This window comes from Lactuca serriola, chromosome 8 (assembly GCF_051521515.1).
Source record: "Lactuca serriola cultivar US96UC23 chromosome 8, Lser_US96UC23_V15, whole genome shotgun sequence".
Classification (NCBI taxonomy): domain Eukaryota; kingdom Viridiplantae; phylum Streptophyta; class Magnoliopsida; order Asterales; family Asteraceae; genus Lactuca; species Lactuca serriola.
Genome location: NC_136415.1, coordinates 152,517,462 through 152,805,819, shown reverse-complemented (window position 1 = coordinate 152,805,819; position 288,358 = coordinate 152,517,462). Strand labels below are relative to the sequence as shown.

At 39.6% G+C, this 288,358-nt stretch overlaps 2 protein-coding genes across 2 annotated transcripts; both read left to right on the top strand.

Annotated features, from left to right (window-relative positions):
• The first annotated feature begins 267,817 nt into the window (after positions 1–267,817).
• Positions 267,818–268,861, top strand: LOC145067514 (uncharacterized). The gene is made up of 2 exons (XM_079014639.1): positions 267,818–268,177; positions 268,256–268,861. The coding sequence occupies exons 1-2, from the start codon at positions 267,818–267,820 to the stop codon at positions 268,859–268,861; spliced, it is 966 nt and encodes a 321-aa protein (XP_078870765.1).
• A 315-nt stretch (positions 268,862–269,176) lies between these two features.
• On the top strand, positions 269,177–270,643 carry LOC145067513 (uncharacterized). Its single transcript, XM_079014637.1, has 3 exons — positions 269,177–269,719; positions 269,809–270,040; positions 270,126–270,643. Exons 1-3 carry the CDS (start codon positions 269,177–269,179, stop codon positions 270,641–270,643), a joined length of 1,293 nt encoding a protein of 430 aa, XP_078870763.1.
• The last annotated feature ends 17,715 nt before the right edge of the window (positions 270,644–288,358 follow it).

Here is a 288,358-nt window from a genome sequence, read left to right as displayed (position 1 = left end):
TGGAAATCTACTCCCACCTCCACTAGGGAATCTCTAGAGGCTGCAACGGGCCATGTGGACGCTGGTGCTCCCCCTTAACCTAATGACAGGTCAAGCATATCTCAACTACCCATGCCACATCTCTCTTCATGAAGGGCCACAAATAATCCCTCTTCAAATCCAAATACATGTTGGTGGCTCTCGGATGGATCGAGAATCTTGACCTATGGGCCTCCTCCATCAAAATATGTCGAGCTCCACCCGTATATGGCACCCATAGAGATAGTGGCGCCAGATCTTGAGGGCAAACACTGTTGGATTAGATGTCTAAGTTGATAACTATTTTTGAAATGTACTTGACCTGATTAGCATGGTCCATTTGGGTTGCATGGCATTGCAACACTTGGATAAACTAAATGAGAGAAGGGACACTTAAGGATTGTTAATATATTATAAGTTCTAATATATTAATAATATTATTTAATTAGTATTGATCAAAGAATTAATTTGAAATTAATTAAGTGATCAAAAAGAGACTAATTAAATATATGGGGTTGATTGTGTAAATAATCTATTCTTATATAGTGGGCTAATGATCCATGGTTTGTATGGATTAGGATAAAATAATGGGTTATGAGCACTACATCAATCCTATGGTGTACATGCAAACCCTAAAGCTTTGGATCTAGTTTGTCTAATGAACATGCAATAATCATCCAAAGCTCATAAACCCTAGATCTAGCATACAACAATCAAATTAACATATGAATAAGGGTTTAGATCTTACCTTGATTGTTATATAACAATAACAATCTCAATCCTTCTTGATCTTGACATTTGAAAGCTTAGTGCCTTAAATGTTGCACCTCCAATGGAGCTACAAACACCATGAGCAACAAGATGAACAAGGAGAGAGGGAGGAGGCACCAAAAAGTCCTAGGGTTTCTCTTAGAAGGTTAGGCACGTTTTTGGCTTGCCAAGGGTTCCTTTTATACTTAGGCTATTAGGGTTTTCAACCAGGAAACCCTAATCTGACTGCTTAGGCCCTAAGCAGCCCATGGACTCCCTCCTTAGAAGCCTTGGACGAATTCTAATAGGTTTCCCCATAGATTTCGTCCACTCCAACTTCTATGGAGTCCATTAGCCCAATATTTAACTATCACACAATTGACAGTTCTAGTCCCCTTTATTTAATTAATGTCTTTTAGCCACAAAATTAATTCTTATTAATTCTTGACTAATATTAATTAAACAATATGATTTCTCTTTTAATATATTATTCATATAACATATTAATAAATCATAATTAATCCTTTTTCTCCTTAATTCATCCTATCAGTTTCTATGGTGAAGGCAATCCAAAAGGAACATGCTCACAATCGGGTCAAGTACATACCAAAATAGTTATGGGCTTAGATACCTAATCCAACAGTCTCCCACTTGGATAAGTCTAATACCTATATTGCGTATGACTTTGGAACCTGATCAGCAATCGTAGCTTTCAAAAGCCGCTGTCGAACTCTGATCTTATCAGAAACATGTCCTTTAGACAAGAGATCATATATTCCTCCATTCTAGATATCGGATAGACATGAGACATGCATTATAATCATTCTCTCAGTCTATGTGTTGTTTCCCGATTTTATGATTTATGACGACTGACAATAGACTACAATTGAACACTTCAACTTAGTCCCGACTTGGCCAAACACTTAGGGTGTCATCACTAAATCATCGAGGGGCCCACATATATCGCTTTTATCCCACTTTGGGTAAAAGGAACGGATAAACTTTGACTCAATGCTCGCTTGTACCTACTCATCAAATCACACACAACAATATGTTTTATAACATGAAGTTAATGGTGCGTTTACATATTATCAATGTGCAACCAACTTGCAGAATACAACTCAAACGTCTTGGTTTCAAGAATATAAGATATTATCATCTCACTAATCACCCATGATAAAATCGATGAAGTGATTCAAGTGACCGTGGGTTTAATCCAATGCTCAAATCTTATTCATAAGCACTCATGAATGTTGCAACAAACTTTTGCTATGTCTAATACACTTTACACAATATACAAACCAATTCATGACAATCTTTTTTCATAACTACTCCCAAAGTATGAGCGACTGTGGAACGTTCGAATAATCTTATTATTCAGGAAGTCAAAACATGCAAAATGAAACACAACAATAATCGAATCCAATATGGCCACAAACTTCTGAGTATAAATAAAACCCCTTTTATTTAGTCACCATATTGATCATTATTCATTGTATAATGTTTCAGATAATCAACTTATTACCTGAATTATAACAACAGTTGTCCCATGCACCAAGCATGAACACTATGTTTACCTATGGTTCATACTTTGTGAAATAGACCAATTGAACACATTTCCAATGATACTCATTTCAAAACTCCCAATCCTTATCATTAGTGTAAGAATACAAAATTCTCGCCACTACTAGAATATGTTAGATTCAAACATTTTATGCAACGATCCTTTTGTAATCTTACTGCACAAAAGTCACCAAGACTTCGCCAATGAAATTTCAAAGTTCTCTATTGGCGATTGTTACAAGACAATTCCATAGATGTGAAGTCTCACATTCAAAGTACATTCATTTTAACATCCTTCTTGCATAAAAGTTTCTAATCTAGACATAGATTCTCGATATCCAACTCCCAATATGGAAACATTTCCATTGTTGCCATACGACAACTCATGATTAATAGAATCATATCTAATCATAATAATGCCATTATGGTCCATTCGTTACTATATTTCCAAATGCCCACAAGCGACCAATCCTTAGCAAACCTTAGATTGTCGTTGATAGTTATTTAATTATTTTAGTCAAACCGGTTCTAGTGCCTTTTCCCTCTTAACACCCTAGGCATTTGGAAAATTTTAGAATGGTCGAATATTGCAGCATATGCAATCGATCCTATACCCGAAGCGTATAGGACATGATTCATAATGGAAAAACGTGATAGTTTACCAGTTTCTTTCTATAATATTGCCATATATAAAATGCCCCTATGTTAAACCTTTTCAACATGACATTCACATATGTCTTTTGGCTAAATTTAATTAAAATTTCTTGATCTAAGACTTTAGATTTAAAACGAAGTATAATATTCTCTCCCTTAATTATAGCAAAACAACTTTTTCAACCCATGCAACTTTGCAAAGTGAAACTTTTGTTTTCTATAATTAATATTGCTAACATGGAACACTTAAAATAATAATCATGCTCCCACTAAAATGATAATTATATACATACCAATATAACATTTATGCTCCCACTAGCTTTGACACGTATTTAGAAAAAATTTGGACTTCTAGAAAGCAATACTTATTGACTTCTAAAGTTCATATTTCTAATACGATATGCTTCGATAAGCCTTTATCTAAGCTTCTCGAACTCATACACCTTTCCTTAGATAGATCATATATGTGTCTAAACAATTTCAACACTTATAGCAATAGGTAGTAAATGTTTAAACTAATTGCCAAATCTCACAATTCGAACTATAAAGAGGGATGCTGTAATCATAATCGAATTTGAGAATGCAATTTACACAGTCGCTATCTTCTTAAAATCTATCTTAATGAAAGCGTTTCCTCACAATCATTTTCATGAAGGAGAGAAACCTTATGACACTTAGATTTTATGGTGTATGTGTTCCTATCCATGTGAGTTTGTCATAACCATAATCATAAGATAATGTTTGTGACAAATCCAAACTCTTATGGACATAACTTGTTCATTCTTAATTTCTTGCCATCAAGTGTCCCACCATTGCTTCCAAGTTATTTAGCAACTTACCTATACTAGTCAATGTACTTTCATTGAACAAGGTGCTTGTCTTTATGCAGTGTATTGAGAACCCATAGAACTCACGTGCATAAGTAACTTTACCGGAATAATACAGAAACAAGAATGTGTCAACACGATAGGTTACAAACCTCAAGTCATGTGCTAGTGTCTAATAGTTTTACTCTTAATTAGTTCTTGAACCTTTTCAAGATCATTTAGACTCGCACTGACCTCTTGAGATATAAGATTCTCTTGTCAAGAAAAATTTCATGACAAAAAAAATATTCAGATTTAGTGTAAATTCTTATCAAGATAAACACTACACACAATTGGTCTTAGTTGGTCTTTGTCTTATCCAAGACATCACGATTTACCAATTTCAAATGTGCAAGAGTAAGAAAACATTTTCTACTTCACATTTGATAAGTGTGTTAAAACTTATTAAAATGTGTCACTCACGTCACAATCTTAGAGTATGACTCTAAGACTTGATTTTGGAACGAAGTATGACTCATCTTTTTTGATTTAACTATTTCAACAATTTCCGATTCCTCTTCTTAGCCATACTAGTGGACTAAGGTGTCATTAGAGGATCAATTGTGATATGGTTCTTAATCATTAAGACGATCATCAAACACGATACAAAAGTACTCTCCCATCTTTTCAGATTAGAGAAACTTTTATCTTTCTGCCTTATTGATTCTTCTTATTTGTTCTGCTATTATTGAAACTTTTCAATAATTCAGAATTATACTTAATCTTGTAAGCATAACGATATTTACTAGACTTTTAGTAAATCATGACGAATAATCTTATTGTTCTTTGTGTTGGACTTGACCAGTGGACAACATTATGTACCAGTTCTCCTAGTCCTTCACTTGACCTTTTGTCAAGGAATTAGTCTTAATTTTCCAAATATGAAGGTTCTCATTCATCATACAATACAAGTTGTATGATTCCAATTTTCTGTCCAATTGAAACTTGGGCGAAAAGAATCTTTCCTTATTTGGTAAATTCTCGACATTACCACAAATAACATAACTAAGAATCACATCCATTTCAACATTGCCAAAATAGAAATAAACATCAATTTTCATACATGCCATTGCAAGGAAATATATATGAGACAAAAAACCAAAATTTATTTTATTTATAAAAGGTGCGGAAAAAATTGTCCCTACAATGAAATTCAAATGAAAACTATGCTATTACATATTCTCAAGCAATCTATCATAACTCTAAAAGTAGCAGCTCCAAAAATCTGATCAATGAATCATGCGATTGAAATCCATTTCTTCGCGATCAGACTCAGCTCACTTCTTCCTTTAAGCTTCCTCTCTTTTTGTCGATCCTACAAAACACCAAATGTAATCTTATCACATCATGTATTTAGAATATCCAAATAGGAACTTAATAGAGTTGGATAGTGGATTTTACCTAAAGAAGAATCATACATCTTGACTCTCCCATATCTTAGATCTCTCAGGTAGTCAGGGCAGCGTTGAAATCAATGCCCCCTCTTTTGGCAGTAGAAACATATGGATTCTTTTGGAATGGTACACAAGACTATCTCAGACTCAGCTTTTCTCTTGCGCAAAGAAAACTTTTCTGGACTTCCAATGTTTCAATTTCCCATAGGAGGATGGGACAATGATTTACCAGACAAATTTGTTTGACAAGTGCGCCAAATCATCGCTGATTCAGCAACAATAAGCAAATAAGTCAAATCAATGAGGGTTACGTCGTGGTCCATCATATAGTACTCTATAATGAACTCACTATATGATTCGGGAAGTGACTGAAGAACCAAGTCAACAACCAATTTCCTTGAGACATCGACACCCAACATTCCCAATCTATCAATATGTAACTTCATATCCAAGACATGAGCGCATACTGACTTTCCATCTTCGTGTCTTTTCGCCAATAAGGCTTGAGTGACCTTGAACTTTTCAAGTCTTCGAACATGTGGGTCAGGGAAAATTATCGGAGGAGGTGGAGGAAGTGAAGCATGATTTCCATTTCCACAATCCAATCGTGGAGCATCATCTTCACGTGGAAAACTTTTTCCAACGGATTCAGGAAGACCATAGTTGTTAGACTTTGACATCTATAAAACGGGAGAAATTCAAGTTAGTTGATTGAGTCCTTAATAAAACACCCAAATGAGATATTAAGGCTAGGACCCTACACAATATTCTATAATTTGGGATAGGGAAGCTGTAATCCAAATTGCAGAACATTTGAAGGTAGGTAAATGACGATTTACCAATTTCCACCATGAAAAACGAAAATTGAAAATTAAGTTTTAAATGAATTGAAACTCCTAGATCTTTTGAGATTCATTGAAATTTTCAATGGCATGTTTAAATCTCGAGTGTGCCCTTCGTTTGTGACTGGGATGCCGAGGATCACAAACAAGTTGTGGATAACCATGCAAATATACATGATGCCCCCAATGTTACAATCACTTAATCGACATGCCGGTTAACCACACACACTCCATCGATCTATGACAAACATCGAGTCACCCTTTGCCACCTTTTCTTAGAGCCCAATTAGTGTGCAGGTTAACCACACACGCTCCACTAACGTCTTAGCAAGGGTACAAAGTGTAATTTCATGGAATAGCACCAACTCCACATTTTTCCTAAAGTAACTAAGATTTGGGAATTTATAAAAGTTTTTAGTTACTTCGTACTTCATTATACTTATAATGGAAGGGTGCGCCGTATCCTACCCGTTCGGCGAATGACCCTCCACTAGTCAAGAGTGCGGTGGGTAAGAGTGGATACCCATTCAATCACCATTTAATAGGCAATTTCCTTCAACACCCCTTATAGACCAATTTCGTGAATGAGTCCTACTAACAGTAAGACTGACCTTTTATTCATACATATATAATATTAGACTTTTAATTTTATATACAGTATAAGGGTGTATTTTACACTTTTAAAATACTAAGTGGTTTAATTTAATAAAATTATACTTTTAATTTAATTAAATACAAACCATATTATTATGGATTTATTAACTCTCTTTTAATTATACATTTAATTAACTTAATAAAAGCATAAGGTGTAATTTGAACTTTTCAAACAACTAGGGTTTTAGAATTTAAAATTTTCAAAATTAAATTTTTAATCAAAATTTAAATTCCAAAACTTGAGGACAAGTTTTGAAAGTTTTCAAAACATTAGGGTTTAGAATTTAAATATTTTAAATTTAAACTTTTTAAAAATTTAAATTCCAAAACTTGAGGGCAAGTTTTGAAACTTTTCAAAACTATCTAGATCAAATTACAAATAATTTAGTTAATCAAATAATTGGTAATTATCTAAATTTGACCTAATTCAATTTTATGGCAAGATAATCCAATCAAATAATTCAAATAAATCAAGTTTATAATATAAGGCAGTGATTATCTAATTAATTGACAATTATCTTCTATTTTGGCAAGGATAATCACTCCAAATTAATAAAAATCAGATTTTATCAATAAAAACGTTTATGGTAATTATCCCAAGCCAAAACAACACAAAATCCCGAAAAATTTGGCATCTAACACTCCGACTCGTCGAGCCAACATTGGACTCGTCGTGTTGCTAGTGAACTCGGCGAGTTCAACTATGGACTCGGCGAGTCCAGGCTCCAGATCCAAGATTTTTTGATTTCCAACTTTGAATGATCATTTAAAGCATCAAATACTACAAACAAACAATCTAGGCTCTGATACCACTGATGATTTATGAGCACTACATCAATCCTATGGTGTACATCCAAACCTTAAAGCTTTGGATCTAGTTTGTCTAATGAACATGCAATAATCATCAAAAGCTCATAAACCCTAGATCTAGCATACAACAATCAAATTAACATATGAATAAGGGTTTAGATCTTACCTTGATTGTTATATAACAATAACAATCTCAATCCTTCTTGATCTTGACATTTGAAAGCTTAGTGCCTTAAATGTTGCACCTCTAATGGAGCCACAAACACCATGAGCAACAAGATGAACAAGGAGAGAGGGAGGAGGCACCAAAAATTCCTAGGGTTTCTCTTAGAAGGTTAGGCACGTTTTTGGCTTGCCAAGGGTTCCTTTTATACTTAAGCTATTAGGGTTTTCAACCAGGAAACCCTAATCTGACGGCTTAGGCCCTAAGCAGCCCATGGACTCCCTCCTTAGAAGGCTTGGACGAATTCTAATGGGTTTCCCCATAGATTTCGTTCACTCCAACTTCTATGGAGTCCATTAGCCCAATATTTAACTATCACACAATTGACAGTTCTAGTCCCCTTTATTTAATTAATGTCTTTTAGCCACAAAATTAATTCTTATTAATTCTTGACTAATATTAATTAAAAAATATGATTTCTCTTTTAATATATTATTCATATAATATATTAGTAAATCATAATTACTCCTTTTTCTCCTTAATTCATCCTATCAATTGCTATGATGAAGGCAACCCAAAAGGACCATGCTCACAATCGGGGCAATTACATACAAAAATAGTTATGGGCTCAAACACCTAATCCAACATAAAACCCATAAGGTGCTCCATGGATAATCCATGGAGGTTATAAACCCATGGATCATGGAATATGAAAAGCCATGACAATTAGGGTTTACATGGTGTAAGCCTACTTGTGCCGCAACTATATAAAGACCCCTATTCTAGTAACATCCAAACTACTTGTACAAGATAGAGGGCTAGCCGATTTTGAGGTGTAAGTGAACTTCTCTCAAGTCTATTCCAAGAGTTGTAGTGTTGTGTGAGACATACGAGGCATCACACTTCAGGTGCTAGGCTCACAAGGTTATCAAGGAATCCAAACTACAAAAGTTATGCTCTTCTTCTAGAATTTATGTTTAAAAGTTCCCCATAGTATGCTAGATAGGTTAAGAACCTTGGAAAATAAATTTTGCATGTATCATAGTAAAACATAGATCCAAGGTTTCTAGGGTTGCATGTACACCTTAGGAGTGTTAGAATGCTCAAAATCCAATAGTGGTATCAAAGCCTAGGCTTGTTTGTTTGATACTTGATGCAAAATTGTGAAAAAACTCATTTTTTATGCACTCTGCAGCATGAACTCGCCGAGTCCATGGGGGGACTCGACGATGCCATGACTAAATTCATCGTACTCGTCGAGTAGGTTCGTGCACTCGACGAGTAGGAGCCCCAAAATGCAGATTTTTGAGTTTTGCTGCTAAAAATGGACTAGAAACATTATCCTAAACTGTTTTGGTCTTATAAAACTTGTTTTAGATGGTGTAATGGCTATGCTAATCCATTTTCAATAGCTATTATCAAAATTTCAAGTTTTATATGGTTAATTTTATGATTCTTGAAATTGTTGATATGCATGTTCATGAACGTATGAGTTTAGAAGATCATAGGAATTATTTGTAACTTGCTTGTTAGTTTAATTCTTGATCATTATGTGTTTTAATGGAATCCATAATTTGTCCTCTAGTTATGGATTACCAAAAGTCACACTTTGAAAGTTCATTAAAGAAACACATAGGTTACATAAAATGAAAAGTCACTCATTTTAATAAACCATTTAACTCATAAGTTATGAAAGTGAAAAGTTTTGAAAGTTACAAAACTTGCCCTCAAGTTTTGGAACATGTAAAGTCACTTTAAAAACTTTAGTTCCAACCCTTCGAATTTTAAAAGTTAAAATTCAACCCTTATACTTTATAATATTATAAGTTAATAATATATATATGTAACACCCATAAAATTTGAGCCAAATTAAAACATTTATCTCATTAAAAAACCATTAAGTTCATACATCTTGTTTTCAAAATAGTTAAAACATCAAAGTATCCCCAGAACCATATCACATAAATCATAAAACATGAGGAACGGTACGATCACGCCTTCGCATTGCCACGATCTCCTGAAGTACCTGAAACAAAACACTGAACTATAAGCCCGAAAGCTTAGTGAGTTACCCCCAAAATACCAACCACCCATAAACATACTCATAACATATCACAAACAGAACAACCATGCACATCGGGTCTACTGTGTGATTGGTCCGCCCGCACCGAGCCTTCAGTCCACCTGGTCCACCCTCCGAGTCTAGCCATGTTCGTCGAGTCTATAGGATGACTGGTCTGCCCACACCGGGCCTTCAGTCGGCCTGGTCCACTCTCCGAGCCTCGACACGTCTGGTCCGCCCTCTTGGGGCCTTCAGCCTATCCGGACCGCTCGCTGGGCCTTCGGATTATCCTGTCCGCCCTGGGTATGTTGGCCTACAGCACAAAGCAGGACCCGCCTCAACCCAACCCCCGTCGAACAACCATGTGCACATAAAACAATTAATCACATAACAATTTCTTAACCAGAAAAACAGTCTAACAGATCACATAGCATATTAACATCCTAACCAAGATTCTGACCTAACCGGTCACTACCATAACATTACCCTATATACCAGGTACCGACCTTAACCAGGTCACTAACATAACATTACCCTAAATACCGGGTACCGACCTTAACCAGGTTACTAACATAGCATTACCCTAAATACCGGGTACCGACCTTAACCAGGTCACTAACATAGCATTACCCTAAATACCGGGTATCGACCTTAACCAGGTCACTAACATAATACCATCCTAAATACCAGGATGCAGATCTAGCAAGCAATAACATAACAAACAATACCCAGATTTCCATCCGATAAAGGGCCGACCTTGGTGCCGTAGACCTTGTCGATATAGTGAGGATAACTCACCTGCAATTGTCGACTGAAGAGATAAGACCAAGCTGCTCCGACCACCAACACGAACTTCACCACAAAACACTACCAAAGAACCAATTCCATAAATACTAGAATTACCAAAATACCCTTGGAAGTTAAACTGGTTAACTCTTGGTCAAAGTCAAAGTCCTCAATCAAAGTTAACCTTCTTGGTTGGCTCTACTCGCCGAGTCAACCAATCGACTCGCCGAGTTTCCATTCCCAGAAAACTCTCATAACATAACTTAACTCGCCGAGTCGCCCCAAGACTCACTGAGTCCAACGATCTCTGAGTCCCCTCCTGTCCGACTCATTAATTCGCCGACCGACTCACTTAATCCAAGTCTTTAACCAAAAAGGTTGGGGTCTGCGACCAGACTCGTTGAGTCCAAGAACAGACTCGCCAAGTCCAAGGCAACCTTCAACAGACTCGCCGAGTTGTTCTTCCGACTCGCCGAGTCCATGCACATGTTCATACAACTCGTCGAGTACACCCATGTGACTCGCCGAGTCTCTTTAGTTCTCAATCCATACATAGGCTTTTCGAGCCATGCAGGGGCTCCAATCCATAGATCCACCCTTCTACAATCTAACCCTCACATAAAGTTGCAAACTTTACGTGAAACAAAGGAAATATAGGCCCAAAACACACTAGGGCTTGGGCTTTAGGCAAAGGGGCTTCACCAAAAACTCAATGATTGAAACTTTATGACATTATGGACCATCACAAGCCTAGATCCGAAGTAGCAACCTAATATCTAAGCCTCTAACTCGAAATAGCTCTTAATCATACCAAAAATGGCCCAAATCTCACATGATAATAGATTTAGATGCAAAAGAGCCCAAGCAACAGATTACTACCTTCAAAATAAGTACCAACTGAAGTAGATCCCGAATCTACACCCCTCCTTTCAAGCAAACCTCTTGATCTTCAAGCCCCTTTCCACCAAAACCACTCATCAAGGCTCCAAATTGCTTCCAAGGGCTCTCACTCACGATTTAGGGTTTCTGGATCTCAAAAGGGTAGCAAAGAGGATGAGGGTGGGTTATAATGTGCTTTATATAGGGCACAACCCCCAGGATTAGGGTTTTCTCTCTTTAGCACCAACTCGTCGAGTCCAAGCTGCCAACTCGGCGAGTTGGCCACTTAAACCGCGACAGAATCCTGCTCTGACTCGGCGAGTAAGCGGACCTACTCGTCGAGTCCCTTTCCTAAATTTACAATTTTGGCCCTTCATTGAACATTAGAAATTTGGGGTGTTACAATATATATATATATATATATATATATATATATATATATATATATATATGTATGTATGTATAAGAACAAGTCGTTTTACCGTTAGTAGGCCTCATTCACGAAGATGGTCTATTAGAGGGTATAAGGTTGCTGCCTATAAAATGGCAGCTTAATGGGTGTCCACTCTTACCCACCGCTTCCATGACTGGTGGAGGGTCGTTAGCCGAACGGGTAGGACTAGGACTAAAATTCTCTATTCATTAAAAGTATTAATGATAAATTCAAAGTAACTAAATGTTTTATAAATTCCGAATCTTAGTTACTTTAGGAAAATGTGAATAGGGTGCTAACCCATGAAATTACACTTTGCACTTTGCTTAAGTCGGTTAGTGGAGCGCGTGTGGTTAACCGGCACACTAGCTGGACTTAACAAGGTAGGAAAAAGGTAATTTAATGTTTATCATAGTATCGATGGAGCGCGTGTGGTTAACCGACACATCGATTGAGGGGTAAGCATTAAGGGTACCAAGTAATTTGCATGGTTACTTCACACCTTGTTTTGTGATCCTCGGCATCCCAGTCACAAAACTTGAAGGGCACACTCGAGATTGAAACATGCCATTAAAAAGTTCAATGAACTCAAAGAATCTAGGAGTTTGAAAACCAATTAAAATCTAATTATTTCGTTTTTCATGGTGGAAATTGGTGAATCGTCATTCACCCACCTTCAAATATTTTATAGCTTGGATTACGACATCCCTTTTCTAAGTCATAAAATATTGTGTTGGGTCCTAGCCTTAATATTTCAAATTGGGTGTTTTATTAAGGACTTAAATCATCTAACTTGAATATCTCCCATTGTAGATGTCCGGTTTAGACAACTATGATCTTCCCAAATCTCATGGAAATCATACTTCTCTACCTCCACCTCCTCCATTTATTCTCCCTGACCCACAAGCTCGAAGACTTGAAAAATTCAACGTCACTCAAGCCCTACTAGCAATGAAACATAAAGATGGAAGACCTGTGTGCGCTCATGTCTTAGGAATGAAGTCACACATTGACAGGTTGAGAATGTTGGGTGTCGTTGTCCCAAGGAAGTTGGCTATTTATTGGGTTCTTCAGTCACTTCCTGAGTCATATAGTGAGTTCATTAAGAACTACTATGTGACAGATCACGACATGACCCTAATAGACCTATCTTATTTGCTTGTTGCTGCTGAGTCAGAAATGATGTGGCGCAATGGTCAAGCAAACATGGGTGGAAGGTCTATTTCTCAAACTTCCATGGACATTGACAATGGTAACATTGGAAGTCCAGAAAAGCTTTCTCTTCCCAATGGAAAGGGATCGGCCTTAGTCAACCCGGTTGACCAAAAGGTAAAGGGAAAAACTAAGTCTGTGATAGTCCCATGTACCATTCCCAAAGAGTCTATATGTTTTCATTGTCAAGAGAAGGGGCATTGGTTGCGAAACTGCCCTAACTACCTAAAAGATCTAAGAGAAAAGGAACAATCAAAAAGGTTTGACTCTGCTTCAGGTGAGTCCACTATCTAACTATGTTAAGTTCCTTAATACAAAATGTGACTCGGTTACATTTTGGTGTTTGGCAGGATCAAGCAAAGGGAAGGAAACTTAAAGAAAGAGTATACTGAATCTGATCACGAAGATGGATTTCAATCGCATGGTTCGAAGATCGGATTCTTGAGCTACTACTTAGGAGTTATGATAGATTGCTAGAAAATATGTAATAACATAGTTTTTATTTAAAGTTGCATTATAAGGAATACGTTTTTTCTGCATTTATAAATAAATAAAATTTTGTTATACCTCATTGCAATGGCATTTTATGAAAAATTGATGTTTGTATGGTTCTAGCAATAATGGAGCTGTGAATTTGATTCTTTCATTTGTGGTAGTGTCTAACTTTACCAAATAAAGAAGATTCTCATCAACCAAGTTTCAATTGGACCGAAACTTGGAATCATGCAAGTTATATAGTATGATGAATGATAATTTTCATCTTTGGAAAATTAAGACTTATTCCTTGTTTACATGTATATATGAGTCAAGTGAAGGACTAAGGGATCCAGTACACATTCTTGTGCATTGGTCAAGGTCCACCACAAAATATCGATAAGACTATTCATCATGATTTACTAAAGTTGATTAAATGTGGTTATACTTACCAATTTAAGTATAATTCTGAAACATTGGAAAAGTTTCGATGTATTGCAGGACGAATGAGAAGAATCAAATTAGGCAGAAAGATAAAAGTTTCTCAAATCTGAAAAGATGGGAGAGTACTTTAGTATCATGTTTTGTGATCATCTTAATGATTAAGAAACCATATCACAATTGGTTCTCTAAGGACATCTTAGTGCATTCTTATGGCTAAGAAGAGGAATCATGAACTATTGAAGTGGTTAAATCAAGAAGACGAGTCATACTTCGTTCCAAAAACAAATCTTAGAGTCATACTCCAAGATTGTAACTTGAGTGAGATATCTTAAAGAAAGGTTTATAATACTTGTCAAATGTAAGAGTAAAATGTGTCCTACTCTTGTACATTTGAAATTGGTAAGTTGTGATGTTTTGGATAAAAAAAGACCAACTAAGGCCAACTGTGTGAAGTGTTTGTCTTGATAAAGAATCCGCACTATCTCTTGAATATTTGGCAAGTGAGTCTTATATGTCAAGAGGACAGTGGGAGTCTTAAAGATCTTGAAAAAGCTTCTGGATCTAATCAACAAGAAAAACCTATAGTTTATCACTAGCACACGACTTGAGGTTTATAACCTATCGTGTTGACATATTCCTATTTCTGTGCCCATTCCAGTTAAAATTGGCTTTGCATATGAGTTCTGAGAGTTCTCAATTGGTTGCATAACAACTTGGAAGCAATGGCAGACCCTTGTGCTACCAGGTGGCAAGAAGTAAAGACTGCACAAGTTCAATCCATAAGAGTTTGGATTTGTCACTAACCTTTTATTGTGATTATGGTTTTGACAAATTCACATGGATAGGAACACATACACCATAAAATCTAAGTGTCATAAGGTTTCTCTCCGATTCATGAAAATGATGGTGAGGAAACGCTTTCACTAAATAGATTTTAAGTAGATATCAATTGTGATATTTGCATTCTCAAAGTCGTTAGTGGAGTGTATGTGGTTAACCGGCACACTAACATGGACTTGTGAGAAATGGCAAAGGTCTAAACAATTGAGATTTTGATTACGTCATCTCTTTTTCATAGTTTAGAAATTGTTTAGACACACATGTGTGCTATCTAAGGAAAGGTGTATAATTTTGATAAAGTTTTATCAAAGCATCTCGTATCAGAAATATGAACTTTGGTAAGAAGGTCAATAAAGTATTGATTTCTAGAAGTCCAGCTGATTTCTGAGTACATGTCAAAGTTCGTGGGAGCATAAGTGTTATGCTAATAATCATCATGAAAGTGGGAGCATGATAATTATAATAAGTGTTGCAAGTTAGCAATGTTAATTATAGAAAAACAAAAGGTTTCAATTGGGAAAATTTGTTTTGCTATAATTAAGGGAGAGGAAATTATACTTCATTTCAATTCTAAAACCTTAGATTGAGGTTTTAATCATCTTTAGTTAAGGATATATATATATATATATATATATATATATATATATATATATATATATATATATATGAATTTTATGTTGGAATGGCTCAACATAAGGAAATTCTATATATGGGCCCATTATTTGCATTCTAATAGTCGATTATGATTATGACATCCCTTTTCATAACCTGAATTATGAGAAATTGGCAAATAGAAATAGCAATATTATAGCAAAAGATTGGTCTAGTATGATGTCTTTATGAATCGTGTCCCATATGCTTCAGATATAGGATCGATTGCATGTGCTATAATATTCATCAGTTCTAAATTTTTCCAAATGCTCAGAGCATTAAGAGGGAAAAAGTACTAGAACTAGATATGGCTAATTTGATTAAGCAATTGTCGAGGACAATCTAAGGTTTACCAAAGATTGGTTGCTCAGGGACAATTGAAAGTATAGTGTTAATTTTGGAAGGACCATATTGACATATTCTGAAAAGAGGCAACTCTTGTTCAGGAGTAATCGTCAAAAGGGGAATATGGAAATGTTCCCATAGGTGGAAGTTATTCATTAAATATGTGTAAGATTAGGAAACTTAATGCAAGCGGAATGTTCAAAGCAATGAAATTTGAATATGAGTCTTCGTTTCCATGGAGTTGATCTCCATTGGAATACTCTTTAATGTCTACTGACAAGCCTCTGTGACTTTGTGCATAATCATTACAAGAGGACCAATTCATATAAGTTTAGAATCTAACAGATTTAGGTAAATGACAGGAATTTGGAATTCTTGCAATTGCGGTAAGGATTTGGGATTGTGAAATAAGTATCATTGGAATTATGTTCAATCGATCTATTTCATAGAGTAGGGATCATAGACAAATTTAGTGTGCATACTTGGTGTATGGCATAACTAATGTTTGGAAAAACATAGTGTGCATACTTGGTGTGATAACCCAAAATTTCTATCTTGTACATCCATTCGATTCAATCAAAGTCAGACTTGTTTTTGGCTATCTTTTAGCCCTGTTAAAGGTCTGTTTGGGTGTTTTAAGCCTAGTACCTTCAAGGATTAAGTGTTAGGATGTATCGTATTGAGTTCAGTGTGTAGCATACAAGCCGAAAACTCCATCACAAGGAGTTTACGACCGTAAACTAGAGTTTACGGCCGTAAATGCCTCCTTGGCCGTGAACTCACCCCCTTATATATGATATTCCTTCTTCCTTCACCACTTTTTCCACCTTTAACTCAAGAAATCAGATTTCCTCTCAACATTCATCAAGTTTTCAACTTGATCTTCCAAAATGTAAGCAATCTTTCCATTTTATTAGTGGTTATCCTTCTTGATCTTGTATCACCCTTTGATTTTATCCATGAAAATCATCTTTTTGGGTAGATCTTCAAGTATTCAACATTCTCACCAAGAACACCAAGAACACCTACAAGTTGTTGGACCGTGAACTCCCTCCCAAGCTTAAAAAACGTGAGTGTCTTTTCTATCTCCTAGTTAGACTTGTTAAACTCTTGATTTCTATCCTTGGATCATCACAAAATACATGATCATCAAGAGCTTATGGCCGTAAACCCTTGCATGGTCTTAAACTCTTGTGTTGGTGCATGTTTTGGCTTCAAACTCCTTCAAGACCAAACCAAGGACCAAGAAACTTAGGGAATGCTTGTTAAAGCCATAAAACACCTCGCTTGCAAGCTCTTCAATGAGTGTATGCCTGTAAACTCCATGACCGTACACTTATTGTCCGTAAACTCCCTTAGGGCGTAAACACAATAGTCGTAAACTCCATTGTGTGGCCGTAAACCCCTTAGATGCAATCCTTTGTGATTGTAACAATTCAATATATGTGTTTCCTAATACCGAAGGTGGATCTCTAGCATGATTAGTTGTAAATACACTAATTATATCCATATATGTGTCATTATATGCTTATTAGGATCCGCTTGTGCCCGAGATTTCACTTAGCACTTAGCATCCTACAACCGATCTTACATTCGTATCACTCACTGTAGGTGAGTTCATATCCCTTAATCTACCTTTTAAATGATTTTAAATGCTTTTGGGGGGGGGGGGAGGAATACAAGTTGATAACATAATAGTTGTTATATCAATCACATGTGATTAATAACTATCAAACAAGTGGATTTTCTTATACTTCAAACTATTTTATCAAACAAACTCTACAAAACATTTTATAAACTGACATCAAGTCATTTGTTACCATTCAAATGGTCAAAACTCTTTTATATGTTAAACTTCTTATTAAACTCTTTTAAACTTATATATTGTCAAAATCATGTCTATATAGATATAGTTATATAAGTAAGGTTGATAGGACTTGGGACTGATAACTCACTTTATTACCTGTTCCTTGTTTGGTTGTGGACTTAGGGTATCTGGTTATTTGTCTGAGTGTCGTTTGAATCTTAGTTATATATTATTTATATGTGTATTAACATAAAAGTTCCTACATCAGTTCAGCACCTTTGGGTAGCAAGGGTGTACAAACATACACAGTCATTCAAACAACAATACTAGTAAACTATAATAGGTATAATTTAGAGGTTCAATACTCACTATTTCTAGTACAATGAAACATACAAGAGTCAGTTCATTCATGAGTCAATACAAACTTACTATTATGAGAAACATAAAGAACATTCTATTATGAGAAACTAAGAGAACATACACTACATTATACAAAGAGAACATATTATACACTAGAATAGAGAGAACATACAATACACTAGAGCATACTATACAAACACTAGAATACTATAACATTAATGTGAGCCACTATTTCATGGCATGACAATCTACTGCTGTGTCATGTTTTGTAACCAGAGTCTCCTGTAGGGAGAGTGTGAATTTGTGTATAGATCTATACGAGATTGATTGTCCTACACCTTGCTGCTAGCTACAGTAGGACCTGCAGGTCTATGGGTGACGAATGTCATACCATTTTGACGTCTTTGATTGTCGTGTTTTTACTAATCAATCAAGTATGGTTACAACCTCATCACATTTTACCTTAAGTAACAAATTGGTTTAAGGTAGTTAGTACATTGGTAGTTACTTATATACAATACTATAGTACATCGTTATTTTCCAATTGCATTCACATTGTGATCTTCTCACATAAACGGTAATGTAAACTATATTTTGGTAATGATAGTCATACTTGGGAAAGATACAGACTTTTACAAACAAACAACATGCAGAACATTCGGGCCTTGGTAGAAGGCTACTTTTAGTAGAAAATATAGGATTTTCTAGGAGATACAAACATTTACTACAAACACTTACAAACATTTACATCAAACATTTACAAACACTTTCATACAAACAATGAAACTAAAATACTTATGAACTCACCAGCTTTAATGTTGATCTACTCTTTCAAAATAACTTGTATTCTCAGGTCATCAGTAGACAGGTACTGATGACCAGGTTTTGAAAAGACGGATCTTTGAAGACTCGTCTCTATTTTGATTATTCATTTTTGGTGTCTTACAAACTATACACAGAACACACTTGTATTAAATTATATTATTAATGCAATGGATGATGTTGTTTCTTGTTTACTATTATGCATTGTTGTGATACTGTACATGATGTCCTCCACCCCAGAACGTTTCCGTTGTTCCGGTTTTGGGGTGTGACACATGGTGTATGGCATGACTAGTGTTTAGAAAAAAACCATAGTGTACATGCTTGGAGCATGGTACAGCTATTGTTTTAATTAAAGTATAAAGTTGATAGTTTGAAATAGTATACAATGAATAATGTGTAATCAATATGGTGATAAATAAAAGATGTTCTATTTATATTCATAAGTTCTGAGACCATATTTAATTCGATTATTCTTGTGTTTCACTTTGCATGTTTTGACTTCCAGAATAACTAGGCCATTCTTCCAGAATGACTAAGTTATTCATGTTGGAATAGTGTCTAAAGCTGCAACTATATTAGGCAAGTATTTGACCCGGTTGTGCATGGTCCTTTTGGGTTGCCTTCACCTTAGCAACTTGACAGGATGATTTGTAATGAGAGAAGAAATATTATTAATATATTATGAGAATAATATAAGGAATAATAATATTATTATTTGATTAATATAAGTAATAAATTAATTAGGAATTAATTTGGTGACTTAAGGAGATTAATTAAATAGAAGGGCATAAACTGTCAAGTGTATGATAGTTGTACTTTGGGCTATAATCCCTTATGGATAAGGGGGACGGTTTTGGGGCTTAGGATAGACCTTGAAATCGTCCAAGGCTTATCATTAGGGTATTGGATTGCTTAGGGCCTAAGTTATCCAATTAGGGTTTTAAGGGTGAAACCCTAGGAGCCTTACAAGTATAAATAGACCCAAGGGGTCAAGGAAATCGGCACTCTTGCCTTTGGAAGAACCCTGGCCGATTTCTAGCTCCTCTCTCCTCTCTCTATAATCATCCTCTTGCTAGTTGGTGTTTGTAAGACATTAGAGGAGTGACAATTGTGACTCTAAGCTCCAAGGACAAGAAGAGTCAAGCAAGCAACTTAAGGTAATCTTCTAGATCTGTTTTATTATGTTATTATACTAGAATTATCATTAGAAGTCTTGGATTCAATGCATGTTCAATTAGAGAAACCTAGATCCAAGCATTAGGGTTTGTATGTGCACATAGGAATGTTCATATGGCGAAAACCCATTAGTGGTATCGGAGCCTAGATTGGTTTCTATTGAATTGATGCATTGGTTGCTTGTTTGATGCTTGCAAAATTCGAATTTTGTCATTCTGCCTGTTGAACTCGGCGAGTCCCATAGTGGACTCGGCGAGTAGGCTCAACTCGGCGAGTCCATTGTGGTACTCGGCGAGTCCGAGCGTCAGAAAGAGCTAATTTCGGGATTTCTTGTTGTTTATCTTTTGGATACTTACCTTAATCATGTTAGGTCAATATAAATCCAATTTTAAGATATATTTGAGTATATTCTTGACCTAATTGAAGATGTTTATCAATTAATTAAATATTAATTTCCTTATGTGATAATTGATTAATTATTTTAATTAAATTGGTAAATTGTTTTGCAAGAAATAATTAAATAAATCAAATTTGGATAATTATGTGATTAAATGTTAATTTAGATTATTTGTTATTTGATCCTCTATGTTTTGAAAAGTTTAAAACTTGCCCTCAAGTTTTGAAATTTATGTTTTGTGATTAAAAGTTTAATTTAGACAATTTAAATTTCAAACCCTAGAAATTTACAAGTTTAAAATTCAACCCTATACTAATATAATATTACAAGATTTATATATATATATATATATATATATATATATATATATATATATATATATGCATAATTAAAATGCTAGTCTTACCGTTAGTAGGCCTCATTCACGAAGCCGGTCTATAAGGTCGGTATAAGATTGATGCCTATAAAATGGCGCTTAATGGGTGTACACTCACACCCACCGCTTGCTTGATCGGTGGAGGGTCGTTAGCCGAACGGGTAGGATAGGGCAACCTCATCTTCTCATTAAAAGTATAATATGAAATACAAAGTAACTACATGTTTTTCAAAAATTTCCCAATCCTAGTTACTTTAGGAAAAGTGAATTGATGCAATCCCATGAAATTACACTTTGCACCCTTGCTAAGAAGTTATTGGAGCGTGTGTGGTTTACTGGCACACTAATTGGTTCTAAGCAAAGGTGGCAAAGGGTGATTCATTGTTTATCATAGTTCGATGGAGCGTGTGTGGTTTACCGGCACGTCGAATAGGTGATTGTTACAATGAAGGCACCATGTGAATTTGCATGGTAATTCACACCCACTTTGTGATCCTCGGTTCCCAGTCACAAACGAGAGGGGAATATCGAGATTTAAACATGCCATTGAAAAGTTTCAATGAATCTCATCCAAACCTAGGAATTCTCAATACATTTAGAACTTAAAGTTATGTTTTCATCGTGGAGAATTAGTGAATCGTCATTCACTTATGTCACACCCCGAAAACCGAAGGCGGAAACATTTCCAGGGTTGGCTCCACGTTGAGTATCAAATCCAATGCACATAGTAATCAAAGTAAACAACCATTACGTTACATATATTTGAAAGTTTACATTTGTTTCAAAAGTTAATTGTACAAGTGTGATACATAATATAAATATGACCAAAATGAGACGAGTCTTCTGCGCACTCCGTCTTCACCAAAAGAGATCTCCGGGTACCTGTCTAATGCGGACCTGAGAATACAAGCGGTTTGAAAATCAGCATAAAGCTGGTGAGTTCATAAGATGTTTGTTTTCTGAAAATGTACCGGTTTCCTTTAGTTTTCCGAAAAGGTTTGTTATCCAAGAAAATCCCATATTTTCCTATGTAAAACAGTTTAGTTATCTTTCATTACAGTTCAATTACGCGTTATATGCTACCCCAGGAAAATCCCATATTTTCCTAAATACAAGACCGATTTAATAACACAAAGTATAGTTTAATACACAAAACTATATATTGAGAATCATGGAATTACTATCCCGAATTAGATATAAAAATACTTTAATATACGTGAACTATAGATGAAAAGTAGTTTGAAAACCTTGGGACTAACATCCCGTACTACATATAAGATAGCTTGATATACATGAAAATACAGATTGAAAACCATGGGACAACCATCCCGGACTAGACATAGATTCAAAACCATGGGATTATTATCCCGTACAAGATATAGTTTCAAAACCATGGGATTACTATCCCGAACTAGATATAAGATAGTTTGATAAAATCATGGGATTACTATCCCGAACTAGATATAGATTCTAACCATAGGAATAACATCCTGCAATAGATACGAAACCTATAGACTAAAAACCATGGGATTACCATCCCGTACTAGATATAAGATCCAAAGATAGAAGATTGATATAAAATCGAATCCAAAACCAAAGCCGTGAATAAACTTATATTAATACATATTGTGAGTCGGGTAACCATGCATGCTGATACGACAACGAGACCTCCTTGATGCTTGTCAGACGTTGGACGATATCCAGAATTTGTCACCCCAGGCGTGCCTGCTTAACTGTAGCTAGCAGTTAAGGTGTGGGATTGTCAGTCCCGAATAGATCTATTCACAAATTCCTCGCTCTCCCTCCAGGAGACTCTTGTTACACTTCCGGGGAGGATTTACTGATCATCCAAAAAGGGTAGTGACGAACTCACAAGCTAGTACTAAACTATTCGCCGGGTTCTCATACGATATCAAACATACAAAAGATTATGAAACATAATACAGTGAATATAGATACATACAATGAAACTATCTGGCTATACATTCAAATGAAACGGAGATAAACTGAATCAGATATAGTTTATCTAATAACTTATTATATAAACTGAATGGGTTTTTGACGATGAACAACTTCGGGTTGTTACATTATCCCCCCGTTAGAGGGAATTTCGTCCCGAAATTCAAAGATTAAGATATAGATCATGAATTGGAATGAGACACGAATGGATTTGTTGCCTCGGATTTTCACGTTCTCATGTGGGACCAGGTCTCTACTGGGCGTTCTAGCGAATTCTCACTATTAGGACGTGTCTTTGTTTCGTACATTGACTCTTTCAATCCATAATCTTAATTGGTTAACCCATGGAGCTTCCGAACCTTGATGACTTTAGTCTTCTCAAAGGAATCAATAGGGTTTCGTTGGGTAGATACTTCTAAGGTTTCGAGACGTGAAGTACCGGATGGATGTTACTAAGTTCTAAGGGCGGACGAGGTTTGAAGGTTACGAAATCGATTCTACGAGGATCACGAAGGGTCTAATGTATCACAAGGGAAGTATTTTACACTTCTCAAAGCATATTGTGCTTTTCTGGGATAAAGCCTTCAACAGGACAGACGCTCCAACAGGAAGGCACATCTTCATGGAGCCGAGTAGCTAAGGGTCTGATGGTTCTAGAAGAAATTTCTGGGTAGGTCTGCGATAATAGTCGATGGGACCAAAGAATCGACAGGTTTCTATGGGTATCTCTGGTGCCGACTAATTCCCTATCGCCTTAGTTGTTGAAAAGGTTCACGGGTATGACTGCTTTGTTAGCTACATGATTGAGGAAAATGATTTGACCGAAGGATACCACTACTAACTTGTAGTGATCATATCAATCCTTGGTCACCGTCTTGGACACGTCATTCTTACTGAGGTTTGGTGACAAGGTAGTTCTAGAGATTAGGCCGGTGCGAGACTAGACTAGACGTTCGGAAAGAGTTCTTGAGGGTCCTTCGGGAAAGAAATTTAGGGAGAAGAGCTGCAGACTTCTCGTTTCTTAATGATCACAGAAACGAGGGATGCGTGGTAATTTATATCGGGAAAACTTTTGAGCTTTAAGGCATGAAATGATACGAAGGTTTGATGCAAAAGATCACGAGAGCTGGGTCGGGGAAAAGATCTAGACGGGCGACCCTTTCGAAACCAAGGATAAAAACATGAATGAGACTCGGTCATTTCATGTCAAACATAGCATCAAAGTATTTCGTGAAAAGTTTCCCCCATTAAAATCGAATGGAACAGAATAATCCTTCGGACTGAGGATACAATCTATAGGTACGAAGTTAGTGTTCTCTATCTCACTGGTTAGCCGTCTCGATTGTACTTAATTTCGATTACAAACAAAGGATTAAGTTTAGAAATCGCTCGGATGGATAGATAACAAGTTTCCCTTCTGGTACTAGAATCGATAAGAGTTGCAGGCATAAGAATTGTCAAAGAGAAGTATACCTGCGACGACAGTGGGATCAACGGTTGTAGCTGCTTTGGGGCAATTTCTTTTGAAGTGCCCTACTTCGCCACAATTGTAACAAGCTGGACTGATTCCCGCTCCGGATGGTTGGTTCGTTGATTTGGCTGGTTTTCTGCAGGTTCGAGCAAGATGGCCCTTCTTGCCACAGTTGTCACATATCCTTTTGCGACATGGACCAGGAATGCGGTGATGGTAGCTGCACTTACCACACCAAGGAAGGGTACCAGTGTATCCACTGGTAGGAGTTTGGGCCGTGGACCCGGCAGCTGAAACAGCAATAGAGGCAGTAGCAGCATGGACTGCTACTGTTTGCTATTTCTTAGAAGACCGTTACGTGCTCTGGGCCTTCCACTTGTTCCAGAATTTCTTTTTGCTTCCACCTCCACTGGTGACTGGCTCGGGAGTGGTAGCCTCCTCATTAGAGCTGTCCTCGTGATCGATCAGGGTTTGTACAAGACATTTAGCGCTATCATAGGTGTCTGGCTTCGCAGCCAAGACATTCCCTTTTGTTGGCTGGGTCAACCCCCAGATGAACCTCTCAATCTTTTTACTCTCCAAGGTAACCATTCCCGGACAGAGTAACGCCAGGTCATCGAATCTTGAAGTATACGCGGCTATGTCGGAACCCTTCATCTTTAGGTTCCAGAGTTTGTGTTCTAGCTTCTGTATTTCGCCCCGAGGGAAATACTCTGCGAGCAGAAGCTCCTTCATAGCTTCCCAACCCATGGCATTTGCTACAGGTAGAGTTAAGGATTTGACTCGGCCGTTCCACCAAGTCAGGGCTTTGTCAAGGAAGGTGCAGGCGGCGAAATTTACTTTATCAGACTCCGAACAGGCGCATATTTCAAAGATTGATTCGATTTTCTCGAACCATCGGGTGAGGGAAATGACACCTCCAGTGCCATCAAAGGATGTGGGCTTCACATTCATGAAGTCTTTATAGGAACCCCCTTTTTGGTGTCCCTGACTGTTCTCTTGGTTTTGGGTTTGAGTACCACCGGAACCATCCGAGTTCCTTTGAGACATAGCAGCTGCCACCGTGGCATTGACAGTTGTCTGGAACATCACAGGGTCAAATTCAGGAGGAGGTGGTGGCGGAGGGTTGTTGGTGTTCTTCGAGCTGGGTCTCTTTCTTGGAGGCATCATGGTCTAATAAGATCAGGAAAGAGAGGATCATAAGTCCTCTGAATTGAATCAAGAGATATGGAACAGGGAATATCTCATCGAGACAGATATAGCACCGTATTAAGCGATAAGGCAGGAAAGAGTTATCAAGACAGAACATTTTATCGCTAGAGGAATGATCAAGGAACAACGTGTATACGAGGACTTTCTACAAAGGATTTACTCGAGAAATACTCCCATAGTATTTCATGATTCACTGCAACGACGACTCATTGTTTGGGGTATTGGGTAAGTTTTAGATATGCCGCATACCACAGTCACTCCCAAGCACATGTTGGCCGTGTCTCGAATGAATATAGTTGTCCAGGCTATATTGACCCTAGACACGACTACATAACTGCCCAGGTTTAACCGCAGCGTACAACACCCATTTACTTATGTTTTGTTCTACTTGTACTTACGGATCTCGACGGCTCGGTATACTTATATACTTTTGAAAATACTTATATTCTATAGGATACTTTTAGTTCAGAGCACTTAGGCCCCTTAATGTTTATAGTTTTATACCATGTAAGGTTTGGTATACTCTGTTCACTATAAACAAGGGCTCTGATACCAATCTGTCACACCCCAAAAACCGAAGGCGGAAACATTTCCGGGGTTGACTCCACGTTGAGTATCAAATCCAATGCACATAGTAATCAAAGTAAACAACAATTACATTACATATATTTGAAAGTTTACATTTGTTTCAAAAGTTAATTGTACAAGTGTGATACATAATATAAATATGAACAAAATGAGACGAGTCTTCTGCGCACTCCGTCTTCACCAAAAGAGATCTTCGGGTACCTGTCTAATGTGGACCTGAGAATACAAGCGGTTTGAAAATCAACATAAAGCTGGTGAGTTCATAAGATGTTCGTTTTCTAAAAATGTACCGGTTTCCTTTAGTTTTCCGAAAAGGTTTGTTATCCAAGAAAATCCCATATTTTCCTATGTAAAACAGTTTAGTTATCTTTCATTACAGTTCAATTACGCGTTATATGCTACCCCAGGAAAATCCCATATTTTCCTAAATACAAGACCGATTTAATAACACAAAGTATAGTTTAATACACAAAACTATATATTGAGAATCATGGAATTACTATCCCGAATTAGATATAAAAATACTTTAATATACGTGAACTGTAGATGAAAAGTAGTTTGAAAACCTTGGGACTAACATCCCGTACTACATATAAGATAGCTTGATATACATGAAAATATAGATTGAAAACCATGGGACTACCATCCCGGACTAGACATAGATTCAAAACCATGGGATTATTATCCCGTACAAGATATAGTTTCAAAACCATGGGATTACTATCCCGAACTAGATATAAGATAGTTTGATAAAATCATGGGATTACTATCCCGAACTAGATATAGATTCTAACCATAGGAATAACATCCTGCAATAGATACGAAACCTATAGACTAAAAACCATGGGATTACTATCCCGTAGTAGATATAAGATCTAAAGATAGAAGATTGATATAAAATCGAATCCAAAACCAAAGCCGTGAATAAACTTATATTAATACATATTGTGAGTCGGGTAACCATGCTGATATGACAACGAGACCTCCTTGACGTTTGTCAGACGTCAGATGATATCCAAAATTTGTCATCCCAGGCGTGCCCTCCTAACTGTAGCTAGCAGTTAAGGTGTGGGATTGTCAGTCCCGAATAGATCTATTCACAAATTCCTCGCTCTCCCTCCAGGAGACTCTGGTTACACTTCCGGGGAGGATTTACTGATCATCCAAAAAGGGTAGTGACGAACTCACAAGCTAGTATTAAACTATTCATCGGGTTCTCATACGATATCAAGCATACAAAAGATTATGAAACATAATACAGTGAATATAGATACATACAATGAAACTATCTGGCTATACATTCAAATGAAACGGAGATAAACTGAATCAGACATAGTTTATCTAATAACTTATTATATAAATATCAGTACATGATAAAACGAAAACTAAAGAACCCCAAATTATTCCCATAATAATTTGATTAGTTTGGTTATTTCCTTAACTAAAATTCATTTAGTTGTAGTTGATAAATCATCCCTTATGCTCAGCATAATACATAAGGGGTAAAAGTATTTATAAGTTTGCCAGATATTATTTGAAATACATCTAAGTTATGTTTTGAAAACATTTATAGTTTGCTTGTATTCCCCCACCCTGAAAACATTGAAAAATCATTTAAAAAGGGTAGGGCTATGAACTCACCGGACGAGAAACATGACGATTTAGGATGCTAAACGTTGGTTCGGGGCTTGCAAACGCACGAGGTTCCTAAGTATAATGCAAAGATACACATTTGTATCTAATTAGGACTTAGATTATTTAATTGTTAGGGACAAACACTTTTAGTCGCGGAAACACCCCATTGCAAGTGTTTGGAGGGACCCGGGTGGCGTTTAAGGACTTGAATGATCGGGAAATGGAGTTTACTCTTCAAGAGTAAAGTCATACAAGAGTTTTCGGCCTATAACACCCATTACCCATGAGTTTACGGCCGTAAACTCATGGTGGGGTGGTTTATGGTGCAAAATGGCTTGAAACACTTAAGGGGAAAATTTCTAGGGTTGGTTTAAGGCTTGGAATTGATTAAATTCATCAAATAACACCACTTAAGGGAGTTTACGGCCCTAGCATGGAGCTTACGGCCATAAACTCCTATACCCCCCTTGAATGAGTGATTTAATGTCCCAAAACTAATCACATGTGATTCCAATAATTTTTCCTAGCCTTGTATGGATTTTTAAGGGACTTTTGGCCTAGATTTTGGAGTTTACGGCCCATGAACACCCTCATGGCCGTGAACTCCTTAGATGGGGAATATAATATGTTTTAAGGTCCAATACTTGTTTGTAAACACTTCTAGAATTTATCCCAAGGCTTTAGGTGTGTTAAAGTGGCATTTTAACACTTTACATTGAGTTTACTCCCCATGTTATGGAGTTTACGGCCCAAGCATAAGCCTTGGCCGTAAACTCTCATTTGCCCCTCAAAATATATGTTTAGTGTGTTCTAAGGCTAAACCAATATTCTAAAATTCATATCTAAGCCTTATTAGTGTTTTGGAAGGGTTTAAGGTCATAAAAACCCCATATATATGAGTTTACGGCCCAAGCATGCTCTTGGGCAGTAAACTCATGTTTACTCTTCAAAATCCATGTTAAAGGCATTCTAAGTCCATTCCATTAAGCCATTAAGCCATATCTAAGTCCCAAAACTGTTTAAGAGGGGTTTAAAGGCATAAAAACCCTCTTATTATGAGTTTACGGCCCAAGCATGCTCCTTGGCCTTACACTCATGTTTGAGATCCAAAATCAAAGTTTAAGTATGGATTTGAAGGCTAATGAGGCTGTACAACAAGTTAGGGAAGGTACCTTGGTGATTAGAAGCCCTAAAATTGAGTTTTGGACCCTTGAACTTAGATTTAGGAGAGAGGTTAGAGAGAGAGTAGAGAGAGGAAGAAAAAGCTTCAAATGAAAGGTTTAACACGTTTATATAGGTTGCGAATCTTGGACACGGTGGAATTCTACCCGATACCGGCATTAAACGGGGCTTTTGGTCGCACCCGATTAAGTTTCCGTTACTAGGCGGGAACGTTTCTAAAATTTTTGAAATAACTATTTTGAGCTAATTTCATGAGTTCCTAAGGGGTTTGGACACTCATTAGCATCAAATAAACATATAAGTTTAATTAATTTAACCCAAAAACAAAATTGGAATGAATCGATAAACGGCGAGTTTTACGGGTATAATGGGTTTTCGGCGATGAACAACTTCGGGTTGCTACAACTTACCTTCAAATTGTTTACATGTTAGATTACGGCATCCATTTTCTAATATGTAAATATTGTTGTTGGATCCTAGCCCTAATTTTCTTATTGGGTGATTATTAGGGATTCAAATTCCAATCTATCTTTGTCCTTTCTATTTTTAGATGTCGAACGCGAACAACGTTGCTGCTAGCTCGTTCACATTGATGAGCCTTTGCCAAAAGGTGAATTTCGATGGGACGAACTTTAGCGAATGGATAAGATACATTCGCAAAATTGCTCGCTACGAGGACAAGGAGTATGTCCTCGATGAGAAGCTCGAGAAGATCAACCCAGAAATCGCTACTCCGGCTGAAATGACTGCTTTTGAGACTCATGAACGTGATGCAATGAAGGTTCATTGCATCATGATAGCCACAATGAACGCTGAATTCCAAAAGTCCTACGAGGACATGTATCCGTACGAAATGCACCAAGACTTGTTGGAGAGATACCACCAAAATGCAAGACAGGAACGTTACGAGATCTTCACTAACATGATCTCCGCCAAAATGGGTCATGGAGAATCTCTAACCGTGCACCTGCAAAAGATGCAAAGGTATGCCGATCATCTTCACAAGTTGAATGTTGACTTTGGGGAAGACTTGGCTATCGACATGGTGCTTCACTCCTTGCCTCCGTGTTACAACCAATTTAGGATGACCTACCACATGAAAAAAGAAGAGGTCACCCTAAGTAAGCTCCAAGGTCTCCTTATGGTTGCTGAGAGCAACCTCAAGGAAAAGTTTGTTGCACCCACTCCCAATCCACCCGCTTCTCCTGTTTTGGCTATTGGACAAGGAAGAGGCAAGAAGAGGAAGGCTCCATCTAAGAGCCACCGCAAGGGAAAGTCCCGAGATGGTTCCTCTTCTATTGGGACCAAAGTTGATCCCGCTAAGCCTAACCCTAACCCAAAGGAGGCAGAGTGCCACCACTGCCACAAAATAGGGCATTGGAAGAGAAGCTGCCCAGACTACCTGCAAGCCATCAGGGAAGGAAAGATCAAGCCGTCTTTCACAGGTATATACACAATTAAATCTAATGATTCATCTCATGCTATTTCTTGGGTCCTCGATACCGGGTGTGGTTACCACATTTGTTCTGAATTGTAGGGACTAAGAAGAAATAGGGATGTGGAGCATGGAAGAATAAATCTAATCATGGGGAATAAAAGATCGTCGCCTGTGACGAAGATTGGAGTGTATTCTCTAGTGCTTAGGAATGGTTAGATTTGAACAATTGTTGCTATTCGCCAGAAATGGCAAGAAACATCATTTCATTTCATGGTTTGTTTAGACAAGGATTTAGATTTTCTTTTAATAATGAGAATGGTTCTATTTGTGCTTATCTAAATCGTGTCTCATATTTTGAAGCAATACCATGTAATGGAAGTTATGAAACTATTATGATTGTAGATAACCTAGGAAATGATGTTTATGCATGGATTCTTCCAATAGTATGGATAAAGCATCCTTGTGGCATTGTTGCCTTGGACATGTCAACGAGAAGCGCATAGCCCAACTCCAAAAGGGTGGAGTGTTGGAGTCATTCAACCTTAGGGAAGATGACACATGCGAGTCTTGTTTGCTTGGAAAGATGATCAAGTCACCCTTCACTAGTACATGTGAAAGGGGTGAGGGTCTATTGTACCTCATACATACCGATGTATGTGGACCATTTAGATCAACCACAAAGGATGGGAACCGCTTCTATGTGAATTTTACCGATGACTATAGTAGATATGGGTATATCTACTTAATAAAGCAAAAGTCAGAAACGTTTGAAAATTTCAAAGAGTTCAAGAATGAAGTAGAGAATCAATTGGGCAGGAAAATCAAGATGCTTCAATCTGATCGAGGAGGAGAGTACCTAAGTCTTGAATTCCACGAATATCTCAAGGAGTGTGGAATAGTTTCACAATTGACGCCACCTAGGACACCACAGTTGAATGGTGTGGCATAAAGGCGTAATCGAACCTTGTTAGACATGGTCCGCTCTACGATGAGTCGTGCTTCACTACCTATCACATTCTGGGGGTATGCCTTAGAGACTGCCGCCCATATCCTTAACCGAGTCCCTACTAAGAAGGTTGCCAAAACACCTCACGAGATGTGGACAGGGAAAGCTCCCTCGTTAGCACATATCAAGGTTTGGGGTTGCGAGGCTTTCGTAAGACGAGATACTCACGACAAGCTCGAACCTCATAGTGAGCGATGTATTTTCATCGGCTACCCACAGAAATCCTTTGGATATCTCTTCTATAGACCGAAGGACAATGTTGTCTTTGTTGCGAGGAGAGGAATTTTCCGAGATCGAGAACTCATAAGCCAAGGAGACAGTGGGAGGCAAATCGAGCTTGAAGAGATTCAAGAGTCGATAGATGAAGGAACCTCTACCGCTGGCGCTCAACCCGAGGAGGAAACTCTGGTTGAACCGACTGACGAGTCATTACCTCTTAGACGTTCCGAAAGAGTTAGAGTTCAACCCCAGTTTTATGGTTTTCATATTACTACCGAAGGGGACACGTATATTAGTGATGGTACACTAATAAATTTAGATGAACCTAATAGCTATAAGGAAGCCATGGCAGGCCCGGAGTCTGCAAAATGGAAAGAGGCAATGGACAGCGAGATCCAGTCCATGTATGACAACCAAGTTTGGAATTTGGTTGATAATGTGCCCGGACGTAAGACCGTTGGGTGCAAGTGGATCTTCAAGAAGAAGACCGATGTGGATGGAAATGTAAACACATATAAGGCGTGATTGGTTGCGAAGGGCTTTACTCAAACTCCCGGTGTTGACTATGATGAGACCTTCTCACCAGTTGCGAAGATAAAATCTATTAGAGTGATGCTAGCAATTGCCGCATTTCATGATTATGAGATTTGGCAAGTGGATGTCAAAACCGCTTTCCTTAATGGGAAGTTGGCTGAAGATGTTTACATGGATCAGCCAGAGGGTTTTGTTGATCCGAAGCATCCAAATAAAGTGTGTAAGCTTGAGAAGTCCATTTATGGACTTAAGCAAGCATCTCGCAGATGGAATCTTTGCTTTGCTGAGAAAGTCAAAGAGTTTGGATTTGTACGAAGCGAAGATGAATCATGTGTATATGTCAAATCCAGTGGGAGTATAGTAAGCTTCCTCGTTTTGTATGTCGACGACATACTACTCATAGGAAATGACGTCCCAACTCTGCAGGAGGTTAAGTCATGGCTCGGGAAGTGTTTCGCTATGAAGGACCTCGGAGAGGCTTCCTATATTTTGGGAATAAGGATAGTGAGAGAATGAAGTAAGACACTAATAGGACTTAGTCAGAACACTTACTTAGATAAAGTACTAAAACGTTTTAGTATGGAAAATTCAAAAAAGGGAGAATTACCGATACAAAGTAATGCCAAGTTGAGTAAGACTCAAAGTTCGAGTACCGAAGACGAAATAGCAGAAATGAGCCGAGTACCATACGCTTCCGCAGTTGGCTCAATCATGTATACTATGACTTGTACTCGCCCTGATGTAGCCTTTGCTTTGAGCATGGTTAGTAGATATCAAGGGAACCCTGGCAGAGCCCATTGGATTGCGGTCAAGAATATCCTTAAGTACCCTCGGAGGACGAAGGACTGGTTTTTAGTCCTCGGAGGGAGTGATGACTTGAAGGTGAGAGGGTATAGTGACGCCAGCTTTCAGACCGACAGGGACAACTACCGTTCGCAGTCGGGCTGGGTCTTTACCCTGAATGGATGAGCAGTGACTTGGAAAAGTTCCAAGAAGGAAACTATAGCTGATTCAACGTGCGAATCAGAGTACATTGCAGCGAGCGAAGCGTCGAAAGAGGCAATATGGTTGAAGAACTTCATCGGTGATCTTGGAGTTGTACCTGCCATAAAGGAGCCCATGGAGATTTTCTGTGATAATGAAGGAGCAGTTGCCTTAACCAAGGAACCAAGGGATCATGGTAGATCTAGACATATCGACAAAAAATATCACTTTATTAGACATCGAGTAGAAGAAGGACAACTTGTGGTGAAGAGGATATCATCAGAAGATAACCCAGCAGATCCGCTTACGAAGGGACTGAGCAGGGTTAAGCACTTGCAGCATGCTAGGAATATTGGGCTGAAGGATGATATTAGTATAGATTAGATAGTATTAGAAAAATGTAATAGATAAATGTAATTAACATTTGATGATTAAATAAAAGAGTATTATTTATGAGTAATGTTACTGTCTTATGTTAATTGTTTAACTATTGTTTCACTTTGCATGTTTTGACTTCCAGAATAATTGAGTTTATTAAGAATAATCGAATTATTCAAATTGTCCACAATCGTTCATATGTTGGAAGTAGGTATGAATGAAGATTGTAATGAATTGGTGTGTAGATTGTCTAAATGGTATTAGACATAGCAAAAGTTTGCTGCAGCGTTCATGAGTGCTTATGAACTAGTTTTGAGCATTAGAACAAACCCGCACTTGCTGGAATCACCTTATGGAATGTGATAAAAGGGTGATCGCAAGACGATAATATCATATGGTCTTAAAACCTAGATATTTTGTTTGTTATTTGTTAATTGGTTGTAAATTGATAATGCGAAACCGCATCAGTAATTTGATGTTATAAAACGCATTGTTGTGTATAGTTGATTAATGAATAAGTAAATGCATATAAGTCGAAGTTTATCTGTTACTTTTATCCTAAGAGGGTAAAAGCGATATCTCGGTCGCTCAATGATTTGATGTGCTGGGCCCGGTCAGAACTAAATTGCTGTGTTCAACTAAGTTCTATGTCAAATAAATCTGAGATCGAGAAACCAAATGCTAGACAATTGGTTCCATATAAATGTCTGCATGATATCTAAACAGAGGACTGTACGATCCCCTATCTAAAGGACAAGATTGATTAGATAAGAGTTTGACAGCGTCTTTGAGAGCTACGATTGCTAATCGGATTATGCTTGTATATATAGTTACTAGACTTATCCAAGTGGGAGACTGTTGGAATAGTGTCTAAGGCTGCAACTATATTAGGCAAGTATTTAACCTGCTTGTGCATGGTCCTTTTGGGTTGCCTTCACCATAGCAACTTGAGAGGATGATTTGTAATGAGAGAAGAAATATTATTAATATATTATGAGAATAATATAAGGAATAATAATAATATTATTTGATTAATATAAGTCATAAATTAATTAGGAATTAATTTGGTGACTTAAGGAGATTAATTAAATAGAAGGGCATAAACTGTCAAGTGTATGATAGTTGTACTTTGGGCTATAATCCCTTATGGACAAGGGGGACTGTTTTGGGGCTTAGGATAGACCTTGAAATCGTCCAAGGCTTATCATTAGGGTATTGGATTGCTTAGGGCCTAATTTATCCAATTAGGGTTTTAAGGGTGAAACCCTAGGAGCCTTACAAGTATAAATAGACCCAAGGGGTCAAGGAAATCGACACTCTTGCCTTTGGAAGAACCCTGGCCGATTGGTAGCTCCTCTCTCCTCTCTCTATAATCATCCTCTTGCTAGTTGGTGTTTGTAAGACATTAGAGGAGTGACAATTGTGACTCTAAGCTCCAAGGACAAGAAGATTCAAGCAAGCAACTTAAGGTAATCTTCTAGATCTGTTTTATTATGTTATTATAATAGAATTATCATTAGAAGTCTTGGATTCAATGCATGTTCAATTAGAGAAACCTAGATCCAAGCATTAGGCTTTGTATGTGCACATAGGAATGTTCATATGGCTAAAACCCATCAATTCAATCCATCCACAGTCGGTCATATGTTGGAAGTAGATATGAATCAAGACTGTCATGAAGCTGGATTGTAGATGTCCAAGGTATGGGACATAGCAAGAGTTGCTGCAACATTTATGAGTGCTCATAAGTTCTGAGTATTGGATTCAACCCACGCTCAATGGTATCACTTCATGGAATTTATCTCGAGTGATAGTGAGACGGTAATATCATATAAGTCTTCAAACCTAGAGATATAACTTGTTGCCTATGAGTTGGTTATACATTGATTGTATGAAAACGCATTGGTAACTCGATCTTATAAAACGTGCCCTTGTGTATGATTCAACAAGTAGTAGAACAAGCATATGAGTCGAAGTTTATCTGTTCCTTCTTGTATTAGAAGCGATATCTGAGCCCCTCGATGATTTTGTGTTGACCTATGTACCAGGCCCAGTCAGAACTAAGTTGATGTGTTCAATTAAGTTCTATGTCAAACAAATCAGAAATCAAGAAACAAACTGCTAGACAATAAGTAAGACATTGTTCCATGTATTTTTCCAACTGATATCTAGAACAGAGGATTATATGATCATTTATCTTAAATGGCGTATCATCATCATCTTAGTTCCGCAAGACCTTGAAAGAGCTACGATTGTTGATTGGTTCTTGAAGTCATTCTTGCAGTTATTGTTGTTAGACTTATCCAAGTGGGAGACTGTTGGATTACGTTTCTAAGTTCATAACTATTTCTAAAATGTACTTGACTCGATTAGCATGGTCCATTTGGGTTGGATGGCATTGCAACACTTGGATAGACTAAATGAGAGAAAGGACACTTCAGGATCATTAATATATTATACGTTCTAATATATTAATAATAATATTTAATTAGTATTGATAAAAGAATTAATTTGGAATTTATTAAGTGATCAAAAAGAGACTAATTAAATATATGAGTTTGATTGTGTAAATAATCTATTGTTATATAGTGGGCTAATGATCCATGGTTTGTATGGATTGGGCTAAAACCCATAAGGTGCTCCATAGATAATCCATGGAGGTTACAAACCCATGGATCATGGAATATGAAAAGTAATGACAATTAGGGTTTACATGGTGTAAACCTACTTGTGCCACAACTATATAAAGACTCCTAGTCTAGCAAAATCCAAACTACTTGTACAAGATAGAGGGCTAGCCGATTTTAAGGTGTATGTGAACTTCTCTCAAGTCTATTTCAAAAGTTGTAGTGTTGTGTAAGACATTTGAAGCATCACACTTGAGGTGCTAGGATCACAAGGTTCTCAAGGAATCCAAACTACAAAAGGTATGTTCTTCTTCTAGCATTTATGTTTAAAAGTTCCCCATGGTATGATAGATAGGTTAAGAACCTTGGAAAATCAATTTTGCATGTATCATAGTAAAACATAGATCCAATGTTTCTAGGGTTGCATGTACACCTTAGGAGTGTTAGAATGCTCAAAATCCAACAAAAACCACTGCCCCCAACTCCAAATTGTGGGTGGGATACCTCGTTTCATGAGGCTTCAACTGCCTCGATGCATATGCTATCACATGTCCCCTCTGCATCAGCACGACACCCATCCCTGATATAGATGCGTCACAATATACTATGAAGTCCTCTACTCCCTCGAGGATGGCTAACACCGGGGCTTCGCACAGTCTCTGGCGAAGAGTCTCGAATGAGGCCTGCTGCTCGGGCCCCCAGAAAAAAGTAACACCCTTCCTGGTCAATTTGGTAAGAGGAACGACAATCTTTGAGAAATCTCTGATAAATCTTCGGTAGTAGCCTGCCAGGCCAAGAAAACTCTTGATCTCGGATGGGGACCTCGACATATCCCATCGCATAACTGCCTCAATCTTGGTCGGGTCAACCAAGATCCCATTCTGATTAACAAGGTGTCCTAAGAACTAGACCTCTTGTAACCATAAAATCACACTTGGAGAATTTGGCATAAAGCCTCTCCACTCTCAATACCCTACGATCCTACTCGTGCTGCTCTCTAGACCTTGAGTACACCAAAATGTCTTCGATGAACACGATCACCGACTTGTCAAACATAGGCATGCACACCCGGTTCATGAGATCCATGAACGATGCCGGTGAATTGGTGAGCCCGAAAGGCATCACCACAAACTTGTAATGCCCATAACGAGTTCTAAAGGTTGTCTTCTGAATATCCTCCTCGCAAACTTTCATTTGATGATATCCAGATCTCAAATCAATCTTGGAAAACCAAGACGCCCCCTGCATCTGATCGAATAAATCATCGATCCTCGGTAGTGGATAATGGTTCTTGACCGTCAGCTTGTTCAACTCCCGGTAATCGATGCACATCCGATGTGAACCATCCTTTTCTTGACAAAAAGGATCGGTGCTCCCCACGGTGAGCTACTCGGATTGATAAAACTCTTCCCCAACAGCTCCTAGAGCTGTGAGGATAACTCCTGCATCTCATGTGGCGCAAAGCGATAAGGTGCCTTGGCAATGGGCACCGCTCCTGGAACCAAATCAATCGAGAACTCCACCTGCGTCTGGGGAGGCACACCCATCAATTCCATAGGGAAAACATCTGCGATATCGGAACCTCGGATGTAGAACTCGTCCGCTCAGTGGAAACTCTCGTATCCGTCACATAGGCTAAATATCCCATACATCTCGCCCTAGCAGCAGAGCAGAAAGCTGATCTAGATCTGGTCCCCTCGCCATACACAGTAAGAACTCCCCTACTAGGGTCTCATGTAGTCACCAACTGACGCTCGCAGTCAATCACATACATCCCCCATCGCTATCGGCACCAGATCTATAAGAAACTCAACACCATAAATCTCTAACACACATCCCTGAAACACATCAGTGGCAAAAACATATGCTCATCGGCTATAGAAACCCTCATAGGTCGACTCAATGCCTTACATCTAACACTAATGTGTTGACTAAAGGATAAGGACACGAAGGATTGACTAGCACTCGAGTTGAATAACACCAAAGCATGCATAGAACTCACAAGAAAAGTACCTATATACAACACAATATAAGCATAAGCAAATCTCAAAATAACAGGAATAAGGAAAATTCGTACCAGCCACGACATCAGGTGTTGTGCAGACCTCCTCCGCTGTCAGCCGGAATGCCCTCCTGTTAGCTCTCGGGGTCTCGGCCTTCACTGGACGGATATCAATAGTACGCAAGGCAGCAGGAGTGAAAGCCTGAACTGATCTCTGAGTAAGATGAGGACACTCGTCCTTTCGGTGGCCTGTCTGATTGCAATGAAAACAGACCTAGAATCCCTTGGGACAGTCCTTCCCCATACGCCCCTCCTTGCCATATTGGTAGCAAATCCCCGCTCGGCAAGACCCCTCGTAGCTCTTGCCGTACTTGCAACAAGTGCGGTCCTTCTGTCCTCCTGCTCTCACATCAGCGGGCTTAGCCCGCTTCGTTGCAAGCTGTGATTGCACCGGTCTCCGGTCTCTCCGCTGAGACTCTTATTTCGTTGCTTGGGCTGTTATTCATCTAGATTCATCATTTTGGAGTATTTGGAAAGATTAGCTTGTGGTATTTTGAGTTTGGAGGTTAGATCTGAGGTTGCTATCTCAGATCTGGAATGGAGAAGGTCTAGAGTGCATTAAAGTCCCTGTTCTTGAGTGTTTGGTGAAGCCATCTTGTCCCAAACCCTAGCCCTAGAGTGTTAAATGCCTAGATCTCTTTGGATTCACGTAAAGTTTGCCACTTTACGTGATAGATGGGTTGTAGAAGGGTAGATCTATGGTTTGGCTCAGTGGTCGGAGCATCTTGGTCTTATCTTTTAGTCGGCAGTTGCGAGGTGAGTTATCCTCACTATATCAACAGGGTCTAAGGCACCAAGGCCGGCCCTTTATCAGATTGTGATTCGGGTATCGTTGTGATGTTATTGCTTTTATATGTTTGCATCCTGGTAGTTAGGGTGATGCTATGCTAGTGACCGGTTAGGTCGGTATCCTGGTTAGGATGATGATATGTTATGTGATCTGCTAGATTGGCTTGATTGAATGTGAATTGTTATATGATTGAATGTTTATGTGCACATGGTTGTTGGACTGGGGTTTGGGTTGAGGCGGGTCCTGCTTTGTGCTGTAGGCCAACATACCTAGGCAGGACCGGTTATCCCGAAGGCCCAACGAGCGGTCCGGATAGGCTGTAGGCCCCAAGAGGGTGGACCAGACGTGCCAAGGCTCGGAGAGTGGACTAGACCGACTGAAGGCCCGGTGCGGGCGGACCAGTCATACTGTAGACTCGGAGAGTGGACCAGGTGGATTGAAGGCCCGGCGCGGGCGGACCAATCACATTGTAGACTCGACGTATATGGCTAGACTCGAAGGGTGGACCAGGTGGACTGTTGGCTAGTACGGCGGACCAGTCTCACAGTAGACCCGAAGTGCATGGCTGTTCTGTGTTCTGTTATGATATGGCATGTTATGTGTGTATGGTATATGTGGTTGGTATTTTGGGGGTATCTTACTAAGCTTTCGGGCTTACAGTTGTGGTTTAATGTTTTTCAGGTTCTTCAGGAGACCGTGGCAAGGCAAAGGTGTGATCGTACCGTTCCTCATGATTTTGTTTTATGATGTGGTTCTGGGAAGACTCTGATAATAATTGTATTGAAAACTTTTTTGTAATAACTTTATGAACCCGAGTTGTTTTTGAAAAGTTTAAATTGGTTGAAATTTTTAGAGCGTTACAAGTTGGTATCAGAGCCTTGGTTTGAGTGAATTGGAGGAACATTCGTGTGAATCCAGTCTCAAATCATGGAAAGTTTTCAAAAGAGAATTTAAAATGGTTTTCAAAATGAGTAAAAGAGGACGCGAAGGTACGATCAACCGGAGCCAGTAAGTAACCCCAAAATACCATACATAATATTTGTTTTTGAGCTTTAATAGAATAGCATGCTAGTACTAGGCTAGGGATCTCTAGGATTTCATGATAATGTTGCCTGATTTATGATGCCTGTTAGCCTAGGGTTCTTCTGTGGGAGATTTCCGATGTTCCTCTAGGAGTGAGGGTTGAGCGCTTGTTATGTATGTTTCTCACTAGGGTGTTATGGTAATACTTGATACAAATATGGGTAGGTGTGGAAGGTAGTATGGGCCCGTACTACTGAAAGCACAGGACCCATACGCGTATCAAAGAAATCATAACCTCTAGGGTTGGGTTGGGAGTTGGTTCCCCAGGTTTGTGGGAAGTATCTGAGATCTTGTGGTGTTTTTCAGTATGGTGGTTACGAGGCATGCTGGGAGCGGATCTGGGTTAGGATCGGGAGCAGGAGAGAGGGGTCAGGGTGGGTCAGTACCGCCCGAGGTTATTGGTCAAATGAGCACAGGCGAGTTGGACGCTAGGATTCGTGAGATCATGCATGATGAGGTTGCTGCGTTGTTCCGGGCCGAGTTGCCGGAACTGTTCGGGTCGATCAAGACCGCCATGATTGAGTATTTTGATGAGCGCTATGCGGCTCTCACAGAGACGGCTGCCGCGGCGGCTACAGCGGCTGTAGTAGCGGCAGGGGGAGGAGCCGGTCGAGGTTTTCAGTATCGGGACTTCGATAATACGAAGCCTCCTACCTTCGATGGGGTTCAGGACCCGATTGTTGCTATGAGATGGTTGTCGGATGTGGAGGGGTGTTTCTTCACATGTTCATGCCCTGCTGATCAGAGGGTGAGGTGTGCTCTGAACCTGTTGAGGCTCGGGGCGAAGGATTGGTGGAGATTGACCACGGGGTCATATTCGGATGCGCAGAGAGCTGCGGTTTTGTGGGATCAGTTCCAGGAGATGTTCAACCCTCGTTATGTTTTGCGGGTTGAGAGGGAGAGATTGGCTCAGGAGTTCCTTGAGCTGAAGCAAGATTTGGAGTCGGTGACAGAGATCACCAGGATGTTCACTGAGAGGGCGATGTTTTGCCCTGATTTCGCTTTAGAGTAGGCTCAGATATCCCGATATCTGAGTATGCTCAAGAGGGATATCAGACAGTTTGTGTCTACGCAGAGCTGCGAGACCTTGTTAGAGTTGCAGGAGGCCGCCAGGCGGCGTGAGGTGGAGATTGAGTTGTAGTTGCGAGAGCTGAGGCAGGCTCCGGTGCAGTCGCAGCCGGCGCCGAAACGGTCCAAGTCCGTTGATTCTAGATTGGGAGATCCGAGCAGCCACACTTGTGGGAAGTGTGGGAAGGGTCACACCAGAGTTTGTAGGTCCGGTGGTGCATGCCGCAAGTGCGGAAAGGAGGGGCACTATGCGAGGGATTGTCGGAAGACAGCCCCGGTTCAGGATTTGAGGATTTGTTATCATTGCCATCAGGTTGGACACTTGAGTGTCAACTGTCCATAGCTTGCTGCAGGACCAGTGCAGGATCCAGCACCGGCCACGTTGAGGATTACGGGTGGAGGTCAGGGTGGAGCGGAGCCACCAAGGGCTCAGGGTCGTGCTTTTCAGCTTACAACAGAGGAGGTCAGGGCAGTGCCGGATGCAGCTGCGGGTATGTTTCTTTCTTGATGTCTTGTTATTTGGTGATTATTGTGGAGTATTGTTTATTTGCTAGTCTCGCTGTGTGATTTTTGGTATTGTATTCCTTGTTCCTTGAGGGTTGTGGTATGGTTATGGGTTTGGTGTTGGAAATTTCGTTGGTTGTCATTCATGAGGATTATTAGTGGGAATTTGGTTTTTGGTCGGAATGTCGGGTAGTATCTGTAGTCTGAGGAGTGGTTAGCTGAAGATCGAGTTTCTTTCGAGCTCGGGATGATCAGTGTTGTTATGTAAATTTGTGAAGTTTGCTCGTTCTGGTAGGAATCAGTTCGCGTGTAAGGGTTTGTGTTGTGTAGGGTTGTCGATGGGGGTCGGTGATGGCGACCGGTGGTTGATATTCAGTGCTCTAAGTGGGGGAGAATTGGAGAATTCTCCGGAAGATCGATAAGCATGTGAGGTTGTTTAGCTGTTGGGATTCAACAGTGGTTCTGTCAGTCGAGCGTAGGCTGGTATGAGCAAGTGTCAGACAGGTGGGGCAGAATGTAGACCAAGGGTGATTGATTGTGGAAGGCCTGGGATTAGGCCAGGTTTGAGTATGTAGGGTGGAGATAGAGTTCGGAACCCTTAGAGGGCTAGAACAGTATGCATGGGAGAATTTTCTGGAGGGATAGCGCGGGATGACGAATGCTAGATGAGCAGTCCGGATAGACTGAAGGCCGGTGGGCGTTCCAGTCAGGCCGAAGGTTCGGAGAACGGTCCAGACAGGCTGAAGGTGCTGGAGGGCGGTCCAGACCTGTAGAAGGTTCTGAGAGTGGTCCAGATGGGCTGAAGGCCTGGTAAGGCGGTCCAGTCATACTGAAGACTCTGCATGTTTTAATAGATCTGTATGAGGATATGGAATGAGTATGTCGTGATGTGATAACATCAGAAGGTCTGGCCCCAGATACTGATCACGATTAGTGGAGGTAGTGCATGGACTCGAGAGTCCCTACGAGCGGATTCAGAGTATGTGTGGTGCATGGGATAGCGGTTATGCTATAAGGAAATGGTGTAGTATTGGGTGAGCACCGTGGCACTTGTGGTAGTGTCAAGGAAGCCAAGTGGTTTTCCTTGGTAAGGAAAGGGAAAAGAATGTAGCTCCGAGAGGGAGTGTAATTTCATGAAAGTGAAAGCAGTAGTGCGGAGTTATGATTGGGGTGTTCCAATTATGGTCTTTGAGCAGAGGGTTTGCGGCAGTGGTATGGAATCACATCCGGATTGGATGTCTGCTGAGGTCACGGAAGGAATTCTGAGGGTGTAGAGCCAAGAGGCTCGGAAGGGATGCAAGGATGGAGTCTTGGACTCCCATCTTGATTTTGATCAAGGAATTGTGTATGTGGTAGTAATTCATTCTGGGGGATGGTTGGAGGTGTCGTCAGTGTGTCGGGTATTCCCAACCCGAGGATGCTAGAGCCAGTTCAGCATGGGTATGAGATTGCGGAGGAGAACTCATGGGAGTTGCTCTAAGACTGAGGGATGTGTCATCTTGTCAGCATGGAGTGGATAAAGTTGGACTCAGATCGGGATTCCGGTGGTTCAGGGTTATTTCTAGCTCGTATGAGTCAAGTGAATGTTGTGATATGGAACGAGTAAAGTATCATGGAGTGGTACTTGGCTGTTAAGTGTGGTTATCTGAGGATGAGGCCGGTGGCCGGCTTGAGGCGGTGGTCAGAACGCCGCAAGGGAAAAGTTGGGTTCGGTGGTTGTGTTTTGAGAAACCTGGTCTAGTTAGTGCCAGGAGGTGCATTGCGAGAGTAAATCTGGAGTTGTGTTGCCGCAGGCTTCGAGGATGAAGCCTAATTTAAGTGGGGGAGAATTGTAACATCCCGAGTTCAGGAGTGCAAGTTCAGGGTTCAAAGTGTAAATGTGGAAGGGCAACTCGGCGAGTCCACGGGTGGACTCGGCGAGTAGGGCCGTGACTCTAGTCGCGTGTTAAGTGGCCAACTCGGCGAGTCGGAGGCTGGACTCGGCAAGTAGGTGCTGAGTGGAGAAAACCCTAATTTTGGAGGATGAGCCCTATATAAATGACATTATACCCTCTCCCCAGCCTCTTTACCCTCTCTTGAAGTCCAGAAAACCCTAAGGCGCGTTTGTGAGGGATTTGAGAGCATTTGAACCTTGGAGAAGAGATTTTGGAGGAGATCTTAGAGAGTTAAGAGGCTTGAAGCAAGGGGCTTTGCTAAGATTCGGATTTCTCTTCTGTTGGAGCTTCGTTTTGAGGTATTATTTCGTTGCTTGGGCTGTTATTCATCTAGATTCATCATTTTGGAGTATTTGGAAAGATTAGCTTGTGGTATTTTGAGTTTGGAGGTTAGATCTGAGGTTGCTACCTCAGATCTGGAATGGAGAAGGTCTAGAGTGCATTAAAGTCCTTGTTCTTGAGTGTTTGGTGAAGCCGTCTTGTCCCAAACCCTAGCCCTAGAGTGTAAAATACCTAGATCTCTTTGGATTCACGTAAAGTTTGCCACTTTAGGTGATAGATGGGTTGTAGAAGGGTAGATCTATGGTTTGGATCAACTGCATGGCTTAGAAGGCTTCTGTATGGGTTAAGATCTAGGGGCACTCGGCGAGTCACAAAGGTGTACTCGGCGAGTTGCTTGAAGATGGGCAGGAACTCGGCGAGTTGGAAGAACAACTCGGTGAGTAGGTTGAAGATAGCCTTGGATTCGGCGAGTCTGTTCTTTGACTCGGCGAGTCTGGTCGTGAGGTCCTAACCTTCTTCTGGTTGAGCCATGAATCGACAAGTCAATGGTGGACTCGGTGAGTTAAGAGTGAGGGGACCAAGAGTTGTGAGACTCGGCGAGTCTCGGGGTGACTCGGTGAGTTGAGTTGCGGTTCGGGGAAGTTCTGAGCATGGGGACTCGGCGAGTCATCGCGTTGACTCGGTGAGTAGATTCAGTCAGGAGGTTGACTTTGACTTTGACTTTGACCAAGGGTTGACCAGTTGTCTTCTAGGGGCATTTTGGTAATTTTTGGCATTTGTTTTGAGTTCAGTGTTGGTGTTGGCTAGTGGTGAAGATCGTATCAGTGGTCGGATCATCTTGGTCTTATCTTTCAGTCGGCAGTTGTGAGGTGAGTTATCCTCACTATATCAACAGGGTCTAAGGCACTAAGGCCGGCCCTTTATCGGATTGTGATCCGGGTATCGTTGTGATGTTATTGCTTTCATATGTTTGCATCCTGGTAGTTAGGGTGATGCTATGCTAGTGAGTTGTTAGGTCGGTATCCTGGTTAGGATGATGATATGTTATGTGATCTGCTAGATCGGCTTGATTTAATGTGAATTGTTATATGATTGAATGTTTATGTGCACATGGTTGCTGGAATGGGGTTTGGGTTGAGGCGGGTCCTTCTTTGTGCTATAGGCCAACATACCCAGGGCGGACCGGTTATCCCGAAGGCCTAACGAGCGGTCCGGATAGGCTGTAGGCCCCAAGAGGGCAGACCAGACGTGCCGAGGCTCGGAGAGTGGACCAGAGTGACTGAAGGCCCGGTGCAGGCGGACCAGTCATACTATAGACTCGGAGAGTGGACCAGGTGGATTGAAGGCCCAACGCGGGCGGACCAATCACACTGTAGACTCGATGTATATGGCTAGACTTGGAGGGTGGACCAGGTGGACTATTGGCCGGTGCGGCGGACCAGTCTCACAGTATACCCGAAGTGCATGGTTGTTCTGTGTTCTGTTATGATATGGCATGTTGTGCATGTATGGTATATGTGGTTGGTATTTTGGGTGTATCTCACTAAGCTTTCGAGCGTACAGTTGTGGTTTAATGTTTTTCAAGTTCTTCAGGAGATCGTGGCAAGGCAAAGGGGTGATCGTACCGCTCCTCATGATTTTGTTTTATGATGTGGTTCTGGGAAGACTCTGATAATAATTGTATTGAAAACTTTTTTGTAATAACTTTATGAACCCGAGTTGTTTTTGAAGAGTTTAAATTGGTTGAAATTTTTAGAGCGTTACACACAGTTTCTTTCTTCTGCTTGAGAGACAGAAACTGTTGGGCTAACCGTTCCCTCTCCACTTGGGGAACACACTTATCTCAGAACAACGGTGTAAACCTTTCCCATGCCACTGCAGGAGTAAAGCTGGTAGTCACAAACTTCCACCAGTCCTTCGCTCCCAAGTGAAGCTGGTTCAACGCAAATCGAACTCTTAGGTGATTTGGGCATGAACATGTATAGAAAAATACATCAATGTTAGAGATCCATCTCACGGCAAAAATCAAATCTTGTGTCCCGTCAAACTATGGTGGCTTCGTGTTGCTGAACTCTCAGAACAACAATGAGTCACCTCCCTGTGGCCTAGGAACAACTACGGCTGTGGTGGCTGCAGCAACGACAGCCTCAGTAACAACAACATAACGCTCATCGAATGTCTTAATCAATGTGGTCTTAATAGACCCAAATATCTCCGGTATAGCCCCTCTGTAGCTGCAGCCACATCCTCATGAATGATCCTGCGGATCTCCTCGTCACTGGTACTGTTGCTCTCAGGGTTGTGGCGTGTACCCACCATAATGTCTCTGAAACACAACACGAAAAAAAATACATCAGAGACTCATTCGAGCATACTCACACTCGATTCCCGTCCCTACATGCTCCTTAGTACCCTAAGGATTCTTACTTGGGTTGCATACAAACCTGGTGCTTTTAGTAGTATGGGCCCAATACAACCTTCCACACCAATCCTTAGTCACCCTAAGTCCTCCTCCTAGGATTCTAAGTCACAAGTACTCTATCTCTTGTGAGTATAAAACTACCCTCTCAATAGGCTCCTCACAAGCTCTTCTAGGCATCTCTCCTAGATCATCCCTCGTCTCAACTCTTTCTAAGAGATTTCCTGCTAGACACTCCTACTCAACATATACTCACGGCAAATAACAGATAGCAACATCTCCTAGGCTAAGGCATCACAAATCAGGAAAATCTAGCCCTGAAATATGATATACCTAGCCTATCCTCTAGCATGCATCCCTAATATCTCATAAATATCTCATAGTATAAACAAATAAGGGTATTTTTGGAAATCACCGTACGGGCTCTGGCTGATTGTATACACTGCTTCGTCTCATTTTCTCTTTAAAAACTCTTACTCATTTTAGAAAAATCATTTCTTTTTGAAATTTTCTCTCAAATCCTCAGTTTGAGTTCAAACACACCCGAAGGTACATCCGAATCCCTCAAACCAAGGCTCTGATACCAACTTGTAACACCGGAAATTTTCAAGCAAATTTTTTGTTTTTAAATCACATAAATCTCATTAGCACATTTCACAAAAACCCAAAGTGTCAAATTACAAAAATACAAATCCATAATTGTTTGAATAAAAATCCAAGATCCTCAACATGACTCCATGTCGTGTGTACAATCAAATTGGCGTCTTCCCACGATCCTGAGAAGTACCTGAAACACATATCACATAACACGGTAGGCATGAAGCTTAGTGAGTTGCCCAAAATACCGCAAACATCTCATTAGCCTCTCATGGCTATATCTCAATAAATACCCTCCGGTCAATGTCTCTAAGTGGAGACCCTCCGGTCCTAAAACTCGGGTTGGACCCTCCGGTCCTAACACAATGAAGCTCAGAATAATACACAACATAAATCTCAAAGACATAATGCATGATATCACAATACTCAATAATAACATACAAGCCCCTCCAATCACACAAAGATACCACTCATGGTAAGTATAATGAGAAGACTCACCTCGTAAGCAAGCAAGTAAACCTCGTACCCCTTAAACGCTCTAATCCCCGCCTATATGTCATGATCATCTCTAATTAACACTTATAACCATAAGTCTAAATAAATTTGGTCAATCTCTCTCTCTAATTTTTGGAATGGGTAAAAGATTATTTTACCCCTCCATGGTCTCCATAATCCAAGTCTTGACCAAACCCTAAAAGTCATCAAAAGTCAACCCTCAAGTCAACAGTCCATGTTGACCCAACTCGGCGATTGCATCTATGTGACTCGTCGAGTTCCTCCTGTCCTCAGAAGAATTGGGAAAACTCAAACTCAACTCGTTGAGTTGTCTTGTTAAATCGTCGAGTTGTAGCTCGTCCAGCCTATCGGAGAAAAGCCCTAACTGACTCATCGATTTTGCTCTTATACTCATCGAGTCGCTCTCGACCAATTCTCATTCAGTCGATGCTATGCAGAAATCCTGTCCCAAACTCTAGATCTAACTCCCTAAGGCTGAAATACCACGTAAGGCTGCAAGCTTTACATCCATGCGTGGCATCTAGGGCTTGAAATGCCAAAACAAGCTCTATTATAGGGTTTAATGCACAAAGGCTTGCCTCTAGTTTGATAAAGCTTGGATCTTTGGGCTCAAAGGACCTCCTACAGTCCAGATCTAAGGTTTCAATCTCATGACATGCTCAAATGACTTAATAACCAAAAGATGGATAGGAGAAAACCCCAAAACTCCCTAGAGTGAGATCTAACAAAGAAATAGTCAAGGTAGCAGCTTTTTACCTCCAAATAGAAGCTAATCACTAAAGAACACCAGATCCAAAAGCTCCTTCTCATCCAAGGTCTCTTGCTCTTCAACTCTCCTCCAAGAATGCACTAAAACCCACAAAACTATCCTCTCTTTCCCTCACACAAGGTTACAGCTCTATTAAGGTTTCTCACAGTGTAGTAGGGTGACAAGGGTGGCGGAAATGAGGGCTTAAGGTCCTTTAAATAGGACACAAACCCGAAAAATTAGGGTTTCCTGAAAAACTCCAACTCGTCGAGTCAGGGTCCTCCAACTCGTCGAGTAGACTCTAAAAATCTCGTGTCCATAATAATATCTACTCGGCGAGTTGGTGCTCCCCAACTCGCCGAGTTGCCCTGCCAAACGAAATAAAATAATTTAAATATCATACTTGGGAGTCTGGATGTTACAAGAGAAGTGCACAAAACAATACTTTGAGGGAGAAATTGCTTGAATATTAAGAATTTGAAGAACAAGTCACCACATTGGTTTGATTTACTTTAATCATGTTGATTTATGTTTAACTTATATTATCATTTTCATCCATAAGAAGCTAAACTTATTTTCTTTCGTGTAGCTGGATGATACTTTGACTTTATGACTTACTTTATTAATTTATGGACTTTAATAGTTGGTTTTGTGCTTGTGTTTGATTATCATTACCTAGCATGTTAAAGTTTGTGACTTTGTTGCTTAATTTCAAGTTAAGTGTTTCTTAGTGACCATTAAATTATATGAACTTGATTACCTAGTAATTTAGTGACCATTAGATCACATGTGGAAAATAATCTCAACCTATTTATAGTATTTGTAATTAGGATCCCATACATATCTAGAACACCTTAATCTGACTTAGAATGAAGAATTTAGGAAGGGACAAAGTCTCGCGATAAAACTGATACGACTGTGGATAGCATAAAACTGAATCTAGGTTAGATTGCTTTTTAAATTGGGAAGTCTAAATGGAATTCATTGATGTCGTAAAAGAGAATTCGTGTGTATAGGTATCGTCTAAATTTGTCTTCACTAGCGGAAGTTATGATTTTTCTAATATTCGACGCAGTAGTGTTCGCACCGATATTGAATTTTAGATCGATAGATCGTTAGCAAAAACAATCTAACGAGAGTTAAAGACCTTGTTGTTTGGATTCCTGTCACACCCCGAAAACCAAAGGGGGAAACATTTCCGGGGTTGACTCCACATTGAGTATCAAATCCAATGTACATAGTAATCACAGTAAACAACCATTACATTACATATATTTGAAAGTTTACATTTGTTTCAAAAGTAAATTGTATAAGAGTTATACATATATCATATGAACAAAACGAGACGAGTCTTCTACGCACTCCGTCTTCACCAAAAGAGATCACTGGGTACCTGTCTAATGAGGACCTGAGAATACAAGCAGTTTGAAAATCAGCATAAAGCTGGTGAGTTCATAAGCGGTTTTGTTTTATGAAAATGTATCGGTTTCCTTTAGTTTTCCAAAAAGGTTTGTTATCCAAGAAAATCATATATATTCTTATGTAAAGTTAGTTTGGTTATCTTTCGTTACAGTTCAATTACGCGATATACGTTACCCCAGGAAAATCCTATATTTTCCTAATTACAAGACCGATTTAATAACACAGAGTATAGTTTAATACACAAAACTACATATTGAAAATCATGGGATTACTATCCCAAATTAGATATGAAATACTTTAATATGCATGAATTGTAGATAGAAAGCAGATTGAAAACCTAGGGACTATCATCTCGAATTAGTTATAAGATTGTTTGATAAAACCATGGGATCACTACCCCGAACGAGATATAAGATAATTGGATAAAGTCATGGGAGTACCATCCCGTACAAGATATAGATTCTAAAACCAAAGCTGTGAATAAACTTTTATTAATACATATTGTGAGTCGGGTAACCATACTGATACGACAACGAGACCTCCTTGACGTTAGTCAAACGTCGGACGATATCCAGAATTTGTCACCCCAGGAGTGCCGGCCTAACTGTAGCTAGCAGTTAAGGTGTGGGATTGTCAGTCCCGAATAGATCTATTCACAAATTCCTCGCTCTCCCTCCAGGAGACTCTGGTTACACTTCCGGGGAGGATTTACTGATCATCCATAAAGGGTAGTGACTACTCACAAACTAGTACTAAATTATTCACAGAATTCTCATACGATATCAAACATACAAGGGTTATGAAACATAATACAGTGAAAATGGATACATACAAAGAAACAATCTGGCAATACATTCAAATGATACGGAGATAAACTGAATCAGACATAGTTTATCTAATAACTTTATATAGATATCAGCACATGATAAAACGAACACTAAAGAATTCCCAAATTATTCCCATAATAATTTGATTAGTTTGGTTATTTTCTTAACTAAAATCCATTTAGTTGTAATTGATAAATCATTCCTTATGCTCAGCATAATACATAAGGAGTAAAAGTGTTTATAAGTTTGCCATATATTATTTGAAACATATCAATGTTAAGATTAGAAAACGGTTATAGTTTGCTTGTATTCCCCCGCTGAAAACATTGAAAAACACAGAAAAGGCGTAGGGGTATGAACTCACCGGACGAGAAATGTGACGATTTCGGATGTTAAACGTTGGTTCGGGGCTTGCAAACGCACGAGGTTCCTAAGTATAATGCAAAGATACACATTTGTATCTAATTAGGACTTAGATTGATTATTTGTTAGGGAAAAACACTTTTAGTCGCGAAAACACCTCATTTCAAGTGTTTGGAGGGACCCGGGTGGCGTTTAAGGACGTGTAATGGCACTAGGGACTTGGAACTTGAGTTTACTCCCCATGAATAAACTCATACAAGAGTTTTCGGCCATAACAACCATTCCCCATGAGTTTACGTCCGTAAACTCATGGTGGGTGGTTTATGGTTGTTAAATGGCTTCATATGACTAGGGAAAATTTGCTAGGATTTGATTTAAGGCTTGGAATTGATTTAAAACACCAAATGACAATACTTAAGGGAGTTTACGGCCTAGCATAGGACTCATGGCCATAAAATCCTATAAACCCATGAAAATTTGTGTTTTTGATTCCAAACAAATCACATGTGATTGCTAAAATTATTTCAAAGCCTTACATGAATTTCTATGGGACATTTGAGGTGTTTTTGGAGTTTACGGCCTATGAGACCCCCCTCATGGCCGTAAACTATCCTAGATAGGGATTTATTATGTTTTAAGGCCAAAAACTTGTTTGTAAACACATCTAAAAATTATTCTAAGGCTTTAGGGTGTTAAAGTGGCTTTCTAACACCTTAAATTGAGTTTACACCCAATGTTGAGGAGTTTACGGCCCAAGCACATGCCTTGGCCGTAAACTCATATAAATCCCCCAAAATTTATGTTTAAAGTGTTCCAAGGCTAAAGCAATTATTCTAGAAGTCATATCCATGTCTTGTTGAGGTTTAGGAAGGGTTTAAGGGCTTAAAAACCCTATAATTATGAGGTTACGGCCTAAACACCATCCTTGGCCGTAAACTCATATACAAGTCTCCAAATTATGGTTTAAGGCATTCTAGGTCCATTCCATAAAGCCATCTAGCCATATCTAAGGTCCAATTGTGTTTAGGAGGGGTTTAAAGGCATAAAAACCCACTAATTATGTGTTTACGGCCCAAGCTCCTTCCAGGGCCGTAAAATCATCTACAAGGTCTTAATTCATGTTTTAATCTCTAATTTGAAGGCCAAATATTCTATACAATGAGTTTAGAAAGGTACCTTAGAGATTTGAGGCCTTAAAATTGAGTTTTGGACCCTTAAACTTGGATTTAGGAGAGAGGTTAGAGAGAGAGTAGAGAGAGGAAGAAAAAGCTTCAAATGAATGTTTAAACACGTTTATATTGGTCCTAAAACTTCGACACGGTGGAATTCGACCCGATACCAGCATTAAACGGGGCTTTAGGTCGCACCCGATTAAGTTTTCGTCACCCGGCGGAGACGTTTCTAACTTTTTGAAATAAACGTTTTTGGGCTAGATTCATGAGTTCCTAAAGGATTTGGACACTCATTGGATTTATAATAAACATATAAATTTAAATAATTCAACCCAAAACGAAAACGGAACGATTGACAAATGGCAAATCTTTACGGGTAGAACGGGTTATCGGTGATGAACAACTTTGGGTTGTTACATTATCCCCCTGATAGAGGGAATTTCGTCCCAAAATTCAAAGAATAAGATATAGATCATGAATTTGAAATGAGACACGAATGGATTTGTTGCCTCGGATCTTCACTTTCTTCAAGTGGAATCAGGTCTCTACTGGGCGTTCTAGCGAATTTTTTACTATCGGGACGTGTCTTTGTTTTGCACATTGACTCTCTCTCAATCTATGATATCAATCGGTTCTCTCATGGAAGTTCCAACCCTGGAAGACTTCGGTTTCCTCAAAGGAATCACTAGGGTTTCGTTGGCTAGATGCTTCTAAGGATTCGAGACATGATGTACTGGATAGATGTTACCAAGTTCTAAGGGCATCCGAAATCTGAAGATTGCATAATCGATTTCTACGAAGATCTCGAAAGGTCTGACATGGGACAAAACTAGACGTTCGAAAGAAATTCCCGGGAATCCTTCGGGAAATACATTTAGAGGAAAGAGCTTCTAACTTCCCGTTTCTCATTGATTACAGAAACGAGGGATGCGTGGTGATTCATATTGGGAAAAAAAACTTTTGAGTTCTAAGGCATGGAATGATACGAAGGTTTGATGCCGAAGATTACGAGAACCGGGTCGAGGAAAAGATCTAGACGAGCGACCCTTTTGAAACCGAGGATAACAACATGAATGAGACTCGGTCATTTCATGTTAAACATAGCATCAAAGTATTTTCGTGAAAAGTTTCCCCCTTTAAAATCCAATGGAACAGAATAATCCTCCGGGCTGAGGATTCAATCTATAGGTACGAAGTTAGTGTCCTCTATCTCACTAGTTAGTCATCTCGATGGTACACATTTCGATTACATACAAAGGATTGAGTTTAGAATATGTTCGAATAGATAGGTAACAGGTTTCCCTTTTTGCCCTAGAATCGAAAAGAGTTGCAGGTATAAGGATTATTAAAGAGAAGTATACCTGCGGCGACAGAGGGATCAGCGGTTGTAGCTGCTTTGGGGCAATTCCTTTTGAAGTGCCCTGCTTCGCCACAATTGTAGCAGGCTGGACTGATTCCCGCTCCGGATGATTGGTTCGTTGATTTGGCTGGTTTTCTGCAGGTTCGAGCAAGATGGCCCTTCTTGCCATAATTATCACAGATCCTTTCGCGACAGGGACCAGGAATGCGGTGACGGTAGCTGCACTTATCACACCAAGGAAGGGTACCAGTGTATCCACTGGTTGGAGTTTGGGTTGTGGAACCGATAGCCGAAACAGCAATAGGGGCAGTAGCAGCATGGACTGCTACCGTTTGCTGTTTCTTAGAAGACCCTTGCGTACTCTGGGCCTTCCGCTTGTTCCAGAATTTCTTTTTGCTTTCACCTCCACTTGTGACTGGCTCGGGGGTGGTAGCCTCCTCATCAGAGTTGTCTTCGTGATCAATCAAGATTTTCGCAAGACATTTTGTGCTGTCATATGTGTCTGGCTTTGCAGCCAAGACATTCCCTTTGGTTGGCTGGGTCAACCCCTAGACGAACCTCTCAATCTTTTTACTCTCCGGGGTAACCATTCCCGGACATAGTAATGCCAGATCATCGAATCTTGAAGTATAAGCGGCTATGTCGGAACCCTTCATCTTAAGGTTCCAGAGTTCGTGTTCTAGCTTCTGGAGTTCGCCCCGAGGGCAATATTCTGCGAGTAGAAGCTCCTTCATAGCTTCCCAACCCATAGCATCGCTACAGGTAGAGTTAAAGATTTGACTCGGCCGTTCCACCAAGTCAGAGCTTTGTCTAGGAAGGTGCAGGCGGCGAACTTTACTTTGTCAGACTCCGAACAGGCACATATTTCAAAGATTGATTCGATTTTCTCCAACCATCGGGTGAGGGAAATGACACCTCCAGTGCCATCAAAGGATGTGGGTTTCGCGTTCATAAAGTTTTTATAGGAACCCCCTTTTTGGTGTCCCTGGCTATCTTCTGGGTTTTGGGGCTGAGGACCACCTCTTGAATTACCAGGGTTCATTTGCGACATGGCTGCTACCATTGCAGCAGTCAGAACTGTCTGAAGTGATGCAAGATCAAGTTGAGGAGGAGGTGGTGGCGGAGGAGGATTGTTGTTGTTCTTTGAGTTGGGTCTCTTTCTTGGAGGCATCTTAATCTAAAAAGATCAGGAAAGAGAGGATCATAAGTCCTCTGAATTGAATCAAGAGATATGGAACATAGGATATCTCATCAAGACAGATATAACATCATACTAAGCGATAAAGCAGGAAGGAGTTATCAAGACAGAACATTTTATCGCTAGAGGAATGATCAAGGAACAACGCGTATACGAGGACTTTCTACCAAGGATCGGCTCGAGAAATACTCCCATAGTATTTCATGGTTCGCTGCAGCGACGATTTATTGTTTGTGATATTGGGTAAGTTTTAGGTATGCCGCATACCACAGTCACTCCCAAGCACATGTTGGCCGTGTCTCGAATGAATATAGTTGGCCAGGCTATATTGACCCTAGACACGACTACATAATTGCCCAGGTTTAACCGCAGCGTACAACACCCATTTACTTATGTCTTGTTCTACTTGTAGTTATGGATCTCGACGGCTCGACATACTTAAATACTTTTGAAAATACTTATATTCTATAGGATACTTTTAGTTCAGAGCACTTAGGCCCCTTAATGTTTATAGTTTTATACCATGTAAGCTTTGGTATACTCCGTTCACTATAAACCTGGCTCTGATACCAATCTGTCACACCCCGAAAACCAAAGGCGGAAACATTTCCGGGGTTGACTCCACGTTGAGTATCAAATCCAATGTACATAGTAATCACAGTAAACAACCATTACATTACATATGTTTGAAAGTTTACATTTGTTTTAAAAGTAAATTGTACAAGACTTATACATATATCATATGAACAAAATGAGACGAGTCTTCTACGCACTCCGTCTTCACCAAAAGAGATCACTGGGTACCTGTCTAATGAGGACCTAAGAATACAAGCAGTTTGAAAATCAGCATAAAGCTGGTGAGTTCATAAGCGGTTTTGTTTTATGAAAATGTATCGGTTTCCTTTAGTTTTCCAAAAAGGTTTGTTATCCAAGAAAATCCCATATTTTCTTATGTAAAGTTAGTTTGGTTATCTTTCGTTACAGTTCAATTACGCGATATACGTTACCCCAGGAAAATCCTATATTTTCCTAATTACAAGACCGATTTAATAACACAGAGTATAGTTTAATACACAAAACTATATATTGAAAATCATGGGATTACTATGCCGAATTAGATATGAAATACTTTAATATGCACGAATTGTAGATAGAAAGTAGTTTGAAAACCTTGGGACTATCATCCCGAATTAGTTATAAGATTGTTTGATAAAACCATGGGATCACTACCCCGAACGAGATATAAGATAATTGGATAAAGTCATGGGATTACCATCCCGTACAAGATATAGATTCTAAAGCCAAAGCTGTGAATAAACTTATATTAATACATATTGTAAGTTGGGTAACCATGCTGATACGACAATGAGACCTCCTTGATGTTAGTCAGACGTCGGACGATATCCAGAATTTGTCACCCCAGGCGTGCCGGCCTAACTGTAGCTAGCAGTTAAGGTGTGGGATTGTCAGTCCCGAATAGATCTATTCACAAATTCCTCGCTCTCCCTCCAGGAGACTCTGGTTACACTTCCAGGGAGGATTTACTGATCATCCATAAAGGGTAGTGACTACTCACAAACTAGTACTAAACTATTCATAGAATTCTCATACGATATCAAACATACAAGGGTTATGAAACATAATACAGTGAAAATGGATACATACAAAGAAACAATCTGGCAATACATTCAAATGATACGGAGATAAACTGAATCAGACATAGTTTATCTAATAACTTTATATAGATATCAGTACATGATAAAACGGACACTAAAGAATTCCCAAATTATTCCCATAATAATTTGATTAGTTTGGTTATTTTCTTAACTAAAATCCATTTAGTTGTAATTGATAAATCATTCCTTATGCTCAGCATAATACATAAGGAGTAAAAGTGTTTATAAGTTTTCCAGATATTATTTGAAACATATCAATGTTAAGATTTGAAAACGGTTATAGTTTGCTTGTATTCCCCCCCCCCCCTGAAAACATTGAAAACCCACAGAAAAGGCGTAGGGGTATGAACTCACCGGACGAGAAATGTGACGATTTGGATGTTAAACGTTGGTTCGGGGCTTGCAAATGCACGAGGTTCCTAAGTATAATGCAAAGATACACATTTGCATCTAATTAGGACTTAGATTGATTATTTGTTAGGGACAAACACTTTTAGTCGCGAAAACACCTCATTTCAAGTGTTTGGAGGGACCCGGGTGGCGTTTAAGGAAGTGTAATGGCATTAGGGACTTGGAACTTGAGTTTACTCCCCATGAATAAACTCATACAAGAGTTTTTGGCCATAACACCCATTCCCCATGAGTTTACGGTCGTAAACTCATAGTGGGTGGTTTATGGTTGTTAAATGGCTTCATATGACTAGGGAAAATTTGCTAGGATTTGATTTAAGGCTTGGAATTGATTTAAAACACCAAATGACAATACTTAAGGGAGTTTACGGCCTAGCATAGGACTCATGGCCGTAAACTCCTATAAACCCATGAAAAATTGTGTTTTTGATTCCAAACAAATCACATGTGATTGCTAAAATTATTTCAAAGCCTTACATGAATTTCTATGGGACATTTGAGGTGTTTTTGGAGTTTACAGCCTATGAGACCCCCCTCAAGGCCGTAAACTCTCCTAGAGAGGGATTTATTATGTTTTAAGGCCAAAACTTGTTTGTAAACACTTCTAAAAATTATTCTAAGGCTTTAGGGTGTTAAAGTGGCTTTCTAACACCTTAAATTGAGTTTACACCCAATGTTGAGGAGTTTACAGCCCAAGAACATGCCTTGGCCGTAAACTCATATAAATCCCCCAAAATTTATGTTTAAAGTGTTCCCAGGCTAAAGCAATTATTCTAGAAGTCATATCCATGTCTTGTTGAGGTTTAGGAAGGGTTTAAGGGCTTAAAAACCCTATAATTATGAGTTTACGGCCTAAACACCATCCTTGGCCGTAAACTTATATACAAGTCTCCAAATTATGGTTTAAGGCATTCTAGGTCCATTCCATAAAGCCATCTAGCCATATCTAAGGTCCAATTGTGTTTAGGAGGGGTTTAAAGGCATAAAAACCCACTAATTATGTGTTTAAGGCCCAAGATCCTTCCAGGGCGGTAAAATCATCTATAAGGTCTTAATTCATGTTTTAATCTCTAATTTGAAGGCCAAATATGCTATACAATGAGTTTAGAAAGGTACCTTAGAGATTTGAGGCCTTAAAATTGAGTTTTGGACCCTTAAACTTGGATTTAGGAGAGAGGCTAGAGAGAGAGTAGAGAGAGGAAGAAAAAGCTTCAAATGAATGTTTAAACACGTTTATATAGGTCCTAAAACTTGGACACGGTGGAATTCTACCCGATACCGGCATTAAACGGGGCTTTAGGTCGCACCCGATTAAGTTTCCGTCACCCGGCGGGGACGTTTCTAACTTTTTGAAATAAAATTTTTTGGGCTAGATTCATGAGTTCCTAAAGGATTTGGACACTCGTTGGATTTATAATAAACATATAAATTTAAATAATTCAACCCAAAACGAAAACGGAACGATTGACAAACGGCGAATCTTTACGGGTAGAACGGGTTATCGGTGATGAACAACTTCGGGTTGTTACAATTCCAATGATATAAAAACCATAAAAAACGGACACCAGATGTGAGATTTATGCATTTTATACGGGCTTTTAATAGGCTAAGCCTGTGTAAATAAAATAAAGTCAAAGTTAGCCGACGGAGTCTAAAGGAAAGTTGTAGATCTCGTTGATAGTTTTCAGTTGATATAAAGAACGTCAAAGACGGAGCTCATATGAAGGAGTTATGCAATTTTGAAAATCTGGAGAAGGTCACATGCGCTCGCACGTCGTGCGTGGCTTGCACGCAAAGTCATCCACGTAGCCTCACCCAGATCGTGCCATGTGTCGGCAACCTAGTGGATCGACGTCACCCTTATACGCGACACGCCTCCTATTGCGCAACATGCAAGACTCCAAAGTCACCTCTAAATACCAAATTATTCTTTCACTCCTCCCGATACCCTCCAGTCATTATCTCTTTGAAAATTTAGATAGTTAGCCTGTTTTTCTTCATTCTAACCTACGGCGAAGCCCTGGGACACCCTCAAGTGCTCAGCTTGCCATAATCTTTGTGTAGGAAGGACCTAAGTTAGTATTCTACCTGTTTAGATCTCGATTCTTATCCATTGTACTATGTAAGTGAGTTACACTTACTTTGCCCATGTGTAATTTATAATTATAGTTGTAAGTCGTTATTAGGATCTTATAATTAAGTTTTATCAACGATTCCAAGTTGTTATGTTGATTGATCTACTATGCGAGAGGTGTCTAGAATTGTTATGCCAGCTTGGTCGTTGGATTTCAGAAAGACTATATGTCAAAATGATCCTGCCTCCCGACTGTCCTGAATGGCTAATCCTTACTTGTTTGATCACGAAGTAGACTTTGGAATTGTTGATGAATCTAAACTCTTAAGATAATAGTTCCACGTAGTACAAAACTAGACTAAGACGTAACGTTATGTACATCTAGGTCTTTCGAGAAAGGTGTAAGGCGAAGCTCTGCCCAATTCACCAATCACCTGAAACTTTGTCAAGTGACTAATCACCAAACACTTTTGTCAAGTGAGTGAATAGTTATTTTCAAGAACATAATCTTAACTTAATATATCTATATAATAAATGTTGTTTGCATTATCTGTGTTATGTGCTATTTGTAAAGTTAAGATAGTAACATTTGGATTAGGAATTGTTGTAGAAATCAATTGCTTTAGATATAGGTCTTGCCTTAGATTATGAATAAGACTTATAAAGGATTGCTTAGTGTCGAATAGGCTTGACATTGATTAGGTCTAATAGTTGGGTTAGAGTATGGGACCAAGTCGGAGTGTAATCCTCCCTGTCTTGGGATGACCAGAAATGGTGGGTCCCGATCAGACAACCGGACGGTATGTCTGGGCCATCGACCAGAGTAGATGACCAACATTAGGTTATTCTAGGTGGTCTTAGGACTGGTTATATAATTACACCTAATATATGTCTTGCAGAAATGATATTTTATCATTAAAATGTTATGGGATTGAAAACCCTACATATCTCACCAGGTTTGCCAAACCTGACCCACTCATTTTACTGCATCACAGGCAGTGGGGCCAAAGTTGAAATCGCATAGTTAGGATGCTGAGTGGAATAAAGGATAGGCTTGCATTAGTTATTTCAGGACCTTTTTATATACGCTGTAACATATGTTCATATATAAACAAATGACATCCTGAAGATTTTAATTAAATAACTTTTGTTATTTCAAAAATGTTTATTTAACTGGGAACTTGCGCATTTCAATAATTAAAAGCGTAAAGAAATTTTTAAATTGGTTCTGAAAATGGGGGATGTCAGAGACTCCCATTTTCATTGATGCAACCAATTTTTCCTTCTCAGATGTCATCCCAACTCAACATCAAGACTCAGGCATCGAGGATTTTGTTCATTTCATAAAAATTTGTCCGCTTCTCCATGCCTTCTGTGATGTTCCTAATCGATTCTACCCAAAACAAGTTTGTGAGTTTTATTACTCTTGCATTGTCGACACTAATGGTGAAACTATCTATGGAACTGTTGGAGATGGTCATTCTAGGTCTTTTATCTATGCGGCCTCTATTCTCCAAGTTCTTCATCTTCCTCAATTTGATCATTATTTTGAAGTTCCATTTGAAGTAAAATGCAGATCTATTCATACACTCCTATGCTATGTCTTATCTCTTTAGGGTAAAGGTAACACATATATTTATATCCTTCTTCAATGCTTTCCTGCTGGCTGGAAATATTTGACATGAGTCATTGGCAAGTGTCTTGGACACAAAACTGGTAATTTAGAACATTTGAACTTATTTGAGCAACACATTCTTTATGTCATGGGTCATAACAAGAATTTGGATTTTGCTCAACTCTTTTTGATCAATTGGTTGAGTGCATCAATGGAAACAAAAGGCCAACGTATGTGCCATATCCTCCCTAGCTCGCATTACTCTTTGCTTGTGCTGGTATGAGTTACAATGTCAATCATGGAGAATCTATACCATTCCCAGTTCTCTCATAAGAAATCATCAGTTCTAGCCATGTTGATGGAGATCCGCATTTGACTCAACATATGGAGAATTGGATTCTGAATCCATATAAAATTCGAGAACTACAAGGTGCTCACATGCCAGATCTTGAAAGTGACAATGGGGATGAAGATGAAGAAGAATCCAATCATTCCCCTACAAACTCTAACGATGCTGATGATGAATATGAAGACTCTAATTTTGTATCCTATGATAGAAAGACTGATACTGACATGGTCGAAACTTCAGCTGATGGAATGGTTAGAAATTTTCCTACAAGATTAAACAAGCACATTTTATTTGCTTCGATCTCTCCATCATCATCAGTTCCTATCACACAGAGTTGATCAACTTCTCCACTTCAAGTTGAAATAAATGATATGTTAACTCATGCTACTGATGTTTCCAGTCCATCATCTCCTCCTCAACAAGTTGCAAATACCTTTCTGCTGCCAATTCCCCTTTAAGATGTTGCTACCTTTCGGGAGGAGTCTAATTCTAATTTCCAAACAATAGTGCTTTATCAACTCTTTATTTTGGTTCAATTGACACAATCTCTTGGAGACATATTAACCAAAGTTGAGAGCGATATAGATGAAATTTAGCGCACTGTTGCCCTAATAGAAGATGATGAAATTTTTGAAGACACTACTCCTGACTCTCCACATGATGATCAAAAATCTCCATAATCACCACCTCGTCTGGTAACAATCCTCCACCGTTTCAACCTCAATCCTTCATCATTTCAACCTCTTCCTCCATCAAACCCTCCTCCTCGTACCCCCTCTCCATCTCATAACACTCCTCACCTGTCTCCTCGGGCTGATGATGCAAAAAATGGGGACATAAGTCAAGATATGGCTATCATTGTTGTTAGTCAACTAGAGTCAGAGCATGAGCCTGGAAATGCTGATAATCTGTCCGAGATTGATGAGGATTATTAAGGTTTTCTAGATATGGACTTCATGACACAAACTACCATTCCTCTAAACATCATTTATCCATATACATTCTCTGAGGGGGAGATTCCTCAGGGCACTCATAGTGATGTTGATTTTGATGATGGTCAACTTATCACAAGAAAATTAAAGGCTTCTTCCTCATGGGGAGCTAATGATGCTAAAGCTGGTAGTTCTTCAGCTCATCCTCTTGTCATGAAAAGCAAGATGACAGTCAATCTAGAAGAAGCGAATGAGGTTTGGAGACTTCCAATAGAGGAAGTCAGGGAAATCATGCTTTTGAATAATGCTTCAGTATGAAAAGAAAGAGATGAACATCACTCCTACAAACTTGCTCAGATGCATGCCTCAGATGATGAAGGTCTTAATTCTTCATTGTAACCTTTTTATATCCGATCTACGAACGTACACATACATACATGCATACATACATACATACATACATACATACATACATACATACATACATACATTCGTTATATATATATATATATATATATATATATATATATATATATATATATATATATATATATATATACCTTCAACCACATCAATGTAATTAAAATTGGTTAAATTTGCATTGAATATTTTTTAATATGACAACCATTCAAATTTAACTAATTGTTAATTAAATTAAACTACTACAACTAAATATGATATATATATATATATATATATATATATATATATATAATTACTTATAAGAATTAATTATACATGACTGAAATATTTAAATTTTGTTTAGTCAATTAAACGAATAATACTGTTATCTAATGTGTAAAATGAATACTATGCAAAAACCTCCAAATCTACTATTAAAAAATTAATTATGTGCGTCGAATATTTTATTTGTATTATTCATATAAGATTAATTATATAAGGGTCTAAGTTAATATATAAATTATGATTATTTCACTTTGTATTGTTAAGAGTAATTGAAATATACATCTTTGGCCACATTAATGTATTAAATATTTGTTAATTGCATTGAAGTGCTATTTTAATATTACAACTCACCAAATTACAATTAAATGTAATTTAGAGTTAAATCAAAGATGTTTTGCATTCATTGTAACACCCAGAATCTAGATGGTCAATTATGGAAATAAATCTTTTTTCTAAGGGCCAACTCATCGAGTTCTTGGATGGGAACTCGACGAGTTATTGAAGGCTACTCGACGAGTTGGACACTGTTTGAGAAACCCTAAATTTTAGGGTCTTGCACCCTATTAAAAGGCCATAAGTCTTTCTTTTGGCCTCCTTATGAGCCCCCATTATTCCTAAAAATCCTAAATCGAATTTTAGCCTCAACCATCAAGCATTTGGACCTTGGAGAAGAGTTTGGTGTCCGTTTTGTGCCTTGTGAAGGGGAATAGAAGATCTTGAAGTTTCAATCTTGGAGAAGGAAGCCTTGGATCTAGAGTCACTCCATTTCTTCTAGCCATTCCGAGGTATCAATTTCAAACCTTGATTGGTAGATGATTATATCTTCTCATTTGGGTTTTGTTGTGATTTTGGCCTCCTTTTTGAGTTTATGAATAAGATAGGTGGTGTAAAGGTTCATCCTTTTAGATCTGAGTTTGTTTTGCTACCCTTGAGCTTAAAGGTGCAAACTTTAGGAGGATCTTGATGTCATGCATGCATTAAGTCGGGTGTTAAATTCATTTGAAGCTTAAGAGCTTCATATAGACATGCATGGATGTAAAGTTTGCAACTTGACATGGTTTTTGATGGGTTTTGGTCATAAGACATCCTATGTGCTCATACAAACCCTAATGCTTGGATCTAGGTTTCTCTATTGTACATGCTTTGATTCCAAGACTATAAACCCTAATTCTAGCATATGGAAATCGATATTAACATATAATTAGGTTTATGATATTACCTTGATTGTTATGTAGCAATAAAAATCCCAATTCCTCCTTGAATTGACTTTGGAAGGCTTAGAGTCACAAGTGTCACTCCTCTAATGGCTTACAAACACCAAGAGCAAATGGAGAAGGTATAAGGAGAGAGGAGAGGTATAAGAATTCGTCTCTAGGACCTCTTGGGAAGGCATGGACGAATTCATGAGCCTTGGGGTCTTTATATAGGTGTAGAGATTAGGGTTTTAGTCCTTATCCTTATCTAGTTGCTTGCCCACCAAGTAACCATAAGATAAGCCTTGAAAACCCTTATCCTAGTCGAATTCTAAGGCCTTATCACCTTAAATTCGTCCAACCTATTAATAAGATAATCCTTACCTTATTTTGTAACTATCACATAATTACAATTCAGCCCCTCTAGTTTAATTAATTACACTTGATCACAAAATTAATTCTTAATTAATTATTGACCAATATTAATTAAACAAATATGATTTCTCCTTTAATATATTATTCTTATAACATATTAATAAATCATAATAACCTCTCTCTTTATTTATTTCTCCAATCAAGTTGCTTTGGTGAAGGCAACCCAAAAGGACCATGCACCATCGGGTCAAGTACATACCAAAATAGTTATGTACTTAAACAATAATCCAACAGTCTCCCACTTGGATAAGTCTAATAACTATTCTGCATATGACTTCAGATCCTGATCTGCAATCGTAGCTTTCCAAAGCCGCTGTCTACTCTGATCCTATCAGATACACGTGTCCTTAGATAAGGGATCATATATTCCTCCATTCTAGATATCATATGAGATATGATTTCAAATCATTCTCTTTATACTATATCTCGATTCCCATTTATGACGATTGACTAATTGAACAAATCAAATTAGCCCTAGCCCGGCCGAGCATTTACGTTTGTCATCACAAAATCATCGAGGGGCCCAAAGATATCGCCTTTATCCTACTTTGAATAAAAGGAATGGATAAACTATGATACAATGCTTGCTTGCACTCACGCACCAAATCACACACAACAATATGTTTTATAACACCAAGTTACTAGTGCGATGACATATTATCAATGTGCAACCGATTCGCAAGATACAACTCACACATCTCGGTTTCAAGAATATAAGATGTTATCGTCTCACCAATCACTCGTGATACAATTCATGGAGTGATCCAAGTGAGCGTGGGTTTAATCCAATGCTCAAATTCATATTCATAAGCACTCACGAATGTTGCAGCAAACATTTGCTTATGTCTAATGCTTTTTAGACAATCCACACACCAATTCATGACAGTCTTCATTCATATCTACTTCCAACATATGAACGACTATGGCCCGTTCGAATAATTCGATTATTCTTAATAAACTCAATTATTCTGGAAGTAAAAACATGCAAATATGAAACACAAGAATAATACTAATCCCATATGGCCTCAACCCTTTGAGCATAAATAAAACACCTTTTATTTATCACCATATTGATTACTCATTATTTGTCGTTTCGGGTAATCAACTTCTTACTTGAATTACAACACTTGTCCCATGCTCCTAGCATGCATACAATGTTTACCTATGGTTCTTAATTTGTGAAATAGATCACATTGAACACATTTCCAATCATTCTCATTTCACAACTCCAAATCCTTTTTCCATAAGTTAAAGAATATCAAATTCTTGCTACTTATAGAATATGCTAGATTCTAACATTCTATGCAACTATCCTTTCGTAATGTCACTGCACCAAAGTCACAAAGACTATTGCCAATGATATTACAAAGTCCTTTATCGGAGATTGTTACAAGACAATTACTTAGATATGATGTCTCTCACTCAAAGTACATTCCTTTGAACATCCTTTTGCATAAAGGTTTCTAATCTAGACATAGATTTTCAATATTCAATTCCCAATATGGACACATTTCCATATTTTCCATACGACAAATTATTCTTAATAGAATCTTGTCTATTCATAATAATGTCGATATGGTCCATCCAATACGGAAACATTTCCATATTTTCAAATACTATACTTCCAACTACTCACAAGCGACCAATCCTCGTCGAACTTTGGATTGTCCTTTGATAGTTGTTTAATTATTTTAGTCAAAACCGATTCAAGTCCTTTTTCCCTCTAAATGCGCTAGACATTTGGAAAATTTTAGAATGATCAAACATTAAAGCATTTGCAATCGATCCTATACCCGAAGCGTATGGGACACGACACACAATGTTTTATTTGCTATGTTCTCAAAATTCGAATTGTGAAGAGGAATGTTGTGATCATAATCGAAATTTTAAGAACACACTATGTACCTTTGACTAAATTTATTAACATTTCTCAACCTAAACCTTTAGATCAGAAATGAAGCATAATATTCTCTCCCTTAATTATAGCAAAACAACTTTACAACCCTTATGACTTTGCAAGGTATAAATCTTGTTTTCTATAATTAATATTGCCAACTTGCAATACGTGCCTTAATAATCATACAATCATAACATTTATGCTCCCACTATCATGATGATTATTATAAAACATAACACTTATGCTCCCACTAGCTTCGACATGTATTCATAAACATCTTAACTTTCAGAAAAACAATGCTTATTGAATTTCTTGAGTTCATGTTTCTCATACTTAGTGCTTTGATAATCTTTTATCAAGGCTTCTTGAACTTATACACTTTGCCTTCGATAGTTCATATGTGTGTCTAAACACTTAAGACTAATTACCAAACCTCACAATTCAAATTATGGAAAGGGATATTGTAACCATAATCGAATTCGAGAATGCAATTTTACAATCACTATCTTCTTAAAATCTCTCTTAGTGAAAGCATTTCCTCACAATCATTTTCATGAAGGAGGAAATCTTATGACACTTAGATTTAAACGGTGTATTTGTTCCTATCCATGTGAATTTGTTAAAACTAAAGTTTACGACAAATTCAAACTCATATGGACCGAACTTTCTTAATCTTGATTTCTTGCCTTATGGTAGCACAGCTGCCCACCATGTCTTCCAAGTAGTTAAGCAGCTCACCCTTTCCTATCAATGTACCTTTCATTGATTAAAGTGCTTTGCCTTTTATGCGTTCAAAATGAGAACTCATAGAACTCACATGCATAATTAACTCGATTGGATTTGCACAGAAACAAAATAATGTCAACACAATAGGTTTTAAACCTCAACTCGTGTGCTAGTGATGATTGATAAGGTTTATTTGATTTGTTCTTGAAACCTTTCAAGACCATTAAGACTCCCACTGACTCCTTGACATATAAGATTCTCTTGTCAAACAAATATTCAAGAGTTAGTGTAGCTTTTATCAAAACACTTCATAAATTGGTCTTAGTTGGTCTTTGTCTTATCCAAGACATCACAACTTTCCACATTTGATGAATGTTATAAACCTTTAATACTTATCACTCAATGTTACAATCTTAACTTTAAGACTTGTTTTGGAACAAGTATGATTGACTTATTGATTTAACCATTTCTTCAATTCTTGATTCCTCTTCATAAACATACAATTTTACTTAGAGGATCAATTGAAATATGGTTGTTAATCATTAAGACTTATCATAAAGCATAAAAGGTACTCTCTCTTCTTCTTAGAATGGAGAAACTTTTATCTTTCTGCCTACTTGATTCTTGTTATTCGTTCTACTATTGATTTAAACTTTTTCAATCAATTCAGAATTACACTTAATCTTATAAGTATAATCATATTTACTAAACCTTTAGTAAATCATGATGAATATCTTGTTACTCTTATGGTGGACTTTGATCAACACACAACTTTGTGTACTCGATCTCCTAGTCCTTCACTTGACACTTTGTCAATGAATTAGTCTAATTTCGAAATATGAAATTTCTCATTCATCGTGCAACCAAGTTGCATGATTCTAAATTTCTGTCCAATTGAAACTTGGGCGATGAGACACTCTCCCTATTTGGTAAATTCTCGACATTTCCATAAACACCATAAATAAGAATCATATCCATTTGTTGTAGAAATATGCAAACACCAATTTTCATAACGATTTCATTGCAAGGAAATAAACAAATAAATAAATAAGTCAAACGAAAATTTATTTTATTTATAAAAGCAGCGGAAAACATTTGTCCTTACAATGCAAAATCCATTGAAAACTATGTATTTCAAAAGAAAATTTTCTAACAACTCTATCATAACTATCTAAGCTCAAAATCTAATCTTCAAGTCCATGCGATCAAGATCCATTCTTTGTGATTAGATTCATCTTGCTCTTTCACCAAGATTCCTTTCTTTTCACCGATCCTGTAAAACATTCAAATGCAATCTTATTACATTATGTATTAAGAATTAATGAATAGGAACTTAATGGAGTTAGATAGTGGATTTTACCTGAAGCGCAGCCATACTCTTTGACTCTCCCATCTTCTGGACTCTTTAGGCTCTTTGGGCATACTTGTATCCAATGCCCTTTATTTTGGCAGTAAACGCAGGTCGGTTCTCCTAGAACGTCCTCAGAAGCATGGTCGGTTGACTTTTCCAACAAATACGCTCCATTGCTTCGCCAAATCATTTCTGATTCAGCAGCAATAAGCATGTAAGTTAGGTCAATGAGGTTGTCGTCATGATCCATCATATAATACTTTCTTTTGAACTCATTATATGATTTAGGAAGTGACTGCAAAACCCAATTTACAGCCAACTCATCTGGGAATGACACACCCAACATTATCAACCTGTCAATGTGTGATTTCATTCCTAGAACGTGGGCACACACGGGTTTACCATCTTCATGTTTCATTTCCAATAGGGCCTTAGTGATATTGAACCTTTCAATTCTTCGATCTTGTGGGTTGGGGAGAACAATAGGAGGAGGAGGAGGAAGTGAAGCATGATTTCTCGTTCCTCGATAGAATCGTGGAATACCATCTTCATGTGGAATGCTTGTTCCATGAGATTTGGGAAGACCATAGATGTCGAACTTTGACATCTACAAAACGGGAGAAAAACAAATTCAAGTTAGTTGATTGATTGAGTCCTTAGTAAATCACCCAAATAAGATACTAAGGCTAGGACCCAACACAATATTCTACAACTCGGGAGAGGGATGCCGTAACCCTAATTGCAGAATATTTGAAGGTAAGTGAATGACGATTCACTAATTTCCACCATGAAAAACGAAAAGATATTTAAGTTTTAAATCTATGAAAACTCCTAGATCCTTTGAGATACATTGAACTTTCAATTGCATGTTTAAATCTCGATATGCCCCTCTTGTTTGTGACTGGGATGTCGAGGATCACAAAGCGGGTGTGAATAACCATGCAAACTACATGGTGCCCTCACATGTTACAGTCACCTATTTGATGTGCTGGTAAAGCACACACGCTCCACCGAACTATGACAAACATTGAGTCACCCTTTGCTACCTTTGCTTAGAACCATTTAGTGTACCGGTAAACCATACACGCTCCACTAACGTCTTCGCAAGGGCACAAAGTGTAATTTCATGGAATTACATCAATTCACTTTTGCCTAAGTAACTAAGATTGAGAATTTTATGAAAACATTAGTTACTTTTATACTTTATTATACTTATAATGGAAGGTTGCGTCCTATCCTACCCGTTCGGCTAACGACCCTCCACTAGTCAAGAGTGCGGTGGGTAAGAGTGGATACCCATTCAATCGCCATTTTATAGGCAATTTCCTTAAACACCCCTTATAGACCAGCTTCGTGAATGAGGTCTACTAACGGTAAGACTGACTTTTACTCATACATATATATAACGTTAGACTTTTAATGTTATATATAGTATAGGGTGTATTTTATACTTTCAAAATACTAGGTGGTCTAATTTAACAATTATACTTTTAATTCAATTAAATTGTAAACCTAAACCTTTTATGGATTTATTAAAATTCTTTTAATTATACACCTTAATTAATTAATAAAACCATAAGGGTGTGATTTGAACTTTTTCAAACTATACTAGAGTTTTAGAATTTCACATTCCTAATTAAACTTTTAATCAACTTTTAAATTCCAAAACTTGAGGGCAAGTTTTGAAACATTTCAACACATTAGGGTTTAGAATTTAAATATACATCAAAATTAAACCATTTAATCAAAATTTAAATTCCAAAACTAGAGGGCAAGTTTTGAAACCTTTTTCAAAACATTAGGGTTTTAACTATTTAAATTTCAAAACAACAAAACCTTTGGGTTCAAATTTAAACTATAAAACCTAAAGGGGAAAATATGAAACTTTTCAAAGCACAAGGATCAAATAACAAATAATCTAAATTAACATATAATTACATAGTTATCCATATTTGATTTATTTAATGATTTCTTGCAAAACAATTTACCAATTTAGTCAAAATAATTAATCAATTATCACATAAGGAAACAATTATCTTATTAATTGATAAATATCTTCAATTAGATCAAAATATAGTCATATAGATCAAAAAATAGGATTTATATTGATCTAATATGATAAGGTAACAATCCATAAGCAAAAACAGCAATAAATCGCGAAATACCCTCCATCTGACGAGTTGACTCGTCGAGTCAAGCATGGACTCGGCGAGTTCAGCTATGGACTCGGCGAGTCCAGCCTCCAGAAACCAAAAAATCGAATTTTTTCAACATATCAAGCATCAATACAATTGAAACCAGTGTAACAAACTCTATATTCCCGAAACATCAACGTACGGGTCTCTATCATGACTGCTATCTCAGTGTAGAATGCACTCGGCCTCTCATCATAAATATCTATAATGCCCTCCTTGATCACACTGAGGATCACATGAGTCTGGTCAATGATACTGCGTAAAATTCTCAGATGAGATGAACTCTCTCATCTGATCATCAGTCTGCCCGGCTCCAGAGTCCAAGCCAGATCCCTCGTCGACGCCAGAACTACCATCTGGTCTACCACGTAGGGTCACTATACTCGGCAACATGCCATCACTAACATCACAATACTCATCCAAACTCGAGGTATCTCACACACTACAAGTTCCCTGGATTCATCTCAGCCTTCCTTGATTCGAGTACAGATCCTCTGCTTTCAGTAGTACGGGCCCATACTACCTTCCACATCTATCCGTACTTTCCTTAAGAACTGCCTCGACTCCACCAAGTCACTCTACTACTACTGATCTCTGCTACTACCTTCCTAGGCTTTCCCTAGGGAAATTCTGACTCCACCCAAACCAGTCCTCAGTTTGCTGAAGGCCTCATTGTAATGCCAATTAGCCACCACCTGAATACCATCGCATGCAATGAGGCTCGGATAATACTTCGAGTAAAAGTCTCGTCCCTACAACGGTTAGACTCAAACAAGAGCTGCACAGTAGGGCCAAATCCAGCACTCTGAGATTATTCAACCCTGATCACATGTGATGTGACGTATTCACCTAATGGCTAACTCCCATCACTCAGAGTCCCACAAAGCACAAAGCAAGCAGCATTCGGATAAAGGAAACATACTCAGGCAAAACTATTCTCATGACAAGAAACTGTACTAGCATACAATGCTAAACTCATACTATCAGGCATAACCTACACAGGCTATCCTACTACTGTCTACTCAATACCAGCATGAAATTCTTATCAAGCTGAAACACATAAAGCAGGCACATAAGGCATCCTCCTAGATCCTTAGTCCTATACTAGCATGCTGCTCTACTGAAACTGAAACTGAAACTGGAACTAAAACTGAAACTGAAACTATTGATCATAAACTTGTATAGGTAATTTGGGAGTACTTACTTGAGCTCGGTTGATTACATCCACCACACCCTTTTTCTCTTTTCAAACCTCTTTTTGCTTTTTCTAAAACTCTTTTCTTTATACTTTTTCTAAAATTGTTTTCGTTTCTCAAAATTCTTGTGTAACCATGGTTTTTCTCTTGAAAACTTTATACCACTTCCTTAGTTTGAGTTCAGACACACTCGTGAGTGCGCCCGAATCCCTCAAACCAAGGCTCTGATACCAACTTGAAACATCCCAAAAACACAGTCTGAAAATTTCGTTTAATTTAATAATAAAACCATAGTCGATAAACCTCATGTAAAAATCATGAGCTATGTATCTCAAAATATCTTAACAACTACCAGATATATCAGAGTATAAACATCCCAGGCTGAACAAATGGTGTGTGCACTGCAATCTTCCCGAGCTCCTCTTTTGAAAACTGAGTACCTGAAAGCAAAACTGAAAACCGTAAGCACGAAGCTTAGTGAGCTCCCCCAAGCTACCTCATACCATACAACATATAAAGCACATATTGGGCCTCGCCCACTGCATCGGACCGAAGTCCGGAACTGACTGCAACGGACCGAAGTCCGGAACTAACGGGGACCTCGTCCCCTGCATCGGACTGAAGTCCGGAACTGACTGGGACCTCGTTCCCTGCATCGGACCGAAGTCCGGAACTGTCTGAACATAGCATAACATAAACACGTATTTGCTAACATAACACATATACTGTATCGGACTGAAGTCCAGAACACATAACACAAACATGCTTGAATCACAAAGACATCAAGCACTCTAACTACTGCATCGGACTGAAGTCCGGAACTACTGCTAACTAAACGGGCCGGCATTGTGGCCGTAGACCCGTTCCTACTGGAAGGAAACTCACCTCACACTGCTGAAGTCCCGTAGACACAATCCCACACTGCTGAAGTCCCGCAGACTCCACCCCAGCTGCTGGTTGACAGATTCCCGAACTGTCAACACCAAATAACACCCAATTAATAATTGGGTTCTAACACATAACTAAAAATACATGCTTTGGATAATTACTACATTACCCCTAGCTTGGCTTACCCAAGCCCAAGGCCCAATCCATAGGCCCAAAGTCAACTAGCGATCAAAGCCCAACATATGGCCCAAATTTCCAAATTGGGCCCAAACCTCTACATGGACATCCCTTAAGGCCCAATTGATCAGTCCAGTCCAACATGTATCATTCTAGGGCCCAATATCTTACAACAATTTAGGCCCCAACTATGGCCCATCTATGGCCCAATTTTCCAAATTGGGCCCAATCCTTCATATGGGCCTTACCCTAAAGCCCAACTAATTACTCTAGCCCATTTGATTATTCTCGGATGGCCCAACACAAAGCCCAAGTGAAATTAGGGTTTCACATCAAATGATAACTAGGGTTAAGTGTTTCTTACTTAACCCACTAAGGACTTAACACACTAGGGACTAAATCCATTAAGTCCATTATTGCTTACATTAATTCTTGCCAATGATTATTATTTAATATTCACTTATTAAATAATTCTCATGTGTGTGCTGATAATCTCTCAAATATAAGTATTTTCTCAATTATCTCATTAAGGACTCAGTCCATTAAGTTCTTTACTCTACTAGATAAATGAGATGGAGTGATTGGGCTTAATACATAATCCGATCTCAATGACCCAAAAGTGGGTCCAATAAGTCTAAGGCCCAATACTCATAATTAGGGTTTTCCACCCAAACACGGCCCAATAGGCCCAAAACCAATCTGTAAGCCCATTAGGGTTTGCTAGCGGGGCACCACCCACTACCACCTCGGGTAGTGGTGGTCGATGGCGGCTCATGGTGGTGGTTATTATTATTTTCATTAATAATCCAAGCTAATTACAATTACAAGTTTTACTCCAAAACTAACACACACACACACACTAATTAAGCTAACTACGCACACAACCACACCATGGTGGCCGGCGGCGATGCTTGGCGGTAGCCACCACCGTGACTGTTCTTGGAAATTCCAGCTCAACAAAACGCACATACAATCTAACAACTACTAGAATCGTGATAACACAAGAATACACACCCAAAATTACACCCACAGCCACCTCTCACGGTGGCTAGTGGCGGAGGAAGAAGGAAAAAGCAGCAACAACGAGACAGCGAACAACACAACCCCTTCGGGGTGGCAACAAAGACCGGAGCAAACAGGAGTGGGCCAGCGGCGACAGATGGAGCTTGGGGGTTTCGTTCGCCACCGGAAACAACCGCGGGTGGCAACTGACTTGATTTCTCACCTCCCATCAGACGAACGTCGGCCTAACAATCCTTGATTTCGCCGGCAGAAACCGGCGTCACTCGAATGGTCGTTCCGTCAGCGATGACGAGCACACGACGATGACTAGTCCGCCGCCCTTCACTTGTTGCGACGTCCCCGCAATCCGGCAGTCTTTAGCTTGTCATCAACGTGAATCACCGGAGGTCATTCGGAGTCTTGGAGCTTCGACTGATCGGGAAGGCAAGAGGGAAGTCGGGTGGTGATGGCGGCTGGAGGAGGGGAGGGATAAGGGTGGCGGCCGCTTCTATCATTTAGGGTTAGGGTATTTGCTGCTGAACCTGCATACGAGAGGGTATAAGCCGTCGGGTTCAAGTACCACGTATATACCAAACATCCTTACACTTTTGTCACAACCAGCCCCTCCTTGCCAATTCTTTTTCAAACTAAATCCAAAATTTACCAAATAGACCCTGACTTCAAGAATCTCTTCATAATAGGTCCTGAAATTACCATTCAACCCCCTAAGCCTTCAAATCTTTTCAAATTAATTCACAATAAATACCATGGAGCCCTTGCCTTCATAACTATCTACGAAACTAACCCAAAACTTACATTTTAACCCCTACCTTCTATAATTATGACCTTTAACTCCTCAAAATTAACGCCTTGCTCAACTATTATTAATTTTAGGGCTTCTATACATTTATTTATTTATTCAAATAAACAGGGCGTTACAACTCTCCCCCACTTAAATTTGATTTTGTCCTCGAAATCATTCATTATCATTCCTTTCACTTCAAACCACTCTAGTAACCTGATCACCTTCCTAGGCACACCCTAGCCTTTCTAGGGTAACTGTAACCAACCCTCACGACAAGATCACATCTAATCTGTCTGATATTTGCTGCCCTGAGATGGTCCGATTCCTTGACAGAACACTCATACCAATTATTATCGATGAAACCAGCCTGCTTATCTGTCAACTGACTACTTAACTTTTGCTAGCTCGAAAATTCCCACCACAAAACAGGTTCACAACCTAATTACCCCTGTAGATCACTTATACTTGGCCAATGCTCAGCTATTTCTGCTGTGAGTGACTTGTCACTTCCCAATAAACCAGCTATCCTGTCTGTACTTGCAACTTAGGGCACAATTACTAACATTGCCCAAGAGCTGTAACTGCCTGAAACACCGAACTGTCTGAACACTGAACTGCCTGAATCACTGAATTGCCTGAAACTGTATCCTGCCACATGGCTGCTTCCTGACATCTACCAAGACCTACCTGGTCTCATTTTTCCGCCAATCATCTGAAATATCGGGTTCCAGCCCAACTGCGGAGTCAAAGGACTCCCTACTTAGTCGCCTCACACGACTTCTGGACGAAATCCTTCTATGGATCTAGCTGCTACTAGTTATCCTGACACTGTGGCCCTAACGGCCTTCCGCTCTAACTGATTGGTTCCATGCGTCGAATCCTGACGTCACCAAACCCAAAGCTAAACGCGACTGCTACATCACCAATTATAGCCTTATGTCATAAATGACCTTAAGCAGTCCACTGCTTCATTGCTCTAATCTCTATCGTGGCGCTTCTACAATCTTATCACTGGCTTAACCAGGTCTCATCCGTTTGGGAAATTTCGAAATCCAATTCGTGGATTTCCATTTCCTCACTGCTACACCCGAACTGGTGGGTACTACTGTTCTTTCTGCATCCTAACAACGCACTCACGCTATCTACCAACCTAGTGAAGGCTGCGGCTACACCCACAGACTCACATCACTCTAGTACTATCTGCTAATCTTGTGAATGCTATGGCTAAACCCGCAGACTTACAACACTCTAATACTATCTGACTGCTAGTGAATGCTATGGCTACACCCGCAGACTTACAGCACTCTGATGCTATCTGACTACTAGTGAATGCTATGGCTACACCCGTAGACTTACAACACTCTAATACTGGATCGAACATGCGCTTGCCCCGCACTCAACTGAACTCGTGTCCTGAATAGAATCCCAAACCTGATTCCCTAAGGCTTGCTAGTAACATCACGAGAACGCGATATCCTTATTGGCAAGCTTTTCTGAACTTCCATCTCACACTATCCTCAAACCATACAACCGCTTGGGCTATCTTCCTTCCCAATAAGGATGCGAAACTTATCCTAGTCTCAAAAATGGCTCGCTTCTGAATCCTTGGGTGATTCTCCCCCACTTTGATTCAACTAATGCCCTACAGCACACAAAACTGGAAGAATTCCCAATCCTTCTCACCACCCATGACCAATCTGCTAGAAACCACACTTTACCATTGCTAGTGTTTCAACACTAGCTAGTCCCAAAGATCACACAACTCTAAAAATTCGAATACATCTCCGGTAATAACCCGCTAGACCCAGGAAGCTCCGAATCTCAATTGGAGACCATCGGAATCTCCCACTTTATCACGGCCTCTATCTTGGCCTAATCGACTAGAATATCCTACCGATTGACGAGGTACCCAAGAAATTGCACCCCGCGCAACCAGAACTCACGATTAAAGAACCTTGCGAAAATTCTCTTCCTCCTCAAAGTCTCTAGCACCTCCCTCAGGTGTTTCTCGTGCTACTCCTCAGTCTTGGATTAAACCAAGATGACGTTGAACTCTCCCAATCCCGCAATCTGGGGAATTGGTCTATCAATATTCGCCAATGCTTCTCGGTATGCAATCGGCATATAACATCTCATACAAATACAATTCAGACACAAACTGAGGATAAATCAGGGTTACACTTACTCAAACCTCTGGAACGAAAGGCTCCCGTGTGCAGTTTCCTGCAAGTGCTGCACCGAATCTGGTCCTGTTGGTCTCTCGAAAGCTAATCTGAAATCTATGGTCCCCTCCCGAGACCCCTCACTATAAGCAACTGATTTGGTTCCCTCTTACCAATGTGCTCCAAGTCCATATCCTGCTCTCAAGTTATGGAAGTCATATCATTCAGGGTCTTGCACCCCGAGATACTCACAATCTCCCTGCTATCATTCTACAATATGTTCTGATAACTTATCTTCTTCGTTTCCTCATATGCTGCATACTGTGGTACTATATAAGCTCTTTTCCGAGACTTGGCAGTGACCTCCACCACAGTCTTAGTCGTCTAGTGGAGATCTAACAACTCTTGCGCCAACTGCTGCGCCCCAATCGCCTGGGCACACTCTGCCCAGAATCTGGTCTGGAAGTCATCCTATGACATAGCATCAACCATGTCATCACTCAACTCACTACCAACCTCTTCCTATCAATCTCGTGCTCTATCCCTCAGGAGATAGGAAGTAAGTCAGATCTTGTCTCCTTTCGAGACAACGTCTGGTACGAAATGTGTTGGCAACATCTGCCAACCATTTGCTGCTAACAATGGGGTCCCTAACCCCCATGTCAATCAGAAGTCTAACAAACTCTATATTCCCAAAACATCAACGTACGGGTCTCTATCATGACTGCTATCTCAGTGCAGAATGCACTCGGCCTCTCATCATAAATCTCTATAATGCCCTCCTTGATCACACTGAGGATCACAGGAGTCTGGTCAATGATACTGCGTAAAATTCTCAGATGAGATGAACTCTCTCATCTGATCATCAGTCTGCCCGGCTCCAGAGTCCAAGCCAGATCCCTTGTCGACGCCAGAACTACCATCTGGTCTACCACGTAGGGTCACTATACTCGACAACATGCCATCACTAACATCACAATACTCATCTAAACTCGAGGTATCTCACACACTACAAGTTCCCTAGATTCATCTTAGCCTTCCTTAATTCGAGTACGGATCCTCTGCTTTCAGTAGCACGGGCCCATACTACCTTCCACATATATCCGTACTTTCCTTAAGAACTGCCTCGACTCCACCAAGTCACTCTACTACTACTGATCTCTGCTACTACCTTCGTAGGCTTTCCCTAAGGAACTTCTGACTCCACCCAAACCAGTCCTCAGCTGCTGAAGGCCTCCTTGTAATGCCAATTAGCCACCACCTGAATACCATCGCATGCAATGAGGCTCGGATAATCCTTCGAGTAAAGTCTCGTCCCTACAACGGTTAGACTCAAACAAGAGCTGCGCAGTAGGGCCAAATCCAGCACTCTGAGATTATTCAACCCTGATCACATGTGATGTGACGTATTCACCTAATGGCTAACTCCCATCACTCAGAGTCCCACAAAGCACAAAGCAAGCAGCATTCGGATAAAGGAAACATACTCAGGCAAAACTATTCTCATGACAAGAAACTGTACTAGCATACAATGCTAAACTCATACTATCAGGCATAACCTACACATGCTATCCTACTACTGTCTACTCAATACTAGCATGAAATTCTTATCAAGCTGAAACACATAAAGCAGGCACATAAGGCATCCTCCTAGATCCTTAGTCCTATACTAGCATGCTGTTCTACTGAAACTGGAACTAAAACTGAAACTGAAACTATTGATCATAAACTTGTATAGGTAATTTGGGAGTACTTACTTGAGCTCGGTTGATTACATGCACCACACCCTTTTTCTCTTTTCAAACCTCTTTTCGCTTTTTCTAAAACTCTTTTCTTTATACTTTTTCTAAAATTGTTTTCGTTTCTCAAAATTCTTTTGTAACCATGGTTTTTCTCTTGAAAACTTTATACCACTTCCTTAGTTTGAGTTCAGACACACTCGTGAGTGCGCCCGAATCCCTCAAACCAAGGCTTTGATACCAACTTGAAACATCCCAAAAACACAGTCTGAAAATTTCGTTTAATTTAATAATAAAACCATAGTCGATAAACCTCATGTAAAAATCATGAGCTATGTATCTCAAAATATCTTAACAACTACCAGATATATCAAAGTATAAACATCCCAGGCTGAACAAATGGTGTGTGCACTGCAATCTTCCCGAGCTCCTCTTTTGAAAACTGAGTACCTGAAAGCAAAACTGAAAACCGTAAGCACGAAGCTTAGTGAGCTCCCCCAAGCTACCTCATACCATACAACATATAAAGCACATATTGGGCCTCGCCCACTGCATCGGACCGAAGTCCGGAATTAACTGCATCGGACCGAAGTCCGGAACTGTCTGAACATAGCATAACATAAACACGTATTTGCTAACATAACACATATACTGCATCGGATTGAAGTCCGGAACACATAACACAAACATGCTTGAATCACAAAGACATCAAGCACTCTAACTACTGCATCGGACTGAAGTCCGGAACTGACTGGGACCTCGTTCCCTGCATCGGACCGAAGTCCGGAACTGTCTGAACATAGCATAACATAAACACGTATTTGCTAACATAACACATATACTGCATCGGACTGAAGTCCGGAACACATAACACAAACATGCTTGAATCACAAAGACATCAAGCACTCTAACTACTGCATCGGACTGAAGTCCGGAACTACTGCTAACTAAACGGGCCGGCATTGTGGTCGTAGACCCGTTCCTACTGGAAGGAAACTCACCTCACACTGCTGAAGTCCCGTAGACAGAATCTCACACTGCTGAAGTCCCGCAGACTCCACCCCAGCTGCTGGTTGACAGATTCCCGAACTGTCAACACCAAATAACACCCAATTAATAATTGGGTTCTAACACATAACTAAAAATACATGCTTTGGATAATTACTACATTACCCCTAGCTTCGCTTACCCAAGCCCAAGGCCCAATCCATAGGCCCAAATTCAACTAGGGATCAAAGCCCAACAGATGGCCCAAATTTCCAAATTGGGCCCAAACCTCTACATGGACATCCCTTAAGGCCCAATTGATCAGTCCAGTCCAACATGTATCATTCTAGGGCCCAATATCTTACAACCATCTAGGCCCCAACTATGGCCCATCTATGGCCCAATTTTCCAAATTGGGCTCAATCCTTCATATGGGCCTTACCCTAAAGCCCAACTAATTACTCTAGCCCATTTGATTATTCTCGGATGGCCCAACACAAAGCGCAAGTGAAATTAGGGTTTCACATCAAATGATAACTAGGGTTAAGTGTTTCTTACTTAAACCACTAAGGACTTAACACACTAGGGACTTAATCCATTAAGGACTTAATCCATTAAGTCCATTATTGCTTACATTAATTCCTGCCAATGATTATTATTTAATATTCACTTATTAAATAATTCTCGTGTGTGTGCTGAGAATCTCTCAAATGTTAGTATTTTCTCAATTAGCTCATTAAGGACTCAGTCCATTAAGTTCTTTACTCTACTAGATAAATGAGATGGAGTGATTGGGCTTAATACATAATCCCATCTCAATGGCCCAAAATTGGGTCCAATAAGTCTAAGGCCCAATACTCATAATTAGGGTTTTCCACCCAAACATGGCCCAATAGGCCCAAAACCAATCTCTAAGCCCATTAGGGTTTGCTAGCGGGGCACCACCCACTACCACCTCGGGTAGTGGTGGTCGATGGCGGCTTACGGTAGTGGTTATTATTATTTTCATTAATAATCCAAGCTAATTACAATTACAAGTTTTACTCCAAAACTAACACACACACACACTAACTAAGCTAACTACGCACACAACCACACCATGGTGGCCGGCGACGATGCTTGGCGGCATCCACCACCTCACGGTGGTGGCAGTGGCTGTTCTTGGAAATTCCAGCTCAACAAAACGCACATACAATCTAATAACTACTAGAACCGTGATAACACAAGAATACACACCCAAAATTACACCCACAGCCACCTCTCACGGTGGCTAGTGGCGGAGGAAGAAGGAAAAAGCAGCAACAGCGAGACAGCGAACACCACAACCACTTCGGGGTGGCAACGAAGACCGGAGCAAACAGGAGTGGGCCAGTGGCGGCGGATGGAGCTTGGGGGTTTCGTTCGCCACCGGAAACAACCGCGGGTGGCAACTGACTTGATTTCTCACCTCCCATCAGACGAACGTCGGCCTAACAATCCTTGATTTCACCGGCAGCAACCGGCGTCACTCGAATGGTCGTTCCGTCAGCGATGACGAGCACACGACGATGACTAGTCCGCCGCCCTTCACTTGTTGCGACGTCCCCGCAATCCGGCAGTCTTCAACTTGTCATCAACGTGAATCACCGGAGGTCATTCGGAGTCTTGGAGCTTCGACTGATCGGGAAGGCAAGAGGGAAGTCGGGTGGTGATGGCGGCTAGAGGAGGGGAGGGATAAGGGTGGCGGCCGCTTCTATCATTTAGGGTTAGGGTATTTGCTGTTGAACCTGCATACGAGAGGGTATAAGCCGTCGGGTTCAAGTACCACGTATATACCAAACATCCTTACACTTTTGTCACAACCAGCCCCTCCTTGCCAATTCTTTTTCAAACTAAATCCAAAATTTACCAAATAGACCATGACTTCAAGAATCTCTTCATAATAGGTCCTGAAATTACCATTCAACCCCCTAAGCCTTCAAATCTTTTCAAATTAATTCACAATAAATACCATGGAGCCCTTGCCTTCATAACTATCTACGAAACTAACCCAAAACTTACATTTTAACCCCTACCTTCTATAATTATGACCTTTAACTCCTCAAAATTAACGCCTTGCTCAACTATTATTAATTTTAGGGCTTCTATACATTTATTTATTTATTCAAATAAACAGGGCGTTACAACTCTCCCTCACTTAAATTAGATTTTGTCTTCGAAATCATTCATTATCATTCCTTTCACTTCAAACCACTCTAGTAACCTGATCACCTTCCTAGGCACACCCTAGCCTTTCTAGGGTAACTGTAACCAACCCTCGCGACAAGATCACATCTAATCCGTCTGATATTTGCTGCCCTGAGATGGTATGATTCCCTAACAGACCACTCATACGAATTATTATCGATGAAACCAGCTTGCTTATCTCTCAACTGACTACTCAACTTTTGCTAGCTCGAAAATTGCCACTACAAAACAGGTTCACAACCTAATTACCCCTGTAGATCACTTATACTTGGCCAATGCTCAGCTATTTCCGCTGTGAGTGACTTGTCACTTCCCAATAAACCAGCTATCCTGTCTGTACTTGCAACTTAGGGCACAATTACTAACATTGCCCAAGAGCTGTAACTGCCTGAAACACTGAAATGTCTGAACACTGAACTGCCTGAATCACTGAATTGCCTGAAATTGTATCCTGCCACATGGCTGCTTCCTGACATCTACCGAGACCTACCTGGTCTCAATTTTCCGCCAATCATCTGAAATATCGGGTTCTAGCCCAACTGCGGAGTCAAAGGACTCCCTACTTAGTCACCTCACACGACTTCTGGACGAAATCCTTCTATGGATCTACCTGCTACTAGCTATCCTGACACTATGGCCCTAACGGCCTTCCGCTCTAACTGATTGGTTCCATGCGTCGAATCCTGACGTCACCAAACCCAAAGCTAAACGCGATTGCTACATCACCAATTATAGCCTTATGTCATAAATGACCTTAAGCAGTCCACTGCTTCATTGCTCTAATCTCTATCGTGGCGCTTCTACAATCTTATCACTGGCTTAACCAGGTCTTATCCGTCTGGGAAATTCCGAAATCCAATTCGTGGATTTCCATTTCCTCACTGCTACACCGGAACTGGTGGGTACTACTGTTCTTTCTGCATCCTAACAACGCACTCACGCTATCTACCAACCTAGTGAAGGCTGCGGCTACACCCACAGACTCACATCACTCTAGTACTATCTGCTAATCTTGTGAATGCTATGGCTAAACCCGCAGACTTACAACACTCTAATACTATCTAACTGCTAGTGAATGCTACAGCTACACCCGCAGACTTACAACACTCTGATGCTATCTGACTACTAGTGAATGCTACGGCTACACCCGTACACTTACAACACTCTAATACTGGATCGAACATGCGCTTGCCCCGCACTCAACTGAACTCGTGTCCTGAATAGAATCCCAAACCTGATTCCCTAAGGCTTGCTAGTAACATCACGAGAACGCGATCTCCTTATTGGCAAGCTTTTCTGAACTTGCATCTCACACTATCCTCAAACCATACAACCGCTTGGGCTATCTTCCTTCCCAATAAGGATGCGAAACTTATCCTAGTCTCAAAACTGCCTCGCTTCTGAATCCTTGGGTGATTCTCCCCCACTTTGATTCAGCTAATGCCCTACAGCACACAAAACTTGAAGAATTCCCAATCCTTCTCACCACCCATGACCAATCTGCTAGAAACCACACTTTACCATTGCTAGTGTTTCAACACTAGCTAGTCCCAAAGATCACACAACTCTAAAAATCCGAATAAATCTCCGGTAATAACCCGCTAGACCCAGGAAGCTCCGAATCTCAATTGGAGACCATCAGAATCTCCCACTTTATCACGGCCTCTATCTTGGCCTAATCGACTAGAAAATCCTTCCGATTGACGAGGTAACCAAGAAATTGCACCCCGCGCAACCAGAACTCACGATTAAAGAACCTTGTGAAAATTCTCTTCCTCCTTAAAGTCTCTAGCACCTCCCTCAGTGTGTTTCTCGTGCTACTCCTCAGTCTTGGATTAAACCAAGATGACGTTGAACTCTCCCAATCCCGCAATCTGGGGAATTGATCTATCAATATTCGCCAATGCTTCTCGGTATGCAATCAACATATGACATCTCATAAAAATACAATTCAGACACAAACTGAGGATAACTCAGGGTTACACTTACTCAAACCTCTGGAACGAAAGGCTCCCGTGTGCAGTTTCCTGCAAGTGCTGCACCGAATCTGGTCCTGTTGGTCTCTCGAAAGCTAATCTGAAATCTATGGTCCCCTTCCGAGACCCCTCACTATAAGCAACTGATTTGGTTCCCTCTTACCAATGTGCTCCAAGTCCATATCCTGCTCTCAAGTTATGGAAGTCATATCATTCAGGGTCTTGCACCCCGAGATACTCACAATCTCCCTGCTATCATTCTACAATATGTTCTGATAACTTATCTTCTTCGTTTCCTCATATGCTGCATACTGTGGTACTATATAAGCTCTTTTCCGAGACTTGGCAGTGACCTCCACCACAGTCTTAGTCGTCTAGTGGAGATCTAACAACTCTTGCGCCAATTGCTGCGCCCCAATCGCCTGGGCACACTCTGCCCAGAATCTGGTCTGGAAGTCATCCTATGACATAGCATCAACCATGTCATCACTCAACTCACTACCAACCTCTTCCTATCAATCTCGTGCTCTATCCCTCAGGAGATAGGAAGTAAGTCAGATCTTGTCTCCTTTCGAGACAACGTCTGGTACGAAATGTGTTGGCAACATCTGCCAACCATTTGCTGCTAACAATGGGGTCCCTAACCCCCATGTCAATCAGAAGTCTAACAAACTCTATATTCCTGAAACATCAACGTACAGGTCTCTATCATGACTGTTATCTCAGTGTAGAATGCACTCGGCCTCTCATCATAAATCTCCGTAATGCCCTCCTTGATCACACTGAGGATCACAGGAGTCTGGTCAATCATACTGCGTAAAATTCTCAGATGAGATGAACTCTCTCATTTGATCATCAATCTGCCCGGCTCCAGAGTCCAAGGCAGATCCCTCGTCGACGCCAGAACTACCATCTGGTCTACCACGTAGGGTCACTATACTCGACAACATGCCATCACTAACATCACAATACTCATCCAAACTCGAGGTATCTCACACAATACAAGTTCCCTGGATTCATCTCAGCCTTCCTTGATTCGAGTACGGATCCTATGCTTTCAGTAGTACGGGCCCATACTACCTTCCACATCTATCCGTACTTTCCTCAAGAACTGCCTCGACTCCACCAAGTCACTCTACTACTACTGATATCTGCCACTACCTTCCTAGGCTTTCCCTAGGGAACTTCTGACTCCACCCAAACCAGTCCTCAGCTGCTGAAGGCCTCCTTGTAATGCCAATTAGCCACCACCTGAATACCATCGCATTCAACGAGGCTCAGATCATCCTTCGAGTAAAAGTCTCATCCCTACAACGGTTAGATTCAAACAAGAGCTGCGCAGTAGGGCCAAATCCAGCACTCTAAGATTATTCAACCCTGATCACATGTGATGTGACGTATTCACCTAATGGCTAACTCCCATCACTCAGAGTCCCACAAAGCACAAAGAAAGCAACATTCGGATAAAGGAAACATACTCAGGCAAAACCATTCTCATGACAAGAAACTGTACTAGCATATAATGCTAAACTCATACTATCAGGCATAACCTACACAGGCTATCCTACTACTGTCTACTCAATACTAGCATGAAATTCTTATCAAGCTGAAACACATAAAGCAGGCACATAAGGCATCCTCCTAGATCCTTAGTCCTATACTAGCATGCTGTTCTACTGAAACTGAAACTGAAACTGGAACTAAAACTGAAACTGAATCTATTGATCATAAACTTGTATAGGTAATTTGGGAGTACTTACTTGAGCTTGGTTGATTGCATGCACCACACCCTTTGTCTCTTTTCAAACCTCTTTTTGCTTTTTCCAAAACTCTTTTCTTTATACTTTTTCTAAAATTGTTTTCGTTTCTCAAAATTCTTTTGTAACCATGGTTTTTCTCTTGAAAACTTTATACCACTTCCTTAGTTTGAGTTCAGATACACTCGTGAGTGCGCCCGAATCCCTCAAACCAAGGCTCTGATACCAACTTGAAACATCCCAAAAACACAGTCTGAAAATTTCGTTTACTTTAATAATAAAACCATAGTCGATAAACCTCATGTAAACATCATGAGCTATGTATCTCAAAATATATTAACAACTGCCAGATATATCAGAGTATAAACATCCTAGGCTGAACAAATGGTGTGTGCACTGCAATCTTCCCGAGCTCCTCTTTTGAAAACTGATTACCTGAAACCAAAACTGAAAACCGTAAGCACGAAGCTTAGTGAGCTCCCCGAAGCTACCTTATACCATACAACATATAAAGCACATACTGGGCCTTGCCCACTGCGTCGGATCGAAGTCCGGAACTGACTGCATCGGACCGAAGTCCGGAACTGACTGGGACCTCGTCCCCTGCATCGGACCGGAGTCCGGAACTAACTGCATCGGACCGAAGTCTGGAACTGACTGGGACCTCGTCCCCTGCATCGGACCGGAGTCCGGAACTAACTGCATCGAACCGAAGTCCGGAACTGACTGCATTGGACCAAAGTCCGGAATTGTCTGAACATAGCATAACATAAACATGTATTTGCTAACATAGCACATATATTGCATTGGACTGAAGTCCGGAACACATAACACAAACATGCTTGAATCACAAAGACATCAAGCACTCTAACTACTGCATCAGACTGAAGTCCGGAACTACTACTAACTAAACGGGCCGGCATTTTGGCCGTAGACCCGTTCCTACTGGAAGGAAACTCACCTCACACTGCTGAAATCCCGTAGACACAGTCCCACACTGCTGAAGTCCTGCAGACTCCACCCCAGCTACTGGTTGACAGATTCCCGAACTGTCAACACCAAATAACACCCAATTAATAATTGGGTTCTAACACATAACTAAAAATACATGCTTTGGTTAATTACTACATTACCCCTATCTTGGCTTACCCAAGCCCAAGGCCCAATCCATAGGCCCAAAGTCAACTAGGGATCAAAGCCCAACATATGGCCCAATTTTCCAAATTGGGCCCAAACCTCTACATGGACATCCCTTAAGGCCCAATTGATCAGTCCAGTCCAACATGTATCATTCTAGGGCCTAATATCTTACAACCATCTAGGCCCCAACTATGGCCCAATTTTCCAAATTGGGCCCAATCCTTCATATGGGCCTTACCCTAAAGCCCAACTAATTACTCTAGCCCATTTGATTATTCTCGGATGGCCCAACACAAAGCCCAAGTGAAATTAGGGTTTCACATCAAATGATAACTAGGGTTAAGTGTTTCTTACTTAAACCACTAAGGACTTAACACACTAGGGACTTAATCCATTAAGGACTTAATCCATTAAGTCCATTATTGCTTACATTAATTCCTGCCAATGATTATTATTTAATATTCACTTATTAAATAATTCTCGTGTGTGTGCTGATAATCTCTCAAATATTAGTATTTTCTCAATTAGCTCATTAAGGACTCAGTCCATTAAGTTCTTTACTCTACTAGATAAATGAGATGGAGTGATTGGGCTTAATACATAATCCCATCTCAATGGCCCAAAATTGGGTCCAATAAGTCTAAGGCCCAATACTCATAATTAGGGTTTTCCACCCAAACATGGCCCAATAGGCCCAAAACCAATCTCTAAGCCCATTAGGGTTTGCTAGCGGGGCACCACCCACTACCACCTCGGGTAGTGGTGGTCGATGGCGGCTCACGGTGGTGGTTATTATTATTTTCATTAATAATCCAAGCTAATTACAATTACAAGTTTTACTCTAAAACTAACACACACACACACACACACACTAACTAAGCTAACTACGCACACAACCACACCATGGTGGCCGGCGGCGATGCTTGGCGGCAGCCACCACCTCACGGTGGTGGCAGTGGCTGTTCTTGGAAATTCCAGCTAAACAAAACGCACATACAATCTAATAACTGCTAGAACCGTGATAACACAAGAATACACACCCAAAATTACACCCATAGCCACCTCTCACGGTGGCTAGTGGCGGAGGAAGAAGGAAAAAGCAGCAACAGCGAGACAGCGAACACCACAGCCCCTTCGGGGTGGCAACAAAGACCGAAGCAAACAGGAGTGGGCCAGCGGCAGCGGATGGAGCTTGGGGGTTTCGTTCGCCACCAGAAACAACCGCGGGTGGCAACTGACTTGATTTCTCACCTCCCATCGGACGAACGTCGGCCTAACAATCCTTGATTTCGCCGGCAGCAACCGGCATCACTCGAATGGTCGTTCCGTCAGCGATGACGAGCACACGACGATGACTAGTCCGCCGCCCTTCACTTGTTGCGACGTCCCTGCAATCCGGCAGTCTTCAGCTTGTCGTCAACGTGAGTCATCGGAGGTCATTCGGAGTCTTGGAGCTTCGACTGATCGGGAAGGCAAGAGGGAAGTCGGGTGGTGATGGCGGCTAGAGGAGGGGAGGGATAAGGGTGGCGGCCGCTTCTATCATTTAGGGTTAGGGTATTTGCTGCTGAACCTGCATACGAGAGGGTATAAGCCGTCGGGTTCAAGTCCCACGTATATACCAAACATCCTTACACTTTTTGTCACAACCAGCCCCTCCTTGCCAATTCTTTTTCAAACTAAATCCAAAATTTACCAAATAGACCCTGACTTCAAGAATCTCTTCATAATAGGTCCTGAAATTACCATTCAACCCCCGAAGCCTTCAAATTTTTTCAAATTAATTCACAATAAATACCACGAAGCCCTTGCCTTCATAACTATCTACAAAACTAACCCAAAACTTACATTTTAACCCCTACCTTCTAGAATTATGACCTTTAACTCCTCAAAATTAACGCCTTGCTCAATTATTATTAATTTTAGGGCTTCTATACATTTATTTATTTATTCAAATAAATAGGGCGTTACACTTATCTAGTTGCTTTCCCACCAAGTAACCGTAAGATAAGCCTTGAAAACCCTTATCCTAGTCGAATTCTATGGCTTTATCACCTTAAATTCGTCCAACCTATTAATAAGATAATCCTTACCTTATTTTGTAACTATCACATAATTACAATTCAGCCCCTCTAGTTTAATTAATTACACTTGATCACAAAATGAATTCTTAATTAATTATTGACCAATATTAATTAAACAAATATGATTTCTCCTTTAATATATTATTCTTATAACATATTAATAAATCATAATAACCTCTCTCTTTATTTATTTCTCCAATCAAGTTGCTTTGGTGAAGGCAACCCAAAAGGACCATGCACCATTGGGTCAAGTACATACCAAAATAGTTATGGACTTAGACACTAATCCAACAGTTTTCCAGTTCACGAAACTCAGATCTATGCTTTGTGGCCATGCCTTTATGGATTAGGTGCTTAATGAATTAAGTTGTTGGACTTTGAGTGAACTCGGCGAGTTTATGGATAAACTCGACGAGTTGGCTCGGTTTTCCCTGATATTTTCATATGAATCGAGGAACTCGACGAGTTGTTAGGTTTTCTCGATCTGTGCAGATTGATGGAGAAACTTGATGAGTTGAAGGACAACTCGGCGAGTTGGGTCAAATTAGACCGTTGACTTTGATTTTTCCCTTATGTCTTTGACCAAGTTTGTTTCGAGGGGTGTTTGTGATAACATGATTTGGATTTAAGGAAAATATGGGCTTAGGATAAGACCCATATGGGGTTGGGCCCAATTCGTAAAATTGGTCCATTAGTGGGCCTTTGTGGATCTTTTGGTTTTGGGCCTCAGTTTTGGTGTATGTTGGGTGATGGGTAAAATGGTAATTTTACCCCAAGTATGGATTATGGATTATAGCATGGAACCAAATTGCTAATTGGGTGTGTTATGGGTATTTATAGCTTGGGAAGCCGGCATGGGAGCAGTTAGGGATTTTCTTTCGGGGAGCTTTTGCATTCGAGGTGAGTTTTCCTCACTGTAATTATGGGTCGAAGGCACCAGTGCCGACCCTTTTGGATTGTTATCCTGGTTTATCTTATGAGTGAATGTTGCTATGATCGGTTAAATCAATATCTTGGTAGATAGGATGTTGCTATGATGTTATGATCTGTTAGATCCATATCCTGGTAGATAGGATGTTGCTATGCTGTTATGATCTGTTAAATCGGTATCCTGGTAAAAAGGATGATGTTATGCTTATTGATTTGTATGAGCTATGCTTGCATGTTGCTTGATTATGTGTTTATCAGTTATGTATATGTCGACATGTGTGTGTATGGTTGGGTTGAGGCGGTCGTGCTTTGTGCTGAAGGCCAACAGACCCAGGTCGACTTGGATAGACTAAAGTCCTGCGAGGCGGTCTAGTCAGGATGAAGGCCCGACAAGCGGTCCGGATAGATTATACGCCTTGCGAGGAGGTCTAGTCATGCCGAAGGCTCGGGAGCAGTCCAGATAGGCTGAAGGCCCTGTGAGGTGGTCCAGTAAGGCTGAAGACTCATTTATGCATGATGTTGTCTGTTATATTTTGTGGTGGTATTTTGGGGAAGACTCGCTAAGCTCTAGGCTTACAGTTTTTTATTATGTTTCAGGTACTTCAGTGGATAATGGCAAGATGAAGGCGTGACCGTACACAACCTCGCGTTTTGGACTTATGATTTTTGGGAAACTATGATAATGTAAATGTTTTGAAAACTATGTTGAAAGAGATTCTAATTTTAAAATAATGTTTTGGGAACAATGATTTTTATAAAAAACTTCTATAGAAAAAGGGTTGTTTTGAAAAGTTTAAATTTTATTGAAATTTTATGGGCGTTACATTCATTGTACTTAATTGATACTTATGAGACTTAATTCCATAAGATTAAAATATTTATATTATGTTTATTCTTGTAAATAAATAATATAATCATCTAATTTCTAATCTAAATATTATACCAAAACCCTTTAAACCAATTATTAAAAAATTAGTTATGCATCTATAATATCTAGTGTTTATTTATTTATAAAGAGTGTATGCTATTTGTTTTTCTCTACGAATGTATTAATCAAATATACAACAAAAAGTTATATATATTTGAGACAATAATTTCATAACTACGTAATAAAATTAAAACTAAAGTTGTAGAATTTATTTGCAACAATCATATACATAAATAATGGGGTTGCAACATATTATTAAATTACGTATATTATATCAATATGCCAAAAATTGTGACATTAAAATGATAATATTTTACATAAAACAACATGCTGAAACTAATAAATTAAGTATGTTATCTTAAAAGTTAAGTAGTTAGCTTAAAAATTAGAATAATAAAGAATTTTAGTATATTAAAAACTCAAATTAATGTGGTTGAAGATAAATAGATTATCTATGAAACAAAATAAAAAAAACAAATCTAACTTCTACATTTTTTTCTCAAGAAACAACAAATATAAGAACTAAAAAAATACATATACACAACAAAAGAAATGATGAAACTCCTATTTAGTTACATTTAATACGACAATATCTTCATCATACCATTTTCATATAATAAAAAAATATACAACTTTAAAGACTATCGATATTTACTTACATTCAATATCTTCATCATATCATTTTTAGATAACAAAACGAATATACAATAGCTTTTAAGAATACAAATATGAACATAATTCTATCTAGCAGCTTAGGGAAGAATGGTGTAGCTCAGATCCATGTGTAAATCAATTATGTTAAATACTCCACTACAACTAATATATTAAAACCACTGGAATGTTATAAAATAATTACATTGTATTTTTTTACCGTTTCTAAAAATATAATAAAACACAATCAAGACATCAAAAAAACAAAATAATAAAGTGATTTATAGTTTTAAAAGAGGATCTAATATGGAAGAGAGTTTATGATGAAGTGATGATCTAGAAATGAGATGACTACTAAAACCTCATTGAATTAGCTTATAAGAGCATGAATGTCCATAACTATAATTATAATTGCCAGTATAACTTCTAAACTGATAAGCAAATTGTAGCTTCCAAAAGCCGCTGTCGAACTCTGACCCAGTCGGTTACGTGTCAAAAGATAAGTGATCATATAATCCTATGGTCTGCAAGATATCATTCGGACATGAGAAATGGAACAAAATTAATCTCATTGTCCAATACTCTGTTTCCCGATTTCTGATTTGTAATGACATAGAACTTCTAATTGAACACATCAATTTAGTCCTGGTAGGGTCTGACACTATAAGTCAACACAAAATCACTGAGGGGGACAAACATATCGCATTTTCATGTTAAGGAAATAGGAACGAATAAACTTTGACTTATATGCTCGCACCATTTACTCATCAAATTATGCACAACAATATGTTTTATAACATCAAGTTACTGATGCGTTTACATATCATCAATGCAAAACTAACTTGTAAACCACAACTCATATATCTTAGTTTGAAGATTATAAGATGTTATCGTCTCATAATTACTCGTGATAAATTCCATGAAGTAATTCTCTGAGTGTGGGTTAATCCAATACGTAAATCTCAATTTCAAAGTACTTGTGAACATTGCCGCAATACCATTGCTATGTCTAAAACTCTTTAGACAATCTACAATCCAATTCATGACAATCTTAATTCATTACTTACTTCCAAAAGTATGATCAAATATGGAATTTTGAATAATCAAATTATTCGTGACGTAAAACATGTAAAATGAAACACAATAATAAACAATTGACAAAAGGTAGTAAACGAACTTATAAATAATTCTCTATTATTTAATCACCAAAAAGTCTATTACGTTTACTTTGTTACAAGTTTCAGCTAACTATCTAACTACTAAAATTAATATCATCTTTCAGACCAATGCTCCTAGCATGCTGAACGTGTTTAGCCCTACTCAAACCCTTTGTGAGTAGATCTATAGGATACTCTTCAGATGATACCCTCTTCACTACTAGGTGACCTTCTTCTACCCTAAATCTGATGAAATGGTATTGTTTTTCGATATGTCTTAATCTTCCATGATCTCTTGGTTTTGTCAAGGCAATCGCTCCTTCATTATCACAAAAAATTGCCATCAACTCCTTGATGGCTGGAACAATTCCAAGGTCTCCGATGAAGTTCTTCAACCAAATTGCCTCCTTTGATGCTTCGCTCACCGCTATGTACTCTTATTCACGGGTAGAATTAGCCACTGTCTCTTGCTTGGAACTTTTCTAAGTAACTAATCCTCCATTTAAGGTAAACACCCAACCAAATTAAGAATGGAAGTTATCTCTATCTGTTTGAAATCTGGCGTCACTATACCCAGTTATTCTCAATGTATCACTGCCACCAAGTACTAGGACCCAGTCCTTAGTTCTTCGCAGATACTTGAGAATATTTTTAAGTGCTATCAAATGAGCTCTACTTGGATTTCCAAGATAATGACTGACCATGCTCAAAGCAAAGACCACATTAGGGTGAGTACATGATTCTCTTTAGATGATACCCTCTTCACTATGAGTTGACCTTCTTCTACCCTATGTCTGATGAAATGATATTTTTTGTCGATATGTCTTGATCTGCCATGATCTATTGGTTCCTTTGTCAAGGCAACCACTCCATCATTATCATAGAAACTTTCCATTGACTCCTTGATGGATGGAAAAAATCCAAGGTCTCCAATAAAGTTCTTCAACCAAATTGTCTCCTTTGATGCTTCGTTCGCCTCTATGTACTCTGATTAACAAGTAGAATCAGCCAGTGTCTTTTGCTTGGAACTTTTCCAAGCTACCACTCCTCCATTTAAGGTAAACACCCAGACATATTGAAAATGGAAGTTGTCTCAGTCTATTTGAAAGTTGGCGTCACTATACCCAGTTACTCTTAATGTATCACTGCCACTAAGTACTAGTACCTAGTCCATAGTCCTTCACAAATACTTGAGAATATTTTTAACTATTATCCAATGAGCTCTACCTGGATTTTCTAGATAACGACTGACCATGCTCAAAGCAAAGGCCAGATCGGGGTGATTACATGTCATAACATACATGATAGATCTAATGGCGGAAGCATATGGTACTCTACTCATTTCTGCTATCTCAACATCAATACTTGGGCTCCGAGTCTTACTCATCTTGGTATTACTCTGTATAGGAAGTTCACCTTTCTTGGAATTCTCCATAATAAAACGTTTTAACACCTCTTCCAAGTATGTACTTTGACTAAATCTAATTAGTCTTTTACTCCCGTCTCTCAGAATTCTTATCCCTAAAATATAAGCAGCCTCTCCCAGATCCTTCATAGCGAAACACTTTCCAAGCCAAGACCTAACCACTTGTAAAGTTGGAATTTTGTTTCCTATAAGAAGTATGTCATCAACATACAATACCAGGAAGGTTACTATACTCCCACTAGAGTTGACATATACACAAGACTCATCTTCATTTCTAGAGAAACCAAACTCCTTGACTTTCTCTTTAAAGCAAAGATTCCATCTGCAAGATGCTTGTTTCAATCCATAGATGTATTTTTTAAGCTTGCACACTCTATTGGGAAACTTTGCATCAATAAACCCTCTGGCTAACTCATGTAAACATCAGTCAGACCCCCGAACCAGGACAGCAGAAACGTCTGGGGGCGGATGACATCATTGTATAGTATCGTAACAGTTGAATATAAATGAAACATAGCAACCCAAACATCATACATTAAGAATACCAGTTTAATATTATTTACAACCATTGTTTGTTCAAAAGAAAATTATGAATAACCGATACATGGTAAACATGTTGCATCATCTCCTACTCTCAAAATGAATTGGGTACCTGTTTACTGGTTCCCTAAGAATACAAGTGATTTTGAAAACATCAACAATAAATGGTGTTGAGTTCATAAGAATATTTGTATGAAAAAGGTTTGTAACTGATTTGTTTAAAAATGTTTTTGTATTTTTCCAGAAAATCCAATATTTTCTATGTGTGAATTGTGGTCTAAAACCCTAAGACCAGAAATGTAAGAAATAGCGTACTGAAAAGTAGTATGTAGTTTTATATTTTTATAAAACTGGTGAAGTGTAAGCTTCCCATAAACTAAGATAGCATCGTTAATCCCTATGTGAGTTATTATAACTATGCTTAATGTGACTGTTATGCCTGTACGATGCTCTTCAAGCGTCAGAATTGGTAGATATTTGTCACCCTAGACTGGCCCGTCTAGCTATAGCGAATAGCACATGTGTGGGGTTGTCAGTCCCATATAGATCTATACGCAACTATATCGCTCTCCCTCCAGGAGACTATGGTTATAATGCAGGACTTAAAGTGTGTGACATCCCCATTTTCATGGCCAGAAAAGATCGATTTTGTTTATGCTTTATAAAAATTAGATTACCTCTTATAATAAAAATGTAGCGGAATTTGTTCCCAGAAAAAGCAGATAAATACTTTATCAAATCATTTCCGAAGAAATGTATTTTTATTCCTTTTAAATCATTTGGGATGTCATCGTCGATATAAAAACATAAGCATAAACAGAACTTACATTCATTTTCACTAGGGATTTATATCTCCTTAATCTCTCAGTGTAACGTGACTTCATATCAACACCTGTGATATAAATAAACTGAGTGGGTCAGGTTGGGAAACCTGGTGAGTACATACGGTTTTCAACCCACGATAATAATTATTATGTTTAAACATCAAAAAGTCAACCCAATTACCCATCCCCATTATCTTCTTAAGGATTTACCTTAAGAATCAGCTACTCATCATTCATTCATTCCTAAGGATCATCCTAAAGAAACGGCACGAAGTGCATCGTTGCCAATGACACAGTTGTCAAGCACAGCTGCTAATATTATCACTTAGGCGCAATTGCAAGAATTATGACATTCTTTATGAGGCGCTTCTGCCGGTATTGTCCTTTAAACGCTACTCTCATGGTTATAATGTTCTCTATTAGGCACAGGTGTTGGTACTATCCTTAGAGTGCAACTGCTAGGATGTTTATCGTAGATCTAAAACATCTACAGATTTTGGCGCAGCTGCCAGTGCTCATCTATAGGGTACTAGGTCCATTGTTGCCAATGTTCACCTATAGGGCACTAGGTCCATACTACTAATGTTCCTCTATTTCAGCCTTCATCCCTCATCATTCATCCACCCATGTTTTACCCAACATATTTTGTAGATATAAAATACCTATACATTTTAAATCATTTAAAACATGTATAAAATCGTTTATCCAGCATAGACAGCAAGTATCCAGACAATATGCACACGTAGCACGTAATTTATATAAAATACTTCATATCTATGTGTATGATGAAAGTAACCATGCACTCACCTGATTAGGTAGCGTCTCTGCACTCGGACAGCGCTTCGTTACTCTCAAAATAATTTTCCTCGACAAAACCTAGTATCAATATCGCTAGGGTTTAGTCTAACGTTAACTGTGACTAATTAGTAGTCTAGCTATTATTACTATTATATAAGAGTTAACACAATACTTACCCACTTTATACAGACGAGGCCAAACATGGAACACCAGAGGGCAGGATCATTTTGTCATATAAGCACTTCTGAATCCAGCAACCCAAGCGGCCCACCAAACCAGAACCCCCGTACCAAGAGTGGTTAAAAATATATTATATGATACTTATATAACCCATAATAATAGCCCAAATAATTATTCTAAGGACCTAATAATATTACTATAATTATTTAAAAGCTATATTAAAAATAGCGTAGGCGTAGCTCACTTACAACAGGTTTTCTCGAAAATCGGGCTTTGCTCGGAGCAGCATTTCCGAACCGAAAGACCGTTTTCCTCGGTACTCCGGGAGCCTCGGGGCTTCCTTCGGGTGCTAGGGGGTTTACCTAGGCTTAGGGGGGGGGGTTTAGGAGCTAGAGAGAGAGAGAGAGTGTAGAGAGAGAGAAAGCTTTGAAAGGTGTGGAAGAGGTGGCTGCCTTCACAGCCTTTTATAGGCATCCAACTTCGGTCTACGCTGGGCGTTCTGAAGTGGTACGCAGCACGTTCGTCGGATAAGGCTTCCAAGTGGCCGGCTTCGGATGGTGCGACGTGGAGGTTTGTGGTCCGAGAAATGCAGTTGTACGCTGGGCGTATCGAGCTCAGACGCTGGGCATACCGAGGGCCCGGTGTCCGAATCCGAAGCGAGTACCCTGATCATCAACGGAGGGCTCACGTCATCGCTCTTGCCCAGACTTTACAAATTCGAGTACCAACTTTAAAAACTCATACCTTTCGCATACAAGCTCCGTTTTTGACGTTCTTTATATCCATGCGTAGGCGGGAACGTACTCTACAACTTCCGTTTAGACTCCGTCGGCTAATTTTGAATTTATTTTAAAACTTATATTATTAACAGGCCGGGACATGATCGGTCCGTTAAAAATTCATAGCTTCTTCATCCGACATCCGTTTTCATCCATCTTTTTATCGATACACTACTATTAACGAGATCTTCAATTCTCGTTTAGGTTGTGTTGGCTAAAAACCGCTCGATCTAATATTCGAACTTCGGGCTGTACACTACTAAGCTGAAACTTCGAAAAATCATAACTTCCTCATACGAAGTCAGATTTGGTCGTTCTTTTTATGGACGCTCTCGGTTTAACATATTCTACGACTTTCGTTTAGGTTGCTAAGGCTAAAAGTCGCTCTATCGTAAATACACTATTTACGCTTCCCGGTATCGTGTCGGTTCCGTCGCGAAACTTCGACGAGTCATAACTTCTTCGTTATAACTCGAATTTTGGCATTCTTCATATGCACAGAATCCTTGTGACATATGCTACAACTTGGTTAAGATTAATACTCCTAAATAATCTTTCATCAAAAACTCATTTTTGATGCTCTTTATCTCTAAATTGACTAGCTCGGATCTACGGACGTCACAATTATCTCTCCCTTAGGATGATTACATCCCGGAATCATCAACGAAACAAGGTTGTATAATGACTCCATACGTTATCTTTTCATCCTAGGTAATAAACGTAACTCCTATGTTCCTTGTAATTAAATTCTTTAACTGTAGACGGTGCTCGATCTTGCACCTACTCCCTTACTCACATTAGACTTCACTATATGACCTTCAAGTCACAATCTCGATCCTTACTAGAGATTCCTTATTCTTCTTAACAAACTATTTGATTTCCACAATAGACCAATGGGTCATGTTCTAATGACCTCTCATCGTATGTTGCAATGCTTAGACTCAGGTCTCTTAGAGTCAAATTCCAAAACAGACTATACCTTCCTTCATTTTCTAATATGATGTGATCACATCTTAAAGTAGCATTTCTAGCTACAAGCTTCTTTAACAACTATCACAATACTTCTACTGATCGCTTCGATTATATTTTACTTCAATTCTATGGCTTAAGTCAAATGTTACATCGAACTTGGTTCTCTGAATCACGTAACATACTCATCATAGTCGGACTCAATTTGATATGACTACTAGGGTCAGAATAACAATCATCTTCTTAGTCATTACCGAAACAATGGTAACGACATACTCGAATAAAACGAAATCAATTACTAGCTTCTTGGTAACCTTGTGACTTTCCCTGATCCAAGTGTGAGTCCTTTGCTTTCGGTAGTATAGGCCTCTACTACCATTCACACTTACTCATACTCATCCTAAGTATTATCTCGCAGTTCACCCAAGTCGCCATACAAGAAAATCACATAACAACTTGACACATCAGAGAACAAAACGATGGTTTTATATTATTCCTTGAAACGATTACATAGGTGTTCAAGTTCAACCTATACAATGCCTCTAATAGGCTACACGACGTGGTACTATCTACACGACTACTTCATAACTCGATCTTTGGATGTCAAGCCTTCACTGTTGAATCCTGCATTGTCATCTACTTCGTCGAGGATCATTTGAAATGCTCTCGCCTTTGGCTTTGGCGGCACATTTGGCTTTGTATCCCCCTCTCTATTTGGGCAGTCTTGCTTGAAGTTCCCTTCCTCGTTACATCTGTAACACACCCTTTTGTTGAATGTACACTCGTTGGCATAATGCCCATGCTTCCCACACTTAAAACAAGTCACCTCCTCACCGCATTTTCCAGTGTGTTTCTTTTTGCGCTTTTCGCACCATCTTTCTTTACTTCCTCCTCCTCTAAACTTCCTTATATTGGAATTTCTCTTCTCATCGGGCCTTGCCAATCCTTCAAATTTCCTCTTTTCACCAACCTCAACCTTTCTGGTAGCTCTTCCCTTAATCATATCCTCCACATATTTCGTAGCCCAGATAGCTGCTTCCAGAGTAGGTGCCTGACGCACTAGCACCGCGTATTCCCATGGAAGTCCCTTTGCATACTTGTTGTCACACCCCCGAACCAGACGGCGGAAACGTCCGGGGGCTGTTGTGACTCAATTGAATACCATCACAATGAATATACATGAAACATAACATCATTCATCACCAACATTTGAATATTACAACTGATAGTGTTTACATCCATTACATTGTCTCAAAACATTACATTTTCAAAAGTAGATTGTTCGATACTAATTAAACAACAGCAAAACATCATAGAGTACAATTCTTCCTTCACTTTATCTGTTACCTGAGAATACAAGTATTTTGAAAAACGTCAACATATGAAATGTTGGTGAGTTCATAAGTAGTGTTTGAAATCCAATGTTTTGTATTGTTTGAAAACCACCAGAAAATCCGATATTTTCTGAAAATAGTATAGTCAAAAAGGTGTGAAGATCCATAAGTATGCTTGTTTGTTTCTATAAATGTAAGAATACGATTTGTAAGACTCGGTATGTAGTTCGAAGGTGTATTAATTGAAAACCCTAGGAAAACCTGACGTTTTCCTATCACTTTACTTTAATTAGTTTATGTGTTGTTATTTCGTTACGACAGGTGTATTCGTTGAGCTCCGGAGACGTTGGATTAACAGTGGATTGTGAATTGTTGTAACGTGCGTTAATGAAAACGACCAGTTGACAACCGTACAAATGATCCCTTAGGCGTCGATCGCACTTATTCACATAACCCAACCCCCCGGACTCATGTAGCCCCACGACCGAGGGGAAAAAGAAGGTGCGAAGCCCCCGGTAATTCCCTACGTCGTTCAAGGCTATAGTGAATGCGAAGGGCCCTTAGCCCAACTCGCATTGGTGAATTCTCGACTTTGCTAGCAGTACCGAAGGACCCTTGGGGACCAGCAGCACGTTTGCCATTGAAAGTCCTTTTACACGGAATTAAGTCGTATTAGACCCAACTACATGTAAGCAAGTTTCCTTCGGGCCTAAAGATCATGCCATTGGGCTAGCTAGGCCCAACAAACATGATTTGAAACTTTTTGGCCCAAAGACGGTGTATCGACGTCTGGTGTATTCCCGCATGTGTATTGAGTTCCCGAGAGTTTCATGTGTGTATTGAAGTGTCGTCGTGTTAGTAGTTTCGGATTTGTTTTTGATTCGAGACCGAATCAATTCGTTTGATAACGATTTTGGTGTTGAAGGTGTATTATAATTTGCTGATAGTCGAGATGTTAGCATTTCATCGTGTCGGGTTCATTGTTTAAGACATTAGTCTTTTACATTTTTCAGACCCTTCTTTTTAGATGAATTTACACTTTTGGACCCTTATATAAAATAATTTATATTTTAGTCCTTAAACCATTTTTCTTGACACTTTAGTATCAAAACTTGTAGAAAAGTATTTTTCAGCCCAAAGCTTTTTGAAAAACAGTTTTAGTCCCTCAAAATGAAACTTTTTCGGCTGGAACCTTTATTTTCGCAAATTTTACACTTTTGGCCCAAAATAGAGAATGTTTGCATTTTTGGTCCCTTTTAAATGTGAAAAGCATTTTTAACCTTTGAAATGGACTTGGGACACTAGTAGTCCCCTGTTTTATAGAAAAATGCATTTTTAGCCCCTCAACTTTGGATTTTTCGCATATTGGGCCTTATTGGGCCGAAAAGTTCCCTTTTAGCCAATTAAGTTTAGAAATTTACATATTTAAACATTCTAAAGTGTATATTTCTGGAAAATTACTATATGAAACTGTTTTGACACATCTTAACCTCCATAATTTGTATTTTGACGTTTTGGGCCCTTAAACTTCATGTTTTTAACATTTTAAGTCCAAAAATGTGATTTTTAGCCCAAGATGTTCATCTAAACCAACTTGGTTATTTTTCTAGTAATGTATTATGTATAATGATATGTTTTAGCACTTGTTTCATGCATCATAACACAAATCTCGGTTTTTGGGTCCTTTGACTAGTTTCAACACCATAAACACACAAAAGTATGTAAATAAACATAGAAATCATACAAGGCATACACATAATGATAGATCTACACATTTGCTTGTATTCCCCCCCCCCCCACAAAACTTATAAAAACCGAAAATAAGGGGGTATGAAGCTCACCTTTGGATGTGGTCTCGGTTTTGAAGAAGATTTGTGGAAGTTTGGTGCTATTTTCGGCCGTATCAAGTTCCTTGGATGGATCTCGAACTTAGTGGGTTCTAAGATGCAAGATCATGAACTTGAATGGATTAAGAGATGATTCTTGATGAAAAGAATTAGCTAGATTATGGGTCTAAGAAATATCTTACCTTAGATGATGATTTTTATGGAAGAAATCCCTTGAACACCTCTTAGATCTCGAAAATTTGGAGAGAAATGGAGAGAGTTTCTTGAGAGAAAATTTTTAAGTGAAGTGTGTGTGTGTTTGTTTGGTTTCGGCCGAGAGGGAGAAGAGAGGAAAGAAGAGAGAATGAGCTTGCATGGAAAGATGAGAATACATGGATGTTTGAAGTGTAATACTTAGATATCCTCCATACAAAGATGATGTGTCATGCAAGAAGTCAACTCCTCCCTTTTATTTGGGCTTGGGCCGAGAATGGAGGGGGAAAAGAGAATGTTTGGGCCTTAAATGCTTAAGCCCAATTTTCATGGTTATGTTGAGTGATTTTTGGTCCAAATAAATATAAAGGTGATTTTTATGACTTGTTAGGGCTAAATTAGGTTAATTATGGTTCATAGTTATTAATTTATTTCATTCTAGGCCCAATGTGGTCCAAAATGTTGAAATAAATGGATGTGGGTCTAATTAGAGCCCATTTAAAGGTTCTAATCCCATGATAGTCAAATTGGAGGCTTATTGGTCCAATGAGTCCAATAAGGAAGTCCTAGTCCAAAATGGACCTAACAAGAACTTCTAGGGTTTCCAATTGCTTGTTGACTATTTGTAGTACTTGTATGGTGTATTTGTTTGAAAATTAGATGTCATAGAGTAAGCATCTTACATGCTCTTTAAGTTTTTGATTCTACATTTTTACTTGAATGTAGTGATTACAAGACACAAAATTTCTAGTTGTAACATCATCCCCCCGTTAGAGGGAATTTCGTCCCGAAATTCTGTTTGAAAGATAGATTTGAGAATGTTGGAATAGGTGAGGGTACTTTTGCTTCATTTGGTCTTCGCGCTCCCATGTGAATTCTGGCCCACGCTTCGCGTTCCACCGTACCATCACGATCGGGATGTGACTTTGCTTAGTACGCTTCACCTCCCTGTCCATGATTTCAACCGGTTCCTCCACGAACAGGAGATTCTCGTTGATTTCGATTTCGTCAAGGGGAATGACGAGTGTTTCATCCGATAGACACTTCTTTAGATTAGAGACATGGAACATGGGGTGAACACTGTTTAGCTCTGCGGGTAACTGCAGTTTATATGCCACGGGACCTATTCGGGCGACAATCTCGAATGGCCCGATGTATCGTGGGTTCAGTTTTCCCCGTTTTCCGAAACGTATAACCCCTTTCCAGGGTGAGACTTTCAACAGTACTCGATCACCGACCTGAAACTCTAAGGGCTTTCATCGATTATCGGCGTAGCTCTTTTGTCGGTCGCGCGATGCTTGTAATCGAGCCCCGATTTGGACGATCTTTTCCGTGGTTTCGCGAATGATCTTTGGTCCCGTTAGCGACTTGACCGACGTATGTGTTTTTGCTAGTTGGGTATCACCCACCTCAGTCCAACATAACGGCGATCTACACTTACGCCCGTACAGTGCTTCGAAAGGAGCCACCTTGATGCTCGAATGATAACTATTGTTATACGAGAATTCGATTAAAGGTAAGTGGGTATCCCAAGACTTCCCAAAGTCTATCATGCATGCGCGGAGCATGTCTTCGAGCGTTTGGATGGTTCGTTCGCTTTGACCATCCGTTTGTGGATGATAAGCGGTGCTCATGTCGAGATGAGTTCCCATTGCCTTATGGAGTGATTGCCAAAAACGTGAAGTGAACCTACTGTCCCTATCCGAGATAATAGATTTTGGCACTCCATGGAGTCTCACAATTTCTCGAACGTATAAACGCGTCAATCTCTCCATCTTGTAGTATTCTTTGATTGGCAGGAAATGGGCAGATTTCGTCAGTCGGTCGATTATTACCCATATGGTGTCTAGTCCATCCGACGTTTTGGGTAGCTTGGTCATGAAGTCCATAGAAATCCCCTCCCATTTCCACTTAGGAATTACCGGTTGTTGTAATAACCCTGAGGGTTTCTAGTATTCCACCTTTACCTTGGCACACGTAATGCATTTACTAACATAGGTAGCAATTTCCGCCTTCATGTTAGGCCACCAATAGTGTTGTTTAATATCCAAATACATCTTGTCTGAACCAGGGTGAATGGAGTATCGCGTCTTGTGGGCTTCCTTCATAACTACCTCCCTAAATCCTCCGATTTTAGGGACCCAAATACGGTTCATGAAGTAGTATACTCCATTCTCCTTTGCCTCTAGGTTCTTCTCCATCCCACGCAATGCTTCGCTTGCCCTGTTTTCCGCTTTCTTGGCCTCCGACTGGGCTACCGCAATTTGAGTTGCTAAGTGAGATTGAATGGTTATAGAGAGAGTTTTCGTACGACGATTTGAGTACTCCTTCCGACTTAATGCGTCAGCTACCACGTTGGCCTTGCATGGGTGGTACTTAATCTCACATTTGTAATCGTTTAGTAATTCAACCCATCTTCGTTGCCTCATGTTCAACTCCTTCTGGTTCAAGATGTGCTGGAGACTCTTGTGGTCCGTGAAGATGGTGCACTTCGTACCATACAGGTAGTGCCTCCAAATTTTCAGAGCGAAGACCACGGCTCCCAATTCCAGGTCATGGGTCGTATAATTTACTTCGTGCGTCTTTAGTTGGCGAGATGCGTAAGCTATCACCCTTCCACGCTGCATGAGAACGCAACCTAAGCCCTGATTTGACGCATCATAGTAGACCACGAAATCTTCCGTTCCCTTCGGTAGCGATAGTACCGGGGCACTACAGAGAGCTTGTTTCAGGGTTCGGAATGCGACTTCTTGTTTGTCCGTCCATTTGAATGGTACGCCCTTTTGTGTAAGCGAGATAAGTGGCTTGGCGATCTTAGAGAAGTTTTGAATGAATCTCCTATAGTAGCCTGCTAGACCCAAGAATTGACGGATTTCCGTAGGTGTTGTCGGGATTGCCCATCCTTCAACAGCTTTGACTTTTGAGGGATCCACATGAATTCCATCTTGGCTAACTACATGACCTAGGAAGTTCACACTCCGGAGCCAGAACTCACACTTGGAAAGTTTTGCGTATAGCTTTTCCGATCGCAAAGTTTCTAGGATTTGTCGGAGATGTTGGCCATGCTCTTCTTCGCTTCGGGAATAGATGAGAATATCGTCAATGAAGACGATGACAAAGTTGTCGAGGAATGGTCGACAGATTCGGTTCATTAGGTCCATAAATGCGGCAGGAGCATTTGTTAGACCGAAGGGCATTACGACAAATTCATAATGTTCGTAGCGAGTTCGGAAAGCGGTTTTTGGAATATCCTCTTCCCGGACTTTGAGTTGGTGGTATCCGGACCGTAGATATATCTTAGAAAAATAACTAGCTCCTTGGAGCTGGTCAAATAGATCATCGATTCGTGGGAGTGGGTAGCGATTTTTAACAGTGAGTTTATTTAACTCTCTGTAATCGATGCACATCCTAAAAGATCTGTCCTTCTTTTTGACAAGGAGGACTGGAGCTCCCCATGGCGAGTAACTAGGGCGGATGAATCCCTTGTCCAAGAGTTCGCTGAGTTGGCTGGATAATTCCTGCATCTCAGCAGGAGCTAACCGATAGGGTGATTTAGTGAGAGGATTTGCTCCTAGAACGAGGTCCATTTGAAATTCCACTTGTCTCTCCGGGGGTACTCCTAGAAGATCTTCAGGAAACACGTCTGGAAATTCACATGCTATGGGAATGTGTTGAACGTTAACCTCTTCCTTGATTTTGTCCACTATGTGAGCCAGGAACGCCAAGTTGTTCTTTCATAGATGTTTTTGTGCCTTGATGCACGAGACGAGGCGAAGGTTCATGCTAGGTTTGTCTCCGTAAATTACTAGGGTTTCATGATTGGGAAGGCGAAGGCGAACGGCCTTCTCGTGACACATAATTTCAGCATGGTGGGGGCTTAACCAGTCCATGCCAATAATCACATCGAAACTCCTAATTGATACTGGCATCAAGTCTATCCGAAAGACGTGTTGATTTAGGGTTAGGGTACATCCGATGTAGATTTCCCTGGTAGATTATGTTTTCCCATTGGCCATTTCCACCGTAAAGGTTTCATTTAGCTTCTAGGGCTGTTGTTTTAATAAATGTTTAAACTTATTGCTTACGAAACTTCGCTCCGCTCCGGTGTCAAATAGGATGCATGCATAAGTGTGGTTTAGGAGAAACGTACCGGTCACAACTGCGGGGTCCTGAACCGCCTCTCCTTGACCCATGGTCAACATCCTTCCTGTTCCTCCATTTCCTGGATTGTTGTTGTTAGGGCAGTCTTGGCGGAAATGCCCAGTCCTCCCACACCCGAAGCAGGTGTGGCTAGGCCCTGCATTATTGCCGCCGCTATTGATGTTGTTGTTGTTGCGATGGTTGTTGTTGTTGTTGTTTCCTTGTTTTGGTTCTGCGGAGGGTAAGCCCTGCAGTACTTCGCCGTGTGTCCCCTTCGGTTACAACTGGTGCACTGTAACTCCTTGCATTCTCCATGGTGATGGAAACCGCATTTGTTGCACTTGGGAAGATTACCAGAATAAGGTCTGGGAGCATATGAAGCAGCTGAGGCTGGAGCATGTGGTGTGGCTGGAACCGGTGCAGTGACAGCGTTAACTACCACTGTCTGCTGCTTTTTAGAGGTCTCAGGGCCCTGACGCCCCTTCCTCTTATTGTTCTTCCCCTTCTTGCCATCACCTTCCTTCTTTCCTTCAGCCTCCGCCGGCTTCTCACCCTTCTTGTTGTTATGGTCATACAGCTTCTTCGCCAATCTCTTCGCACTGTCGAATGTTTCCGGGTTTGCAGCTATCACGTTTCCTTGGATTGGTGATGTTAGTCCCCAGATGAATCGCTCAATCTTCTTTCCTTCCGAGGTGATCATACCCGGGCACAACAGAGACAGTTCACTAAATCTTGATATGTAGGCATCGATATTCGCATTCTGCACAGTGAGGTTCCACAGCTCTTGCTCCATTTTCTAAATCTCACCTCGTGGGCAGTATTCAGCCATCAGCATTTCTTTCATCTCCGCCCACGGCATAAAGTTGGCTACAGGAAGTGTCATGGCTTCCACATGTCCGTTCCACCAGGTGAGCGCTTGATCAACAAAAGTGCAGGCCGCGAACTTCACTTTCATCTGCTCAGGACAATCGCATATCTCGAATACCGATTCCACCTTCTCGATCCATCGCTTCAGAGTGATCACTCCTCCCGTGCCGTTAAAAGTTCGTGGTTTGGCATTTGTAAAGTCCTTGGAGGTACATGTTTTAGTAGGTCCTTGATTCATCCCGTTGTTCGAACTCCCTGCCCCTTGTCCGTTGCCTCCTCCGTTATTCCCCTGATGGAGTTGTGCCATAGCTGCGGTGACCGCAGCAGACACAGCTGCCTGAAATGCAGTGGAGTCAACTTCGGGTGGGGTTGGTCCAGGGTTTCCGCGAGTAGGTCGGCGAGGCATCTTTCTGTCATGAAACGGAAAGATGTTGAGTGTTTGGGGTTTCTGGAAGGTTATGGTCCTACTGACTAGGTGTAATGTACGTACTAAAACATTCCTATCATCCAACATACAATCATAGATTTCTCAACACATAGCAATTTGTAATATCATAACAAGGCACGTAAAAGTTTACTAATATTATCCACATTTGATATATGAAAAATTTTCTCGTAAGAGCATACATGAGTGACACTAGTCTGACAGCATAACGGCTCTATGAGTAGTGTAGTCACTTAAACATAGAGTCGGGGTACATAGCATAGTTCCTAATGACCTACTAAGATAAGTCTATCCCTAACCGCGACGATCCGCGTCCTACGTAGTGGTGGGGTCATATGCCGAAATGTTGCGCCAGTAACTAAGCCATCTCCGTCATGTCTCCAATAACCTCATCCCTCTCATGCTCAGCTCGCACTACCCGAGCCTCCATAGCATATAGCTGTTGTCGCAGTGCGGCGATCTCAGCTTCAGGGGAACGGTTCTCCCTTGGGGGGTTCACTGGTGAAGCGGGGTGGTTTGGTTGCGCCTCGTTCTCACACGGCAGGATGTGGTCCTTGTCCCCATCTTGACCTTCCTCGACGTCGTCGTCGGTCTCTCCAAATTCGTAGTCAGTGTCTATGTATTCGTCAGGTCCGACGTCGTGTGCTTCCTCTGGGTTCCCTTCTGGTTCATCTTCAAGCATCCCGTGAGCCACTAGGACTTGATGGAACTGGATACCCGACTGATCTCCCTCCATGACGACTGGGGGAAAGTATAAACTATCGTCACTCCCATGGCTATGGTATATACTAAACAGACGTTCTCTTTTTGGTGATAAAAGGGGTATAGTTTTAGGTTCCCTAGCTATCCCAATCTCATCAGAACGTGTGTTAGTTATACTTTGGAGAGAATGTAGTTGATCAGGCTACATCCACTCCCTGGTACCACTAAGAACAGTCCTGAATTAACCGAGATACTAGCATTATTTTGTTTGGTTCGACGTTACGTTCCTTATCCCTAATGCAAGCAAAGGTGTTCTATTGTTGTATTTTACTTGTTTTGTTCATAGTTATGTTAGTCCCTCTTTTGGTTTATAGTTGCATATCAATGTATGGTTTGATATGCTAGTTCACTATAAACAATGCTCTGATACCAACCTGTCACACCCCCGAACCAGACGGCGGAAACGTCCGGGGGCTGTTGTGACTCAATTGAATACCATCACAATGAATATACATGAAACATAACATCATTCATCACCAACATTTGAATATTACAACTGATAGTGTTTACATCCATTACATTGTCTCAAAACATTACGTTTTCAAAAGTAGATTGTTCGATACTAATTAAACAACAGCAAAACATCATAGAGTACAATTCTTCCTTCACTTTATCTGTTACCTGAGAATACAAGTATTTTGAAAAACGTCAACATATGAAATGTTGGTGAGTTCATAAGTAGTGTTTGAAATCCAATGTTTTGTATTGTTTGAAAACCACCAGAAAATCCGATATTTTCTGAAAATAGTATAGTCAAAAAGGTGTGAAGATCCATAAGTATGCTTGTTTGTTTCTGTAAATGTAAGAATACGATTTGTAAGACTCGGTATGTAGTTCGAAGGTGTATTAATTGAAAACCCTAGGAAAACCTGACGTTTTCCTATCACTTTACTTTAATTAGTTTATGTGTTGTTATTTCGTTACGACAGGTGTATTCGTTGAGCTCCGGAGACGTTGGATTAACAGTGGATTGTGAATTGTTGTAACGTACGTTAATGAAAACGACCAGTTGACAACCGTACAAACGATCCCTTAGGCGTCGATCGCACTTATTCACATAACCCAACCCCCCGGACTCATGTAGCCCCACGACCGAGGGGAAAAAGAAGGTGCGAAGCCCCCGGTAATTCCCTACGTCGTTCAAGGCTATAGTGAATGCGAAGGGCCCTTAGCCCAACTCGCATTGGTGAATTCTCGACTTTGCTAGCAGTACCGAAGGACCCTTGGGGACCAGCAGCACGTTTGCCATTGAAAGTCCTTTTACACGGAATTAAGTCGTATTAGACCCAACTACATGTAAGCAAGTTTCCTTTGGGCCTAAAGATCATGCCATTGGGCTAGCTAGGCCCAACAAACATTATTTGAAACTTTTTGGCCCAAAGACGGTGTATCGACGTCTGGTGTATTCCCGCGTGTGTATTGAGTTCCCGAGAGTTTCATGTGTGTATTGAAGTGTCGTCGTGTTAGTAGTTTCGGATTTGTTATTGACTCGAGACCGAATCAATTCGTTTGATAACGATTTTGGTGTTGAAGGTGTATTATAATTTGATGATAGTCGAGATGTTAGCATTTCATCGTGTCGGGTTCATTGTTTAAGACATTAGTCTTTTACATTTTTCAGACCCTTCTTTTTAGATGAATTTACACTTTTGGACCCTTATATAAAATAATTTATATTTTAGTCCTTAAACCATTTTTCTTGACACTTTAGTATCAAAACTTGTAGAAAAGTATTTTTCGGCCCAAAGCTTTTTGAAAAAAAGTTTTAGTCCCTCAAAATGAAACTTTTTCGGCTGGAACCTTTATTTTCGCAAATTTTACACTTTTGGCCCAAAATAGAGAATGTTTGCATTTTTGGTCCCTTTTAAATGTGAAAAGCATTTTTAACCTTTGAAATGGACTTGGGACACTAGTAGTCCCCTGTTTTATAGAAAAATGCATTTTTAGCCCCTCAACTTTGGATTTTTCGCATATTGGGCCTTATTGGGCCGAAAAGTTCCCTTTTAGCCAATTAAGTTTAGAAATTTACATATTTAAACATTCTAAAGTGTATATTTCTGGAAAATTACTATATGAAACTGTTTTGACACATCTTAACCTCCATAATTTGTATTTTGACGTTTTGGGCCCTTAAACTTCATGTTTTTAACATTTTAAGTCCAAAAATGTGATTTTTAGCCCAAGATGTTCATCTAAACCAACTTGGTTATTTTTCTAGTAATGTATTATGTATAATGATATGTTTTAGCACTTGTTTCATGCATCATAACACAAATCTCGGTTTTTGGGTCCTTTGACTAGTTTCAACACCATAAACACACAAAAGTATGTAAATAAACATAGAAATCATACAAGGCATACACATAATGATAGATTTACACATTTGCTTGTATTCCCCCCCCCCACAAAACTTATAAAAATCGAAAATAAGGGGGTATGAAGCTCACCTTTGGATGTGGTCTCGGTTTTGAAGAAGAATTGTGGAAGTTTGGTGCTATTTTCGGCCGTATCAAGTTCCTTGGATGGATCTCGAACTTAGTGGGTTCTAAGATGCAAGATCATGAACTTGAATGGATTAAGAGATGATTCTTGATGAAAAGAATTAGCTAGATTATGGGTCTAAGCAATATCTTACCTTAGATGATGATTTTTATGGAAGAAATCCCTTGAACACCTTTTAGATCTCGAAAATTTGGAGAGAAATGGAGAGAGTTTCTTGAGAGAAAATTTTTAAGTGAAGTGTGTGTGTGTTTGTTTGGTTTCGGCCGAGAGGGAGAAGAGAGGAAAGAAGAGAGAATGAGCTTGCTTGGAAAGATGAGAATACATGGATGTTTGAAGTGTAATACTTAGATATCCTCCATACAAAGATGATGTGTCATGCAAGAAGTCAACTCCTCCCTTTTATTTGGGCTTGGGCCGAGAATGGAGGGGGAAAAGAGAATGTTTGGGCCTTAAATGCTTAAGCCCAATTTTCATGGTTATGTTGAGTGATTTTTGGTCCAAATAAATATAAAGGTGATTTTTATGACTTGTTAGGGCTAAATTAGGTTAATTATGGTTCATAGTTATTAATTTATTTCATTCTAGGCCCAATGTGGCCCAAAATGTTGAAATAAATGGATGTGGGTCTAATTAGAGCCCATTTAAAGGTTCTAATCCCATCATAGTCAAATTGGAGGCTTATTGGCCCAATGAGTCCAATAAGGAAGTCCTAGTCCAAAATGGACCTAACAAGAACTTCTAGGGTTTCCAATTGCTTGTTGACTATTTGTAGTACTTGTATGGTGTATTTGTTTGAAAATTAGATGTCATAGAGTAAGCATCTTACATGCTCTTTAAGTTTTTGATTCTACATTTTTACTTGAATGTAGTGATTACAAGACACAAAATTTCTAGTTGTGACACTTGTCGATTTTCGTCAACTCATTCGAGACAACATGCAAGGCGAACTCCATCTTCTCTGTGAAGTTGTTGGTGTATTCATCAATAGACATGCTCCCTTTCTTCAAGGTTAGGAATTGGTTTTCTAGTTCTAGTAGGTTTTGGGCTGAGTAGTACTTGCGTTTGAACTGTACCAAAAACTCTGACCACGTCAGTTGCAGGGGCTCATTGGTGTCACACCCCAAAACCGATAACGGCGGAATACGTTTCGGGGTGGATGACGTAGTGAACAGTATCATCACAATTGCATAATAGTAGAAACAAGAATCATACAACCATAGTATTACATAGTGAATTTAATTACATGCGTGTTTTGTAATGTTTAACAATCACTCAAAAGTAATTCAAAAATAAGAGATGGGTCTTGTGTACTCCACCTTCTCCAAAATGCTGCGTCTGTACCTGTCTATCTTTGACCTGAAGATACAAGTTATTTTGAAAACAATTATCAGCATAAAGCTGGTGAGTTCATAAGAGTTTAGTGTGAGTTTTGTATACAAAGCATTAGTGTTAAAAATGTGTCCTTTATGTTCATAAGTAGTAGAAATTTAGAAAATCCCATATTTTCCAAGAATTACATTGTAAGTGACAATCGGTGAAAAGTATGCATTCTTTATCTCTTTGAAAACAATTTATTGTAAAAATTCTTTGGCAAATCTCCAAATAACAAATGTGACAGGATAAGTTAAGCCCGTGATCCATGATAGAGGTGCGAGCTTCCTTTAGTGATAGATACTTACTTACTTCGGGATGTGGTTTAACATTTAGTGTAGTATTTTAGTGTAGTTGTAGGGTATTCCTTGTAATTTACCAATAGTGAGAATAATAGAGAATCCCATGACCTTCCCGGTCATGCACAGTGTAGTGAAGTAGTGGCATCCCTGGGCCTGTACGGCGCGGACTGAGTTAACAGTCGGGATGTAATAGCGTCTGCCCCCGTATAGATCTATACATGTAGAGTCGTCTCCTGCTGGAACACTCTGGGCGTAGTGAATAGCGAATAGAGTATCTCGTAGCGTTTTAGTGTATTATTGTTTGTTTAGTGTTTTTTCTATGGTTATAGTGTGGAAATCTTTTAGTATTGGTCATAGTGCATTCTCTTACTAGTGTACCGTCTAGTAATAGTGAGTATTATAGTGTAGATAATAATAACTTTAGCGAGTAGTAGCGGTAGCGACCCTAACCATACCTATTATGGTTATCTTAGTGGGGATGTTTCTTAGCATGTTAGTGACTTTAGCATTAAGTGAGAGTAGTAATATTCGTATACCATACTGATATACAGATTATATAAGTAAGAAATCAATGACAGTCGGACGGATAACTACTACCCTAAGCCCACAATCAAACAAGAACAGGAAATAAGGCGAGATATCGGTCCTAAGTCCTCCAAGTCTTATTTATATAAATATATCAGAGTGGTTACATTTTCTAAGCAAATTGATTCAATAAAAGTATTTTTCCAAAAGAACATATAAATTCTGATTCACTGTCTAAAAATAGTTTGAAAAGGGTAAAACCCGTTTTTAAGGCATAGGGACAAATCACATGTGATTTGAACTAAGGGTAGTGAATCACATGTGATTAATCCTTGTAACTCGGAATTCGTTCTGTAAAACTTTGCATAAACATTTATAAGCAACTTGTATCTCCCCCCTAAAACATTTAAAACATTTGAAAGGTCCATTAAGGGGTATGAACTCACCTGAAATCGCGGAAATCGGGTGAATCGGGTAAATCGGGTAATAGTGTCGATTGAGCGTTTGGTACCAAATAACCACTTGAGCACCTTTTAGGACCCTAATGTCATATGAAATATGTATTTTACAAGAAGTTAATCATCTTATGCTTTTCATTAGATAATTTGGACATTCTAGTGTCGTTTTCGGGGTTTTAAGGCCTAGAATGGGTTCCCGGGAGTGGTACAAGGCCATGGATGATTTATGGGAGGGTCCATGAGTTCACTTTCTTAGAGTTTATGGCCTAGAAGTCACTCATTGGGAGTTTACGGCCGTAAGCTCCCTAGGCTTGGCCGTAAACTCTTGTGACACTCCAAAATGTGTGTTGAAGGCCTTATCTCACTTCCTTGATTTAGTGGTGTGTGTTATGGACCAAGAGGGAAGGATTAAACATCCTAATTTGTGACATTTTTGGGGAGTTTACGGCCAAGACTTGTTCTTGGGCCGTAAAATCCTATAAATCCTTCAAGATGAAAGTTTTACTTGTACAACATGGTCCCAAATGGCTTAGAAAAATCCTAGAAGGTCCTATAGTGAGTTTGGAACAATTTGGCACACATTTATGGGGAGTTTACGGCCCAAGAACATCCTTGGCTGTAAACTCTTCATTTGGTGTCAAAATGAAGTGTTTAATGGTACAACACACTTCCATAGGCCTTAGATAAATTCCTTTCATGCATTAGGGTAGTTTAGGGGCTTGTTTGACACAAAAGTTTGGGTGTTTACGGCCCAAGCTTAGCCTTGGCCGTAAACTCCACTTTTTATGTTCAAATGATGATGTTTAATGCACTCAAGCCTTCCTTGGAGTCAAGTCTAATTTACCAAACACCCTAGAAGTGTTTTTGGGGCTTAAAACATAGATTTATGGGGTGTTTGAGGTGTTTACGGCCTAAGCACATGCTTGGGCCGTAAACTCCTTTTTAAGCATCAAATCCTTGTGTTTTAGTGTCCAAACCCTTCTAGATATATGCCTTAATTAGTATACTAACTCACAAGAAGGAAAAACTTGGTCTTTGGCTTGGATTTGGGGGTTTACGGCCTAAGGAGCTTCTTAGGCCGTAAACTCCTTTATGGTCCTTGATTTTTATGGTTTTTGGCCCCTAAATTCAATGAAGTATGACTAGAATAAGATAGAGGGTGAATACTTACGTTTGGAAGTCGGAAATTAGCGGAATCGGGGTCGTTTTTGAGTCTAGAGAGAGAAAGTAGAGAGAGAGAGAGGGTGTGTAGCAAATGAGTGTTCAAATGTTGTGCACACCCATTGCATATGTCTCGGGAATCGCACCCGATACACGGCTACCCGATGTTTAAAGTTACCTGGGTTAAAACTTTTTACCCGGGTGAAGTGGTTGGAAAGGTAATACAACTCTATTAGGTTAAACAGGGTTAACACATACGAGTTATATTTCTTATAATAATATCGGACCATGCTTAAATTTAGATATTCGGATATTGACGATTCCAAATATTACGTAAAATAACGTATAGTGACGCTTTCCGTTAGTGAAAATGGGATTTTTAACGGCATTAGATTTGGGGTTGTCACATCATCCCCCCGTTAGGGGAATTTCGTCCCGAAATTCAGAATACAAAGAGATACGATATTACAATACTACTAAGCAAAGAGATGAGGGTATTTGAGTTTCATTTGATCCTCGCGCTCCCAAGTGAATTCCGGTCCTCGCTTGGCGTTCCACCGAACCTTCACAATTGGGATGCGGCTTTCTTTCGTCCGCTTTACTTCACGATCCAAAACCTCAGCAGGTTCTTCCACGAAGTTGAGGCTCTCATTGATCTCGATCTCGTCGAGGGGAATCACGAGAGTCTCGTCGGACAGACATTTCTTCAAGTTTGAGACGTGGAAGGTCGGATGTATGTTGCTTAGCTCGCGGGGTAAGTTTAGTTTGTAAGCTACAGGGCCGATTCTAGCAAGAATCTCAAAAGGCCCTATGTACCTTGGGTTTAACTTTCCACGCTTCCCGAAGCGTATCGTGCCTTTCCAGGGCGAAACCTTCAGGAGAACTCGGTCTCCGACCTGGAATTCCAAGGGTTTTCTTCGTTTGTCGGCGTAGCTTTTCTGTCGATCCCTAGCGGCTTTTAGTCGTTCACGTATCTGTACAATTTTCTCGGTCGTCTCTCGAATGATCTCTGGACTAGTGAGGGTGCTATCCGGAACTCGTCCTTTAGCTAACTGAGTGTCTCCCACCTCGGCCCAGCACAAAGGGGATCTGCACTTTCGGCCGTAGAGAGCTTCGAATGGAGCTGCCTTGATGCTCGTGTGATAACTATTGTTGTAGGAAAACTCCACAAGAGGTAAGTGTGTATCCCACGATTTCCCGAAATCGATCACACAAGCTCGCAACATGTCTTCTAAGGTTTGGATCGTCCTCTCACTTTGTCCGTCAGTCTGCGGATGGTAGGCTGTACTCATATCCAGCCTCGTCCCTAGTGCATTTTGCAATGATTGCCAAAATCTAGAGGTGAATCTACTATCTCTGTCTGATATAATAGATATAGGGACGCCATGCAATCGCACTATTTCTTTTATATAAGTCCTAGTGAGCTTTTCCATCTTATCCGTCTCTTTGATGGGTAGGAAGTGGGCGGACTTGGTCAACCTGTCAACGATGACCCAAATGGTATCTAGTCCACCTGCTGTCTTGGGCAGCTTGGTGATGAAGTCCATTGTGATTCGCTCCCACTTCCATTCTGGTATTTCTGGTTGTTGGAGGAGTCCTGATGGCTTTTGACATTCTACTTTGACCTTCGCGCAAGTAAGGCACTTACTTACAAAGGTAGCGATCTCTGCTTTCATGTTCGGCCACCAGTATAGCTTTTTGAGATCCAGATACATTTTATCTGAACCCGGGTGGACGGAGTAACGAGTGTTGTGCGCTTCTCTCATAACCAAATCCCTAAAACCTCCATGGCGTGGAGTCCAGATTCGGTCCATAAAGTAATAGGCTCCGTCACCCTTAACCTCCAGATTTTTATCCATTCCACGCAGAAATTCTCCCGTCACGTTTCCAGGCTTTAGAGCTTCCAACTGAGCCTCTTTGATCTGTGTGGATAGATGTGAATGTATAGTCATTGTCAACGACTTGGTCCTTCGTCCGGAATATTCTTTTCTGCTCAGGGCGTCTGCTACTACGTTGGCTTTCCCCGGGTGATATCTAATTTCACAGTCGTAATCGTTAAGTAACTCGACCCATCGACGATGTCTCATGTTGAGTTCTTTCTGGTTCAGTATATGTTGGAGGCTTTTATGATCAGTGTACACCACACTCTTCGTCCCATACAAGTAGTGTCTCCAGATTTTCAGTGCGAAGACGACCGCTCCTAACTCGAGGTCGTGAGTAGTGTAGTTCACTTCATGGTTCTTTAGCTGCCTCGAGGCATAGGCGATAACCTTGCCTCGTTGCATCAAGACACAACCGAGCCCCTGGTTGGATGCATCACAGTATACAACGAAATCTTCTGTCCCCTCGGGAAGGGATAATACTGGTGCGGTGCATAGGGCTCGTTTCAGGGTCTGAAATGCCTTCTCCTGTTTCTCTTCCCAGTCGAATGATACACCCTTCTGTGTTAGCATGGTGAGAGGTTTCGCAATCCGAGAGAAATTTTGGATGAATCGACGGTAGTAGCCCGCGAGGCCTAGAAATTGACGAATTTCCGTAGGCGTCTTTGGTGCTGACCAGTTCTCAATAGCCTTGATTTTGGAGGGGTCCACGTGGATTCCTTCTTCACTGACCACGTGTCCTAAGAATTCAACTCTCCGGATCCAAAACTCGCACTTAGAGAACTTCGCATACAAGTTCTCGGATCGCAGGGTTTCCAGGACTAATCGTAAATGATTTCTGTGCTCTTCCTCGCTTCGAGAGTAGACAAGAATGTCGTCAATAAAGACGATGACGAACTGATCTAGATATGGACGACATACCCTATTCATCAAGTCCATGAATACTGCGGGAGCGTTAGTCAGTCCAAAGGGCATCACCACGAATTCAAAATGCCCGTAGCGGGTTCGGAAGGCTGTCTTCGGAACATCTTCCTCTAACACCCGTAATTGATGATACCCCGATCTAAGATCAATCTTGGAGAAGTAACTTGCTCCTTGGAGTTGATCGAATAGGTCATCGATACGAGGGAGAGGATAGCGATTTTTGATCGTGAGTTTATTGAGTTCCCTATAATCGATGCACATCCGAAACGACCCATCCTTTTTCTTCACGAACAAGACCGGAGCTCCCCAAGGCGAGAAGCTCGGTCTTATGAAGCCCTTGCTAAGCAGTTCGTTGAGTTGACTGGATAGTTCTTGCATTTCGGCGGGCGCTAGGCGGTAGGGCGACTTAGCTACGGGGGTAGCTCCTGGGATTAGGTCGATTCTGAATTCAACCTGTCGTTTAGGAGGTAGGCCTGGGAGATCCTCCGGAAAGACATCAGGAAAATCGCATACTACTGGAATGTCTTTTGGATTCTTCGATTTTTGGTTAGTGTCGACGACGTGAGCAAGGAAGGCGCGATATTCCTTGCGCAAGTATTTCTGAGCCTGAATACTAGAGATGATACGAAGGTTTGTACTTGGCTTATCTCCGTATATCAATAGGGCCTCTCGATTCGGAAAGTTCAGGCGAATGGCTTTCTCGGAACATAGGATGTCGGCGTAGTGAAGGCTTAGCCAATCCATACCAACAATGACATCGAAATTTTTGATTGAGACTGGTATAAGATCGATTAAAAAGGGGTGATCATCTAACGTGAGAGTACAACCTATATAGATTTCATTAGATCTTTCTGTCTTCCTATTAGCCATTTCTACAACGAATGTTTCTTTTAGTGGTTGAGGGGTTTGGTTGAGTAAGTGTTTAAAGTTCTGATTTATGAAGCTTCTTTCTGCACCACTATCGAATAAGACACAGACATAAGAGTTGTTGAGAAGAAACGTACCCGTGACCACTGTGGGATCGGCTACTGCTTCATTGTGACCGATAGCAAGTAACCTTCCAGTTCCCCCAGCATTTGCAGTCTTCGGACAGTTCTTCTTAAAATGGCCCGCTTCGCCGCAGCCATAACACGTCGGGGTCACTCCCGTACCAGGAACCTGTGTAATAGGTTTGGGAGGGGCCTTGCAAAATCGGACAGTATGGCCCTTCCGTCCGCAGTTGGAACACTGCAATTCACGGCATGGACCGTTGTGGTGAAAAGGGCACTTGGGACACTTAGGCAAATTCCCACTGTAAGTTTTCGGTGGGGCTGGAGCAGCTGGTGCGGCTGGGATGGTGGCAGCATGGACCGCCACAATTTGCTGGTCCTTGGAGGCGGTTTGAGTTTTCTTGCCTTTCTTCTTATCCCATCATTTCCTCTTCCTGTCGGATGATCCGGATGGTGCAGTGGTTGTTGTGGTTGTTGTTGCTGGAGTGGAGGAGATTTCGTGATTGATCAGACTCTGGGCCAATTCCTTGGCGCTGTCGAAAGTGGTAGGGCGTGAAGCCAGAACATTTCCTCGATACGGGGGCACTAAACCCCAGATGTAACGCTCAATCTTCTTGCTTTTAGAGGGGATCATGTTGGGACACATAGCCGCCAAGTCGCAAAACCTGGCCGTATAAGCCGTTATGTCGGTCCCCTTCATCTTGAGGTTCCAGAGTTCTTCCTCAAGCTTCTGAACTTTGCCCCTAGGGCAGTACTCTCTTCTCATAAGATCTTTTAGGGTGTCCCAGCCCATGGCGTTGGCTGTGACCAAGGAGAGTGCGTTGACATGGCCATTCCACCATGACAAAGCCCTGTTAGTGAGGGTAGCAGCAGCGAACTTGATTTTGCTCTCCTCGGGACAAGAGCACATCTCAAATACAGCTTCGGTTCTTTCGAACCATTGGGACAATGCCAGAATTCCTCCGGTTCCATCAAAGAAAGCAGGTTTACAATTCATGAAGTCCTTATAAGTGCATCCCTGCACTCGTTGGTGGACTTCACCAAACCTAGAATTTCCGCCGCTCGCATCACCCGAGTTCATTTGGGCCATGGCTGCTGTTACTGCCGCAGTCACAGCCGCTTGGAACAACACCAGATTGAACTGCGGAGGAGGAGGTGGTGGAGGAGGGGTTTGAGTTTCAGGTCTTCCTCTGCTGGGACGCTTTCGTGGAGGCATCCTTTACTGGAAGATCATAGAAATGATAGCAATAGTAAGAGCCTATTGCGAACATGAATAGAGTGTCTCATGGATTAAATCATCATAACCCAAGATCAGGGTAAGAGTTATAGCAATAGAGAGATCAACTGCCATTATACTAGTATTAGTGATGCAACACAAGTTCATGAAAATTGACCTAGCAGTAGGTCTTACATCACACCATAGAGAAAATGTTGGCAGTTTAGAGGTTCAGCTAGAGTACTTTTAAACTAGGAATGTTTACAGACAAGGGACCTACGGAACATAGAGATAAAAGGCTAGTCCTTTAAACAAAAGAGTGAGGTAATTAGATGTCTTCTACTGGCGACGGCTGCTTGTCGGGCGAATCCTCAGATCCTCCAGTTGACGCATAACTTCCTGAAGGTGTCGATCCTGAGTCCTTTGGCGTGCTCGGAGTTCCCTAACTTCGGCTCGGGATGCAGCCAGCTGATGCTGCAGGGCCTCGTTGGTCCTCCTTGTCCTGTCCATGGCTTCTTCAAGTTGGCGGATGCGAACAGTGTTGAGGTTTGAGTTGGCATCCACTTCTACCACTCGACCAATGGCAGCTTAACTTTGCTCAACATTCCTGGCAATTCTTCGGATCATGATGGGCAGAACCTGATCTGCTGATCCTCCCTCGCTTATATTGTAGAAGCTTCGGTCTCCATTGTAAGGCAAGGGCTGACCCTGCTCCTCGCTCCATCGATGCAAGGATATTGCCCACATAGGAGTGGGGCCCTGAAATGCCGGTCGGGGGTTAGGGTTCGGGGCTTCAGGAGGTTGGTTGTTGACTTCTGGCTCGGAGCTCGAGCTATCCGAGAAGCCTTCAGCATGATGATCATCCAAAGGAATAGGGTGATCGTCGTCAGACTCTTCTTCGAGCCATCCTCCATTGCCCTAGTTCGGAAAGTACGGATCGTCGGGTAGGTGGAAGCCAGCCATGCTATCTACGCGAGAAAGGGGGAAAGAAGATTAATAGACGTACTATTCTAAGATACTTATAGAAGGAATCATTACCAGTTGACCCAATACTTTCGTAGTGCATACCGATTACATGTAATCGAAGCAGGATAGTCCTTCGAATAAACCACCCTAACTTCAGACCCCCAATCAAACAAGAACAGGGAATGAAGCAAAGGCTGCAGATTCTGAGTCTATAGCGCCCTAATCACATGTAATCGTGGTGTATCCACTTAGCAACTATTGTCCTACCAGTAATGACCGTTTTTGTTAACACATACGTATAATATAGAGATACAGAATACTCCTATAGTATTCTTATGGTAGCGTTATTGTGGTATTGTTGGTAAGTTTTAGACTTGTTGCAACATCACAACCGAACTTAGGCACATGCTAGTCACCCTCAGGAAAACGTAGTTGATCAGGCTACATCATCCTGAATGTGACTATATGTCTCTAAACCCAATTGTGCTGTCCAACAATCTTAATACTTTTGTTTTGTTCTAGGATGATACTGATTCCTGTGTTTCATAGTGATGTGTGTATATATATACTTAGTTAGATCTTTTAGATACTTAACAGTATATATATTCTTGGTCAGAGTGTTTTAGTCCCGAAGTGTTTATAGTTCGTATATCTTTTATAGGTTGATATACTTGATTCACTATAAACAATGCTCTGATACCAATCTGTCACACCCCAAAACCGATAACGGCGGAATACGTTTCGGGGTGGATGACGTAGTGAACAGTATCATCACAATTGCATAATAGTAGAAACAAGAATCATACAACCATAGTATTACATAGTGAATTTAATTACATGCGTGTTTTGTAATGTTTAACAATCACTCAAAAGTAATTCAAAAATAAGAGATGGGTCTTGTGTACTCCACCTTCTCCAAAATGCTGCGTCTGTACCTGTCTATCTTTGACCTGAAGATACAAGTTATTTTGAAAACAATTATCAGCATAAAGCTGGTGAGTTCATAAGAGTTTAGTGTGAGTTTTGTATACAAAGCATTAGTGTTAAAAATGTGTCCTTTATGTTCATAAGTAGTAGAAATTTAGAAAATCCCATATTTTCCAAGAATTACATTGTAAGTGACAATCTGTGAAAAGTATGCATTCTTTATCTCTTTGAAAACAATTTATTGTAAAAATTCTTTGGCAAATCTCCAAATAACAAATGTGACAGGATAAGTTAAGCCCGTGATCCATGATAGAGGTGCGAGCTTCCTTTAGTGATAGATACTTACTTACTTCGGGATGTGGTTTAACATTTAGTGTAGTATTTTAGTGTAGTTGTAGGGTATTCCTTGTAATTTACCATTAGTGAGAATAATAGAGAATCCCATGACCTTCCCGGTCATGCACAGTATAGTGAAGTAGTGGCATCCATGGGCCTGTACGGCGCGGACTGAGTTAACAGTCGGGATGTAATAGCGTCTGCCCCCGTATAGATCTATACATGTAGAGTCGTCTCCTGCTGGAACACTCTGGGCGTAGTGAATAGCGAATAGAGTATCTCGTAGCGTTTTAGTGTATTATTGTTTGTTTAGTGTTTTCTCTATGGTTATAGTGTGGAAATCTTTTAGTATTGGTCATAGTGCATTCTCTTACTAGTGTATCGTCTAGTAATAGTGAGTATTATAGTGTAGATAATAATAACTTTAGCGAGTAGTAGCGGTAGCGACCCTAACCATACCTATTATGGTTATCTTAGTGGGGATGTTTCTTAGCATGTTAGTGACTTTAGCATTAAGTGAGAGTAGTAATATTCGTATACCATACTGATATACAGATTATATAAGTAAGAAATCAACGACAGTCGGACGGATAACTACTACCCTAAGCCCACAATCAAACAAGAACAGGAAATAAGGCGAGATATCGGTCCTAAGTCCTCCAAGTCTTATTTATATAAATATATCAGAGTGGTTACATTTTCTAAGCAAATTGATTTAATAAAAGTATTTTTCCAAAAGAACATATAAATTTTGATTCACTGTCTAAAAATAGTTTGAAAAGGGTAAAACCCGTTTTTAAGGCATAGGGACAAATCACATGTGATTTGAACTAAGGGTAGTGAATCACATGTGATTAATCCTTGTAACTCGGAATTCGTTCTGTAAAACTTTGCATAAACATTTATAAGCAACTTGTATCTCCCCCCCTAAAACATTTAAAACATTTGAAAGGTCCATTAAGGGGTATGAACTCACCTGAAATCGCGGAAATCGGGTGAATCGGGTAAATCGGGTAAATCGGGTAATAGTGTCGATTGAGCGTTTGGTACCAAATAACCACTTGAGCACCTTTTAGGACCCTAATGTCATATGAAATATGTATTTTACAAGAAGTTAATCATCTTATGCTTTTCATTAGATAATTTGGACATTCTAGTGTCGTTTTCGGGGTTTTAAGGCCTAGAATGGGTTCCCGGGAGTGGTACAAGGCCATGGATGATTTATGGGAGGGTCCATGAGTTCACTTTCTTAGAGTTTATGGCCTAGAAGTCACTCATTGGGAGTTTACGGCCGTAAGCCCCCTAGGCTTGGCCGTAAACTCTTGTGACACTCCAAAATGTGTGTTTAAGGCCTTATCTCACTTCCTTGATTTAGTGGTGTGTGTTATGGACCAAGAGGGAAGGATTAAACATCCTAATTTGTGACATTTTTGGGGAGTTTACGGCCAAGACTTGTTCTTGGGCCGTAAACTCCTATAAATCCTTCAAGATGAAAGTTTTACTTGTACAACATGGTCCCAAATGGCTTAGAAAAATCCTAGAAGGTCCTATAGTGAGTTTGGAACAATTTGGCACACATTTATGGGGAGTTTACGGCCCAAGAACATCCTTGGCCATAAACTCTTCATTTGGTGTCAAAATGAAGTGTTTAATGGTACAACACACTTCCATATGCCTTAGATAAATTCCTTTCATGCATTAGGGTAGTTTAGGGGCTTGTTTGACACAAAATTTTGGGTGTTTACGGCCCAAACTTAGCCTTGGCCGTAAACTCCACTTTTTATGTTCAAATGATGATGTTTAATGCACTCAAGCCTTCCTTGGAGTCAAGTCTAATTTACCAAACACCCTAGAAGTGTTTTTGGGGCTTAAAACATAGATTTATGGGGTGTTTGAGGTGCTTACGGCCTAAGCACATGCTTGGGCCGTAAACTCCTTTTTAAGCATCAAATCCTTGTGTTTTAGTGTCCAAACCCTTCTAGATATATGCCTTAATTAGTATACTAACTCACAAGAAGGAAAAACTTGGTCTTTGGCTTGGATTTGGGGGTTTACGGCCTAAGGAGCTTCTTAGGCCGTAAACTCCTTTATGGTCCTTGATTTTTATGGTTTTTGGCCCCTAAATTCAATGAAGTATGACTAGAATAAGATAGAGGGTGAATACTTACGTTTGGAAGTCGGAAATTAGCGGAATCGGGGTCGTTTTTGAGTCTAGAGAGAGAAAGTAGAGAGAGAGAGTGAGTGTGTAGCAAATGATTGTTCAAATGTTGTGCACACCCATTGCATATGTCTCGGGAATCGCACCCGATACACGGCTACCCGATGTTTAAAGTTACCTGGGTTAAAACTTTTTACCCGGGTGAAGTGGTTGGAAAGGTAATACAACTCTATTAGGTTAAACAGGGTTAACACATACGAGTTATATTTCTTATAATAATATCGGACCATGCTTAAATTTAGATATTCGGATATTGACGATTCCAAATATTACGTAAAATAACGTATAGTGACGCTTTCCGTTAGTGAAAATGGGATTTTTAACGGCATTAGATTTGGGGTTGTCACAATTGGGGCTTAAAGTCTTCCCCAAACTGTTCCACCAACGAACCGCGCCCCCTCTGAACTGGCGTACTGCAAATGTGGTCTGTAGTTTGCCTCTGCAACCACACATCATAAAAGCTAACTCTATCTTCGAGATCCAATCCATGACTCCGATTGGATCTTCCTTTCCATTGAAAGTCGATGGCTTGCAAATCAGAAAATCCTTATACTTGCATCCATTCCTCTCGACTCTGTCATCTTGGTTGTTTTGTCGAACTATTGGTGGGTTGGCTTGACCAACGACCCCATTGTAGTTCCCTCCTTCTGACTTCCTATCGTTCAATTCGGGTTGTTCATCTAGCATCGTAAGTTCCTCTCGATTTTGTTGAAGCAAACGTCTGGTTTCCTCCATTTGACGATCCAACATCGTCCGGATCATCGCTTGCACTCCGGCCATGGTGATTGGCTCTTGAGCGGCTACTATAACGGGTATTTTCTCAATCACTGGAGGTTGATTCTTGTTCCCATTTGCATTCCCGGATCCACTATGGGTTCTTTCCATTTTGATCTTTATACCGAATAGGGTGAATTTTGATCTTTACTTAGCATATACGTGTAAATCATCCTTATCCCTCCGAAACGTTTACATGTTAGTTCTAATATCATAGTCGTACGTTTAGAATCCTAAACACATAAGGTTTCTAGATTCGGTCGGCAATAGACCATAGATCCGAACAAATAACAGCATATCAGGCACAAAGCATTTAGCACATAAAAGCATTTTAGGTAGAATTCCTAAAATAAGCTAGTGCTCACACCTCACAATCATCGCTTAGAATTCTAAGTTTAAGTCTAGAAATCCTACAAATTCCTAGTTCGCTTAAACTAATGCTCTGATACCAACTGTCACATCCCCATCTTCATGGCCAGAAAAGACTGATTTTGTTTATGCTTTATAAAAATCAGAGTAGCTCTTTTAATGCAAATGTTGCGAATTTGTTCCCAGAAAAACATGATATATACTTTATCAAAGCATTTTCGAAGAAATGTAATTTTATTCCTTTTAAATCATTTGGGATGTCATCGTCAATATAAAAACATAAGCATAAACAGAACTTACATTCCTTTTCACTAGTGATTTATATCTCCTTAATCTCTCAGTGTAACGTGACTTCATATCAACACCTGTGATATAAATAAACTGAGTGGGTCAGGTTGGGAAACCTGGTGAGTACATAGGGTTTTCAACCCACGATAATAATTATTATGTTTAAACATCAAACAATCAACCCAATTATCCATCCCCATTATCTTATTAAGGATTTACCCTAAGAATCAGCTATTCCTCGTTCATTCATTCCTAAGGATCATCCTAAGGAAACGGCACGAAGTCCATCATTGCCAATGACACAGTTGTCAAGAACAACTGCTAATATTATCACTTAGGCGTAACTGCCAGAATTGTGACATTTTCTGTGAGGCGCTTCTGTCGGTATTGTCCTTTAAACACTACTCTCATGGTTATAATGTTCTCTATTAGGCACAGATGTCAGTACTATCCTTATAGGGCAGCTGCTAGGATGTTTATCGTAGATCTAAAACATCTATAGATTTTGGCGTAGCTGCCAGTGCTCATCTATAGGGTACTAGGTCCATTGATGCCAATGTTCACCTATAGGGCACTAGGTCCATACTACTAATGTTCCTCTATTTCAGCCTTCATCCCTCATCATTCATCTACCCATGTTTTACCCAACATATTTTTTAGATATAAAATAGATATACAGTTTAAATCATTTAAAACATGTATAAAATCGTTCATCCAGCATAGACACCAAGTATTAAGACAATATGCACATGTAGCACATAATTTATATAAAATACTTCATATCTATGTGTATGATGAAAGTAACCATGCACTCACCTGATTAGGTGGTGCCTCTGCACTTGGACAGCGCTTCGTTATTCTCAAAATAATTTTCCTCGACAAAACCTAGTATCAATATCGCTAGGGTTTAGTCTAACGTTAACCGCGACTAATTAATAGTCTAGCTATTATTACTATTATATAAGCGTTAACACAATACTTTTCACCCACTATATACGGATGAGGCCAGGCATGGAACACTAAAGGGCAGGATCATTTTAGGATATAAGCACTTCTGAATCCAGCAACCCAAGCGTCCCTCCAAACCGGAACACCCGTACCGCGAGTGGTTAAAAAGATATTATATGATACTTATATAACCCATAATAATAGCTAAAATAATTATTCTAAGGACCTAATAACATTACTATAATTATTTAAAAGTTATATTAAAAATAGCATAGGCGTAGCTCACTTACAACGGGTTTTCTCGGAGTAGCATTTCTGAACCAAAAGACCCTTTTTCTCGGGACTCCGAGAGCCTCGGGGCTTCCTTCGGGTGCTAGGGGGTTTACTTAGGATTAGGGGGGTTAGGAGCTAGAGAAAGAGAGAGAGAGAGAGAGAGAGAGAGAGAGAGAGAGAGAGTGTGTGTGTAGAGAGACAGAGAAAGCTTTGAAAGGTTTGGGAGAAGTGGTCGCCTTCGCAGCCTTTATACGCGTCCAGCTTCGGTCTACGTTGGGCGTTCCGAAGTGGTACGCGACGCATTCGTCGGATAAGGCTTGCAGGTGGCCGGCTTCGGATGGTGCGACGTGGAGGTTTGTGGTACAAGCAATGCAGCTCTACACTGGGCGTTCTGATCTCGGACGTTGGGCGTACCGAGGGCCAGGTGTCCGAGTCAGAAGGGAGTACCCTAATCATCAACGGAGGGCTGGATCACGCCATGTCATCGCTCTTGCCACAGACTTCGCATATTCGAGTACCAACTTTAAAAATTCGTATCTTTCGCATACGAGCTCCGTTTTTGATGTTCTTTATCTCCATGCATGGGTGGGAACGTACTCTACAACTTTTGTTTAGACTCCGTCGGCTAATTTTGAATTTACATTAAAAGTTATATTATTAACAAGTCGGGACATGATCGGTCCGTTAAAAATTCATAACTTCTTCATCCGACGTCCATTTTCGTCCATCTTTTTATCGATATGCTATTTTTAACGAAATATTCGATTCTCGTTTAGGTTGTGTCGGCTAAAAACTGCTGGATCTAATATTCGAACTTCGGGCTGTACACTGCTAAGCCGAAACTTCGAAAAATCATAACTTCCTCATACGAAGTCAGATTTTGGCGTTCTTTTTTTGGACGCTCTCAGTTTAACATATTCTACGACTTCAATTTAGGTTGCTACGACTAAAAGTCTCTCTATATTAAATTCACTATTTACGCTTCCAGGTATCGTGTCGGTTTCGTCGCAAAACTTCGACGGGCCATAACTTCTTCGTTATAACTCGGATTTCGGCGTTCTTTATATGCACATAATCCTTGTGACATATGCTACAACTTGGTTAAGATTAATCCTCCTAAATAATCTTTCATCAAAAAATCATTTTTGATGCTCTTTGTCTCTAAATTAATTAGCCCGGATCTACAGGCATTACAAAGTGTATGATAGGCAGGTACAGTGAAGAGAATGTCTCACTAGAGCATTAACATATTTACGCAAACTACGACTCTCTTTTCTTGTATCATGAAATAATTACACTTTTGGAAATTTATGACATGAGTTTTATGACACACAAACTATACCATTAATAGTTTGCCTTGTATGTTTTTGTATAAACTATTTATATAAATATATATTTGTAAGGTTGTTAATGATGGGTTTTAGCCATAAGAACTTTCCTATGTGCGCATGGAAAACCCTAATGCTCGGATCTAGGCTTTCTAATAAACATGCTTTGAATCCAAGACTTCTAATTACTAATTAGGTTAAACAACAACATTGAAACAGATCTAGAATCATACCTTTGAGTTCCTTGTTGATCTTGAGGTCTTGGAGCTTCTAGAGTCACAAATGTCACTCCTCTAATGGCTTACAAACACCAAAGCAAGGAGGATGATTTGGGAGAGAGGAGAGGGGGGGAATATCGACCAGAGGTTCCTTACTTTAGGTCAAGTGTCGAATTCCCTATGCCATGGGGTCTATTTATACTTGTAGACTCCTTAAGGGTTACAACCTAAACCCTAATTGGATAATCTTCTCTTAAGGCTATCCAAATCCATTCCTAGATAAGCATATGGACGATTTTAGCTTTCCTAAAGCTCTTAGAATCCGTCCAAACCATATCCTAATGGATTTACAGTCTAAAGCTTAACTATCAAACAATTGACAGTTTATACCCCTTTATTTAATTAATTTCTTTAAGTCACCAAATTAATTCTAATTAATTCTATGACTTATATTAATCAAATAACAATATATTATTCATTATATTATTCCCATAATATATTAATAATACTTATTCTCTCTTAATAAATCATCCTATCAAGTTGCTATGGTGAAGGCAACCCAAAAGGACCATGCACAACCGGATATAGTTACAGCCTTAGACACTATTCCAACAGTCTCCCACTTGGATAAGTCTAGTAACTATACAAGTACAATTCGGTTTGCAATCGTAGCTCTCAAAGACACTGTCAACTCTGATCTAATCAATCTTGTCCTTTAGATAAGGGAACGTACAGTCCTCTGTTAGATATCATGCTGACATTCCTATGGAATGGTTAGTCAAGCATTTAGGTTTCTCGATCTCTGATTTATTTGACATAGAACTTAATCGAACACATCAATTTAGTTCTGACCGGGCCCGGCACATAAGTCAAATCAAATCATCGAGCGGCCGAGATATCGCTTTTACCTTCTTAGATAAAAGTTACAGATAAACTTCGACTTATATGCATTTACTTATTCATTTACCAACTATACACAACAATACGTTTTATAACACCAAGTTACTGATGCGTTTTCGTATAATCAATGTACAATCAATTAACAAATAATAAACCATATATCTAGGTTTTAAGACTATATGATATTATCGTCTTGCGATCACCCTTTTATATCTTATTCCATATGGTGATTCCAGCAAGCGCGGGTTTATTCCAATGCTCAAAACTGGTTCATAAGCACTCATGAACGTTGCAGCAATCCTTTGCTATGTCTAACACCATTTAGACATTCTACACACCAATTCATGACAATCTTCTTTCATATCTACTTCCAACATATGAACGATTGTGGACCATTTGAATAATTCGATTATTCCTAATAACCTTAATTATTCTGGAAGTCAAAACATGCAAAGTGAAACAATAGCTAAACAATTAACATAAGATAGTAACATTACTCATAAATAAAACTCCTTTATTTAATCATCAAATGTCAATTACATTTATCTATTACACGTTTCTAATACTATCTAATCTATGCTAATATCATCCTTCAGCCCAATACTCCTAGCATGCTGCAAGTGCTTAACCCTACTCAGTCCCTTCGTAAGCGGATCTGCTGGGTTATCTTCTGATGATATCCTCTTAACTACGAGTTGTCCTTCTTCTACACGATGTCTAATAAAGTGATACTTTCTGTCGATATGTCTTGATCTACCATGATCCCTCGGTTCCTTGGTTAAGGCAACCGCACCTTCGTTATCACAGAAAATCTCCATTGGCTCCTTTATGGCAGGTACGACTCCAAGATCACCGATGAAGTTCTTTAGCCATATTGCCTCCTTCGACGCTTCGCTCGCTGCAATGTACTCTGATTCGCACGTTGAATCAGCTACGGTTTCCTGCTTGGAACTTTTCCATGTCACTACTCCTCCATTTAGGGTAAAGACCCAGCCCGACTGCGAACGGTAGTTGTCCCTGTCGGTTTGAAAACTGGCGTCACTATACCCTCGCACCTTCAAGTCATCACTTCCTCCGAGGACTAAGAACCATTCCTTCATCCTCCGAAGGTACTTAAGGATATTCTTCACCGCGATCCAATGGGCTTTGCCAGGATTCCCTTGATATCTGCTAACCATGCTCAAAGCGAAGGCTACATCAGGGCGAGTACAAGTCAGAGCGTACATGATTGAGCCAACTGCGGAAGCGTATGGTACTCGGCTCATTTCTGCTATCTCAGCTTCGGTACTCAGACTTTGAGTCTTACTCAATTTGGCATTACTTTGTATCGGTAGTTCTCCCTTCTTTGAGTTTTCCATACTAAAACGTTTTAGTACCTTCTCTAAGTAAGTATTCTGACTAAGTCCAATTAGTCTCTTACTTCTTTCTCTTACTATCCTTATTCCCAAAATGTAAGAAGCCTCTCCTAGGTCCTTCATAGCGAAACACTTCCCGAGCCAGGACTTTACCTCCTGCAGAGTCGGGATGTCGTTTCCTATGAGTAATATGTCATCGACATATAGAACGAGGAAGCTTACTATACTCCCACTGGCTTTGACATATACACAAGATTCGTCTTCGCTTCGTACAAATCCAAACTCTTTGACTTTCTCATCGAAACAAAGATTCCATCTGCGAGATGCTTGCTTAAGTCCATAAATGGACTTCTCAAGCTAACACACTCTATCCGGATGCTTCGGATCCACAAACCCCTCTAGCTGAGCCATGTAAACATCCTCAGCCAACTTTCCGTTAAGGAAAGCGGTCTTGACATCCATTTGCCAAATCTCATAATCATGAAATGCGGCAATTGCTAACATCACTCTGATAGATTTAATCTTCGCAACTGGTGAGAAGGTCTCATCATAGTCAACTCCGGTAGTTTGAGTAAAGCCCTTCGCGACCAATCGCGCTTTATATGTGTGTATGTTCCCATCCACGTCGGTCTTCTTCTTGAAGATCCATTTGCACCCAACGGTCTTACGTCCGGGCACGTAATCAACCAAATTCCAAACTTGGTTATCATACATGGATTGGATCTCGCTATCCATTGCCTCTTTCCACTTTACAGACTCCGGGCCTGCCATGGCTTCCTTGTAGCTATTAGGTTCATCAAGATTTACTAGTGTACCATCACTAATATACGTGTCCCCTTCGGTAGTAATATGAAAGCCATAAAACTGGGGATGAACTCTAACCCTATCGGAACGTCTAAGAGGTAAGGATTCGTCAATTGGTTCAACCGGAGTTTCCTCCTCGGATTGAGTGCCAGCGGTAGAGGTTCCTTCATCCATCGACTCTTGAATCTCTTCAAGTTCGATTTGCCTCCCACTGTCTCCTTGGCTTATGAGTTCTCGCTCTCGGAAAACTCCTCTCCTCGCAATGAAGACAACATTTTCTTTCGATCTATAGAAGAGATATCCAAAGGATGTCTGCGGGTAGCCGATGAAAATACATCGCTCACTTCGAGGTTCAAGCTTGTCGTGAGTATCTCGTCTTACGAAAGCCTCGCAACCCCAAACCTTGATATGTGCCAACGAGGGAGCTTTCCCTGTCTACATCTCGTGAGGTGTTTTGGCAACCTTCTTAGTAGGGACTCGGTTAAGGATATGGGCGGCAGTCTCTAAGGCATACCCCCAAAAAGAGATTGGTAGTGAAGCACGACTCATCATAGAGCGAACCATATCCAATAAGGTTCGATTACGCCTTTCTGCCACACCATTCAACTGCGGTGTCCTAGGAGGCGTCAATTGCGAAACTATTCCACACTCCTTGAGATAATCGTGTAATTCAAGACTTAGGTACTCTCCTCCTCGATCGGATCGAAGCATCTTGGTTTTCCTGCCCAATTGATTCTCCACTTCATTCTTGAACTCTTTGAACTTTTCAAAGGTGTCCGACTTTTGCTTGATTAAGTAGATATGCCCATATCTACTATAGTCATCGGTAAAAGTCACATAGAAGCGGTTCCCATCCTTCGTGGTTGATCTAAACGGTCCACATACATCGGTATGTATTAGGTCCAATAGACCCTCGCCCCTTTCACAAGTACTCGTGAAGGGCGACTTAGTCATCTTTCCAAGCAAACAAGACTCGCATGTGTCATCTTCCCTAAGGTCGAATGACTCCAACACTCCATCCTTTTGGAGTTGGGCTATGCGTTTCTTGTTGACATGTCCAAGACGACAATGCCACAAGGATGCTTTATCCATACTAGTGGAAGAATCAATATTCAAAACATCATTTCCAAAGTCATCAACAATCATAACAGTTTCATATATTCCATTACATGGTATAGCTTCAAAGTAAAAGACACCATTTAGATAAGCCAAAATAGAACCATTCTCATTATTAAAAGAAAATCTAAATCCTTGTCTATATAAACCATGAAATGAAATGATGTTTCTTGCCATTTCTGGCGAATAGCAACAATTGTTCAAATCTAAAACTAAACTATTCCTAAGCACTAAGGAATACACTCCAATCTTGGTCACAGGCGACGATCTTCTGTTCCCCATGATTAGATTGATCCTTCCTTGCTCCACATCCCTACTTCTTCTTAGTCCCTGCACATTAGAACAAATGTGATAACCACAACCGGTATCAAGAACCCAAGAAATAGCATGATTAGAATCGTTAGATTTGATTGTATATATACCTGCGAAAGATGGCTTGATCTTTCCTTCTTTGATTGCTTGCAGGTAATCCGGGCAGCTTCTCTTCCAATGTCCTATCTTGTGGCAGTGGTGGCACTCTGCCTCCTTCGGGTTAGAGCAGGGCTTGGCGGGATCAACTTTGGTCCCACTAGAAGAGGCACCATCTCGGGCTTTCACCTTGTGATAGTTCTTCGATGAAGCTTTCCTCTTCTTTCCCTTCCCTTGTCCAATAGCCAAGACAGGAGCAGCGGGCGGATTGGGAGTAGGTGCAACAGACTTGCCTTTGAAGTTGCTCTCAGCAATCCTCAAGAGACCTTGGAGCTTGCTTAGGGTGACCTCTTCTTTGTTCATGTGGTAGGTCATCCTAAATTGATTGTACATCGGAGGCAAAGAGTGAAGCACCATGTCGATCGCCAAGTCCTCACCGAAGTCAACATTTAACTTGCGAAGGCGGTCGACATACCTTTGCATCTTTTGCAAGTGCACGGTAAGAGATTCTCCATGACCCATCTTCGCGGAAATCATGTTAGTGAAAATCTCGTACCTCTCTTCTCTCGCGTTTTGGTGGTACCTCTCCAATAGGTCTTGGTGCATCTCGTACGGGTACATGTCCTCGTAGGACTTTTGGAATTCGGAGTTCATGGTGGCGATCATGATGCAATGTACCTTCGTTGCATCTCGCTCATGAGTTTCAAAGGCGGTGATTTCGGCTGGAGTAGCGATTTCGGTGTTGATTTTCTCGAGCTTCTCATCAAGGACATACTCTTTGTCCTCATAGCGAGCAATGGTGCGAATGTATCTTATCCATTCGCTAAAGTTCGTTCCATCGAAGGTGACCTTTTGGCAAAGGCTCATCAATGTGAAAGAACTAGCAGCAGCGTTGTTTGCGTTCGACATCTACAATTAGAAAAGGACAAAGATAGATTAGAATAAGAATCCCTAATTATCACCCAATAAGAAAATTAGGGCTAGGATCCAACAATAACATTTACATACTAGAAAAGGGATGCCGTAATCTAACATGCAAATAAATTGAAGGTAAGTGAATGACGATTCACTAATTCTCCATCACGAAACTTAAACTATTATTCCTAAGTGTTTTTGAGAATTCCTAGGTTCAGATGAGATTCATTGAAACTATTCAATGGCATGTTTAAATCTCGATATGCCCCTCTTGTTTGTGACTGGGATGCCGAGGATCACAAAGCGGGTGTGAATTACCATGCAAATTCACATGGCGCCTTCATTGTAACAATCACCTATTCGATGTGCCGGTAAACCACACACGCTCCATCGAACTATGATAAACAACGAATCACCCTTTGCCACCTTCTCTTAGAACCAATTAGTGTGCCGGTAAACCACACACGCTCCACTAACATCTTAGCAAGGTGCAAAGTGTAATTTCATGGGATTGCATCAATTCACTTTTCCTAAAGTAACTAGGATTGGGAAATTTTAAAATATGTGTAGTTACTTTGTATTTCTTATTATACTTTTAATGAGAGGATGAGGTTGCCCTATCCTACCCGTTCGGCTAACGACCCTCCACCAATCAAGCAAGCGGTGGGTGTGAGTGTACACCCATTAAGCGCCATTTTATAGGCCGCAACCTTATACCCACCTTATAGATCGGCTTCGTGAATGAGGCCTACTAACGGTAAGACTAGCATTTAGTTATACATATATACATTATTCTAGTAATATCATATTAGTATGGGGTTGTATTTTAAAACTTTTAAAATCTAGGGCTTGAAATTTAAGTTGTCTAAATTAAAGCTTTTAATCACAAAAGTAAATTTCAAAACATGAGGGTAGGTTTTAAACATTTAAAACATGGAGGATCAAATAACAAATAATTCCAATTAACAATTAATATCCTAATTATCTATATTTGATTTATTCAAGATTTCTTTTTAAGATAATTACCAAAATAATCAAAATAATTAATTAATTATCATATAAGGAAATTAAATATTTAATTAGTTGATAATTACCTTTAACTAGATCAAGATAATAGTTATATTTATCAGAAAAACGAATTAATATTGATCTAATTAGTTTATGGTAAGTTAAGATAAGATAAACACAAAGAAATCCCGAATCTGGCCATTCCTGACGCCTGGACTCGCCGAGTGCACAAAGGGACTCGCCGAGTCAGGCCTACTCGCCGAGTCCACTTTGAGACTCGCCGAGTCCATGACTCAGAAACCAAAAATCGAATTTTGCAGGTTTGTTTCAGTTAATTAAGCAACAATTTACAGAAAACCAAGCTAGGCTCTGATACCACTGATGGGTTTTAGCCATAAGAACTTTCCTATGTGCGCATGCAAAACCCTAATGCTCGGATCTAGGCTTTCTAATAAACATGCTTTGAATCCAAGACTTCTAATTACTAATTAGGTTAAACAACAACATTGAAACAGATCTAGAATCATACCTTTGAGTTCCTTGTTGATCTTGAGGTCTTGGAGCTTCTAGAGTCACAAATGTCACTCCTCTAATGGCTTACAAACACCAAAGCAAGGAGGATGATTTGGGAGAGAGGAGAGGGGGGGAATATCGACCAGAGGTTCCTTACTTTAGGTCAAGTGTCGAATTCCCTATGCCATGGGGTCTATTTATACTTGTAGACTCCTTAAGGGTTACAACCTAAACCCTAATTGGATAATCTTCTCTTAAGGCTATCCAAATCCATTCCTAGATAAGCATATGGACGATTTTAGCTTTCCTAAAGCTCTTAGAATCCGTCCAAACCATATCCTAATGGATTTACAGTCTAAAGCTTAACTATCAAACAATTGACAGTTTATACCCCTTTATTTAATTAATTTCTTTAAGTCACCAAATTAATTCTAATTAATTCTATGACTTATATTAATCAAATAACAATATATTATTCATTATATTATTCCCATAATATATTAATAATATTTATTCTCTCTTAATAAATCATCCTATCAAGTTGCTATGGTGAAGGCAACCCAAAAGGACCATGCACAACCGGATATAGTTACAGCCTTAGACACTATTCCAACAGTTAAAACATAATATTCTTGGATTTTAAACCATCAAAATAGTGACGACTAAAAATATACGAACATTTTTACTAGAAAAGTTATTTTTAGTAAAAATCTCCAAAAATTTGTAGTTTTGTACATCTGATATTTTACCGGTTGAAATTTTCTATTACAAAATAGTTTGTGTTTGTCAACCTTACCATTTATCCCCATAAGTCAAGATTTTTCTAACATCAAATGTTGACTATAACCCTTTTTATACAAAATATTTTATACCAGTTTCAAATAGTAAAGATGAGACATGAATGTATCCAAAAGACAACAATGCTTTTGACTTATATGTATGTATGTTTGGTTATCTTCGTGTATATCAACTCATACACATGATTTTTGAGTAATCAAAATGGTGACAACCACATGATTCACAATTTTTATGTAGGAGGCAAGTAATATTTACTTTTTATACAAGAATTGTTTCATATTCAAACAAATAGACATAGTGCATGCAAATGTCCAAAGGACAAACACATTTTGACTTATAAAAATTAATGAGTCACGATTTTTATGTATATATGTAAGATGATTTCAACATTTTATGCACATATTATTTCATAAACAAGTTGATGTATGCAATTATCCATTAGGTAAACGTAATTTGACTTGTATCCCCCCCTAAAAGCATGTAAAACTCAAAAAATTAGGGGTATGAAGTTCACCTTGGTTATTTTCATGTGTGGTAGGAAGGATGATGAAGAAGATTTCGAGCCTAGGTTGGTGGTGATGAACTTGAAGAGTTTCTTGGAGAGGTTGGTGTTCTAGGGGTCTAACACACAAAAATTTTGTGTAAACATGAAGAACATGACAAAAAAATGTATAAAAACACTTAGGATTCATGAAGCAACTTACCAAAAACTCCTAGAACCGACCTTTGAGGTGGTGATACTCGAAGAAGTTGACTTTGTTTTGATAAGGAAGAGAAGTGAGTGAGCATAATCAAGTGGCAAGAGTGGGATAACCCACTCTCGGCCGAAACCCTAAAATAGAGGGGGGGGGGGGAGTAGTCTTGGTTGTTACTTATTAGTGGATGTCTAGTATGGGTACTTGGTGGTTATTTAAGTACCACGCATGGAGACATGATGGTTTGTTGTATATCTTGCATGGTTGTTTGATGGGTAATGGGTTGTAAAACAATAAGGTGTCACATGCATGGTCAAATCTTGGGTCATGCACCCAAACCGATTTCACTAGCTCAAGAGTGGGGTTTTCGGCTCTAGGGTGGCCGAAAACACCCTCCATCCTCAAAGGGTTTTCGGGTTTTGGGGTTGGGAATGGGTTCTCCGATTTGGCATGGCCCAATAAAAGGGTTTTCGGTCTAGGGTCATTTGAGCCGAGAAATTATAAGCCAAGGTCCATTTTTGATTTACGTATGACGCATTTGATCTATTTGGTCTTCTAAAGGTTTATTATGAAAAATCATGTATATGAACTCATTTAACATTGTCATTTTTGTATTACAATAATCTACTGCAACAAGGTCACGTATAGAAATTGTTTGTACATGAATAAAATCTCGACCCTAAATTTCCTAGTTGTCATAACATCCTCAACCAACTTCCCATTGAGGAAAGCAGTTTTGACATCCATCTCTCAAATTTCATAGTCATGAAATGCAGCTATGGCGAGCATTGTCCTAAAATATTTTATCTTAGCCACTGGTGACAAGGTCTCACCATAGTCAACCCCGGGGGTTTGAGTAAAGCCCTTCGCAATCAGTCGAGCCTTGAAAGTGTGTACCTTTCCATCCATGTCGACCTTCTTCTTGAAGATCCATTTGCACCCAACTGTCTTACGACCCGGTACATTGTCAATCGAATTCCAAACTTATTTGTCATACATGGACTTGATCTCGATGTCCATTGCCTCTTGCCATTTGTCTGTGTCAAGCCTGCCATTGCTTTCTTGTAGTTAGCCGGTTCATCCAAATTCAATAGTGTACTGTCACTGATAAATGTGTCATCATCTGTAGTAATATGGAAACCATAGAACTCAGGTGGCATTCTAACTCTATAGGAACGCCTATGAGGTAATGAATCGTTAACTGGTTCAACGGGAATCTCTTCCTCAGGTTGAACCCTAGCATCTTCAGAGGTTCCTTCATCTTTTGATTCTTGAATCTCTTCAAGATCAATGATGTTCCCATTGTCCTATTTGCATATGAGCTCTCTCTCTCTCTCTCCCTCCCTCTCTCTCTCTCTCTCAAGACCCCATTCATGCTACAAAGACCACGTTCTGTCACTCCTTCAGCCGTTGGTGGAAACACTGAGGTGTGCAACGTAAATCAGTGATCATAGTTATTGAACATACATTGAATACTACAAATATAATCATCTATTATTATTGAAATAGAAATTACATTGACAATGAGTATTGTTAAATCATGACACACGCCTAATAATTTGACGTTTACAATTGTATAGTATAATTAATAGAAAGTCTTCTGAGCGAACATTTCTAACCTGCTAAATAACCTGAGAATACATGGATTTAAAATACATCAAGAAAATTGTTGGTGAGTTCTACAAGTTTTGACACGAAGTATTTTTATAACCAAAAGTGTTTTGTAAAAGTTCTCTAGTTGACCAGCTTTTGTAAATGCGTATCTTTTTATCAAAAGTAAAAATATAAACATGTTTTAATAGTGTATTTCGACTCATTAAAAACAAATCTTTGTGAATATAACCATTTGTCGAATATATATATATATATATATATATATATATATATATATATATATATATATATATATATGTGTGTGTGTGTGTGTGTGTGTGTGTGTGTGAATCAAATTTATAACAAATCTTTACGGTTCTCATGACCAAAAAAAATTATTTTTATATAAAGATTTGGAATACCAGTTTATATAAAAGAAAGCCATATCACTCTTTGTGAATACATACAATATCCAAATTTACTCTTGAAACCTTGTACAAGCATTCGTATAGTTTATATGTAAAACTCATTCGTTTTGAATTTATAAACTTTGCGAATTCGTGTCGTAGTGTTATTTAAGTATCATCTTATTTAATTTGGGAACCGACAATTAACCAGTGGGGCAAACTCCTCCCACATACATATCGTGTTTTCGTACAAGAACAAGGGTTCATATAAATAACTTATTAGTTGTAAGTTATGAATCTTTAATCGGTCGTGTCATGATATTAATTAAGTGTTATCAACTTAATTTATGGTATTGACACTTATCATATTGAGTCACAAGCTATCCCACTACATATAATCTCTTTCAACTAGAATAAGAGGAAAAAATCTCTGTATACTATCCTATTTCAATCCTATACGGTAACAGTAGTAGAGGTCTTAAATGAGGTCATAACTGAACTGTGACGAACACCTCTGCACCAACACTGGAAAGTAGTGTTGAAATCCCATACCACATATTTGATGACGTGATAAAAAAATTAGTGGAGGCAACGCGAACGCCCAAATTCGACTCGTCGGCCGATGGTTGTAGCTAGCACCCGGTGGCACGATGTCAACCCATATAAGTATGTGATCCTGAACTTATACTCGACGTTCCTCATTCCATACGAATTAACGGTTATGACATAGAGGACTTTCCTCTAAGATGTACAGTCTTAGAATTGTTACAAACGTAGCCCATGCACTTTAGGAAATGGTCATAACTCATAAAGCTTTCAGAAACGAAGGTAATTCACATAGAATACCTTGTGGGTAGGATGAATTCTAACAATATGTCTAGGCATCCTAATCCAAAACTTCCTGTTATAAGGTTTTTGAATACTTATAATTTTGTTGTATAGGAGTAATATTTGATTGAAGTCTTTTAGTTTTTGAGGTTCGTCAGACTTAACATCTTAACAAATTTTATTGTTTGACGTGACGAAATTTGGACATCATAACAGCTGTTTTGATAATATTTTCTAGATTTCAACCAATGTGAAACCAACAATTACCATAATATTATAATTTACGTGATTAAAACAATATAATATGTCGCAAATAACGACTCTTAAGTTCTGAAGTTGATCATGTTATTTATCACAATAAAATCCATAACTTAGTAGAATGAGTTATATATTTTTGTTTAATATAAAAATATATTAATAAATTTTACATTCATTTTCAATAATTTAAACTATTAACTATATATTTACATAGTCTTGATCTTTCCATCAAATATGACAGTGTAATTTTCCTTCAACACAATAAATATGTGGAATAATATTTTTGATTACATAATATCATAATGTACATATTAATAATCACGACAAACCATAAACATATTAACTTATAGCAATCTACTTTAGCTTGTATAGTTTATTAATGATTTATAGCATTTTAGATTGCTATTTAATAAGTTTTTGACCTATAATAAAGGATGATGCTATTTTGTGTATAAACCATGAAAATCATCAAAACTTTAGTAGACACACATGTATTCTCACCCAAATATTAAAACAGTAAAAGAAGGCCCGTAGAAACTTACTTTTGTAGCATGAACGAGGCACATGGTGTCACACCCCCAAACCAGAATGGCGGAAACATTCGAGGGTGGATGACTTCACGTAGTATCACAACAATTGAATATTGTAAAGAAAGTAACACAACCATCATATATATAATGAAAACGTATATTGTTGTGTTATACATATTAGCAAAAGAATATTACAATATGATGATAAATGTTCAATAATAAAACGTCCTTAGCGTTCCTTCTTCAAAAGCTGGTAGTTACCTGTATTACTGATTTCCTGAGAAATACAAATGGTTTTGAAAAAGTGTCAATAATTAAGTTGGTGAGTTCATAAGTGTTTTGCATTGAAAAGTATGCACTTTTGGTAGTAAATCGATGAACAAGGTTTTCAGAAAATCCAATATTTTCTATAAATGGTTTGAAAAGTTCCCAGAATTGGACTGTGTTAGTGTATTTCATACTTGAATAATAATGATAAACTTTGTGCTAAAAATAACATGGAAAAACTGAATGCATATATGAATCTCGTAAATCAAACTTGTTTTTATACTTTTATGTGAGTTTTATAACCATACTAATGACACTGACTGCCTGTAACAACATTCTTCAGGTGTTGTAGTGTTATGACATTTGTCACCCCAGACCTGCTGGTCTAACTATAGCTAATAGCTTAGGTGCGGGGTTGTCAATCCCGTATAGATCTATACACAAGTATCACGCTCTCCCTCCAAGAGATTTTGGTATATAATACAGGACTTGAAATGCATACATAAGAGTACGTTGAAGTTTGAATATCTCACATTGCTTGGTATAAATAGATTTACGATAAGAAAGACTTTACTTCATTTGAAAGTATTTCGTTTTTCAAGATGTATATGTAAAAATGTATGTTATACTTGCTAACTATACTCATTATAGTTTCTCAGAAAGTATGTTTCCATTTAGTAAAAATAACTTGGTGATATATTAGCCCTTAAACATAAAGATGTTTGTATCGATACTCTATAAGATAGATATTACATTTACGTTTATAAAATGATACTTTGACTTGTAATGTACTTGTATCTCCCCCCCCCCCCCCTAAAACATGAAAAGAATTGAAAAGTAGGGGTATGAACTCACTCGTTTGGTTTGAAGAGAGAGAGGCTAGAGTTGAGCAGAACTTCGACCGCGGAAAGTTGCACCTTCGGGCTCTTCGGGGGTCTCGGTAGCGTAGATCTTTCGTCGGGGGCTCGGGTATGGAAACCGAGGGCGTCGGGATGGTCTCTGAAGCTTGAAAGTATGAGAGAGTGACTGAGAGTTTGAGAAAGTGTGCAAAAGACCGTGGCTCAAACCTTCTATTTATAGGCTGGAGGATCCGCATACGCGGGGCGTACTACCGACGTACGCAGGTCGTACTCGGTACGCGAGGCGTAGAAATGCGTCACGGCTTACGACTCCGGTCTAGCTAAGCGTAGAGTTGCAGCCGATGGGACTCGACTCTGGGTCTAGTACGCGGGGCGTAATTTTGGATTACGTAGGGAGTAATCCAGTCTTCCATTTTCTAAATTCCGTAACTTTCGTGTACGGGCTCCGTTTTTCGCGTTCTTTATATCCACGTGTAGGTGAGATTATGCTCTATAACTTTCATTTAGACTCCGTCGGCTAGTTTTGACTTTATTTTTAGTGATATATTTTTAATAGGCCGGGACTACTAAAGTCCGTTAAAAATTCATAGTTTATTTATTCGACGTCGGTTTTCGTTTGTCTTTTTATCATTTTATTACTATTGTGGAGATCTTCAACTTCCATTTAGGTGGCGATAGCTAAATAACACTCAATCTTCAATTCGAATTTTTAGCCCTCTACTACTGTTACGAAACTTAGGAAATTCGTAACTTCTTCATACGAGGTCCAATTTGGGCGATCTTTTTATGTATGTTTACAGATTAGCGAACTCTACATCTTTTGTTTAGATACTTAAGGCAAAAATGCATTTTATTGAAATTTCACTTTTTACGTTAAATAGCGTTTTAACGGTGTGTCGTAAATATACGATTGGTTATAATTTCTTCAATATAACCCGGTTTTGAACGTTCTTTACGTTTTTGGAAACCTTGACACAATATCTAATATTTGATGCATCCCAACTTAGATATTTGAACACTTTAATTTTGAGGTTAATTTAGTTGATTCCCAATAGTTTTCGTTGTATTTGACTTTTTGAGCGTCACACTGTTTTTGGAAAAATATCGGGTTGTCACACATGGTGTGAAACTTGTCGTGAAAGTTGTTACCTGACGTTCCTTTCTCTTAAAACGAATCACCGAGTATATTTATATTTCCTAATAAAGCAAAGGGTAGTTTTAGTATTAATTGTTAAGTATGTAGCGGTCTTTGTTAAAATAAATAGACTCTAGGGTTTGATTTTGCCAAAATCATACTTCAGGGACTGATATTGCGAATTATTCTCAAGACAGAGGTTAAACATTTGCTTTTGAATCTGATTTGGAGCACCAGGACTTATTTTGTTAGGGTTTTCTGGTGGAGGGGCAATTCTGTTTAATTTAAATGCAGGTTTGAGTTACCCTTGACTTTTCACTGGGTCAAAATCGAAACCCGATTTCTGATTGAAGTCTCGATACAGTCGATCAAAAAGGCTCCAACAATACAAAGAGGCGTCGTGTTCAAAGGGACGCTTGAGAAGGAACGGGAACGAAAGCAATGGACGAATACAGTGAGAGGGGAAAACACGAAGGCTCGCAGGCACGACTTCGTTGCTCGACCGCGAGAAAGTTCATCTCCGGGGTTCGACTAGACTGAAGAACGAAGGGAGAAGCAGCGGATGCGCTGTCTTCGGTCGTCTGCTAGGTGCGAAGGAGAGGAATGGATTGGCGACGTGTGCGATTGTCTCTGGGGTTTGACAAGGCCGAAGAGACGGAGAAGCAGCGAAGCTGCTGCGGTCTCGGTGGGGCAGCGATGGGGCGATCAGCGGTCGAGAAACGAGGTCGATTGAAGGCAGTGGCAGGTTGGATCGGTGAGTAGTGGTGGGGAGGTACAGCTGATCTCCAGGGAGTCCTCGTGATTTCCATTCTCGTCTTCAGCAGTAGAACACAAAGAAGGAGCAGGGCATTAGGTGATGATTCTTCAACATGAAATGAACGGGATCAACAGGTATGACTTTTTGTTTTGTTTTGACAGAAATCAATAGATTTAATCAGTGGTTTTAGGTGGGTGTTTGTTTGATGTTTAACAGAATTCAAAGGAGGGACAAGATGGATGTTTGGGTTTGATTTTTCACAGGATTCGATAGGGCTGTTGCTGTTTAACAAGGGAAACAGGGAAAACAGATGAGGGAAAGGGGTGTTTTTGGCTGTTGAAGTTCAACAGGAAAAGGGGAAGGATGGGACTGTCTTGGCCGGCGACAGTCACCGGTCCTCTTCCTGATGTGGCCGACGATCAAGAGGAATGGGAAGGAGTTCCCAAGGGTGAGGGAGACTTATACTCATGGTGTATCAAATTATTGAAAATGATATAAAATCTGATTTTTCCCAAGATTTAGTAGATTGTACTTGATTTTAGGTGGTACAAAATCAGATTCATAAAGATATCTATTGTAAACTCAAATGCATTGTATTTTTATTTATTTATTTTGTGATGAAATCTCTTATTCTCGATTTGCGTGCCATTAAATCGTTTCTTGAAATTTTTCTGAAAATGTCTGTCGATTGTCTTGGTCGTTGTGATTCTAAAAATGCAGACATATTTCCATTCCGATATATTAGACTCCGTCAATTAATTTTTAAAGTTTCGCGATTAATAGGATCAGATTCGACCGGTTTATAAATCTGATTTTGGTCGAAGTTGAAAATATTATAAAAATATAACAAGGTAATAAAACCGTAGTCTGAATTCAAAAACGTGTTCAAAAACAGTTTACGAGACTCGTAGCTATCCCAAACGAAATAGTGTGCGGTTTGTTTCGGAAAAATCACATAAATACTGATTTTTGTAACTTTAAAGAGGCATAACTTTCTTATACGGCCTCTGTTTTGGTCAAGAGAACATAATCTATTCAAATTTATTATTGGTAACTCTCAAATATACTTAATGCAAAAAATTAATTTTTAACGATACAAATAGATTTACTTTTTGTTGATTTTTGATTCGGTCTTCAAAGATAGGTGGTTTAAGCAGTTTGGGATGTTCTAAAAGAAATTATAAATATAATATATTTAATATACGTTATAAACATAAATTTAAACACAATTGGTCATTAATACCTAACGGGTTCACGGTGGTTTAGCCGCCGAACTCTAACCGATTTTTACCAATTTTACATTATGCCCCTGTTGAACGGAATTTTGTCATGAAATTCAACTTGTAGATAAAATATTATTGAATAGTTGGTTGCATTTTAATTTCGTTTGATCCGTACATCATCTTTCTAAAGTCGATTTAAGCCGTGTAGCTCTAGGTTAGATAACTGGTCTAATACATGACTTTACCACAAGTCACAACTAAACTAGAGAATATAGAACAAGATCGAATCAAATAATATATAGGTTGTCGAGTTTATATATAATTTAGTGGTGTGCACTTTCACAAACATGAAACATTAGTGCGGTTTCCTAGTACACTTCGTTGAAAGGTATCACAGTTTATCATCGGATCGACACTCCTTGAGATGTGGCGTATAAAAAAGCGTCTCGCATATCGTTTGGTTCTCAAGATAACATGATATAAATATGAGGACCAAATTCTATCTAAGAATCTTGAAGGTCCTTTCGGTAGTGGTTTAGCTTGACTCGTTCTCTAAACCGAATCATTCATCTAAAACAGAAGGTGTTTAAAGCTACATAGTCTCTAACTTGGTAGTGGAGAGGCTTACATCTTTTGTTCACATAACTCTCTTGTCGTTCGTGTGCAATCTGAAATCTTTATCCGGTTCACACAATCTGTCACACCCCCAAACCAGAACGGCGGAATCATTCGAGGGTGGATGACTTCATTTAGTATCATAACAGTTGAATAAATAGTAAAGAAAGCAAACACAACCATCATAAATATAATTTAAAAAAGTTACATTGTTGATTGTATTACATGTTTCAAAATAAATTACATTATGATGATATAATAAGTTTGAAATTGACGCCTTAGTGTCCCTTCCCAAAAGCAGTTGTTACTTGTATTACTGAATCCCTGAGAAATACAAGTAGTTTTGAAAAAGTGTCAACAATTAAGTTGGTGAATTCATAAGAATTTTTGTATAAGAATTGTATGCCTTTTTGTATAATGTAACTGTGTTTGTATCTAGAAAATCCAATATTTTCCATAAATGAATAGTAGTTTTAAATGATTTGAAAACGAAATGCATAAGTCTTTTCCATACCTAAAATAGTGTAAGTAGATTTATATATGTATATAACCACTAAGGCGTTTGATAGCCTCGTAAATCAAATGTTTTAATACTTCATGTGAGTTTTATAATCGTACTATTGACCAGACTGCCTATTACAACGTTCTTCAGGCGTTGGAATGATATGACATTTGTCACCCCAGACCTGTCGGTCCAACTATAACTAACAGTTTAGGTGTGGGATTGTCAATCCCGTATAGATCTATACATAACTATCACGCTCTCCCTAGAAGAGATTATGGTATATAATACAGGACTTAAAATGCGTATGTGAAAGTACATGATGTCAAATGTCTCACAAAGTTTTTATCAAATAGAGTTACGTATGAAAAAGTCCATTGTTCTTGTAAATGTAAGTATTTCCTTCTATAGTGTTTATAGAGTGTAAAATATCGTGAATATCTCATAAACTATACCTATTATAGTTTTCCAAAAATGTATTTCATTTGCATGATAAACCTTAATGTGCTATTAACTTTGTATGTAAAGTATAACATTTCTAATAATGTTATTCTATGTGTTTAACATTTATACACCAAATGTAGATAAAGTATTTGAAACTGTATGTAACGATTTGCATTTTAACATAAGTTTTTCTTGTGTTTCACTTGTATCTCTCCCCCCCCCCAAAAAAAACATAGAAAAGACATGAAATGTAGGGGTATGTGTCACACCCCCAAACCAAGGATGGCGGAAACGTCCGGGGGTGGAGGACTTCATGTATAGTATCATAACTACAATTGCAATAGTGATTAAAGTAAACACAACCAACATAAATATAACTGAAAGAGTTACATCATTGTATGAGTTTGCATGTTTCCAAATCAATTACATTATGTTAACAAAAATGAAATTTTTGACGCCTTAACGTCCCATCCTCAAAAGCACTTGGTTACCTGTTTAGTGATTTCCCGAGAATACAGGTTGTTTTGAAAAAGTGTCAACGTGAAGGTTGGTGAGTTCATAAGCATTTGTATATAGTTATGAAAAACCTTTTCTTGTAAAAGTAGTGTTTGTTCCAGAAAATCCAATATTTTCCTTAATACGTAAAATGTAGTCTTAAAACCCAAGACCAAAATGTATAGGTAACATTTCTTACTTATAGTAAATAATGCAAGTTTAAATCGACATAAACTCGTTAAGTTTAGAAATAAAACCCATAAATCTTGTATTTGTTAATACCACATGTGAGTTATTATAACCATACTATGACTCAGACGGCCTCGTAATACGACGTTCTTCAGGCGTCGCAAGTTAAATGACACTTGTCACCTCAGACCTGTCGATCTAGCTATTGCATGCAACTTAGGTGTGGGTTTGTCAGACCCAATATAGATCTATACACAACTATCACGTTCTCCCTACAAGAGACTCTGGTTACAATTTATACGACTTTTGACTTTGTTACATGGATGTAACACGAAACGAGTGTCTCACAAATTTATTCATTAATAGATTTATGTGAACTGAGAACCTTTGGTAAAGAGCTTGAAATGTAATGAAACATAAACTATACCTATTATAGTTTATTATAATCGTTTATAATGTAAAAGCAACATAAACTATACTTCCATGGTTTATCAAATATTTGTATGCAATGGACGTAAACTTTGTTTATAACAATAAACTAATTACCATTCTTGAGAAGGTAAAAAATCCAGTTGTTTTATGATGTATGTAAATACACTAAGATGAAAATGACATGTAAGGTAAAAGCATATATTCACATAACGATACACACCTTGCTGAACAAGTTACAAGGTGCAAATGAAATTGATAGCATTTTTCTAGTGTTAACATTTCTATTACTGTTTTAGAAAATTATAGAAAAATCATCAAAGGTCCAAATCAGAATCCGTAAATTTTGAGAGTTTGGAAAATGAGTCTAGTTTGTTCATAAATTTTATTATGATTTTTAGTGACCTCCAACTTGTTTGAAAAGTCCATAATCACAGACTGGTCTGGATTTGTTCTTGAAATGATATGCAGTTTTGTAAAAATCACCATAAATTGTAGAAAACTCGTATGGAGATGTGCAAGTAGTCATTTTAAAGCTAAGAACTTGAAATATTTTCACCTAGTACAGTTTTGAAAACTAAAATGTTTAAGTTGACCAAAACAGTCCGGGAATAGAGTCCAACTTTTCTGATGAAAGCTGTTGGAAGAGTTTAGTTGTGTTCTTGTTGTTTTAACTTGTATTCCCCCCCCCTCTTTAAAACTTAAGAAAATGTGAAAAGATAGGGGTATGAACTCACCTTATGTGATTTCAGTGGATGGATGTTGAAGGAGAGAAGCGTTCAACTCAAGAACACTTGGAGGATTGCTTGAAGATTTGAGAATCTAACACAATTATGATGGAGTTTGTGTAAGAACTCAATGATTTTAGTAAAAGGAAGTGTAATAACCATATGAAGGGTGATGAGACTTACCAAATGTAGAAGGAAATATTGAAAAATGCCTTGGAACTCTTGAAATAGTGAGAGAGAATTTGAGAGAAAAGATGTGTTTGATCTTTGGTGGAAATGAGTGAAAATGAGTGAAGTGAAAAGAGAGGGTGGGTTTTTTCGGTCCTTAGGACGTGATTATGGCTGGGAAATGAGTGGGAAAGGACTATGAAGTGACTAGGGATGGTGGGGAGGGGTGTGGGTTGGTCATGAAGTGGGCATGGGGGTGGTTGCTTGTGTCCAACACTATGGCAAAGTCAACACTCGACCACATGATCTTACTTAATAGATCTTATTCTTAAATAAGGATCTCCTTAAATATATGCTGAATTTATGATATATGGGACCTTATATGTCAAAATATAAGTTTGGGTGAAAATCCCCTGTTAAAATAATTAAAAACGGACTTAAAACGGAGTCGTAGTCGAAAACCGGGTAGAAAATGGGAAATCCGAAGTCAGGGCTTGGTTTCGGGTCTTAACAGCCTTAGAACCGGAGTGGCTTGGTCGCTGAATTGGGTCCGAGGGGGAGGGGACTGCGGTCCGAGCAGGTACCGCAGGCGGCTCGTTAGGAGGCACTGAAGCGAAGGTCGGATGCGATGCTCCAGTTCCGGGTTCGGTTCGGCGCTGCGGATCTTCATCAGCCTCGGTCTTCAGCAGATCCGGTCAGGTCCGATGGCTACGGCTACTCAAGGGGACTTCGGTCTTGGTTCTTGGGGCTTCGGCTCAAGGAGGGTTTGGTCCCTATAGAGGGACTTCGGCCCTAAGAGGCTATTTTCCAAGGTATCACCCCTTTTCGAATGGTTTTTCAACAAGTCATGTGTCAGGATGCCCTAAATGATTATAAAACTCAAAAGAGGTTTTGAGAGAGATTTGGGAGAGATTTTGACATACTTGAAGAGATTTCTCATATGGATAGAGATTTGGGAGCGATTTCACATTCTTGGAGAGATTTCTCATACGGAGAGAGATTTGGGAGAGATTTCACATTCTTGGAGAGATTTCTCATACGGAGAGAGATTTGGGAGAGATTTCACATTCTTGGAGAGATTTGGGAGCGATTTGAGTTTGGGAGAGATAGAGTGAAAGAGATTGGGAGAGACAACTTTTGTGACCTTTTTGAGTGTTTGGCTTCGTAACGCAAGGTCCGTATGCCCCGTTAAGCCATGTTTAAGGGTCTTACACACTCCCGATGAGTATGCAACATTGTTTTATCAGTTTGATTCATTTCTTACCATAGTTTTAGGTTAAGGAAATCTAGATATACAATCTTTTCAATTGATGACTTCTCATTAGAATAGCGAGTTGTATTGTAATTACATAGCGTAATCCCTAGTATACAAGGGTTAACCGAGTTGACTGGTTTGACTTGTTGACTTTGTTTCACTTTGGCTTGACTAGAATTTGACGGTTGTCACAGTATGAACTCACCTAGAAAGATTGATGATTTGAAGAAAATGAGACTTTTCTCGGGCAGCACTTCAACCGGAAGGAAGTGAGTTTCACGAGTATTCCGGAGCTTCTGACCTTCGTCGGGACTTGGATACGTAACCGGGGCGTCGGGGTAGTCTCGAGGGGCTCGGAAGTGAAAAAGTAGGAGAGAAATGGTGTGAATCAGAAAATGGAGCCGACACCATCGCATCCTTATTTATAGGGGTGGATGCAGCTTCGTACGTGATGGGTTTTATGCATAAGAACAATCCTATGTGCTCATACAAACCCTAATGCTTGGATCTAGGTTTCTCTATTGTACATGCTTTGAATCCAAGACTTACAAACTTAGATCTATCATATATAATTCGAAATTATCATAAAGAAAACAAATCTATGTGTTTTACCTCTTCCAAGTGGCTTGAATCCTTGTAATCTTCTTGATCTTGAGCTTAGAGTCATAATTGTAACTCCTCTAATGGTTCACAAACCCCACAAGCAAGAAGGCAATATGTGAGAGGGTGAGAGATGCTAAAATCGGCCCTAGGGTTATCTTGGAATGAAGTTTAGCCGATTTCCATATCCTAGGGGTCTTATTTATACTTGTAGGCTATATGGTTTCAATCTAAACCCTAATGGACAGCTTAGCCACCAAGCAGCCCACGAAACCTTCTGGAATAGGGCCTTGGATGAAAATATGATGGATCCACATCATAATTTCATTCCCCCTTAAGTTCATTAGGTTTCCTTAACCCAAGACTTAACTATCACACATTTGATAGTTTATACCCCTTTATTTAATTAATCTCTTTTAGTCACCAAATTAATTCCTAATTAATTTATGACCAATACTAATTAAATAAATATGATTTCTCCTTTAATATATTATTCTTATAATATATTAATAAACCATAATATTCTCTCTTTCTCCTTAAATTACCTTGTCACGTTGCTTTGGAGAAGGCAACCCTAAAGGACCATGCACAATCGGGTTAAGTACATACCAAATATAGTTACGGGCTTAGACACTAATCCAACAATCTCCCACTTGGATAAGTCTAGTAACTATATCTCACATATGATGTAACAACGTAAATTTGAAAACAAAATTTTTATTTTTGACACAACCACTTTCACATAAAAAAGTTTTACAAAATATCCGGTAATAGTTATAAAAACATATCGTATCCCAAGATCACAAAAATCAATCCTCTCTCTCTCTCTAGTGTGTACGCATCATGCCGACACCTTCCCATAGTCCTCGCTAGTACCTAAAACACATAACACAACAACTGTAAGCATAAAAGCTTAGTGAGTTTCCCCAAAATACCCTTACACACATACGCCTTTCCAGGCCATACTCAACACGACCTTCCGGTCCATGTGTCTCAGGGGACTTCCGTCCCAGTCCCAGTAGACCTTCCGGTCCATGACTCCTTGACCTTCCGGTCCATGACTCCTTGACCTTCCGGTCCACGTCATAATGCCTTCCGGCCCATATCATACATAGCATACATATCACATACATAACGCATACAGAACATGCAACGCATAGCATACAAAACATGCATCTCATAGCATACAAGACCTTCCGGTCACACATAGGTACCTTTCCAGGTATAGTATAGTGAGAAGACTCACCTCTGATATCTCGGTAAGTCTCTGGCTCGGTAGAAATGTGACCTAGCCTCCGCCTAATCACATAAAGCAAATATTCCCATAAATACAATTGCACTCAACCCTAAAAGTCCACAAGGTCAACGGTCAACTTCAACCCGACTCGGCGAGTGCACTAGGGCGACTCGGCGAGTCTACATGTGTTGACTGACTCTCTCTCGAACCCTCTCTCTTGGCACGTCGAGTGTTTCCCCAACTCGACGAGTTCCACCTGGCAAGAATCGCGGGGCCACCCCGACTCAACTCGCCGAGTCCCAAGAACAACTCGGCGAGTTCCAACTCAAACTCAGACACCTGACTCACCCTGACTCACCGAGTCATTCCCCCAACTCGACAAGTCCACTCACTAAGTGATTAACGGGCAACCTTCAAACTACTCGCCGAGTCCCAAGAACAACTCGGCGCGTTCATGCCATGCACAAACTAAAGGCGACTTCTGAGGTTAGATCTGCTCCAACAAATCATAGATCTAGCCTCTCCAAGCATGATAATCACATAAAGTTCGGATCCTGGCGCACAAACAACCTCTATTTGCTCTTATATGATGTTTTAGCCCCATATATCACAACCCATGGTCAAAACCCCCAAAGATCTTCATAAAGATTGAAGAGTAAGGCCCTCTGGACCTCAATGGATCCAGATCTAACGCCTCAACACACATACAGACGTATTGGCCTCAAAACTAGACAATAAAGGGTCCAAGAAACCCTAAATCCACATCATCACCATAACAACATAAAAGGAGCCGAGATATTACCTCTAAAGTGATGCTCTGAGCTCCAAAATCACAGGATGTCCACTTCCCTTGCTTCCTCTTGGCTAAAACCTCCTTTTCCTTGTTAAGCAAGCTTCAAATGTTAACAATGGCCTTCTCTCTCTTCCCAAAACGCTCAAGTGCTATAGGGTTTCTCTCAAGGGACTGATAGATGCAAATGACGGCCCTAAGGGACTTTAAATAGGCCCTAAACCCATGAAATTAGGGTTTCATTAAACAACATGGACTCGCCGAGTCCACCCCTTGGACTCGCCGAGTCCAGACGCGAATCCGCATGAACATCTGTGACCATACTCGGCGAGTTTATACTCCAACTCGCCGAGTCCCCTCTCAAAATCCAAAAAATAAAATGAATAAGAAATAATACCTGGGAACCCGGATGTTACATATGACTTCAGAATCCGATTAGCAATCGTAGCTCTTATACTTCGCTGTCAACTCTGATCAACTTGTCCTTCAGATAAGGGATCTTATAATCCTCTGTTCTAGATATCATGCTGACAATGTTTATTGTCCAACATTTGTTCCTTGATCTCTAATTTGTTTGACATAGAATTTAGTTGAACACATCAACTTCATTCTGACTGGGCCCGACACATAAGTCAAACCAAATCATCAAGTAGCCAAGATATCACTTTTATTCTCATAGAACAAAAGGAACATATCAACCTCGACTCTTATGCAACTATTATTTACTAATTGAATCATGCACAACAATGTGTTTTATAGCATCAAGTTACTGATGTGTTTACACATCATCAATGCATAACCAACCAACAAACAACAACCATATCTCTAACTTTTAAGACTATATGATATTATCGCTTTGCGATCACTTAAGGTAAAAACATGAAGTGATACCAGCAAACTCGGGTTTATTCCAATGCTCAAATCATATTCATAAGCACTCATGAACTTTGCAACAAACCTTTGCTATGCCCAAAACCTTTTAGACAATCTACAAATAATTCATGACAGTCTTCATTCATATCTACTTCCAAAATATGACCGACTCTGGACTGTTAGAATAATCCTATCATTCAGGAAGTCAAAACATGCAAAATGGAAACAATAGATAAATAACCAACACAAGATAGTAGCTTTACTCATAAATAACACAATTTCATTTATTCAGCAAATGTCAAGTACAAACTATCTATTACACGTTTCCTATCTAATCCAAACTTATATCATCCTTCAGCCCAATGCTCTTAGCATGTTGATAGTGTTTGACCCTACTCAATCCCTTCGTAAGGGGATCTGCTGGGTTTTCTTCTGATGATACCCTCTTCACAACGAGGTGTCCATCTTCTACCCGATGTCTGATAAAATGGTATTTTCTGTCGATATGTCGAGATCTACCATGATCTCTTGGTTCCTTGGTCAAGGCAACCGCTCCTTCATTATCATAGAAAATTTCCATCGGCTCCTTTATGGATGACATAACTCCAAGGTCTCCAATGAAGTTCTTCAACCATATAGCCTCCTTTGACGCTTCGCTTGCCGCAATGTACTCTGATTCGCACGTTGAATTAGCTACGGTCTCTTGCTTGGAACTCTTCCAAGTCACTGCCCCTCCATTTAGGGTAAAGACCCAGCCTAACTGTGATCGGTAATTATCCCAATCCGTCTGAAAACTAGTGTCAATGTAACCTCGTACCCTTAAGTCATCACTCCCACAGAGGACTAGAAGCCATTCCTTGGTCCTTCGTAGGTACTTAAGAATATTCTTAACTGCAATCCAGTGGGCTCTACCAGGGTTCCCTTGATATCTTTTGACCATGCTCAAAGCGAAGGCCACATCAGGGCGAGTACAAGTCATAGCGTACATGATAGAGCCTACTGCGGAAGCGTAAGGTACTCGGCTCATATCAACTATCTCTGCCTCGGTACTCGGGCTCTGAGTCTTACTCAGCTTGGTATTTCTTTGGATTGGCAACTCCCCTTTCTTGGAATTTTCCATACTAAAACGCTTTAGTACCTTATCCAAGTATGTATCCTGACTGATTCCTATTAGTCTCTTTCCTCTGTTTCATACTATCCTTATTCCAAGAATATAAGCAGCCTCTCCGAGGTCCTTCATAGCGAAACACTTCCCAAGCCATGACTTGACCTTCTGCATGGTTGGGACGACGTTTCCTATGAGCAGTATGTCATCGACATACAATACAAGGAAGCTCACTATACTCCCACTGGCTTTGACATATACTGTAACGCCTGTGTTTCCGGGCTTGCCATTTTTACCAATGTAATAGTCTAGGTTAACCTCTTTAACCCGTTTTGAAAATAATAAGATTGTATTATTTGAGTATTAAGTGTTTTGTGCTTAAATTGCTTAATTATGTGGTTTGATTAATTAAGAATAAAAATAAGCGTCAAAATTTAAGTGTAAAATAAACTTGATATCTTTGTTTAATGTTGTAGTTGTTGAAACGAGGTTTCCGAATATATATAGAACGCCCAAATCTGACTTCGTTTGAGAAAGTTATGATTTATCGAAGTTTCGGCTTTGCGGTGTGCAGCCCGAAATACTTGATTTGAGATCGAGCGGTTTTTAGCCGAAGCAATCTAAACGAGGATCGAAGGTTTCGTTGTTGGTATCAAAGCGATAAAAAGTTGGGCGAGAACGGACGTCAAGCGAAGAAGTTATTAATTTATAATGAAGTTTTTTTGTCGTGGCATATTAAAAATAAATAATAAAAATAAAGTCGAAATTAGCCAACGGTGTCTAAATGAAAGTTGTAGATCGTAGTATCACCTTCGCGTGGATATAAAGAACGTTGAAAACGGAGTTCGTATGAAGAAGATATGAATTTCCGAAGTTTATTAAATAATTTGTATTTAAATTTAATTGAAAATTCGGAGGCATTATCCGAAGGAGTCACCGGTCTGATCCGAGGTACGCCCCACGTACACCGAAGATGTCGACACTCGCAGCAAGTGGCTTCGGATACGTAAGCAATGACGTTTCGGGCAGTACGCCCTGCGTAACGCAGTACGCCCTGCGTACTCCGAGGCTCCAGCCTCCTATAAATAGGATCCGAAGGCAGCCGATTCGTTTGTTCATTTTCTCTCTTCTCTCTCCCATTTTGCATCGTTTTGCGTGCCAGAAATACCCCAAAGCCCCGGTATCATACTCGAGCCCCAAGGCAAATCCCGAGATCCCGAAGATCCCGAGAAGTGCGGTTCCCGAGCCGAAGCTTTGTCCGCGAGAAGTTCGATTTTTGTGAAGATCATCCAAATCTGCTGAGGATTACTACTTCTGCAAGTTGTAGTGCTGTCCGATCATCTTCTAATGAAGTGAGTGTGTAGTTACCTTCTTCCAACACATTATTATAAAGTATTTTATATAAAATACGTGCTATGTGTATATATTTTGTTGTTATATGTGTGAATGTATATTCACTCTCTTCTATCTCATAGATCTGAGTTATTCTCTATGAAATATGTGTTATGTGTGTGTGTGCCTCATCTATTATGTGAAATATGTGTTGATCAAAGCATGCTATACAGGTTTTTATCTATGTATAAAAATGTATATTTTTATCTACTAATATGTTGGGTAGAACATGGGTAGATAGTTGATGTGTAATAAACAGATGAGAGGCCTCGTTGTTGTTTGATTTAGTCATCTAGCGGAGTTTAGATGACGACCATGGGCTATTCTAGACAGTCTTGTGGAAACATTGCAGGTTCGCCACCTGTAGGTGTTAATGAACTTGGGTGTTCATTCGCTGTACTCCATCCCCCTCATGGTTGCCTTATTTGACTTATATTGCTGAGGTACCCCTGAAGCATGTGTTGTTGCCCCGATGAAATATTCTTAGACTAGGTCCCTTGTGATAGTTGTTTTAGGGACATAAAGTGAGAATAACGGGAATGGGTAATCGGGTTATTGTTGGTTGGTGAAAATTAAATATGATTATTTATTGTGGGTTGAAAACCCTATATGCTCACCAGGCTCCCAAGCCTGACCCACTCAGTTTTATTTGTATTACAGGAAGTGGCGCAAGGGCATGAGATGGATGATCCATCAAGTTGTTTTGTTTACAAGTCTGTATATGTATATATTTGTTGAATGACTTGTAATGTTATCGTTTATGCTTATTGGTCTGTATCGGAACATGACACCCCGAGTTTTGATTATATAATGAAAAATACATTTCTTTTATGAAATGCTTTGGTAAACATTGTTTTATCATGTTTTGTTTTTGGGAACAAATTCCGCAACTCTTTTAAATCAAAAGGATTTACTTTGAAAATATTTTAAAAGCATAAATGAAAAACGGTCTTTTCTGGCCGAGATTTTGGGGATGTCATAGTTGGTATCAGAGCATTAGTTTAAACGAACTAGGAATTTGTAGGATTTCTAGACTTAAACTTAGAATGCTAAGTGAAGTTTTGAGATGTGTGTCTGTTATATTTTAGACACGAGCACTGGTTTATTTTAGGAAAGTTGCCTAAAATGCTTTATGTGCTAAATGTTATATGTTGCCATATATGATATTATTTGTTCGGATCTATGGTCTGTTGCCGACTGGATCTAGAAACCTTATGTGTGTAGGATTCTAAGCGTACGTCTATGATATTAGAACTGGCATGTAAACGTTTCGGAGTGATAAGGAAGATTTGAATATCTATCATGATTGAGGATCTAATTTCACCTTATTCGGTGTGTAGATCAAAATGGTGAGAACCAGAAGTGGAGTTGGAAATGCTGATGAAAACAGGAATCAACCACCAGTGATTGAGCAAGTACCTGTCGTAGCAGCAGCACCTGAGCCAATAACCATGGCTGGTGTGCAAATGATGATTCAGACGATGTTGGATCGTCAGATGGATGAAACTAGACGGTTGCTTCAACAGAATCGTGAAGAACTGTCAATTCGTGTGGAGGAGTCTGAATTAAATGAAGGGCACTCGGAAGGTGGAAACTTCAGTGGGTCTATTGGTCAAGCCAACCCACCGATAGTTAGGCAAGATAACCATGATGGAAGGAATGATGGAATGGGATGCAAGTACAAGGACTTTCTAACTTGCAAACCATCGACCTTCAATGGAAAGGAGGATCCGATTGGGGTTATGAATTGGATCTCTGAAATGGAGTTAGCCTTTATGACTTGTGGCTGCAGAGGCAAGTTGCAAACTATCTATGCAGTGCGTCAATTCCGAAGTGGAGCCGTTCGTTGGTGGAACACTCTACGGAAGACCTTAAGCCCTAATGAGCCACTGCAATTGTCATGGGCAGAATTCTTGGCACAGTTCAAGCGCAAGTTCTGTTCGGCTCAAAATTTGTTGGAGTTGGAGAACAAGTTCCTGACATTGACGAAAGGCAGCATGTCAGTTGATGAATACACCAATAACTTCACCGATAAGATGGAGTTTGCCTTGCGTATCGTTCCAGATGAGCTGACAAAGGTGGACCGGTATTTGAAGGGACTCCCATGGGAGTACGAGGTGCCAGTACGTCAGGCACTTACTCTAGAGGCAGCTGTCTGGGCTGCCAAGTCTGTTGAGAACATGATTAAGGGAAGAACCACCATCAAGGTTGAGGTTGGTGAGAAAAGAAAGTTTGAGGGAACATCTGGTTCCTGTAAGAAAAGCAAATTTTCGAAATCTGATTCGAAAAAGTTTGGAGGAAAAGGAGGCGAAGCGAAGTGGTGTGATAAGTGTAAGAAAAAGCACTTTAGGAAATGTAGTGAGGATGTGACCTGCTACAAGTGTGGGAAGGTTGGACATTTTGCCAATGAATGTCCGAACAACAAAAGGATGTGTTTTGGTTGCAATGAAGAGGGGCATATTTTGAAAGACTGTCCGAAGAAGAAGGAGGCAGCTAGGCCCAACATTCCACCAAAGCCGAAGGCGAGAGCCTTCCAGATGACACTTGAGGCTGCGAAAGATGAAGCTGATGTCGCTTCAGGTACCTTTCTCGTAAATGAATTACCTGCTCAAATTTTGTTTGATTCTGGAGCCAACTACTCCTTTATTTCGCATGAGTTTGGTAGAAAGCTAGCTTTGCCTGTTGATAGACTAGATGATGCTTTATTAGTCGAAGTAGCTAGTGGCAAGTTTGTACCTATTAGCCATCGTATGAAAAACATTTTTATCGACCTTAATGGGAATAAGTTTCACGAGGAATTATTGCCTATCAAGCTTAATGGTTTCGACATCGTGTTGGGAATGGATTGGCTTAGCGCCAATGATGCCAAAATTTTATGCAAGAAGAAGATAGTTAAAGTAAACCCGCTTGGGAAAGATTCGTTTATGGTGTATGGGGACAAACGCAGAGTGAATTCTGGAATCATTTCTCTAATGAAAGCCAGAAAGTGTTTGACCAAGGGATGTACATCATATTTAGCATTCGTGATTGATGCTAAGAAAGAAAAGAAGGTGATGCAGAGTATTCCAGTGGTGTGTGATTATCCAAAAGTATTTCCCGAAGATCTTCCTGGATTACCACCTGATAGACAAGTGGAGTTCAGAATAGACTTGCTACCAGCAACCACGCCAATAGCAAAAGCACCTTATCGATTAGCACCGACGGAGATGAAGGAGCTGATGATGCAACTTCAGGAGTTATTGGACAAAGGTTTCATTAGACCTAGTTCATCGCCCTGGGGAGCTCCGGTGTTATTTGTCAAGAGGAAAGATGGAAGTATGAGAATGTGCATCGATTACAGAGAGCTGAACAAAGCAACAATAAAGAATAGATATCCGTTGCCGAGGATTGATGACCTATTTGATCAATTGCAAGGTTCGAGCTATTTCTCGAAGATCGATCTAAGGTCAGGATATCATCAGCTAAAAGTAAGAGAGCAAGATATCGAGAAGACTGCATTCAGAACTAGATATGGACACTACGAGTTCTTGGTTATGTCGTTTGGACTAACCAATGCTCCAGAAGCATTCATGGATTTAATGAATAGGGTTTGTAACCCTTTCCTTGATAAATCTATGATAGTGTTCATAGACGACATTCTGATTTACTCGAAAAGCCAGGAGGAGCATGGCAGACACGTGCGAGAAGTGTTAGAAGTTTTGACGCAGGAGAAGCTGTATGCGAAGTTCTCCAAATGTGATTTTTGGATTCGTGAAGTCCAATTCTTGGGCACGTGGTCAACCAAGAAGGAATAATGGTTGATCCAGCAAAGATTGAAGCTGTGATGAAGTGGGAACAACCGAAAAGTCCCACGGAGATTCGAAGCTTTTTAGGATTAGCTGGATATTACCGAAGGTTTATCCAAGGTTTTTCTTCGATCGCTACTCCATTGACAGCTTTGACCCACAAAGGAGCTACTTATGCTTGGAGTGATAAGCATAAAGAAGCATTCGAGAAGCTAAAGAAGAAGCTATGCGAGGCACCGATACTTTCTCTACCCGATGGAGTTGAAGACTTCGTTGTTTATAGCGATGCGTCTGGGGCTGGATTGGGTTGTGTTTTGACCCAAAGAGAAAAGGTGATAGCATATGCGTCTTGACAGCTGAAAGAGCATGAAAAGAATTACCCGACTCATGATTTGGAGTTGGCAACGGTAGTTTTCGCTCTGAAATTATGGAGGCATTACCTCTATGGCACGAAGTGCAAACTTTTTACTGATCATAAGAGTCTCCAATATCTCTTTAATCAGAAGGAATTGAATATGAGGCAACGACGCTGGCTAGAATTACTTAAAGACTACGACTGCGAGATACTTTACCACCCCGGTAAAGCTAATGTGGTTGTTGATGCTCTCAGTTGGAAAGTCAATCTTGAAAGGAGAAGGCCAAGAGCATTGAGAATTGAAGTTGTCTCGACCATTATGGAAAGTATAAAGAAAGCTCAAGAGGAAGCTTCTAAGAAAAATGACCGAAAGGAGGAACGTTTGGGTAAAACGTTGGTGTTTGGTACAAACGGTCATGGGCTGAAGGTATTCCAAGATCGTATTTGGGTACCTAAGTCAGGAGGAATTAGGGATCTTCTGATGGAAGAAGCTCACAAAACCATGTACTCAATTCATCCTGGTAGCACTAAAATGTATAGGTACCTGAAACCCTACTACTGGTGGCCGACGATGAAGCTTGATGTTGCAAAGTATGTGGCTGAGTGTGTGACTTGTGCGAGAGTCAAGACACAACATCAGAAACCTTACGGGAGTTTAGAACCATTGTCTGTGCCTATGGGTAAGTGGGAAGACATTGCTATGGACTTTGTCACTAAACTGCCCAGAACAAAAAGTGGTCACGACATGATTTGGGTGGTCGTTGATCGATTCACTAAGAGTGCGCATTTCATAGCGGCCAAGGAGAAATGGTCTATGGAGAAGCTTGTAAATTCTTACGTGAAGGAAATTGTGAGGCTTCACGGTGTTCCGTTAAAAATTGTATCGGATCGTGATAGCCGTTTCACCTCAAGGTTTTGGAAAAGTCTACAAGAGGAAATGGGTACCAAGTTATGTTTAAGCACAGCTTACCATCCGCAGACTGATGGTCGGAGTGAAAGAACAATACAAACACTTGAAGATATGTTGAGAGCATGTACCTTGGAATTCCTAGGTAATTGGGATGAACATTTACCTTTGGTAGAATTTTCCTATAATAATAGTTTCCACTCGAGCATTAAGATGGAACATTATCAAGCTTTGTATGGACAGAAGTGTCGTACGCCGTCTTGTTGGCTTGAGGATGGGGAAAAGCATATGGGGCCGGAGATGGTTCATCAAACTGCTGAAAAGTTTAAAATAATTAGGGAAAGAATGTTAGCAGCTCAAGATCGTCAAAAGAGCTATGCTGACAAGAAGCGAAGACCGATGACTTTTGAAATTGGAGATTCGGTTTTGCTTAAAGTCTCGCCGTGGAAGGGACTTATAAGATTTGGTAAAAGGGGAAAGTTGAGTCCGATGTTTATTGGACCGTTTAAAATTCTTCAGAGGATTGGGAACCAAGCTTACAAGCTCGAATTACCCGAAGAACTGAATGGAATTCACAACACTTTTCATGTGTGTTATTTGAGGAAGTTCACGGGAGAAGTTCCCGACATAATTCCAATTTATGAATTGAGAATTGATGAGAACAAAAGGTTGATTGAAGAACCAGAGGCAATTGTTGACCGAAAGACTAAGAAGTTGCGACGCAAAAAGGTTGGGTTAGTGCTTGTCCGATGGAAACACACGAATGGGCAGAATCTCACCTGGGAGACGGAGAGTGACATGTTGAGTCGCTATCCTCATTTGTTTGTTGATGTGTGATTTCGGGGACAGAATCATTCTAAGGTGGAGAGAATTGTAACGCCTGTGTTTCTGGACTTGCCATTTTTAGCAATGTAATAGTCTAGGTTAACCTCTTTAACCCGTTTTGAAATAATAAGATTGTATTATTTGAGTATTAAGTGTTTTGTGCTTAAATTGATTAATTATGTGGTTTGATTAATTAAGAATAAAAATAAGCGTCAAAATTTAAGTGTAAAATAAACTTGATATCTTTGGTTAATGTTGTAGTAGTTGAAACGAGGTTTTCGAATATATATAGAACGCCCAAATCTGACTTCGTTTGAGAAAGTTATGATTTATCGAAGTTTCTGCTTTGCGGTGTGCAGCCCGAAATACTCGATTTGAGATCGAGTGGTTTTTAGCCGAAGCAATCTAAACAAGGATCGAAGGTCTCGTTGTTGGTATCAAAGCGATAAAAAGTTAGGCGAGAACGGACGTCAAACGAAGAATTTATAAATTTATAACGAAGTTTTTCTGTCGCGGCCAATTAAAAATAAATAATAATAATAAATTCGAAATTAGCCGACGGTGTCTAAACGAAAGTTGTAGAGCGTAGTCTCACCTTCGCGTGGATATAATGAATGTCGAAAACGGAGTTTGTATGAAGAAGATATGAATTTCTGAAGTTTATTAAATAATTTGTATTTAAATTTAATTGAAAATTCGGAGGCATTATCCGAAGGAGTCATCGGTCTGATCCGAGGTACGCCCCGCGTACACCGAAGATGTCGACACTCGCAGCAAGTGGCTTCAGATACGTAAGCAATGACGTTTCGGGCAGTACGCCCCGCGTACTCCGAGGCTCCAGCCTCCTATAAATAGGATCCGAAGGCAGCCGATTCTTTTGTTCATTTTCTCTCTTCTCTCTCCCGTTTTGCATCGTTTTGAGTGCCAGAAATACCCCGAAGCCCCGGTATCATACTCGAGCCCCGAGGCAAGTTCCGAGATCCCGAAGATCCCGAGAAGTGCGGTTCCCGAGCCGAAGCTCTGTCCGCGAGAAGTTCGATTTTTGTGAAGATCTTCCAGATCTGCTGAGGATTACTACTTCTGCAAGTCGTAGTGCTGTCCGATCATCTTCTGATCAAGTGAGTGTGTAGTTACCTTCTTTCAACACATTATTATAAAGTATTTTATATAAAATACGTGCTATGTGTATATATTTTGTTGTTATATGTGTGAATGTATATTCACTCTCTTCTATCTCATAGATCTGAGTTATTCTCTATGAAATATGTGTTATGTGTGTGTGCCTTATCTGTTATGTGAAATATGTGTTGATCAAAGCATGCTATACAGGTTTTTATCTATGTATAAAAATGTATATTTTTATCTACTAATATGTTGGGTAGAACATGGGTAGATAGTTGGTGTGTAATAAACAGATGAGAGGCCTCGTTGTTGTTTGATTTAGTCATCTAGCGGAGTTTAGATGACGACCATGGGCTATTCTAGAAAGTCTTGTGGAAACATTAGCAGGTTCGCCACCTGTAGGTGTTAATGAACTTGGATGTTCATTCGCTGTACTCCATCCCCCTCATGGTTGCCTTATTTGACTTATATTGATGATTACCCCCGAAGCATGTGTTGTCGCCCCGATGAAATATTCTTAGACTAGGTCCCTTGTGATAGTTGTTTTAGGGACATAAAGTCAGAATAATGGGAATGGGTAATCGGGTTATATTTGGTTGGTGAAAATTAAATATGATTATTTATTGTGGGTTGAAAACCCTATATGCTCACCAGGCTCCCAAGCCTGACCACTCAGTTTTATTTGTATTACAGGAAGTGGCGCAAGGGCATGAGATGGATGATCCATCAAGTTGTTTTGTTTACAAGTCTGTATATGTATATATTTGTTGAATGACTTGTAATGTTATCGTTTATGCTTATTGGTCTGTATCGGAACATGACACCCCGAGTTTTGATTATATAATGAAAAATACATTTCTTTTATGAAATGCTTTGGTAAACATTGTTTTATCATGTTTTGTTTTTGGGAACAAATTCCGCAACTCTTTTAAATCAAAAGGATTTACTCTGAAAATATTTTAAAAGCATAAATGAAAAACGGTCTTTTCTGGCCGAGATTTTGGGGATGTCATAGTTGGTATCAGAGCATTAGTTTAAGGGAACTAGGAATTTGTAGGATTTCTAGATTTAAACTTAGAATGCTAAGTGAAGTTTTGAGATGTGTGTCTGTTATATTTTAGACACGAGCACTGGTTTATTTTAGGAAAGTTGCCTAAAATGCTTTATGTGCTAAATGTTATATGTTGCCATATATGATATTATTTGTTCGGATCTATGGTCTGTTGCCGACCGGATCTAGAAACCTTATGTGTGTAGGATTCTAAGCGTACGTCTATGATATTAGAACTCGCATGTAAACGTTTCAGAGTGATAAGAAAGATTTGAATATCTATCATGATTGAGGATCTAATTTCACCTTATTCGGTGTGTAGATCAAAATGGTGAGAACCAGAAGTGGAGTTGGAAATGCTGATTAAAACAGGAATCAACCACCAGTGATTGAGCAAGTACCTGTCGTAGCAGTAGCACCTGAGCCAATAACCATGGCTGGTGTGCAAATGATGATTCAGACGATGTTGGATCATCAGATGGATGAAACTAGACGGTTGCTTCAACAGAATCGTGAAGAACTGTCAATTCGTGTGGAGGAGCCTAAATTAAATGAAGGGCACTCGGAAGGTGGAAACTTCAGTGGGTCTATTGGTCAAGCCAACCCACCGATAGTTAGGCAAGATAACCATGATGGAAGGAATGATGGAATGGGATGCAAGTACAAGGAATTTCTAACTTGCAAACCATCGACCTTCAATGGAAAGGAGGATCCGATTGGGGTTATGGATTGGCTCTCTGAAATGGAGTTAGCCTTTATGACTTGTGGCTGCAGAGGCAAGTTGCAAACTATCTATGCAGTGCGTCAATTCCGAAGTGGAGCCGTTCGTTGGTGGAACACTCTAGGGAAGACCTTAAGCCCTAATGAGCCACTGCAATTGTCATGGGCAGATTTCTTGGCGCAGTTCAAGTGCAAGTTCTGTTCGGCTCAAAATTTGTTGGAGTTGGAGAACAAGTTCCTGACATTGACGAAAGGCAGCATGTCAGTTGATGAATACACCAATAACTTCACCGATAAGATGGAGTTTGCCTTGCGTATCGTTCCAGATGAGCTGACAAAGGTGGACCGGTATGCGAAGGGACTCCCATGGGAGTACGAGGTGCCAATACGTCAGGCACTTACTCTAGAGGCAGCTATCTGGGCTGCCAAGTCTGTTGAGAACATGATTAAGGGAAGAACCACCGTCAAGGTTGAGGTTGGTGAGAAAAGAAAGTTTAAGGGAACATCTGGTTCTGGTAAGAAAAGCAAATTTTCGAAATCTGATTCGAAAAAGTTTGGAGGAAAAGGAGGCGAAGCGAAGTGGTGTGATAAGTGTAAGAAAAAGCACTTTGGGAAATGTAGCGAGGATGTGACCTACTACAAGTGTGGGAAGGTTGGACATTTTTCCAATGAATGTCCGAACAACAAAAGGATGTGTTTTGGTTGCAATGAAGAGGGGCATATTTTGAAAGACTCTCCGAAGAAGAAGGAGGCAGCTAGGCCCAACATTCCACCAAAGCCGAAGGCGAGAGCCTTCCAGATGACACTTGAGGCTGCGAAAGATGAAGCTGATGTCGCTTCAGGTACCTTTCTCGTAAATGAATTACCTGCTCAAATTTTGTTTGATTCTGGAGCCAACTACTCCTTTATTTTGCATGAGTTTGGTAGAAAGCTAGCTTTGCCTATTGATAGACTAGATGATGCTTTATTAGTCGAAGTAGCTAGTGGCAAGTTTGTACCTGTTAGCCATCGTATGAAAAACTTTTTTATCGACCTTAATGGGAATAAGTTTCACGAGGAATTATTGCCTATCGAGGTTAATGGTTTCGACATCGTGTTGGGAATGGATTGGCTTAGCCAATGATGCCAAAATTTTATGCAAGAAGAAGATAGTTAAAGTAAACCCGCCTGGGAAAGATTCGTTTATGGTGTATGGGGACAAACGCAGAGTGAATTCTGGAATCATTTCTCTAATGAAAGCCAGAAAGTGTTTGACCAAGGGATGTACATCATATTTAGCATTCGTGATTGATGCTAAGAAAGAAAAGAAGGTGATGCAGAGTATTCCAGTGGTGTGTGATTATCCAAAAGTATTTCCCGAAGATCATCCTGGATTACCACCTGATAGACAAGTGGAGTTCAGAATAGACTTGCTACCAGCAACCACGCCAATAGCAAAAGCACCTTATTGATTAGCACCGACGGAGATGAAGGAGCTGATGATGCAACTTCAGGAGTTATTGGACAAAGGTTTCATTAGACCTAGTTCATCGCCCTGGGGAGCTCCGATGTTATTTGTGAAGAAGAAAGATGGAAGTATGAGAATGTGCATCGATTACAGAGAGCTGAACAAAGCAACAATAAAGAATAGATATCTGTTGCTGAGGATTGATGACCTATTTGATCAATTTCAAGGTTCGAGCTATTTCTCGAAGATCGATCTAAGGTCAGGATATCATCAGCTAAAAGTAAGAGAGCAAGATATCGAGAAGACTGCATTCAGAACTAGATATGGACACTACGAGTTCTTGGTTATGTCGTTTGGACTAACCAATGCTCCAGAAGCATTCATGGATTTAATGAATAGGGTTTGTAATCCTTTCCTTGATAAATTTGTGATAGTGTTCATAGACGACATTCTGATTTACTCGAAAAGCCAGGAGGAGCATGGCAGACACGTGCGAGAAGTGTTAGAAGTTTTGAAGCAGGAGAAGCTGTATGCGAAGTTCTCCAAATGTGATTTTTGGATTCGTGAAGTCCAATTCTTGGGCACGTGGTCAACCAAGAAGGAATAATGGTTGATCCAACGAAGATTGAAGCTGTGATGAAGTGGGAACAACCGAAAAGTCCCACAGAGATTCGAAGCTTTTTAGGATTAGCTGGATATTACCGAAGGTTTATCCAAGGTTTTTCTTCGATCGCTACTCCATTGACAGCTTTGACCCACAAAGGAGCTACTTATGCTTGGAGTGATAAGCATAAAGAAGCATTCGAGAAGCTAAAGAAGAAGCTATGCGAGGCACCGATACTTTCTCTACCCGATGGAGTTGAAGACTTCGTTGTTTATAGCGATGCGTCTGGGGCTGGATTGGGTTGTGTTTTGACCCAAAGAGAAAAGGTGATAGCATATGCGTCTTGACAGCTGAAAGAGCATGAAAAGAATTACCCGACTCATGATTTGGAGTTGGCAACGGTAGTTTTCGCTCTGAAATTATGGAGGCATTACCTCTATGGCACGAAGTGCAAACTTTTTACTGATCATAAGAGTTTCCAATATCTCTTTAATAAGAAGGAATTGAATATGAGGCAACGACGCTGGCTAGAATTACTTAAAGACTACGACTGCGAGATACTTTACCACCCCGGTAAAGCTAATGTTGTTGCTGATGCTCTCAGTCGGAAAGTCAATCTTGAATGGAGAAGGCCAAGAGCATTGAGAATTGAAGTTGTCTCGACCATTGTGGAAAGTATAAAGAAAGCTCAAGAGGAATCTTCTGAGAAAAATGACCGAAAGGAGGAACGTTTGGGTAAAACGTTGGTGTTTGGTACAAACGGTCATGGGCTGAAGGTATTCCAAGATCGTATTTGGGTACCTAAGTCAGGAGGAATTAGGGATCTTCTGATGGAAGAAGCTCACAAAACCATGTACTCAATTCATCCTGGTAGCACTAAAATGTATAGGGACCTGAAACCCTACTACTGGTGGCCGACGATGAAGCTTGATGTTGCAAAGTATGTGGCTGAGTGTGTGACTTGTGCGAGAGTCAAGACACAACATCAGAAACCTTACGGGAGTTTAGAACCATTGTCTGTGCCTATGGGTAAGTGGGAAGACATTGCTATGGACTTTGTCACTAAACTGCCCAGAACAAAAAGTGGTCACGACATGATTTGGGTGGTCGTTGATCGATTCACTAAGAGTGCGCATTTCATAGCGGCCAAGGAGAAATGGTCTATGGAGAAGCTTGTAAATTCTTACATGAAGGAAATTGTGAGGCTTCACGGTGTTCCGTTAAAAATTGTATCGGATCGTGATAGCCGTTTCACCTCAAGGTTTTGGAAAAGTCTACAAGAGGAAATGGGTACCAAGTTATGTTTAAGCACAGCTTACCATCCGCAGACTGATGGTCGGAGTGAAAGAACAATACAAACACTTGAAGATATGTTGAGAGCATGTACCTTGGAATTCCTAGGTAATTGGGATGAACATTTACCTTTGGTAGAATTTTCCTATAATAATAGTTTCCACTCGAGCATTAAGATGGAACATTATCAAGCTTTGTATGGACAGAAGTGTCGTACGCCGTCTTGTTGGCTTGAGGATGGGGAAAAGCATATGGGGCCGGAGATGGTTCATCAAACTGCTGAAAAGTTTAAAATAATTAGGGAAAGAATGTTAGCAGCTCAAGATCGTCAAAAGAGCTATGCTGACAAGAAGCGAAGACCGATGACTTTTGAAATTGGAGATTCGGTTTTGCTTAAAGTCTCGCCGTGGAAGGGACTTATAAGATTTGGTAAAAGGGGAAAGTTGAGTCCGATGTTTATTGGACCGTTTAAAATTCTTCAGAGGATTGGGAACCAAGCTTACAAGCTCGAATTACCCGAAGAACTGAATGGAATTCACAACACTTTTCATGTGTGTTATTTGAGGAAGTTCACGGGAGAAGTTCCCGACATAATTCCAATTTATGAATTGAGAATTGATGAGAACAAAAGGTTGATTGAAGAACCAGAGGCAATTGTTGACCGAAAGACTAAGAAGTTGCGACGCAAAAAGGTTGGGTTAGTGCTTGTCCGATGGAAACACACGAATGGGCAGAATCTCACCTGGGAGACGGAGAGTGACATGTTGAGTCGCTATCCTCATTTGTTTGTTGATGTGTGATTTCGGGGACAGAATCATTCTAAGGTGGAGAGAATTGTAACGCCTGTGTTTCTGGACTTGCCATTTTTAGCAATGTAATAGTCTAGGTTAACCTCTTTAACCCGTTTTGAAATAATAAGATTGTATTATTTGAGTATTAAGTGTTTTGTGCTTAAATTGATTAATTATGTGGTTTGATTAATTAAGAATAAAAATAAGCGTCAAAATTTAAGTGTAAAATAAACTTGATATCTTTGGTTAATGTTGTAGTAGTTGAAACGAGGTTTTCGAATATATATAGAACGCCCAAATCTGACTTCGTTTGAGAAAGTTATGATTTATCGAAGTTTCTGCTTTGCGGTGTGCAGCCCGAAATACTCGATTTGAGATCGAGTGGTTTTTAGCCGAAGCAATCTAAACAAGGATCGAAGGTCTCGTTGTTGGTATCAAAGCGATAAAAAGTTAGGCGAGAACGGACGTCAAACGAAGAAGTTATAAATTTATAACGAAGTTTTTCTGTCGCGGCCAATTAAAAATAAATAATAATAATAAATTCGAAATTAGCCGACGGTGTCTAAACGAAAGTTGTAGAGCGTAGTCTCACCTTCGCGTGGATATAATGAATGTCGAAAACGGAGTTTGTATGAAGAAGATATGAATTTCTGAAGTTTATTAAATAATTTGTATTTAAATTTAATTGAAAATTCGGAGGCATTATCCGAAGGAGTCATCGGTCTGATCCGAGGTACGCCCCGCGTACACCGAAGATGTCGACACTCGCAGCAAGTGGCTTCAGATACGTAAGCAATGACGTTTCGGGCAGTACGCCCCGCGTACTCCGAGGCTCCAGCCTCCTATAAATAGGATCCGAAGGCAGCCGATTCTTTTGTTCATTTTCTCTCTTCTCTCTCCCGTTTTGCATCGTTTTGAGTGCCAGAAATACCCTGAAGCCCCGGTATCATACTCGAGCCCCGAGGCAAGTTCCGAGATCCCGAAGATCCCGAGAAGTGCGGTTCCCGAGCCGAAGCTCTGTCCGCGAGAAGTTCGATTTTTGTGAAGATCTTCCAGATCTGCTGAGGATTACTACTTCTGCAAGTCGTAGTGCTGTCCGATCATCTTCTGATCAAGTGAGTGTGTAGTTACCTTCTTTCAACACATTATTATAAAGTATTTTATATAAAATACGTGCTATGTGTATATATTTTGTTGTTATATGTGTGAATGTATATTCACTCTCTTCTATCTCATAGATCTGAGTTATTCTCTATGAAATATGTGTTATGTGTGTGTGCCTTATCTGTTATGTGAAATATGTGTTGATCAAAGCATGCTATACAGGTTTTTATCTATGTATAAAAATGTATATTTTTATCTACTAATATGTTGGGTAGAACATGGGTAGATAGTTGGTGTGTAATAAACAGATGAGAGGCCTCGTTGTTGTTTGATTTAGTCATCTAGCGGAGTTTAGATGACGACCATGGGCTATTCTAGAAAGTCTTGTGGAAACATTAGCAGGTTCGCCACCTGTAGGTGTTAATGAACTTGGATGTTCATTCGCTGTACTCCATCCCCCTCATGGTTGCCTTATTTGACTTATATTGATGATTACCCCCGAAGCATGTGTTGTCGCCCCGATGAAATATTCTTAGACTAGGTCCCTTGTGATAGTTGTTTTAGGGACATAAAGTCAGAATAATGGGAATGGGTAATCGGGTTATATTTGGTTGGTGAAAATTAAATATGATTATTTATTGTGGGTTGAAAACCCTATATGCTCACCAGGCTCCCAAGCCTGACCACTCAGTTTTATTTGTATTACAGGAAGTGGCGCAAGGGCATGAGATGGATGATCCATCAAGTTGTTTTGTTTACAAGTCTGTATATGTATATATTTGTTGAATGACTTGTAATGTTATCGTTTATGCTTATTGGTCTGCATCGGAACATGACACCCCGAGTTTTGATTATATAATGAAAAATACATTTCTTTTATGAAATGCTTTGGTAAACATTGTTTTATCATGTTTTGTTTTTGGGAACAAATTCCGCAACTCTTTTAAATCAAAAGGATTTACTCTGAAAATATTTTAAAAGCATAAATGAAAAACGGTCTTTTCTGGCCGAGATTTTGGGGATGTCATAGTTGGTATCAGAGCATTAGTTTAAGGGAACTAGGAATTTGTAGGATTTCTAGATTTAAACTTAGAATGCTAAGTGAAGTTTTGAGATGTGTGTCTGTTATATTTTAGACACGAGCACTGGTTTATTTTAGGAAAGTTGCCTAAAATGCTTTATGTGCTAAATGTTATATGTTGCCATATATGATATTATTTGTTCGGATCTATGGTCTGTTGCCGACCGGATCTAGAAACCTTATGTGTGTAGGATTCTAAGCGTACGTCTATGATATTAGAACTCGCATGTAAACGTTTCAGAGTGATAAGAAAGATTTGAATATCTATCATGATTGAGGATCTAATTTCACCTTATTCGGTGTGTAGATCAAAATGGTGAGAACCAGAAGTGGAGTTGGAAATGCTGATTAAAACAGGAATCAACCACCAGTGATTGAGCAAGTACCTGTCGTAGCAGTAGCACCTGAGCCAATAACCATGGCTGGTGTGCAAATGATGATTCAGACGATGTTGGATCATCAGATGGATGAAACTAGACGGTTGCTTCAACAGAATCGTGAAGAACTGTCAATTCGTGTGGAGGAGCCTAAATTAAATGAAGGGCACTCGGAAGGTGGAAACTTCAGTGGGTCTATTGGTCAAGCCAACCCACCGATAGTTAGGCAAGATAACCATGATGGAAGGAATGATGGAATGGGATGCAAGTACAAGGAATTTCTAACTTGAAAACCATCGACCTTCAATGGAAAGGAGGATCCGATTGGGGTTATGGATTGGCTCTCTGAAATGGAGTTAGCCTTTATGACTTGTGGCTGCAGAGGCAAGTTGCAAACTATCTATGCAGTGCGTCAATTCCGAAGTGGAGCCGTTCGTTGGTGGAACACTCTAGGGAAGACCTTAAGCCCTAATGAGCCACTGCAATTGTCATGGGCAGATTTCTTGGCGCAGTTCAAGCGCAAGTTCTGTTCGGCTCAAAATTTGTTGGAGTTGGAGAACAAGTTCCTGACATTGACGAAAGGCAGCATGTCAGTTGATGAATACACCAATAACTTCACCGATAAGATGGAGTTTGCCTTGCGTATCGTTCCAGATGAGCTGACAAAGGTGGACCGGTATGCGAAGGGACTCCCATGGGAGTACGAGGTGCCAATACGTCAGGCACTTACTCTAGAGGCAGCTATCTGGGCTGCCAAGTCTGTTGAGAACATGATTAAGGGAAGAACCACCGTCAAGGTTGAGGTTGGTGAGAAAAGAAAGTTTGAGGGAACATCTGGTTCTGGTAAGAAAAGCAAATTTTCGAAATCTGATTCGAAAAAGTTTGGAGGAAAAGGAGGCGAAGCGAAGTGGTGTGATAAGTGTAAGAAAAAGCACTTTGGGAAATGTAGCGAGGATGTGACCTACTACAAGTGTGGGAAGGTTGGACATTTTTCCAATGAATGTCCGAACAACAAAAGGATGTGTTTTGGTTGCAATGAAGAGGGGCATATTTTGAAAGACTCTCCGAAGAAGAAGGAGGCAGCTAGGCCCAACATTCCACCAAAGCCGAAGGCGAGAGCCTTCCAGATGACACTTGAGGCTGCGAAAGATGAAGCTGATGTCGCTTCAGGTACCTTTCTCGTAAATGAATTACCTGCTCAAATTTTGTTTGATTCTGGAGCCAACTACTCCTTTATTTTGCATGAGTTTGGTAGAAAGCTAGCTTTGCCTATTGATAGACTAGATGATGCTTTATTAGTCGAAGTAGCTAGTGGCAAGTTTGTACCTGTTAGCCATCGTATGAAAAACTTTTTTATCGACCTTAATGGGAATAAGTTTCACGAGGAATTATTGCCTATCGAGGTTAATGGTTTCGACATCGTGTTGGGAATGGATTGGCTTAGCCAATGATGCCAAAATTTTATGCAAGAAGAAGATAGTTAAAGTAAACCCGCCTGGGAAAGATTCGTTTATGGTGTATGGGGACAAACGCAGAGTGAATTCTGGAATCATTTCTCTAATGAAAGCCAGAAAGTGTTTGACCAAGGGATGTACATCATATTTAGCATTCGTGATTGATGCTAAGAAAGAAAAGAAGGTGATGCAGAGTATTCCAGTGGTGTGTGATTATCCAAAAGTATTTCCCGAAGATCATCCTGGATTACCACCTGATAGACAAGTGGAGTTCAGAATAGACTTGCTACCAGCAACCACGCCAATAGCAAAAGCACCTTATTGATTAGCACCGACGGAGATGAAGGAGCTGATGATGCAACTTCAGGAGTTATTGGACAAAGGTTTCATTAGACCTAGTTCATCGCCCTGGGGAGCTCCGATGTTATTTGTGAAGAAGAAAGATGGAAGTATGAGAATGTGCATCGATTACAGAGAGCTGAACAAAGCAACAATAAAGAATAGATATCTGTTGCTGAGGATTGATGACCTATTTGATCAATTTCAAGGTTCGAGCTATTTCTCGAAGATCGATCTAAGGTCAGGATATCATCAGCTAAAAGTAAGAGAGCAAGATATCGAGAAGACTGCATTCAGAACTAGATATGGACACTACGAGTTCTTGGTTATGTCGTTTGGACTAACCAATGCTCCAGAAGCATTCATGGATTTAATGAATAGGGTTTGTAATCCTTTCCTTGATAAATTTGTGATAGTGTTCATAGACGACATTCTGATTTACTCGAAAAGCCAGGAGGAGCATGGCAGACACGTGCGAGAAGTGTTAGAAGTTTTGAAGCAGGAGAAGCTGTATGCGAAGTTCTCCAAATGTGATTTTTGGATTCGTGAAGTCCAATTCTTGGGCACGTGGTCAACCAAGAAGGAATAATGGTTGATCCAACGAAGATTGAAGCTGTGATGAAGTGGGAACAACCGAAAAGTCCCACAGAGATTCGAAGCTTTTTAGGATTAGCTGGATATTACCGAAGGTTTATCCAAGGTTTTTCTTCGATCGCTACTCCATTGACAGCTTTGACCCACAAAGGAGCTACTTATGCTTGGAGTGATAAGCATAAAGAAGCATTCGAGAAGCTAAAGAAGAAGCTATGCGAGGCACCGATACTTTCTCTACCCGATGGAGTTGAAGACTTCGTTGTTTATAGCGATGCGTCTGGGGCTGGATTGGGTTGTGTTTTGACCCAAAGAGAAAAGGTGATAGCATATGCGTCTTGACAGCTGAAAGAGCATGAAAAGAATTACCCGACTCATGATTTAGAGTTGGCAACGGTAGTTTTCGCTCTGAAATTATGGAGGCATTACCTCTATGGCACGAAGTGCAAACTTTTTACTGATCATAAGAGTTTCCAATATCTCTTTAATAAGAAGGAATTGAATATGAGGCAACGACGCTGGCTAGAATTACTTAAAGACTACGACTGCGAGATACTTTACCACCCCGGTAAAGCTAATGTTGTTGCTGATGCTCTCAGTCGGAAAGTCAATCTTGAATGGAGAAGGCCAAGAGCATTGAGAATTGAAGTTGTCTCGACCATTGTGGAAAGTATAAAGAAAGCTCAAGAGGAATCTTCTGAGAAAAATGACCGAAAGGAGGAACGTTTGGGTAAAACGTTGGTGTTTGGTACAAACGGTCATGGGCTGAAGGTATTCCAAGATCGTATTTGGGTACCTAAGTCAGGAGGAATTAGGGATCTTCTGATGGAAGAAGCTCACAAAACCATGTACTCAATTCATCCTGGTAGCACTAAAATGTATAGGGACCTGAAACCCTACTACTGGTGGCCGACGATGAAGCTTGATGTTGCAAAGTATGTGGCTGAGTGTGTGACTTGTGCGAGAGTCAAGACACAACATCAGAAACCTTACGGGAGTTTAGAACCATTGTCTGTGCCTATGGGTAAGTGGGAAGACATTGCTATGGACTTTGTCACTAAACTGCCCAGAACAAAAAGTGGTCACGACATGATTTGGGTGGTCGTTGATCGATTCACTAAGAGTGCGCATTTCATAGCGGCCAAGGAGAAATGGTCTATGGAGAAGCTTGTAAATTCTTACATGAAGGAAATTGTGAGGCTTCACGGTGTTCCGTTAAAAATTGTATCGGATCGTGATAGCCGTTTCACCTCAAGGTTTTGGAAAAGTCTACAAGAGGAAATGGGTACCAAGTTATGTTTAAGCACAGCTTACCATCCGCAGACTGATGGTCGGAGTGAAAGAACAATACAAACACTTGAAGATATGTTGAGAGCATGTACCTTGGAATTCCTAGGTAATTGGGATGAACATTTACCTTTGGTAGAATTTTCCTATAATAATAGTTTCCACTCGAGCATTAAGATGGAACATTATCAAGCTTTGTATGGACAGAAGTGTCGTACGCCGTCTTGTTGGCTTGAGGATGGGGAAAAGCATATGGGGCCGGAGATGGTTCATCAAACTGCTGAAAAGTTTAAAATAATTAGGGAAAGAATGTTAGCAGCTCAAGATCGTCAAAAGAGCTATGCTGACAAGAAGCGAAGACCGATGACTTTTGAAATTGGAGATTCGGTTTTGCTTAAAGTCTCGCCGTGGAAGGGACTTATAAGATTTGGTAAAAGGGGAAAGTTGAGTCCGATGTTTATTGGACCGTTTAAAATTCTTCAGAGGATTGGGAACCAAGCTTACAAGCTCGAATTACCCGAAGAACTGAATGGAATTCACAACACTTTTCATGTGTGTTATTTGAGGAAGTTCACGGGAGAAGTTCCCGACATAATTCCAATTTATGAATTGAGAATTGACGAGAACAAAAGGTTGATTGAAGAACCAGAGGCAATTGTTGACCGAAATACTAAGAAGTTGCGACGCAAAATGGTTGCGTTAGTGCTTGTCCGATGGAAACACACGAATGGGCAGAATCTCACCTGGGAGACGGAGAGTAACATGTTGAGTCGCTATCCTCATTTGTTTGTTGATGTGTGATTTCGGGGATGGAATCATTCTAAGGTGGAGAGAATTGTAACGCCTGTGTTTCCGGGCTTGCCATTTTTAGCAATGTAATAGTCTAGGTTAACCTCTTTAACCCGTTTTGAAATAATAAGATTGTATTATTTGAGTATTAAGTGTTTTGTGCTTAAATTGCTTAATTATGTGGTTTGATTAATTAAGAATAAAAATAAGCGTCAAAATTTAAGTGTAAAATAAACTTGATATCTTTGGTTAATGTTGTAGTAGTTGAAACGAGGTTTTCGAATATATATAGAACGCCCAAATCTGACTTCGTTTGAGAAAGTTATGATTTATCGAAGTTTCGGCTTTGCGGTGTGCAGCCCGAAATACTCGATTTGAGATCGAGTGGTTTTTAGCCGAAGCAATCTAAACAAGGATCGAAGGTCTCGTTGTTGGTATCAAAGCGATAAAAAGTTAGGCGAGAACGGACGTCAGACGAAGAAGTTATGAATTTATAACGAAGTTTTTCTGTCGTGGCCTATTAAAAATAAATAATAATAATAAAGTCGAAATTAGCCGACGGTGTCTAAACCAAAGTTGTATAGCGTAGTCTCACCTTCACGTGGATATAATGAATGTCGAAAACGGAGTTTGTATGAAGAAGATATGAATTTCTGAAGTTTATTAAATAATTTGTATTTAAATTTAATTGAAAATTCGGAGGCATTATCCGAAGGAGTCACCGGTCTGATCCGAGGTACGCCCCGCGTACACCGAAGATGTCGACACTCGCAGCAAGTGGCTTCGGATACGTAAGCAATGACGTTTCAGGCAGTACGCCCCGCGTACTCCGAGGCTCCAGCCTCCTATAAATAGGATCCGAAGGCAGCCGATTCTTTTGTTCATTTTCTCTCTTCTCTCTCCCGTTTTGCATCGTTTTGAGTGCCAGAAATACCCCGAAGCCCCGGTATCATACTCGAGCCCCGAGGCAAGTCCCGAGATCCCGAAGATCCCGAGAAGTGCGGTTCCCGAGCCAAAGCTCTGTCCGCGAGAAGTTCGATTTTTGTGAAGATCTTCCAGATCTGCTGAGGATTACTACTTCTGCAAATCGTAGTGCTGTCCGATCATCTTCTGATCAAGTGAGTGTGTAGTTACCTTCTTCCAACACATTATTATAAAGTATTTTATATAAAATACGTGCTATGTGTATATATTTTGTTGTTATATGTGTGAATGTATATATTCACTCTCTTCTATCTCATAGATCTGAGTTATTCTCTATGAAATATGTGTTATGTGTGTGTGACTCATCTGTTATGTGAAATATGTGTTGATCAAAGCATGCTATACAGGTTTTTATCTATGTATAAAAATGTATATTTTTATCTACTAATATGTTGGGTAGAACATGGGTAGATAGTTGGTGTGTAATAAACAGATGAGAGGCCTGGTTGTTGATTGATTTAGTCATCTAGCGGAGTTTAGATGACGACCATGGGCTATTCTAGACAGTCTTGTGGAAACATTAGCAGGTTCGCCACCTGTAGGTGTTAATGAACTTGGGTGTTCATTCGCTGTACTCCATCCCCTCATGGTTGCCTTATTTGACTTATATTGCTGAGGTACCCCCGAAGCATGTGTTGTCGCCCCGATGAAATATTCTTGGACTAGGTCCCTTGTGATAGTTGTTTTAGGGACATAAAGTGAGAATAACGGGAATGAGTAATCGGGTTATTGTTGATTGGTGAAAATTAAATATGATTATTTATTGTGGGTTGAAAACCCTATATGTTCACCAGGCTCCCAAGCCTGACCCACTCAGTTTTATTTGTATTACAGGAAGTGGCGCAAGGGCATGAGATGGATGATCCATCAAGTTGTTTTGTTTACAAGTCTGTATATGTATATATTTGTTGAATGACTTGTAATGTTATCGTTTATGCTTATTGGTCTGTATCGGAACATGACACCCCAAGTTTTGATTATATAATGAAAAATACATTTCTTTTATGAAATGCTTTGGTAAACATTGTTTTATCATGTTTTGTTTTTGGGAACAAATTCCGCAACTCTTTTAAATCAAAAAGATTTACTCTGAAAATATTTTAAAAGCGTAAATGAAAAACGGTCTTTTCTGGCCGAGATTTTGGGGATGTCACATATACACAATATTCATCTTCGCTTCGCACAAAGCCAAACTCTTTAACTTTCTCGTCAAAAGAAAGATTCCATCTGCGAGACACATGTTTAAATCCATAAATGGATTTCTCAAGCTTGCATACTCTATTTGGATGCTTTTCATCGACAAAACCCTCTGGCTAATTCATGAAAACATCCTCAACCAACTTTCCATTAAGAAAAGTGGTTTTCACGTCCATCTGCCATATTTCATAATCATGAAACGCAGCTATTGCAAGCATTACCCTAATAGACTTTATCTTCACAACTGGTGAGAAGGTCTCGTCATAGTCAACTCCAGGACTTTGAGTAAAGCCCTTTGCAACCAATCGCGCCTTATAAGTATGGACTTTCCCGTCCATGTCCGTCTTCTTCTTGAATATCCATTTGCACCCGACTGTCTTACGACCCGGTACATTATCAACCAAATTCCAAACTTGGTTGTCGTACATGGATTGAATCTCGCTGTCCATAGCGTCTTTCCATTTAGCAGACTCCGCACCTGCCATGGCTTCCTTGTAGCTACTAGGTTCGTCCAAATTTACTAGTGTACTATCACTAATAAATGTATCCCCTTCAGTAGTAATATGATATCCATACAACTGGGATGGAATACTAGCCCTAGTGGAACGTCGAAGAGGTAAGGACTCGTCAACAGGTTCAATAGGAGTTTCCTCCTCAGGTTGAGTGCCAGTGTCAGAGGTTCCTTCATCACTTTGATCTTGAATCTCTTCAAGTTCAATTTGCCTCCCACTGTCTTCTTGGCTTATCAATTCCCTTTCTCAGAAAACTCCTCTTCTAGCAACGAAGACAACATTGTCACTCGGTCTATAGAAAATATAGCCAAAAGACTTTTGCGGATAGCCGATGAAATAACACCTCTCACTACGAGGCTCGAGCTTGTCGCGAGTCTCTTGCCTTACGAAAGCCTCACAACCCCAAACCTTAATATGTGCCAACGAGGGAGCCTTCCCTGTCCACATTTCGTGAGGAGTCTTGGTAACCTATTAGTAACAAAGTACGACTCATCATAGAACGAACCATGTCCAACAAGGTCCGATTACGTCTCTCAGCCACACCATTCAATTGTGGCGTCCTCGGAGGCGTCAATTGCGAAACAATTACGCATTCCTTTAGATAGTCATGAAACTCAAGACTTAGGTACTCTCATCCTCAGTCTAACCGAAGCATCTTGATTTTCCTGCCCAGCTAATTCTCCACTTCATTCTTAAACTCTTTGAACTTTTCAAAGGTTTCCAACTTTTGCTTGATTAAGTAGATATATCCATATCTGCTATAATCATCTGTAAAAGTCACGTAGAAGCGGCAAGCATCCCTTATGGTGGATCTAAAGGGCCCACACACATCGGTGTGGATGAGATCTAATAGAACTTCACCCCTCTCACAAGTGCCAGTAAAGGGTGACTTGGTCATCTTCCCAAGTAAGCAAGATTCACATGTGTCATCATCCCTAAGGTCGAATGACTCCAACACTCCATCCTTTTGGAGTTGGGCTATGCGTTTCTTGTTGACATGGCCAAGACGACAATGCCACAAGCATGCTTTGTCTAGACTAATAGACGAATCAATATTCAAAACATTATTTCCTAAATTATCAACAACCATCACGGATTCATAAATCCCATTACAAGGTAATGCATTGAAATAAAAGACATCATTCAAATAAACATTGATAGAACCATTATTATTATCAAAAGAATATTTGAAACCTTGTCTAAACAACCCATGAAATGAAATTATGTTTCTTGCCATATCTGGCGAATAACAACAATTGTTTAAATCTATCCTTAACCCATTACTCAACACTAAAGAATAAACACCGACTTTGGTCACAGGCGACGATCTTCTGTTTCCCATAATCAGGTTCATCTTTCCATGTTCCACCTCCCTACTTCTTTTTAGGCCCTGCATATCAGAACAAATGTGGTAACCACACCCTGTATCAAGAACCCATGAAGTAGCAAATGATGAGTTATTAGATTTAATAGAATACATACCTGCAAAGGTGGGCTTAATCTTCCCATCCTTTTTATCTTGCAGATACCGAGGGCAACTTCATTTCCAGTGGCCCTTTTGGTGACAATAGAAACACTTTGCTTCCTTGGGATCGGAGGAGGGTTTAGCAGGGCCTGCTTTGGTCCCACTTGAGGATGAACCATCACGGGGCTTCCCCTTATGGTGGCTCTTACATGGAGCCTCCCTCTTTTTACCCTTTCCTTGACCTATTTCCATCACAGGAGTGGCCACAATAGGGGATGGTGCAACGGATTTGTCTTTGAGGTTGCTCTCAGCAGTCCTCAAGAGTCCTTGGAGCTTGCTCAAGGAGACCTCCTCCTTGTTCATGTGGTAGGTCATCCTAAACTGGTTGTAGCAGGAGGGCAACGAGTGGAGGATTATGTCGATAGCCAAATCCTCATCAAACTTAACATTAAGTTTGAGAAGACGATCAACATACCTCTGCATTTTCTGCAAATGAGAGGTTAGGGATTCTTCACTCCCCATCTTAGCGGTGATCATGTTAGTAATGATCTCAAAGCGCTCTTGCCTCGCGCTCTGGTGATACATGTCCAGCAAATCCTGATGCATTTCATACGAATACATGTCCTCATAGGACTTTTAAAGTTCGAGGTTCATGGTGGCCAACATGATGCAGTGAACTTTCTTAGCATCATGCTTGCGGGCCTCAAAGGCGGCCAACTCTTCAGGAGTAGCAACATCTGGGATGATCTTTTCAAGCTTTTCATCGAGGACATATTCTTTGTCCTTGTAGCATGTGATCATGCGAATATACCTTATCCACTCGTTGAAGTTTGACCCATCAAATGTCACTTTCTGACACAGGTTCATCAACGAGAATGACCCAGAAGCGTTGTTGTTGTTGTTGTTTGTAGACATCTGAAAAAGAAAGGAACAAAGTTTGATTAGAAATGAATCCCTAATTAAACACCCAAATGAGAAATTAGGGCTAGGATCCAACAACATTATTTACAACTTAGAAAGGGATGCTGTACTCTAAAAGTAAATAATTTGAAGGTAAGTGAATGACGATTCACTAATTCTCACCATGAAAAACGAAAAAGAAATTTAGGTTTTAAATGTATTGAAAACTCCTAGATCTTTGAGATTCATTGAACTTTTCAATGGCATGTTTAAATCTCGATATGCACTTCAAATTTACGACTGGGATACCGAGGATCGCAAACAAGTTGTGAATAACCATGCGAATCAACATGGCACACTCAATGTCTCTATCACCTAATCAATGTGCCGGTAAACCACACACGCTCCATTGATCTATGACAAATATCAACTCACCCTTCGCTACCAATGTCATCCCCAAATTAGTGTGCCAGTTAACCACACGCGCTGCACCAACGTTTGACAAGGGTACGAAGTGTAATTCCATGGATTAGCATCATTTTCACATTTTACCCTAAAGTTACTAAGATTGGGAATTTGTAAAGCATGTAGTTACTTTGTATCTTACATTATACCTTTAGTGAGGAGAGGGTAGCCCTATCCTACCCCTTCGGCTAACGACCCTCCACTAGTCAAGCAAGCGGTGGGTGTGAGTGTACACCCATTAAGCGCCATTTTATAGGCTGCAACCTTATACCCACCTTATAGACCGACTTCGTGAATGAGGCCTACTAACGGTAAGACTAGCATTTGAAGTTATACATATATATATATATATATATATATATATATATATTAAGCTTGTAATAATATAATAATAGTATAAGGTTGAATTTTAAACTTTTAAAATTCTAAGGGTTTGAAATTTAAATTATTAAACTTTTAATCACAAAATTCAAATTTCAAAACTTGAGGGCAAGTTTTGAACTTTTCAAAACAAAAGGGATCAAATAACAAATAATTTAAATTAAACAGTTAATTTCATAATTATCTATATTTGACCTAATCCTATTTTAGTCATAAGATAACTACCAAATAATTTTAAATAATCCATATTTATCATATAAATAACTAATATTCAAAATATTTGAAATTATCTATTGTTTTGGCAAGGATAATCATGCAAATATTATAAACTTCGGATTTTATACTTCAAAAACGATTTAGGCATTAATCCCATGACAAAACAGCAACAAAATCCCGAAAATCTTTCTGTCAGACGGCGAAACTCGTCGAGTCCACATTGGAACTCGTTGAGTTCCTCATGGAAACTCATCGGGTTCATCAAACAGATAGTACAAAAATCGATTTTCAACATGTAAACAGGTAAAGCATCACATACAACTGAAACCAACCTGGCTCTGATACCACTGATGGGTTTTATGCATAAGAACAATACTATGTGCTCATACAAACCCTAATGCTTGGATCTAGGTTTCTCTATTGTACATGCTTTGAATCTATGACGTACAAACCTAGATCTATCCTATATAATTCGAAATTATCATAAAGAAAACATATCTAAGTGTTTTACCTCTTCCAAGTGGCTTGAATCCTTGTAATCTTCTTGATCTTGAGCTTAGAGTCACAATTTTAACTCCTCTAATGGTTCACAAACTCCACAAGCAAGAAGGCAATATGTGAGAGGGTGAGAGATGCTAAAATCGGCCGTAGGGTTCTCTTGGAATGAAGTGTAGCTAACTTCCATAGCCTAGGAGTCTTATTTATACTTGCAGGTTACTAGGGTTTCAGTCTAAACCCTAATGGACAGCTTAACCACCAAGCAGCCCAAGGAACCTTCTGGAATAGGGCCTTGGACGAAAATATGATGGATCCCCATCACAATTTCGTTCCCCCTTAAGTCCATTAGGTTTTCTTAACCCAAAACTTAACTATCACACATTTGACAGTTTATACCCCTTTATTTAATTAATCTCTGTTAGTCACCAAATTAATTCCTAATTAATTTATGACCAATACTAATTAAATAAATATGATTTCTCCTTTAATATATTATTCTTATAATATATTAATAAACCATAATATTCTCTCTTTCTCCTTAAATTACCTTGTCAAGTTGCTTTGGAGAAGGCAACCCAAAAGGACCATGCACAACCGGGTCAAGTACATACCAAATATAGTTACGGGCTTAGACACTAATCCAACAGTACGTTGGGCGTACTCCGAAGTGCGTGGGGCGTTCCTCGTCCGCAACTCGTACGTTGGGCAGTACCCTCTTACGCAAGGTGTACGTCATACATGACGCCTTTCTCGTCTGCCGGACTTCGGATGGGACAGTGGTAGAGCGGCGTAGGGGAGACGTGGCCGATCCGAGGCCCGTATGGCATATGCTGGGCGTACCCTCGTATGCCGGGCGTCCCCCCCCCCCCCCCCCGATTTGTGCCTCAATCTTCTAAAATGCGTAACTTTCGCATACGAGCTCCGTTTTTTACGTTCTTTATATCTACGCATAGGTGAGAATATAATCTACAAGTTTCATTTAGAATTTTTTGGCAAATTTTGAAATTATTTTTAATTATACATTTTTAATAGGCCGGGACAAGAAAAGATCGTTAAAAATTCATAACTTGTTCATCCGATGTCCGTTTTGTATGTCTTTTTACCGTTGTACTACTATTGTAGATATCTTCAACTTTCATTTAGGTTGTGTCGGCTAACTATCGTTCGATCTCTATTTCGAGTTTTTAGCACTCTACCGCTACTCCGAAATTCAGAAAAATCCTAACTTCCTCATACAAAGTCAGATTTGGGTGTTCTTTTTATGTATGTTCACGGTTTAATGATATCTATGACATTCGTTTACATACTTAAGGCTAAAAAGTATTTTATTGAAATTTCGTGTTTTACGCTTAATAGTATTTTACCGGTTTTGCTGCGGATTTTCGATTGTTCATAACTTCTTCGTTAAAAGTCGGTTTTGAGTGTTCATTATATTTTTGAAAACCTAGTTACAATATCTATTACTTTATGCATCCCAATTGAGACTTTTGAACATTTCATTTCTGATGCTATTTATTTATTTATTTATTAATTCAAAATAGATTACAATACTTGACTTATGTCATTACATTGACTTGAAATATCGGTTTGTCACATCATCCCCCGTTAGAGAGAATTTCGTCCCGAACCTTCACAATGGGTATGCGACTTTGTTTTGTTCTTTTAATTTCCCTATCCATGATTTCTACTGGTTCTTCTACAAAGTGGTGACTCTCGTTGATTTCGATTTCATCCAGAGGGACGACGAGGGTCTCATCGGAAAAGCACTTCTTTAAGTTTGACACATGAAAGGTAGGATGTATGTTATTGAGTTCCTGTGGTAATCGAAGCTTGTATGCTACCGGGCCGATCCTGGCAAGGATCTCGAATGGTCCGATATACGTTGGATTCCGTTTCCTATGTTTTCCAAAACATATTAACCCTTTTTAGGGTGAGACCTTCAATAGAACCCGATCTCCAACCTGAAATTCCAAAGGCTTCCGTCTTTTGTCCGCATAACTCTTTTGTCTGTCTCTTGAAGCTTTTAGTCGTTCCCAGATTTGGACAATCCTCTCGGTCGTTTCTCTGATGATTACCGGGCCAATGAGAGTGTTGTCAGGAACTTTTCCTTTAGCTAGTTACGTGTCGCCTACTTCGGCCCAGCACAGAGGTGATATGTACTTGCGACCATAGACGGCTTCGAATGAAGCAACCTTGATGCTAGTGTGATAGCTATTGTTGTATGAGAACTCGACTAGTGGTAAATGGGTATCCCAGACCTTACCAAAATAGATCACACAAGCTCGTAGCATATCTTCCAAAGTCTGAATGGTCCTCTCACTCTGACCGTCGGTTTGTGGATGGTAAGTGGTAATCATGTCTAGTCTCGTCCTTAGAGATTTTTGTATTGACTGCCAGAATCGCGTTGTGAATCTACTATCTCTGTCGGAGATAATGGATATTGGTACACCATGCAGTCGTACAATCTCTCTGATGTATGTTCGAGCTAGTTTCTCCATCTTGTCAGTTTCCTTTATTGGCAGGAAGTGCGCGAATTTGGTTAATCTGTCGACGATCACCCATATGGTGTCAAGTCCGCCCGTTGTTTTGGGTAACTTGGTTATGAAATCCATGGTTATCCGTTCCCACTTCCACACGAGTATTTCGGGTTGTTGTAACAATCCCGAGGGCTATTGGTACTCTACCTTGACTTCGGAGCAAGTCAGACACTTGCCTACATAGGCAGCAATTTAGCCTTTCATGTTCGGCCACCAATACAATTTCTTGAGGTCCAGATACATATTGTCTGAATCGGGATGCACGGAGTATCGAGTCTTATGAGCCTCATTCATGATAACATCTCTGAATCCACCAAACTTCGGTGTCCAGATCTGATTCATGAAGTAACGAACTCCGTCACCCTTGACTTCAAGATTCTTATCCATTCCTCTTAAGGATTCGCTAGCCATGTTTTCTGTTTTCAAGACTTCCTTTTGAGCTTCCTTAATTTGCGTGGATAGGTGTGAATGGATCGTCATGGTTAAGGACTTCACTCAACGGCCCGAGTATTCCTTTCGACTGAGAGCATCAACTACTACTTTAGCTTTTCCCGGATGATAACGAATATCACATTCGTAATTGCTTAGTGGTTCAACCCATCGTCTCTGTCTCATGTTGAGTTCTTCTTGGTTGAGAATGTGCCGAAGGCTCTTATGATCGGTGAAGATTGTGCACTTCGTACCGTAGAGATAATGCCTCCAGATCTTTAGCACGAAAATGACCGCTCCTAGTTCTAGGTCGTGGGTAGTGTAGTTGACTTCGTGTGTCTTGAGTTGCCTCGAGGCATATGCGATGACCTTTCCTCGTTGCATTAGAACACATCCCAAACCTTGGTTTGATGCGTTGCAGTAGACCATGAAGTCTTCTATTCCTTCAGGCAGGGTTAATATAGGTGCGCTGCATAGGGCTCGTTTCAGTGTTTGGAACGCAATGTCTTCCTTTTCTCCCCAATTGTAGGTTACACCCTTATGAGTCAGGGTGGTAAGTGGTTTGGCAATCTTTGAGAAGTTTTGTATGAATCTTCGGTAATAGCCAGCAAGGCCCAAAATTGTCGGATTTTTGTTGGAGTTCTTGGAGCCGACCAGTTCTCGATTGCCTTGATTTTGGAAAGGTCAACGTGTATCCCTTCCTTGCTGACCAAGTGACCTAGGAAATCTACTTTCCGAATCCAAAATTCGCACTTTGAGAATTTTGTGTATAGTTTCTCTTTCCTTAGTGTTTCCAAGATCTGTCGAAGGTGTTGACTATGTTCTTCTTTGCTCTTTGAATATATATGAGTATATCATCTATGAACACAATCACAAATTTGTCTAGGAAAGAGTGACATACTCTGTTCATTAAGTCCACGAACACCGCTGGTGCATTTGTTAATCCAAAGGGCATCACTACAAACTCGTAGTGACCATAACGAGTTCGGAAGGCCGTCTTCGGGACATCTTCTACCAGGACTCGTAGCTGATGGTATCAGGTTCTTAAATCGACCTTTGAGAAGTAGCTTGCTCCTTGGAGTTGGTCGAACAGATCATTTATGTGCGATAGAGGATATCAGTTCTTGATTGTGAGTTTGTTTAGTTCTCGGTAGTTGATGCACATGCAAAAAGATCCATCCTTCTTCTTCACGAATAGGACTGGTGCTCCCCAAGGTGAGAAGCTCGGCATGATGAATCCTTTATTAAGTAGTTCGTTTAGTTGGATGGATAATTCCTGCAGCTCTATCGGGCTAGACGGTACTGCGATTTTGCTACTGGGGTAGCTCCGGGAATCAAATCGATTCTGAACTCGACTTGACGTTTTGGTGGAACTCTTGGAAGATCCTTAGGGAAAACATTGGGGAAATCGTAGACTTCTGGAATGTGTTTGATGTCTTTCATTTCTTTTTCCTTATCTACCATAGGAAAGCATGGTATTCCTTGCGCAGGTATTTTGGGCTTTGACGCAAGAGATGATTTGTAAATTTGTACCGGGTTTATCACCATAAGTGATAAGAGTTTCGCCATTTGGCAGATTTAGGCGATCGACCCTTTCATGACAAAGTTTATCGGCATGGTGAAGGCTTAACCAATCCATACCGATGATGACATCAAAGCTTCTTATAGTGATCGACATTAGATCGATTTGGAACGAGTGTTCATTTAAATCTAGCATGCAGCCTATGTACATATCGTGTGTGCTTTCTGTTTTACCGTTTTCCATTTCTACTGTAAATATCTTATTAAGTGTTTGGGGGTTTTGCTTAAGTAATTTTTTGAATTCATGACTCACGAAACTCCTCTCCGCACCACATTCAAAAAGTATGCATGCATAAGTGCTATTGAGGAGAAATGTACCCGTAACCACCATGGGATTAGCTATTGCTTCGTTCTGCCCTATTGCCAGCACTCTTCATACACCACCAACATTCCTTGACTTAGGGAGGTCTCTCTTGTAGTGCCCAACTTCGCCACACCCATAACTTGCATGGCCCACCCCGACTCCAGGAACTTGGGTGATTAGTTGCGCGGGTGCCTTACAGCAACGGGCAGTGTGCCCTTTCCTGTTGCAGTTATTAAAGTGCATTATCCTATAATTTCTGTTGTGATGGTAATTGCATTTTATGCACTTTGGTAGGTTTCCAGCATATTGCTTTGCTGGTGCAGGGGTGACAGGAACAGCGGTGGGAGTAGTAGCGGCACGAACTGTCACTAGCTGCTGTTTCTTGGAAGATTCTCGTGAAGGTTGACCCTTCCTCTTGTTCCAAAACTTCTTTTTCTTGTTGTTGTTGGTATTGTTGTTGTTGTTATTGCTCTCTATGGGTTGCTTCGAAATTGCAGTCATGAAATGGTCAACGAGGGACTGTAATAGCTGTTTGGCACTATTGAAAGTAACTGGCTTGAAAGCTAGTACACTTCCTTGAATCTGAGGTGACAATCCCCAGACATATCTCTCGATCTCTTGCTCTCTAGAGCAACCATTCCCGGGCAAAGTATTGCCAAGTCACTGAACCTATTGGTATAGGTTGTGATGTTTGAGCCTACCATTATAAGGCCCCAAAGCTCTTGTTCGAGCTTCTGTTCTTTGCCTATTGGGTAGTACTCTTGCATGAGCATTTGTTTCCGGTTTTCCCATCCCATGGAGTTAGCCACTACCAGAGTTAGTGACTTAATGTGGCCATTCCACCATGTCAGGGCTCATTCGGAGAAAGTACATGCAACAAATTTTACTTTGCTCCCCTCTTGGCATGAGCATATCTCGACTACTGCTTTTGTTTTCTCTATCCATTGGGATAGAGCCATAACTCCTCCAGTCCCATTAAAGGATATAGGTTTGTTGTTGGTACAGTCCTTGTAAGTGCATTCTCCGGAACGACCTTGGTGTTGACCATTGGTAGAAATATTGATTCCTCCTTCTGACCCATTGTTACTCATCTGTGCCATTGCTGATGTGACAGCAGCTGTTACAGCTTCCTTGAAAATAGGATTGTCCATTGAGGGGGTGGTGGTGGAGGCGGTGTTGGTGTTCCTGTGGTATTGAAGCATCGTGGATTCCTTCTTGGTGGCATGATTCTGCCATAAGTTAAAAGACGAATTCTTGATAAGTCTTCAGAAATGATTATGGAAAGTTTTAGTATTATATGTTTTACGTTCCGAACATTACCGAATTTGTAAGTTAATTGCGAAATGGAAACATTCAATAATGAGTGTATGATTTTTCCTTATTATTTTAAGAACTTAATGAAATACTCAACGAAATAATAAATACGTGTCAATATCATTGATTTTATTATTCGATACATCGATCAGGAAAATTTGACCTTAACAAAGGTCTAGATTACATCAATGAAAATGGTAAAATTTGACCGCAATCAGGCCCTCGAATTGTGTACTCACAGTCCGTCGGGCATACATACAGAAAGGAAAGAGTAGCACCAACGCTCACTCGATAAGTATATATGCATAGCACAAGAAGCACGTGCTCTACTCTGAGCGGCTTGGTTTTTCCGAAACTCCCTTACTTCGGATCTAGCAGTGGTAATGTCTTTCTAGAGGGAAAAGGTGTGCTCTATAGTGTGATCATGTTCTTCGTCCAGGCGACGAAGACGTACCGCAGTGATTTGGGCAGTGGCACCAACGTACATGATTTGGCTTCCGTTTATCCTTGTTTGCTCGCCTGGCGTTTCGACGAACCATGACATGGAGTTCCCTGTCCGCTGAACCCCCATTATGGAGGTCATAAAAGCATTGTGCCATGTCACAGGGTGGACATTTTCCTTGTTCCCTGCTCCATTGTTTCAGATCTACAGCCCAGAGGGGCGTAGGCCCTAAAAGTCTTGCTGGAGGTCTGGTACTACCTGGGGAGGATTATAGACCTCGGGTTCGGAGTCAGTGCCCTCATCATCAGCATCCTCTTCCTCTTCTCGGGATCCTTTTCTGGATCTTCCTCGGAAATCTCTTCGGGATCCTCTTCTAGATCCTCCTCAATCCAACCCCCATTGCCTTGGTTTGGGTAGTAAGGATCCCCGAGGATATGAAATCCTACCATTTTGTCTGATTGAGAATAGGGATAAGCGAATTATATAGAATTTGAGTGTTAGGAGAAAATTTTATGATAAGACCTACACCGAGTTCTCTATAATTACCTAGTGTATATGAATTACATACAATTGAGATTGAATGGACCGTTGGATAAGTAGTTTCACTCCAAGCCCACATCCAAACAAGGAAAAGAGCTTAAAGCGAAAACATAAATCCTAAGCCTATGCAACCTCACTCATGTGTAACCTTGAAGTATGCACTTCACAATTATAGCCTTGTCAGTGAAGGCTTTTAGTTTTTATATGTTAAACTTTTTTATTTTGTTTGACGATCCTAGTCCTAACGAAACGTTGGGGTTTACTCGCATGTTATAGTTTTTATTGTGCCATAAATACTCCTATAGAATTTAAATTTGAAATTTTAATTCTAGTGTTACTTTGGTAATTTTTTGAATTGTTGCTCACTATGACTATTCCACGACATATGTTGGTCATATATAGGTGATCACGCTATATTCATCCTAGATCTGATTACATATTCCGAGGCTTAGCCATAGTGTCCAAATTGTCTTAATACCTTTGTATGGTTCTAACTATGACATTAAACTGTTGCATGCATGTATTTGTACGTTTGTGAAAACTAACATTTTAATTTAATGAAGTATGGTAGGCGTGAAAGTGTTTTGTCAGAGAGTTTTAGTCCCTTTGCATTTATAGTTTGTATATCTTATGTGGTTCGATATACTTAGTTCACTATAAATAATGCTCTGATACCAATCTGTCACACCCCAACACCAGAACGGCGGAATCGTTCGAGGGCGGATGACTTCATGTAGTATCATAACAGTTGAATAAATAGTGAAGAAAGCTAACACAACCATCATAAATATAATTTAAAAATCTACATTGTTGATTGTATTACATGTTTCAAAAGAAATTACATTATGATGATATAATAAGTTTGAAATTGACGCCTTAGCGTCCCTTCCGAAAAGCAGTTGTTACTTGTATTACTGAATCGCTGAGAAATACAAGTAGTTTTGAAAAAGTGTCAACAATTAAGTTGGTGAGTTCATAAGAATTTTTGTATAAGAATTGTATGCCTTTTTGTATAATGTAACTGTGTTTGTATCTACAAAATCCAATATTTTCCATAAATGAATAGTAGTATTAAATGATTCGAAAACGAAATGCATAAGTCTTTTCCATACCTAAAATAGTGTAGGTAGATTTATATATGTATATATAATCACTAAGGCATTTGATAGCCTCGTAAATCAAATGTTTTAATACTTCATGTGAGTTTTATAACCGTACTATTGACCAGACTGTCTATTACAACGTTCTTCAGGCGTTGGAATGATATGACATTTGTCACCCCAGACCTGCCAGTCCAACTGTAGATAACAGTTTAGGTGCGGGATTGTCAATCCCGTATAGATCTATACATAACTATCACACTCTCCCTACAAGGGACTATGGTATATAATATAGGATTTAAAATGCGTACGTGAAAGTACGTGAAGTCAAATGTCTCACAAAGTTTGTATCAAACAGAGTTACGTATGAAAAGTCTATTGTTCTTGTAAATGTAAGTATTTCCTTTCTATAGTGTTTATAGAGTGTAAAATATCATGAATATCTCATAAAATATACCTATTATAGTTTTCCAAAAATGTATTTCATTTGCATGATAAACCTTAATGTGTTATTAACATTGTATGTAAAGTATAACATTTGTAATAATGCTATTCTATGTGTTTAACATTTATACACCAAATGTAGATAAAATATTTGAAACTGTATGTAACGATTTGCATTTTAACATAAGTTTTTCTTGCATTTCACTTGTATTCCCCCCCCCCCCCCGGCCCCTAAAACATAAAAAATACGTGAAAATGTAAGGTATGAACTCACCTAGAAAGATTGATGATTTGAAGAAAACGAGACTTTTCTCGGGTAGCACTTCAACCGGAAGGAAGTGAGTTTCTCGGGTATTTCGGAGCTTCGGACCTTCGTCGGGACTTTGATATGTAACCGGGGCGTCAGTGTAGTCTCGAGGGACTCGGAAGTGAAAAAGTGGGAGAGAAATGGTGTGAATTAACAAATGGAGCCGACACCCTCGCATCCTTATTTATAGGGGTGGAGGCAGCTTCGTACGCTGGGCGTACCTCGTCCGCAGCTTGTACGCTGGGCGTACCCTCGTACGCGAGGCATACGTCATGCATGATGCCTTCCTCGTCTGCCGGACTTCAGATGGGACTGGGGTAGAGGGGCGTAGGGGAGACGTGGCCGATTCGAGGCCTGTATGACGTACGCGGGGCGTACCCTCGTACGTCGGGCGTACCCCCCTCAGTTTGTGCCTCAATCTTCTAAAATGCTTAACTTTTGCATACGAGCTCTGTTTTTGACGTTCTTTATATCCACGCGTAGGTGAGTATATAATCTACAACTTTCATTTAGACTTTGTTGGCAAATTTTGAATTTATTTTGAATTATATATTTTTAATAGGTCGGGGTAGGAAAAGACCATTAAAAATTCATAACTTCTTCATCCGATGTCCGTTTTCACCTGTCTTTTTACCGTTGTACTACTATACTCGAGATCTTAAACTCTCGTTTAGGTTGTATCGGAAAACTATCGTCAGATCTCTATTTCGAGTTTTTAGCTGTCTACCGCAACCGAAACTTAGAAAAATCCTAGCTTCCTGATACAAAGTCAGATTTTGACGTTCTTTTTATGTATGTTCACGGTTTAATGATATCTATGACATTCGTTTAGATACTTAAGGCTAAAAACTATTTTATTGAAATTTCGTGTTTTACGCTTAATAGTGTTTTACCGGTTTTGCTTCAGATTTTCGATTGGTCCTAACTTCTTCGTTAAAACTCAGTTTTAAGTGTTCTTTATATTTTTGAAAACCTAGTTACAATATCTATTACTTTATGTATCCCAATTGAGACTTTTGAACATTTCATTTCTGATGCTATTATTTATTTATTTATTAATTCAAAATAGGTTACAATACTTGACTTATGTCATTACATTGACTTGAAATATCAGGTTGTCACACAATCTTTTGTATGATCTCTTGACTAAATCTTGGATCAAAATGCAGTATATCACGTGCATGCTCTTTGTTCAGTTTTGTAACTCCAATCATTGTCTAAGACATCAGTGATTGATACCCTCGCCTATATAAGGCTGCAAATGGTATGACCTTGACGATGGCATGATAACTATCATTGAAGGAAAAACCCAATTAACAAAAATGAGTATCCCATGTAATATCCAAAGTCGGTCGTACAGGTTCAGAGCATATTACCGTCCTGACCATTAGAGATGAATAGATATGCTTATGCCTAAGCGTGCGCCCAAGGATTTTGATGATTGTCAAAATTGTTAGATCAATATACAATCTTAGTGGGAGATGATAGCGATCGACATCTCGTGCAGTCTGACGATTTCTTTTTCATGTTCTAGTCAGTTTTTCCATTTCAAATGGTTCTTAGATTAGTGGAAAGTGGATAGACTTGGTCAATCTGTGGACCATTGCCTGAATAAAATTGCAACCACTAAGTTTCTTTGGGTATCTTTGGTATAAAGTCCACCGACACTGGTTCCCACTTTTACTTAGGTATTTCTTTGTCATTACGCTAGTCCTGAGTGTTTCTGACACTCTAAATTTGGTATAAGTTTGTTATTTGTCAACTCAATTGGTAATCTCTACTCTCATGCATGTTCATAAAGTATCACATCCTGTCATCCTTGAACTTGACTTGTTTATCCGGTCTTCATACAACTTCACTCGTGAAGCTTTTCATTCTTAGAGTCTCGAGTTAAACTTCTCGGATTTGAGCTGTAGGTTGTGAATGGATATTCAAAGTTAATATTCTTGAATCTCTTCAAGATCAATGGTGTTCCCATTGTCCTCTTTGCAAATGAGCTCTCTCTATCTCTCTCTCTCTCTCTCTCTCTCTCTCTCTCTCTTGAAAGACTCCCTCATGCTACAAAGACCACGTTCTGTCACTCCTTCAGCCACCGGTGGAAACGCCGAGGTGCGCGACGTAAATCAGTGATCATAGTTATTGAACATACATTGAATACTACAAATATAATCTTCTATTATTACCGAAATAGAAATTACATTGACAATGACTATTGTTAAATCGTGACACACGCCTAATAACTTGACGTTTACAATTATATAGTATAATTAATAGAAAGACTTATGAGCAAACATTTCCGATCTGCTAAATAACCTGAGAATACATGCATTTAAAATACGTCAAGAAAATTGTTGGTGAGTTCTACAGGTTTTGAAACGAAGTATTTTTATAACCAAAAGTGTTTTGTAAAAGTTCTCTAGTTGACCAGCTTTTGTAAATACGTATCTATTTTATCAAAAGTAAAAGTATAAACGGGTTTTAAAAGTGTATTTAGACTCATTAAAAATATATCGTTTGCTCAAATCTAAATATAACCATTTGTCGAATATATACGTGAATCAAATTTATAACAAATCTTTACGGTTCTCATGACCAAAAAAAAAGTTCTTTTTAAATAAAGATTTGGAATACCAGTTTATATAAAAGAAATCCAAATCAGTCTTTGTGAATACATAAAATATCCAAATTTACTCTTGAAACCTTGTACAAGCATTCGTATAGTTTATATGTAAAACTCATTCGTTTTGAATTTATAAAATATGTGAATTCGTGTCGTAGTATTATTTAAGTATCATCTTATTTAATTTGGGAACCGACAGTTAACTAGTGGGGCAAACTCCTCCCACATACATATCGTGTTTTCGTACAAGAACAAGGGTTCAAATAAATAACTTATTAATTGTAAGTTATGAATCTTTAATCAGTCATGTCATTATATTAATTAAGTGTTATCAACTTAATTTCTAGTATTGACACTTATTGTATTGAGTCACAAGCTATCCCACTACACATACTCTCTTTCAACTAGAACAAGAGGAAAAACTCTCTGTATACTATCCTATTTCAATCCTATATGGTAACAGTAGTACATTCGGGGTCTTAAATGAGGTCATAACCGAACTATGACTAACACCTCTACACCAACACTAGAAAGTTGTGTTGAAAGCCCATACCACATATTTGATGACGTGATAAAAAAAATTAGCGGAGGCAATACGAACGCCCAAATTCGACTCGTCGGCCGATGGTTGTAGCTAGCACCCGGTGGCAGGATGTCAACCCATATAAGTATGTGATCCTGAACTTATACTCGACGTTTCTCGTTCCATACGAATTAATGGTTATGACATAGAAGACTTTCCTCTAAGATGTACGGTCTTAGAATTGTTACAAACGTAGCCTATGCACTTTAGGAAATGATCCTAACTCATAAAGCTTTCAAAAACGAACGTAATTCACATAGAATACCCTGTGGGTAGGATGAATTCTAACAATATGTCTAGGCTTCCTAATCCAAAAGTTCCCGTTATAAGGTTTTTGAATACTTATAATTTTGTTGTATAGGAGTAATATTTGATCGAAGTCTTTTAGTTTTTGAGGTTCGTCAGACTTAACATCTTAACAAATTTTATTGTTCGACGTGACGAAATTTGGACATCATAACGGTTGTTTTGATAATATTTTCTAGATTTCAACCAATGTGAAACCAACAATTACCATAATATTATAATTTACATGATTAAAACAATATAATATGTCGCAAATAACGACTCTTAAGTTATGAAGTCAATCATGTTATTTATCGCAATAAAATCCATAACTTAGTAGAATGAGTTATATATTTTTATTTAATATAAAAATATATTAATAAATTTTACATTCATTTTCAATAATTTAAACTATTAACTACATATTTACATAGTCTTCATCTTTCCATCAAATAAGACAGTGTAATTTTCCTTCTACGCGATAAATATGCGGAATAATATTTTTGATTGCATTATATCATAATCTACATATTAATAATCACGACAAACCATAAACATATTAACTTATAGCAATCTACTTTAACTTGTATAGTTTATTAATGATTTATAGCATTTTAGATTGCTATTTAATAAGTTTTTGACCTATAATAAAGGATGATGCTATTTTGTGTATAAACCATGAAAATCATCAAAACTTTAGTAGACACACATGTATTCTCCCCCAAATATTAAAACAGTAAAAGAAGGCCCGTTGAAACTCACTTTCGTAGCATGAATGAGGCACGTGGTGTGAAACTTGTCGTGAAAGTTGTTACGTGACGTTCCTTTCTCTTAAAACGAACCACCGAGTATATTTATATTTCCTAATAAAGCAAAGGGTAGTTTTAGTATTAATTATTAAGTATGTAGCGGTCTTTGTTAAAATAAATAGACTCTAGGGTTTGATTTTGCCAAAATCATACTTCAGGGACTGATATTGCGAATTATTCTCAAGACAGAGGTTAAACATTTGCTTTTGAATCTGATTTGGAGCACCAGGACTTATTTTGTTAGGGTTTTCTGGTGGAGGGGCAATTCTGTTTAATTTAAATGGAGGTTTGAGTTACCCTTGACTTTTCACTGGGTCAAAATCGAAACCCGATTTCTGATTGAAGTCTCGATACAGTTGATCAAAAAGGCTCCAACAATACAAAGAGGCGTCGTGTTCAAAGGGACGATTGAGAAGGAACGGGAACGAAAGCAATGGACGAGTGATAGGGGAAAACACGAAGGCTCGCAGGCATGACTTCGTTGCTCGACCGCGAGAAGGTTTATCTCCGGGGTTCGACTAGACTGAAGAACGAAGGGAGAAGCAGCGGATGCGCTCTCTTCGGTCGTCTGCTAGGTGCGAAGGAGACGAATGGATTGGCGACGTGTGCGATTGTCTCTGGGGTTTGACAAGGCCGAAGAGACGGAGAAGCAGCGAAGCTGCTGCGGTCTCAGTGGGGCAGCGATGGGGCGATCGGCGGTCGAGAAACGAGGTCGATTGAAGGCAGTGGCAGGTTGGATCGGTGAGTAGTGGTGGGGAGGTACAGCTGATCTCCAGGGAGTCCTCGTGATTTCCATTCTCGTCTTCAGCAGTAGAACACAAAGAAGGAGCAGGGCATTTAGGTGATGATTCTTCAACATGAAATGAACGGGTTCAACAGGTATGACTTTTTGTTTTGTTTTGACAGAAATCAATAGATTTATTCAGTGGTTTTAGGTGGGTGTTTGTTTGATGTTTAACAGAATTCAAAGGAGGAACAAGATGGATGTTTGGCTTTGATTTTCACAGGATTCGATAGGGCTGTTGCTGTTTAACAAGGGAAACAGGAAAACAGATGAGGGAAAGGGGTCTTTTTGGCTGATGAGGTTCAACAGGAAAAGGGAAAGGATGGGACTGTCTTGGCCAGCGACTGTCACCAGTCCTCTTCCTTATGTGGCCGACGATCAAGAGGAACGGGAAGGAGTTCTCAAGGGTGAGCAACGAGAAAAGGTGGTACAAAATCAGATTCATAAAGATATCTGTTGAAAACTCAAATGCATTGTATTTTTAATTATTTATTTTGTGATGAAATTTCCTATTCTCGATTTGCGTGCCATCAAATCGTTTCTTGAAATTTTTCTGAAAATGTCTGTCGATTGTTTTGGTCGTTGTGATTCTAAAAATGCAGACATATTTCAATTACGATATACTAGACTCCGTCAATTAATTTTTAAAGTTTCGTGGTTAATAGGATCACATTCGACCGGTTTTACGAATCTGATTTTGGTCGAAGTTAAAAATATTATAAAAATATAACAAATTAATAAAACCATAGTCTGAATTCAAAAACATGTTCAAAAACAGTTTACGAGACTCGTAGCTATCCCAAACGAAATAGTGCGCGGTTTGTTTTGGAAAAATCAGATAAATACTAATTTTTGTAACTTTAAAAAGGCGTAACTTTCTTATACGACCTCCGTTTTTGGCGTTATTTAAATCCACAAATTCTGGAGAACATAATTCATTCAAATTTATTATCCGTAACTCTCAAATATACATAATGCAAATATTTTATTTTTAACGCCACAAATAGATTTACTTTTTGTTGATTTTTTATTCAGTCTTCAACTATAGGCGGTTTAAGCAGTTTGGGATGTTTTAAAAGAAATTATAAATATAATATATTTAATATACGTTATAAACATAAATTTAAACACAATTGGTCAATAATACCTAACGGTTCGCGGTGGTTTGACTGCCGAACTATAACTGGTTTTTACCAATTTTAGATTATTCCCCCATTGAATGAAATTTTGTCCCGAAATTCAACTTGTAGATAAAATATTATAGAGCAGTTGGTGGCATTTTAATTTCGTTTGATCCGTACATGATATTTCTAAAGTCAATTTAAACCGCGTAGCTCTAGGTTAGATAACTGGTCTAATACATGACTTTACCACAAGTCACAACTAAAATAGGGAATATGGAACAAGATCGAATCAAATATTATATAAGTTGTCGAGTTTATATATAATTTAATGGTGTGAACTTTCAAAAACATGAAACATTAGTGCGGTTTCCTAGTACACTTCGTTGAAAGGTATCGTAGTTTATCATCGGATCGACACTCCTTGAGATGTGGCGTATGAAAAAGTGTCTTGCATATTGTTTGGTTCTCATGATAACATGATATAAATATTAGGGATGTCAACGGGGACAAAAGGGACGGGGAGTGCATCCCCCGCCCCCGCCCTTGAAATCTCCACCCATTCCGCCCCCGCCCCCGAATTCCCCTTCTTATCCCCGCCCCTGCCCCCGATTGATTTTGGACTACCTTATTTGGGCTAAAAGAAGTTCTTGTTTGGGCTAAATAAAACTATTTTTTGGGTAACAGATAGATATTTATAACATAATTTTACATGTTACAAACAATTTAAAAATATGTTTTATGTTAAACTTTTGTACGTAAAAATCATTTTATTGTTTATTATATTTATATAATTAATATATGTCAAATACACCACTCGAGGCTAACCCGACCCTCTGGTCAAGATGTCTCAGCGGGACCTTCCAGTCCCACAGCTCGTCGGACCCTCTGGTCTAGTCATAGCTCATTGGGCCCTCTGGCCCGATCTGAATCGTTGGACCCTCCGGTCCGGTCTATATAGTCATACAGCATACAAATAACACATAGCATACAATCTCATAAATAGCACATAATCTCATACATAGCACATAAGACCCTCTGGTCAACTCATAATACCACTCAAGGTAACGTATAGTGAGAAGACTCACCTCGCGTGTCTCGGTAACTCGTAAAGCTCTAGACCACTAGTGCTCGATCTCCCGAGCTATCGTCCTCTTACAACACAGGTGTATTTTTACTTAATACTACTTGACTCTGGCTGACTAATACCACGAAGTCAAACCAGTCAACGGTCAACAGTCAACGGTCAACCCGACTCGCCGAGTCTGGCGTGGACTCGTCGAGTCCCTACAGGAACCCGATTCCCTCTGAATCTCTTCCAACTCACCGAGTCACTCACCCGACTCGGTTACACAGTCCCTGGTTCGAAGTCTCAGAACAACCCGCACCAACTCGCCGATTCTGGGATTGGACTCGGCGAGTGCACTCTATGCACAACCTCAAACGACCTTCTAAGGTCAGATCCACTCTAGTAACTCATAGATCCAGTCCCCTTAAGCTTATTGACTACGTAAAGTCCGAGTCTTGGTGCTCATTAAGCATCAAATAGCTCATTAATGGAGGTTTAGCCTCAAATACATAGATCCCAATCTAAAACCTCCATGGATGCACATAAAGCTTGGGCAAGGAGGTGCTCTGGACCTCTATGGGTCTAGATTCAGAGCCATAACTCGCCAAGGGACCATGATGATGCTAGATCTAGCCACAAATGGGTTCAAAAACCCTAAATCTATATGAACATCACAATAACAAAGAAGGATTCGAATGGTACCTCAGATGTGATGTCCTGGACCTTAGCTCTTCAAGAATCCACCCCTCTCTTGCTTCCTCTTGGCTAGATCTTCTATTCCCTTGCTAGACAATAACTCCAAGAATCAACAATGGCTCCTTCCCTCACTTGAATCACTCATATGTTCTAGGGTTTCACTCTGGGGACTAATGAGCGCAAATGATGGCCATAAGGCCCTTTAAATAGGCCACAAACCCGAGAAATTAGGGTTTCATTAAACGCCGCAGACTCGCCGAGTCCGAGCATCAATCCGGATCAGAACCCGCGTCTTAACTCGGCGAGTCTACGCACCAACTCGCTGAGTCCCTTCTCAAAACTCAAAATAAAAAGATTAATTAATATAACTGAAATCCCGGATGTTACAGGTATGACCTTGACGATGGCGTGATAACTATCGTTGAAGGAAAAACCCAATTAACGAAAATGACTATCCCCTGAAATATCCAAAGTCTGTCATAATAAAATCGCAACGACTATGTTTCTTTGGGTATCTTTGGTATAATGTCCACCGATGCTGGTTCCCACTTTTACCTAGGCATTTCTTTATCATTACGCTAGTCCTGAGTGTTTCTGACACTCTGCATTTAGTATAAGTTTGTTATTTGTCCATTCAATTGGTAATCTCTACTTTCATGCATGTTCATAAAGTATCACGACTCGTCATCCTTGAACTTGACTTGTTTATCCGGTCTTCATAGAGCTTCACTCGTGAAGCTTTTCATTCTTAGAGTCTCAAGTTAAACTTCTCGGATTTAAGCTGTAGGTTGTGAATGGATATTCATAGTTAATATTTGTACCCAGCGGGCTTTGATACCTTCTTTTCGGCTCGAGACATGTCACACCCCCAAACCAGAACAGCGGAATCGTTCGAGGGCGAATGACTTCATGTAGTATCGTAACAGTTGAATACATAGTAAAGAAAGTAAACACAACCTTCATATATATAATTTAAACGTTACATTGTTGAATGATACTTGTTTAAAAAACAAATTACAATATGATGACAAAATGAGCTTTAAAACTGACGCCTTAGCATCACTTCTCCAAAAGCTGAAGTTTACCTGTATTACTGAATCCCTGAGAAATACAAGTAGATTTGAAAGAGTAGATCAACATTTTAGCTGGTGAATTCATAAGTATTTAATGTCAATGTTTGTATAAATTTGAATGAAATTGTTTGAAGATGTTTGAAAACTCCTAGAAAATCCGTAACACTCGTGTTTCTAGCCTAGGCATTTATATTGAGTTGATAGTCTAGGTTAACCTTTGTAACTCATTTTGAAGAAAAAAAAAGATTTATGTGAATATTATGTGAATTATGTATTTTATGCTTAATTATTAGGGCTTAATTAATTAAGAATAAAAAATAAGCGTCAAAATTAAAGTGTGATATAAGCCCGATATCTTTACATAAAGTTGTAATGGTCGAAACAACGATTTCGGGGATATAAAGAATACCAAAATCCGAGTTATAACGAAGAAGTTATGACCTGTCGAAGTTTCGCGACAAAATCGGCAGGGTGCTCAATGTCCTAAAAAGTGAGTTTTTGATAAACTACTTTTTAGCCTTAGTGATCTAAACGAAAGTCGTAGTATTCGTTAAACCAAGAAGTTCGATAAAAAGAACGCCCAAATCTGATTTCGTATGAGGAAGTTATGATTTTTCGAAGTTTTAGTGTAGCAGTAGACAGCTAAAAACCTGAATTTTAGATTGAGCGATTTTAGCCGACACAACCTAAACGAGAATTGAAGGTCTCGTCATTAGGAGCAGAACGGTAAAAAGTCTGACGAAAACGGACGTCGGATGAAGAAGTTGTGAATTTTTAACGGATTTCATGTCCCAGTCTGTTAAAAATAATAATATAAAATTTAAATTCAAAATTAGCCGACAAAGTCTAAATGGAAGTTGTAGAGCGTAATTTTAGCTATGCGTGCATATAAAGAACGTCAAAAATGGAGCTCGTATGCGAAAGTTATGGATTTTAGAAGTTTTGGCGCGAAAATCGAGAAAATTCGCATAGTCACATTTTGCCACGTCACCTTCGTTGAAAGAGTGCCACGTGTCCTGCTGAGTCACCAAGCTGCTGAGTCAAGCGAAGCCATGTGTCGGATTCTGATTTGACCGAAGGGAGGTCCAATCCGATGCTCGCATATGGACCGAACCTCACACCCTAGCTCCGAGCCTCGCACATGTGTTACGACTCCGCGGTCCAATCAACGAGTGCCACCGAGGCCCTCGCATGTGCTGACCACCTGCGATCGGACACACGATTCGAAACAATCACAAGAAGCCAGCAGCCCCTTCGCACATGCTACCCTCTTGCGAGCCACCCCCTGCGAAGTCTCTCAGCCGTAGGATCAGGAACTTCTCAGTCGTTGGATCAGGACTTCGGACCCTATAAGTAGAAGGGTACCTGCGAAGCCTCTCGGGTACTTTTGGAGTTTTGCCATATTTAGCCCCTCTCTTCATATTTTCTTCATCTTAGAATCCCCCAAAGCCCCGGTATCGATTGTAATCCCCGGAATACGCCACGAAGTGCCCGAGAAGCTCGGAAAATTTATCTTTTCGGTTTCGCCCGACTTTTGCAAAGCCCAGTTTCTCAATAGAACTCCCGGTTTTATTAGAAACGATCATTTTAGGAAACGAATCGCTGCCCGATTATCATCAAATCATGTGAGTGTATAGTCACTTTCATTTTACACATAGATATGAAGTATTTACCTTATAATACGTGCTATGTGTAAATATATTAATTGTTTATTTGAGGTGATTGTTGTGTTGATGTTTTATACAAGTTTTAAACTGTATAAGTATTTTTATCTACAAATATGTTGGGTAGAACATGGGTAGATAGAGATGTGTGATAAAATAAAATTGATGAGAGGCCTCGATGTGTTTTGAGATCCAATCATCTAGCGGAGTTTAGATGACGATCACAGACTTTCTAGACAGTCCAGTGGGAAACATTAGCAGGTCCGCAACATGTAGGTGTTAATGAACTGAGAGTGTTCATTCGCTGTACTCCATCCCCCTCATGGTTGCCTTTAGGACATGTATGGCTGAGGAAAACCCTTAGCATTAGTGTCCATCGCGATGATATTCTTTAGGCTAGGTCCCTTGTGAAAAGTGTATAGGGACGTAAAGTGAGGATAACGGGAACGGGTAATCAGGGTTATTATTGATTGTTGAACTTAATAAGTTTATTATTATTGTGGGTTGAAAACCCTATATGCTCATCAGGCTCCCAAGTCTGACCCACTCAGCTTTTTATATTACATGTAGTGGACCTCGAGCATAGTTGGAGGACGACGAGAGATTTTTGGATTATAGGTCTCGTCATTAAGAGCACAACAGTAAAAAGTCTGACGAAAACGGACGTCGGATGAAAAAGTTATGAATTTTTAACGGATTTTTTGTCCCGCTCTGTTAAAAATAATAATATAAAATTTAAATTCAAAATTAGCCGAGAAAGTCTAAACGGAAGTTGTAGAGCATAATTTTAGCTATGTGTGCATATAAAGAACGTCAAAAATGGAGCTCGTATGCGAAAGTTATGGATTTTAGAAGTTTTGGCGCGAAAATCGAGAAAATTCGCATAGTCACATTTTGCCACGTCACCTTCGTTGAAAGAGTGCCACGTGTCCTGCTGAGTCACCAAGCTGCTGAGTCAAGCGAAGCCATGTGTCGGATTCTGATTTGACCGAAGGGAGGTCCAATCCGAGGCTCGCATATGGACCGAACCTCACACCCTAGCTCCGAGCCTCGCACATGTGTTACGACTCCGCGGTCCAATCAGCGAGTGCCACCGAGGCCCTCGCATGTGCTGACCACCTGCGCATCGGACACACGATTCGGAACAATCACAAGAAGCCAGCAGCCCCTTCGCACATGCTACCCTCGTGCGAGCCACCCCCTGCGAAGTCTCTCAGCCGTAGGATCAGGAGCTTCTCAGTCGTTGGATCAGGACTTCGGACCCTATAAGTAGAAGGGTACCTGCGAAGCCTCTCGGGTACTTTTGGAGTTTTGCCATATTTAGCCCCTCTCTTCATATTTTCTTCATCTTAGAATCCCCCAAAGCCCCGGTATCGATTGTAAGCCCCAGAATACGCCACGAAGTGCCCGAGAAGCTCGGAAAATTTATCTTTTCGGTTTCGCCCGACTTTTGCAAAGCGCGGTTTCTCAATAGAACTCCCGGTTTTATTAGAAACGATCGTTTTAGGAAACGAATTGCTGCCCGATTATCATCAAATCATGTGATTGTATAGTCACTTTCATTTTACACATAGATATGAAGTATTTACCTTATAATACGTCCTATGTGTAAATATATTAATTGTTTATTTGAGGTGATTGTTGTGTTGATGTTTTATACAAGTTTTAAACTATATAAGTATTTTTATCTACAAATATGTTGGGTTGAACATGGGTAGATAGTGATGTGTGATAAAATAAAATTGATGAGAGGCCTCGATGTGTTTTGAGATCCAGTCATCTAGCGGAGTTTGGATGACGATCACAGACTTTCTAGACAGTCCAGTGGGAAACATTAGCAGGTCCGCAACATGTAGGTGTTAATGAACTGAGAGTGTCCATTCGCTGTACTCCATCCCCCACATGGTTGCCTTTAGGACATGTATGGCTGAGGAAACCCCTTAGCAGTAGTGTCCATCCCAATGATATTCTTTAGGCTAGGTCCCTTGTGAAAAGTGTTTAGGGACGTAAAGTGAGGATAACGGGAACGGGTAATCAGGGTTATTATTGATTGTTGAACTTAATAAGTTTATTATTATTGTGGGTTGAAAACCCTATATGCTCACCAGGCTCCCAAGCCTGACCCACTCAGCTTTTTATGTTACAGGTAGTGGACCTCGAGCATAGTCGATGGACGACGAGAGATTTTTGGATTATAGGCCAGTAGTTATAAATAACTGTTGAAAGGCTTATAATGTCTTGTTTATGCTTTTGATTTGTATCGGAACATGACATCCCAAGGTTTTGATATATATATATATATATATATATATATATATATATATATATATATATATATGGAAAACATATACCTTCTTAATGAAGGGTTTTGATAAACTTTTATCATATGTTGTTTGGGGACCAATTCCGCAACATCTTTTAAAAATATTTCTCTGATTTTATTTTAAAAAGCATAAATTAAATCGGTCTTTTCTGGCCAAGAAATTAGGGGGTGTCACAGTTGGTATCACCAGCATTAGTTTAAGCGAACTAAGAAATTGTAGAATTTCTAGACTTGAACTTAGAATGCTAAGTGATGATTGTGAGATGAGTGTCTACCATATTTTAGACAAGAGCACTAGTTTATGTTAGGGAAGATGCCTAAAATGCCCTTATGTGCTAAATGCTATGTGTTTGCCATGTGTGCCATTATTTGTTCAGATGTATGGTCTGTTGCCGACCAGATATGGAAACCTTATGTGTGTAGGATTCTAAGCGTATGATTACGAGATTAGAACTAACACGTAAACGTTTCGAAGTGATAAGGGAATTTACATGTCTAACAAGGATAAAGACCTAAATTCGCCTTATTCATTATATAGATTGTAATGGCAAGAACTCGTAGTGGAGCTGCAAATGCAAATGGAAACAGGGATCAACAGCCTCAACCTCAAGTAGTTGAGCAAGTACCTGTTGTAGGAGCTGCACCTGAGCCAATGACGATGACTGGGGTACAAGCAATGATACAGATGATGTTAGATCACCAAATGGAGGAGACAAGGCGATTACTACAACAACATAGGGAAGAGACTACGATGCCTGTTGAACAGCCTGTATTGAATGAAGGGCAATCAGTAGGAGGGAACTATAGTGGGACTCTTGGTCAAGCCAACCCACCGATAGTTAGACAAAACAACCAGGATGGAGGAGTTGATGGACGCGGATGCAAATACAAAGATTTCATGGCATCTAAACCGCTGTGTCTATCTGGAAGTCCGACACCGGTGGAAGTCATGAATTGGATCTACGAAATGGAGACGATGTTTGAAAGTTGCGAGTGCAGCAACAAACAAAAGACCGCACTTGCAATTCCTCTGTTAAAGTCTGGTGTGTTGAGCTGGTGGAAGTTACTAGCTGATTCGATGCCCAAGGGTGAAGCTAGTAAGACGTCTTGGGAAGATTTTTTGGTACAACTGAAATTGCAGTATTGCTTTGAGCAGGATCTTCTGGAAATCAATAATGAGTTCCAGAATTTAAAGAAAGGAAAGATGAGTGTTACTGAATACGCTGCTAGTTTTATGGAAAAGAGGAAGCTAGTTCCTCATCTAGTTCCAAATGAAATCTCTAAGTTCAACAAGTTTTCCCTCGGATTACCAGCGGACTTTGGTCCGATGGTTAAGCAAGCAACCACTTTCAAAGCCGCCATCTGGGCTGCTAAGAATGTTGAGGTTCATATCAAAGAGAAGGGTCTGGAGAGGGCAGAAGTTGGTGAAAAGAGAAAATTTGAAGGAACTTCAGGTTCCAACAAGAAAAGCAAATTTTCTAAGTCCAACAGGTTTGGAGGAGGAGGTGAAGCGAAATGGTGTGAGAAGTGCAAGAAAAAGCACTCTGGGAGATGTAGTGAGGAGGTGACTTTCTTCAAATGTGGAAAGACTGGGCATTATGCCAATGTGTGTCCGTCCGACAAGAGGGTATGTTTTGAGTGCCATGAAGTAGGGCATGTTCTTAAAGACTGTCCAAAGAGGAAGGATGCTGCATAGCCCAATCTACCACCAAAGCCGAAGGCGAGAGCCTTTCAGATGACACTTGAAGCTGCAAAAGAAGAAGTTGATGTCGCTTCAGGTACCTTTCTCGTAAACGAATTGCCTGCCCAAATTTTGTTTGATTCTGGAGCCAATTACTCCTTTATATCGCATGAATTTGGTAGAAAGCTAGCTTTGCCTATAGATAGGCTAGTTAATTCCTTATTAGTCGAGATTGCTAGTGGCAAGTTTGTACCTGTTTGCCATCGTATGAAAAACATCCTCATTGACTTGGATGGGAATAAGTTCCACGAGGAATTATTGTCTATCGAGTTAAATGGATTCGACATAGTTTTAGGAATGGATTGGCTTAGCGCCAACGATGCATAAATATTATGTAGAAAGAAGATAGCAAAAGTAAACCCGCCAGGGAAAGAGTCGTTTATGGTGTATGGAGACAAACGCAGAGTAAATTCTGGAATCATTTCCTTAATAAAAGCCAAAAAGTGTTTGGCCAAGGGATGTACATCATATCTAGTGTTCGTGATCGATGCTAAGATGGAAAAGAAGGAGGTGCAGAATATTCCGGTGGTGTGTGATTATCCGAAAGTCTTTCCCGAAGATATTCCTGGATTGCCGCCTGATCGACAAGTAGAATGTCGTATCGACTTGTTACTAGGAACGACGCCGATAGCAAAAGCACCATATCGATTAGCACCAACAGAGATGAAAGAACATATGACACAACTTTAAGAGTTATTGGACAAAGGTTTCATTCGACCTAGTTCATCGCCATGGGGAGCTCCTGTGTTATTTGTAAAGAAGAAAGACAGAAGCATGAGAATGTGCATCGATTACAGAGAGCTGAACAAAGTGACAATAAAGAACAAGTACCCGTTGCTAAGGATCGATGACCTGTTCGACCAGTTACAGGGTTCAAGCTATTTCTCGAAGATCGATCTTAGGTCGGGATACCACCAACTAAAGGTGAGAGAGCAGGATATCGAAAAGACTGCGTTTAGAACAAGATATGGACATTATGAATTTTTGGTTATGTCGTTCAGACTAACCAATGCCCCAGCAGCTTTCATGGATTTGATGAATAGGGTTTGTAAACCATTCCTAGATAAATCCATGATAGTATTCATAGACGACATCTTGATTTATTCGAAAAGCAAACAGGAGCATGAAAAGCATCTGCGTGAAGTGCTAGAAGTCCTGAAAAAGGAGAAGCTGTATGCAAAGCTCTCCAAATGTGAATTTTGGATTCAAGAAGTCCAATTTTTAGGTCATGTGGTTAACCAAGAAGGAATAATGGTTGACCCAGCAAAGATTGAAGCTGTGATGAAGTGGGAAAAACCAAAAAGCCCTACGGAGATTCAAAGCTTTTTAGGATTAGCTGGATATTACCGAAGGTTTATCCAAGACTTTTCTTCGATTGCTACTCCATTAACAGCTTTGACCTATAAAGGAGCTACTTATGCTTGGAATGAGAAGCATAAGGAAGCCTTTGAGAAGTTGAAGAAGAGATTGTGTGAAGCACCGATTCTTTCGTTGCCTGAAGGAGTTGATGACTTTGCAGTTTATAGCGATGCATCTGGAGTTGGGTTAGGTTGTGTTCTAACCCAAAGGGATAAAGTGATAGTGTATGCATCGAGGCAATTGAAGGAGCATGAAAAGAACTACCCCACTCATGATCTGGAGTTGGCAGCGGTAGTATTCGCCCTAAAGATATGGACGCATTATCTTTATGGCACAAGGTGTAAACTTTTCACTGATCATAAGAGTATCCAATATCTCTTTAGTCAGAAGGAATTGAACATGAGGCAACGACGCTGGCTAGAGTTACTCAAGGACTACGACTGTGAGATACTTTACCACCCTCGTAAAGCAAATGTTGTTGCTGATGCTCTCAGTCGGAAGGTAAACCTTAAAAAGAAAAGGCCAAGAGCATTGAGAATTGAAGTTGTCTCGACAATTGTGGAAAGTATAAAGAAAGCTCAAGAGGAAGCTTTGGAGAAAAATGACCGAAAAGAAGAACGTTTGGGCAAAACGTTAATATTCGGTACAAACAACCAAGGGTTGAAGGTATTCCAAGATAGGATTTGGGTACCTAAGACGGGCGGAGTAAGAGATCTTCTGATGGAAGAAGCTCACAAGACCATGTACTCGATTCATCCCGACAGTACAAAAATGTATAGGGATTTAAAGCCCTATTATTGGTGGCTGACGATGAAGCTCGATGTTGCTAAGTATGTGGCCGAGTGTGTAACTTGGGCTAGGGTTAAGGCACAACATCAGAAACCGTATGGGAGTTTAGAACCTTTACCCGTACCCATGAGTAAATGGGAAGACATCACCATGGATTTTGTGACTAAACTGCCCAAAACAAGGAACAGTCATGACATGATTTGGGTGGTCGTTGATCGCTTCACTAAGAGTGCACATTTCATAGCAGCCAAAGAGAAATGGTCTAGGGATAAAGTTGCGAATTCTTATGTGAAGGAAATTGTGAGGCTTCACGGTGTTCCGTTAACGATTGTGTCCGATGGTGATAGCCATTTTACCTCGAGATTTTGGAGGAGTCTACAAGAGGAATTGGGTACCAAGTTGTGTTTGAGTACAGCTTACCATCCGCAAACCGATGGTCAGAGCGAACGAACGATTCAAACATTGGAGGATATGATGAGAGCATGTACCCTAGAATTCCAAGGTAACTGGGATGAGCACTTAGCTCTAGTAGAATTTTCCTATAATAATAGTTTCCACTCAAGTATTAAGATGGCACCTTATCACGCTTTGTATGGGGAAAAGTGTCAAACGCCATCATGTTGGCTGGAAGCTGGGGAAAAGCAGTTTATGGGACCTGAAATAGTCCATCAGACTGCCAAAAAGTTGAAAGTTATAAGGGAAAGGATGTTAGCTGTTCAAGATCGACAAAAGAGTTATGCTGACAAGAAAAGACAACCGATAACCTTTGAAGTTGGAGATTCGGTTTTACTTAAAGTCTCGCTGTGGAAGGGACTTATAAGATTTGGTAAAAGAGGGAAGCTGAGTCCAAGGTTTATTGGACCATTTAAAGTTCTTCAGAGGATCGGGAATCAAGCTTACAAGCAAGAGTTACTGGAAGAACTGGAGGGTATTCATAACACCTTTCATGTGTGTTACTTGAGAAAGTTCACGGGAGATGTGCCCGACATAATTCCGATTTCTGAGTTAAGGTTGGATGAAAACAAGAGGTTGATCGAAGAACCTGAGGCAATCGTTGAGCGTAAGACTATGAAGTTACGACGCAAGATGGTCGATTTAGTGCTTGTGCGCTGGAAACATACGAATGGACCAAATCTCACTTGGGAAACGGAGAGTGACATGATGAGTCGCTACCCGCATTTGTTTGGTGATATATGATTCCGGGGACGGAATCATCCTAAGGGGGCGAGAATTGTAACACTCGTGTTTCTAGCCTAGGCATTTATATTGAGTTGATAGTCTAGGTTAACCTTTGTAACTCATTTAGAAGAAATAAAAAAAAAGATGTATGTGAATATTATGTGAATTATGTGTTTTATGCTTAATTATTAGGGCTTAATTAATTAAGAATAAAAAATAAACGTCAAAATTAAAGTGTGAGATAAGCCCGATATCTTTACATAAAGTTGTAGTGGTCGTAACAACGATTTCGGGGATATAAAGAATACCAAAATCCAAGTTATAACGAAGAAGTTAAGACCTGTCGAAGTTTCGCGACAAAACCGGCACGGTGCTCAATGTCGTAAAAAGTGAGTTTTTGATAAACTACTTTTTAGCCTTAGTGATCTAAACGAAAGTCGTAGTATTCCTTAAACCGAGAAGTTCGATAAAAAGAACGCCCAAATCTGACTTCGTATGAGGAAGTTATGATTTTTGGAAGTTTCAGTTTAGCAGTAGACAGCTAAAAAATCGAATTTTAGAGTGAGCGATTTTTAGCCGACACAACCTAAACGAGAATTGAAGGTCTCGTCATTAGGAGCACAACAGTAAAAAGTCTAACGAAAACGGACGTCGGATGAAAAAGTTATGAATTTTTAACGGATTTCCTGTCCCGCTCTGTTAAAAATAATAATATAAAAATTAAATTCAAAATTAGCCGAGAAAGTCTAAACGGAAGTTGTAGAGCGTAATTTTAGCTATGCGTGAATCTAAAGAAAGTCAAAAATGGAGCTCGTATGCAAAAGTTATGGATTTTAGAAGTTTTGGCGCGAAAATCGAGAAAATTCGCATAGTCACATTTTGCCACGTCACCTTCGTTGAAAGAGTGCCACGTGTCCTGCTGAGTCACCAAGCTACTGAGTCAAGCGAAGCCATGTGTCGGATTCTGATTTGACCGAAGGGAGGTCCAATCCGAGGCTCGCATATGGACCGAACCTCACACCCTAGCTCCGAGCCTCGCACATGTGTTACGACTCCGCGGTCCAATCAGCGAGTACCACCGAGGCCCTCGCATGTGCTGACCACCTGCGCATCGGACACACGATTCGGAACAATCACAAGAAGCCAGCAGCCCCTTCGCACATGCTACCCTCGTGCGAGCCACCCCCTGTGAAGTCTCTCAGCCGTAGGATCAGGAGCTTCTCAGTCGTTGGATCAGGACTTCGGACCCTATAAGTAGAAGGGTACCTGCGAAGCCTCTCGGGTACTTTTGGAGTTTTGCCATATTTAGCCCCTCTCTTCATATTTTCTTCATCTTAGAATCCCCCAAAGCCCCGGTATCGATTGTAAGCCCCAGAATACGCCACGAAGTGCCCGAGAAGCTCGGAAAATTTATCTTTTCGGTTTCGCCCGACTTTTGCAAAGCGCGGTTTCTCAATAGAACTCCCGGTTTTATTAGAAACGATCGTTTTAGGAAACGAATTGCTGCCCGATTATCATCAAATCATGTGAGTGTATAGTCATTGTCATTTTACACATAGATATGAAGTATTTACCTTATAATACGTGCTATGTGTAAATATATTAATTGTTTATTTTAGGTGATTGTTGTGTTGATGTTTTATACAAGTTTTAAATTGTATAAGTATTTTTATCTACAAATATGTTGGGTAGAACATGGGTAGATAGTGATATGTGACAAAATAAAATTGATGAGAGGCCTAGATGTGTTTTGAGATCCAGTCATCTAGCGGAGTTTGGATGACGACCACGGACTTTCTAGACAGTCCAGTGGGAAACATTAGCAGGTCTGCAACCTGTAGGTGTTAAAGAACTGAGAGTGTTCATTCGCTGTACTCCATCCCCCTCATGGTTTCCTTTAGGACATGTATGGTTGAGGAAACCCCTTAGCAGTAGTGTCCATCCCGATGATATTCTTTAGGCTAGGTCCCTTGTGCAAAGTGTTTAGGGACGTAATGTGAGGATAACGGGAACGGGTAATCAGGGTTATTATTGATTGGTGAACTTAATAAGTTTATTATTATTGTGGGTTGAAAACCCTATATGCTCACTAGACTCCCAAGCCTGACCCACTTAGCTTTTTATGTTACAGGTAGTGGACCCCGAGCATAGTCGGAGGATGACGAGAGATTTTTGGATTATAGGCCAGTAGTTGTAAATAACTGTTGAAAGGCTTATAATGTCTTGTTTATGCTTTTGATCTGTATCGGAACATGAAATCCTGAGGTTTTGATATATATATATATATATATATATATATATATATATATATATATATATATATGGAAAACATATACGTTCTTAATGAAGGGTTTTGATAAACTTTTATCATATCTTGTTTGGGGACCAATTCCGCAACATCTTTTAAAAAGATTTCTCTAATTTTATTTTAAAAAAGCATAAATTAAATCGGTCTTTTCTGGCCGAGAAATTAGGGGATGTCACAAAATCCCATATTTCCTACTAGCATAAAAGTAGTCTTCTACCAAGACTCGACTGTTTTTGAATGTTTGCCTTTAGAAATCCAATATTTGTCCATAAGTGTGTGGTAGTTTAAAAGTTCCAAAACTGAAATGTAATAGTGTTTTTCATGCCTAGGATCGTAGATTTTTGTATGTATAAAATTGCTAAGGCATTTGATAACCCCGTAAATCAACGTGTTCTTAATACTCCATGTGAGTTTACAACCATGCTATTGACCCAGACTGCCTGTAGCAACGTTCTTCAAGCGTTGGAATGTTGTGACGTTTGTCACCCCATACCTGCCAGTCTAACTGTAGCTAACAGTTTAGGTGCGGCATTTTTAATCCCGTACAGATCTATACACAAGTATCACGCTCTCCCTACAAGAGATTATAGTATATAATACAGGACTTTAATTGCATACTTGAAAGTACGTGAAGTTGAATGCCTCACAAAACTTAGTATTAAATATATTTACGTATGAAAAGTCCATTTGTTCTTGTGTATGAAAGTATTTACTTGATATAGTACTTGTAGTATGTAAAATTCCATGAATATCTAGTAAACTATACCTATTATAGTTTTTCCAAATGTGTGATTCGTTTGTATGATAAACTCCAGTGCAATATCGACTTTGTATGCAAGTATAACGTTTTTAATAATATTATTGAACATTCATACTCAAAATATAAATAAAATGTTTGATATTTATATAATAACATGTTTTATTCCAAAAGGACAAAGTGTTATCGTGATATGTTGTATGAGAATGTTTTCGTATGATAGTTATAAATCACATATGATTGATTATAACAAAAAGTATTGCAAAATATTGATCTTATTCACACGTGGATAATCGTGTGTTTACTTGTATCCCCCCCCCCCCCCTTAAAATTTTATAAAAGCATTTACAAAGCATTTGAAAACGTAATTATAGAGGTATGAACTCACTTGATATATTGAAGAAAGTGAGACGAAAATCGAGCTGAACTTTGACAGAAGAAAGCGGATTTCTTGGGATTCTCGGGAATCTCGGGAGTGTAAAACCTTCCTTCGGAACTTGGATGTGAAGATCGGGGCTTCGGGATATTTCCTGCACGCAAAACGGAGTAAAAACGCAAGAGAAGGAGAGAAAATGAGCACTAATTCCCGGAACCATCGCATCCCTTTTATAGGGGATGGAAACCCTCGGTACGCGGGGCGTACCTTCGGGTTATGCTGGGCGTACCGGATGTCATGCATGACCGCATCCTCGTCTGCCGGATTTCGGATGGGACGGGGCGTAGAGGCGTAAAGGGGCGACATGAATGATTGAAAGCCTAGCACCCGAGTATGTTGGGCGTACGATGGTACGCTGGGCGTAAATTGTCTCATTTTGTGCACCTCGAACTTGTAAAATCCGTAACTTTCGCATACGAGCTCCGATTTTGACGTTCTTTACATGCACGCATAGGTGAAAATATACGCTACAACTTTCATATAGACTTCATTGGCTAGTTTTGATTTATTTTTAATTATATAATTTTAATTGGCCGGGACATAAATTGTCCGTTTAAAATCCATAACTTCTTCATCCGATGTCCATTTCTGTCAGACTTTTTACCGTTGCACTACTATTGTTGAGATCTTCGATTCACATGTAGGTTGTTTCGGCTAGAAATCGATCGATCTCTATTTCGAGTTTTTAGCTGTCTACCGCTATCCCGAAACGTCGAAAAATCATAACTTCCTCATACGAAGTCAGATTTGGGCGTTGTTTTATGTATGTTCACGGTTTAATGATATCTACAACTTTTATATAGATACCTAAGGCTAATAAGTATTTTATTGAAATTTCTCGTTTTATGTTTAACCGTATTGACGTTTTTGTTGTGAATCTTAGGTTGGTCATAACTTCTTCGTTATAACTCGGATTTTACTGTTCTTTATATTTCTGAAACCCGTGACACGATATCTATCATTTATGAAATCCATTAGATGACTTTTGAACATTTTATTTTTGACGATAATTTTACTATATCAAAAGAGGTTACAATTCTTGACTTTTTAGGTCATTACATTGATTCGAAATGTCGGGTTGTCACATCATCCCCCCGTTAGAGGGAATTTCTCCTGAAATTAAATGTAAGGTAAATACTTGTGATTAGGGAAAGAGATACGGGTATTTTTGTTTCATTTGATCTTCGTGTTCCCAAGTATATTCGGGTCCCCGCTTTGCATTCCAGCGGACCTTCACAATGGGTATGTGACTTTGTTTTGTTCTTTTAATTTCCCTATCCATTACCTCAATTGGCTCCTCTACAAAGTGGAGACTCTCGTTGATTTCGATTTCGTCTAGAGGGACGACGAGGGTCTCAGCGGACAAACATTTCTTCAAGTTTGACACATGAAAGGTAGGATGTAATTGAGTTCCTATGGTACTCGAAGTTTGTATGCTACCGGACCGATCCTTGCAAGGATCTCGAATGGTCCGATATACCTTGGGTTTAGTTTCCCATGTTTTCTGAAACATATTAACCCCTTCCAGGGCGAGACCTTCAATAGCACTCGGTCCCCAACCTGAAATTCTAAAGACTTCCGTCTTTTGTCTGCATAACTCTTTTGTCAGTCTCTTGAAGCCTTTAGTCGTTCCCGAATTTGAACAATCTTCTCAATTGTTTCTCTTATAATTTTCGAGCCTGTGAGAGCATTGTCGGGTTCTTGTCCCTTGGCTAGTTGCGTGTCACCCACTTCAGCCCAACACAGTGGTGATCTGCACTTCCGGCCATAGAGGGATTCAAATGGAGCAACTTTAATGTTGGAGTGATAGCTATTGTTGTATGAGAATTCGACTAGTGGTAAATGGGTATCCCATGCTTTACCAAAATCGATTACACAAGCTCTCAGCATATCTTCCAATGTCTGTATGGTCCTCTCACATTGACCGTCAGTTTGTGGATGGTAAGCGGTACTCATGTCTAGTCTTGTTCCAAGAGATTCTTGTAGCGACTGCCAGAATCGTGAGGTGAACCTACTATCTCTGTCGGAGATAATGGATATTGGTACACCATGTAGTCGTACAATCTCTCGGCTGTATGTTTGAGCAAGTTACTCCATCTTGTCGGTTTCCTTTATGGGTAAGAAGTGTGCGGATTTTGTTAATCTATCGACGATTACCCAGACGGTGTCTAGCCTACCTGCTGTCTTGGGTAATTTGGTTATGAAATCCATGGTTATCTGCTCCCACTTCCACTCGGATATTTCGGTTTGTTGTAGTAATCCTGATGGTTTTTGGTACTCTACCTTGACTTTGGCACAAGTCAGACACTTGCCCACATAGGTAGCGATCTCTGCTTTCATGTTTGACCACCAATACAGTTTCTTGAGGTCCAGATACATCTTTTCCGAACCTGGATGCACGGAATATCGAGTATTATGAGCCTCATTCATGACCACAACTCTGAATCCACCAAACCTCGGTGTCCAGATCCGATCCAAGAAGTAACGAACTCCGTCGCCCTTGACTTCAAGATTCTTATCCATTCCCATTAAGGCTTCACCCATCACATTCTCTGTTTTCAAGGCTTCCCTCTGAGCTTCCTTGATTTGTGTGGACATGTGTGAATGGATAGTCATGGTTAAGGATTTCACTCGGCGGCCCGAGTATTCCTTTCGACTAAGAGCATCAGCCACCACATTCGCTTTTCTTGGATGATAACGAATTTCACATTCATAGTCATTCAACAGTTCAAGCCATCGTCTCTGTCTCATGTTGAGCTCTTTTTGGTTGAGAATGTGCCGAAGGCTCTTATGATCAGTGAAGATTGTGCATTTCGTGCCGTAGAGATAATGGCTCCAGATCTTTAGGGCGAAAACGACTGGTCCTTGTTCTAGGTCGTGGGTAGTGTAGTTGACTTCGTGCGTCTTGAGTTGCCTCGAGGCGTATGCGATGACCTTTCCTCGTTGCATTAGAACACATCCCAAACCATGGTTTGAGGCGTCGCAGCAGACCACGAAGTCTTATGTTCCTTCTGGTAGGGATAATATAGGTGCGCTGCATAGGGCTCTGTCCAGTGTTTGGAACACAACGTCTCCCTTTTCTACCCAATTGTAGGTTACACCCTTCTGAGTCAGGATGGTAAGTGGTTTGGAAATCTTTGAGAAGTTTTGTATGAATCTTCGGTAATAGCCAGCAAGACCCAAGAATTGTCGGATTTCCTTTGGAGTTCTTGGAGTTGACCAGTTCTCGATTGCCTTGATTTTGGAAGGGTCCATGTGTATCCCTTCCTTGCTGACCACGTGACCTAGGAAATCTACTTTCCGAATCCAAAATTCGCACTTTGAGAATTTTGCGTATGGTTTCTCTTTCCTTAGTGTTTCCATGATCTATCGGAGGTGTTGACTATGTCCTTCTTTTCTCTTTGAATAGATGAGTATATCATCTATGAACACAATCACAAATTTGTCTAGGAAAGAGCGACATACTCTGTTTATTAAGTCCATGAACACTAACGATGCATTTGTTAATCCAAAGGGCATCACTACAAACTCGTAGTGACCATAACAAGTTCGGAAGGCCGTCTTGGGAACATCTCTTTCCAGGACTCGCAGCTGATGGTACCCGGATCTTAAATCGACTTTTGATAAGTAGCTTGCTCCTTGGAGTTGGTCGAATAGATTGTCTGTGCGTGGTAGAGGATATCGGTTCTTGATTGTGAGTTTGTTCAATTCTGGGTAGTCGATACACATGTTAAAAGATCCATCCTTCTTCTTCACGAATAGGACTGGTGCTCCCCAAGGTGAGAAGTTCGGCATGATGAATCCTTTATTGAGTAGTTCGTTTAATTGGCTGGGTAATTCCTGCATCTCTGTCGGGGCTATACGGTACATCGATTTTGCTACTGGGGTAGCTCCGAGAATCAAGTCGATTCTGAACTCGACTTGACGTTCTGGTGGAACTCCTGGAAGATCCTTAAGGAAAACATCGGGGAAATTGCAGACTTCTGGAATGTCTTTGATGTCTTTCATTTCTTTTTCCTTATCTACCACATGGGCTAGGAAAGCATGGTATTCCTTGCGTAGGTATTTTTGGGCTTTAATGCAAGAGATGATTTGTAAATTTGTATCGGGTTTATCACCATAAATGATAAGAGTTTTGCCATTTGGCAGATTAAGGAAAACGGCCCTTCCGTGACAAAGTATATCGGCATGGTGAAGGCTTAACCAATCCATACCGATGATGACATCAAAGCTTCTTATAGTGATCGACATTAGATCGATTCGGAACGAGTGTTCATTTAAATCTAGCGTGCACCCTATGTACATATCGTTTGTGCTTTTTGTTTTACCGTTTGCCATTTCTACTGTAAATATCTTATTAAGTGATTGGGGGGTTTTTCTTAAGTAAGTGTTTGAATTCATGACTCACGAAACTCCTCTCTGCACCACAATAAAAAAGTATGCATGCATAAGTGCTATTGAGGAGAAACGTACCCGTAACCACCGTGGGATTAGCTATTGCTTTGTTTTGCCCTATTGCCAGCACTCTTCCTACACCACCAGCATTCTTTTACTTAGGGCAGTCTCTCTTGTAGTGCCCTGCTTCGCCACACCCATAACATGCCTGGCCCACCGCGTCTCCAGGAACTTGGGTGACTGGTTGTGCTGGTGCCTTACAGAAACGGGTAGTATGCCCTTTCCTGTTGCAGTTATTACAGTGCATTACCCTACAATTTCCGTTGTGATGGTAATTGCATTTGTTGCACTGTAACATCCGGATTCCCAGGTATTTTATGTTATTCATTTATTTTGTTTTAGAGAGAAGGAATCGACGAGTTGACGCCTAGTCTCGTCGAGTAGGATCGCGACTCGCTGACTAGATTAATGGATGGACTCGATGAGTCGGCAGGGTGACTTGACGAGTCCGCACTGAGTTCAGAAACCCTAAATCTGCGGGCATGAGTCCTATTTAAAGGACCTTATAGCCCTCATTTGCGGCTACCAGTCCAGACAGAGAAACCCTAGAGAGCTTGGGCGAGTTGTGTGTGAGAGCTAGCCTTTTTAATCCTTTTTGGTGTTATATTGCAAAGAAGAAGGTGCTTCCTGCTTGAGGAGGTCAAGAGGGTTGCTCATCCGTGGTTTCCAAGCTTAGATCTGCAGTATTAAGGAGGAGGATAGGTCGGGACGTCGAGCACGAGAGTTTATCCGATTTCATACGAGGTGAGTCTTCTCACTATACTGTACCTAGAGTGGTACCTATGTGTGACCGGAAGGTCTTATCTGCTATGAGATGTATGTGTTGTATGATGTTATATGATATATATGTGTTATGTATGTTATGAATGATAAGGACCGGAAGGTCAAGTTAGTATGGACCGGAAGGGCAAGAGGTTACGGACCGGAAGGTCGATACGGGTAGGACCGGAAGGTCTACCCGGATTTCGGGATGAAAGCCCCCTGAGACACTTGGACAGGAAGGTCCCACAGAGTTATGGCCTTGAGTGGCGTATGTGTTGTATGTGGTATTTTGGGGAACTCACTAAGCATTTATTCTTACAGTGGTTGTGTTATGTGTTTCAGGTACTAGCGAAGATCGCGGGAAGGCGCTGACATGATCCGTACACACTTGTGGAGTTTTATGTTTTGATATTTTGGGATATGTTTTGTCATGATGGCATTAGATACATTTGTTGGATATGGTCTCTAAGTCCTTAAATTTATTTGGTATGTAGTTGACCCGACCCGGCATGGTCCATTTGGGTCGCATGGCATTGCAATACTTGGAGAGACTAAATGAGAGAAAGGACACTTGTGATTATTAATATATATTATAAGTTCTAATATATTAATAATAGTATTATTTAATTAGTGTTGATCAAGTATTAGTTTAGAATTAATTTGGTAATCAAAATGAGACTAATTAAATATATAGGGTTGATTATAACAATCATCTAATCTTTTATGGTGGATTTATGATCCATGGTTTATGGAGTTGGGTTATAACCATTTGGAGCTCCATGGATAGTTCATGGGAGTTACAAACGCATGGATCATAAGAAATGAAGAGTCATGACAATTAAGGGCATTCATGTGTAAACCCTAATTGTGACAACACCATAAAAGGAGCCCTATAGCTAGCAAAATTGGACTACTAGTGAGTTCTAAGAGGGCATAACCGATTTTTGAGTGCAAGTGTATTCTTTGAAGCTATTCCAAGTCTTGTAGTGTTGTGTGAAGCATTTGAGGCACAACATTTGGGGTGCTAGGCTCACAAAGTCTTCAAGGAATCCAAGCAACAAGAAAGGTATGTACTTCTACTAGTTTTTATATTACATATTCCCATGCCATGCTAGTTAGGAAGTAAACCTTGAAAAATCAAATTTGCATGTATATTAGAGAAAACATAGATTCAAGGTTTATAGGGTTGCATGTACACCATAGGAGTGTTAGAATGCTCAAAACCCATCAGTGGTATCAGAGCATATGATTGTTTTCTGTATATTTGATGCAAACTGCTTGAAAAATCGAAGAACTACTCACTGTTTGACTGGACTCGCCGAGTGCAAGGGGAGAACTCGACGAATCCAAGGAAAAATTCATCCTACTCGTCGAGTAGGATCATGCACTCGACGAGTAGATGCGTGCTGGGCAATTTTTCGAGATTTGTTGCTGGAAATGGGCTAGAATCATTATCCCAAACTATTTTTTGACTTGTAAAATCTATTTTTCAAAGTGGTAATGATTATGTTAACCCATTTCAAATTACTATTATCAATTTTCAAGTTTTATATGTGTTAATATGATTTCTTGAAATTGTTTGATATGAATATTTGTTCTTATGAGTTTTAGAAGATCATAGGAATTGTGTGTAACCTACATGCTTGTTTAATTCATGATCTTAATGCTAATGATGGTGTCCATAACTTGTCCTCAAGTTATGGATAACCAAAAGTCACTTCTTTAAAAGTTGTCATTAAAGAATAGGAGGTTTCATAAAATGAAGAGTCTTCAACTTTATGAACCATTAAATCTCATAAGTTACAAATTGAAGAGTCTTGAAATAGTTTCAAAACTTGCCCTCAAGTTTTGGAATTTGTAAAGTCTTACACTTTAATACTTTAATTTCAAATTAAACCTTAGTTTTTTAAAAAGTTTAAAAAACAACACTTATACTATTATTTTAATATTATTTATATATGTATGTATAAGAATAAGTCAATCTTACCGCAAGTAGGCCTCATTCACGAAGCCGGTCTATAAGTGGGGTATAAGGTTGTTGCCTATAAAATGACAGCTTAATGGGTGTCCACTCTCACCCACCGCTTCCTTGACTGGTGGAGGGTCGTTAGCCGAACGAGTAGGATAAGACTTTAACTCTCATTAAAAGTATAATGAATTATAAAGTAACTATACATTATTAATTCCCAATCTTAGTTACTTTAGGAAAATGTGAAATAGTTGCTAGCCCATAAAATTACACTTTGTACCTTACCAAGGCGTTAGTGGAGCATGTGTGGTTAACCGACACACTAACAAGGACTAGTAAGTGTGGCAAAGGGTAACTTGACTTTATTATAGATCAGTGGAGCGTGTGTGGTTAACCAGCACATCGATTAGGTAATATAGTTAAGGGTACCAAGTCAATTTGTATGGTTATTCACACCTTGTTTATGATCCTCGGCATCCTAGTCACAAACTTGAGAGGGCACAATCGAGATTCAAGCATGCCATTGAAAGTTCAATGTATCTCAAAAGATCTATGAGTTTAAAATCCAATAAAACCTAATAATAAAACATTTCGTTCTTATGGTGGAAATTGGTAAATCGTCATTTACCTACCTTCAAATATTTTATAGTATAGATTACGACATCCCTCTTCCAACTATAAATAGTTTGTTGGACTCTAGCCTTAATATTTCATTTGGGTGCCTTATTAAGGATTCTTCATCTAATTAAACTTATCCTTCCTTCTTTCAGATGTCTTCCAACACTACTACTGGATCAAACCCTACAGGCTCCTTTTCCCTCATGAACTTGTGTGGGAAAGTCACTTTTGATGGATCTAGCTTCAATGAATGGATTAGAAATATCGGGAAGATTACCCATTATGAGAACAAGGAATATGTCCTTGATAAGGAGCTTAGGATTATCAATGAGTCAACTGCTACTTCTGAGGATGTTGAGGAGTACATTGCACATGAGAGGGATGCTACCAATGTTTCCTTCATCATGCTGGCTACCATGACTCCTGAACTCCAGAAATCCTATGAAGATTTCTACCCCTATGAGATGCACCTGGATCTGATGGATAGGTACCTTCAGAGCGCACGTCAAGAGAGATATGAAATCATTTCCTTCATGATAATGGCCAGGATGAAGGATGGTGAACCCATCACCAGTCGCTTGCAGAAAATGCAAAGGTTTGTGGACCGGTTGCTGAAGCTGAATGTAGACTTCCCTGAGGACTTGGCGATTGATATCATTCTCCATTCCTTACCTCCTAGTTATGATCAGTTTCGTAAGACTTATCATATGAACAAGGAGGACGTTACACTTAGAAAACTTCAAGGACTTTTAAGGACCACTGAAAGTGGCCTTAAAGGTAAGTCGGTTGTTACTTCCACTCCTACTCCTACAACAGCCCCTGTTCTTGCAATTAGGCAGGGAAAGGGTAAGAAGAGGAAAAACCCTTCGAAGGGTACCAAGGGTAAGCCCCTTGATGGTTCCTCTTCAAGTGGGACAAAGAAAGGTCCCATTACTCCTTCCTCAAACCCAAAGGAAGCACAATGCTTCTATTGCCAGGAAAAGGGGCACTGGAAGCGAAGCTGCCCCAAATAATTGTAGGATGTAAGGGATGCGAAAGTTAAACCCACCCATGCAGGTATTTATACAATATTGTCTAATAACTCATCTAATGCTAATTCTTGGGTGCTTGATACAAGTTGTGGTATTCACATTTGTACTGATTTGCAGGCCTAAGAAGAAGTGAGCAAGTGGAGCACGGGAAGATAAAGTTAGTCATGGGCAATAGGAAAGCATCACCTGTCACCAAGATAGGAGTTTATTCTTTATTCCTTAATAATGGGTTAATGTTAGATTTGAATAAATGTTGTTATTCGCCTGAAATGGCGTGAAATATTATTTCCTTTCATGGCTTGTACAAACAAGGGTTTACATTTTCATTTGATAATAATAATGGTGCTATTAAGGTTTATTACAATGATGTATTTTACTTTAAAGCATTACCTTGTGATGGTGTATATGAAGCTGTGAATGTTGTAGACAATCTAGGAAATAATGTGTTGTATATTGATTCGTCAAATAGCTTGGATAAAGCATCCTTGTGGCATTGTCGTCTTGGACATGTCAACAAGAAGCGCATAGGCCAACTCCAAAAGGCTGGAGTCTTGGAATCATTTGACCTAAATTCGGATGATAGTTGAGAGTCTTGTTTACTTGGAAAAATGACAAAGTCACCCTTCACTGGTACTTGTGTGAGGGGTGAGGGTTTGTTGGACCTCATACACACAGATGTTTGTGGACCTTCAAATCAGCCACAAGGGATGCTAATCGTTATAATTTGACTTTTACTTATGATTATAGTAGATATGGATATGTCTATTTAATCAAGCGTAAGTCAGAGACTTTCGAGAAGTTTAAAGAGTTTAAACAGGAAGTTGATAATCAATTGGGCAGGAACATTAAGATGCTCTGATCCGATCGTGGTGGTGAGTATCTTAGTATAGAGTTCCTCGATTATCTCAAGGAATGTGGTATCATCTCACAATTGATACCTCCCAGGACACCATAGTTGAATGGTGTGGCTGAGAGGCGTAATTGAACCTTGTTGGATAAGGTTCGTTCCATGATGAGTCGAGATTCATTACCAATCTCATTCTAGGGGTATGCCTTACAGACTGCCGCCCATATCCTCAATCTAGTCCCTACTAAAAAGGTTGCCAAAACACCTCACGAGATGTGGACTGGGAAAGTTCCTAATCTAGACCACATCAAGATTTGGGGTTGCGAAGCTTTTGTGAGGCGCGAGTCTCATGATAAGCTTGAACCTTGAAGTGAGATGTGTATTTTCATCGGCTATCCACAAAGATCCTTTGGTAACCTCTTCTACAGGCCTAGTGAAAATGTGGTCTTTGTAGCAAGAAGGGGAGTCTTTCATAAGAGAGAATTCATAAGCTAAGGAAACAGTGAGAGGAAAATTGACCTTGAAGAGCATCAAGAGTCAAGTGGTGAAGGAACCTCAAACACTATCGACCAACTTGAGGAGGAAACTCCTCTTGAGCCGATAGATGAGTCCGTACCTCTGAGGCATTCCACTAGAGTTAGGAACACACCTGAATTTTATTATGGTTATCACATCATCACTGAAGGTGATACATTTATTAGTGATAGTACACTAATAGATTTGGATGAACCAAATAATTAAAAGGAAGCCATGGACAGCGAGATTCAGTCCATGTATAACAATCAAGTGTGGGACCTGGTTGACAATGTACCAGGTCGTAAGACAGTTGGGTGCAAATGGATCTTCAAAAAGAAGACCGACATAGATGGGAAGGTACACACCTACAAAGCAAGACTGGTGGCAAAGGGCCTTACTCAAACTCCAGGAGTTGACTATAATGAGACCTTTTCACCAGTAGCAAAGATTAAGTCTATTAAAGTTTTGTAGGCCATAGCTGCGTTTCATGATTATAAAATATGGAAAATGGATGTCAAAACCACTTTTCTTAATGGAAAGTTGGCTGAGGATGTTTACATGGCTCGGCCATAGGGTTTTGTCGATGAAAATTACCCTAATAGGGTGTGTAAGCTTGAGAAATCTATTTATTGATTGAAACAAGCATCTCGTAGATGGAATCTTTGCTTCGATGAGAAAGTCAAAGAATTTGGATTTTCGAGGAGCGAAGATGAGTCATGTGTGTATGTTAGGGCTAGTGGGAGTATAGTCAGCTTTCTGGTGTTGTATGTGGATGACATACTACTCATAGGAAATGACATCCCAACTTTACAGGAGGTAAATTCCTGGCTTGGGAAGTGTTTCGCTATGAAGGATCATGGAGAAGTTGCCTATATCCTAGGGACAAGGATAATGAGAGACAGGAGTAAGAGACTATTTGGACTTAGTCAAAGTACCTACTTGGATAAGGTGTTGAAGAGGTTCAGCATGCGAGAATCCAAGAAATGGTAATTACCTATCCAGAGTAATGCCAAGCTGAGAAAGACTCAGAGTCTGAGTACAGAGGTTGAGATAGCAGAGATTAGTCGTATACTATATGCTTCCGCCGTGGGCTCTATCATGTATGTTATAACTTGTACTCGCCCTGATGTGGCCTTTGCTTTGAGCATGGTTAGTAGATATCAAGGGAACCCTGGCAAGGCTCACTGGATTGTGGTAAAGAACATTCTCAAGTATCTGCGGAGGACTAAGGACTGGGTCCTTACCCTCGATGGCAGTGATGACTTGAGAGTGGAAGGATATAGCGATGCTAGCTTTCAGACTGATAGGGATAATTTCCATTCTCAGTCAGGCTGGGTCTTTATCCTAAATGGAGGGGCAATTACTTGGAAAAGTTCCAAGCAGGAGACAGTAGCTGATTCAACTTGTGAATCAGAGTACATAGCAGCGAGTGAAGCAGCAATGGAGGTGCTATGGCTAAAGAACTTCATCGGAGACCTTGGAGTTGTACCAGCTATAAAGGAGCCAATTGAAATTTTCTGTGACAGCGAAAGTGCGGTTGCTTTGGCTAAGGAACCAAGAGATCACGGGAGATCTAGGCACACTGATAGAAAATACCATTTCATCAGACATCGAATAGAAGAAGGACTCCTCGTGGCAAATAGGGTATCATCAGATGAGAACCCAGCAGATCCCCTCACGAAGGGACTGAGTAGGGTTAAGCATTTACATCATGCAAGGTGCATCGGGCTGAAGGATGATATTAGTTTCAATAATTAGACTTCTGAAACTTGTAAAATGTAATTGGCATGTTAATGATTAAATAAAAGTTGTTATTTATTTATGAGTAAAGTGTTAGTATCTTATGTTAATCATTTACTATGGTTTCAATTTTGCATGTTTTGACTTTCAGAATAATTATTTTATTCGAACTCTCCACAGTCGGTGATATGTCGGAAGTAGATATGAATCAAGATGGTCATGAATTTGGTTTGTATGATATGTCTAAAGGGCATTAGACATAGCAATAGTTGTTGCAACATTCATGAGTTCTCATAAGTCCTGAGTATTGGATTCAACCCACGATCACTTGCATCACTTCATGGAATTTATCTCGAGTGATCGTGAGACGGTAATATCATATAAATCTTTAAACCTAGAGATATGATTTGTTGACTATGAGTTGGTTATCCATTGATTGTACGAAAATGCATTGGTAACTCGATGTTATAAAACGTGCTTTTGTGCATAATTCAACAAGTAGTCAATACAGGCATATGAGTCGAAGTTTATCTGTTCCTTCTAGAAATAGAAGCGATATCTCGGCCCCTAGATGATTTGGTTTTGACTTATGTACCGGGCCCAGTCAGAACCTAATTGATGTGTTCAATTTAGTTCTATGTCGAAATAAATCAGAGATCGAGAAACAAATGCTGGACAATAAGTAAGACCATGTTCCATGTTTTTGTCCGACTGATATCTTGAGAGCGGAGGATTATATGATCACTTATCTTAAATGGCGTATCATTATCATCTTAGTTTCGAGAGACTTTGAAAGAGCTACGATTGCTAGTCAGATCTAGAAGTCATATCTGCAAATATAGTTATTAGACTTATCCAAGTGGGATACTGTTGGATATAGTGTCTAAGTCCATAACTTTATTTGGTATGTACTTGACTCGACCCGGCATGGTCCATTTGGGTTGCATGGCATTACAATACTTGGACAGACTAAATGAGAGAAAGGACACTTGTGATTATTAATATATTATAAGTTCTAATATATTAATAATAGTATTATTTAATTAGTGTTGATCAAGTATTAATTTAGAATTAATTTGGTGATCAAAATGAGACTAATTAAATATATAGGGTTAATTATGACAATCATCTAATCTTTTATGGTGGATTTATGATCCATGGTTTATGGAGTTGGGTTAAAACCATTTGGAGCTCCATGGATAGTTCATGGGAGTTACAAACCCATGGATCATTAGAAATGAAGAGTCATGACAATTAAGGGCATTCATGTGTAAACCCTAATTGTGACAACACTATAAAAGGAGGCCTATAGTTAGCAAAATCGGACTACTAGTGAGTTCTAAGAGGGCATAACCGATTTTTGAGTGCAAGTGTATTCTCTTAAGTTATTCCAAGTCTTGGAGTGTTGTGTGAAGCATTTGAGGCACAACATTTGGGGTGCTAGGCTCACAAAGTCTTCAAGGAATCCAAGCAACAAGAAAGGTATGTACTTCTACTAGTTTTTATATTACATATTCCCATGCCATGCTAGTTAGGAAGTAAAGCTTGAAAAATCAAATTTGCATGTATATTAGAGAAACCACAGATTCAAGGTTTATAGGGTTGCATGTACACCATAGGAGTGTTAGAATGCTCAAAACCCATCAACATTATGTTTTGATATTATCTTGTGAATAAAAGTATGTTTTAAAAGTGAAAAATTGTTTTGGAAATTTACATTGTTACACGTTGGTATCAGAGCCTTGGTTTAAGGGATTCGGATGCAACTTCTTGTGTATTTCAACTCAAACTGAGGATTTGAGAAAGTTTTCGTAAAATAAACAGTTTTTCTAAAAGGTAAAAGAATTTGAGAAAAGCAGAAGGAAGCATTGTATACGATTAGCCATCGCTCGAACGGTGATTTCCCAAAATACCCTTACATTATGTGTAATGAGATATGTTATGATATGTTATGCATGCTAGAGTAGGCTAGGTATTCATGTTAGGACTAGAGTGGCCTGATTTGGGATGCCTTAGCCTAGGAAGATTTCTGCTGCTATGGGATGCTTGAGAGTGAGTAGGTAGCAATGAGGAGCTTATGTGTGGTCTACCGAAGGGTAGCCTATGGTAGCAAGATGTAGAGTACTTGTGATCTGGGATCCTAGGAGGAGGACTTGGGGTGAATACTGATGCGGTGTGGACGGTAGTATAGGGCCCGTACTACTAAAGACACCGGATCAGTGTGCAGTCCAAGTAAAAATCCTTAGGGTGCTAGAGAACAAGTAGGGTTGAGTTATTGAGTGCGAGTATGCTCAAGCGAGTCTTTGATATTTTATGTTGTATTTCAGAGATATCATGGTTGGGACACACCACAGGCCTGAGACGAGTGGCGTGAGTGATGAGGAGCTTCATCAGATGATCCACGATGAGGTATTTGCGGCGATCCGAGCCGAAATTCAGGAGATGTTTGGGTCTATCAAGACCACATTGATTGACTCGATGTTGTTCTGGGAGTTCAGCAACACGAAGCCACCGGAGTTTGATGGGATGCAGGATCCGATTGCTGCGATGAGATAGATTTTTGATATCGAGGGATGCTTCTACACCTGTTCATGTCCGGAGCATTTTAGGGTTCGGTTTGCACTGAACCAGCTTCGCTTGGGAGCGAAGGACTTGTGGAAGTTTGTGATGGCAAACTTCACTACGGCAGAGCTTACTACGGTGACCTGGGAGAGGTTCACCATGATGTTTCGAGATGAATATGTTCCCCCTGTGGAGAGGGAACGCTTAGCCCAGTAGTTTTTGTCCCTCAAGCAGGGGACGGAGTCAGTGACTGTGATCACACAGATGTTCCATGAGAGGGCATTGTTTTGCCCTAAGCACATTTCATCTAAGCAGGCACGCATGAGCCGGTACTTGAGCATTTTGAGGAGGGATATCAGGGAGTTCGTGGCAAACTCGTCATACCGGACATTTGCTGAGCTCTAGGTAAATGCCTGGAAGAGGGAGATTGAGCTAGAGACTCAGGACCGGGAGGAGGCCGAGTCTTAGGGGAAGGACCGGCGGCCGGCACAGTCCCAGCTAGCAGCCAAGCGGGCAAAGCTCGCCGATTCGAGATCTGGAGGCCATAAGGGCCGCACTTGTGGGAAGTGCGGCAAGGTACATGATGGGGTTTGTCGATCAGGTGCTTGCTACAAATGTGGCAAGGAGGGGCACATAGCCATGGATTGCCCTAAGGGGTTCATGGTTTGCTTTCATTGCAACCAAACCGGACACCGAAAGGCCGAGTGTCTGCAGCTGCGGGGGACAACATCGGGAGCACCACATGGATATGCCCCTGCTGCCGTGCGAGCTACTGAGGTTCGGTCGGTGAAGGCCGAGGCACCGAAGGCTCACGGGAGAGCCTTCCAGTTGACAACGGAGGAGGTCCGTGCAGCGCCCGATGTCGTGGATGGTATGTATTCTTTCATTTATTTATGTTGAGTTTGAGATATTGTGCTTATATTATGATATGCATAGGTACATTTCTTGTGAGTTCTGTACTTGCTTTGGTGTTATTCGACTTGGGTGCGAGTCGGTCATTTGTGTCTTTAGCGTTTAGTCATCACATCACTATCCAGCGAGAGGTGTTGAGTCGACCTCTATGAGTTTCCATAGATGACGAGTGAGCAGTGTATGCTACGGATGTGATTCAAGGATGTGTACTCGAGATCTTCGGTGTTGAGTTCCTGATAGATCTGTTCCCGATTGCGATGGGGGACGTGTGTGTCATAGTGGGCATGGACTGGTTGATTCGATTTGGGGCTGTTATAGACTGCGAGCGATAGTTGGTGACGATACGAGACCCTAGTGGGGGAGTACTTACGGTGTACGGCAAGGGTACCCATTCTGGTCAGCATTCTGTTTGGCTGCCAGAGCGAGACGGAGCTTACAGCAGGGCTATAGCGGGTTTGTGGGTTATGTGATGGATTCACGAGTGGCTGTAGAGGGTCCGGGTTCGGTTAGTGATGTGTCGATAGTGTGTGAGTTCCCGGATGTTCTCCTCGAGGAGTTTCCGGGTGTGCCTCCCGAGAGGCAAGTGGAGTTCTGCATCGATTTGGTTCCAGGAGCGGCGCCTATCACCAAGGCGCCCTATCGCCTTGCACCACCAGAGATGCAGGAGTTATCCTCATAGCTTTAGGAGCTGTTGGGGAAAGGATTCATCAGGCCGAGTAGCTCACCTTTGGGAGCGCCGATCCTTTTTGTCAAGAAAAAGGATGGTTCACACCGGATGTGCATTGATTACCAGGAGTTGAAAAAGTTGATGGTCAAGAACCATTATCTGCTACCGAGGATTGATGATCTGTTCGATCAGTTGTAGGGAGCATCTTGGTTCTCCAAGATTGATTTGAGCTCTGGATATCATCAGATGAGGGTGCGTGATGAGGTTATTCACAAGACGGCGTTCAGGACTCGTTATGGGCATTACGAGTTCGTGGTCATGCCTTTTGGGCTCACCAACGCACCAGCAGCGTTCATGGATCTCATGAACAGGGTGTGCAGACCAATGTTGGATCGGTCGGTGATTGTATTCATCGACGATATTTTGGTGTATTCGAGATCTAAAGAGCAACATGTGGAGCATCTGAGAGAGATTCTCGGAGTTTTGAGATCGGAGAAGCTTTATGCCAAATTCTCCAAGTGTGAGTTCTGGTTACAGGAGGCCCAGTTCTTGGGGGATCTCGTTAACCAGAATGGGATTTTGGTCGATCCGGCCAAGACTGAGGCTGTGATGAGGCGGGAGGTGCCGAGATCCCCCACCGAGATCAGGAGTTTTCTGGGGTTGGCCGGCTACTATCGGAGATTTATCAAGGATTTCTCCAAGATTGTCGTGCCTCTCACCAGGTTGACCCGAAAGGGAGTTGCTTTTTTGTAGGGTCCAGAGCAGCAAACCTCGTTTGAGACTCTTCGCCAGAGATTGTGTGAAGCCCCGGTTTTATCACTTCCAGAGGGAACAGAGGATTTTGTGGTGTATTGCGACGCATCGATATCGGGGTTGGGTACGGTGCTCATGCAGAGAGGGCATGTGATAGCGTATGCATCGAGGCAACTGAAACCTCATGAGACGAGGTATCCCATCCACGATTTGGAATTGGGGGCAGTGGTGTTCACCCTCAAGATCTGGCGTCACTATCTATATGGGGTTTGGTGTACCATATACACAAACCACAAGAGTTTGAAGTATTTGATGGATCAGCCCAACCTGAATATGCGCCAGAGAAGATGGTTGGATGTGGTAAAGGATTACGATTGTGAGATTCTGTACCACCCAGGCAAAGCTAATGTTGTAGCTAATGCTCTGAGCCGTAGGGCAGAGAGTGCCCCGATTCGAGATGTTTGTATGAGGTTGATAGTGATGACTCCGGTATTGGACACCATTCGGGAGGCCCAGGCTGAGGTCGTGATACCAGAGAACTGCAATAGGGAGCGGGTGATCGGGCAGGTGTCTAAGTCCATTACCAATAGATGAGGGCCAATGACCTTTCCAGGTCGGATTTGGGTGCCGTATGCAGGCGAGGCACGTACCATTCTGAAGGAGGAGGCGCACAGATCGAGGTTCTCGATCCATCCCGAGGCCACTAAGATGTATTTGGATCTGAAGAGAGACTATTGGTGGTCCTGTATGAAGAGGGATGTTGCATGGTTTGTTGAGAGGTGCTTGACCTGTCGTAGGGTTAAGGCTGAGCACCAGCGTCCGCATGGCAAGTTGCAGCCACTTGAGGTTCCCCAATGGAAGTGGGAACAGATTTCCATGGATTTTATCACCAAATTGCTGAGGACCGTGAGGGGTGTCGATGCAATTTGGGTGATCGTTGACCGAATGATGAAGAGCGCTCACTTTCTTGCTATCAGTGAGAGCTCTTCTGCTGAGAGGCTGGCAGAGTTGTATGTGAGAAAGGTGGTATCGCGTCATGGAGTACCGATCTCGATTGTGTCAGACCGAGATGTACGTTTCCCTTCCAGGTTCTGGAAGAAGTTCCATGAGGAGTTGGGTACGAGGTTGCATTTCAGTACCGTTTACCACCCACAGACGGACGGACAGAGTGAGCAGACGATTCAGATACTCAAGGCATGCTCTGAGCATATACGTTCGAGTTCGGAGGAAGTTGGGACATGTATTTGCCGTTGGCTAAGTTCTCCTATAACAACAGCCCCCATTCGAGTATTGGTATGCCTCCCTTCGAGTTGTTGTATGGGAGGAGATGTTGGACTCCCATTTGCTGGGGAGAGGTAGGGAAACGCGTGATGGGTAGCACTGAGATAGTGCTTCAGACTGGACAGATACAGCAGGTCAGGCAGAGGTTGTTGACAGCACAGAGTCGCCAGAAGAGTTGTGCGGATAGGTGACGATCCGAGCTTGAGTTTCAGGTGGGAGACTTCGTACTCCTGAAGGTTTCTCTTTGGAAGGGAGTGATCTGATTCAGGAAGAGGGGCAAGTTGGGGGCCCGGTACATTGGTCTGTTCAGGGTAACCGCGAGGGTGGACAGGATAGCGTATCGTTTCGAGCTACCTGCGAAGTTGAGCCAGATTGATGATACCTTCCACGTGTCTCATTTGAGGAAGTGTATAGCCAACGATTCGGCGGTGGTACCACTGGAGAATATTCAGCTGGATGCGAGCTTGAATTACATTGAGAGGCCAGTCGTGGTTGTGGATCGTAAGATCAAGGTTCTGAGGAACAAGGAGGTGCCCTTGGTTTAGGTCCAGTGGCAACATCAGAAAGGGTCTGAGCTGACTTGGGAGCCGGAGTTGGAGATGCGGGAGCGGCATCCAGAGTTGTTCGCAGAGCGAGACTTCAACGACGAAGTCTGCTTCTATTGGGGGAGAATTGTAACATCCGGATTCCCAGGTATTCTATGTTATTCATTTATTTTGTTTTAGAGAGAAGGACTTGACGAGTCGACGCCTAGACTCGTCGAGTAGGATCGCGACTCGCTGACTGGATTAATGAATGGACTCGACGAGTCGGCAGGGTGACTCGACGAGTCCGCGTTGAGGTCAGAAACCCTAAATCTGCAGGCCTGAGCCCTTTTAAAGGACCTTATAGCCCTCATTTGCGGCTACCAGTCCAGAGAGAGAAACCCTAGAGAGCTTGGGCGAGTTGTGTGTGAGAGCTACCCTTTTTAATCCTTTTTGGTGTTATTTTGCAAAGAAGAGGGTGCTTCCAGCTTGAGGAGGTCAAGAGGGTTGCTCATCCGTGGTTTCCAAGCTTAGATCTGCAGTATTGAGGAGGAGGCTAGGTCGGGACGTTGAGCACGAGAGTTTAATCGATTTCATATGAGGTGAGTCTTCTCACTATACTGTACCTAGAGTGGTACCTATGTGTAACCGGAAGGTCTTATATGCTATGAGATGTATGTGTTGTATGCTGTTATATGATATATATATATATATATATATATGTGTGTGTGTGTGTGTGTGTGTTATGTATGTTTTGAATGATAAGACCAGAAGGTCAGGAGGTTACGGACTGGAAGGTTGATACGGGTAGGACCGGAAGATCTACCAGGATTTCGGGACGGAAGTCCCCTAAGACACTTGGACCGAATGGTCTCACAGAGTTATGGCCTTGAGTGGCGTATGTGTTGTATGTGGTATTTTGGAGAACTCACTAAGCATTTATGCTTACAGTGGTTGTGTTATGTGTTTCAGGTACTAGCGAGGATCGCGGGAAGGCGTCGGCATGATCCATACACACTTGTGGAGTTTTATGTTTTGAGATTTTGGGATATGTTTTGTCATGATGGCATTGGATACATTATGTTTTGATATTATTTTGTGAATAAAAGTATGTTTTAAAAATGAAAAATTGTTTTGGAAATTTACATTGTCACTAGCTGATGTTTCTTGGAAGATTCTCGCGAAGGTTGACCCTTCCTCTTGTTCCAAAACTTGTTGTTGTTGTTGTTGTTGGTATTGTTGTTGTTGTTATTGCTCTATATGGGTTCCTTCGAAATTGCAGTCATGAATCCTTAAATGACGTCATGGTCAACGAGGGACTGTGCCAGCTATGGGTTCCTTCTAGGGTTTAGTATTTACGCTGCATGCATGCAGCCTTTGTAAGTAATGCTTTATTATTTTTCTCATTGAGTTTTGTAAACCCTAGCTCGCCTCTACAGTGGAAGTTCTTCATCGAGCTCTGCTGAGGCGTGACTATATTTGAATCATAAGCATAACGTTGATTCCATACTGTGTTCATAATATTATTGTGTTTGATTTGTTTGATCATCATTTTTTTACTTGTGAAAGATCTAATCGATCTGAGATTTATTCTCTTCAATTGGTATCAGAGCAGGAGACTATGTAATTCATACACATCTCTTCTGTTGAAGAAGTTATTAGGGTTTTATTTCGCATTGATTGATATTAATTGAGCCGTCATTCCATATTGACCTATCTCATTAATTGTCGATCTTACTCTAATTGATAAAATTACAAGTCTGATCTTAAAAACAGGTAATCGATCAAACACCATCACAATGTCCATGGATGATTCTCAAACCAATCCAATCAACATCTCTAATAGCATTGGTTCAACAACAAGGATTCCAATCTTGTATACTCAAGATTATGAAGTTTCGACACATCAATATGAAGATTATGTGATCGGATCAGAAGATAATGGATACTTGATCTGGGAAGCTGTCACTGTTGGCCCATTCGCTCACTCAAGCACCTCAAAGATTTTCAAAACCCAGAAGGAGTACAATCAGCTTGTGAATGATGTGAAAGATATTCCTCAAGACGAGAAGGAAAAGTTTCAATGCAACATCAAGGCCTTAAGGATGATTAGGTTTGCTTTGCAGTCTGATACGTTCCGTTTGGTGAGTTCTTGCGCTACTGCTAAAGAGATATGGGACATGCTAAAATAATTGTGTTCCACTGATGAAGATTTGAAACATTCGATTCAAACTCTTTTGCTTTCTGAATTTGGTGATTTCAAACAGAAGCCCGAAGAAAAACTGGTTCAGGCTTTTGATCGCTTTAATCATCTCTTAAGTAAGATGATAAAGCATGGGATCGAAAGGAAGGTTATTGAACAGAAGGTTACATTGATGAACGGTCTAAGACATGAATGGATGGCTGTTGTATCCACTGTTAAAGCACACGAACAGTTTAAATTATATTCTCTAGCGAAACTGGTGGGAATTTTGAAATCCCATGAAAGTGCACTGTCTAAGGAAACAATTGTGGTTTCCAGTTTGGGTTTGTTAGCCCTTGTTTCTAAAGGGAAAAGTTTTGTTGAAGAAGAAGAGGAATTGGATCTTGCTAACTATGATATAATCGGTGAAGAGTATGCCCTGATGGTGTCCAATCCTAGAAAGTTCATTAAAAGAAAGTTCCCAGCCAACAAGAACCGAAACTGGCAGGGAAGTTATAGCTTTGAAAAGGTGAAGTAGGAACCGAAGATAGGTTCGAAGTCAGAAGAGTCCAAGAAAGAGCTGAAAATTGGTGGAGACTCAGGATTTGATTGCCATTACTGTGGAGGCAAGAATCACTTCGCCAAAGACTGTATGTTGAAAAAGAAAGCAAAAAAGATAGATGAGGATGATGAGGAAGCGAGCCTCTTGAGAAGAATGGAGGAAATCAAGAAAAGAAAGTCAGCTGCTAACAATAAAACTATGAATGCTTTGATTGTACAGGATACAGGCAACCGTGATGAATTCGGTGGCGTGGAAGTATGGTCCAAGGATTCAGAGGACGAAGAAGTAAGAAAACCCACTCATGGCAAGGCGATGCTGGTGAAAGAAGAACCTGTTGCAGGAAGGTGTTTAATGGTGACCGAAGGTGTATCTCAGATGAAAGGATATACAACTGACGGTGGGCTAGAAGGTGAAAAGGAGCAAGAGGGCAGGTGTTTTGCTGCAAAACCTGTTACTGCACAGATCAACGAATGTGATGAGTTGATCAAGAAGGTACAAAATATTCTTGTTTCTCTGAAAATACCTGTTACTAACTATGAAAAGGAATTTAATAGCTTAAAATCTAAATTTTCTAGTATAAGTAGCAGTCTTACCCAAACCCGTGTCACAAACTCTAACCTGACTGATCAAATTAGCAGGATATCGTCGAAGAGTGAGGAAAGGAGGATGTGGATTGAGCAGAAGGAGAAAGAGTTGATTAGGTCTAAGGATGAATTGATTTATTTGCAACGAGACAATCTTAAACTTTTAAAACAACGAAATGTTTTTTGTTTGATTGCTAAAAAACTTTATTTTAATATCACTCGGTTTCATCTCGATTGTGAAATAGGAAAGAAGATACATCGCATGATTTTACCCTTCCTTGAGCTAAAGGAGGATGAAGTCGATGCTGAAGCTTACAATTGTGAAAACGTTGTATCTTCTGATGAGGTCTCACCTGCATACAAAATTGGGCTTGACAAAATTGAGTCCTACATAAACTTCAAAGACCATAAGGACATGCTCAAAAATTTGTTACATGAGAATGATAGATTAAAGTTAAGAACCAAAACTGTACAGAAATTTGACTCTTTGAATGCCAAATTAAGTTCAGAAAATAAAATTGATGTTGAAAATGCATCTGAACTTAATGAGGATGATGATCTGAGTGAAATCTCTGTAGAGGATTTGGTGGACTATTCCGAATTGGTCAAAAGCGAACCTGAAACTCACAAAAATCTGATTTCTAAAAATTTCGTTGAGTTCGCTCACTCGTCAACAGACAAGACCAAAATTCTCAAGAAAAAAGCAGTTGTGTATCAAAAGGTACAAACCACTCCAAATCAAGTCTACACTGTTCCAGGAGTCACTCCACAACAAATAGTAGAACTGACTGCTATTGTGGAAGAAGATAATGCAGCTGGATGTGATGAGTTCTTCTGGTCAGCACCAATAGACAATGCTGATGAGATAAAAGGCCTATCTCAGAAAACCTCTTGGAGAGTGAAGGGTAGATATGTGCCGGAACCACTAAATGAGCCTGCAAGATATGATGTGCCAAGCACTAGTGGAACCAAAACGTCTTTGGGCGAACCAACGCTTACAACAAGTGAAACGTCTTCGTCTAAGAGCGAAAGCAATGCTTGTGTTCCAAAGAAAAAGGCTAACATCCACAAAAATCCAAAATAGGTGGCTAATCAAAAACACCAACGAAATCTAAGATATAAGAAGAATCTCTCAGAAAGAAAACAGTTTTGGAGATCTCAAAATCCTCATTACGTTAGGTATGAAAGGATGCATAAGTCTCAAGGAGAATCGAGGAGTAACCGAAAAGAGAGTTTCGGTCCCTCGAATGAAAGGAACCGAAAGGGTAGTTTCGGTCCCCAGCAAAATAGCAACAGAAAGGAGAGCTTCGGTCCTCAGAACATCTGCAACCAAAAGAATGGTTTCGGTCCTCAGAACTTCAATAACCAAAACAACGGTTTTGGTTCTCAACAAAATATCAACCGAAAGAATAAGTTCAGTCCAAAAGAATGCAGACGTCAAAATTTCAAAATCTACGTCTAATGAACCTAAGTGAAATAAAATTAAAGTTTTCACAATAAAAAGAAAAGATGAAACAACTTTAATTAAAAGAACGTATTTGGTTGATGTTTCTCTTACTATTCCATGTCTTGTAAAAGGCTCACAAGGACCAAGAAACTTTGGGTTCCTAAATCTGCTTAATATTTTGTAGGTTATACTTGACGAGCAGTTTGATGAGGAATGGTATATTGACAGTGGCTGCTCGCATCACATGACGGGAAGAAAGGAAGAGCTGAGAGAGTTTCGGTCTCTCAAGGATGGTGGAATCATGAAGTATGGCAACAATTCGTATGGAACCATCAAAGGCTATGGAATGATTACGAATGGTGATTTCTCTATAAGAAAGGTCGCATACGTTGAAGGATTGCAGCACAACCTTATCAGTGTATCACAGCTGGTGGTTGGGACCGGATTGAAGGTCTCGTTTGATGATGAAGGCTTAGAAATAGTTGAGAAAAAGTCAAATAACATTCTATTGAAATCGAAGCGAAAAGGGGAAATGTACCCTTTAAACCTCAATCCAATTCGAGGGAAACCAGCCGTCTACTTACTAACAAAGGCTCACTCAGAAGAAAGCTGGTTATGGCATAGAAGACTGTCTCATCTTAATTTCAAGGATATCAATAAGCTGGTTTTAGGAGATCATGTTCGAGGTCTTCCAGTTCTCAAATTCGATAGAGAACAATGAGAAAGCAGAGTAGACAAAGTCATCCCTCTATTATCAATACAAAGGTGATAGAACCATTGGAACTATTGCACGTTGATCTGTCTGGCCCCTCTTCTATTGAAAGCATTGATGGAAACAAGTATATTCTGGTTATAGTGGACGATTTCTCTCGGTTCACATGGGTGTTTTTCCTGAAGCAAAAATCTGAGGCTACTCCAAAGCTCAAGCTCTTCATCAAGCAGGTAGAAGTTCAACTGAGGAAAGTTGTGTTGGAATAGTGTCTAAGGCTGCAACTATATCAGGCAAGTATTTGACCCGATTGTGCATGGTCCTTTTGGGTTACCTTCACCATAGCAACTTGATAGGATGATTTATTATGAGAGAACAAATATTATTAATATATTATGAGAATAATATAAGGAATAATAATATTGTTATTTGATTAATATAAGTCATAAATTAATTAGAATTAATTTGGTGACTTAAAGAGATTAATTAAATAAGAGGGTATAAACTGTCAATTGTTTGGTAGTTACACTTTGGGCTGTAAGTCCTTCATGGATAGGGTTGGACGATTTCTACGGCTTGGGATAAGCCACAAATCCTCCAAGGACTTATCATGGAAAGGATTTGGATTGCTTTGAGTAAAGATTATCCAACTAGGGTTTAAGGGTGAAACCCTAGGAGCCTTACAAGTATAAATAGACCCTTGGGGCAAGGGAAATCGGCACCTCTGCTAAAGCAAAGAAACCCTGGCCGATTTCTATTCCCTCTCCTCTCTCTCAAATTATCCTCTTGCTAGTTGGTGTTTGTAAGCCATTAGAGGAGTGACATTTGTGACTCTAAAGCTCCAAGAACAAGAAGATCAAACAAGTGTTTCAAGGTAAGCTTCTAACTTTGATTTTGTATTGTTCTTATACTCTATTAGCTATTAGAAGTCTTGGATCCAATGCATGTTTAATTAGATAAACCTAGATCCAAGCATTAGGGTTTGCATGTGCACATAGGAATGTTCATATGGCCAAAACCCATCAGTGGTATCAGAGCCTAGATTGGTTTCTATTAAATTGATGCTTGATTGTTTGTTTCTTACTTGCAAAATTTGAATTTTGTGTTTCTATGTCAGGAACTCGACGAGTCCCATAGTGGACTCGACGAGTTGGCCTGACTCGATGAGTCCAGTTGGGAACTCGGCGAGTCCAAGCGTCAGGAAGAGCTAAAATCGGGATTTTTTTATATTTATCTTATGGAAACTTGCCTTTATCATATTACATCAACCCTAATCCGATTTTTTGATATATATGACTATAATCTTCATCTAATTAAAGATATTTATCAATTAATAAAATATTTAATTTCCTTATGTGATAATTAATTAATTATTTTGATTAAATTGGTAAATTATTTTGCAAGAAATCATTAAATAAATCAAATATGGATAATTATGGAATTAATTGTTAATTAAGATTATTTGTTATTTGATCCTCCATGTTTTAAATGTTTAAAACTTGCCCTCAAGTTTTGAAATTTATGTTTTGTGATTAAAAGTTTTAATTTAGACAATTTAAATTTCAAACCCTAGAATTTTACAAGTTTAAAATACAACCCTATACTAATATAATATTACAAGATTAATATATATATATATATATATATATATATATATATATATATAACTAAAGTGCTAGTCTTACCGTTAGTAGCCCTCATTCACGAAGTCGATCTATAAGGTGGGTATAAGGTTGTGGCCTATAAAATGGCGCTTAATGGGTGTACACTCACACCCACCGCTTGCTTGATCAGTGGAGGGTCGTTAGCCGAACAGGTAGGATAGGGCAACCTCATCCTCTCATTAAAAGTATAATATGAAATACAAAGTAACTACATGTTTTTCAAAAAAAATCCCAATCTTAGTTACTTTAGGAAAAGTGAATTGATGCAATCCCATGAAATTACACTTTGCACCTTGCTAAGAAGTTAGTGGAGCGTGTGTGGTTTACCAGCACACTAATTGGTTCTAAGTGAAGGTGGCAAACGGTGATTCATTGTTTATCATAGTTCGATGGAGCGTGTGTGGTTTACCGGCACATCGAATAGGTGATCGTTGCAATGAAGGCACCATGTGAATTTGCATGGTAATTCACACCCGCTTTGTGATCCTCGGTATCCCAGTCACAAACAAGAGGGGCATATCGAGATTTAAACATGCCATTGAAAAGGTTCAATGAATCTCATCTAACCCTAGGAATTCTCAAATACATTTAGAACTTAAAGTTAGGTTTTCATGATGGAGAATTAGTGAATCGTCATTCACTTACCTTCAAATTGTTTGCATGTTAGATTACGGCATCCCTTTTCTAATATGTAAATATTGTTGTTGGATCCTAGCCCTAATTTTTCTTATTGTGTGATAATTAGGGATTCATATTCTAATCTATCTTTGTCCTTTCTATTTGTAGATGTCAAACGCAAACAACGTTGCTGCTAGTTCATTCACATTGATGAGCCTTTGTCAAAAGGTCACTTTCGATGGGACGAACTTTAGCGAATGGATAAGATACATTCGCACTATTGCTCACTATGAGGACAAAGAGTATGTCCTCGATGAGAAGCTCGAGAAAATCAACCCTGAAATCGCTACTCCGGCTGAGATGACCGCTTTTGAAACTCACGAGCGTGATGCAACGAAAGTACATTGCATCATGATAGCCCCTTTGAACTCCGAATTCCAAAAGTCCTATGAGGACATGTACCCGTTCGAGATGCACCAAGACTTGTTGGAGAGATACCACCAAAACGCGAGACAAGAGCGTTATGAGATTTTCATTAACATGATTTCCGCTAAGATGGGTCATGGAGAGTCTCTTACCGTGCACCTGCAAAAGATGCAAAGGTATGTCGACCGTCTTCACAAGTTGAATGTTGACTTTGGGGAAGACTTGGCGATCGACATGGTGCTTCACTCTTTGCCTCCAAGTTATAATCAATTTAGGATGACCTACCACATGAATAAAGAAGAGGTCACCCTAAGCAAGCTCCAAGGTCTCTTGAGGGTCGCTGAGAGCAACTTCAAGGACAAGTCTGTTGCACCAACTCCCAATCCACCCACTGCTCCTGTCTTGGCTATTGGACAAGGAAGGGGAAAGAAGAGGAAGGCTTCGTCTAAGAACCATCGCAAGGTTAAGCCTCGAGATGGTGCCTCTTCCAGTGGGACCAAAGTTGATCCTGCTAAACCCTGCCCTAACCCAAAGGAGGCAGAGTGCCACCACTGCCACAAGATAGGACATTGGAAGAGAAGTTGCCCAAAGTAAGTGCAAGCCATCAAGGAAGGAAAGATCAAGCCGTCTTTCGCCGGTATTTGTACAATTAAATCTACTGAATCATCACATGCTATTTATTGGGTTCTTGATACCGGTTGTGGTTACCACATTTGTTCTAATGTGCAGGGACTAAGAAGAAATAGAGACGTGGAGCATGGAAGGATAAATCTAATCATGGGGAACAGAAGATCGTCGCCTGTGACCAAGATTGGAGTGTATTCTTTAGCGCTTAGGAATGGTTTATCTTTAGATTTGAACAATTGTTGCTATTCGCCAGAAATGGCTAGAAAACATCATTTCATTTCATGGTTTGTTTAGACAAGGTTTTAGATTTTCTTAGAATGGTTCTATTTTGGCTTATCTAAATGGTGTCTTTTATTTTGAAGTTATACCATGTAATGGAATTTATGAAACCGTTATGATTGTAGATAACTTAGGAAATGATGTTTTATGCATGGATTCTTCCAATAGTATGGATAGAGCATCCTTGTGGCATTTTCGACTTGGACATGTCAACAAGAAACGCATAGCCCAACTCCAAAAGGATGGAGTGTTGGAGTCATTCGACCTTAGGGAAGATGACATATGCGAATCTTGTTTACTTGGAAAGATGACTAAGTCGCCCTTCACAAGTACGTGTGAAAGGGGTGAGGGTCTATTGGACCTAATACATACCGATGTATGTGGACCGTTTAGATCAACCATGAAGGATGGGAACCGCCTCTACGTGACTTTTACCGATGACTATAATAGATATGGGTATATCTACTTAATCAAGCAAAAGTCAGAAAATTTTGAAAAGTTCAAAGAGTTCAAGAATGAAGTGGAGAATCAATTGGGCAGGAAAATCAAGATGCTTCGATCCGATCGAGGAGGAGAGTACCTAAGTCTTGAATTCCACGATTATCTCAAGGAGTGTGGAATAGTTTCACAATTGACGCCACCTAGGACACCACAATTGAATGGTGTGGTAGAAAGGCTTAATCGAACCTTGTTGGACATGGTTCGCTCTATGATGAGTCGTGCTTCACTATCAATCTCTTTTTGGGGGTATGCCTTAGAGACTGCCGCCCATATCCTTAACCGAGTCCCTACTAAGAAGGTTACCAAAACACCTCACGAGATGTGGACAGGGAAAGCTCCCTCGTTGGCACACATCAAGGTTTGGGGTTGTGAGGCTTTTGTAAGACGAGATACTCACGACAAGCTCGAACCTCGTAGTGAGCGGTGTATTTTCATCGGCTATCCGCAGAAATCCTTTGGATATCTCTTCTATAGACCGAAGGACAATGTTGTCTTCGTTGCAAGGAGAGGAGTTTTCCGAGAGCGAGAACTCATAAGCCAAGGAGACAGTGGGAGGCAAATCAAGCTTGAAGAGATTCAAGAATCGATAGATGAAGGAACCTATACCGCTAGCACTCAACCCGAGGAGGAAGCTTCGGTTGAACCGATTGACGAATCCTTACCTCTTAGACGTTCCGAAAGAGTTAGAGTTCAACCCCAGTTTTATGGTTTTCATATTACTACCGAAGGGGACACGTATATTAGTGATGGTACACTAATAAATCTTGATGAACCTAATAGCTATAAGGAAGTCATGGCAGGCCCGGAGTCTACGAAATGGAAAGAGGCAATGGATAGCGAGATCCAATCCATGTATGATAACCAAGTTTGAAATTTGGTTGATAATGTGCCCGGACGTAAGACCGTTGAGTGCAAATAGATCTTCAAGAAGAAGACCGACGTGGATGGAAACGTACACACATATAAAGCGCGATTGGTCGCGAAGGGCTTTACTCAAACTCCCGGAGTTGACTATGATGAGACCTTCTCACCAGTTGCGAAGATAAAATCTATTAGAGTGACGCTACCTATTGCCGCATTTCATGATTATGAGATTTGGCAAATGGATGTCAAGACCGCTTTCCTTAATGGGAAGTTGGCTGAGGATGTTTACATGGCTCAGCCAGAGAGGTTTGTGGATCCGAAGCATCCGAATAGAGTGTGTAAGCTTGAGAAGTCCATTTATGGACTTAAGCAAGCATCTCGCAGATGGAATCTTTGCTTCGATGAGAAAGTCAAAGAGTTTGGATTTATACGAAGCGAAGATGAATCGTATGTATATGTCAAAGCCAGTGGGAGTATAGTTAGCTTTCTCGTTCTATATGTCAATGACATATTACTCATAGGAAACGACATCCCGACTCTGCAGGAGGTTAAGTCCTGGCTCGGGAAATGCTTCGCTATGAACGACCTCGGAGAGGCTTCCTATATTTTCGGAATAAGGATAGTAAGAGAGAGAAGTAAGAGACTAATAGGACTTAGTCAGAACACTTACTTAGAGAAGGTACTAAAACATTTTAGTATGGAAAACTCAAAGAAGGGAGAATTACCGATACAAAGTAATGCCAAGTTGAGTAAGACTCAAAGTCCGAGTTCCGAAGCTGAAATAGCATAAATGAGCCGAGTACCATACGCTTCCGCAGTTGGCTCAATCATGTATGCTATTACTTGTACTCGCCCTGATGTAGCCTTTGCTTTGAGCATGGTTAGCAGATATCAAGGGAATCCTGGCAGAGCACATTGGATTGCGGTTAAGAATATCCTTAAGTACCTTCGGAGGACGAAGGAATGGTTCTTAGTCCTCGGAGGGAGTGATGACTTGAAGGTGCGAGGGTATAGTGACGCCAGCTTTCAGACCGACAGGGACAACTACCATTCGCAGTCGGGCTGGGTCTTTACCCTGAATGGAGGAGCAGTGACTTGGAAAAGTTCCAAGCAGGAAACCGTAGTTGATTCAACGTGCGAATCAGAGTACATTGCAGCGAGCGAAGCGTCGAAAGAGGCAATATGGTTAAAGAACTTAATTGCTGATCTTGGAGTTATACTCGTCATAAAGGAGCCCATGGAGATTTTTTGTGATAATGAAGGAGCGGTTGCCTTGACCAAGGAACCAAGGGATCATGGTAGATCTCGACACATCGACAGAAAATATCACTTTATTAGACATCGTGTAGAAGAAGGACAACTCGTAGTGAAGAGGATATCATCAGAAGATAACCCAGCAGATCCGCTTACGAAGGGACTGAGTAGGGTTAAGCACTTGCAGCATGCTAGGAGTATTAGGCTGAAGGATGATATTAGCATAAATTAGATACTAGTAGAAACGTGTAATAGATAAATGTAATTAACATTTGATGATTAAATAAAAGAGTATTATTTATGAGTAATGTTACTGTCTTATGTTAATTGTTTAACTATTGTTTCATTTTGCATGTTTTGACTTCCAGAATAATTGAATTTATTAACAATAATCGAATTATTCAAATTGTCCACAATCGTTCATATGTTGGAAGTAGATATGAATGAAGATTGTCATGAATTGGTGTGTAGATTGTTTAAATGGTATTAGACATAGCAAAGGGTTGCTACAACATTCATGAGTGCTTATGAACTAGTTTTGAGCATTGGAAACCCGCGCTTGCTAGAATCACCTTATGGAATATGATATAAAAGGGTGATCGCAAGACGATAATATCATATAGTCTTAAAACCTAGATATATGGTTTGTTATTTGTTAATTGGTTGTACATTGATAATGCAAAAACGCATCAGTAACTCGGTGTTATAAAACGCATTGTTGTGTATAGCTGATTAATGAATAAGTAAATGCATATATATATATATATATATATATATATATATATATATATATATATAAGTCGAAGTTTATCTGTTACTTTTATCTCAAGAGGGTAAAAGCGATATCTCGGCCGCTCGATGATTTGATTTGACTTATGTGTCGGGCCCGGTCAGAACTGAATTGATGTGTTCGATTAAGTTCTATGTCGAATAAATCAGAGATCGAGAAACCAAAAGCTAGACAAATTATTCCATAGAATTGTTAGCATGATATCTAACAGAGGACTGTACGATCCCTTATCTAAAGGACAAGATTGATTAGATCAGAGTTTGACAGCATCTTTGAGAGCTACGATTGCAAACAGAATTGTACTTGTGCATATAGTTACTAGACTTATCCAAGTGGGAGACTGTTGGAATAGTGTCTAAGGTTGCAACTATATTAGGCAAGTATTTGACCCGATTGTGCATGGTCCTTTTGGGTTGCCTTCACCATAGCAACTTGATAGGATGATTTATTATGAGAGAATAAATATTATTAATATATTATGAGAATAATATAAGGAATAATAATATTGTTATTTGATTAATATAATTCATAAATTAATTAGAATTAATTTGGTGACTTAAAGAGATTAATTAAATAAGAGGGTATAAACTGTCAATTGTTTGATAGTTACACTTTGGGCTGTAAATCCTTCATGGATAGGGTTGGACGATTTCTAGGGCTTGGGATAAGCCACAAATCGTCCAAGGAATTATCATGGAAAGGATTTGGATTGCTTTGAGTAAAGGTTATCAAACTAGGGTTTAAGGGTGAAACCCTAGGAGCCTTACAAGTATAAATAGACCCTTGGGGCAAGGGAAATCGGCACCTCTGCTAAAGCAAAGAAACCCTGGCCGATTTCTATTCCCTCTCCTCTCTCTTAAATTATCCTCTTGCTAGTTGGTGTTTGTAAGCCATTAGAGGAGTGACATTTGTGACTCTAAAGCTCCAAGAGCAAGAAGATCAAACAAGTGTTTCAAGGTAAGCTTCTAACTTTGATTTTTTATTATTCTTATACTCTATTAGCTATTAGAAATCTTGGATCCAATGCATGTTTAATTAGAGAAACCTAGATCCAAGCATTAGGGTTTGCATGTGCACATAGGAATGTTCATATGGCCAAAACCCATAAAGTTGTTCGTAACGTAAGAAGTGACAACGACTTGGAATTCAAGAACAAGGATTTTGAAGATTTTCTTGCTGAGAAGGGAACGACTCATAATTTCTCGGCTCCATATACTCCACAGCAAAATAGAATCGTTGAAAGGTGAAACCGATCTCTGTGTGAAGTAGCTCGAAAGATGTTATGTTTCGCTTCCTTGCCTTTATATTTCTGGGCTGATGCAATTGTTGTTGCTTGTTATACTCAGAACAGATCATATCTAAACAAACGATTATTTATCACTCCTTACGAGATCTTGAACAATCGCAAACCGAATGTGAAATTCTTTCATGTGTTCGGTTCAAGATGCTTCGTCTTCAACTACAAATAGAATCGAAACAAGTTTGATGCTAAGGCTGATGAAGGAATATTCTTAGGTTACTCCCTGCACTCTAAGGTGTATAGAGTTCTAAACAAGCGCTCTAAGAAGATTGAAGAAACATACTATGTCACTTTTGACGATAGCTATGTTAAAAAGATGAAGACAACTGAAGGTGAAATGTAGGAAATCTTTCCAAAGACCAGTCAAGTTATAGCTTCTATCTCAAATATTTTCGAGCAATATATGCTTCTCTTTGATGAGCCTCAAACAGCAATCGATTCTGAATCAAAGGTGAAAGACAACAAGGTTGATTGTCTAAAGAAAATCATTGACGATGCTGCTCAAAAGATGGTTGTTGATCAACTTAAAGCAACCGAGAGGCCAAACTTAGGTGAACCTTTGAATGACCATCCTTCTTTCCAAGGGGAGGGTCCGTCTCCACAACAAGATCAAGGTTCTTCATTCCAGGGGAGAATTCAATGTCACAATCATCCAGCTTTACTGAATGTCCAAATGAAGGGGAATATTTCTGATCCAGAAGTTGAACTCCTATCATCATTCGAGGGGGAGAGTACACATGTCAATGATGATGATACTCTATCTGAATTGGAAGAAGAAATCAATGCAGAATTGGATCCCTCTTGTGATCCAAATTACCCACCTCTTATTAAATGGACCAAAGATCATCCACAAAGTCAAATCATTTGGGGAATCTTCAGAAAATGTGTTAACTCGATCACAGATCAAAGCGAAACAAGCTGCACTCTTTTCTCAAGTAGAGTTTTGCATGTTCAACTCCTTTGTTTCCAAAGTTGAACCGAAGACTGTTAATTCAGCACTTGATCATTCTGACTGGGTTCAAGCCATGCAAGATGAGTTGAATGAGTTTGAAAGAAACAAAGTATGGCGCCTTATTCCAACTCCATAGGATGCTTCGGTTGTTGGTATCAAATGGGTATTCAGAAATAAGATGGATAAGGAGGGGAACGTGATTCGTAACAAAGCTCGGTTGGTTGTGAAAGGCTACTGTCAGGAAGAAGGTATCGATTATGAAGAGACCTTCGCTCCTATTGCAAGATTAGAGTCCATTCGTATCTTTCTTGCCTATGTTGCATACAAAAACATTGAAGTCTATCAGATGGACGTCAAGTGTGACTTTCTCAACGGAGAACTTGAAGAAACTGAGTACGTTGAGCAACCGCCAGGCTTCGTGAATGAGAAGTATCCAGATCACTGTTACATACTTGACAATGCAGTATATGGCCTAAAGCAGGCTCCCAGAGCATGGTATGAAACTCTAACTCGATTCTTAAAAATGCCTAAATTCAAACAAGGTTCCGTTGACCCAACCTTCTTTCGTAAAAGAGAGGGTAACAACCTTATGATAGTCCAAATTTATGTTTATGACATCATCTTCAGCTCCACGAATCCCAACTTAATAGCTGAATTCAGGAAGTTGATGGAAACCAAATTTGAGATGAGCTCAATGGGTCTAATTAACTTTTTACTTGGATTAAAGATTAGACAGGGACCCGAAGGCATTTTTATCAATCAGGAGGCATACATCAACTCACTGCTTGCTAAATTTGGTATGATGGGAGACTCCAAAGTTAAAGTTCCAATGGCTTTTGGGACAGAGCTTACGCCCTCATTGGAGAAGCCAGCCGCTGACATGACACTTTATCGTCAAATAATTGGGTCTCTAATGTATCTCACAGCTAGTAGACTTGACATCATGTTTTCAGTCTATTATTGTGCCAGATTCCAAGCTAACCCACGCGAACCTCATATGCAAGTTGTGAAGAACATCTTTCACTATCTGAAGCAAACCTCCTCTCTCGGTCTGTGGTATCCAGCCAACTCAGGATTCTTTGTCCAAGTGTTCTCAGATGCTGACTTAGGTGGCTGTGGAATGGATCGTAAGAGTACCACTGGCAGATGTCAATTTCTCGATGGCAAATTGGTTAGTTGGCAATCAAAGAAACAAAACTGTGTTTCTCTCTCCACTGCAAAAGCTGAATACATCGCTGCAGCATCATGCACATCTCAAGTTGTATGGATACAAAGTCATCTTAGAGATTACGGGCTGAACATGAAGAAAATCCCACTATATTGCGACTCTGAAAATGCAATTAGGATTTTTCAGAACCCAGTGCAACACTCGAAGACTAAACATATAGCACTGAGGTATCACTTCATCAAAGATCACGTGGAAGATGGCAACGTGGAAATTCACTTCGTAAGGACGACTGATCAATTGGCATATATATTCACTAAGGCTTTACCTAAAGCAAGTTTCAACAAAATTTTGCAAGGCCTAGGAATGATGGAAGCAGAATTTGTACCAAAATCGTCTTCGCTTTAATAAAGGTAAGAAGCGAAATAGAGCGAATCGAAATGAACTGAACGTTCGGTCTATTTCGGGTTCGATCTATTTCGGGTGAAGCTCGACCATGAACCGAAATGAACCGAACATTCGGTCCATTTCGGGTTCGGTCCTTCTGAACTTGTTCGCTTCTTTTTCTTATCAAGGTATTTTGATTGTATTCTTTTGTACTCTATTTTAAATACTTTCTTTTTAATTTATTTCATAAAATCCAAAAATATATATTTATTTTCTATTCACTTACTACATGTCCCTAGAGGCATGTTGCTACATGTTGACTAAAGCCTCGACAGATTTTGAGTGAAGCTTTAATAACATGATACATACAAATCATGTTTTCCCAAACTAGGCTGTCATATTCACTCTAATCATGAGCTACCTTACTCTACTCATATTGAGTTTAGAGTTTTCTGCTTAGTCCTTCTTTTATAGCAAAGGTACATTCGCTTCTTATACCACCTATATCATTTTTCTTCATTACACTTCATCTCACCAATATAACCCTTGAGACTCTCAGTATTTACCACTGAGGTTTATGGTTATACAAAAATCTGTGTTAATGATCTTAGTTTCGTGTCACAACGTACTAAGTGAAACCCACCATTCAACACCATTAATGAATTGACGGTACAACATCACTATGTTACAAATTTTAAATGAAATCTCTTTTTATTTTGCGTGATTCTTCTGAAAATTTCTATTACCAAGATTTTTTCTTCCCTAAGGATCCAGTTAATTTTTTTTTTAGATTTCTCATTTTTTTTCACCAGTCAATAAATATCTTTCCTACCTACTTGTTCACCAGATCACATTGATCTCACAAGTACTTCGTTCAGTTTCGATCTTATATCAATTCTCGAAATCATGAATTGAAGCGAAAGCCACCCTTTATAAGCTTTAATTCAAAAGATGTCTTTCAATACTTCTTAACAAGTTATTGATCGTTATTTGATGGGAAGCCACACAAGCTCTTTAAAGTCTCTCTTGACTTTGAAGGAAGAGATTCGTGCCCATAATCAATTGCTTTATGTCTCAACAAGACATCACCACTACCCACAAAAAGTTTGCTTTAATTCTTTATCTTTTACACTCTATGCACGAAAATATTTGATTTTCCAAAATCTAGTTATAATTAATGATGCCCGACTTGTTCCGGCTTCGTTTCTTCAAGTATTCCAATGCTCAATAAAGTTAAAAGGCAATGAAGGTTCATGTGAAATATGGGGTGACGTTTGGGATAAAGTTAAAGCTGAGTCAGTAGTTATCCAATCGTTTTGACGATTTGAACAAACGCTTTTTATGGAAGGCGTGTAAAAAGGAAACGTCATTTCTCTTTCCTGCGTCATCGTCGGGTATGACAACTGTTCACTCCATCACATCAGACGCGGTTTCAAATTAATCCAAGATATCAGCCGGATTTTTCTCTCTCCTACTAGTACGTATAAAAGGATCAGGCACACTCCATTTTACCCTTTTATCACTTACATATTCTCTCAATGGAAAAGAGCGATTTCTCTCACTGTTCACCTTCTTCCTCTCAAAGCTTCAACAATGGTAGACTCCTCTTCAGTTCACCACACGCCTGTTCAACAAACCCTCCTCACCATCAAACCTCAATAAAACCTGATCATCGATCTTACTCCTTTAATCTATGAACCCTACATGCTATATGTCGTCGAGTGTCTGAAATACTCGCCTCTTGTCGACGCTCTGTCTAAGGTCGAGGTTGTTCCCATGTCCTGCCTCTCCCTCATCTGTTCAAATGCTTACCACGACAAGGTTGCTGAGAGGATTCACTTTGAAGTCCACAATGAGAAGACTTCCATCTCCAAGAACCGCTTTTGTGCCCTAATTGGTCTCTCTCAAGAACCAACTTTGGTAAACCCTGAATCGATCACTACTAGTCAACTGTTCTCCATGTTCTATCAAATGGGGTACACTGAAACCCTAGCCACCATTACCAAGTTCAAGAAATCATGCCTTCCTCCTCAATAGAATGGCCTCTTCACTCTACTGTTCAAAGGAATATCTGAGCGAAGCACTGGCTCGGATGAAGCAAGCATGTCATTTGTGACTGTGCTTTATGGGCTATATCATGGGATTAATTTGGACTATGGGTCCATCATCTGGCAACAACTGGTTCAAAGCTTGTATTTTTCCTCAAGACACTCAGAGATCTCCTGTGGAAGGTACCGGTCCATCATCACAAAGTGGGCAATAGATTGTCTCCACGTTCCAATCATGGAGGACTCTCTTCTCTCCTCGATCGCCACCTTTCACACCACCAAGATAATCGTCACTGATCCTACCAGATACTCCTTCATTGGATCGATCCCTTACACCATGCTTGCCTATGTGTCTGAAGCGAGCAATGTTTTGCAACAATACAGGAAGATTCCTTCTTCGGGTCCAAGGGAACTCATGTCATCCATGGTTTGCTCCATTGAAGAGACTGACAAGCCAACCAAGAGGGGAAAGAAAACTGAGACACAGAAGGAGGCGAAGGTTTCAAAACCAACCAAGGGTCAAACCCCTAAGAAGCGAAAGTCAGACAAGGCTGCCCCATCACAGCCTCAACCGAAGAAGCAGAAGAAGCCCGATCGAAGACTCATACTCCAATCTTCAAGCGATTCAGACTCGAAGTATGTTTCTCCTAAACACAAATCTGCTCCTCCTTCATAATCTGAAAGCGAAAGCTCTGATGAGGAGGCTTCGGGTCGTGGTGATACCCCGCCTCACTCGCCTACCCCAGAAATACCTGTTCGCTCCCAACCTCCTTCTCATCCACCTGTTTCTGTACCAATATCCATCCCTCTAATTTTCCCATCACTACCTCTCAACCATCAACCACTATTCCCATCCCTGATCCAATCTTCACAGACACTACCACTACCACCACTACTACAGGGGCTCATTCTACAGCACCCACACCACCTGTTACAACCAAACCACCAGTAACAACCGAACCTCCCACCATTACAAAACCCTTATCACCTACCCCATCCACTAACCCCACCCTAGTTCTAGGCGGTGAGGACTTGGAATTTGATTCTACTTATTTCAGTCCTTACCATGTACAAAGTGATGAAGACGAAGATGCACCTGTCACCAAGCGTCATCTCAAAGCAGTCAACGAAAAACTTGATCAGCTGCTTTCCTCCTCTTCCTCTGGGGCCTATTCAGATGTTGCTCTCAAAGCATTGTTCTGTTGTCCCAGAACATAATGCCTCCCTCACTACTGCAGCTAAGGCTATAGACGCCTCCACTTCCCAATGCCAGAAGGCCTCCCTTGTTGTTGAGGCTTCCACGAAGGAATGCAAAGAGGCGACCGCAAAAGTCGATAAACTAATTTCTGAAGCTTATTTGTATCTAGATTCTTTGGAGGTGGCTGCTCAGAAGAACTCTCAGACCGTGAACGCTTCGGTTGATAATCTTCAGCGTTCTCTTCAAGCTGAGAGTTTTAGTCCCTTTGCATTTATAGTTTGTATATCTTATGTGGTTCAATATACTTAGTTCACTACAAACAATGCTCTGATACCAATCTGTCACACCCCTAAACCAGAACGACGGAATCGTTCGAGGGCCGATGACTTCATGTAGTATCATAACAGTTGAATAAATAGTAAAGAAAGCAAACACAACCATCATAAATATAATTTAAAAAGTTACATTGTTGATTGTATTACATGTTTCAAAGGAAATTACATTATGATGATATAATAAGTTTGAAATTGACGCCTTAGTATCCCTTCCCAAAAGCAGTTGTTACTTGTATTACTAAATCCCTGAGAAATACAAGTAGTTTTATAACCGTACTATTGACCAGACTGCCTATTACAATGTTCTTTAGGCATTGGAGTGATATGACATTTGTCACCCCAGACCTGCCGATCCAATTGTAGCTAACAGTTTAGGTGCGGGATTGTCAACCCCGTATAGATCTATACACAACTATCATGCTCTCCCTACAAGAGATTATGGTATATAATGCAGGACTTAAAATGCGTACGTGAAAGTACGTGAAGTCAAATGTCTCACAAAGTTTGTATCAAATAGAGTTAGGTATGAAAAGTCCATTGTTCTTGTAATGTAAGTATTTCCTTTCTATAGTGTTTATAGAGTGTAAACTATCATGAATATCTCATAAATTATACCTATTATAGTTTTCCAAAGATGTATTTCATTTGCATGATAAACCATAATGTGTTATTAACTTTGTATGTAAAGTATAACATTTGTAATAATGTTATTCTGTGTTTAACATTTATACACCAAATATAGATAAAGTATTTGAAACTGTATGTAACAATTTGGATTTTAACATAAGTTTTTCTTGCGTTTCACTTGTATCCCCCCCCCCCAATAAAACATAGAAAATACGTGAAAATGTAGGGGTATGAACTCACCTGGAAAGATTGATAATTTGAAGAAAACGAGACTTTTCTCGGGCAACACTTCGACCGGAAGGAAGTGAGTTTTTCGGGTATTTCGGAGCTTCGGACCTTCGTCGGGACTTGGATACGTAACCAGGGTGTCGAGGTAGTCTCTAGGGGCTCGGAAGTGAAAAAGTGGGAGAGAAATGGTGTGAATTAGCAAATACAGCCGACACCCTCACATCCTTATTTATAGGGGTGGAGGCAGCTTCGTATGCTGGGCGTACTCCGAAGTACGCGGGGCGTACCGTCGTCAGCAGCTCGTACGTCATGCATGATGTCTTTCTCGTCTGCCAGACTTCGGATGGGACGAGGGTAAAGGGGCGTAAGGGAGACGTGGCCGATCCGAGGCCCGTATGGACGCTGGGCGTACCCTCGTACGCCGGGCATACCCCCTGGTTTGTCCCTCAATCTTCTAAAATGCGTAAGTTTCGCATAAGAGCTCCATTTTTTGACGTTCTTTATATCCACGTGTAAGTGAGAATATAATCTAAAACTTTCATTTAGATTTTGTTGGCAAATTTTGACTTTATTATTAATTATATATTTTTAATAGGCCGGGACAGGAAGATACCGTTAAAAATTCATAACTTCTTCATCTGATGTCCATTTTCGTCTATCTTTTTACCGTTGTACTACTATTCTCGAGATCTTAAACTCTCGTTTAGGTTGTGTCGGAAAACTATCACTCGATCTCTATTTCGAGTTTTTAGTTGTCTACCGCTACTCCGAAACTTAGAAAAATCCTAGCTTCCTGATACGAAGTCAGATTTGGACGTTCTTTTTATGTATGTTCACGGTTTAATGATATCTATGACATTCGTTTAGATACTTAAGGCTAAAAACTATTTTATTGAAATTTCGCGTTTTACGCTTAATAGTGTTTTATCGGTTTTGCTGCAGATTTTCAATTGGTCATAACCTTTCGTTAAAACTCGGTTTTGAGTGTTCTTTATATTTTTGAAAACCTAGTTACAATATCTTTTACTTTATGTATCCCAATTGAGACTTTTGAACATTTCATTTCTGATGCTATTTTTTTATTGATTTATTAATTCAAAATAGATTTCAATACTTGACTTTTGTCATTACGTTGACTTGAAATATCGGGTTGTCACACAATCTTTTATATTATCTCTTGATTGAATATTGGATCAAAATGCAGTATATCACGTGCATGCTCTTTGTTCAGTTTTGTAACTCCAATCATTTTCTAAGACATCAATGATTGATACCCTCGCCTATATAAGGCTGCAAATGGTATGACCTTGACAATGGCATGATAACTTTCGTTGAAGGAAAAAACCAATTAATGAAAATGAGTATCCCCTATAATATCCAAAGTCTATCATACAGGTTCAGAGCATATTATCGTCCTGACCATTAGGGATGAATATATATGTTTATGCCTAAGCGTGCGCCCAAGGATTTTGATGATTGTCAAAATTGTTAGATCAATCTACTATCTTAGTTGGAGATGATAACGATCGGCATCTCGTGTAGTCTGACGATTTCTGTGTCCTATTCTAGTCAGTTTTTCCATTTCACATTGTTTTTAGATTAGTGGAAAGCGGGCAGGCTTGGTCAATCAGTGGACCACTGCCTGAATAAAATCGCAACCAGTATGTTTCTTTGGGTATATTTTGTATAAAGTCCACCGACGCTGGTTCCCACTTTTACTTAGGTATTTCTTTATCATTACGTTAGTCCTGAGTGTTTCTGACACTCTGCATTTGGTATAAGTTTGTTATTTGTCCACTCAATTGGTAATCTCTACTTTCATGCATGTTCATAAAGTATCACGTCCGGTCATCCTTGAACTTGACTTGTTTATCCGGTCTTCATAGAGCTTCACTCGTGAAGTTTTTCATTCTTAGAGTCTCGAGTTAAACTTCTCGGATTTGAGTTGTAGGTTGTAAATGGATATTCATAGTTAATATTCTTGAATATCTTCAAGATCAATGGTGTTCCCATTGTCCTCTTTGCATATGAGCTCTCTCTCTCTCTCTCTCTCTCTGTGTGTGTGTGTGTGTGTGTGTGTCCCTCTCTCTCTCTCTCGAAAGACTCCCTTCATGCTACAAAGACCACGTTCTGTCAGTCCTTCAGCCGTGGTGTGCGACGTAAATGAGTGATCATAGTTATTGAACATACATTGAATAGTACAAATATAATCTTCTATTATTACCGAAATATAAATTACATTAACAATGACTATTGTTAAATCGTGACACACGCCTAATAATCCGACATATACAATTGTATAGTATAATTAATAGAAAGTCTTCTGAGCGAACATTTCCGACCTGCTAAATAACCTGAGAATACATGTATTTAAAATACGTCAAGAAAATTGTTGGTGAGTTCTACAGGTTTTGACACGAAGTATTTTTATAACCAAAAGTGTTTTGTAAAACATCTCTAGTTGATCTGCTTTTGTAAATGCGTATTTTTTTTATCAAAAGTAAAAAATATAAACGGGTTTTAAAAGTGTATTTAGACTCATTAAAAAAATATATCGTTTGCTCAAATCCAAATATAACCATTTGTCGAATATATATGTGAATGAAATTTATAACAAATCTGTACGGTTCTCATGACCAAAAAAAATCTTTTTATATAAAGATTTGGAATAACAGTTTATATAAAAGAAAGTCATATCACTCTTTGTGAATACATAAAAGATCCAAATTTACTCTTGAAACCTTGTACAACCATTCGTATAGTTTATATGTAAAACTCATTCGTTTTGAATTTATAAACTTTGCGAATTCGTGTCGTAGTATTACTTAAGTATCATCTTATTTAATTTGGGAACCGACACTTAACCAAATGGGCAAACTCCTCCCACATACATAACGTGTTTTCGTACAAGAACAAGGGTTCAAATAAATAACTTATTAGTTGTAAGTTATGAATCTTTAATCAGTCGTCTCATGATATTAATTAAATGTTATCAACTTAATTTATGGTATTGACACTTATCGTATTGAGTCACAAGCTATCCCACTACATATAATCTCTTTCAACTAGAATAAGAGGAAAAAATCTCTGTATACTATCCTATTTCAATCCTATATGGTAACAGTAGTACATCTTGGGTCTTAAATGAGGTCATAACTAAACTGTGACGAACACCTCTGCAATAACACTGGAAAGTTGTGTTGAAAGCCCATACCACATATTTGATGACATGATAAAAAAAATTAGTGGAGGCAACGCGAACGCCCAAATTCGACTCGTCGGCCGATGGTTGTAGCTAGCACCCGGTGGCAGGATGTCAACCTATTTAAGTATGTGATCCTGAACTTATACTCGACGTTCCTCGTTCCATACAAATTAACGCTTATGACATAGAGGACTTTCCTGAAAGATGTACAGTCTAAGAATTGTTACAAACGTAGCCCATGCACTTTAGGAAATGATCCTAACTCATAAAGCTTTCAGAAACGAACGTAATTCCCATAGAATACCCCGTGGGTAGGAAGAATTCTAACAACATGCCTAGGCATCCTAATCAAAAACTTCCCGTTATAAGGTTTTTGAATACTTATAATTTTGTTGTATAGGAGTAATATTTGATCGAAGTTTTTAGTTTTTGAGGTTCGTCAGACTTAACATCTTAACAAATTTTAATGTTCAACGTGACGAAATTTGGACATCATAACGGCTGTTTTGATAATATTTTCCAGATTTCAATCAATGTGAAACCAACAATTACCATAATATTATAATTTACGTGATTAAAACAATATAATATGTTGCAAATAACGACTCTTAAATTCTGAAGTCGATCATGTTATTTATCACAATAAAATCCATAACTTAGTAGAATGAGTTATATATTTTTATTTAATATAAAAATATATTAATAAATTTTACATTCATTTTCAATAATTTAAACTATTAACTATATATTTACATAGTCTTGATCTTTCCATCAAATGTGACACTGTAATTTTCCTTCTACGCGATAAATATGTGGAATAATATTTTTGATTACATAATATCATAATGTACATATTAATAATCACGACAAACCATAAACATATTAACTTTTAGCAATATACTTTAATTTGTATAGTTTATTAATGATTTATAGCACTTTAGATTGCTATTTAATAAGTTTTTGACCTATAATAAAGTATGATGCTATTTTGTGTATTTTGAAAATCATCAAAACTTTAGTAGACACACATATATTCTCCCCCAAATATTAAAACAGTAAAAGAGGGGCCCTAGAAACTCACTTTCGTAGCGTGAACGAGGCTCTAGGTGTGAAACTTGTCGTGAAAGTTGTTACGTGACGTTCCTTTCTCTTAAAACGAACCACCAAGTATATTTATATTTCCTAATAAAGCAAAGGGTGGTTTTAGTATTAATTGTTAAGTATGTAGCGGTCTTTGTTAAAATAAATAGACTCTAGGGTTTGATTTTGCCAAAATCATACTTCAGGGACTGATATTGCTAATTATTCTCAAGACAGGGGTTAAACATATGGTTTTGAATCTGATTTGGAGCACCAGGACTTATTTTGTTAGGGTTTTCTGGTGGAGGGGCAATTCTGTTTAATTTAAATGTAGATTTGAGTTACCCTTGACTTTTGACTGGGTCAAAATCGAAACCCGATTTCTGATTGAAGTCTCTATACAGTCGATCAAAAAGGCTCCAACAGGCGTCGTGTTCAAACGGACGATGGACAAGGAACGGGAACGAAAGAAATGGACGAATACAGTGAGAGGGGAAAACACGAAGGCTCGCAGGCACGACTTCGTTGCTCGACCGCGAGAAGGTTCATCTCCGGGGTTCGACTAGACTGAAGAACGAAGGGAGAAGCAGCGGATGCGCTCTCCTCGGTCGTCTGCTAGGTGCGAAGGAGACTGTCTTGGCCGGCGACAGTCACCGGTCTTCTTCCTTATGTGGACGACGATCAAGAGGAACGACAAGGAGGGCTCAAGGTTGAGGGAGACGTATACTCATGGTGTACCAAATTATTGAAAATGATATAAAATCTGATTTTTCCCAAGATTTAGTAGATTGTACTTGATTTTAGGTGGTACAAAATCAGATTCATAAAATATCTGTTGTAAACTCAAATGCATTGTATTTTTATTTATTTATTTTGTGATGAAATCTCCGATTCTCGATTTGCGTGCCATTAAATCGTTTCGTGAAATTTTTCTTAAAATGTCTGTCGATTGTCTTGGTCATTGTGATTCTAAAAATGCAGACATATTTCAATTTCGATATACTAGACACCGTCAATTAATTTTTAAAGTTTCGCGATTAATAGGATCAGATTCGACCGGTTTTACAAATCTTATTTTGGTCGAAGCTGAAAATATTATAAAAATGTAAAAAATCAATAAAACCGTAGTCTGAATTCAAAAACGTGTTCAAAAACAATTTACGAGACTTGTAGCTATCCCAAACGAAATAGTGTGCGGTTTGTTTCGGAAAAATCAGATAAATACTGATTTTTATAATTTTAAAGAGGCGTAACTTTCTTATACTACCTCCTCTTTGGGCGTTCTTTAAATCCACAAATTCAGGAGAACATAATCTATTCATATTTATTATCCGTAACTCTCAAATATACTTAATGCAAAATTTTATTTTTAACGCCACAAATAGATTTACTTTTTGTTGATTTTTGATTCAGCCTTCAATGATAGGCGATTTAAGCAGTTTTGGATGTTCTAAAAGAAATTATAAATATAATATATTTAATATAGGTTATAAACATAAATTTAAACACAATTGGTCATTAATACCTAATGGTTCACGGTGGTTTGACTGCCAAACTCTTACCGATTTTTACCAATTTTACATTATCCCCCCATTGAATGGAATTTTGTCCCGAAATTCAACTTGTAGATAAAATATTATAGAACGGTTGGTGGCATTTTAATTGCGTTTGATCTGTACATGATCTTTCTAAAATTGATTTAAGCCGCGTAGCTCTAGGTTAGATAATTGGTCTAATACATGACTTTACCACAAGTCACAACTAAAATAGAGAATATGGAACAAGATCGAATCAAATATTATATACGTTCGAGTTTATATATAATTTAATAGTGTGCACTTTCACAAACATGAAACATTAGTGCGGTTTCCTAGTACACTTCGTTGAAAGGTATCACAGTTGATCATCGGATTGGCACTCCTTGAGATGTGGCGTATGAAAAAGCTTCTTGCATATCATTTGGTTCTCAAGATAACATGATATAAATATGAGGACCAAATTCTATCTAAGAATCTCGAAGGTCCTTTGGGTTGTGGTTTAACTTGACTCGTTCTCTAAACCGAATCATTCATCTAAAACAAAAGGTGTTTAAATCTACATAGTCTTTGACTTGTAAGTCGAGAGGCTGACATATTTTGTTCACATAACTCTCTTGTCGTTCGTGTGCAATCTGAAATCTTTATCCGATTCACACAATCTTTTATATAATCTCTTGACTGAATCTTGGATCAAAATGCAGTATATCACGTGCATGCTCTTTGTTTAGTTTCGTAACTCCAATCATTGTCTAAGACATCAATTATTGATACCCTCGCCTATATAAGGCTGCAAATGGTATGACCTTGACGATGGCGTAATAACTATCATTGAAGGAAAAACCCAATAAACGAAAATGAGTATCGCATGTAATATCCAAAGTCTGTCATACAGGTTCAGAGCATATTATCGTCCTGATGATTTCTTTGTCTTGTTCTAGTCAGTTTTTCCATTTCACATGGTTCATAGATTAGTGGAAAGTAGGCAGACTTGGTCAATCTATGGACCACTGCCTGAATAAAATCGCAACCACTATGTTTGTTTGGGTATCTTTGGTATAAAGTCCACCGACGTTGGTTCCCACTTTTACTTAGGTATTTCTTTATCATTACGCTAGTCCTCAGTGTCTCTATATTTGGTATAAGTTTGTTATTTGTCCACTCAATTGGTAATCTCTACTTTCATGCATTGTAACGACCCAAAAATCACGACTAAAAATTTCTTTTAAAACATCACTAAAACCATATTTATAAAACCGCATCATAAGTCATAACATAATTTTCGAGTATTAAATTCAAAACATAATCTCATTATCAGAGTAAAACATTCTGCAGGCTAACTGACTATGGTGTGTGCACTGCAATCTCTCCGAGCTCCTCTTTTGAAAACTGAGTACCTGAAACCAAAATTGAAAACCGTAAGCACCAAGCTTAGTGAGCTCCCCCAAACTACCACATACCATACAATAACATATAGAGCACATACTGGGCCTTGCCCACTGCATCGGACCGAGGTCCAGACTATCTGGGGCCTTGCCCCCTGCATCGGACCGAAGTCCGGAAACTGACTGGGACCTTGTGTGACAACCCGAAATCTCCATTGTACGAACATCATCTATTCAATAGAAGCTAGTTCAGTTTCAGTGATTTTCAAGCTTTTCCGAACAAGTTTGTGTACATTAGGGTTTAGGTTTTAGATGATATCAGGAGAGTGGATACTCCTGGTTTTGTGAAACTTGGGCATTTCAAGTTTCATAATGTTACAGTCCAACATCAGGAATAAAAATATTTTCTGCCAAAATATTCCAGGACTATAAATAGTTTTCTGAATTAAATTAATTCATTATTCACAATTCCAAATAGAGAAAAGCCATATTCTCTCTGACGGATCTTCGGGTTTTCATCCCATATTGTGAGTCTACTTTTCTATATGTGATTCAATACTTGTTAGGTGTTTATTAACATCAATTGCATGCTTAGATTACAAGATCCGGGAGTTTACCGCCCAAGAACGTTCTTGGGGAGTAAACTCCAAAATGGAACATTATGGCTTCCTAGTCCCGATCCCTTGTTAGACAACTTGTTTAGGAGTTAGGGTATGACCTTTATGGATCAAAAAGCAACCAAGAAACACAAGTTCTTGGAGTTTACGGCCAAGGAACTCCCTTGGGCCGTAAACCCCTTTTCAAGGGCTTAAAGTGCCCCAAAACTTCCCCAAATGCTTAAGGACTTTAACTACTAGTACTTGTGCTTATTTAGAACATCAAAAGCTCATCAAAATCACAAGTTAGTAGGAGTTTACGGCCAAGAACTCCTCTTGGGCCGTAAACCCCTTTTTGAAGGGTAAAAATCATTCCAAGCACACCTTAAGCCTTAAGACAATTTACCTTGCACCCTTGGGACTAGAATGGAGAGTAGAACACATAAAAACCACTCCTTGAAAGGAGTTTACGGCCAAGGAACATGTCTTGGGCCGTAAACTCCAAGTGAAGGCACCAAAGTGTGCCTCTTGTCCCCATTAGCCTTAGATAAATTCATGGAAGCCATCCTTGATGTTTAAGTGCCTCAAAACAATTAAAATCCAAGAGTTTACGGCCGTAAACTCTAGGGTGAATGACTTTAGGCCGTAAACTCCCATATGGAGTGTTCTAGAGCCTTAAACTACTTCATGTGTTATTCCAATAAAGCTAGGAGTGTTCTAGGATCAAGATAGCACCACAAGACACCCAAAACCACCCTTTGAGGAGTTCACGGCCATAAACCTATGAGTTTACGGCCGTAAACTCCAAGGTGTGGGGTTTGTTGGGTGGTGAACTCCTATACAAGGCCCTTTGATGTTTCAAACCCTTTTGCCTTGTCCCGTAGCAACTTAGATGCAACCATTTGAACCTTAAACACTCATAAAAGTGTTTAAATGTTTTCTAAGTGTCTTAACTTATTTATTTAAGTTATTATATGTCTAATTAGTTATAAATATGCTTATTATATGATAACTAGGCTCGTGCGTGTAAACCAGTCTTCGTTTGCCACCTAGCACGGTGTCCGACACTGCAATCCAAACGACTCACCACAAGTGAGTTCATACCCCCTTGAATCAACCTTTGAAATGATTTTAAGTGTTTGAAATACTTTATGGGGGGGGATACAAGTCAAATACTTATAAGTTATTGCATCAATCACATGTGATTGCATTTAATCACATGTGATTAATAACTAGGAAAACAACGATTTTTACCACTGTTCAAACTGTTTATCAAATTGTTTTACTTTGAAATGTTTTACAAACTGTTTTACTATCCAAACTTACTTATAGACTGTGATTTAAACAAATGCTTCTTATACTTGAACTGTTTTATTAACTTATGCCTTCAAATTGTTTTATAGATCGACATCAAGTCGATCTCCTCTTGAAATCATGTTTATGCTTCAAATGTTTTATGAAAACTTATTTATGCTTTATATATCCAATTGCATGCCCATATATGTATAGATATATAAATAATGTCCAAAGGGCTTAGGAAGGCCATCTGCCCTATTTCCTTTTCCTCGATTTGGATGTGGTCTGGTGGGATTTCGGGTGACCATCCGAAGGTCGTTTCCATATTAATTATATATCATATATACATGTATAGACATAAAAGTACTTCCATATTCATACTCATCAGTACATCATTAGCTGGTTACCATCGGGGTAACGCAGGATCATACATATACAGATATACTAGAAACAATACATATACAGATATACTAGAAACAAGTACATATACAGATAAACTAGAAACAGTACATATACAGATATACTAGAAACAATACATATACAGATATACTAGAAACAATACATATACAGATATACGAGAAACAATACATATATAGATATACGAGAAACAATACATATACAGATATACGAGAAACAATACATATACATAAATACGTAATAATTGTGATCCACTGTATCGGGCATGCCTTAAATGTCATGGCCCGAGTTGTAGCCAGAATTCTGTTGGAGGGAGAGCGTGAGTTTGCGTATAGATCTATACTGGATTGACTATCCTACACCTTGCTGCTAGCTACAGCCGGACCTGCAGGTCTGCGGGTGCCAAACGTCATTTCTTTATTACGACCATTCATTATGTCGTTGATTATCAATCGATAGCATGGTGCAATTTATCACAATATACCTTAATATAAATCCGGTTTAAGGTAGTAGTATTTAGTACATCAGTAGTCTTATTATACAAAGCTATAGTACTACAATGATTTACCCATTACATATTTTAGTGATAATCTCACTTAAGCATTAGTGTACAAACTATATTTTTAACAAATGATAGTTATACTTGGGTAATTACACACTTTTACAACAGACAAGTTTACAAAACAGTTTAGCCTTGGTAGAAGGTTACTTTTATAGAAAATATAGGATTTTCTAAGAGATTCAAACTTTTACAAACACTTTCAAACATTTGCTTACATTTTTACAAACTTATACATTGAGACAGGTTCAAACGTTTTTACAAGAAACATTGACACTAAAATACTTATGAACTCACCAGCTTAATGCTGATAAACTCTTTCAAAATAACTTGTATTCTCAGGTCATCAGTAGACAGGTACCGAGGCCAGCTTTTGAGAAGATGGAGTGCATTCAAGACTCATCTCATATTATTTTGGTTATACATTATTTTTGGTGTCTATAACTGTACAGAACACACTTGTATTAAAATTATATATTTAATGCAATGGATGATGTTGTTTGCTTATTTACATTTACTGTGTTGTGATACTATACATGACGTCCTCCGCCCCAGAACGTTTCCGCCGTTCTTGGTTTTGGGGTGTGACACCTTGTCCCCTGCATCGGACCGAACTCCGGACTAACTGACTGGGACCTTGTCCCCTGCATTGGACCGAACTCCGGACTAACTGACTGGGACCTTGTCCCCTGCATCGGACCGAACTCCGGACTAACTAGCTGGGACCTTATCCCCTGCATCAGACCGAAGTCCGGACTAACTGCATCGGACCGAAGTCCGGAACTAACTGAGCAAAGCATAACATAAACATATCAACTAGCATGAACACACATATACTGCATACTGCATCGGGCCGTGGCCGGGAACACATAACACATAAATCCTGTATGAACCACGAAGGCATCAAACATACTAACTACGGCATCGGACCGAAGTCCGAAAACTACTGCTAGCTAAACGGGCCGACATTGTGGCCTTAGACCCGTTCCTACTAGAAGGAAACTCACCTCGAAATGTTGACTGCTGAAAACTCGAGTGAAAGATCCCCGACTACTGTCCCGGCTGCTCTCTGGCTATCAAGACAAGTCAAACACTAAATCAAAAGGGAAATCTTTTGATGGGTAAAATGACTATTTTAACCCTACTATGGTGTGGGTCATAACCAAGGCCCAAACCTTAAATTCTTCTAAGTCCATCAATGGCCCACTAATGGCCTAGTTTGCTACATTGGGCCCAACCCCATTATTGGGCCTTACCTTAAGCCCAAAACATATACTTGGCCCATAAACACTGACTCTTGATGGCCCACTAAGGCCCAAAGACCTATAGTCCAAAACACAGCCCACACCGAGGCCCAACAGCTCAAGGCCCAAATCTGGCAACGCAAGCGGGGCATACTCCTAGGTACGCTGAGCGTACTGGCTGGTGGCTTGTACACCGTGCATACCTCCTTGTACGCCCAGCGTACAGCCTTATTAAGTCAACTTTCTAATAAGCTCTTAATACCCCGATTCAGAAGCTACAAACTCAAATCCAAGTCTTATTCCATGCATTAAGCCATAAAGTCACTGACTTGGTGACTTTATATGGCCCAAACCAACCCAAACTCTCAAAACACTTTTCTACTTCCATAAAGGGGACTAGATCTCATGCATGGACTTAATAGGACCACAAAGGTCGAAAATTTACTGCTTCTGGGACTCATTTGACTCTAAGGGAGGCAACCCTGGTCTTAGAAACGAGCTTAAGTCATAAAGTCCCAATCTTGGGACCAAAAGGTCCATAAACTTGCACTAAGGAGATCTAAGAGGTTAATCATCAAGCTCAAGACTTTTTACCTTGCAAAGGTCCGAAATGTAGCACTTATCCCAGATCTACAAGCTCTAGCTTCAAAGGTTCCTCCTTGCCAATCTTCTTCTCTTTGCTTCCAAGCTTTAATCCACCAAAATAGGTTCTCCAAGGTCAAGAACTCATAAAATGAAGGAAGGGATGTTCTAGGGTTTCTTCTGAGGTTGGGGTGGCTCATATGGGGCTAGGGTTGGAACCATAATGTCCTTTATATAGTGCTCAATCCGAAATTAGGGTTTCATAACTTTTTAGCGTACGCTGGGCGTACCTCCTGGTACACTGGGCATACGCCTTGGACATTCGCGAACCAGCTGCCTCATTATGCTGGGCGTAACCCAGCCTACGCTGGGCGTACCCACGCGTGTTCCAAACATGCATGAATGGTCTTATATGCAAACTTTTCTCTTTAAGGGCCATTCTCGCCAAATCTTCAAAGTGACATAACTCCTTCATTCTAGATCCGTTTCTGATGAACTTTATATCCACAAAACGGTGGCGAGAAATCCTACGCTTCTAACAACATAACCCGACCCGGAAACTTCTCGAATAATAACTCCAAATTCATAAAGGACTAAAACGCCCCTGGCCTTGGCCTTTGAAATTCCATAAACGAATATTTTAGAACAGGGCATTACATGCATGTTCATAAAGTATCATGTCCCGTCATCCTTGAACTTGACTTGTTTATCCGGTCTTCATAGAGCTTCACTCGTGAAGCTTTTCATTCTTAGAGTCTCGAGTTAAACTTCTCGGATTTGAGCTGTAAGTTGTGAATGGATATTCATAGTTAATATTCTTGAATCTCTTCAAGATCAATGGTGTTCCCATTGTCCTCTTTGGATATGAGCTCTCTCTCTCTCTCTCTCTCTCTCTCTCTTTCTCTCTCTCTCTCTCTTTCCCTCTCTCTCACTCTCTCAAAAGACTCCCTTCATGCTACAAAGACCACGTTCTGTCAGTCCTTCAGCCGCCGGTGGAAACGCGGAGGTGTGCGATGTAAATAAGTGATCATAGTTATTGAACATACATTGAATAGTACAAATATAATCTTCTATTATTACCGAAATATAAATTACATTGACAATGACTATTGTTAAATCGTGACACACGCCTAATAATCCGACGTATACAATTGTATAATATAATTATTAGAAAGTCTTCTGAGCGAACATTTCCGACCTGCTAAATAACCTGAGAATACATGTATTTAAAATACGTCAAGAAAATTGTTTGTAAGTTCTACAGGTTTTGACACGAAGTATTTTTATAACCAAAAGTGTTTTGTGAAACATATCTAGTTGATCTGCTTTTGTAAATGCGTATTTTTTTTATCAAAGGTAAAAAATATAAATAGGTTTTAAAAGTATATTTAGACTCATTAAAAAAATATATCGTTTGCTCAAATCCAAATATAACCATTTGTCGAATATATATGTGAATCAAATTTATAACAAATCTTTACGGTTCTCATGACCAATAAAAAATCTTTTTTTTATAAAGATTTGGAATACCAGTTCATATAAAAGAAAGTCATATCACTCTTTGTGAATACATAAAGATCCAAATTTACTCTTGAAACCTTCTACAAGCATTCGTATATTTTATATGTAAAACTCATTCGTTTTGAATTATAAACTTTGCGAATTTGTGTCATAGTATTACTTAAGTATCATCTTATTTAATTTGGGAACCGACACTTAACTAAAGGGGCAAACTCCTCCCACATACATATCGTGTTTTCGTACAAGAACAAGGGTTCAAATAAATAACTTATTACTTGTAAGTTATGAATCTTTAATCAGTCGTTTCATGATATTAATTAAGTGTTATTAACTTAATTTCTGGTATTGATGCTTATTGTATTGAGTCACAAGCTATCCCACTACATATAATCTCTTTTAACTAGAATAAGAGGAAAAAAAATCTCTGTATACTATCCTATTACAATCCTATATGGTAACAATAGTACATTCGGGGTCTTAAATGAGGTCATAATCGAACTGTGACGAACACCTCTGCACCAACACTGGTGCAACACAGGAAAGTTGTGTTGAAATCCCATACCACATATATGATGATGTGATAAAAAAATTAGTGGAGGCAACGCGAATGCCCAAATTCGACTCGTCGGCCGATGGTTGTAGCTAGCACCCGGTGGCAGGATGTCAACCCATATAAGTATGTGATCCTGAACTTATACTCGAAGTTCCTCGTTCCATACAAATTAACGGTTATGACATAGAGGACTTTCCTGAAAGATATACAGTCTAAGAATTGTTACAAACGTAGCCCATGCACTTTAGGAAATGATCCTAACTCATAAAGCTTTCAGAAACGAACGTAATTCCCATAGAATACCCCGTGGGTAGGTTGAATTCTAACAACATGTCTAGGCATCCTAATCAAAAACTTCCCGTTATAAGGTTTTTGAATACTTATAATTTTGTTGTATAGGAGTAATATTTGATCGAAGTTTTTAGTTTTTGAGGTTCGTCAGACTTAACATCTTAACAAATTTTAATGTTCAACGTGACGAAATTTGGACATCATAACGGCTGTTTTGATAATATTTTCCAGATTTCAATCAATTTGAAACCAACAATTACCATAATATTATAATTTACGTGATTAAAACAATATAATATGTTGCAAATAACGACTCTTAAATTCTGAAATCGATCATGTTATTTATCACAATAAAATCCATAACTTAGTAGAATAAGTTCTATATTTTTATTTAATATAAAAATATATTAATAAATTTTACATTCATTTCCAATAATTTAAACTATTAACTATATATTTACATAGTCTTGATCTTTCCATCAAATGTGACAGTGTAATTTTCCTTCTACGCGATAAATATGTGGAATAATATTTTTGATTACATAATATCATAATGTACATATTAATAATCACGACAAACCATAAACATATTAACTTTTAGCAATATACTTTAATTTGTATAGTTTATTAATGATTTATAGCACTTTAGATTGCTATTTAATAAGTTTTTGACCTATAATAAAGGATGATGCTATTTTGTGTATAAAACATGAAAATCATCAAAATTTTAGTAGACACACATCTATTCTCCCCCAAATATTAAAACAGTAAAAGAGGGACCGTATAAACTCACTTTCGTAGCGTGAACGAGGCTCGTGGTGTGAAACTTGTCGTGAAAGTTGTTACGTGACGTTCCTTTCTCTTAAAACGAACCACCGAGTATATTTATATTTCCTAATAAAGCAAAGGGTAGTTTTAGTATTAATTGTTAAGTATGTAGCAGTGTTTGTTAAAATAAATAGACTCTAGGGTTTGATTTTGCCAAAATCATCCTTCAGGGACTGATATTGCGAATTATTCTCAAGACGGGTTAAAAATGTGGTTTTGAATCTGATTTGGAGCACCAGGACTTATTTTGTTAGGGTTTTCTGGTGGAGGGGCAATTCTGTTTAATTTAAATGCAGGTTTGAGTTACCCTTGACTTTTCACTGGGTCAAAATCGAAACCCGATTTCTGATTGAAGTCTCGATACAGTCGATCAAAAAGGCTCCAACAGGCGTCGTGTTCAAACGGACGATGGAGAACAACGGGAACGAAAGCAATGGACGAATACAGTGAGAGGGGAAAACACGAAGGCTCGCAGGCACGACTTCGTTGCTCGACCGCGAGAAGGTTCATCTCCGGTGTTCGACTAGACTGAAGAACGAAGGGAGAAGCAGCGGATGCACTCTCCTCGGTCGTCTGCTAGGTGCGAAGGAGACGAATGGATTGGCGACGTGTTCGATTGTCTCTGGGGTTTGACAAGGCCGAAGAGACGGAGAAGCAGCGAAGCTGCTGCGGTCTCGGTGGGGCAGCGATGGGGCGATCGGCGTTCCAGAAACGAGGTCGATTGAAGGCAGTGGCTGGTTGGATCTGTGAGTAGTGGTGGGGAGGTACAGCGGATCTCCAGGGAGTCCTCGTGATTTCCATTCTCGTCTTTAGCAGTAGAACACAAAGAAGGAGCAGGGCATTTAGGTGATGATTCTTCAACAGGAAATGAACGGGATCAATCGGTATGACTTTTTGTTTTGTTTTGACAGAAATCAATAGATTTAATCAGTGGTTTTAGGTGGGTGTTTGTTTGATGTTTAACAGAATTCAAAGGAGGGACAAGATGGATGTTTGGGTTTGATTTTTCACAGGATTCGATAGGGCTGTTGCTGTTTAACAAGGGAAACAGGGAAAACAGATGAGGGAAAGGGGTGTTTTTGGCTGTTGAAGTTCAACAGGAAAAGGGGAAGGATGGGACTGTCTTGGCCGGCGACAGTCACCGGTCCGCTTCCTTATGTGGCGGACGATCAAGAGGAACGGGAAAAAAATGCCAGCTTATTGCTTATTGCTTATTCTCACAGCAATAAGCTAATTTTAGTGTTTGGATAAGATGCTTAAAAAATCAGCTTATTGTGGTGGGAATAAGCTAAATAAGCTGATTTTAATAAGCAGAGGGGGTAATGCTTATTGCTTATTGCTTAATTTTACTGATTTCGAAAATTACACAAATACCCTTCAAACCAACGACACAAACCCATAACCTTCGTCGCGCTCAATCGTTCATCTGCTGAAATCGATAGCTATTCCCACTGCGAGGGCATCGCCGATCTTCAAGCAATCATCCATCAACGATCAATCGGTAAGATTCTTCCTTTATTTTCTCGCCTGGTAACGCAATCGATCAAGCAAGATGGGACTGCGTTTTTTTTTTCCGTTTGCTGTGGTCGATCAAGCAGTCGACCGATGTTGACTGTTCATCTTTTTTATCCATTGTTTGAATGTTGATCAAGCAATCGACGATCAAGCACTGCCCCTGTTATTGCAATCTTATTACTTGAACTGTGAATTGAGCATGTATGCGTTTTTTTTTTGCCTCCTTTTCTGTGATCGATCAAGCAGTCAAAGTTCTTGACTGTTCATCTTTTTTCTTCATTCTTTGAATGTCATTGTTATTAGCTATTCCAATTGCACTGCCCTGTTATTGCAATCTTACTTGAACTGTGAATATAGCCATGTATGCGTTTTTTTGCCCCCTTTTCTGTGATCGATCAAGCAGCCAAACTTCTTGACTGTTCATCTTTTTTCTTCATTCTTTGAATGTCATTGTTATTAGCTATTCCAATTGCACTGCCCCTGTTATTGCAATGTTAATTTAACTGAGAATAAAGCCATGTAGTTTCTTTGTTTTTTTCTTTCTACATGCAGTGAATTGCACATATGATGATGCAATATAGCCATGTCGTTTGTTTGTTTGTTTTCCTTCTACATGCAGTGAATTTCTTCGTACTTGTGGTTATTTTTTCTTCCCGTTTTGATTCTACATTACCTTGCATTTTAGAATTTTCTTCATTCCTTATGATGATGCAATATAGGTAATGGACACTATCAATGTTCATGATGTGGATATTGATACACCCAAAATGAAAGCTCCAAATAGGTTTCATTGGGATCCTCATACATTCAAGATATTTCTTGAGGAATGTATGACTGAGCTAAATAACGGGAATAGGACAGGTACTTATTTCAAACAAGCGGCGTGCCAAAATATATGTAACAGGCTTTTGGAACGAACGGGTAAAGAGTTGGACAGAAATCAAATGAAAAACAAATGGGACATAATGCGGAAAGAGTTCAAATATTATGACCGTTTAACAAGACTAGAAACGGGAATTTCCACTGATCCCACGAAAAATATAATCTCAACATCAAAGGAATGGTGGGATGATAAAATAAAGGTAATAATTAAAAAAAATGTATCTAAGAATATAGTATTTGTATTGTGTTTTCATGACATTTTCATTTTGTACATATAGGAAGATAAAGAGTATGCTAAATTTAAGGATAAGAATTTGGAGGTGTATCAGACATATTATGAGGCTTTATTTCGGGATACTGTAGCTGTTGGAGACAAGGCTAAGGTACCTTGCGAAATTGGCACCGGTAGCACTCCGGTTGATGTACCGTATGTGGATATTACGGATGAAAAAATGGATACTGACGGAGTCAGCTTATTTGAAGATGTTGATCCTTTTCTCACATATGATAGTTCTAGTATGAAAAGGAAGGGAAAGAAGTTAACTCCCAGGCGTGACAACAAAAGAAAATTTGAAGGGAATAATGAAAGAAAAAACGAAGGGAAAAGTATGGCGAACTCGTCATATGAAGAGAAACTAGACACTATTTTTGATGTTTTGTTAACAAGGAGCACTCAACCCTCTAGACAAACCATACAGTCACCCACAACAGAAGATTGCATGGCAATTGTCTCTACTTTCCCGGGTTTTGAAGAAGGGTCAATAGGATATTTAGAAGCGTTAGAGGTCTTTTTAAAGAAATCAGCTCGTCAGAATTTTATGGTTCCAAAAACTAATGAAACAAAGATGGAGTTTCTCAAGAGGCTTATAGAGAAAGAGAAGTAGCTGAAGACTTTAAACAATCGTTAAAACTTTTGTGGTCAATTTTGCCCTTGTCCTATGACTTTGTTTTTGTTTCTTTTTCAATGATTTTATGTATTAGGAAGAATTTAAATGGTTTTCATGTGTTAGACCTATCCTTTCAACTATTATGTTACATTTAAACAGTTGTTTTGCATTAGTTTCCTTTTCAATGATTTTATGCAATGTCGCTTGATATTTGTTTTGTGGTCAATTTTGCCCTTGCCATGAACTCGTCTAGTATGTGATAAAATTCAATCTTACACTATTTTCCTTAACATTTAGTAACAGGTTATCTTAATGGCTAGTGACTGTGAAACTGACAACTCATATGACAGTGATGACTCATGTGATGAAAATGAAGAAAATGAAGATATTCAAACACTTCTTTTATGTGGGCTTGCTGTCAAAGGCTTACTAATGACTCATAAATCAAAATATGTACGTAGACGTCGCCGTTCATCTTCACGCACAGGACGCATGCTAATCAATGAAATACTTAACGATCATGAGGCCCGATGTTATCAACTTTTCAAATTAGAAGTCCCGGTTTTCAACATGTTATGTAGGGATCTTGTTGCACATTATGGGTTGAAGAAATCACGTCATGTATCTACTGAAGAGTCCCTTGGTATTTTCTTGTTGTACTTAGCGCATGGATGTGGAAATAGGTTAGTTCAAGAGTTCTTTAATCATTCTGGGGAAACAATCCATAGACATTTTCATAAAGTCTTGGATGCTGTGGTTAACCTAAGTAAGGACATCATCAAACCAAATGCTAACTACAACGACACTATACCAGAATATATTTTAAATAACCCTCGGTATTATCCATACTTCAAGGTATTTATTTGTTGCAAAGTTATTTTATTTGGTGAATTTGTGTAATAGTAAAAATAATTGGTAACTTATTATATTATTTGAATTTGTAGGATTGTATTGGTGCCATCGATGGAACACACGTGAAGGCCTCTGTTCCGCAACGTGACCAAATCAAATACATTGGACGAAAGAATTGTGTTACTCAAAATATTATGGCAGCATGTGATTTCAACATGTGCTTTACCTTTGCGTGGGCTGGATGGGAGGGGACTGCACATGACACGAGAATTTTCAATGAAGCGCGAAGGAGACGTGAAGTTAAGTTTCCACTTCCAGCCGATGGTTAGTATGCTTACTCATTAATAGAAGTTTTATATTTTCAAACCATATGAACGAATAACAATCTTTTTTTTTATTATTTCTACAGGTAAGTATTACCTTGTAGATGCCGGATATCCTAATACAAAAGGTTATCTTGCTCCCTACAAAGGTTCAAACATCCGTTATCACATTCCTGATTTTCGACGTGGACAGACCCGTGCCTCGCGAGAACCAAAAGGATTCAAAGAAAAATTTAACTACTATCATTCGTCACTTCGTAATATAATTGAACGAACTTTTGGAGTCTGGAAGGCTCGATGGGTGTTACTAAGAGATATGCATGTAAATTTCAACTTCGAGACCCAAGTAAAAATTGTGCTAGCTTCAATGGCAATTCACAATTACATTAGAATGAGCGGTAGTGGTGATGCGGCAATTCAAATAGCGCAAGAAGAATCTTATATTCCGCGCAATGATGAAGGACCCGATGATGGTGTTGAGCCACATGACGAAGTATCAAGTATACAACGTAGAAGTGATGATATGTATATGAGTGCAGTACGCGATATGATTGCGGGACAAATATTCTCAAGGCCAAACACTCGTGCACGTAACGGCGTATGATTTGTTTTGAAACAAATTTTATGGATAATATTTTGGATATTTGGATAATATGTTGGATATTTTGGATACTATGTTGGATAATATTTTGGATATTTGGATAATATGTTGGATATTGTGGTTTCATATAATTAACAAAGTAATAAAACCGTAGTCTGAATTCAAAAACGTGTTCAAAAACATTTTACGAGACTCGTAGCTATCCCAAACGAAATAGTGCGCAGTTTGTTTCGGAAAAATTTGATAAATACTTATTTTTGTAATTTTAAAGAGGGTAACTTTCTTATACGACCTCCATTTTGGGCGTTCTTTAAATCCACAAATTCAGGAGAACATAATCTATTCAAATTTATTATCCATAACTCTCAAATATACTTAATGCAAAAAATTTATTTTTAACACCACAAATAGATTTACTTTTTATTGATTTTTGATTCAGTCTTCTACGATAGGCGGTTTAAGCAGTTTGGGGTGTTCTAAAAGAAATTATAAATATAATATATTTAATATACGTTATAAACATAAATTTAAACACAATTGGTCATTGATACCTAACGGTTCGCGGTGGTTTGACCGTCGAACTCTAACCTATTTTTACCAATTTTACATTATCCACCCGTTGAATGGAATTTTGTTCCGAAATTCAACTTGTAGATAAAATATTATAGAACAGTTGGTGGCATTTTAATTTCATTTGATCCATACATGATCTTTCTAAAGTCGATTTAAGCCGCGTAGCTCTAGGTTAGATAACTGGTTTTATACATGGCTTTACCTCATGTCACAACTAAAATAGAGAATATGGAACAAGATTGAATCAAATATTATATAGGTTGTCGAGTTTATATATAATTTAAAGGTGTGCACTTTCACAAACATGAAACATTAGTGCGGTTTCCTAGTACACTTCGTTGAAAGGTATCACAGTTTATCATCGGATCGACACTCCATGAGATGTGGCATATGAAAAAGCGTCTTTCATATCGTTTGGTTCTCAGGATAACATGATATAAATATAATGATCGGCATCTCGTGCAGTCTGATGATTTCTTTGTCCTGTTATGGTCATTTTTCCATTTCACATGGTTCGTAGATTAGTGGAAGGTGGGCATACTTGGTCAATTTATGGACCAATGCCTTAATAAAATCACGACCACTATGTTTCTTTGGGTATCTTTGGTATAAAGTCCACTGACACTGGTTCCCACTTTTACTTAGGTATTTCTTTATCATTACATGAGTCCTGAGTGTTTCTGACACTCTACATTTGGTATAAGTTTGTTATTTGTCCACTCAATTGGTAATCTCTACTTTTATGCATGTTCATAAAGTATCACGTCCCGTCATCCTTGAACTTGACTTGTTTATCCGGTCTTCATAGTGCTTTACTCGTGAAGCTTTTCATTCTTAGAGTCTCAATTTAAACTTCTCGGATTTGAGCTGTAGGTTGTGAATGGATATTCATAGTTAATATTCGTACCCAACGGGGTTTGGTACCTTCTTTTCGGCTCGAGACATTTTCTACTGTGTCAATATCATTACAATGTTAACGAATCTCACACTTCATGATATCAACAAATTTCTTATTTATGTCATCCAACCAAAAGCATGGGCAAAAACCTTGCCTCAATTCATCTATGTCCACCTCAATCCTTTATGTACGTGTCGCCGTAGACGAACAAATTCTCTGTTCTTTCAGAAAGTAGGATTGGTGCATTATACCATAGTTGTTCCAACATCTGGAATATATCTCTTGCTTGTCTTCCCAGTTGGACTTTGCTTCCTTTGGTGTCTATACAGTTGGCGATTAGGCTACATTGGAGAAGTTCCAAATCTAATCATTGGTAGTAGACAACATAAATTATTTTGTTGTTAAAATTCCAACGTTCATTTCTTGGGAAGAATTCTTCACTTAAACTTCCACATTTGATCAAATCCTTCGCATTTGATTACATCCTTCACAAGGTTCCTTGAATCACGGTAAGCTAAGAAGTTCACAACAGTTCATCGTTCGATTTTTAGGGTAGGAAGGAAACTTTAGGTTTTTCTCCGACTTATCATCATAAATGACCACGGTTTTCTGGTGGAGTAGGCTTAGTCATACGTTTTCCTTGTAGTACAAATTTAGACACAATGGTGTGACAACCCGATATTTCAACTCTATGTAATGACCTAAAAAGTCAAGTATTGTAACCACTTTTGATATAATGAAATTAACTTCGAAAATAAAAAGTCCAAAAAGTCTCTAAATAGTTACCTACTATGTTTGATGTCATTAAACCGTGATCGTTCGTAAAAAGAACGCCCAAATCTGACTTCGTATAATGAAGTTATGATTTTTCCAAGTTCGGCTTAGCGACAGACAGCTAAAAACTCGAATAAAAGATCAAGTGACTTTTGGCCGGAATGACCTAAACGAGAATCGAAGGTCTCGACAATGGTATTACAACGGTAAAAAGTTTGGCAAAAACAGACGTCGGATAAAGAAGTTATGAATTTCTAACGAAATTTTCTTACTACGACCTTTTAAAAATAAATAATAAAAATAATTTCAAAATTTGCCGATGGAATCTAAACGAAAGTTGTAGAGCATAGGCTCACCTACGCATGGATATAAAGAACGTCGAAAACAGAGTTCGTATGAAGAAGATATGAATTTTTGAAGTTTATTAAATATTAAAAATATAATTTTTAATAGAAATTTCGGTATTATCTGAAGGCTGCGTCGCACACGAGTACGCCCAGTGTACATGCATACGCCCAACGTACTCAAGGCCTAGGCCTCGGATCGTCCACGTCGCGCCCTATGCGAGCGTATGTCCAGTCCTATCCGGAGTCCGAAGCAGTCGAGGATGCGCTCATGCGTGACGCATGAGTACGCCCAGCATACTCGAGTACGCCCCGCGTACAGAGGTGGTTCCCACCCCCTATAAAAGGGATGCAAGGGTTCCGAAGAGAAGAGCCATTTCCTCTCATCTTTCATGTGTTTTTGCCTCGTTTTCCGTGCACGAACTATCCGGAAGCCCCGGTTTCCTTGCTCAAGTCCCGAAGGTCGTTTGTGCTCCTGAGATTCCCGGGAATCCCGAGAAAATCCGCTTTCTCGAGTCGAAGTGCTGCTCGGTTTTCATCTCGCCTTTTCGATCTTTCAAGTGAGTTCATACCCTTATAATCCACACTTTTAAATGTTTTATAAATGCTTTTATATGCTTTCAAGGGGGGAAATACAAGTAAAGCACACGATTATTATCGTGTGTTATATAAAGTTTCATTATACACTTTTTATCAACGGAATCATATGTGATTTATAACTATTATAGGGAAACTTTCGTACGCAAAATATATCACGATAACATCATATCTTTTGAAATGAAAAATGTTGTTGTATATGTATAAATCAAACACTCTGCTTAGACTGCATGTATATGTGTCCATCTTAGACACTATAAAAATTTATACTTACATAACAAGTGATTCATTTTTCTAGGCATTTCTAAACAAACGAGACACACTTTTAGAAAACTATAATAGGTATAGTTTTACGAGAACATCACGAACTGTTACATCCTAGAAACACTATTTCAAGAAGTTTACTTTCACCTACAAGAACAAACGAACATTTTCACAAGTAAATCCGTTTTATACTAAGTTTTGTGAGACATTAACTTCACGTATGTTCGAGTACACATTTCAAGTCCTGTATTATATACCAGAATCCTTTGGAAGGGGAGCATGGTGTTTGTGTATAGATCTATATGGGCTTGACAACCCCGCACCCTTACTGTTAGCTACAGTACACCCTTTGGGGTGACAAACGTCAGAACATTCCAACGCCTGAAGAACGTTGTGTATAGGCATTTCTAGTCAATAGCATGGTTATAAAACTCACATGGAGTATTAAAAACACATTGATTTACGGGGTTTTTCAGACGTATTGGAAATTTTATACGTACATACATTTTTCTAGAAACAAACAATGGTTTTAATAGAAGGCTACATTTATGCTAGTAGAAAATATGGGATTTTCTAGGAACAAACAAATAAAACAAACAAAACATTTCATTTCATACAAACATTGTCATTTAATACTTATGAAACTCACCAGCTTAAATGTTGATCTGCTCTTTCAAACTACTTGTATGTCCCATGGATTCAGTAATTACAAGTAACAAACAACTTTTGAAGAAGGAACGCTGTGGCGCCAGTTTAAATTCATATTTTAGCATCATATTGTAATTGGTTTTTAAACATGTACCTTTTAACAATGTAAACTTTCAATTATATATATGATGGTTGTATTGCTTTCTTTACTATGTATTCATTTGTTACGTTACCACATGAAGTCATCCGCCCCCGAACGTTTCCGCCGTTCCGGTTTGGGGGTGTGACAAATGCGGAGGTAGTCGATTAATACTTATGATAATGGTAAAGCTTCCGCTTGGAATTGGTATGAAGTCTATGAGTAAAGATCGATCGTTCATGGTTACTTTATCATTTAAAGGGGGTCGTATAACGGCTTGACGTAACGCAAACAAAATTGTGTCATATAGAAAACATTATCAAACTTTCTGTGACATACGCACAATATTGACATGACAAACATTATTTGGTAGGTGTTAGGATGAAGTTTATTAAAATTTTGTGAGTAGATTATCGACAGTTCCTTTGTTATCTCTACTGTACATGTTTTCTCCAAACTAATGGGTTTATGACTCAGAATAGGTTTAAGTTTAGGGCTCACAAGCATTTCTTTGCATATCTTAATTAAAACTAATTTAGCATACGAGTGTTAAATAAGAAACACACCAGTTACTACTGATGTTTATTGGATTTCATTCCTTGTTCTGATCACGATTTCTCTGACTCGAACTGTTACCTCGTGGTTCTTCAATCTTGGGTAGTTTCTCTCAAAATGCCCATTTTCACCATTTTCATAACAAGCTTTTCTTCCACCAATGTTTGTTCTAATTTCTGCATTTTATCTCTTGCTAGAATTCTCCTATGAGCATCACTTATGGTGCTTCTCAAGTCGTGGCATAAGCAGAGTCGATGCCTATGATTTACACATAATAGTTCTTCTCGATAAAATTTATGTTCTTAAAAGTGTAGGTGACCTCCTTTTAAACTTGGATGGTTCAAACATAAGTCGGACGATTCACAACTAAACAAAATGGACTGATTGAACACCTAAGCCGAATTCGAAATGATTGGCGAAGGTGCATAATTTTACAAGGTACTCATTAGATGTCTAACAGAAGTATTTGTAGTATATCATAGCCGATAAATTAGCATTCTGAGATAAACTTCGGACATGATTTATGTTTATGATAATTATAGTTTCATGAGTATTTGAGGTGAATATTCGCTAAGTATTCGTAAGTGCTCACTGGAATTTTCGAGAGTTCTTAAGTGTTTCAAATTGTGATTTCCTTTAAATATTTTGGATCCCAAGCATTTTAGTCTACCAATAACCGAATCCAAGCTTGATTGTGCATCGGTTCAACCATAATTAAACATAGGTGATCAGTCTACGTCAAGTTGTGGTTCGGCCCACGTACAACCAACTTAGTTAAGGTGTTTGACCTAAAACCTTGCATTGTATTGGCATTCGAGGGTTTGAGTTTATATAACTATATATTTGTGGGTTAAGGAATATATTAAACCTAAGATAGTAAGCTCTAGGCTGTAGTTGCGCTTTTCTAAGGAAATACAAGTTCACTATAGCCAATAGCTCTGATACCAATCTGTCACATCCTCAGTGATCACGGTTATTGAACAAACATTGAATAGTACAAATATAATCTTCTATTATTACCGAAATAGAAATTACATTCATAATGAATATTGCTAAATTGTGACACACGCCTAATAATTTGGTGTTTAAAATTGTATAGTATAATTAATAGAAAGTCTTCTGAGCGAACATTTCCGACTTGCTAAATAACCTTAGAATACATGCATTTAAAATACGTCAACAAAATTATTGGTGAGCTCTACAGGTTTTGACACAAAGTATTTTTATAACCAATAGTGTTTTGTAAAAGTTCTCTAGTTGACCAGCTTTTGTAAATGTGTATCTTTTTATTAAAAGTATAAAGATAAACGAGTTTTAAAAGTGTATTTAGAATCATTAAAAAAATATCGTTTGGTCAATTCCAAATATAACCATTTGTTAAATATAAATGTAAATCAAATTTATAACAAATCTTTATAGTTCTCATGACCAACAAAAATGCTTTTTATATAAAGATTTTGAATACCAATTTATATAAAAGAAAGCCGTATCACTCTTTGTGAATACGTTAAATATACAAATTTACTCTTGAAACCTTGTACAATCATTCATATAGTTTATATGTAAAACTCATTAATTTTGAATTTATAAACTTTGCGAATTCATGTCGTAGTATTATTTAAGTATTATCTTCTTTAATTCGGGAACTGACACTTAACCAGTGGGGCAAACTCCTCCCACATACATATTGTATTTTCGTACAAGAACAAGGGTTCATATAAATAACTTATTAATTGTAAGTTATTAATCTTTAATCAATCGTGTCGTGATATTAATTAAGTGTTATCAACTTAATTTCTGGTATTGACACTTGTTGTATTGAGTCACAAGCTATCCCACTATATACAGTCTCTTTCAACTAGTATAAAATCTCCATATACTATCCTATTTCATTCATATACGGTAACAACAATACATTCAGGGTCTGAAATGAGGTCATAACCGAACTGTGACGAACACCTCTGCACCAACACTGGAAATTTTTATTGGAAGCCCATACCACGTATTCGATGACGTGATAAAAAAAATTAGTGAAGGGAACGCCAACACCCAAACTCGACTCGTTAGCCGATGGTTATAGCTAGCAACCGGTGGCAGGATGTCAACCCAAATAAGTATGTGATCCTGAACTTATACTTCACGTTTCTCGTTCCATAAATTAACGGTTATGACACATAGGACGTTCTGCTAAGATGTACGGTCTTAGCATTGTTACAAACGTAGCCCATGCAGCTTAGGAAATGATCCTAACTCATAAAGCTTTTAGAAACGAACGTAGTTCACTTAGAATACCCCGTGGAAGGATGAATTCTAACAATATGTCTAGGCATCCTAATCCTTAACTTTCCGTTATAAGGTTTTTGAATACATATAATTTTCTTGTTTAGGAATAATATTTCATCAAAGTCTTTTAGTTTTTGAGGTCCGTAACACTTAACATCTTAACAAATTTTATTGTTCGACGTGACGAAATTTAGATAGCAGAACGACTATTTTGATAATATTTTCCAGGTTTCAACCAATGTGAAACCAACAATTACTATAATATTTAAAATTTACGTGATTAAAACAATATAATATGTCGCAAATAACGATTCTTAAGTTCTAAATTCGAACATGTTATTTATCCCAATAAAATCCATAACTTAGTAGAATGAGTTATATATTTAAATTTAATATAAAAATATATTAATGATTTTTACATTCATTTTAACATAACTTAGATATATATATATATATATATATATATATATATATATATATATGTGTGTGTGTGTGTGTGTGTGTGTGTGTGTGTGTGTGTGACAAACCGAAATTTTCTATCTTGTACAGTCAAATACTTCATTGAAAGTCAAAATCATTCCTGCTATCATTTAGCACAAATTGGAGTTTGATTGAGCGTTCTGAGCCTTGTACACTTAATGGATAAGTGTCGGGGTTCATCTGCTAAAGCTATATCTCAAAGAACAAGTCTGAAACCCCTTGACAAGGAGTTCACGGCCACCACAAGGGAGTTTACGGCCGTAAACTCCATGTGGGCTGTAAACTCCTCCTATATGATGAAGTCTTGGTCATTTTGTTCATTCCTTTCCTCCCCTTGGCTGAAATCCTCTCAAGTATCATCCCGATCTTCGTCCCCAATCTTCAAAACTCATAAGTTTCTTGCCCTAACTAGTTGATATCTTACATGAACTAGTGATCTTACATGATTTCATCCGTGAAATCATTCCATTTGTGTAGATCTTCAAGTTTCACCAAAAACACCAAGAACACACACTAGTGTTCTTGGCCAAAACCGACCATTCAAGCTCCTAGATTGTAATTACTCTTTTTCTAACTCATTGTACACTAGGTTTAACATGTTTAGAGCTTAGAAATCCCAAAGAAACTTAAGATCAAAGGAGTTTACGGCCAAAACATGTTCTTGGGCCGTAAACCCCTATAAGTGGGGCAAATTGCACCCTAGTCCCTTACCAAGCCTTGGAACTTAGTCTAGAACCATATCCCATTGAACTAGGGACTTCAAGCAACGAAATGGTACTTCTCACCATGAGTTTACGACCGTAAACTCATGGGGAAGTGGTCCCCAGGCCGTAAACACAAGTTAAGGTCGTTCTTGGACCTTAAACTCACCTAGCCTCTTGTTTAGCCTTGAAACACTTAACCACTTAAGACATCTTGCCTTTAAGCCTCAAATGGAGACCTATTAGAGAGTTTACGTCCAGGATTAAACTCCCCTAGGCTATAAACTCCATTAAGTATGGTCCATTGACCATAAATTCACTTACAATGCCTTGCAATCTTTTGTTGCAACCCAATGGCCTCCTAGCACTTTGACTAAGGTGTTTTCCACGCATTAGGATGTTTATACTTGTCTGATTAGTGTTATAATCACTAATTGTATACATACATATGTCTTTATATGTTATTAGGATCATTGTGTGTGTTTAAGTGTTCACTTGACACCAAGCACTTGTCCGACACTTCCATCCGATCCACTCACTACAGGTGAGTTCATACCCCCTTAACTAACCCTTTTAAATGTTTTTAAATGTTTATAAATGCTTTTATGGGGGGGATACAAGTTGAATCATGCTAGTTAGTACATCAATCACATGTGATTAATAACTAGCATACAAATGAATTTACTACACTTTTAGCTGTTTACTCAGTATACTACTTCCAAATGACTTACTAAAACGTTTTTACATGTTAAAACTCTTTATCAAGCTGTCTTACATACTGTATGTTTCCTTTCAAAATCTGCTACAATTATGTTTCAAACAAAGGTTTTCTTATACTTAAAACTGTCTTATCAAACAAACTACTTTCAAATCGTTTTATAAACTGACATCAAGTCATCATTTCTTAGTTATTAAACTTTTCAAAGGTTTTACAAAACTTCTTTTATACTTTTATATTGTCAAAAGCATGCCCATATATGTATAGTTATATAAGTAATGTTTAAAGGACTTAGGACGGCTAGCTCGCTTTATTTCCTTTTCCTCGTTGGATGTGGCCTTAGGGCATCGGTTAATCGTCTGAATGTCGTCTAAATATTAGTTATATATATCATGTATACATATATAGACATAAAAGTTCCATCAGTCAGTTCAGTACCTTTGGGTAGCAAAGGCCTACTTCAGTTATACACGTACATTACTAGTAACTATAATATGTATAGTTAGGAGATACTACTTACTATTCCAAGTACAAGGAATCACACAAGAGTCAATTCATTCATGAGTCTATACTAATACATTACATACTATATGAAGAGAATACTATAACAGAAATACTATAACAGAGAATACTATAATAGAGAATACTATAACAGAGAATACTATAACAGAGAATACTAGGCAGAGAATACTATAACAGAGAGTACTAGACAGAGCATACTATATTAGAGAATACTAGATACTAATGAATACTATAGGAAGAGATACTATTCATACTACATGAATATATATATTTATACTTACTATATGGGACTTACCATTCCACACCCGGCTGATAGCTATAGTAGGAAAATGCACGTCGACGGATGTCTACGGTTGTACTGTTCGGCGAGTTTCCACGCCGTGACACTCAAATACTTATGAATTCACCAGCTTAAATGTTGATCTACGCTTTCAAAATAACTTGTATTCTCATGTCACAAATAGACAGGTATGATGACCAGGTTTTGTGAAGACGGAGCAGACAAGACTCGTCTTTCATTTTGATTATTCATTATGTTGTTTTATATTATGAAAGAACACGCTTGTATTTAAAATTATACTATTAATGCAATGGATGATGTTGTTGTTTGTTTACTACTTTGCATTGTTGTGATACTTTACATGACGTCCTCCGCCCCAGAACGTTTCTGCCGTTCTCGGTTTTGGGGTGTGACAATATATATATATATATATATATATATATATATATATATATATATATATATATATATATATACTAGGTTATAACCCGTGGAAACTACGGTTGATATTTTTAAAATTGTTAATTCATGCATAATAAAAATAATTTTAAGATGTTATATTTGATAAATGAAATAAATTGAATAAAAACAAACATAAATGTTCATTGTTTTAATAAGAAATATAGCAATATACATAGAAAGTACATTGCTATATTATGGTAGACGAACTATTCATGCAAATTACTAAAATATTATAAAAACTCCCCATAAAAGAAAATACAATGTTTTATACTAAAAAATTGTGATTAAAATAAAAGAAAGTACAATGTTGTAATTAAAAAAACAGAAATTACAATGTTGTGATAGTAAAAGGTTGTAATAAGAAAAAAAAAGTTCATGTTTTTTCAAAATTAACAGATAAATGGTTACCAATAATCACAGAAACATTATATGTTTTGTATAAACTGTTAAAAGAAAAGTACATTGTTATATTACGGTTATATGAAGATTTTAAAACATTGTTAGTTGGAAAAAATGTATTATGGGATTTTTTTTCATAAAAATTTAGTAATTGACAGGAATAGTTCCAAGTTTGAAGGGTCTTTATGTTAGTAACTTTATTAGGATATATAGAAGTGATAATGTTGTAACATGTTATTTGTTGCTTACAAAATGAAAGTAGCATGTTATTTTTGGTTTAAAAGTATAAGAAGCATGTTTTTTACCTTAAAATTGAAATTAACATGCGATTGTTGGCTTCAAATGAAAGTATTGTGCTTGTTTCTTTTAAAATGAAAGTACCATGCTATCTTTGGCTCAAAAATGATAGTAGCATGGTCTTTTTGTCTTAAAAATGAAAATAGCATGTGATTTTTGTCATAATGAGATTTTCGCCAAAAAATAAAGTGACATGCTAATTTTTCCTTTTAAATTAAGTAGCATGCTATTTTTCCTTAAAAACAAAAGTAGCTTGTTATTTTTGCCTTCAAATAAAAGTAACATGCTATTGTCACTTAAAATAAAAGTAACATGCTATTGTCGACTTAAAATGAGAGTATCATATTAATTTTGCCTTAAAAATGTGAGTGGCATACTTTTGTCTTCAAAATGAAGATCACATGCGATTTTTTGCTTAAAATGAAAATAGCATGTTATTTTTCCATAAATCTTAATATTTCTAATGTGATTACGATAACATCAATCTTAATATATTTGATGTGATTCAATTATTCTTATTTAATTTACAATGACATTTTTAGTAAAACGTTTATTTATTTCATTTTTCTTTTCATTTAAACTTTGTTGCCGAAAACAATAATTATAAACTTAATCATTTTTTTGTTTAAACATACTTGACAATGGAATATTGGAACGATATAAAGAATTTTGTAACACCCCGAAATATCAAGAGTAGAGTTGAAGGGCTAAAAGAGTAAATTGGGAAAGAGAGACTCGGCGAGTCCACGGGTGGACTCGGCGAGTAGAGTCGTGACTTGGTCGCGTGTTAAGTAGCCAACTCGGCGAGTCGGTAAGGTGGACTCGGCGAGTAGGCGCTGAGTGGAGAAAACCCTAATTCTCGGGGTTGAGCCCTATATAAAGAACATAACATTCATCCCCCCAGCCTCTTTACTCATCCTCAAGTCCAGAAACCCTTAGCCTTCGTGTGTGAGTGATCATATTGCATTGGGAAGCTTGGAGAAGCAAATTGTTGAGGAAATCTTGAAGGTTAGGAGGTTTGCAGCAAGGGGCTTTGCTTGGATTCGAGTTCCATTGTAGTTGGGGCGTTCTTTTGAAGTAATATCTCGTCCTTGGGCTGTTATTCTTATGGATTCTTCATTATGGGGTTTGTGGGGAGCATATCTTTTGGTGTTTTGGAGTTTAGAGGATAGATCTGAGGTTGCTACCTCAGATATGGAATGGAGAAGGGTTAGAATGCCTGAAAGTCCCTGTGTTCAAGTGTGTATTGAAGCTATCATGTCCCAAACCCTAGCCCTAAAGTGTTAAAGGCCTAGATCTCTTTGGATTCACGTAAAGTTTGCCACTTTACGTGATGGATGGACTGTAGGAGGCTAGATCTATGTTTTGGATCAATTGCATGGCCTGGAGTGCTTCTGTATGGATTCAGACCGGTGGTACTAGGCGAGTCACATGGGTGGACTCGACGAGTTGCTTGAAGATGAGCTGGAACTCGACGAGTTGGAAGAACAACTCGGCGAGTTGGATGAAGATGGCCTGGAACTCGGCGAGTTGTATGAACAACTCGGCGAGTAGGTTGAAGATGGCCTGGAACTCGGCGAGTTGTATGAACAACTCGGCGAGCAGGTTGAAGATAGCTTTAGACTCGGCGAGTCTGTTCTTGGACTCGGCGAGTCTTGTCGAAGAGTCCCAATATTTTCTGGTTGAGTCGAGAATCGGCGAGTCAAGGGATGACTCGGTGAGTTGTGGGCGAGTGGACTCGGAGTTGTTGGACTCGACGAGTCTCGGGGTGACTCGGCGATTTAGGTCGCGGATTGAGGGAACATCTGAGTATGGGGACTCGGCGAGTCATCGGGTTGACTCAGCGAGTAGAGTCAGTCAGGGGTTGACCTTGACCTTGTCCAAGGGCTGACCAATTGTCTTTCGGGGGTATTTTGGTAATTAAGGGTGTTTATTGAGTTGAGTGTTTTAGTGTTAAGTGGAGGAGTTCGTGTCGGAATTTGGAGCAGCGGGATCTTATCCTTTCAGCCGACAGTTCCGAGGTGAGTTATCCTCACTATATCAACAGGGTCTAAGGCACCAAGGCCGGCCCTTATCAGATTGAGATCCGGGTAGTTGTTGTTATGTTGTTGCTGTGATATGTTTGCATCCTGAGAGCTAGGATGGTATATGTTAGAGACCTGATTGAGATCGGTATCCTGAGAGATAGGGAGATGCTATGCTAGTGACCTGTTAGGTTGGTATCCTGATTAGGATGACGATATGTTATGTGATCTGTTTGATCTGCTTGTTGATTGTGAATTGCTATATGATTGTATGTATATGTGCACATGGTTGTTTGGATTGGAATTGGGTTGAGGCGGGCCCTTCTTTGTGCTGTAGGCCAAGATACCCAGTGCGGACCGGTTGTTCCGAAGGCCCAGCGAGCGGTCCGGATAGGCTGTAGGCCCCAAGAGGGCGGACCAGACGTGCCGAGGCTCGGAGAGTGGACCAGGCAGACTGAAGGCCCGGTGTGGGCGGACCAGTTATACTGTAGACTCAGAGAGTGGACCAGGTGGATTGAAGGCCCGGTGCGGGCGGACCAATCACACTGTAGACTCGATGTATGTGGAGAGTGGACCAGGTGGATTGATGTCCCGGTGCGGGCGGACCAATCACACTGTAGACTCGAGGTTTATGGCTAGACTCAGAGGGTGGACCAGGTGGACTATAGGCCGGTGCGGCGGACCAGTCACACAGTAGACCCGAAGTGCATGGCTGTTCTATGATCAGATATGTTGTGGCATGTTATGCGTGTATGGTATATGTGGTTGGTATTTTGGGGATATCTCACTAAGCTTTCCGGCTTACAGTTGTGGTTTTATGTTTTTCAGGTTCTTCAGGAGATTGTGGCAAGGCGAAGGCGTGATCGTACCGCTCCTCATGATTTTGGTAGTAATGTGATTCTGGGAATACGTTAAATGTTTTGTATTGACAACCTTTTTGTAAAGATTTAATGGAATCGAACTATTTTTGAAAAATTTAAAATTGGTTGTATTTTTCGGTCGTTACAAGTTGGTATCAGAGCCTTGGTTTGAGTGAATTGGAGGAACATTCGTGTGACTCCAGTCTCAAATCGAGGAGAGTTTTCAAAAGAGTATTTAAAATGGTTTTCAAAATGAGTAAGGGAGGAAATAGAGGTATGATCAGCCGGAGCCAGTAAGTAACCCCAAAATACCATGCATGTTATTTGTTTTTGAGCTTTGATAGAACAACATGCTAGTGATAGGCTAGGGATCTTCAGGATTTCATGATAATGTTGCCTGATTTGTGATGCCTGTAGCCTAGGGTTCCTTATGGGAGATTTTCAGTGTTCCTCTAGTGGTGAGGGTTGAGTGTTGTTATGCATGTTTCTCTAGGGTGTTGTGGTAGTACTTCATACAAATATGGGTAGGTGTGGAAGGTAGTATGGGCCCATACTACTGAAAGCACAGGACCCATACGCGTATCAGGGAAACCATGATCTCTAGGGTTGGGTTGAGAGAGTTAGATCCCAGGTTAATGGGAAGAGTCTGAGATTTTGTGTGGTGTTTTTCAGTATGGAGATTCTGAGGCATGATGAGAGTGGATCCGAATCAGGATCGGGAGCAGGAGAGGGAGTTCCGGGCGATTCGGTACCGCCCGAGGTTATCGGTCAGATGAGCACGTGCGAGTTGGATGCGAGGATTCGTGAGATCCTGCGTGATGAGATTGTTGAGTTGTTCCGGGCTGAGTTGTCGGAGCTGTTTGGGTCGATCAAGACCGACATGGTTGAGTATTTTGATGAGCGCTATGCGGCTCTCGCAGAGACGGCTGCCGCCGCGACTACAATGGCTGTAGCGGCGGCAGGGGGAGGAGCTGGTCGGGGCTTTCAGTATCGGGACTTCGATAATACGAAGCCTCCCACCTTTGATGGAGTTCAGGATCCGATTGTTGCTATGAGGTGGTTATCGGACGTGGAGGGGTGTTTCTTCACATGTTCATGCCCTGCTGATCAGAGGGTAAGGTGTGCTCTGAACCTGTTGTGGCTCGGGGCGAAGGATTGGTGGAGATTGACCACAGGGTCATATTCGGATACACAGAGGGCTGCGGTTTCATGGGATCAGTTCAGGGAGATGTTCAGCACTCTTTATGTTCCGCAAGTTGAGAGGGAGAGATTGGCTCAGGAGTTCCTTGAGCTGAAGCAGGGTTCGGAGTCGGTGACTGAGATCACCAGGATGATCACTGAGAGGGCGATATTTTGCCCAGAGTTCGCTTCGGAGCAGGCTCAGATGTCTCGATATCTGAGCATGCTCAAGAGGGACATCAGACAGTTTGTGTCTGCCTAAAGGTGCGAGACCTTGTTGGAGTTGCAGGAGGCCGCTAGGCGGCGTGAGTTAGAGATTGAGTTGTAGTTGCGTGAGCTGAGGCAGGCTCCGGTGCAGTCGCAGCCGGCGCCAAAATGGTCCAAGACCGTTGATGTTAGAGTGGGGGATCTGAGCAGCTACACTTGTGGGAAGTGTGGGAGGGGTCACACCGGAGTTTGTAGGTCTGGTGGTGCATGCTGCAAGTGCAGAAAGGAGGGGCACTATGCGAGGGATTGTCGGCAGTCAGCGCCGGTTCGGGATTTGAGGATTTGTTATCATTGTCATCAGATTGGACATTTGAGGGTCAGCTGTCCACAGCTTGCTGCAGGACCGGTGCAGGCTCCAGCACCGGCCACTTTGAGGATCACAGGTGGAGGTCAGGGTGGAGCGGAGCCCCTAAGGGCTCAGGGTCGTGCTTATCAGCTTGTGGCAGAGGAGGTCAGAGCAGTGCCAGATGCAACTGCGGGTATGTTTCTTTCTTGATATCTTGTTATCTTGTGATTATTGTGGTGTATTGTTTATGTGCTGGTATCTTTGTGTGGTTTTCGATGCGGTATTCGTCATTTTGAGGGTTGTGGTTTGGTTATGGGTTATTGTTTTGGGGAATTTCGTTGGTTATCATCCATGAGAGTTATTAGTGGGAACCTGGCATTGGTTTGAAGGTCGGGTAGCATCTGCTTTCTGAGGAGTGGTTAAATGCAGATTGAGTTTCTTTCGAGAGGGTTAATCGGTGATTGATGTGAGATCTCGTTAAGGTTGTTTATGCTTGTGGGAAGCAGTCCGCGTGTAAGAGTTTTCTTTGTGTAGAGTTGTTCTGGGAGGTCGGTGATGGCGACCGGTGGTTGTTAATCAGTGTTACAAGTGGGGGAGAATTGGAGAATTCTCCGGGAGATCGATGAGTATTTGAGGGTGCTTAGCTGTTGGGATTCAGCAGTGTTCTGTCAGCCCAGAGTACAGGCTGATAAGAGCAAGTGTCGAGCATGCGGGGCGGGATACAGACCTAGGGCATTTGATTGTGGAGGGCCTGGGAGCAGGCCGGGATCGAGCAGGTGCGATTGAGACAGAGTTCGGAACCCTTATAGGGCTAGAACAGTGCGTATAGGAGGATTTCCGGGAGTGATAGCTCGGAATGATGAATGCTAGTTGAGCGGTCCGGATAGACTGAAGGCTGGTAGGCATACCAGTCAGGCCGAAGGCTCGGAGAACGGTCCAGCCAAACTGAAGGCACTGAGAGTGGTCCAGACTGGCTAAAGGTTCTGAGAGTGGTCCAGATTGGCTGAAGGCCTGGTGAGGCGGTCCAGTCATGCTGAAGACTCTGCAGGTATTGTTGGATCGGTTCGAGGATATGGATTGTGTATGTTGCAGTGTGATTGCATTAGAAGGTTTGGCCCCGGGGAGTGATCTTGATTAGTTGAGATAGTGCATGGGCTTGAGAGCCCCTATGATGAGAGTCAGAGTATGTGTGTTGGATGGATAGCGAATACGCTATAAAAGGGTGGTGTAGCGTTGGGCGAGCACCGTGACACTTGTCGGAGTGACAATGTGGCCAAGTGGATTCCTTGGTAAAGGAAAAGAGAAAGGTGTGTAACTCCGTGAGGGAGTGCAAGTTCACGGAAGTGAAAGCGGCTGAGCAGAGTTATGATTGGAATATTTGTGTATGGTTATTGAGTAGCGTGTTTGCAGCAGTGGAATAGAAGCTCATCCGGTTTGGGATGTCTGCTGAGGTCGCGGAGGGAATTCCGCAGGTGTAGAACCAAGAGGCTCGGAAGGGATCCAGGGAGAGAGTCTTGGGCTCTCAGTGTGACTCTGATCAGGGTATTGGGTATGTATTAGTGGTTCATCCTGGGGGATGTTTGTGGATATCATCAGTGTATCGGGTTTTCCCAACCTGAGGGTGCTAGAGCTAATTCAGCATATGTATGTGGTTGCAAGAGGAGAAATCGTGGGAGTTGCTCTGAGATTGAAGAATGGGTCTTTCCATCAGCATGGAATGGATAGAGTGGGATTCGGATCGGGGATCCGATGGTTCATGGTTGTCTAGCCCATATTGGTCGAGTGATTGTTGAGATTTGGAGCAGTGATGCATCATGGGTAATTCTTGGTTGTTGAATGTGATTATCAGAGGGTACAGCCGGTGCCCGGCTCGAGACGGTGGTCAGGACACCGTAAGGAAGGAGAAAACGAGTTTCTGGTTCTATGGTTGGATTAATGTCAGGTGGTGCATGACAGGAGTATTTCTAAGAGTTGTGTTGCCGTAGGCTTCGAGGACGAAGTCTAATTTAAGTGGGGGAGAATTGTAACATCCCGAAATATCAAGAGTAGAGTTTAAGGGCTAAAAGAGTAAATTGGGAAAGAGAGACTCGACGAGTCCATGGGTGGACTCGGCGAGTAGAGTCGTGACTTGGTCGCGTGTTAAGTAGCCAACTCGGCGAGTCGGTAAG

Excerpts from the sequence above, each read along its gene's own strand:
- LOC145067514 (XM_079014639.1), top strand. The coding sequence starts at position 267,818 with ATGGACACTATCAATGTTCATGATGTGGATATTGATACACCCAAAATG. Across the intron at positions 268,178-268,255 it reads GGTGGGATGATAAAATAAAG|GAAGATAAAGAGTATGCTAA; the intron begins GTAATAATTAAA and ends TTGTACATATAG.
- LOC145067513 (XM_079014637.1), top strand. The coding sequence starts at position 269,177 with ATGGCTAGTGACTGTGAAACTGACAACTCATATGACAGTGATGACTCA. Across the intron at positions 269,720-269,808 it reads GGTATTATCCATACTTCAAG|GATTGTATTGGTGCCATCGA; the intron begins GTATTTATTTGT and ends TTGAATTTGTAG. Across the intron at positions 270,041-270,125 it reads GTTTCCACTTCCAGCCGATG|GTAAGTATTACCTTGTAGAT; the intron begins GTTAGTATGCTT and ends TTATTTCTACAG.